Source organism: Ambystoma mexicanum, chromosome 6p, assembly GCF_040938575.1.
Source record: "Ambystoma mexicanum isolate Mex_15411 chromosome 6p, UKY_AmexF1_1, whole genome shotgun sequence".
NCBI lineage: Eukaryota > Metazoa > Chordata > Amphibia > Caudata > Ambystomatidae > Ambystoma > Ambystoma mexicanum.
In genome coordinates, this window is record NC_090935.1 from 160,413,019 (window position 1) to 160,701,376 (window position 288,358).

Genomic DNA, 288,358 nt, shown 5'->3' on the forward strand with positions numbered 1-288,358 from the left:
CTATGCTGAGAGTCCCTAGGTGACAGAGTATGGAGGTGTACAGAGGGAGTCAGAGCAGTAGGTACAATTTCAATTGGTAAAAGAGGCTCCAGAGGATAAATTTCTTCAAAGTACCAGAGTCCCACGGCAGTGACTATACAAATCCCAATTATTATCATCACAACACAGCAATACGTTTTCGGGGCCCAGGCACGTTGTTCATTGTCCGAGTTGGTCACCCCCTTATTTACAAGTCCAATATGAGCAGTAGCGGTGGAGGTGGCAGACATCGTATTTTTTCAATCGACGACCCCAATGTTCGTTGCTGGTGACACTACGGTTGCGCGACTTCTTAGTCCTTCCCCAACCCTAGCCAGCAGAATCCCCCTTTTTTTCTCCAAAATTTTCCTTTGTAAGAACAAAACTCTCAATGACTCTTTTCTTTTCCAGATGCACAGGCAAAACCTGTGCCGCAGTTCTATTTTCTTCGTCGAAGGTCGTACCTGGTGGTTCCCGGTACTGCTTGATCCGGAAATAAGGTAACGTCACTTCCTGAGGGAAGCAACGTATCAGAGGCGACAGAAGTCGCAGAACTTGAAACAACGTTTTCCGGAAGTGACTTTTCCGAAGAGTGTGGAGACAAAATGGACGGTTCCCCAAGCTCCACGGGCTCAGAGGGATTCTCTGACACACTCACAGCGCTATTTGGTACTCCAGGATCAGAGATTGTAGCATCAGCAAGGGGTTCTGCTTCTTCTGTAACGTGTGGCGTCGGGTGAGAAAGTTTCTTGACATGCGTTGCGTGGATCCAATGCTTCTTTCCAGCCACCCGCACTGCTGCCTGGGTGACCAACAGCACTTGGTAGGGTCCCCGCCAGCGAGGCGCGAGGCAGGAGGACCTTTCGTAGGCCTTCACCAGGATCCAACTTCCAGGCTGAATATTGTGTCCTGGGCCCGTAAACCGTACAGTTAAAGCTGATCGAACCTGATGATAAATGAAATACAGATTTTTAGTCAACTGGTTACAGTAGTCTGCAAACAATACGTTTTCAACATCTCTCGGCGCTTTAGGCTTCGGAAGACCCCAAATATTAGCAAGCCTCCCCATCACCACCTCAAATGGAGAGAGGCCAGTCTTAGTTTGAGGTGTGGTACGCATGGCTAACAACACAATAGGTAAGGCGTCCGGCCATTTCAGTTTGGTGTCGGCACATGTTTTAGCGAGCTTATTCTTTAGGATACCGTTATGTCTCTCTACCAATCCAGCACTTTGAGGATGTTTAGCTGAAGGAAATCGTTTTTCGATGTGTAATGCTGTGCATATCTGCAAGATTACTGCTGCAACAAAATGTGGACCGTTGTCCGACCAAATGACTCTTGGCAACCCAAATCGTGGGAAGAACTCCTTTACCATAGTCTTCACAGTGGTCATGGCAGTAGCATCCTTAACGGGGAAAGCCTCAACCCATTTACTAAAGGCACAAATGATCACAAGGACGTATTTTAGATTGTTACACCGTTCCATCTCAATAAAATCAAAGTGGATGACCTCGAAGGGGACAGAAGGAAGCCCAAAACTACCCCTTGGAGTTGCTGTCCCCTTCCCCACATTGTGCTGCAAGCAAATCATGCAATTTCGGACATAATGCTGGGCGATTTTCAAAATGTTATCATTTACCCAGACTTTTTCTAACATTTTCGTGGTCTGCTGAGCACACACATGCGTAGGACCATGTGCCATCGTAACCATCGCCAGCACATATGAATTAGGGAGCAACCATTTCCCTTCAGATGTGTCCACCCAACACCCCTCTTCATCTAGTTTGCCCATCCCTTGGCCCACTTTTTAGACTCTTCTATTGTGGCATCAGCTTGGATATCTCGTACAGACCCAATACCCTCATCCTTTACATAGGCATCTCTTGTTTCTCTTAGAGCATACATGTCTGTACTAAGGTCTGTGGCCGTTTGCCTGGCTATCTGGTCATCAAAAGCGTTCCCTTTCCCCACATCATCTATGACCTTGCGATGCGCTGTGCACTTTATGATCGCTAACTGACTAGCTGCGCGAGTGCCGAGAGCAATTGCACTATCAGGGGGCCATGCTAAATCTTGGTCCCATGTGAGGTTAGGAACCCTCTTTCCGACCAGAGCCTCCCAAAGTTGTGAGCCACCCCAAAGGCATACTGGCTATCAGTATATATATTTACTGTACGCCCTTCGGAGAGTTCACAAGCTTGGGTCAACGCTATAATCTCTGCGGCCTGCGCGGAGTTATGCAGAATTCTCTTAGTTTCAACAACCGTACTCAATGTAGTGACTGCATAAGCAGCTGTAGATGTACCATCCGAAAGTTTGAAGCAGGAGCCATCACAAAACAGCTCCCCTTTCGCATTATCCAAAGGAGTATCTATAAGGTCTATCCTGCCCTTTGTTTCCTGTTCAGTAGTATACAGGCAGTCATGTGATTCTTCGTCACCGCAAACAGTATTTTGCGGGAAAGGTAGGAGTTCAGCCGGATTAAGAACACAACACCTCTTAATTTGAATGTGAGGGGCAAACAAAGTCAATTCATACCTCGTCAGCCGTGCAGAGGTGAGGTGCTGTGGTTGGGTTTTATTCAATAGGACATCTATAGAGTGAGGTACCATTAGGGTTAAATCATGGCCTAGGACCATTCCCTCACTCTGTTTTACAGACGCGGCAGCAGCAGCGACGGCTCACAAACATCTTGGCAAAGCGCATGCGACAGGATCAAGGGCGGAAAAGTAGTAGCCGCACGGTCTATTCTTCCCTCCGTGTTCCTGTGTTAATACAGCCAAAGCACATCCATCACACTCATGTACAAACAACACAAAGGCCTTATTGTAATTTGGAATACCCAGAACCGGTGCAGAGCATAACGCGGTTTTGAGAAGCTCAAATGATCGTTGGTGTTCCGACTTCCATGGCAGCGGCGAAGAAATGCCCTTCTTCGTCAAGGCCAACATCGGTTTTATCACTAGTGAAAAGTTCGGGATCCACAGCCTACAGTAAGAAGCCATACCTATTAAGGCTCTGACTTCCTTCTGTGTATTTGGGACATACATGCCAGGAATGTGTTTTATTCTTTCAGGTGTCAATCTTCTGCCCTCCTTTGACAGGAGATAGCCTAAATAGGCGACCTCCTGACAACAATATTGAAATTTCTTAAGTGAAGCTTTATGACCATGTTCAGCCAAATGAATAAGCAACAATACAGTGCCTTCTTTACAAGCACTTTCAGAATCTGCAGCTAAAAGCAAGTCATCGACATACTGAAGCAGTGTACAAGTAGATGGCAGTTCAAGGGTGTCAAGCTGCTCTTTCAAAGCCCTACTATAAATGCTTGGACTTTCAGTATAACCTTGAGGTGCACGAGTAAATGTGAACAAACGTCCCCCCAAGTTGAACGTGAACAAATATCTACTATCCTTGTGTATAGGAATACTGAAGAAAGCATTCTTCAGATCCACAACACTAAAGTGAGTAGCTGTAGCAGGGATCATCGTTAATATCGTTGTCACATCAGGCACAATTGGAAATTGTGGGGCGACAACTTTATTAATAGCGCATAGATCAATTATGAAACGGAATGGGATTGCATTGTCGCCTTTCTTGTACACGGGTCAAATCAGACTGTTACATAAACTACCTGCAATCTCTTCAATCACCCCTCAATGCACAAAATCGGAAACAATGCACTTCAAAGCACGCTCGCCCTCAACTGAGATTTTATATTGCGGAATGCTTGGTAGTTAAACTTCATGTTTCAAAACTATTTTAACGGGTTCAACCTGTAATACCCCGACATCATTGTCGTCAACCGCCCACAAACATTCCAGGACAACGCTAAATTCAGGAGGCAATGGTCGAGTCAGAAACTGAGAACTGGGAAGTTGCTGTGGTGAAATCGTCAGTCGCACTCCGTCAGAGGAACAATGAATCACTGCATTTAATTTCTTCAACAGATTTTACCCCAGCAAATTCTCTCCACAGTTTGAAGTCAAGAGGAATGGACAGCGGTCCGTAAAGGGACCCAAAGAAACAGGCACCGGCGAAGAAACCGGACAAACGACTGGTATGCCAGAAAACCCTACAGAAACATTAGTTTGCCCTGACAGTGGAATGTTTGGAACCCGAGAATGATCAATGGAGCACTTCTGTGCTCCAGTGTCTATCAAGAACTGATGTTTCCTATTCCCCACTAACAGTTCAACGTAGGGACCTTTTTGACTAACGGGAATAGGTGAAGGTTCCAAACCCTGCTTCTGGCAATCCTAACGAAACAAAATGTCATCGAAAGGAAGCTCTTCAGAAAGGTAGGCAGTAGATGGGTGATCAAATATGTTTCTTGTGTCCACACTCGAAGTCTGATTATCCTGTGAAAAAGGTTGCTGAGGATCTTGTGAGAGCTGACCTCTATCAGGGCCCCCCACTCTGAGGCGACCTCTAGGTTGTCTACCCATACTCCCAAATGTGTTGTTTGACCTCTGTCGAAGGACTGGGCACTGTGCACGCCAATGACCTTCATGGCGACAATAGGCACATTGGTTAATATTCACAGGACCCAGCGGGACGTTCACTTGCGGAACATACTGACCTCTGGTCTGTGAATTACCTCCTCTGGGATTCGTAACAATTTGCTGTAACAATACTTTAGTCTTCAAATCACCTTTCCTCTTCTCGACTTTATCTTTTTCATTATTGACACGGTTCTCGTAATACTGAGCCATGTGCAAAACCTCAGATTGGGATTTCACCTGTCAAGCGCTCTCCGAGGACATAATCTGTGACTGGATGTCAGGCAGCAATCCACGCACAAATTTGTCCACAAACAACCTTTTCCCAGACTCTGTGCCCAAGTCCTGTCCACTGAAGTCAGAGAATACCTGTTCGAATCGATTAAAGAATTCGGTGGCACCCTCAGATTTTCCTTGAACACAGGCCTTAAGCTTGTCCCAAATAATTCTTTTCTCAGGAATTATGGTTTTTAATTTTGCAACAATTCTATCGGGCAAAGTGAGTATTACCTTAGGTGGTTTCTCACCAGCTGGTCTTTCCCCATCAAGCCTAGTTATGTTAGCCCACGTATCTCCCAACCCAGGCACATCGTCTATTGTTCGAACCTGCTTCCATAAATCTACAGGCAGGAGTACAGGGAATAACAAGTCAATATCACTTAGGGTGAACACAGAGGACTGCAAAATGGACTCTATCTCTTTGTAGAATCCTGTCGGATTTTTCCTAATATCAGGAATTGATTGTCTAATAGTGTTCACTTCCTGTCGCGAAAACGGGACGTGAACAAATTGTGATACATAATGTGCGGGAATGTCCACAGTGGGTGCACCTGTCCCAACGTTAGCAGGAATCTCAACCTTCGGGACAAATGTCGGAGGAACCTCTCTCATAGGCAACTGAGATATAGGTAACTCCAACCGCAACAGAGCCAGGTCGAGCGCTAAGGCAGTCGAAGAAGTGTCGAGCGAGAAAGCCCTCTTACAAATACCCAATAACTCTGTGGGACAACTAACCTTCTTCCTTACACATTCATCCTGCAGGTACTCCACCATTACCTGAATCACCTTCCTCTGCATTTCTACTTTATACTGACTATACGTGTCATACACTTCATCTGGCGGTATCGATGAATCCGAGATCCATCGAATCGCATCTTTTGTACAGATTCGTACTTCCTCAGATGCTGATTTACGACACGGAAGGAATCGTTTCTGCACATACATACTGTCGTTTTCATCATCCTCATCCCGCAATTTTTCTAAGTCCCTCCTATACTCAAATAACCTCTCGACATGACCATGTACTTTCTCCTCAGTGTCCCTTGAAAGCGCTAGAGTATTCAGATCCCTCAACCCTTGTGGGAGATCTGCGTTATGTAATCTACCCCACATTACACATAAATGAGTCCCCAAACCTTCAATAAAAACATTTTTCTCAGGAAAATTGTCCATATTTGATAATGTGGAAAAAACATTAGCTTGATCATCTCTCTCCACACAATGCTTAGCCCATGCAAACAATTTCTGTTTCTTTTCTGCAGAGACAGTATTTCGAGTGACAATCTTTGACCCCGCACCCTGATCAACTACAGTCGGTACAGAACCACTCGGGAGCGGAGGTGCGGGCAAATTCAATGGAGGTGTGACTATCGGCGCAAGGGGAAGAGGTGGTAGAGTAGGTGGAGGAACAACAACTGGAGGAATAGGAACAATAGGTTGTACAGGGGGAACAGGAATAACAGCAGGAATAAGCAGAGCACCAGGGAGAGGATCATACGGAGGTGGCGCAGAGGCACCAGGCCTTCGTTCGTTTAACAATTTGTCAATAAATTCTTCGGAAACATGAAAATCTTTAGAGGGATAGATTTTCTGGATACCGAGTGAGAAAGCCCTATCCATATTCTTGACTGACTCTGAATGTTTTTCCTTATCATATAACAACGCCTTTTCGGCATTCGTTTTATGAATGACGGCGTGCATGTTTATCCCTACTTTTAAGCTGCTGCAACGCTTCTTTTTTCCAATTCTGCAAGACATTAAATGCTGCAGGTCTGGCCTTCTTCTTTAACAAGACCGATTCTAGGTATTCAATACGGGGGATCTCGAAACTACCATTGATTGGCCATTGAAATTCGGAGGCATGTCTGGTTTGTTTGTGCCAAATATCATTAAATACTATACTTCCAATGCCATGCTTACAGTACATAGTACAAGCCGGCGCCCCCTCCTGTGGTGCCGGGCGGCTAAATTCCAAAGATTGTCGATCGCTGCGGAACAGTGCCCTAAAGCAGCTAGACAATTTCCCAGGCATTTCACAAAAAATTGGTGTTACCTGGTCAATAATTGTGTCTGCAGATACAATACGCCAAAATCAAATTGTCAGGGTTAAATTAAGAGTCGGGTCACGACTACACCTGACGAAACCTACGGAGGACCGTACGGTTTACCAAAGAACTTACCTAACAAATTTTACCTTGTGTTTGGTGGTTTCGACAAATCTGCCACCCTCAAAAAATGGACCCTCATCAAGATGCCGTTTCAGACCACGCGACTATGGTCCAAGGATCGGATCGTGCAGCGCTGCCGAGGTATCGCGTCTCGTTCGGTCAGGCCCACAGTATCACACTGTCCGATCCCGGTTCGATAGCCTGCGTCAACCTTCAATGATCCGGCATCAATCTTGAGGGTCCCTATTCGGGCGCCAACTGTGAAAACAGAAAAATAATATGAGGCCGGGAAGCCCAAAAGGAAACACACCAACACAGGTACAAAGAAACATACAAGTGCTTTATTTCAAGCTACAACAGTTACCAAGTCAACTGACAAACGGATAGCTATTCGGCTCTCAGTATAACATAACAAACTTCAACAAGGGTTCGATGTGTTCAGTGAGAGACCGTACATTGGAATACCAGGGCCATTTATACAATTTGTCCAGCCCTTGGCCAACCCTCTTGCGGGTTAACCATTCTGTGAAATACAATACTGGTCTAGGGTTCCTTGCCAGGTCAACCTTTAATATATGCATTTGGATTAGTTTCGCTGATATAAGTAGTACATTTACATATAGGTCAACAGTAGGACAAGGTCTCAGTTCACGGCCCCGACAAGTAGCCTGCAGTCATATTAATCATTCAGCTGTACGGAGGTCACAACGGCCAGAATCTATTCGAAATGTCATTTGGCCTCCATTTCGATGTTCAGGGTGACTTCTACATAACAAGAGAACCTAAAATGGCGGCTTGATTCAAGATGGCGGCTTACATTGATTTCTCTGAGGTCAAGACCTTGCCGTGGAGTTTGTTCGCGCATGATGTTTAAACAACTTGGCGTAGGCCAATACACATTGGCAGCCTAATATTATTTCTATTTCGACAATGCTTAGTAGAATATTAGAAGCGCATGCGCCAACTATATAGCTACCTCAAAAAGCACGTTATACGAGTGCGACTCCATTTTGTAAAGCAGAAATGGGCCTAGACTGCCGGAGGCCTGACATGCCAAGTTTCACAACTCAGCCAGAACAGAGAGAAAGAGCGGAACCGAAACTCAACAGAGAACGGCTCATTACTGGGAAATCGAGGTCACCCAGAGAAGGGGAGGAGAGCGTCAACTCACAAGAACCAAACTTCAGAGCATACCAGCTTGCCCATGAAGGTCAAGATAAGAGAGGCCCAGGCAGGTGGCAGGGCCGAAGCAGAATTAAATACAATAAAAGCTGGAAACTGAAGCGGACTCCGGCATGGACCATGGTGCTAATAGCACCATGGTTTAGCGCCGGAATCCTAATGAGGCCCACAGTATGGATGAAACAAAGGGCCATCCATACTGCGTCTCTCTGGCCCGGGGGGTGGGGGGCTTAGCCCCGACTTCATTCTGCAGGAGGGGGGGTTGGACCCACAGCCACCCGTACTCAGCGTCACTGCCCTATACACATATATTAAGTCCCTTATTTGTACTATTGCGGAGTTCTCTCAATAGACCTAAATAATGACGTGTCTTGGTACTGTGGAGGAATCACTAGTAAGCACATCCATCCGTGTACATGTAACTCCTTACAGGCATCATCTTTGTACAAATTCAGAGTGCCTGATCTCGCGTGTCACTGCTCTTCTCTTACTGTGCCCCAGTGGCGGGACGGGAGGGATGAGTGTGGATGAGGGAGTGCCAAATAGTGGATGCCGGCTAGGAACATAATTTTCAGATGGCAGCAGAAGGCCCAGACTGCTGCCATTGGTGTCATGTCATAAAGGAGAATGGGCACCACAGAGTAGGTTGGAGGGAGGAGCCATTGCTGATTGGTGGACTGTATTAGTGGAAAGTAAAATGGGAATGATGCAGAGGCGTGTGGGTGAGGGCAAGCAAAGAGAGCAGTGCTGGAATGGTCTATGGGGAAGTCTGAAGATTTCCTGGCCTGTCCATGGGCCTCTTTTTGGGGGGAACCCTAGTTTTCTGCTCCTCTTACCCTCTCTCCCAAGCACTCCACCTCTTCCTTCCATCTCTCCTCGTCCTACACACCCTTCCCTTTGAAGTAAATATTTATTATAAAGCTTCCAGCTATTTATTCCTCACTCTTAACAAATGTAGTACATCCGTTGTATGTTAACTATTTCAATCACTATGTAGGGACAAATGTACTTTAAAATTCACTTTTCCAACTCATTTTTCCATATTGTCTTGTAGAGAACCCTACCAAACCAGGAGGTTTGAGGAGTTGGTTTTGCTCACGCGAGTAATATGAGGCAACTTGAAAAACATTTCCAGGGCCTCTTTTGGTTCCCAGTCCACCCCTGAAGGAGACATTTAAGCAATATGACCCGAGTGGCAGGGGCATTACCAATTTAGGTAATGCCCCGCGGCCCATAGTTAACGAAGGCCCTGAATTGGTAATGCCACCGCCGCGAGGGCCATATTGCTGTTAGTACCCGAGCCCGCATTATGTGCGTGACCGGGGCAGCAAAAGCAAAAGGCGTGAAAATGGCCTCCGCCGTGGAAAGGGAAAACGGAGTCCGTTTTCCCTTTCCATGCCGGCCATCGGGAGTGGACGCTCTCGGAAAAAAAGAAAAAAAAGAAGCAGAAGGTAAGTCGGGTTGGGAGGGCGGGAGGGAGGGAGGGGAAGAAAAAAAAACGTACCTGCGTCCCCGCTGGGGGACGATGGAAGCCTCCAGCTATGTGGAGGCACGGAGCGGGGATGGCCCGCTCTGAGTCTCCACACTGCTGGAGCCTGCTATCGTTCCCCAGCGGGAACGCAGGAACAAAAAGGTAAGTGAGGTAGGGAGAAGGGAGGGAGGGAAGGAAAAAAAAAAAGAAAAAGCTTACCCGAGTCCCCGGCGGGGTTGAAGGTAACCTCTCAGCCGTGGGGAGGCTCGGAGTGGGGATGGCCCCGCTTTGAGCCTCCTCATTGGTTGAGGGGCTGCCACGCCCCTGCCGAGGACAAGGCGGCTGGAATGCCAGGTGAGAATCGAAGGATTCTCTGCCGGGTAAGGACCCGGCAAGAGCCAATCAGAATGCTTGTTGCATTCTGATTGTTTCTCGCCGGGTACTAATATGCTATATGAAGGCCGAAGGCCGCGGCAGACAATTTGGGGATCAAGAGGGTGTCTGCCTCTCAAACAAAGTAGCGTAGTGGGTGAAAACACAGGAGACAGGGCTGGGGTGCAAAAGGAGGCAGTGCTGCTAGGTGTCAGATCTCCCTTCCAAATGAAGGAGCAGAATGAGAGAAAAAGCACAAGGATGTAAATGTCCCCAAAGGAAAAAAAACACAGATGGAAGGATTTCTGCTATTAAAGGAGCTGACAGTTGACATGAAGCCAACGATCATTAAGGTTTCCGTTGGCTCACCGTTTGGTAGCCTGGCTGAGTTGACTCGCAGGAAATACTAGATGTGTGATATCCAATTCAATACAATTCAGAACAATTGAGATAGAAAACAATCTAATATCCAGACAGATATGTTACAACAATATCAAGATCATTTAAGTACAGTACCTGTATATCAGCCAACACACTCCAATATCAGCCCCTTTGTCTGGTTGAGTGATCTCTGCTTGATTTATTTCTGTTTCCCCCCCTTTGCCAATATAGCACGAGATATAGTAATAGCATCTCTACACTCTCTCCACTCTATCTGTGGAGTTGCGCTGGCTGGAAAGCTCGCTGCCCAGGCTTAAGGTTTTGTCCGAGCCGAGTACATGGTGAAGTAGGGGGATTTGTTAAAGTTCCTCTGCCCTTCTGCAGCGATGAGAACAGCTCCGTCAATGAGTTTATGGAATTGGCATTGTATTTGTTTCAATTTAATTTATCACAGAACTACAGAATTTAAATACGTAGAACAGTGTCACAGGCGATACAATATACAACTAACCTCGTGGCTTGGATGGCCAATGGGCAAAGTCAAGCGAAGGCCTACAGTTTCTGTTCCGCATTATTCCCCACATCTTGAAGCCCCTTGCCATCCATTAAGAGTTTTAAGTTTTATTAAGTTTTATTTATGTATGTATTTTCACACTACCAAAATAATCCCCCTACGCTCCTCTAAATGTCTTAGGGCCTCATTACACGGAAGGCGGTAAACCATGGTGCTATTAGCACCATGGTTGCCGCGGTACCATACTGGTACCACCATGGAGAAAAGGGGAATTACCTCCCCATTCCAAGGTTGGGGGGGCGGTAATTCCCCTTTTCTCCATGGCCCTTCCCCATTCCCATTTTTGCCCCATAGGGCATAATGGGAATGGGGAAGACGGTAATTACGGTACCACAAATTGCGGTACCGTAATTAGCACCAAGGTCCCTTTGGGGGTCCCAACTTTAACGGCTGGTCTACACCAGCCGTTCAGATCGGGTCCCGCAAAGGGACCTCGTAGTAAGGCGGTAAGGGTTAACGGTCACCGGTACCCTTACCAGTGACCGTTAACCCTTACCGCCTTCCGTGTAATGAGGCCGTTAATATTATAATGAAGTCATAGGCCATACAGAACATCTGTGGTCTGTGTAAAGTGGGCACAGTTCATGACAAATGCCCCATGTTTCTTCTATCGAAGCAGACAATGAGAAAGCTGTGCTACCGTTACTCAGGTCCCCACCTGCAGAATTCTGCAGGAGCCGCTAAACCCCACAGAATCCCAGTTGTGTTTTTTGCCTACAGCAATTATTAGATCACCGCTTGCGGCATTCGACATGACTCCGGTCTGACTTCAGCATGATCGGAGAGAAAGAGTGGACACAGAAAGAACAAGAAACTGGTAAGAACGAATGTTTACATGCTATCCAGCTTCTCCTGCTGCCCCCCCCCCACCCTCCAGGACAATGAGCACATGAGCCGTTCCGCTGGGTGCCTGGGAGATATGATAACAAAGGCTTTAGGACCTTGCAGTCTCGGATGTATATTGACATTTCATTAAATGGCTTGCAATATTTTCTTTCTCCCAAATGGTATTGCCCCAGAACAACGGAAAAGAAATGCTGATTGCGCATTTTCGGTGCATTCGACATAGGTAAAAACGATGAATCCCAAAATGCTGAACTGGGTGACAGAGGGTTGCGTGGGTGTTCCCTGCTCTTCTAGTTTGGCATTATGGGCTTCCGGGGTTGCGGGGGTGTCCCCCACATACATTAAAGGGAATGTGGTGGACAATTAAACACATTTCGTAAAGTTGGAGTTACGAAATGCAACAAAGTGGGCTTTGCAATTTTGTAATTCGAATTTCGGAATGCAGTTTTATAACGTAGAGAATTAGTAAGTTCTCTGAGCTGGCATTGTATATTAGCGTCAATGTGACCATCTTCCTACTGGAGCTAACACAGTAAACCTCACAAAAGGCCCTGATGAAGGTTTCGGCACTACCAAAGAAATATCCTTATTGAGCCCTAGCAATGACTGACTACATCGCCCGAGAGGATATGTCAGGGGCAACGCTCGTTTCTTGGATGCAACACTGAGTACCATGGGTTTGGTACCCGATCCCACTCTTGGAGGCTGGACTCACGCATAAAGCGTGATATAAAAGCCCCATTTTTATCCTGTTTATTTTTTTACATCCTATCTACTCTTAAACTTATTCTGTATTATATTTAATGACTCTGTCTTTTCAGAAGTAATAGTTGTCAAAAGAATACAGAGGCATTCTTTTTAAATTATTTTATTGTTCAGAATTCTTTTCAGGTTTGCACTTGGCGTTCTCAGTCTACTTGAGAGCCTACCTGTGTTCATGTTATTTTAAAGCGTACTCTGCTAGTGGGCTCAGGAAGAAGTGGCTTCACGACCGACTAAAGTCTTTAAATCAGCGTCCGGTGGGAGACACTGGTCTCCGAGCCAGCACATAATTTCCAGAACAAGTTATAATTCTTTATTTTAATTTTAGTACTTAGAACAGGACTGAACAATAAATCACAAAGTATCATAACAGAACAAGTTCTCCCGGGGGAGTCGCTGGAAAGAGCGGCTTGGGAGATGCTGCTCTCTGCAATAGCGACTCGTGTTTTTATTTTACCAGCTGCAGAATGGGGGGTGAAAGCCCAACAAGGTGACAGGTGACAGGAAGAGCCGGCTCCTCTTTTGCCCACAAAAAGAAGCATTGAGATCCCTAACAGAGTGAGGAGAAGCAATGTTGACAGGGTACGCAAACGCTTTCAAGGAGGTCTATCGAGAAATGCAGAGTTTATGCACGCTGCACTCACGCCACTAAACACACACGTGACAAACTAAGAACGTGATGACATGTAATATTTTGGTTTATGCGTTTATTTCTACGCAATGTGATTATTATGTATTGAGGGACACTGATGGAACACAGGGTATGGAATAGAGAATGTAGAACACCAAGTGAAAGATGCTACTGTGGCATATGCTGTTGAGTTGATTTTTTTGCTGTTGATGGATCGGTGGGTTATCTATGAGACTGGAAATAAATACCATTTAAATCATAATCCTGTGTGAGCCAATACTTCAGTGGGGATGAGGATGGGATTTTTGCTTGGCTAAGAACAGCAACCCACCGAGTAGCTGTTCATGCATACTGGATTAATTATTCTATCAAGGGCAAGACTGCTGCTCATCTCCAGAAGCAATACCAATGAAAAGAGGATCACAAATTGGATTGGCTGTGAGGATTGGATGTGAGTCAAAGGACCTAGAAGCGGAAGGAGAGCGTACTGTCTCTGTAAAGGATCAAGTATGGTTTGTTTGTTTGTGAATGGACAGGAATAAGGCACTTCTACCTTAGTATTGCTAATACCACACCATTTCCTTCAAAGACAGAACAATTCCCAGCTGATCAACAAGTGCAGCGCTGAGTCGACCGGTGAGATTTTTCTTACGTTACGCATATCAATAATATGTATTAGTAGATGCACAAGTAGGATATAATGCATTAATATTCCATGCGCATTATTTGAACTGACCATGACATGTGCATGAACTGAATTTAAATTGCGTTCTTTAACTCTCCATACACATTATTGGAACTGACCGAGGCATGTGCATCAATTGAATTTACCTCTTGTGTTGTCATTAAGTATACGTGAAGTGTGTGCATGTTTCAAGCAGTTGTAAGCACAATCAAGGCATTGTTTGAGTTAGACACACATGTTTAAATTTGTTTTCAGGGCCTATTGGGCTTTTAAATTACACGATTTTCTGCAAGGATAAGATACAATTACCATAACGTTGCAAAAGCAAAGCAGCATACAACTTCCCTAAAGGGATAAAGAGCAAAACAACACAAGAAACTACACTAGTGAGAAATAATACAACAGATTTTCTTAAATTTAAAATCAATTATATTGCCAAGTGACACAAAGACTCTCATTGTGATATGCACGCTGCTAGTGGGTGATATATAAGGAGAATCTCAACAGCAGAAAAGAAATCTATAAGCTGAAAGGCAAGTGTTTCTTTATATAAGGAGAATTTAACAAACAGAAAAAGAGGTTAATAAACAAGAGAGACAATTATTTCCTTTTATTTTCTTATATTTCTTGTGATAACTTTACCCAAGCATTACCAACAAAATGCAAGGCATACCGCCCCCAATTACTTTTTAGACTCCAAAGGAGAACCTCATGTGCCATGGAAAGGTTGGAAGAAGCGCTTTGATCATTATGTTTTGGCAGCACATGGTCTCAATTTCTCCAGTGAGAGAAAGAGATGTCTACTCATACACTGTTTGGGAAACTATGGTCAGGAACAGTTTGAGAATCTACCTTCGCTATCTGATCAGGAGTCTGTGGGTTTGACGGATGTAGGGGAGGGGTGGTCTAAAAGCCCCCCCCTTGCCTACATCTCCACCCCAGGTGAGGGCCATGGCTCATCGGGCGTCCCCTCCTACCACCAGGGCCCAGGTGGTGGATGGCTCACCTGCTGAAGACATTGCCCGCACGTATTGAATTTAGCTAGGCCTCAGAAACCATTTTGTCTACTAAAGATGGTGTGAGCTCAGCGCACTGTAGCGCGGCCCCCACCCTCAGAGAGTTTCAGTTATCCCTGTCGCTGCAGCACCCTGGCAGATCCGCTGTGAGCCCGTTCCCACGAACAAGACGGACATGAGCTAGCATAAGATACTAACATTGTAACAGTTCACCTTCCGCAGTGTATCATCGCTCCCAGCATGACCCGGCCAGCAGGTCTGGGCACAGAAAAGAACGGTAAAATGGTCATCAGATGGCAGAAAGTCTCTACATATTAATGCCAAGACCACGTGCAAAGTATACTTTTCTCCACAAAATCTCTTATATCACAAAAACCTGTAATATGTATAAGCATAAGAAAGCATGCTTCCATGATATAAGCAATGGCGAGCCCACAGCCCTGCAGTTGGATACTAATAATGAAGAAGCGTTCCAGGGATCTATTTGTTACGTGTATCACTGGGGAACTTACACTTCATGGTTTTGCGCCATAACCGAACTAATGCTTCTAGAGTACACAAGAAGACGAATGTAACCATACAGAGGGCTCATGTGAAGGATGCGCGAGAATGCACTTGTCATATGTGTATATCTAAGTCCCATCTGTGCCACCACCGTCACGTACAGTGGCGGGTCATTTTCTATGTACTCCACCAACCTCGATACTACCTCACTTACTGCAAATGTATATGCATATAACTAAATACTGTAATTGTTAAAACATAGTGTACGAATAAGGTGCTCAAACTGGATATAATCGAGACACATCCAGCAAAGTTGAAATGCATGTTTTAAAGTGATTTGAATAAGTATTACAGAGTGTTCAAATGTTTGTGATGTTTTTACCTAAAGTCGGCAACATACGAGGAAGATACCTTCTGTGAATATGTGCAAGGCCATTTCCCCTCCCACCCTGCGAAGACCGCCAAACATGAGAGCAGAGGCCCGCGCTGCGCTGCTCCACCGCCCCCAACCAGACTGGAGCCGCTTCAAAGATTTGTAGCCCCCTCTGCAGCACGCAAGGCCACGGCCCGCCACCTGCATTATTTACAGCACAGCAGTAAACCTCTGCCTGAACACACACTTCCAAAGGCGCCCCCTCGTAAACCCCACAACCCACCGGATCATCTTAGACTTATGGCCCTGTGCAATCAGGACACCCAATACTTTGACAACACACAGCGGCACATCCATAACAACTTCTAACAAGACAGAAAGACCTGTACCGCCCGTCCCAGGCCCTGAAGCTTAGCACCTCGACCTATGGCCCCGGTCAACAGGACACTGGTAACCATGTCCTGACGTATTACCATCACACCCCTCACAAGGTGCATTCCTCCTGTGTTGCATTAACCTGTAGAATAACCTATTGGAAGATTTACTAAAGAAGATAATATTGCAATGACTGAATGACTGCGGTGTGCATGGCCTAGGGCAAATAAGTCAGGAAAAGACATTCATCTCTGACACTGGCCGCGATGGCACAACAACATCGCCCGGATGAACTCAGCCAACCTGCCAGGCCCAGCCCAACCCACGAGGCTGACCGATGACGTCCTCCAGCCAAGGCCAACCACATTGCAGCAGCACCTATAGCTAGTCATCACCACCCAATCCCATTGAACTTGTGCCCCCTATAGTATGTAGGTTCTTATGACGTTTTTCGTAAATATATATGCCTGTCTTTGCTATTGTCAGACAGAGCGCTCTCGGAGTTTGCAGAGTTCTTTGCATGCCCTATTCTGATTGATAAACTCCCATTTAAGCTCACCCGCACTCTGTCTTGGCCTTATTCCCAACTTGGGAGAGTCAGTCATTGTCTCTCATTGCGGGGAGGATCGTGCTGGCTGGGGACGCTTGCCTTCAGTGGTGACCCCGAAAGCGTGATTATTACTATTATTATTTTTTCCTGACTTAACATTACCGTCCCCTTTTGGCACGAGAATCTCCGGTCGAAAAGGGATACGCACGGTGAGCCGGTTCCGGAGGCTGCCCGCCAACGGCGACCGGTACACTAAGAAGTGCGCACTCAAAAGAGAGAGGGTACGGGATCCCAGTTGAAAAATCCCCTTTGAGTACCGCTCGCCGGAGCGGGGGCTGACTGTTGAGCGGACGGCGACACTGCCTGGACGGACCCAGTTTCGGAGACTATCGGTTCAAGACGGGCACGTGAGTATTGAGTGCGAGCAATCATAAAGAGAGTGGAGGAAGTAATCTTGGACAGAGAACGAAGAGGGGTAGAAAAGGGGGTACGAAGATCTACTAAGGATCATCCTAAATTTTCTTTGCTTTTTCTTTGCATATGGCCATTAGGATTAAGAGGTGAATAAGAGATAAAAGTGACGGGAACCTAGCTCCGAAAGAGGGTGGAAGGCGGCGCCGCATAGTGCTATCTTGACTAGTACTGGGAATATATGAAGCAGTGTATAATAAGTTAAAAGTGTCTGGCAAAGGGGGACACAGAGAATATATTAGTGACTGCTATTTCTTTTTTTTTCTATTCTTTTCTTTAAGGTTGGGGGGAAAATAAAGGTGAGATCAGTACAAAACGTTAGGGAGAAAGTAAGAGACAGAGAGTTCTACTAGAAGAGGGAAGAGTGAATCAAAATATATATATATGCGCATCAATATATCTGAATAAGACGAACAGGGACAGCCGGCTAGGGAGGAAAGGGAGGGCAGCCTAAATTGTGAATAAGAGTGTTACAGAGAGGTGTGTGCACCTCGTATGCGGCAGAAGATAATTTGGTACTGCGAGTGTGTGAAATGGCTATAAATGCATAGTAATTGAATGTTCATGGTAAGTGTGGCCGGATAAAGCTCATTTAAGACAAAAATGACAAGGTGAAGTGAGTGTGTACCTTTTTGATTTCCGGGTTGATATTGTCAAAATCACTGATGGTTTGCTCTTGTACGTCCCCCCCCCCCCAAAGAAGAGGATAGAATAGAAACGGTGTACAGCCAGTTTTGTATTGTGCAGGCAGGGGGAAGAGCACAAAGGAGCCCATTATTGAATGTGAAGTAGAAAACGAAAAATAATATTGGTAATACATCTACATTATAGTTGCGGACACATAGAGACACACAAGTACTAGGAGGGCACAAAGATGGGGGCCGAAACACCCTTATCACATATTTGTAAGAAACTACCAGGGTACGCGGAGCGGATTAAGAAATATCATGACCAATGGATAACAGAGCTGAAGGGAGAGGGGTTACCCCAGATATGGCCCGAGGGAGGGTCATTTGATAAAAGTATTCTGGATATGGTAGCCACATGTATTTGTCTAAAATACAAGGTGAAGCATTTGCACAATAGAAGGGAAAAAATTGGATCTCTGGAGGTTATTTGAAGAGATACCACCGCCTAAAGCACCAGCAATAAACCCTGACCTACATCCACCACAGACAATCCACTGATGATACAGAAAGATGCTAAAGAATTGTCAAATGTAGAGCCACCAATAGAGGTAATAAGCTTGTACCCAATATTAAACAAGCCTGTGCCCGCAGAGGGGTACAGTGACCCCACTTATGTGCCTCCCCCGACAACTACTACCCCTCACCGACCAACGGCACCCCCACCATATGAAAGTACAAGGGAGCGAGCCCAGGCAAGCACACAAAGGGTGGACATAGAAAAGCTAACAGATGATTTACAATCACGGCTCTCAATAGCGAAAGATGAGCTCTCAAGGATAAAAGACATATGTGAACAAACAGCACTTAATGCAGTACGATCAGGGCGCACGTCTAGAGCGCCGAGTGAGAATAGAACACTCGAAGACGGGTGGAAAAAAGGTGAGATCCTGTTCAGAATTGAAGAAGAACCGACACGAATAATTGAAGTAGGGACACGAGAGGGAGGTATTGATAATGAGGATAGGCCTATAGGGGACAGAGAGGAACTACTTTGTGATATAAGGGACGATTTGGAAGAAAGCGACAGGTTGAGCCTAGCAATGGGAGGGGGAAGTGAAGGGGTGGATGGTACATGTTCAATGAGAACACTGGATGATGATTGGACGGGACGATTAAGGAACAGGGTGGGGAAAATGGCATCACTGGGAACATCAGCAGCCAAAATGGGCGCAGATGCCACGACAAAAGGAAAGCTACAGCTCCCGTTGATACATAGGGGAGGAGGGAGGCCGAATTATATCCCATGGGCTCAGATGGATAAAGCCAATTTATTAAAGTTATTGCCCCCGTTATCGGGAGGGGCAAGTAAGTGGATATACGCCTTTGAGAAATACACTGCCGGGGTACCCCTAGCAATAGGAGACGTGAAGAGCTTGCTCGTATCAGCAGTGGGGGATCAGGCGGAGAGAGTATGGGTTAAGGCTGGTTTCCCGGGAGTAACATTAGACTGCGACCGCCATGACGGAGCTTCCTTTAACACAGTGCGTGCCAGGGTGTGGGATGCCTTGCGAGAAACGTTCCCAGACACACCAGACTTACAGTCAGTAATGCAATGTACAATGAATGACGGGGAGGAGGCTATGGATTACATTTTTCGGGTCCAAGAGATGTGGAGAGCAGAAACGGGCACGCCCTGGTATCAATCGACATCTTTATTTTACTTCATTATAAAAAGAGGGCTCCCAAAGGAAGTGCAAAAGGCGCTCGACAAGATAGCAGGTATTGAAGCGAAGGGATGGCCTGAGATTCAGAGCATAATGGTGCACCATTGTAAGAGAATAAAGGAAAGGGAGAAGGAGGTGGCGCAGAAGAGATTGGCAGACGAAGCAAAATTAGTGCAGACAAAGTTGGTGAAGGTCGCAGCAGCAGTAGCCGCGCTCCCACACAGCAGGGAGGGAGATGAAGAGGAGGAGGGGCTGATAGCAATACAAGGAAGGGTGGCAACTAATTGGGTTGGAGCAGGACAGCGGCAGTGGAACGAGCAGGAACAAGGTGGAGGTCAGCAGTGGCAAGAGTGGACCCCTCGAGGGGGACGAGGTGGGTACAGGGGCCGAAGAGGAGGTGGACCGGGGTACGGGGGAATGGGAGGAAATGGATGGCAGGGCCCTAGAGGTGCACAAGGGAGTTGCTGGAACTGTGGAAGATGGGGGCATTACTCTAGGGAGTGCAGAGCCAGACCCAACAACGGGTTCCAAGAGGTAGAACAGTATGGCCATCCCCACCCGGGGAGCCCATATGGTCTTCCAATGGGACAACAACAACCGAGAAACCCAGGCCAAGGTAATAATGAGCAGCAACAGGGGCACCAGTATAGAACACAGAACCACCCACAAAACAATGACCACATGCAGTATACGCCAGGCAACCCTTTCGCGAAAACAGCAAACGGGGCCCCCGCACCAGCACCTTACAGCGGCGTGTCAGTAGTCTCAGGAAGTGTCTTTAATCAAGGGGGGGCGATGAGACAGCCCACAGAGAACACTTATGTGTCCAGTTCTAACTACCACCTACAATGCAGCAGAGGAACCATTGGTAGGGACGCAGATAGGAGACAAGCAGTTTATATTCATGGTTGATTCGGGAGCGGAGAAATCATGCTTTAGAGAGGGCCGGTTCGCGTTATCTAACCGGAAGTTAGAGACGCAGGGGTTCTCTGGGGCTGTAATTGAAGTTCCTTACACAGAAGCATTGGATGTAACAGTGGGGGGTAAGACTGTAAAAACACCTTTGCTGTATTATGAACACTCACAAATAAATTTATTAGGGAGGGATCTCCTGAGTAAACTCAACATGACCATATCATTCACTGAGAGAGGTATAGTGTGTTCAACACCCGGAATATGCCCATTGCGTACAATGTTGGTAGTACAGGCCCACACAACCACACAAGAAGTACGGGGGTTGCCGGAAAATGAGAAAATGTTCATCGAAGGGCTAAAAACATTGGCCCTCATACTTCCAGAGCTGAGAAAAATGGACTGGAGGATTCCAGCAGAGTTCCTCTTTCGCCCCATAGTGTGCCCCGACACAGCACCACGGTCAGTGGTATCATTAGACTTGCACGCTGTACAGGTATCAGCGAAAAGGATTGCTGTGATTGGATTAGATATAGAAGGATGTGAATGGCGTACAGTACTGTGCACAAATGCCAACATCGCCCTAAGAGACTTAACAGACGAGGATCTCTTTTCAGATGCAGAGGGGGATGGTGAAATTGTAATGGAAATAGCGATGCCCTGTGACATTTTGATTCAAGCTAGGGAAATCCCCGCTCAACTGATGGCAGTGGTAGGAGCACCACCGTCATTTTTTGATGATGACATGAGACTCGTAACAAATACTTTGTGGACAACAGGCCCCCATGATGTAGGGCTGTTGCATGGAGTACAACCTGTGATAATAAAACTAAAGCAAGGAGCAATTTTACCTCGAGTGAAACAGTATCCATTGTCCCGTGAAGCTGAAGAAGGGATCAAAGAGACAATAAATGCACAAGGGATAATAGTGCCTTCAAACTCCCCATGCAACACATGTATTTATCCAATCAAAAAAGCAAAGGGAGGGTCTTGGAGGATGTTACAGGACTTACGCCCCCTAAATGATGTAATTCAGAAAGAGTTCCCTTTGGTCCCGAACCCTGCATCAATATTATGCAGCATCCCAAAAGCGGCATCACACTTCACAGTGGTAGACTTGAAAAACGCATTTTCCTCAATCCCTCTGGCTGAAGAGAGCAGATACCTGACAGCATTTACATTGGGGGGAAAGAGATATGAACACTGCAGATTACCGCAGGGATACTGTGAGAGCCCAAGCATATTCAACCGCATATTGCATGAAGACTTGGGAAACCTATCAGTTGAGAGTACAATCATTCAGTATGTAGATGATTTACTAGTGTGTGCACAAGACCAGGAAACATGCAGAAAAGATTCAACAACACTCCTAACACTATTGGCCAACAAGGGGTACAAGGTAGACAAGGGAAAGCTACAGTACTGCATGACAGAGGTCTTATACTTGGGACAGCTGATATCAAAAGATGGAAAGAGAATAATACCCGATAGGGTAGAAGCTATAAAATCAGTAGGAGAACCCACAACAGTGAAAGACATGCAGAAATTCTTGGGAATGTGCAACTATTGCCGAGCATGGTTACTAGACTATGCAGCATACACGAGGCCCCTACTACAAGCACTCAAAGAAGCACAACAGGAAAATAAAAAAATCGAATGGTCAGAAAAGATGAGCGCATCATTCCAATCATTAAAAGAGTTAATTTCAAGCGCTCCAGTGCTAGCGAATCCTGATTATGGACGCGAATTTTACCTATTCTCACACTGCAAGGGAACACTCATGACAGCTGTTCTGACACAAAAGACGTCCTTAGGACACAAGCCTTTAGCTTACTATAGTGGTACTTTAGATGCCGTGATTCAAAGCCATTTCGCGTGCGAGCAATCACTCGCCGCAGCCGCGTTCGCGATTGAGAAAAGTGCCACAAAAGTAATGGGTTGCCCTGTGACATTGTTTGTGGAACATTCACTATTTGCAATACTTGAGAGGTCAAAAAACACACTGACAACACAGCGGGCAACAGCCTATGAGATCATATTGTCTAGCGCCAATATCCATGTGGTGAGATGCAAGACAGTGAACCCCGCCACATTCATTACAGAAGAATGCACACTAGAGGACATGCAGGACCACAATTGTGCTACTTACACAGGAGAAAGAGGGGAGGACACAGTGGTGTGTGAGAACGCTCTGAGTGAGGGGGAAGTGTACTTTCTGGATGGGTCTGCATCGATTGACGTGGACACGGGAGAAAAACATGTTGGTATGGCAGTAGTGAGGTTAGAAGACGGTGAGTATGAAACACTAGTACAGTACCGCCTCCCATCACATTACTCCGCACAAGCAGCAGAACTGATTGCTCTTATAGAAGCACTACATGCAGCAAAGGGGTGCGCAGTGACAATATATACAGACTCAGCTTACATGACGACGACAGTACATGGAAGTCTAGCAAGATGGGGGGAGAGGGGATTCCGACGGGCAGACGGAACACCAATACAGCATGCAGAATTGTTAAAAGAGTTAATTGAGGCCCTACAAAATCCTACTGCAGTAGCAATAGTGAAGTGCCAAGCACATACATCCAACACAGACGTTGTGTCTTTGGGAAACGCGGCAGCGGACGCTGCCGCCAAGGAAGCTTCCTATTTTCAGAAATATGAAGCAGGTGAGTACATGTTGCAGCACAAGACAAACGAAGAGCTCCCAGAAGGCTACAGTATGATGCCTATATCACAAATACTAGAATTGCAGGAAGGAGCTGGTGCAGACGAAAAATTGATGTGGACAAAACGAGGGTGCAGCAAGTCGGCAACAGACTTACTGTGGCGACTAAATGACTCAGGGAAAGTGGTAATGCCAATCAAGTTATTAGAAATTGCGTTTCAACAACTACACTTCCCTGCACACAATACCAGACAGCACATCGCAGCAGAAATACAGGAAGAATGGTTCGTGCCCTGTCTCCAGGAGCACGTATCTCGATTAGCGATGGAATGCACAACATGTCAGATATACAATTCAGGAATGACGTTACGCACGCTCCGGGCAACAATTCCAAAACCCATTGGCCCATTCAGAGAGCTACATATTGATTACGCGGACATGGGGGAAAGGTGTAATGGAGCACGTTACATGATCGTGGTTGTATGCCCATTCTCAAGGTGGGTAGAAGCAGGCCCATGTGCACGGCCTGATGCCAAAAGCGCTGCAAAGTTCCTAGTTAGGGAAGTGTTTCCGCGCTGGGGAATTTGTGACGTGATTCGCTCAGACAATGGCACTCACTTTGTAAATGAGCTTTTCAAGGAAGTTACTACATTATTGGGAATAAAACATAAATTGTGTTCGATTTATCATCCTCAAAGTAATGGTGTAGTGGAAAAGATGAATGGACTGTTAAAAGGCAGGTTATCAAAACTATGCTTTTCATTGAAAAAGAATTGGATTTACTGTTTGCCCCTTGTGCTATTTGAGCTAAGAAATCAGCCAAGCAAAGACCACCATTTGTCCCTGCACGAGATCGTGACTGGGAGACGAATGTACACAGCACACTCTCCACTGCGCGAACACTCAGATGCACACAGAAGCGCCGCGATATTGGGAGATGAGTTCACAGATTATTTGAAGAAATTGACAAGGGCAGCGCGCGCGATATCAAAACAGCTCTCTCCACCCTTCACTAGAGAGGAGGGAAACATAACAGGGTCTGTCACGGAGCCTGAACAACAGCTACAGCTGATGCCGGGCGACTCAATTTATGTCAGAAGTTTTGTGCGTCGATGGAATGCACCACGGTTCCATGGCCCATACGAGGTAGTGTTCTGCACGCCCACGGCAGTGAAAGTAAAGGGATTGAGGTACTGGGTGCACTTGACAGATGTACGAAAAGCATATAGTAACGTGCACGAGGAGGTGGATGAGGAGGCACAGACAACAGCAAACAATGCAACTGAACAGGATGTCTGAATATGAACTTGTGTATGTGTGACAGTAATGGACCTGAATGGGAGTATGGTTAATAAGTATACTTGCATTCCTTTACCTTTTTTTTTTTAAGATGTTACAAAAAAAAAAAAAAAAACGTTTTTTCTTTTTATCTTGTGGACTTATATGTAATTAATGAAGTGATCAAATTATGAAGTGTTTTCACCCTTGTCTGTGCATCCCCGTCCCTACAAACCCTACCCGCTTCCGGACCCTGTCAATATATATCGGCACTAATAGTGCCAACAAAATGTTTACATACATGCACTTAATGCACTTTTATATCTCAAACAGGAGCTACCATGGCATCTAACGGGCAGCCTGCAACGGATAGAAATAGTAGAATGAGAGAATTATTACATGAGAGATGCAGATATTCGTATGAGTGTGGATTATCTGTATGCATTACGTTGTTTTTTATACTAATGTTTGGCCTGGTTACATACTGGTTTGGAGGGGGGAGGGATTAACAGCACTACTGGGACCAATACAACTGCAAGTGTCAATACTAGGGAAGGTGATTTTTTGGTATGGGACGGAACTAAACTTGTATGGGGTTATCATACCACACCATCCAGTGCTGTCATCTTACAAAAGAAAGAGCCACAGGGTGGAATGCAAAACAACACAGTGTCTCCACCAGCGATATCTAATTACAATGCCCGCAGTTTAAATGACCGAAACCCGTCTGCCATATCATGGTTGTATAACACCCCCACCAGCCAGCCTGCCCCCATACTAAAAAACAACCTGCAAGCTAACGCCAGGGACGAAAAGTAAAAGCTGCTAGCAATACACGCAATATTATATGATGCATGGGCCAAGGGGGGCGGGAATGAGAAAGGGGGGTCTATTTTGTCCCTCGCCCAGGAGGCTGGGAAGTACATGAGGAACAAGAATAACAGACGAAAGAGGGAAGCAGGGAGGAGGAAGTATGATGAGTACTATGGGTTAGGACTAGATAAAATGGAAGACCCACGACACCCCCACCAGACAAATAAATGGTATGCGGATATGAGTGCTACAGCTAAACAAACAACAAACGAGAGCTGTTATGTCTGCTCCCTCATTCCTCACGCTTCAGGTACACCCAAAGTATTGCTACCCAAAGAGTTGCCAATCATAGATGCCCAATGTCTCCTTCATCTCACGTTATGCAGGATTAAGAGCACCTTACAGGCACATGACGTTACTTTTCAAATGCTGCAGAACGAGAAAACTTGCTACCCAAAAACCGCAGGGGTGGTATGTCTGGAAGAACCATTTTTTGTAATACAAGGGACACTTTTTTCGGACAACAAGTGGAAGGATGAAGAAGTAATGTGTAAAGCTGAAGCACTGAGAGGTGTGGCACCAGAGAAATTGCAGTGGATAGAAGAAACATGCACACCAGTGTGGAAAGAACATATTTCTAAACTAACTTGGGTAACCGCCATTGAAAAACCCTTCAAACTACAGAACGAAATAGACTATGAACTATGTTTTAAAGGAGAGGGGAAGACATCCATGGGAACAAACAAGAACTGTAACAAGACCCTCAGCATCCCAGATCTAAGAAAAGGGACAGCGGCCCTGATGGACACGTACTGGGTATGCGGCAACCAGGCATACCTGCACCTCCCCCCGTCATGGAGTGGCAGCTGCTCAATGGCCACTCTGCACTCAGCCCTAATGGTGATACCAGAAAGCCACATCGATGGGAGCAAAAGGACACAGGAACGCATACAACAGAGTGCGGCCCAACCAACTGCAGAGTCACAAATGTATGTCCTGTCTTCCGGAAGCAAGGGAGAGGTGCTGACCCGTAACAGACGAGCATCAAATTACATATCAAAGGCATCATCAGAACTGTTGGCTCAGATCCCAGACAGATATCGATTATTCAGCTCAGCAGAAACATTCTTTGCCTCACTCGTCTCAAGTGTCCAAGCAAGAGCAAACGCAAAATGGCTCCAGATAACACGCTGGGAATTGATTCAGCTGGCAAACGACACTGAAGAAGGGTTCAACGTAATAAAAGTGGAACTAAGGGCTTTACGACTGATGACCATGCAAAACAGGTATGTCCTGGACCTGTTGACGGCGATGGATGGAGGTGTTTGCCGAAAAATAGGAAGTGCCTGCTGCACTTTCGTACCTTCTGAAGACGCAGAGAACGGCTCCCTGTCCCATGTGATCGAAGCAGTCCACAACCTAGGAGAAAAAATGAAAATGGAAGGCGGAGCAGAAGACAGTACATGGTTCGATAACATCTTCTCCTGGGTCCCCTCATGGCTTGGAACAACTGTGAAATTTTTGATGCCAGCTGTGGTGTTCCTTCTTTTAATTTTTTGCCTGTGCCAGGTGGGTCTTCGAGTTTGTGCTAACGCAGTACCAAATGGTGCAATGATGATGGTGACAATGGGCAACACCCGTGGGACAATGCAAAACATGCAGGAAGTCAGGTACAAACAGGAACAGATGACACACCAAGATATCAGCTAGTGCCTATCTATCACGACAAAGATATCATAGATAAAGCATGGCACACCACCATTAGAGAGCCACGTGTACTAGAATGGTACCAGGAGGTGTGGGTAGATTTGGCGGGAGATGGCGGATGTATATACCTGACTTGTACCCCAGATGAATATGCCAGAAGAGGGGAAAGCTTACGGGGGTTGTGCAGAGCATGGATGCCCATAAAAGGCACACCTGCATGGGACGAGGCAGTGATGGACGAAGCAGAATGTACAAGGTTGGAGGACTTAAAGTATTCGTTACTTAAGTAACGAAAGGGGGGAAATGTAGGGGAGGAGTGGTCCAAAAGCCCCCCCTTGCCTACATCTCCACCCCAGGTGAGGGCCATGGCTCATCGGGTGTCCCCTCCTACCACCAGGGCCCAGGTGGTGGATGGCTCACCTGCTGAAGACATTACCCGCACGTATTGAATTTAGCTAGGCCTCAGAAACCATTTTGTCTACTAAAGATGGTGTGAGCTCAGCGCACTGTAGCGCGGCCCCCACCCTCGGAGAGTTTCAGTTATCCCTGTCGCCGCAGCACCCTGGCAGATCCGCTGTGAGCCCGTTCCCACGAACAAGACGGACATGAGCTAGCATAAGATACTAACATTGTAACAGTTCACCTTCCGCAGTGTATCATCGCTCCCAGCATGACCCGGCCAGCAGGCCTGGGCGCAGAAAAGAACGGTAAAATGGTCATCAGATGGCAGAAAGTCTCTACATATTAATGCCAAGACCACGTGCAAAGTATACTTTCCTCCACAAAATCTCTTATATTACAAAAACCTGTAATATGTATAAGCATAAGAAAGCATGCTTCCATGATATAAGCAATGGCGAGCCCAGAGCCCTGCAGTTGGATACTAATAATGAAGAAGCGTTCCAGGGATCTATTTGTTATGTGTATCACTGGGGAACTTACACTTCATGGTTTTGCGCCATAACCGAACTAATGCTTCTAGAGTACACAAGAAGACGAATGTAACCATACAGAGGGCTCATGTGAAGGATGCGCGAGAATGCACTTGTTATATGTGTATATCTAAGTCCCATCTGTGCCACCACGGTCACGTACAGTGGCGGGTCATTTTCTATATACTCCACCAACCTCGATACTACCTCACTTACTGCAAATGTATATGCATATAACTAAATACTGTAATTGTTAAAACATAGTGTACGAATAAGGTGCTCAGACTGGATATAATCGAGACACATCCAGCAAAGTTGAAATGCATGTTTTAAAGTGATTTGAATAAGTATTACAGAGTGTTCAAATGTTTGTGATGTTTTTACCTAAAGTCGGCAACATACGAGGAAGATACCTTCTGTGAATATGTGCAAGGCCATTTCCCCTCCCACCCTGCGAAGACCGCCAAACATGAGAGCAGAGGCCCGCGCCGCGCTGCTCCACCTCCCCCAACCAGACTGGAGCCGCTTCAAAGATTTGTAGCCCCCTCTGCAGCACCCAAGGCCACGGCCCGCCACCTGCATTATTTACAGCACAGCAGTAAACCTCTGCCTGAACACACACTTCCAAAGGCGCCCCCTCGTAAATCCCACAACCCACCGGATCATCTTAGACTTATGGCCCTGTGCAATCAGGACACCCAATACTTTGACAACACACAGCGGCACATCCATAACAACTTCTAACAAGACAGAAAGACCTGTACCGCCCGTCCCAGGCCCTGAAGCTTAGCACCTCGACCTATGGCCCCGGTCAACAGGACACTGGTAACCATGTCCTGACGTATTACCATCACACCCCTCACAAGGTGCATTCCTCCTGTGTTGCATTAACCTGTAGAATAACCTATTGGAAGATTTACTAAAGAAGATAATATTACAATGACTGAATGACTGCGGTGTGCATGGCCTAGGGCAAATAAGTCAGGAAAAGACATTCATCTCTGACACTGGCTGCGATGGCACAACAACACCGCCCTGATGAACTCAGCCAACCTGCCAGGCTCAGCCCAACCCACGAGGCTGACCGATGACGTCCTCCAGCCAAGGCCAACCACATTGCAGCAGCACCTATAGCTAGTCATCACCACCCAATCCCATTGAACTTGTGCCCCCTATAGTATGTAGGTTCTTATGACGTTTTTCGTAAATATATATGCCTGTCTTTGCTATTGTCAGACAGAGCGCTCTCGGAGTTTGCAGAGTTCTTTGCATGCCCTATTCTGATTGATAAACTCCCATTTAAGCTCACCCGCACTCTGTCTTGGCCTTATTCCCAACTTGGGAGAGTCAGTCATTGTCTCTCATTGCGGGGAGGATCGTGCTGGCTGGGGACGCTTGCCTTCAGTGGTGACCCCGAAAGCGTGATTATTACTATTATTATTTTTTCCCGACTTAACATTACCGTCCCCTTTTGGCACGAGAATCTCCGGTCGAAAAGGGATACGCACGGTGAGCCGGTTCCGGGAGGCTGCCCGCCAACGGCGACCGGTACACTAAGAAGTGCGCACTCAAAAGAGAGAGGGTATGGGATTCCAGTTGAAAAATCCCCTTTGAGTACCGCTCGCCGGAGCGGGGGCTGACTGTTGAGCGGACGGCGACACTGCCTGGACGGACCCAGTTTCGGAGACTATCGGTTCAAGACGGGCACGTGAGTATTGAGTGCAAGCGATCATAAAGAGAGTGGAGGAAGTAATCTTGGACAGAGAACGAAGAAGGGTAGAAAAGGGGGTACGAAGATCTACTAAGGATCATCCTAAATTTTCTTTGCTTTTTCTTTGCATATGGCCATTAGGATTAAGAGGTGAATAAGAGATAAAAGTGACAGGAACCTAGCTCCGAAAGGGGGTGGAAGGCGGCGCCACATAGTGCTATCTTGACTAGTACTGGGAATATATGAAGCAGTGTATAATAAGTTAAAAGTGTCTGGCAAAGGGGGACACAGAGAATATATTAGTGACTGCTATTTCTTTTTTTTTCTATTCTTTTCTTTAAGGTTGGGGGGAAAATAAAGGTGAGATCAGTACAAAACGTTAGGGAGAAAGTAAGAGACAGAGAGTTCTACTAGAAGAGGGAAGAGTGAATCAAAATATATATATATGCGCATCAATATATCTGAATAAGACGAACAGGGACAGCCGGCTAGGGAGGAAAGGGAGGGCAGCCTAAATTGTGAATAAGAGTGTTACAGAGAGGTGTGTGCACCTCGTATGCGGCAGAAGATAATTTGGTGCTGCGAGTGTGTGAAATGCCTATAAATGCATAGTAATTGAATGGTCATGGTAAGTGTGGCCGGATAAAGCTCATTTAAGTCAAAAATGACAAGGTGAAGTGAGTGTGTACCTTTTTGATTTCCGGGTTGATATTGTCAAAATCACTGATGGTTTGCTCTTGTACGTCCCCCCCCCCCAAAAGAAGAGGATAGAATAGAAACGGTGTACAGCCAGTTTTGTATTGTGCAGGCAGGGGGAAGAGCACAAAGGAGCCCATTATTGAATGTGAAGTAGAAAACGAAAAATAATATTGGTAATACATCTACATTATAGTTGCGGACACATAGAGACACACAAGTACTAGGAGGGCACAAAGATGGGGGCCGAAACACCCTTATCACATATTTGTAAGAACCTACCAGGGTACGCGGAGCGGATTAAGAAATATCATGACCAATGGATAACAGAGCTGAAGGGAGAGGGGTTACCCCAGATATGGCCCGAGGGAGGGTCATTTGATAAAAGTATTCTGGATATGGTAGCCACATGTATTTGTCTAAAATACAAGGGGAAGCATTTGCACAATAGGAGGGAAATATTGGATCTCTGGAGGTTATTTGAAGAGATACCACCGCCTAAAGCACCAGCAATAAACCCTGACCTATATCCACCACAGACAATCCACTGATGATACAGAAAGATGCTAAAGAATTGTCAAATGTAGAGCCACCAATAGAGGTAATAAGCTTGTACCCGATATTAAACAAGCCTGTGCCCGCAGAGGGGTACAGTGACCCCACTTATGTGCCTCTCCCGACAACTACTACCCCTTACCGACCAACGGCACCCCCACCATATGAAAGTACAAGGGAGCGAGCCCAGGCAAGCACACAAAGGGTGGACATAGAAAAGCTAACAGATGATTTACAATCACGGCTCTCAATAGCGAAAGATGAGCTCTCAAGGATAAAAGACATATGTGAACAAACAGCACTTAATGCAGTACGATCAGGGCGCACGTCTAGAGCGCCGAGTGAGAATAGAACACTCGAAGACGGGTGGAAAAAAGGTGAGATCCTGTTCAGAATTGAAGAAGAACCGACACGAATAATTGAAGTAGGGACACGAGAGGGAGGTATTGATAATGAGGATAGGCCTATAGGGGACAGAGAGGAACTACTATGTGATATAAGGGACGATTTGGAAGAAAGCGACAGGTTGAGCCTAGCAATGGGAGGGGGAAGTGAAGGGGTGGATGGTACATGTTCAATGAGAACACTGGATGATGAGTGGACGGGACGATTAAGGAAAAGGGTGGGGAAAATGGCATCACTGGGAACATCAGCAGCCAAAATGGCCGCAGATGCCACGACAAAAGGAAAGCTACAGCTCCCGTTGATACATAGGGGAGGAGGAAGGCCGAATTATATCCCATGAGCTCAGATGGATAAAGCCAATTTATTAAAGTTATTGCCCCCGTTATCGGGAGGGGCAAGTAAGTGGATATACGCCTTTGAGAAACACACTGCCGGGGTACCCCTAGCAATAGGAGACGTGAAGAGCTTGCTCGTATCAGCAGTGGGGGATCAGGCGGTGAGAGTATGGGTTAAGGCTGGTTTCCCGGGAGTAACATTAGACTGCGACCGCCATGACGGAGCTTCCTTTAACACAGTGCGTGCCAGGGTGTGGGATGCCTTGCGAGAAACGTTCCCAGACACACCAGACTTACAGTCAGTAATGCAATGTACAATGAATGACGGGGAGGAGGCTATGGATTACATTTTTCGGGTCCAAGAGATGTGGAGAGCAGAAACGGGCACGCCCTGGTATCAATCGACATCTTTATTTTACTTCATTATAAAAACAGGGCTCCCAAAGGAAGTGCAAAAGTCGCTCGACAAGATAGCAGGTATTGAAGCGAAGGGATGGCCTGAGATTCAGAGCATAATAGTGCACCATTGTAAGAGAATAAAGGAAAGGGAGAAGGAGGTGGCGCAGAAGAGATTGGCAGACGAAGCGAAAATAGTGCAGACAAAGTTGGTGAAGGTCGCAGCAGCAGTAGCCGCGCTCCCACACAGCAGGGAGGGAGATGAAGAGGAGGAGGGGCTGATAGCAATACAAGGAAGGGTGGCAACTAATTGGGTTAGAGCAGGACAGCGGCAGTGGAACGAGCAGGAACAAGGTGGAGGTCAGCAGTGGCAAGAGTGGACCCCTCAAGGGGGACGAGGTGGGTACAGGGGCCGAAGAGGAGGTGGACCGGGGTACGGGGAATTGGGAGGAAATGGATGGCAGGGCCCTAGAGGTGCACAAGGGAGTTGCTGGAACTGTGGAAGATGGGGGCATTACTCTAGGGAGTCCAGAGCCAGACCCGACAACGGGTTCCAAGAGGTAGAACAGTATGGCCATCCCCACCCGGGGAGCCCATATGGTCTTCCAATGGGACAACAACAACCGAGAAACCCAGGCCAAGGTAATAATGAGCAGCAACAGGGGCACCAGTATAGAACACAGAACCACCCACAAAACAATGACCACATGCAGTACACGCCAGGCAACCCTTTCGCGACAACAGCAAACGGGGCCCCCGCACCAGCACCCTACAGCGGCGTGTCAGTAGTCTCAGGAAGTGTCTTTAATCAAGGGGGGGCGATGAGACACCCCGCATAGGACAGCCCACAGAGAACACTTGCGTGTCCAGTTCTATCTACCACCTACAATGCAGCAGAGGAACCATTGGTAGGGGCGCAGATAGGAGACAAGCAGTTTATATTCATGGTTGATTCGGGAGCGGAGAAATCATGCATTAGAGAGGGCCGGTTCCCGTTATCTAACCGGAAGTTAGAGACGCAGGGGTTCTCTGGGGCTGTAATTGAAGTTCCTTACACAGAAGCATTGGATGTAACAGTGGGGGGTAAGACTGTAAAACACCTTTGCTGTATTATGAACACTCACCAATAAATTTATTAGGGAGGGATCTCCTGAGTAAACTCAACATGACCATATCATTCACTGAGAGAGGTATAGTGTGTTCAACACCCGGAATATGCCCATTGCGTACAATGTTGGTAGTACAGGCCCACACAACCACACAAGAAGTACGGGGGTTGCCGGAAAATGAGAAAATGTTCATCGAAGGGCTACAAACATTGGCCCTCATACTTCCAGAGCTGAGAAAAATGGACTGGAGGATTCCAGCAGAGTTCCTCTTTCACCCCATAGTGTGCCCCGACACAGCACCACGGTCAGTGGTATCATTAGACTTGCACGCTGTACAGGTATCAGCGAAAAGGATTGCTGTGATTGGATTAGATATAGAAGGATGTGAATGGCGTACAGTACTGTGCACAAATGCCAACATCGCCCTAAGAGACTTAACAGACGAGGATCTCTTTTCAGATGCAGAGGGGGATGGTGAAATTGTAATGGAAATAGCGATGCCCTGTGACATTTTGATTCAAGCTAGGGAAATCCCGCTCAACTGATGGCAGTGGTAGGAGCACCACCGTCATTTTTTGATGATGACATGAGACTCGTAACAAATACTTTGTGGACAACAGGCCCCCATGATGTAGGGCTGTTGCATGGAGTACAACCTGTGATAATAAAACTAAAGCAAGGAGCAATTTTACCTCGAGTGAAACAGTATCCATTGTCCCGTGAAGCTGAAGAAGGGATCAAAGAGACAATAAATGCACTACTAGCACAAGGGATAATAGTGCCTTCAAACTCCCCATGCAACACATGTATTTATCCAATCAAAAAAGCAAAGGGAGGGTCTTGGAGGATGTTACAGGACTTACGCCCCCTAAATGATGTAATTCAGAAAGAGTTCCATTTGGTCCCGAACCCTGCATCAATATTATGCAGCATCCCAAAAGGGGCATCACACTTCACAGTGGTAGACTTGAAAAACGCATTTTCCTCAATCCCTCTGGCTGAAGAGAGCAGATACCTGACAGCATTTACATTGGGGGGAAAGAGATATGAACACTGCAGATTACCGCAGGGATACTGTGAGAGCCCAAGCATATTCAACCGCATATTGCATGAAGACTTGGGAAACCTATCAGTTGAGAGTACAATCATTCAGTATGTAGATGATTTACTAGTGTGTGCACAAGACCAGGAAACATGCAGAAAAGATTCAACAACGCTCCTAACACTATTGGCCAACAAGGGGTACAAGGTAGACAAGGGAAAGCTACAGTACTGCATGACAGAGGTTTTATACTTGGGACAGCTGATATCAAAAGATGGAAAGAGAATAATACCCGATAGGGTAGAAGCTATAAAATCAGTAGGAGAACCCACAACAGTGAAAGACATGCAGAAATTCTTGGGAATGTGCAACTATTGCCGAGCATGGTTACTAGACTATGCAGCATACACGAGGCCCCTACTACAAGCACTCAAAGAAGCACAACAGGAAAATAAAAAAATCGAATGGTCAGAAGAGATGAGCGCATCATTCCAATCATTAAAAGAGTTAATTTCAAGCGCTCCAGTGCTAGCGAATCCTGATTATGGACGCGAATTTTACCTATTCTCACACTGCAAGGGAACACTCATGACAGCTGTTCTGACACAAAAGACGTCCTTAGGACACAAGCCTTTAGCTTACTATAGTGGTACTTTAGATGCCGTGATTCAAAGCCATTTCGCGTGCGAGCAATCACTCGCCGCAGCCGCGTTCGCGATTGAGAAAAGTGCCACAAAAGTAATGGGTTGCCCTGTGACATTGTTTGTGGAACATTCACTATTTGCAATACTTGAGAGGTCAAAAAACACACTGACAACACAGCGGGCAACAGCCTATGAGATCATATTGTCTAGCGCCAATATCCATGTGGTGAGATGCAAGACAGTGAACCCCGCCACATTCATTACAGAAGAATGCACACTAGAGGACATGCAGGACCACAATTGTGCTACTTACACAGGAGAAAGAGGGGAGGACACAGTGGTGTGTGAGAACGCTCTGAGTGAGGGGGAAGTGTACTTTCTGGATGGGTCTGCATCGATTGACGTGGACACGGGAGAAAAACATGTTGGTATGGCAGTAGTGAGGTTAGAAGACGGTGAGTATGAAACACTAGTACAGTACCGCCTCCCATCACATTACTCCGCACAAGCAGCAGAACTGATTGCTCTTATAGAAGCACTACATGCAGCAAAGGGGTGCGCAGTGACAATATATACAGACTCAGCTTACATGACGACGACAGTACATGGAAGTCTAGCAAGATGGGGGGAGAGGGGATTCCGACGGGCAGACGGAACACCAATACAGCATGCAGAATTGTTAAAAGAGTTAATTGAGGCCCTACAAAATCCTACTGCAGTAGCAATAGTGAAGTGCCAAGCACATACATCCAACACAGACGTTGTGTCTTTGGGAAACGCGGCAGCGGACGCTGCCGCCAAGGAAGCTTCCTATTTTCAGAAATATGAAGCAGGTGAGTACATGTTGCAGCACAAGACAAACAAAGAGCTCCCAGAAGGCTACAGTATGATGCCTATATCACAAATACTAGAATTGCAGGAAGGAGCTAGTGCAGACGAAAAATTGATGTGGACAAAACGAGGGTGCAGCAAGTCGGCAACAGACTTACTGTGGCGACTAAACAACTCAGGGAAAGTGGTAATGCCAATCAAGTTATTAGAAATTGCGTTTCAACAACTACACTTCCCTGCACACAATACCAGACAGCACATCGCAGCAGAAATACAGGAAGAATGGTTTGTGCCCTGTCTCCAGGAGCACGTATCTCGATTAGCGATGGAATGCACAACATGTCAGATATACAATTCAGGAATGACGTTACGCACGCTCCGGGGAACAATTCCAAAACCCATTGGCCCATTCAGAGAGCTACATATTGATTACGCGGACATGGGGGAAAGGTGTAATGGAGCACGTTACATGATCGTGGTTGTATGCCCATTCTCAAGGTGGGTAGAAGCAGGCCCATGTGCACGGCCTTATGCCAAAAGCTCTGCAAAGTTCCTAGTTAGGGAAGTGTTTCCGCGCTGGGGAATTTGTGACGTGATTCGCTCAGACAATGGCACTCACTTTGTAAATGAGCTTTTCAAGGAAGTTACTACATTGTTGGGAATAAAACATAAATTGTGTTCGATTTATCATCCTCAAAGTAATGGCATAGTGGAAAAGATGAACGGACTGTTAAGAGGCAGGTTATCAAAACTATGCTTTTCATTGAAAAAGAATTGGATTTACTGTTTGCCCCTTGCGCTATTTGAGATAAGAAATCAGCCAAGCAAAGACCACCATTTGTCCCCGCACGAGATCGTGACTGGGAGACGAATGTACACAGCACACTCTCCACTGCGCGAAACACTCAGATGCACACAGAAGCGCCGCGATATTGGGAGATGAGTTCACAGATTATTTGAAGAAATTGACAAGGGCAGCGTGCGCGATATCAAAGCAGCTCTCTCCACCCTTCACTAGAGAGGAGGGAAACATAACAGGGTCTGTCACGGAGCCTGAACAACAGCTACAGCTGATGCCGGGCGACTCAATTTATGTCAGAAGTTTTGTGCGTCGATGGAATGCACCACGGTTCCATGGCCCATACGAGGTAGTGTTCTGCACGCCCACGGCAGTGAAAGTAAAGGGATTGAGGTACTGGGTGCACTTGACAGATGTACAAAAAGCATATAGTAACGTGCAGGAGGAGGTGGATGAGGAGGCACAGACAACAGCAAACAATGCAACTGAACAGGATGTCTGAATATGAACTTGTGTATGTGTGACAGTAATGGACCTGAATGGGAGTATGGTTAATAAGTATACTTGCATTCCTTTCCCTTTTTTTTTTTAAGATGTTACAAAAAAAAAAAAAACGTTTTTTCTTTTTATCTTGTGGACTTATATGTAATTAATGAAGTGATCAAATTATGAAGTGTTTTCACCCTTGTCTGTGCATCCCCGTCCCTACAAACGCTACCCGCTTCCGGACCCTGTCAATATATATTGGCACTAATAGTGCCAACAAAATGTTTACATACATGCACTTAATGCACTTTTATATCTCAAACAGGAGCTACCATGGCATCTAACGGGCAGCCTGCAACGGATAGAAATAGTAGAATGAGAGAATTATTACATGCGAGATGCAGATATTCGTATGAGTGTGGATTATCTGTATGCATTACGTTGTTTTTTATACTAATGTTTGGCCTGGTTACATACTGGTTTGTAGCGTTCATCTCTATCGAGATGAACGAGGGGGGAGGGATTAACAGCACTGGGATTAACAGCACTACTGGGACCAATACAACTGCAAGTGTCAATACTAGGGAAGGTGATTTTTTGGTATGGGACGGAACTAAACTTGCATGGGGTTATCATACCACACCATCCAGTGCTGTCATCTTACAAAAGAAAGAGCCACAGGGTGGAATGCAAAACAACACAGTGTCTCCACCAGGGATATCTAATTACAATGCCCGCAGTTTAAATGACCGAAACCCGTCTGCCATATCATGGTTGTATAACACCCCCACCAGCCAGCCTGCCCCCATACTGAAAAACAACCTGCAAGCTAACGCCAGGGACGAAAAGGAAAAGCTGCTAGCAATACACGCAATATTATATGATGCATGGGCCGGGGGGGCGGGAATGAGAAAGGGGGGTCTATTTTGTCCCTCGCCCAGGAGGCTGGGAAGTACATGAGGAACAAGAATAACAGACGAAAGAGGGAAGCAGGGAGGAGGAAGTATGATGAGTACTATGGGTTAGGACTAGATAAAATGGAAGACCCACGACACCCCCATCAGACAAATAAATGGTATGCGGATATGAGTGCTACAGCTAAACAAACAACAAACGAGAGATGTTATGTCTGCTCCCTCATTCCTCACGCTTCAGGTACACCCAAAGTATTGCTACCCAAAGAGTTGCCAATCATAGATGCCCAATGTCTCCTTCATCTCACGTTATGCAGGATTAAGAACAACTTCCAGGCACATGACGTTACTTTTCAAATGCTGCAGAACGAGAAAACTTGCTACCCAAAAACCGCAGGGGTGGTATGTCTGGAAGAACCATTTTTTGTGATACAAGGGACACTTTTTTCGGACAACAAGTGGAAGGATGAAGAAGTAATGTGTAAAGCTGAAGCACTGAGAGGTGTGGCACCAGAGAAATTGCAGTGGATAGAAGAAACATGCACACCAGTGTGGAAAGAACATATTTCTAAACTAACTTGGGTAACCGCCATTGAAAAACCCTTCAAACTACAGAACGAAATAGACTATGAACTATGTTTTAAAGGAGAGGGGAAGACCTCCATGGGAACAAACAAGAACTGTAACAAGACCCTCACCATCCCAGATCTAAGAAAAGGGACAGCGGCCCTGATGGACACGTACTGGGTATGCGGCAACCAGGCATACCTGCACCTCCCCCCGTCATGGAGTGGCAGCTGCTCAATGGGCACTCTGCACTCAGCCCTAATGGTGACACCAGAAAGCCACATCGATGGGAGCAAAAGGACACAGGAACGCATACAACAGAGTGCGGCCCAACCAACTGCAGAGTCACAAATGTATGTCCTGTCTTCCAGAAGCAAGGGAGAGGTGCTGACCCGTAACAGACGAGCATCAAATTACATATCAAAGGCATCATCAGAACTGTTGGCTCAGATCCCAGACAGATATCGATTATTCAGCTCAGCAGAAACATTCTTTGCCTCACTCGTCTCAAGTGTCCAAGCAAGAGCAAACTCAAAATGGCTCCAGATAACACGCTGGGAATTGATTCAGCTGGCAAACGACACTGAAGAAGGGTTCAACGTAATAAAAGTGGAACTAAGGGCTTTACGACTGATGACCATGCAAAACAGGTATGTCCTGGACCTGTTGACGGCGATGGATGGAGGTGTTTGCCGAAAAATAGGAAGTGCCTGCTGCACTTTCGTACCTTCTGAAGACGCAGAGAACGGCTCCCTGTCCCATGTGATCGAAGCAGTCCACAACCTAGGAGAAAAAATGAAAATGGAAGGCGGAGCAGAAGACAGTACGTGGTTCGATAACATCTTCTCCTGGGTCCCCTCATGGCTTGGAACAACTGTGAAATTTTTGATGCCAGCTGTGGTGTTCCTTCTTTTAATTTTTTGCCTGTGCCAGGTGGGTCTTCGAGTTTGTGCTAACACAGTACCAAATGGTGCAATGATGATGGTGACAATGGGCAACACCCGTGGGACAATGCAAAACATGCAGGAAGTGCAGGTACAAACAGGAACAGATGACACACCAAGATATCAGCTAGTGCCTATCTATCACGACAAAGATATCATAGATAAAGCATGGCACACCACCATTAGAGAGCCCCGTGTACTAGAATGGTACCAGGAGGTGTGGGTAGATTTGCCGGGAGATGGCGGATGTATATACCTGACTTGTACCCCAGATGAATATGCCAGAAGAGGGGAAAGCTTACGGGGGGTGTGCAGAGCATGGATGCCCATAAAAGGCACACCTGCATGGGACGAGGCAGTGATGGACGAAGCAGAATGTACAAGGTTGGAGGACTTAAAGTATTCGTTACTTAAGTAACGAAAGGGGGGAAATGTAGGGGAGGAGTGGTCCAAAAGCCCCCCCTTGCCTACATCTCCACCCCAGGTGAGGGCCATGGACCAGGGCCCAGGTGGTGGATGGCTCACCTGCTGAAGACATTCCCCGCACGTATTGAATTTAGCTAGGCCTCAGAAACCATTTTGTCTACTAAAGATGGTGTGAGCTCAGCGCACTGTAGCGCGGCCCCCACCCTCGGAGAGTTTCAGTTATCCCTGTCGCCGCAGCACCCTGGCAGATCCGCTGTGAGCCCGTTCCCACGAACAAGACGGACATGAGCTAGCATAAGATACTAACATTGTAACAGTTCACCTTCCGCAGTGTATCATCGCTCCCAGCATGACCCGGCCAGCAGGCCTGGGCGCAGAAAAGAACGGTAAAATGGTCATCAGATGGCAGAAAGTCTCTACATATTAATGCCAAGACCACGTGCAAAGTATACTTTTCTCCACAAAATCTCTTATATTACAAAAACCTTTAATATGTATAAGCATAAGAAAGCATGCTTCCATGATATAAGCAATGGCGAGCCCACACCCCTGCAGTTGGATACTAATAATGAAGAAGCGTTCCAGGGATCTATTTGTTACGTGTATCACTGGGGAACTTACACTTCATGGTTTTGCGCCATAACGAACTAATGCTGCTAGAGTACACAAGAAGACGAATGTAACCATACAGAGGGCTCATGTGAAGGATGCGCGAGAATGCACTTGTCATATGTGTATATCTAAGTCCCATCTGTGCCACCACCGTCACGTACAGTGGCGGGTCATTTTCTATGTACTCCACCAACCTCGATACTACCTCACTTACTGCAAATGTATATGCATATAACTAAATACTGTAATTGTTAAAACATAGTGTACGAATAAGGTGCTCAAAATGGATATAATCGAGACACATCCAGCAAAGTTGAAATGCATGTTTTAAAGTGATTTGAATAAGTATTACAGAGTGTTCAAATGTTTGTGATGTTTTTACCTAAAGTCGGCAACATACGAGGAAGATACCTTCTGTGAATATGTGCAAGGCCATTTCCCCTCCCACCCTGCGAAGACCGCCAAACATGAGAGCAGAGGCCCGCGCCGCGCTGCTCCACCTCCCCCAACCAGACTGGAGCCGCTTCAAAGATTTGTAGCCCCCTCTGCAGCACACAAGGCCATGGTCCGCCACCTGCATTATTTACAGCACAGCAGTAAACCTCTGCCTGAACACACACTTCCAAAGGCGCCCCCTCGTAAACCCCACAACCCACCGGATCATCTTAGACTTATGGCTCTGTGCAATCAGGACACCCAATACTTTGACAACACACAGCGGCACATCCATAACAACTTCTAACAAGATAGAAAGACCTGTACCGCCCGTCCCAGGCCCTGAAGCTTAGCACCTCGACCTATGGCCCCGGTCAACAGGACACTGGTAACCATGTCCTGACGTATTACCATCACACCCCTCACAAGGTGCATTCCTCCTGTGTTGCATTAACCTGTAGAATAACCTATTGGAAGATTTACTAAAGAAGATAATATTGCAATGACTGAATGACTGCGGTGTGCATGGCCTAGGGCAAATAAGTCAGGAAAAGACATTCATCTCTGACACAGGCCGCGATGGCACAACAACACCGCCCGGATGAACTCAGCCAACCTGCCAGGCCCAGCCCAACCCACGAGGCTGACCGATGACGTCCTCCAGCCAAGGCCACCCAATCCCATTGAACTTGTGCCCCCTACAGTATGTAGGTTCTTATGACGTTTTTTGTAAATATATATGCCTGTCTTTGCTATTGTCAGACAGAGCGCTCTCGGAGTTTGCAGAGTTCTTTGCATGCCCAATTCTGATTGATAAACTCCCATTTAAGCTCACCCGCACTCTGTCTTTGCCTTATTCCCAACTTGGGAGAGTCCGTCATTGTCTCTCATTGCGGGGAGGATCGTGCTGGCTGGGGACGCTTGCCTTCACGGATTATGATAAATGTATGAAGATGCTCTATTTACACTATGAAAAGTCCATTAGTGTCATTCTTGAAAGATATCATTTCGGGAAGCGAAAGCAAGAAAATGGAGAAACAGTAGAACAATTCATCACTGCACTACGCGGCTTGGCCACTACATGTGATTTTAGATCTAATTTGGAAGAGCGCCTTTGTGATCAGTTTATGTTGGAGTGTAAGGACAGTAAAGTGAGGGATGCTCTATGGGCCAAAGGCAATCCTTCATTGGATGAGGGTCTCAGGATTGCAAAGGAAGATGAACATACAAACAGATGTGTAAAGGAACTGGAGAAGAGAGAGGAAACTGATAACAAAGTAAACATAACTAATGTTCCGGAAATAATGTATGTACAAGAAGTTAATGGTAAAACTACCAGAAAGAGACAAGCAAGCAAGAAAAATCAAGTGTATGAAAGAAAGAAAGGGTCAAAATTCAAGGAAAAAATAGATGAAAAAAGAGATGTGAATGATATTAAGAGGAAATATTTCAGATGTGGTAGCATATATCATATTGCCAGTCGTGATAAGTGTCCTGCATTAAAAGAAATGTGCAAAAGGTGTAACAGGAAAGGACACTTTACAAATTGGGGCAAAACCAAAGCATATAATATTGAATGTGTTGATGAGTTATGTGATGATTTTGAAGAATGTACTTTTATGATTGAAAATTCCGATATCAACATTGTAGAAGATTGTGATGCTGATTTGGAAAATCCTATGGCTGACATACAGATTTGAAATTCAAGTGTTACAATGGTCATTGACTCTGGTGCAAAGTATACATTGCTACCAAGAATAATTTTTGATTGACATTTCAAAGATAGTATTGCATTAACTGATATTGATGTGAAGCCGGTTGCCTATGGGGGTAAATGGATTGAATTAGAAGGTTGGTTCTGGTCGACCATGAAATTCAAAGATAGAACGGCAAAGGGAAAAGTGTATGTGTCAAAAAGGTGTCTTCATCCTTTGTTGAGCTGGCCTCATCAGAGGAGATTAAAAATAAGATTAGACCCCAGTGCGGATGAAATGGTGTATGCCATAGATCAAGAGGTACAATTTGAACATCTTGAACAGCATCCAGTTTTCAGGGATGAACTGGGTAGCTTAAGAAACTTTAGGCATGAAATAGGAATGAAAAGCAATGCTGTTCCTGTAGTACATAAAGTAAGACCAGTTCCTATGGCAATTAAGGGTGCTGTGAAAAAGGAATTGGACAGAATGGAAGAACAAGGTGTTATTGAGAGAGTTGAATCCTCTGAATGGGTGTCGCCTTTGGTTGTGGTGCATAAACCGGAATGGAAAGCTTAGGCTCTGTATTGATCTTAGGTCACTAAACAAATCCATAATTCCAGATAGAAACCCTTTGCCAAATATATCTGGAATGTTGGGTTCAATTAGGGATCCAAAAGTAATGAGCACGCTTGACCACAAGTCTGCGTATCACCAAATTGTGTTGCACCCTGGGTCTAAGAATGTAACAGCTTTTATTACAAGTGAAGGTTTGTTTCAATGTAGGAGAATGCCCTTTGGATTAATTTCCGCAGCTGCAGTGTTTCAACCTATAATGTACAATTTATTTCATCATATGGAAGGTGCCCTGTGCTTTCAGGATGATGTATTAGTTTATGGAAAGGATAAAAGGAACATGATGATAGAATGTACAAAGTGTTAAATATATTTTTAGAAGCTGGGCTTATGCTCGGTAAGGAGAAATGCAAATTCAACAGATCACAGATACCGTATTTGGGGCATGCAATTTCTGAGACAGGCATAAAACCCAAACAGGATTTGGTAAACACTATTGTGAGTTTTCCCAGTCCAGACACAAAAGATAAAGTCATATAATTTTTGGGAATGGCAGAATATTATACTAGATTCATTCCTGATTTAGCTAGGAAGAGTTTCCATATGAGAAAGTTAGCAAAAAATAACTTAAAGTTTGTCTGGGATGAAGAGTGTGAAGTGGAATTTAGAAAGATCAAGAAGGATCTCAATGCGCACCTACTTTGAAGTCAATCATATCAAATAAAGGAAGCATTCTAACCACTGATGCAAGTAATCAAGGTGTAGGTGCAGTATTGTCACAGATTGAAGGGGGAATTGAACATCCCATTTGTTTTGCTTCAAGAGTACTGAAACCGGCAGAGTGCAATTACTCAACAATAGAAAAGGAGTTATGAGCCATAAAATGGTCTGTTGAAAAGTTAAGTTCCTTTTTGTGGGTCACCAAGTTTGTAGTCCGGACAGATCACAAACCGCTAAAAGAGATCTTGACAGTCAAAGGTCTAGACAAAGTTTCTGCCAGAATTAGGAAATGGGTTACAAATTTGCAAGAATACAATTGGGATGTTGAATATCCTCCCGGTGTTAAAAATAAATGTGCAGATTGTTTATCTAGGCTAACAAATTTTGTAGACTCTGATGAATCTGAATATGATGATGAAGAAGTACTGAATGTAGCTCAAAGTGGTATCTGAAGATGAGTGGGAAAAAGCAATGGAATCAGATGAGGTTTTATGCAAACTGAAAAAATGCATTTGTGATGGAGTCAAGAGTATTGAAGTCAGGAAAGGTTATTTACCTGAAGCAGTCAGACAGATATATGATGAATTCCATATGAATGATAAGTTATTAATGAGAGGAGACAAACTGTTTCCACCCACAGGTGTGAGATGCAACATTTTGGAGATTGCGCATGAAGGGCAGCAGGGCATGACCAAGACGAAATAGTTGGTGAGACAAGATTATTGGTGACCAGGCATGGATATTGAAATAGAAAGAGTAATAAGAGAGTGTTGTGCGTGTGATGATTCCGCAAAGGGATACATTACAAGGCAGGGGCCCATGACACTGAAGTCCGTACCCACCATACCCTGGGAAAAGGTAGGGTTAGACATTTTAGGACTGGTCAGAAGTAATGGTAGTTTAAAGTATTGTATGGTTTTGATTGATATGCTATCCAGGTGGGTGGAAGTGAAATGGATACAAAACATTTGCTCCAAGGACATAATCATTTTTTTAAATGACATATTCAGGAGAGAAGGGTATCCCACTGCCATTATTATGGATAATGGTGTACAACTAGTGTCACAGGAAATGACACATTTTCAAAAGGAGAATGGAGTTGAGCATAAAACCAGCTCCATTTATCATCCACAAACAAATGGTGTAGTGGAAAGGTTCAATAAAGTCATATAACATAGTATTAGATGTGCTTTGAAGAGTGGCAATGACTGGAAGGAAGCAGTTGAAGACAGCATTGTAGCACACAGGTTCACGCCACATGCCACAACAGGGATATGTCCTTTCGAAATTCTCAGAGGAAGAAAGCTTAACACAAGGGTGTGTTCATCATGGTTGGGTAGAGCATGCAAAAAGGAGTTTGATTTTGAGGAGATTGAAAAGAAGATTATGAATAGGCAGTTGGCCAATAAGAAATGTTTTGATGTGAGGAAAGCAGTAAAGCTCAGTGATGTGAAATTTGGGGATTTAGTAAGGATAAAACTACCTGCAATGTCCATGAGTGGTTCTGCAAAATGGTCACCCATAACAAAGGTTGTAGAAAGATTTCATGGAGCGGTAAAAGTGTCGGATGGTAGTGTCTGGAATGTAAACAGAGTGTGTAAGTGTTAAAAGGGTGATGCCGGTTTAACCAATATGAATGAGAATAGAAGGTCAATTTTAGGAAAGACAAAGACGAGTCAAGTGACAAGAGAAGTAATGATTATGCACAAAATGCACATTTCAAGTGGGTCATTAAAATGGCCTGCGTATTTGAAGGACTATGTTAAATAACATCTTTGTTCATTTGTATAAATAGGTCAGTTTGGTGAAGTGATATTTGTTCTTTCATGTAAACTTTGTAAATAGTTTTGTGCTTAATTTTAGTTCTACTACTAATAGCAAATGTTTGTTTTGTGTAAGTAAGGGAGGTGTGTAATATATTGGTTTATGGGGGTCATTACGACCCTGGAGTTAAGGGTTTAACGGCGCCGTAAAAGGTGTCGGCGCCGTTAAACCCTTAACGCCTAATTACGAGGTCCCTTTGTGGGACCCGACCTTAACGCCTGCTTTTAGCAGGCGTTAAAGTAGGGTGCCGCAAAAGGACCTTGGTGCTAAGTACGGTGCCACAATTTGCGGCACCGTACTTAGCGCCTTCCCCATTCCCATTGAGCCCTATGGGGCAAAAATGGGAATGGGGAAGGGCCCATGGTGAATGGGGAATTACCGCCCCGCCAACCTTGGAATGGGGCGGTAATTCCGCCATTCACCATGGCGGACCCCGGCATGGAACATGGTGCTAATAGCACCATGGTTTAGCGCCGGGGTCGTAATGAGGCCCTATGTGTTTATTTCTATGCAATGTGATTATAATGTATTGAGGAACACTGATGGAACACAGGGTATGGAATAGATAATGTAGAACACCAAGGGAAAGATGCTACTGTGGCATATGCTGTTGAGTTGATTTGTTTGCTGTTGATGAATCCGGTGGGTTATCTTTGAGACTGGAAATAAATACCATTTAAATCATAATCCTGTGTGAGCCAATACTTCATGACGTCTTCCACCTTTCCAGGACAGATCACCCGCACTAGGGTACCAAAGACAAGTAGCCCGTTAGTAAGGGGCTCGGAGTAAGGCACCTTCCCGCATGAATGACTTATATATTTAAGGAATAAATGTGAAACCACAGAAGGGTGTCTCCCACCTTGTGCACAACTGCAAAGTGCCTAGAAGCTCTAGCTAAGTGAAAGATGGCCCTGCAGGACCTGACACTGTTGGGGCCCATTTTAAAAAATGTTTTAAGCAGCCTTCGCCTCGCTCGCCTCCCCCTCCCCAGCAGGGTCCCATGTGAAAACGTGCAAAGTGTCAACAGAGGCAGTATTGCGCCCTCTGCAGGAGGGTAAGAGTATGCACCAAAATGCACATTTAAAAAATACTATAAGAAATGAACTAAACCCAAGATTTCAATGTAGATGTCACAATAAAGAGACACCATTGCAATTATTGTTATTTTACCCATGAGCCACAAACAATGTTAGTTTTCATGCAGTTTGGAACTTGTGCTTTTTGATCCATGGACAGATTATTATTGTTTTAACCCGTCCCCGTGCATTTTGATTTATGGAGACACTATCTTCAGCTAGCAAGTCAGAGCACCACACCATTCTGCCAACCAAGCCACAACAGTAGTTGCCAATCCATGCGTAGATAAGCATGGAAAAGCAATACATTCCCACACATAACAATACATCACAATATTATTTGCTACAGAGTGAACATTTACCGTAACAGCTGAGGAGGGGATGCACACTTTCTGTCGCTTGCCATCCTGCCCCAATCTCACCCCACCACCACCCATGCACCCTTCTATGCACTTACATTTTCGCATCTCTCTGCCTCCAACCACTCTTACAACTGTGACAAATCAACTTCCGGGGCACCAGTGGTCGGGGGATGACTATCGGTTTCTAAACCATCAATCAGCCTCACACCTCTGGTACACCAGACGGGATCCAAACAGATTGGAAACACAAGCAAATTATAAACCACTTTGTCCATTTTTGGTAATGTGGACAAAACAGCAGGTTTATCTATGCAAGGTTGAGGATCGTTGGTTAGTTACAACACAGCGGAAATACATTTATTAAACCAATGATAAAAGGGACTGTCCAGTCAAGGTTGTATACAAAATATCTACTTTATATTATCACAACAGACAGTTCTAACACACTACAAAACACAACCCACCCTGCAAAGGAATGCAGAGGACAGACAGTTTCAAGAAGGAAAAGGGATGCACTCTGGATACTGACAGGAGGGTAGTCGGTAAAGTAATTAATCTCAATAGTGCAAGGATACTTGGTTTCAACACAATGGGAGCAATGGGTCATATAATGTCACTAGGGGCCTTTGGAGAAGGACCAGGGGGACAGAAAAAAAATGTACTTTGTGCTTATAGAAGTTCTTACTGCTCAGCAGATTTGAGTAGGTTTCAGGGCACTTTGCAGCTCCTGCGACAGAGTTCAAGACGGGAGACAACTGGTATCAGGCGGCAGGCAGTTCGGAGAGTGAGACTGGATGGATGGTTGCAGACTGGCCTACATGGCGGCTCGGGGTCAGGAATCGTTGTCTCAGTGTTAGTTGGCAGGTCTGAAGCACTGGCCGAGGTGTCTCAGATGACATTTAGCGACTGCGGTGTGTCAACAGTCAACAGTGCAGTCGGTTGCAGCTTGAGGGGCTCGACTGGCTCGAAAATGCCCTTTAAGGCAACGCTGGTTGATGTTTGTCGATGCACTCATCCGAGCTTTTTCAATGGGCTCGTGTCATCCTTTAAGGCGGATGTCTCAAAGCTGAGGAGAGTGTTTCAGGCACCGGTCTTGTCCTTGGTTTGGTTCAGAGACTCTCTGGCACTTCCCACCTAAGAGGTTTGCTTGCAGAGCCTAGCAGGGCAAGCTGTGTGCTGGCTCGGTACCAGTTGTGTAGCTTCTGGAGGGTGTGATGAATTCGGAATCTCCCTATGTTCCCTGGAAGATGTTTAATGAAGAGAACCTGCTTCTCTCTTTGGAAATCCTGGCCTTCCTCACTGGCGGAAGCTCTAAGGCAGAGTGTACCTTCAGCCAGGGTCCAAATGAGTTCTTCTTGAAACTCCTTGCAAAGTATTCAGATGATCTGCCCAAAAGAGGGGTTCAGCCCTCTTTTAAAGCCACATGGGCCACAGTGAATGGTGTAGGTTTGGCCCACCTTAGTGAACCAATCCTGGGCCCCCTCCAACAATCCCCTGTATGCCTGAGGCCATAACAAGAGTACTTTGCATCAGAAAAGGTAAAGTTGTGAAAACATGTAATACTAAGTCCTACCCATCTTCCTGTCTGTTGTGGATCAAAGGGTCTCTCTGGTTAATTGAGCTCTCTGTGGTTCCTGATTAAAGCAGCATGTCTCCCTTGAAGCTGTGGTGAGAACAGACTTTCTGTCTCCATCAAATCACATACACCTTCCCTGTGAATGGGGTGCCTCTGAAGGGGTTGCCTACTGTAAATGCATGTAAAAGACATGACAGCTCACTTTCACTGATATTTTATGGCGGGTGCTGGCGTCAGGTTGACACAGTGCATATGAAAGGAGTGTTGGGGATTTCCTGTCCTTTGCTTTTCCTTCGAGCAGGCCTCCTGTGGGCCTGTTAGAATTAACTCTGAATAATAGTTGAGGCTACCACCAGCAGTTAACAAAGGAAAGGGTGGATCCATGGAGCCTTTGTTAGTTAATTAGGATGGCCATGGCTGAAGAAAGATTTTGCCCCCCCCTCCTCTGAGATGCCTTGATGTACTCTTGGCTGTCATGTTCCAACTAAATATGACAGGGGGACGGCGCCAGTAGGCTTTGTCCACCCAGCTTACACAGGTCTATGTTCTGCGGTGAGCATATCAAAATGTGCGCAGATTAGGCCCACACATTTTCCAGAGATTGATCTACCATCAATGAATTTCATTTAAAATTTCAAAAAAGTCCAGGCGAGCGCACACCCACCATGCGGATGGTCGAATTCCTCACAACAACAAACCGTTGCATTTGCACCTATACTACTAGAAACCATCCTCCTTTAATAGAGTAAATATATCACAGCTGCCTATGGTTGCCGGTGTTTGCCAAGGGTTTCCAATCAACTTGCTGATGGACAACTCTCAGAAAGCCTCTGTGGTTACGGTTGGTGTGGGGATAGAGGTGGGGTGTAGTAGACGGCCGAGACTACAGCTATTAAATATTGATCAATTTCCAACTGAACTGTAAGATTTATTGAATAAAATATACATGGAACAGAAAGCAATTGATATTGAGGCAATTATAATTTGATTGGTTTAAGAAAAAGTAGTTCTCAACTTTAGATGATTATTGTATAGTTTTGTTGTGAAAATGCGAGTTTCTTTTTGTACAAAAAATATTTTTGAGAAAGGAAAACAATTTTGATTAAATGACTGACACTTAAATAAGTAAATTAGTTTATTCTGAATGGAATGGATGTCATTTAACATGAAAGTATGTAATTTGACTGTACAACAAAATTTCCATTTTGAACATAAATTCAGCGCAGGTATATTGGTGATGCTGTAGATGAACAAAGTATGCAAAAGTGCCTCAGGGTCCTGAGTATAATACAATTCTGCAAGCGTGTTTCTGCGTAATGGGGTGATATGATCCAAGGTTGTGGACCGACCCTGCCGGTAATAGTCTGCCACCCAAGTTAAGGGTCCACGTGAAACGAACCCATGTTTGTGACAGCAGTCCGTTGTCAGTGTTGATTACAATGACGTAATCAACACTGAAAGCAAACTCCTTGTCACGGAAGCGACGTTGCAGGACTCAGGGAAGGTACGTTTGACTTTTTAAAATATGTTTACATTAGCCCTTAGCACCCATGCAATGCACCATCCCACTGGCCACTCAAGTGAGTTTATGTCCAAATATAAAGACCTTGCTTAGCAAAATATCCAATGTCAGCACAGGTTAGTAAAAGTTGAACACTCAAGAAAAGACTGTAATGGTATATAAGCTTCCCAAGCTGTCTTGGTTCATACCTGTGTTCCTGTTTCTTCTTGTCTCATGCTAATCTCACTCGGAGGTATTTTTATCCCGGGTCTTTTACCATAATTTGATCCTAGAAATCCCAGTGTAATCCTGCCAACTATTATTTTGCTCACTGAAAGCATTTCATTCTTGATGTGCCCCTGGGTGCCCCTACTGAGAGGTCTCTCCTGGAACTAGTGCACTCTCCACTGGTTACCAGTTGCCCAATGCTGACTGCTCTTGCACCTGCTCCACATTTCTTTCTCTCTCTCCTCTCCACGTCGCTCTTGCTCTGATGCCACACCAGTCGCTGCAATCACCAATGCCAAGGCTACCAACCCAGGCGACGGAGACGAAGAATGTCGACAGCCATTTTCCTTATGTTAGAGATGCAGCCATCAGAACATCTAAGAGGTGCCCTGCGGTACCTGTCGGGGTCTCCACTAGCTGCTCCCTGCACTAAAAGCGACAACGTTTGCATTCAACCACACAATACACACACCAAGTAAGTCACATAAAGCAATTGAATAACCCTCCAAACATTTTATCCTGACACCATTGGCACAAAAGGCACCCCTATGGACACAAACACCTCAACTTCTTGCAACACAACTCAATCAGAAATGGACCAGCCACCTTACTGCGTGCTTTCATACAGAACACATCAACACAACAGCAAAGCTATTGTGCATTTCCCATCTGTCCGAACTAACCAACCCACCCTCTTCGCTTTCAGATCCACCAGAGCACCCACAGTCTAAATAAATTAGGAAGCCCATTTACATAGCATAACATATTTCACAGGGGCAACACGCCCGCCTTGGAAGCAAGACTACGCAGAGCTACACAGGTTCGATACATGGGTCCGCACTTAGAAACCTCTGGGTATTAAGCGTGTTATAAATAACCAATTATAATTATAATTGTGAAATAGTGGTTTGGGGTGTGATGCTCTCTAGATCGAGCTGGTCTCAAGAAGGAAAGACCTTCCACTGAACCACCTATGGAGATATACAGAAGTAAAGTTTGCTACAACGTATGGATCCATCAGGAGGCACAGGGTAGCACCGCTTATGCGTGTTTGTCCAGTGTTGTCTGTGCTCTTCTCTTGTTGGCCTGTATTGATGCTGCTTGGTAGACAGAAATCCTGCAGATACTATGTAGGCCAATGGGAAATAGGTTTCAATGTATTTTATTTACGCCCGGCTCATCCTTTGCCAAGACAGGATCAAGGGACATACTACAGCATAAAGTAGCATAGATGATGCAGGACACATAAGGAGAAATGCAAGAACATAGGACACACCGCAGTGTCAAGTCCACTGGATGCACCCGTGGGCTCTCCTAAGGGTGTGAGGCAAAAGGGCACCAGACAGCCTGTGCAAGGCTGGCAGACAGAGGTGGAGGATGGTGGTTGGCATGGTTTTGAAGCAAAAGAAACAGCTGCTTTGGTTTCCTACAGATCCTCTTGAGCATATTACGGGCACCCCTTGGTATTACATTTCCACATGCTCCTTTTTCATGTTTGGCTTTGTACATCATCAGGGTTGGGGTTTAGAACAGTTTTTCTAAAGTCCACCCAAATGACATCATAAAACTATCTACTCGGCAATACAGAGCTCCAACGTCTAGTATAAACCTGTAACACTCAAGGTAAGTATCAATGGCAGAGCATCCAGGCTTATCTTATGAGGGAGGGGTCTGGGAAGGTACAAGAACATGTAACATACATTTGGCCAAAGAAACGCTTATACACTTGTATATATGTATCTATATTATTCGTCGTAACATTAGTTCTAGTCTGCTAACTTTTCTTTCTTGGAAAACTCGTGGCCATATTCATTTGTTAATTTACCAGATATTAGGACAATTTATAAGAACTCATGTCATTCTGTCCCCACAGGAAATATAGCTCACAAAAGTGCCGGTAATGGACGGCTTTGTTTCTAATTTTCAGCCTGTAAAATAAGGCAAATATGGCATCGTTTCCGGATTTCTATTAACGTATGTGAAATCACGTAGATTTGTGTCCGTGGTTGAACGTTTAAATGTTAGCTTTGGCATCTTGGCAACCCATATTAGATGTTCGATTGAACAAACTCTGGATATCTTCATTTTCAATGTCTACTGGCATGCTGGAATTGGCAATCGGAATGTGTTTATTGATCTAATTCTGAGATGTACAAAGGATTGGTGGGACAGATGGGCTGGGGGACAAATACTCTTCTCTGGTGATATAAATGCTTTATGCTTGAGTTCAGATGTTAAACCTGGATTATCCATGACGATGGGGGAAAAGAATTTTATGGACATTTGTGGTTAAAAAATTGTAGAAGGATGGGCTTTGGTAAATGGTGCCATCGAAGGTGACATCCAGAGTAGGTTCACCTGGTGAAACGGCTCTTCCTTCTCAACACTTGATTATATGTTTGTCGGCAGTGGCCTTTTTGAGAAGTGTATGTCTCTTCATATACATCCATCTGATATTAGTGACCACTGTACCTTGGTCGCTGTGTTCGAGACTGGAGGGCTATAGTGCGTTGACGACGCCAGTGTTCCTCGTATTAATACCGCTGGCACTAGAGTACTACGGAATCCCTGCACACTTGATCGTGTGAACGAAACTGCTGCTACTTATCTAAGCCTTACCTCTTCTGAGCAGCAGTATAATACATTATCAGTGGATACCCATGATGGATTCATAGACAATCTAATAGACTACTGCTTTTCAATGGATACACTGAATGCTGTGCCAGGGAAATACACACACCCATTCCTTTGACCCTAATAATATGTATTGTAACATGTTTTTTCTCTTCTTTTAATGTTAAAGGTTATTGTTTAACCATACAACAATAACATATATATATATTTGTAGAAATAATGGTTTATTTTATGAACACTCAGCCAAAGAGAATTGTTTAGAAGGTAGGTATCATAAGCAAATAACACAATATAAAAACTGATGTAATACTTCTGGTAAGTGAACACAGTGTAAAAGACTTTTACAATGGTATTATGCAATTTCATGTAAGTAAAACCACCCTGTAGTTAACTTTGTATATACTTTCTAGAATGGCAGTAAGCGATTCAAAGGTGAGTAATAATTTTGTAGCACTTGTAACTTATTCTGTTTCAGAAAGTATACAGTTACACTTGTAATACCTTTTAGAATAGTGGATACAATTTAAAGGTGAGTAAGAACTTGGCAATTACTTTTCAGAAGGACATTATGTAATTGAAAGGTGAGTAACAACTTAGTTACCTATTCTGTTTCAGGAATAATGCAGTTACTTATAATACTTTTTAGAATAGTAGAAACAATTCAAAGGTAAGAATTTTGTTTAAGATCCTTATGACAGAAACAGCACCAGCACAAGGTAAGTATCTTCTCACAGAGCCTAGGCTTTAGGAGTCCTTCCCTATCTAGTTCTGAGTCTCTGTCAAGATCAGATTGGAGGTCAAAAAGGCAGGCACAAGCTGTAGAACAGGCGAGAGTTCCCGGGAAAATCTTCTGTAGCAGTTAAGTAACAGTTGTTGTAGGTAAAAGGGTTCATGGACTTCATAGAAGGCTTCTTGAATGCGTTCCAGCATTAGACCTGGGCGAACATGGATGGGCGAACTTCCAACTACACAAGTCACCTCCCAAGCTACACAGGAGCGACAGAACAACTCTAGGCAAGTATTACCTCGAGTCTCACAGTACCTCCGCAAGGAAGAAGATGATGCAAGCGGACCCCCTCACTATGCAGCAGCTGCAGGACCCAGTCAATGGATTCTTGGTCTTCAGATGAAAGAAAGGACACTGGTTAGGATTTCTCTGCAGCAGCCACGTGGAAAGGCTCCCAGTTCTTCGTAGCTTCTCATAGCTCTGTGAATTTGGTGACCTTTTCAGTATACCAGATGAAGAACGGTTGCAGTCTGATCGATTTGCTTCGCTTTCTCGGTCCAGCGCTCTGGTGAGGAGACATCAAGGAGTGGATTCTTTCTTCTGGAGGTCCAGCAGGAGTCCACCGAAGTATCAACCGAAGTATCAACAAGATTTGTTCTTTGGAAGACAATGCACATCACTCAGCCTCGAGTTCCCAGGGTATTGGCAGTTTGCAGCAGGAAGGTCAGAGCGCGTCATGGGATGGCTCAAAATTGAGGTTTTCTTAAGACTGATTGGTCCCACAAGTCCAAGGGAAGGAGACATTCTCTTTGGGTCTGCTGAGCTATCCTCGTGGCCCCCGGATGACTTGTCTCCAGCTTCCAGATCCAAGACGTTTATCCAGGAACCAAGCCAACCAGCACTCATGCTACATTCAATCTTTTGGTGATGGCTGTCCTCTTAGGACAGCCAGCCTCCCAGTTGAAACTGGTTTCTGGCCGGCATGCCAGAAGGCAAAGGACTGCAGAGTTTCTGACTCCTCCCTCCTGTCCTGTCTTCACAGACACTCTGGAGCCTGGGTGGGTTCCCTAAGGGATTTTGACAAAGAAAAAAGTCAAACCAGGATTTACCCCAACCAGGACGGCAGAAGAAGGATAAAGAAAGAACAAGCACACAAGAAATAGTGAAAAAAAAATACATCCACCATTTTGGTCAATTGTAACCCTTCTGTGCATTACCAGGGCAGTGAGTATAGCCTGTGGGTCAAAATAACACGAAATCTAGTAGAGCACGTCCAATACCACTTTCCCTTCAGGTATGCTTGTTACTGCAACAAAAATGTTACAGAAGCAATGAGAAAGGGGATACTACGTAACCCTGCAGCACTCCACATAAGTTGGGGTGTGCTGATCTCACACTATTAAAGGTAAGAGGGATACAAAGTATCCCTCTATCCTTGGCAACAGTGGTTCACTCAAGGAGTGCTGTGTGTAGCAAAAGATGCCTAAAAAAGTTGGAGGAAAATCTGACTCCAAAAAAAAAGTATGGAGATAGAAAAGAATGACTCCAAAAGCCAGTGTAAAAGAAAGGGTGAGCTGGGGATAGGTTCTCACTCACCCAGGAACATAGAAAGGAAATCCACAAGTCCAGCAAAACGTCCTGGGTGTCTCGTAAGTGAGAAGGGGAATTGGCACACATTTAAACAGGGGGAAATAAACAAAAGACTTTCTTTTACTCAGCAATACAGCGGGAAACACAAGGGTTGAATCATTTAACCTTAAAATGGATTGGGCAAAAGATCTGGTGTTGGTATATGTCACGAAACGGGATTGGTCAGATGAAAGCAAAACTTTCACAGGCGTCCTGGAAACAACACACATCCAACCCGTAAGGAACTATCCACGAGGCTGCCTGAAAAACTCTACCTAGTGGACCATTCCCTACAGGCAGGAGTGCTACGGGACACACCCTCTTTATCTGGTCTTCTCAGTAGTCCGGGAGACAACACAGCTCCAACCCGTAAGGAACTATCCACAAGGCTGCCTCAAAAACCCTACCTAGTGGACCATTCCCGACAGGCAGGAGTGCTATGGGACACACCCTCTTTATCTGGTCTTCTCAGTAGTCCGGGAGACAACACAGCTCCAACCCGTAAGGAACTATCCATGAGGTTGCCTCAAAAACTCTACCTCGTGGACCCTTTCCCACAGGCAGGAGTGCTACGTGACACACCCGCTGATCTGGCTTTCAGAGATACCTAAGGGTGACAAAAAGGGCAGGACTTTAATATACTATAACAAGGGTATAAAGGAGAGGGATAGATACAGTAAGAAGATTTATCTGAGATGTGCTCAACTCCACCATGTAACCTAGGTGGCGTCTCAGTACATCAAAGAGACTCTTGGAAACATGAATGATTCAGGGTGACCTAAAAGTAACAAAAGGCACTAAATACCTAGAAAATGAGAAGGGTTAAAACACACTAAATGCATCATAAACTTTGGAGGATCCTTGCCATGAAAAGACCATTGCAAGAACGGCATGGAGCAGCACTGAGCCTGCCTTATAGTGTTCGTGTTGTGCATGAGACGTGTGATTTCCCTTAATGCTAGCAAGGTGCGCAATCAGTAATTTAGAGAAAAGGATTCTACTGCATAGTCGTTCACCACGCAGCATCCAATCCGTTCAATGCAGGGAACTTTAAGGGTCTCTCTCCGCACCCCCGTCTAATGGTGGCAGTCTGCTTCAAGCCTTCATGGGAGCTGGTAGGCTCTAAAGAAGGAGGAATTTGCGGAAGGATGAATGCGTCCCTGATGTGGCAGGAAGTCGGTCCTAGGTGGAGGGTACCTAACAGTATAGCCATCAGGGTAAACATATGTGAACCAAAATGGGTAGGTATTCAGACTGAGGCTCTGCAAAGTGTCAACATGTGTCACTCTATGTAATAGTTTGCATATATAAGGAAGGTAGGCTGGAAATATAAGCAAGGAATAGGACAGAATTTCCGACATGGCAAGAAATCAAACTACAACAGGAAACTTAATGACGGAAAGTTTAAGCTATTCTGGATGTTCATAGAGGAGAAAGAAACCTGGATACACAGGAGGAAGAAGAGAATATTCCCTATTCTCTGGCTGGTGGACAAACAGTTCTGCAATAACGGGCTTTTACCACATTGGAAAGGGGTTCTATTTGGTACTCCCAGGCACAATGAACAAGTCGCCAATCTCAGTTTGTTTTGTTTGTGCCTTTATATAGCACTATGAATCCTCAGGTATCTGAGCGCTGCTTATTTCTCACGGTGTGTGGGGCTCATTTATCGACCTCGGAAGGATGAAAGGCTGAGTTTGGTGCTGCCGACGATGTCAAAGCGAGCACTCTACTCGCTGTGCTACCTTTGAGTGCACCTTTGAGAGTCTTGCATTTTATTAGAGGGTTGGAAGTTTTAGTGGGGTTTAAGGTACTTATAAAACCAGAGTTTTGCCAACAGGAGATGGAGAGCCATTGGCTGGAGGCAAAGAGAGCGGCGGGGCACTACCCTATTCTGGGCATGACCAGCCCAACACCTTACACATGGAGCTTTTTCCCCTCTATCCATATTCAATCACTGTTTCCCTTTCTCACACCATTACTGCCTTCCCCTTTTTTCCTCCACCTCTAACTTTAGCTGTCATCTGTGTATAGCTGCTTTCTGACTGAGTGCTTGCGGCCACGATTTCTGCATTTGGGGCTAGACCTCAAGAAATCTTGTGATATTGACCTTGAGAAGAACAGATGGGTTTCCTCGGGAAATTGGAAGCGAAATGCAGACCACACAGGTTGCTCTAAGGGCTACATAACTCCAGAGTACTGTCACAACACACCACCTTAATGCTCCGTGCTCCACCTTGGGGTGCTCCCTATTACAGCAAGCACTGTGTGGCGCGGTGAGAAGATGTGCACTGCACTGCCTCACAGTTAAATGCTTCTGCATACCCCTAATCAGCCTCTACATCCATGTTGGACAATATCACTGCATATGATTATAATAGACATGAAGGGTCTGAAATGTAGTTTTACAAGCACCTTTCAGAAACCATACTTATAGAGAAATGATATGAGTTAGGCGGTAAGGGGTTGACGACGCCGGTAAAGGTGCGGAGTCACCAACCGCTTACCGCCCCATTATGAGGTCTGCTTGCGGGAACCCGCTAAGGACGCCTGGTTTCACCAGGAAAGGCAGAATTAATTATAAGCCAAAGTCAACATGAGTGTTCGTCCATGTTGGTTTCACCAGGCGTCCTTAGCGGGTCCCGCGAGCAGACCAGCATGCTAACAACGCGGGCCCGTTGTTAGCATCATCCCCATTCCCATTGAGCCCTAAGGAGACTCAAAATGGAATCGGGATGTACCGGGTCCGGGTACCTTGAATGAGGAATTACCGGGCCCTCCAAGGTCGGAATGGCCCGGTAATTCCTCATTCGAAGAACCCGGACGCGTTACCCGGTAAGGGGGTAGCCATGTCGCTGTTACCTCCTTCCTCGTAATGAACCCATTGTATTGAGTACTAATATTTATGGGAAACATCACTCATTCTGGAAAAACATAGCATGTGTTCTGCCATGTGTACTGCCTTTGGCTTCAAGACTTTAAAAACTTTAATGAAAACTCAGTAAAATAGTCTTATCCACAAAAGAGCGGCCATCACCTTTGTTTATGATAGCCTTAACGCTTCTTAATGAAAACCAGGGTGTGGCTCATTGTGCTACCAGATAGTAAGAGCCAACATTTCTCCTATGCGGTTATTGCAGAGATTCTGAAAGCTGGACTCGGTTCTTCTACTGGGTGGATCAAAGTGCTTGATCACAATTAAAAATCAATATTCTGCTGCAAAAGCTGTACATTATCTAATAGGAAAGGCAGAATTAATTATAAGCCAAAGTCGACATGAGTGTTCGTCCATGTTGGCATACGTGCAGCCAAACAAGGAAATGGTCCCTTGCAGTAGCATTGCATGTTTCACTTGCAATCAGGGCAAAGTGAACATGAGTATTCTTACATGGTGGTGCTGGGGTTGGGTTGGCCAAGCATTTGTGCAGCAGAAATGACATGTTTTCTTCTAGTGGGAGGAGAGTTTTACCGGCATTAAGGGCAAAGCCAAAAGAGAATGTTCGTACATGGGGATACTGGCATATACTGGCAGAGCCAGCATGAACATGCTTTCTTTGGTATCATTACTGTGCATAATATGACTGGACCTGTATAGAGTAGGCTAGTACATTTGGTTGTCAGGACTGTTGTTTCCATGCTAAGGGAATGATTTAATGTTTGAGTAAAACCCATAATTCCATCTTTCACCTAGTGTAGTGCGCGGGTGTCGCTGCGCAGCATGATCATCATGCACATTGCGCATGCGTGGAGGTCCAAGCCGGCCCGGAGTGTGGCACAGCCCTTTCTTTGTTGCTGATTTTACGGGGGAAGGGTTCAGTATGGCTTGCAGCGGGCCCCTACATTTTGCATTACGCCACTGAATCAATTTTTATTTTAAAAAAAAAGAGCATTTATTGCCATGTACTTATTGTGCAAAAGTCACAGCATTGTGCACGTTGCTACGGCATGTTCAGAGATAAGACATTGAGTAACACAAACGATACATGGGCATGAGTTACACCCCCATGGGTGCGATGGGTGAGCCTAGGATGGAATCAAAATGGAGAACTAAAGAAGACGTTTGAAGTGTCACGCTATTTCTTGGAACCGGTGTGGGGAGAAGTAGGCTGGTAAAGTAAGACATTACGCAACCCTATTATTGCATGAGATTAACCGGTGCACCTGGTCCATAATTAATCAATTCAAGAGACTGACTTCACGATACAGGTAGAACAGGTTTACAAAGCAGCTGTGTACAATGGAAAACAAGGACAAATTGTTGTTTCAGCGCGGTTAGATTGTTGCGATGATCTCAACGAGATCGTACATAAAAAGATAAAATATTCCAGAGAAATTCATATCATACAAAAAGAGCCAATAAGGATGTATTGCAGACATTCTCAAAACTGGTGTTACCACTGTGAGTGTAACCAGAAAGCATGTTGTATTTAGTTAAATATACATTTGACGTAATGCATTGTACACCCCAACATCGAACAACAGTAACCATTTTAAATTAACGAAGATATTGTGAGCTGTATCTTGCAGGAAGAGGGGAGCAAGGCTGTGTGACAGTAAAACCAACAAGAAAAAGGCTCTCATTATTAGGCCCTCAGAATTACCGGCGGGATACCAGCAAAAGTACCTTACCATTTGCGCCAACCGTTATCCCAGTATTACTGGGATATTCCGTGTGGCGGAGATGCCTGTGAGTTTACATTCCATGGAGTGGCATAGGATGGATGGGATTGTCAGAATCACCGGTAGTACCAGTGCCCGTGATTTTGGCATTTCGTTTCCAGTAGGGGCCTGAACTCCCGGCAGGTCAGGCCTGCCAGTAGTTCACAGACCCCACCGGCAAACATGTGTTTCCCTGGTCTGGAATAAATGCTTGTGTCGGAATTACCGGCATTCCTTCTGGCCTTTTTTCGGACTGGGGAAGTCATAATGAGCCCAAAAATGCTAATCCTCGGACCCAGCCATGTCTTTATGTGGCAAAATCTCTTCAGTGATCAGTGGGACAGTCTCCGGATCCAGGAAGTATTGAAATTCGGGGCAGACATATTGGAGTCCATATTGGAGTCCATCTTGTTCCATGGTATGCCGCTATGGCTTTTAAACTCAGTTCTAAGGTATTTTTTCTGTCTGACCTGCTGCGTTCTACCTTCCTTTCCTGAATGCGTCATGACAGAGATGCGCAGGGCCTGCAGGAACTTAAATATGCATCGAAGTTGCTGCGCCTCATCATGATGCTGGCATAGAGGCTGCCGCAGGAAAAAGTAATGTCTGGCAAGTGAGGCGGGGCAGTTTAGTTAAGTGTAAAAAAAGTGGCTCCAACAAAGGGATGAAAAGAAGGAGAGCATGGTTTGCTCCAATGCATGGCGGTGGCCCGTGTATAGGGTAGGGGTATACAATGGAGACAGAGGAGTGGACCAGAAAACGAGGAAACACTGTTTTCACCCATAAAACAGGAAACATTTTATCTCCCTGGGGCGCGCAGAGGAGCATGCGAGTAACGGCAGGAAAAAAATGGAAATCAAATGAACGGATGGGCTGAGGGCCTGGCAAGATGGTGGACTGTTGGGGAGCCAGACTGGTCATCGCTCCATGTTCATTGGCTGCTGTAGGCACTGCAAAGTCAGAGACCGTGCCAGCAGCATGTGGCGGGGTGACAGAAGCAGCAGTAAAATGACACCAATCTCCTTCACTTTTCTTGCTTTATTGCATTCAGGAAATTTGATATGAAAACTTGAGCTGTGACCCAGAGTTGGGCAGGTACAAAGCCCAGTTTGGTTGTGATGCAAAGCTTCATGCACTTTCCCTTGATAGAAATCCCAGTATAGGGCGGCCATATTGGTTCCGCCGCTATGGCCACCACAATGGCCTGCTACTGAACGCTCCTTTAAGGGTAAGACTGAAACACTTGTTTCCCAGTTTTCAACAGGCTGGGTCAGGTTGACACCTTTTTATTAAGTCTCTTTGCTGGTGTGAGAGTTGCACTGGTGACTGCACTGGTGGCGGGAACCACTTTAAATAGGGTCCAGCATGGTAGAGGGCAGACGTTTAGATGGTGTGGGGAGGAGGGAGTAAGGAAGGTATGAGGAAGAGCCCCCTGTAAACAAAGTATTGACAACATGAATAAAAGTGTAAATGGCGCATGTAGGGTTATTACTAGCGCCATTATCGCCTAGAACCTTTTTTTTAGCCCCTTTTGTTAAATGCATGGCTAGCACAACTCTTCAGCCATGTCTGGAGATTTCCTGGTAGGCCTCTGCAAATTGGGCCTCTTTTGTGTGGTATTCCTACATTTCCATATAGGAAAAGGGTGGGGCTTGTGGAAATGTGTAATATGGGGCCACTTAGAACATTATTTCCAGAGCCTCTTTTGATTTGCATGTCAGTTGCTTTATGCAGTGGGCAGGTTCGAGCAAGCCACATTTCTGTTGCTCTGTCCATTGCCACCCACTTCTGTATAAAGCGAGTTTTGGTTTTCACTGTCATGGACCTTTACCACAATTAGAACGAATCTCATGTCTGTGGGAATAAAATAAAGAGGCTTTTGGGGATCAGACCTTCATTTGAATGTTCATTTCTGCACGTAGGGTTATTGAGTATTGCAGCATTTGCATAAGACATAAAGGCATAAGATTGCGGAAACATTTATGTACTAATTGGGGTTTTATACCGAGAGAGAGTGTTTCTACACAGTATTTTCGATGTATGTATCAATAATCGAGTATAATCTCATAAATGATTAAAAGAGCATTTTTTAAGGCATTCATTCTTAATCGTCTTTCTTGTTAAGAACACATTTTATATTCTCCAATACATTTGTTCTCTTATGTAGCCTGTAGCCAACGGGTGATTCGACCAGTGTGGTCTTTTTCAAGGCTCTTCCAGTAACAATATAATTCAACATTAAAACATTTGTTATTCATAGACAATCATGTATAATCAAACAAGAACAACAAACACATGTTAAAGAAAAACCACAAAATCCATGTAGATTAGAGTAAAAGAAAAACAGGGAACAATAGGGAAAACAAGAGAAAACAAATTCTCATTAAGATATACCAACAAAGATTGTTGACTCTCCTCTATTAGGGATATTCGAAATTCTTATTCTTACCAAATAAATGGTCTGAGGATCTTAATTTCTTGTTCACCCTGAGATGAAGAGAGCTGGTGGGGAGGTGAACGGCGGGGGAACCAAGGGGAGCAGAAGTAGGGTTAGATGTGACAGATTCAGGTGGGAAAGGTAGAAGAAGAAGAACAAGCTTGGACAAGAAGTAAGTGGAATTTCCTAGACTGATATCATACCACATTCCAGATGCCTGATAAGCTGTTCCTAAATAAAAGAAGTAATTTCACTGCCACAAATTGGCCTCATTACGAATTTCCCGGTATGGAAAAATGCCAGTTTAATTGCTGTTAATTCCGGCACCGGAATTCTTTCCATACTGGGAAAACACGAGTTTGCAATTACTCCCATTGAGTCATATTGAACTCCATGGAATGGGGACTCCATGGAATGGGTATTTACCAGTGTTTCTGCCACCTGGAATATTCTGGTAATACTGGGATATCGCGTTGCAGAAACGGTACAGACAGTTTTGCCAGTATCCCGACAGAATTTACCAGCAGGATGCTGGCAAATTGACTTTCGATTCCCAATATAACCATCTCGGGTATGACGTAAGGAATAGACCATTAGTTGATCACTTTGTTGAACAAAATCGTACAGCCAATTCAATATTTTGGTTTTTGCTTGTACAATTGACAGCCATGGAGGTGGGAATATACATAAGCAACTTATCAACTAGGACCAACAATGGATACATTGACTGAATACAGTTAAGAACGGGTCAAACATAGCATTAGAAAGAAATAGTGTGATAGTAGGGTGGATCTCCTGACATGCAGACTTCCAAATAAACATTTTACAATAATTCAACAATTCCCAATCGTCAATAGTTGATTCCATATACGTTTTTAAAAGATTTGGCCTAGAGCTGGTCATGTCTGCTTGACCAGCAGAGAGCAATGGACCTTTTTGCAATTTAACTACGGCATTGATATGGTGTACCATTATATAACACAAGCTACCCCTGTCTCCTATTCTTAAACAACGTACAGACCACACACTGTGCCATGTGAATCATGTCATTATAAACTACCAAGACTCAGAACTCTTATATTTATATCAAGTACAAATGTTGGTTAATTTATTTTTCAACACTGGTTTCCTTGTTATAACTTTCCATATAAAAGTTAATAGATAACATAATAATCACAGTACAAAAAATTGCGTAAGGTGACTTTTTCCGACTGATTTTTCAAGTACAGGATAATTGTTTTTCAAAATAACGTGTCTTCAGGATGATATGTCAACGCATTTCGGCCTATTTTTATGGAATAAACCCCATCCTCCAGTAGGTTCTTCCGTTTTATTGAAAGGCCTTCATCAGGACAGATGATGGTGCTTAATTTGTATGGCTAATTAGTAGTCTTACCCTCAATATATTGTGTGCTTTTTGGTAGACTTGAACAGGGACCACTTTCTTATATGGGTCTCATTTGATGGGGCAATTTATTTAGCTTACTGAACATTGAAAGCGACATGATTTCACTTGTGGCAAAACATGTCGTGTTTGTTAGCTTCCCTCTGAGTGGGATACCTCGTATTCACTCTGTGTTCAGAACTTATTTCCCTGTTGTTGTCTACCAAGATGTGTAAACTTGAGCTTACTTGAAATGCCGTGTTTCATCCAGTCGCTCCGAGGGAAGCTAACAAACAAATTTGGCATGACCTACTATATATACCATAATATAACAGACATTGAGCCTCATTACGATACTGAGGGTAGCCGTGCTGGTAAAACAGGCCCGCAGCCGCGGTATAATTTATTTTCCGCCACCCGCCAATGGGCAATCCCTATAGAACATATTCCTACCCATATTCCTCCCCAATTTATAGGTAGCTTAATATAAGCCTTGGATCCTCTAGCCCAATAGTGGTCTATTCACATGGCAGTTCCTCCTTTCATTCCTGGCATATCAATTATTTGCTTGCATCCTTGATTTTGGCTAGACCACTGTTTCTGAAACACAGTGTTGCATTCTTTATGGGTAATATGGATACAGTTCCTGCTCCATCTTCAACCCATGTTACTAACTTCGAATACCTGGCCCATTCCTTAAGGCATCCATCATTTACTGCTTGCACTATTTGTACTGGTGCTGTCGTCAATAAGTGTTCACTACATCCCAACATTCCTGCTTCCCATCCTGTACTGGTGGCTTTTTGGCCATATACCAATAGCTGAGGTCTCTCCCAGCATCCTGACAATCCTGGTATCTACCATGTGTCTGCACAATCCAGTCTCTTTTGTTCAACGATACTCGTATCTCTTCCAGTCAGACCACTAAATGAGTACAGGAGAATTCTGGTCTTCCAATTCCGGGCCTTTATCATCTTCTCAGTTTTTATGTAAGCATCTCCATTTGGGAATGTTCTCTTTGACAAGTACGAGAGGATGTGAGTGGGAACCGCTAATTGTTATAAAATATGTGTTATTCTTCTAAATCATTTAAGGTAGGTCTGTGATACTGTTGCCAACAAACCTCACATGCACAGTGTGGTAAGGTGATACTAGCGGACAGAAGGATCCGAGGTACGATGTCCTAGGAAGTTGGAAGGACCTTGTGTTTAATTCAACACAATATTTCAATCAATTCAATTCATATATTGTGGCAATACATTTCAATTAATCAAACATTTCTTGAATTGAATTTTCTTGACTGTTGAATAATTAAAAAAAAAGTTCTTTATTTTCAGAGACACATATGGGTCATAGCTTGTCCAATCCCTTTTGGACTTTTGACCATCTTAAGGGACTCAGTTCTCCAAAAATAAACAAATGAGACCATCTTTGTAACTATACATATTGAAAAAATAACTTCATATCTAAATTGCAATTTAATTTCTGTATTTTTTAAAGTTTCAAAATGTTTTACCTGACTGCTGTGTCATGGTGAAAAGGGTGACTTTGTCCTCTCGAGTTCTGGTAAGCTTGTGTCTTACTTGATGAGGATACTTAATTCTGATCCTGCAACAGTAGTGAGAATCTATTCTTCTAACTGTACTTCCTTTTTTCTAAACATTGTTATACAAATTCAGCAAAACATGGAAAACCATGGTGGAAGTTGCACTAGCTGTTCTTGACTTCTGGAGCATTCTCTCTTACATGTGATAGTTTTGACCTGCAATATGGTCATTTTGTTAATAAATAAAAGAAATCTCATTTAGTAAGATTTTAAGGACTATTATTTCCAGTCTGTCACCTTTACACTTACAGCATTATCTTTGTGCAGCCATCTGACATCGGAGGGATCCCTTGTGCAAGCTGATCCTCTGTGTCAGTATGGCTTCAAGAAACAGTATGGCTTCAAGAAACAATTATACTTATAAGTATCGGGCACATCCATGGGGGCAAAAATGGCCCAAGTTATGCAAATTGTTTCATGTACAAATTTGAAAAAGATCGTATCATATCATATCTTACACCACCAAGTTTGGCATAACTATGTGAAATATTGGGGAAGGTACATAGACAACATCTTTGGAATTAGGATGGGCACACTAGAATAATTCAACCAATTCTGCACCTACATGAACAACATTGATGACTGCATATAGTTTACCATAACTCATTGAAAAACAAGTGTCAAATTCCTAGATGTAACAGTAATGCATACTGACAATACACTGCAAACTACCCTCTATTGCAAACCAACCGATAGAAACAAAATATTACATCGACTGAGTTTCCACCCGCCCAACACTATTACAAATGTACCATAGGGTCACTTATTGAGAATAAAGTAAATGGTCCAAGATGAGATAGACTGTACCATTCACTTGAAAGAAATGACAGATCAATTCAGAGAAAGAGGGTATCAGGAGTCAGAAATTAGGAATTCACTAGAAAAAGTACTACAGATTCCGAGAGAGACCATCCTCAACAAAGTATCAAACAAGAAACAACCTCTGCTAATATATGTATCAAAATAGTCCATACAGAGCACTAAAATCAAGAAAATCATTCAAAAGCACTAGCACTACTTAGCACGAGACAGAACACTGGGAGAACTATACAGAGATCCCCCTGTATTTGCATAAAGTAGACGCAGAAACCTCAAGGATATGCTAGTGAGAAGTGACACCATTAGACCACCAGAGAAAATGCAAAGATGTGGAACTTTCCCATGATTACAATGTTCTAACTGTAGCCTTGTACAAAAATACAACTTAGTATTCCACCCCAACTCAGGCAGAATGATATACCTGAAATGCTTTTGAATATGCGACAGTAAGAACATTGTCTACAGTATCAAATGCCCCTGCAGCACGTATTATGTGGGACAATTAATAACAAAAGCAAAAACACGTTGGAACCAGCATCGCTCCAACATTCGTACAGGCAATATCAAATCACCAGTGACATGTAATTTCCAAGACGCCAAACACCAAATATCATAGATGAGATTTTAGATCACAGAAGTAGTTAACAGAATGCCTGGAGAATGTAATCTTTCTAAACTATTGGACCAACATGAGACATACTGGATAGACACATTGAACTCATTACATCCGAATGGTATGAATGAAGAATACAACTTTGCCTGCAATATATAAGACAAGAAATACTCAGTGAACAATGATGGTATCACGGTGACCACTGTGACCATAAAATATCTTCCATCACACTGTGAAGAATTGTAAGACACAATGAAAAGTACTCTATGAATTATATAATAACATGCATATTTAATGGGCCTCATTACGAGGTGGGCGGTAAGGGGTTAACGGCGCCGGTAAAGGCCCTGGAGCCGCTAACCCCTTACCACCTTATTACAAGGTCTGCTCGCGGGACCCGCTAAGGACCAGGCGTCCTTAGCGGGTCCCGCTAGCAACCCAGCATGCTAACAATGGGCCCGACATTAACGGGCCCGTTGTTAGCATGCTCTGCATTCCCATTGAGCCATATGGGGGCTCAAATGGGAATGGGGATGGTCCGGGTCTGGGTTCCCTGAATGGGGAAATGCCAGGCCCTCCAAGGTCGGAATGGCCCGGTATTTCCCCATTCAGGGAACCCGGACCCGAGTTTGGATGCAGCCTCGCCCTAAGCATGGCTGGCTCCAAACTCATAATGAGGCCCAATATCCAGTTGTTAAGCAAAAGGTTGAACAAACTGTAACTTCAAGGATAAGTCCCACCACATTATTGAAGAGACAAAGTTGCATACAATTGTATCATGCGATGTGAACATTATACACATGAAATGAATGCTAGACCAATTGCAATATTGATCACATCTTTTGTGAAAGGAAAAGGGTACAACGATATGTGTAAAAGGTAACCATGATGTGAAAGAACAAGCTATAGTGTGATAACTGTATTACATTAATGGAAAATATAGGTCAGTGAATGATAACTATATAATAACAATGTGGTATTGTCTGTAAAATGAAAAGGGGACAACTTAATATGTAGATTGTAAAGATCATGTGAAGAAGTATGTTATAGAGTGACAATTATATCACCATTACACCAATGAGAGACCCCTAATATTTCTAAGGAAAACCAAGAAAATGTACTTTGACACAAAGGTCTGTATAGGGGGACTACTAATGTGACCAACCTTAATTTAAACGTCAAAATAAAAATTAAAATGAAAAAATACATTTATATAACATTATCCACAGAGATGTTTACAGAGTGATTTACATATGGATATGTGTCCAGACAAATATTATAAAGTACCCAGATTCGAATGGAACCATGTTGTATTTTCAATGTTTGCAAATATCCAAAATGTCGGCCGGCGCTTGATTACCCCTTCACGCTGATGACATCATCACGTTGCTGCAGCCAGCGCCATTTTCAAAATTATAAAAGCCATACTAACACGGAGGATTGCATGAGCAATCCCTCCGATGTCAGATGGCTGCACAAAGATAATGCGGTAAGTGTAAAGGAAACAGACTGGAAATAATTGTCCTTAAAAACGTATTTAATTAGCCTTCTTTCTTTTATTAACAAAATGAACTTATTGCAGGTCAAAACTATCACATGTAAGAGAGAACGCTCGATAAATCAAGAAAAGGTAGGGGAACTTCCGCCATGTTTTTCCACGTTTTGCTTACTTTGTATAACAATGTTTAGAAAAAAGGAAGTACAGTTAAAAGAATACATTCTCACTACTATTATAGGATCGAATTAAGGATTCTCATAAAGTAAGCCACAAGCTTACCAGAACTCGAGAGGACAAAGACACCCTTTTATATCATGACACAGTGGTCTGGTGAAAAACATTGAAAGTTTAAAAAATACAGAAATGAAATTGCAATTTAGATATGACAATATTTTTCAAAATGTTAAGTTACAAGATGGTCTTATTTGTTTATTATTGTAGAATTGAGTCCTGAAAAGATGGCCGAACGACCAAAATGAAGTAGACAAGCTATGACCCATATGTGTCTCTGAAAATATAGAACTTCTTTTGAGTTATACCACAGTCGTCAAGAAGATTCAATTTAAGAAATGTTTGATTAATTGAAATGTATTACAGCATATATGAATTGAGTTGATAGAAATGTTATGTGTTTAATTACACAATATGTCCTTCCAACTTCCTAGGATATCATCCCTAGGATCCATCTGTCCAGTAACGTACTTTTTGACATCCATCATAGGGTTGCCCATTTCCCGTCAAATTGTCCTCTTGTCATGCATGCTGCTAGATGGCTGAGGCACTTTGCACCATCTTTAGGTATTTCTCTTGCTATAAATGTTCTGGCTGTGCTCATGGCATAAGGGATGAGAAAACATACATAGCAGCTCTCATCTGATGTTCTTCTCCCCTCACCACCTCACACCACATGCTATTTTCTAAATGGGTTGAATTATCAAGGTATGTATTTATACCTTGAATATCTTCTGCAGCATCCCTCTTAAATCGGTTAATTTGCTTTTAAATCTCAGGGAAAATAACACGTGTGCTTTTGTTAGGGATAGAAATAGATGTCTCATTATTGGATACTCCCTCTATATTCTAAAACATCATTTGTCGAAACGCTAGTAGAATAAGGAAGTAAAGAGAACACATCATACAAAACTTATCTACATAAATCATTGCAAAATAATTCATGCTTCTTACTGCATTTGGTGCATTAATTTGTCTTCATGCTAGCAATGTGTATCTCATGGATTGAAAGATCCCCATTCTCTTTTATCAACACTTTGCTTCTGTCACTTTTTATAATAACTGTACTTTTTTATAACAAAAATTTTAATAGTATTGCAATGATGATCCTGTGGATAATCGGGGCTGTTTTAGGATTTCCAAAAAAAGTGACAATATCAACGTTTTGTCTCACTAGAGCTGGATAGGCACAAAGAATATTTTTGAAAACCGCATACAAGAATGCGTGCAACGTTATATGCAGCATAAAGTGTAGTTTGTGTTCTCCTTTTTTTTCATTTGCTGTCTTCAAATGATTGTCTCTTTAACCTAATAGGAATAGTTATGTGACACTACAGAGTTATTTGTTTCCCTTTAAACTTGTCAATGATCAAAAGTCCAAATTGTTTTTATTTCATATGTTCTTGTTGGCTCTTGGTAGCCAATCCAGTCTGCATTCACAGAACTTGTTCTCTTGCTTCACTGTCACCGTGTGCCAGAGGGGTAAATGTCATGCACCCAATCCACACGTGTGCAGCAGCACCCCTAGAGCATCCCACCCAAGCCATGCATAGCGTCCCCACTTACCTGTCGGTGTCCTGTCTCTTGATGCATGTATCCGCATTGCCTCTGGTCCCTGCAGCATAGAATACCCCATCCTAGTGTCGGGGGTCACGCTACCATGACCGCTATACTGCGCATGCGCTGGGATCCAACTTCTACGTGTCGTGCATGTGCGCTGCTGCGGCAAAGGCGCTGGTTGGCAAAATCTGCCAACCAGAGACAGGAGACCCTCTCATTTGTGCTGCAGGCTTATTTAAGCCCCTGGTCACAACGGCAAAGTGTGTCTTAGAAACTAGGTTTCTGCTGCTTCCCTGCATTTTTCCTGCCTTGATCTTCTTCAGTTAACTGTTGTTACTGTGCTGCCTTGCCTTCGTCCTTCTTTTTGTCCCTGTCTTCTGTTCTCCTGCTTACCAACTTCTGACAAGTCTTGCCCGTCCTTGCCTGTTTGTCTGCCCACCTGATTACCTGCCCTTACCATCTCCTTGTTTGTCCACAGAGTTCCCCACTTTGGCTGCTGTTGTCTTTGCCTTGAGGTATCCTGCCATTGGATTCAGCTATTCTTGGTGTGCCTCTCCTGTCAGTGTTTCGCACTGTCCCTACATCAGATAAATACAGGGGATGTCTGCACATGGTACTGGGAGCTGGGTCGACAATGCTAGGTACCATAATCCTCGGGTTTTAACAAGCTGATTTCCTGCTTCACAAAGGCAACTCGTCTGACAGTACTTTGTCGCAACTTGTTTTAATTTCATATGTTCTTGTTGGCTCTTGGTAGCCGATCCAGTCTGCATTCGCAGAACTTCTTCTCTTGCTTCACTGTCACCGTGTGCCAGAGGGGTAAGTGTCATGCACCCAATCCACATGTGTGCCGCAGCACCCCTGAGCATCCCACCCAAGCCATGCATAGCGTTCCGACTTACCTGTCGGTGTCCTGTCTCTTGATGCATGTATCCGCATTGCCTCTGGTCCCTGCAGCATAGAATACCCCATCCTGGTGTCGGGGGTCACGCTACCATGGTCGCCGCCATGACCGCTATACTGCGCATGCGATGGGATCCAACTTCTACGTGTCGTGCATGTGCGCTATGGCGGCAATGGCGCTGGTTGGCAAAATCTGCCAACCAGAGACAGGAGACCCTCTGTCTACTGAGTGGGAGGAGCAAGACAAACTCTCATGTGGCATGTAGTCACCAACTCATGAGGAGTCAGGTGGTGAGCTCAGCCAGGCTGGGTTCTCCATGCGAATATGGCAAGGGGTAGGCAATATAGCCATACCTTCTTCAAAGTCATCTTTATCTTGGATATCCTTACTTTAAAGAGTCTGTTTAAACTCTCACAAATACCATTCACCTTTGGGTGATAAGCTGATGAAAATATATGCTTTATGCCCGATAGAAGAATTATCTGTTCGAACATCTAATTTCTACTTTAAAATCAGAAATATATGTAAAATATGCTGCTCTTTTCACTTCAATGTCTGCAGCTTTGTTACCACAAGAAATCACGTCTACCCTCTTAGTATGGGCTGCACACTTCACCACAGCGATAGCCAATGAGAGCTTTAGTTCCTTAATAATCTTATCCAATAGTGGCGCATGTTGCATTGGTGTGCTGTCTGCACAGAAAAGCCCTTCCTTTTCCAGTGTGACAACCCTACATGTACGGCAGATTCAGAGTACACTGTCACTTCCTCATCCTCATACCCACTGAAGTGTGGCGATAAGTGGCACTAATTATGCAGCCTGTGCTGAACAATGTGAGGACAATCCTGCACTTGTCGCTACTTCAAATTCACCACCATTCTTTTTCAACTTCACTACTAGTGATCCTGTATGCCTTTCTCCCGTTTGATACATTTTTGAAGAACCATCAATAAATAGAATTTCCCTCCTCATAGAGCGTTTTCTTTAACATGGAAAATATCATCATAAAACTCAGTATACATTGTCCAATCATGTACATAATACTTCTTCTGTACTAGTTCTGCTATAAATGTCGATGGATTCACTACTCTCTATCTAACAATTTTGATCACTGGGTTTGAAACGATCATCTCAAATCCTCATACTCTTTGTGTAGCCAATGTGCTTTTAAGTTTACTCCAAAATGGTAAGTAAGGAATGGTCGACGTGTAACGTCTTTGAGCACCCCATTGTAATACTTGCAGCTTTTTCAATTGTGAAAGCAGCAGCAGCTTATGCCTGTTTGCAGGGGTTATGCCCTCTCATTACTGGCTCTAGAATCCCACTGCAGTAAAGTAATGGTTTATATCCATGTCCTAATGTTGTCTTCTGCATGAGGACTGCTGTCATTACCACTTCATTTAAATGCAAGAATAAGTAAAACTCCTCTTTATAGTCTGGAATCCCTAACACAGGGGTTGTACAAATCACCCTTTTTAGCTCTTCAAATCTTTCTGTCATTTCATCCCTCCATATTATATCATCTTTACTTATCTGTGCTACCTTAAGTGCTTTTAAAAGTGGTCTAATATATGTACTGTAATCAAAAACCCTGGCCCTACAAAAATAACATAGGCCTATAAAGGTATCCAGTGATATTAACGAATTTGAAATAATGAAATACGTTTTAAACTAACCCTAAATACCAAAAAATACCAAATATTTTGTAAAAAATATGTATGGGTTTGGGTAAAGGATTAAAACTGGTGAGGAGTGGGTTGGGATGGGGTTATACATTGAGGGAAATTGGGACTTGGCAGGGGGGACCCCCAAATAAAATTTTAAAATGCTATTTTTTCAGTATTGCACACTTTATTTGATTTTTCATTAAAATCACAGTGATCCCCTAGAAAGTGCTGGATTTTCCTCACTGTCATAGGTCTTACAGTTGTCATGATCGCTTCTGCTCTCTCAGGTGTCACCTTTATCCCATCTTGAGATATTAGCTGGCCTATGTACAGGACCTCTCCCTGGCAATACTGTAGTTTCTCTTCATCCAATTTAAATCCTTTCTCTACCAATACTGTCACTAACTGGACTGAGTCTTCTCTGCATTTTTCTTCTGTCTCACTACACGATAGTATGTCATCTACGTACTGAATTATCATGCTCTCAACTTGTATGTTGCCTAGGTCCATGTGAGGGACCCTATCAGGTCCATTTGAAGGACCCTATTAAAGATTGATGGGGACTCAGATTACCCCTGTGGTAATCTTGTATGCTTCCACTGCTGATTTCTATACGAAAAGGAGGTCAGACCTTGGGATTCCTCATGAAGGGGAGTTGAAAAGAAAGCATTCTTTAAATCTACTACTGTGAAATATTTAGCTGTAGCTGTGATGTTACATAATTAGAAGGATTCAGAAACAGAGGAAACTCTGCTTTGACAATATTGTTTAGGTGGTGTAGATCAATAATGCATCTCCATGACCCCCTGTAGATTTCTTTACAGGGTACATAGCCGTGTTACATGTGGAGTCTAATGGTCCCAGTATTCCCTGCTCTACCAAAGCAGAAATGGTTTCAAATATACTCTCATCTGCTTCTCTGGATATGGGGTACTGTTTTGCTCATGTTAAAATTGCTCCTGGCTTAAGATTTATTTTTACTGCTCCTGCTCAATAGACCCCCGTCATATGAACTGTTGGTCCATAAGTTGCTTGACACTTTTTCTAAATCTTTCTGGAAAAATGACAGTTTCTTTCTTACCAATGTCATTCTCTGTTGTATTTCCCTATTCTCAACTTGAATCCAATATATGAGACTTATGAAAAATACCAATTCATCATCTGAATTCTCATCTCTGAACAACTCTTAGTCTGTCAAGTCTGTTAGTCTGTATCCTTCATCAAGAGCTATTACGGTGGTCCATGCTCGTCCATTGTCATCCATCCCATGAACAACCACCCTTTCCTCTATTAATACTGCTGCCTTTAGTTCTATGGGAATAACATGCCCTTTCTTGTCATCCATAGGTATTTGTGGACTAAACAAAAATTTGTCAGGTATCCTCAGCAATTTACCTATCAATCCAGGAAGACATGTCAACAAAATGTTTAATCCATGCAAAAAAAACTTCTGGGACTAAAGGAACTCCTCGCAATGCTTTTTGGTCTGTAATTGCTAGTATAACGTCTCTTACATTCATATAATATATCCCTGGAGTGGAACATATTATCCCCGGAATTTTATATGGGCATGTTAAGTTTTGTCATTAAGTCATGTCCCAATATGTTCACTGATGTCTTTCGAGAATACAATAGTGGTATAGATACGTCATGTTCTCCTATTTAAATATGTAATTCATCACTAAAAGGAAACAAACTCCTTGCCCCGGTGAATCCCTGCGCATTCATGTTGATGCCAGACATTGAATATGTTCCCTCTCGAACACAGGAACAAGTCACTCTCTTGTCTACAAGAAACAAAAATGTTTGCATCCTATCATTACCCTGACCCTCAGTTTCTCTTGTGGGTCTGGTGTCACTGATAGTACTGAACACATCAGGTTGCTCTGTGGGCTTTCCTATTGTGGATTTAAATTCATTCCTCTACCCGTAAAAGGGTTTCCTCCCACCACTGTCACACTGCCTATCCTGGGTGTACGTGTTTGTGGGGCTCCTGCATTTGTATTCCATTGTGGTACCATCGCCTGTTGTATCGGAGTGTACTCTTGGGTCTGTACTTGTTGTGTATGCATAGGCACTTACTGTAGTTGCCTTTATAGTGACTGTGATTACAGTGGAATCTGCTGCGTTTGCTGTATTTGCGGCACAAATCTCTGATACTGCGTGTGATCCTGGGCATAATGCTCTGGTGGTTCTGTATATACTGTGGAAAATACCCCTTCCACCCTAGTGGAGCTTGCCAGTTCTGCTGCATGCCCCCTCTACTTTGACATGTGCGGGCCATATGTCCCATTCCTCCACAATTCCAGCACTACTGCAGCTATCCTCCATTAAATCCTTGAGGGTTTTGAAATCTGCCTCCTCGTCCTCTAGGTCCATTCACTCGAGCACGTGGCCAAAAATGTTATGCACCCTGATCTACTGGGTACCCTACATTGATTGGCTGTGTAGGCTGTCAATCTTGTATTTCTAAATACAAGACCACTGATTACTCCTCCCCTGTCTCTGTACCTATTAGCGGTAACACTCTTTTAATGCTATCCTAAATTTAGCATTATGTACTCCAGAAACAGTTATTTCAAATATATAAAAGTATTCATAATGTTTATAAAAAATAAAGTAAAAACATAGTCCATAATTCATTTGTACCAACATATACATGACATATAAAACACTTTTTGTGTCCAAGGGTTAGTAAATGATGTGGTTCAATTGTTTATAACACCTCCACTTCTTAAATACATTTCTTCTTTTATTCTTTTTTTTATATATTTAATTTAGGTGAAAAACATATAGAAGAAAACAATGTGTCTGCATTTTTTACATCGGCCACCAAAATGGAACAGAAACGTAGCTTGTCATTCAAGCTGTCTTGTTGTCTACACGTGTTTCGGCCCTTATATTTGAATATGTTTGTACCAGCGTTTCTGACGGGAGTTGAATGGGCTTACTTCAGGACGGTGCTTCTTATTTCTACGAAGGGATCCATAAACCCCACTTTTTTCATGACACACTACAATACAAATAGTGAATAAAACTTTGTAAGACCTTAGGAAAAACTGGAGTGGACACCACCGCAAAAGCTTTTGTGAAGTTTCTATCTAGTGTGCACACCACTGACCGTATTCTTGATAGGGGTAAGAGATGGGCAGGTTAGGTGAATTTCATTTTGTCTGTCAATTACTCAGTGAGATTCACCTACGTAAAAAGACATAAGGCCTACATTCAATGGATTATGGACTCTGTTCTGTTAGGGCGAATGTATTGCGATTACGTTTGTTACACTGACCTCTTTACGGGCAGCACTTTCTTATTCGACTGCTCATCGAAAGGTGTTTGATTATATTATAATTGTTACAAAAGACTTATGAAGGTCTTGCTGTCATTCTGCTGTAAAGGCAGAGAGGGAATAAAAAAAACTGCACAAAACATGTGCCAAAGAGAATTATTTCTATTAACAATTTTTGGATGACGAGTATTCCTTCTAGTTCATGCCTACTCGTTTTTCCAACTACATTTAAACTAAAGTTCAAAATGACAACATGTACAGTAGCGTTGCTGGATCTATGCATAACACGTTATTCAGATGGCCTAATTCATAGAGCGTTTTCCAATGGGGTGTTGCCATTATAAAACGCTTCTGTGAATTAGGCCCTTAATGTCTTTGGCATTTGATGCATTTTTAGAAAAACAAGAGAACTTTTCCTACCTTATGAGGGAGATAAAAAGGGCCGTCATCATTCCGAATTGTATCGGCGTACTGCAGCTGTGCCGTACAGATAAGTGTTCTTTTGCAGCAGCTAGTGAGTCCGAGTGTATGCGTGCGTACATGGATGGATGTAAGTAGGATTAGCTCCACAAAGAACTGTACGAGGTCCGAATGATTGGTACTTAACAGTGGCACCCATGCCGTTCAAAGATACCAAGAATATCTGAACATCCTGGAACCCATTGCCTTTGTAACTAAAACAGAGAAAATCCTCCTATACTTGGACCCATGCCTACGTTGGCTTCTGAACTATTTATTTTTTATTTATTTATTGAATTTATTGGTAGCGCCCAGATCCAGAGGTATCACAGCGCTAGCACAGCTCGGGTAAAAACAGTAGTAAAAAACAGTCGAAAGCGGAGCGGGCACGGTGAGGTGGAATCATGCAGACTCCACCAACACACAGGAGAACACAAGTAAGAAGGCACAGTGCAAAAAGCAACCAGTAACACAAACATGCAGGAACTACCCTGGCCACCTTATGTGTGTTGGACAACAACATACAGGTGGACTTGCCACCCCATTCCCTGACATGAAACATGTACACAATACACATCTATATCGGAATTGTCATATGAACTGAGAAAATAGCAAGCTCACTTTAAGAAAGATGCAAAGCTCACTTCACATCATTTCCCTTGTGTGCCTGCACTAGCTGTACCCAGGATTCAATCAACTCTCCACTCGGCAGGTATCCAAACTGACCGACACTGATGCAGTGTTGCATGCAGGAATCCCATAGCACTGCTCCCTTAAATATCAGCTCTCATCTGCCCTTGCAGAATGCCTCAGTCCTGAAAAACAACACAAGGTCAGAGCATGTAACACATCCACGCACCCAATGACACTGCACCCTGTTGTCCCCTGGATGTCATGCAACGACTTCAAGCAATGAGTCGTCAGCTCACCATCACCATGCCACACATGCACCCATGCAGCTGGACCAGCTCACCTCAAGCCAATGAAATGTAAAACACCCCATACAGTGACACCCTCACCACCCATAACACATCCACTGTATGTCCCCCTGAGTGCCAGGCCATGAAGGATCAGGTTCCACTAGCCCCTTCTCCCGACAAGGGGTCACTGTGATACATCAGATCAGGCTGTAGTCAGAATGACACTGAGAAAACTTGCAAATAGAGATCTGTGAGAGGTTGGAAACCCAGGATCCCCTCGGAAGCCCACCCAATGCCTGATTAACGTGGCATCAGGCCAGTGTCGGAAACACTGGCAGGGGAGCCGATGATGGAATGTCCAAGATGACAGTAGGTGAAATCCTCAGAGAAGATAATACCCGGTAGAAGGCAGCTGGCCAAACAGGCAGCAGACAAAGAGGAAGGCAGGGCACAGAGGCAACCAGCAGAAAATTGACAAGCAGACAAGAGAAAGGAATGATAAATGGAGGGCAAGGATACTGGCACATAAAAAGGACCAGGCAACAGGCAAGAGGAAGGTAAGGCAGAGCCAGAGGGAGTGGATGGAGCGGGCACCTTCAAGCATGGAACTGAAGGGAGCTGTGAGATGCACTAAGCAGCCGGTATCAGGTGTCAAAATAGCTGCAGGGGTACAGTGCACAGTACGCATTGCCATGGCAAACAACAATATCAGGCCTATGGTGTGGGCCTGTTGTTCAGGGGTGGGACATAAACCCAGTTGCGGTTGGCCAAACAGGGCAACCCCCACACGCCCTGCCATGCTGTGCTGTGTGTGGATTAGACTGGAGTGTGCAACCACATACAGAGCAAAAGAGCCAGGAGTGGATAGCCAGAGTGAGTAGACACACCATGAAAAGATAAGTGAACGGGATACCATGTGGTAGGCACGACGAATCCAACAATGTAAGCAATTACTTGCCTGGCCTCCCAAACCCATGTGTCCCTGCACCCATGCAGCGGGATCTGCTCTCTTCAGCCTAATGCAATAAAAACACCCCACACAGAGAAAGCCTCCCTTCCATCAACGACACCACATGTGCCCCCCTGAGTTCCTTGAACTTACCTACACAAGGGACACACCTGTCTCCCATTCACAGCATTCCACCTGAAGCAACATTCTAAGGTTGCATAGACATGCATTGCATGAAAGTAAACAAGCTGCACAGCCTTGACACCTCCTGTATGGAACAACATAGCCGGACTGTCATGGACCACCCAGTGTCAACAACCGGAAGTCCAAATAACAGAGTGTGAGCAACTATCAATCCAACAACATCAAAACTGATTGTCAGAGCAATAGCCAGTGAAGCAAACACATTTCAACCATAGCACGACATGCACTCTGGAAACAGGTGTCAGTCAGCCCCAGGACGCGTGCACAAATCAGGCCATTAATTGCAGGCATACAAGTTCTGTACAACCATCATCAGGTGTCACGTGTGCCTTTCGGTCACCCAAGGATCCAGGGGAGGGAAAATGACACCAATTGAGGAGATGATGTTTGGGGAGAGGAAAGGCAAGGGGGAGACCGGACACAGAGTGATTAATGTGTAGCTGTGGAGTGGAGAGAGAGAGGTAGAGAGAGAGAGAGGGGGCAGGGATTCGTCAGCAAGCAGGAGTCCGGATTGTGGGGAGATGAGGAGAGAGCTGGTGGCTGTTACAGTGAGTGAGGGCAGAGAGAACGGGGTGAAGAGAGGAAGACAGAGACAGAAAGACAGGAAAAATGCAGCATAGTCTGAGAGCCATGAAGGCGCATTGATGGAAAATTAGCCCATGTTGGGGGCGAAGCAGGACAATAGTGGGTGAGGGAGAAGGGCAGACTGGGAAACAAAGGCCACCTGTGCAAGGGCAATCCTCAGTTCCTCATCACAAAAACAACATGCCCAACCAACCATAGTATGTAAACCGGAAATAGACCCATGTTCGCAACATCCACGCAAATAAGTCAGTTAAAAAAGAAACTCCAGACTCTGCACCATCCACCAACCCCCGCACTTCCCTGTTGGACACCACAGTTCAAGACCATGACATCAAACTCCAGCTGTTGCCTCAACTTCCAACAGACCACACACCCTGGGCGAGACATTCCCAGGAAGGGACTGGGGAACGTAGGGTGCACTGGCGACCCCTACAGGGACAACAGATGAACAGAAGCTGGGGGAGGTGACGATGTACCACATGCATTGTATTTGTATTGATTATTGATTATTTATAAAGCGCTTATACACAAAACGAGTGCTTCACAGCCCTCCAAGACGGGAGGTGAACATGGGATACAGTCATTCATAAGGCCTTAGAAATTTCAGAATTATATCCGATAATAATAAGCATTCTAGGACTGACTGCATTTATGCTCATTCAAGTGTGTTGCCAGGTAGTTGGGGGGCAGGGCGGGTGGGAGAGGAAGGGGGGTACAAGCATAACAAACTGACAATAATGCAAGTGCTTGACCATCATTTAGGATAGGAGGGGATATGAGTAGGTTATTGTGCTTCATAATGTGCCTCTAACACAAGTGTTTCAGGTGAACAATGCAAGGGGGCCCGGGGGAGACAAAGGAAAGGACAGACAACAAACTTACTGGGTAGGTGCATTCAGATCGTGTAAGTGCCAGACAGGAAGTGCGAGTGATGGACGAAGGGAACTGTGCCCGGTCCAGGAGGGCCAGGTTAGTGCAGAGGGTTATCTCTTAGGGAAGTGCGTAATGCTGCTAGTATTGCGGGGGCCCAGAGGCAAGTGCAAGGACTGGTGTGGGTGCCTGGGACCTGTAAGGTTCTGAGGTTAGCCAGGTGACCAGTCAGAAAGCTGAGCAGAAGGAGGTGGTATCAGGTAGAAAACAGAGGTTAGTAGGGGAGAGGTAGAGAGAAGGCAGAGGAGAAGAGGAAGGTCTTGAGCCCACAATGTACACACACATACCGTGCAACCACTCACAGCACTGGGTTAGAACAACAAGTAACAGAAAGAAAAGTCATGCAGGATGAGGAAGCATACATAAAACAGCAATGTACAACAAGTGACTTGAATGGGGCATATAGGTAAAGGCCGTCAGGGCTTCACATGTGCAAACCAGTACAAACCTAGATGCACCAAGTGTGCCAAACCTGTCCTGTGGAGTGCATGGAGACAAACGGCCAGATCTGTGTTTCCAGAAGCAAGCTCATGAAAGGGAGCAGCCGAGGTTTTGGTGATCTGTGAATGGAAATGTGTGGAAGATGTGTAGGAGGGCAGGTAATGTTAGCGGATAAGGGTATGGAGTGGGCTCTTGCACAGCTCAAAAAGAAGTGTGCACAGGGAGTACACCCGCAGGACCCCAAGGACACATGGGGTGGGTGGGGAGACAAGGGAGGCAGTAAGAAGACATCACAATGGTCAGTGAGGCAAGAGGTGAACAATCATAATGCAGAGTCCAGATGTACAGAGAATTGAGGTTGTATTTGAGGATGTAGCTGTGGAATTTGGCAAAAACTGCCAATGGCTCAAGTGTGATGAGTGCTTCACATTCCCATGAGTTGGCTGTTCTTCGTGGAAGAGCAAACTGAAAACCAATGCACGTACATGGATGTTCAAGGAGACATACACACATATGAATGTGGACAAACACACATCTGCACTGACATTTACAGTGGCAAAATAATTTCACCCGCTGAGATCGAATGTGTGAGAATGCATGCATAGATTGTGTGTTACACAATTGACAGTGCTCAACTGTACCTGGTTACAGAGCTGCCTTGATGTGATTCCCTCATCATCTCCACCGGAAACTGTACCTCCACATTTGTGAATGGAGGGCCAGTGCCTGGCAAAGGGCATAGTGACTAGTGAGGTGAAAGGGCACATGGCGACCTCTCATGGAGTGCAGTCAGTGGATGAATCAGGATCACTGAAACAACATTTGACATTGCCTGTCACCAGCCATAAGAGCAAATCATGCATATCGCACATATGTCCAAAAGGTCTGTTAACAGATTGTTACCTGTACATGTGATCCTGTTGCAATCAAGTTAACCACTGTGCACAGCTGCATGTCCATTATTTCACTCATTAATCCCTTGAGAGAGCAACAACACATCTCTGAAGGTAGAAAAATAGTCCACCCGGGCAGGGGGAAAAAAGGTGTATGTGTCCATCCTGGACTGGGGCATACAAAAATCAGAACAATGTGTTCATCCTGAACAAGGTGGGAACAATAAAACATTCAGACCACCCTGGTCAGGTTCAAAACAAAAAGTAAACAAAAAGAAAACATCCATACTGGAGGGGGGAGGGTTTGTGTCCATTTCCACGAGTGGACAAAAAATGTCCACACCAATAAATACACCCCTCAATGGCCATCATGGCAGAGGTGGTTGAGGTGGCGTAGGTGTGCCTGGACTACCACCCTGCGATGGATCATAAGGTGCCAGTGCATCCTTTCCATGCAGTGCCAAATCCTGGTCTTCATTGGCTAGGGCCAGCCATGACACAGATGCATGCATCAGCACCACAAAGGTGGTGAGGTCACGATGCGCTTCTTCCCGAATGGCCATAGAGTCTGTATGTGCGCTCACTCGTGATGCACCAAGTTGCTGGAACAGTGTGACGAATCAACCTCTGGGGCACCAGTGGTCCAAGGATGAATATCGGTTTGTAAGCCATCAACCAGAAGGGATCCGAACAGATTGGAAACACAAGTAAATTATAAACCTCCTTGTCCAATTTAGGTAACGTGGACCGAACTCTGAAAGGTCGTGGATCCTTGGTTAGTTGCAACACAGCGAAAAAATACAATTATTACCCAATGATAAAAGGGACTGTCCAGTCAAGGTTGCATAAAAATATCTACCTTTTTATTATTAAAACAGACAGCTCTAGCACACTACAAAATACAACCCACTCTGTAAAGGAACAAAGAGGACAGTTTCACGAAGGAAAGCGACGCACTATGGCTAATGATAGGAGGGTTGTCGATAAAGCAATCAGTCTTAACTGTTCAAGGTTATTTGGTTTCAGCACCAAGGGAGCAAGCAATCGTAAATGTCACTAGGAGCCTTCAGAGAAGGACCAGGGGGACAGAACCACAATGTACCTAGTGCATGAGATGATATTGATGCTCGACAGGGTCGAGTCGGCTCTGGGACTCCTTCCAGCTGACTTCAAGTTGACACAGATGCATATCAGAAGGGTGTTGGGTATCCTGTCCTCTTTGTCAGTCCTGCGAACAGGCCTCCTGCAGTTCTGCTTCAATTAACTCTCATCAGTATGCCCTGCCACCAGCAGGCAGACTAATGATAGGGCCGATCCATGGAGCCATTGATATTTAATTAGGCTGGACATGGAAGGAGGAATGAGTTGCCCTCCTCTTCTTGCTGCTTTCATGTACTCTTGGCTGTCAAATTCCAACTGAACATGACAGGAGGACTGTGCCTGTAAGCTGTGTCCACCCAGAGTACAGGTGGATTAGCCCCACACATTTTCTGAGGTTGATCTCCCATCATTCAATTTCTTTATAAAAACATCAAAAAAGCCCAGGTGAGTGCACACTCGCCATGCGGATGGTCGAATTCCTCACAGCACCATCTGCCTCAAGGTGTCCATATCTTCTTGGAGTGGGGTCCTTGTGGATGAGAGTTAATCGTGCATTGAAGACTTCAAGCTCTCCATCTCACAGCAATTGGAGTCTTGAGATGCCAACATCTCCTGCTTCAGGGCTTCTCAATGTGCCTTAGCATCTGCATCCAGGGAATCCTGCAAACAATTTAGAACAGCCCATTGGCCCTTGATGTTGGCCCCCACGCTCAGTCTGTGGGAGAGCCTTGAGGACTGCATCTCAGCATGCAGTTTCTTCTCCATGCTGGACAAGAGTTGCTGATGTTGCGCATCCCGGGTCGCTGGTGTGGACATGTTCCCGGCCAGGTGATCCATGCCCTCAGCAATATGATGTAACATATCACCATGCTGGATGGCAGCACGCAACATATGGTGCTTTCACACTGTCTCTCCAGCATGCATACGTCCCCCACGTTTGCTGGGTCGATGGCGAAGCGATGCAAGGGGCCAGGCCTGTTGCTGTGGGCCTCCTGTGATTGGCTGCAGATCAGCAACCCTCTGTTGGTCATAAGCCCCAGAATTTGACCCCCACTCATGGGAGGGAGATCTTGCAGCCATAACCACTGCGAACATGGGTCTTACCACTGACTGGCCTTGAGAAACCTAGTGCACCGCCGCAATCTCAAAGGTCCCATCCGATCTGACCATTTGGGCACTCACCTTCTCACTCAGTGAGTCATCCATTTCTGGTTCTGCTTCCGAATCAGCAGAGGCAGAAGAGTCTGAAGAAGCAGGACCATGGCTGATGATCACCTGTAGCACCTGTGGATTTTCATGTCGAAGGACACCACGGCCTCCACTGGTGGACTGACGTAAAGCCTCCTTCTCCTCTACATCCGCTGAATCATCACCTGCACTTGGACAGACAATGACAGTTTGAGTCATGTGATTCCAGACAAAAATGCACATATGCATTAAAGTGCATACAGACACAAAATGGCTGTACACCCATACATCTGACATCGTGACTTGTCACACTGCAATCTGTACAACACAGATGTATGGCATTGGCTGGCATGCACCGCTTAGACCCCAGGTCCTGTCCATGCCGTTTGTGTATACATAGCCTTACAAATGTGGCCTACTCGTGACTGATGGGCCATGGAACAAGCATTTGATTACACAACCCAGGGACAAGAACTGCACATGGGGCATTGTAATGCTTAAATTCAGCACATGGCATCAGTTAGCCAGCTACATTCACATATACTACCAAGAACAATATATGATAGACATTACGTGGATCAATCTATGTACTTCACATTCTGAGTGTTGGCTGTGCACTATATTCGCCATTGCCTTGTGTGACCTGCACAATTTGATAGTCCCTTGAGCCAGCTCTGTGTCACTTGTACATACAATAGTGCACTGGTAACGTTGACATACGCATCTACTATGAGTGTGCCATTCTGTACCCACAATCAATCACATGAATCAATCACAGAATCCTCCTCAATATTCAACACTCCTGTGTGTCAAACCCCCATATCACACCACCACAATACGGTATTATCTGGCTGCAGGCCAGCACTTAGTAGAGACGCTATTGCTAGCACTGTCCTGCTCTGTTGTGCACGATTCACCCATGAGGCATGCATAATGGTGAAGAGGCAGTGTCTGTTAAAATGTGGACACCATACAACACATCAGGAGCCACCTTCGTCATTCATGCTGCTGAAGGTCATTCATGGTCTGGGAATCGTACGCAGGTGCAACAATCATTCCCTACATTCATGCCTCCTGTATGGGTGATTGTGTTGGGGCATCAGTCCCTGTCTATGAGCATCATCCTCCAAAGATGTGTCAGTATTGTTGAGAGGGCATGCTCATATTGAGAACCAGCACCTCTTCACCTTCAAATCTCATGACACAAGGAGCAACAGTGCCCTCATGCCACATCTGAGTGGACGATGTTGCTGCCATGTCATTTGATATCAAACAGAATCCACATGTCTGGACAATTATGTATGTCTCAAGGACACAGACAGGGCAATGTTTGGGTGAATGTCGTCAACATAAATGCAAGCAACAAGGCATGTGTCTGTCGTGTATCGACTGATAACCACATACAGGCCTATTCGGTCAAACTGGTGATTCAAATTTGAACCGTATAATCATATTTGCAATTCGAACATGCACAAACATGACATACAATGCAGACAGGCACACTCATTGTTGTTATTCATCCCTGTAAGCTTTCACATGGGCTAGCTACAGACATTTTAATAGGAGAGTACCAGACTGTCCACCTTGGAATGATGACCCACCATCAGCTGATTATACCTATGTTATGTCTGGTGTCGCCCCTTGCAATATACAAGTTAAGTTGTTGGAACATAGCGCCTGCTACACAGGGCAGTGGTCTATGGACACTCATACCCCGGCAGGCTGGTCACACTACAGTGTGTCATTACAGGCAGATTGGAAATGCATTCTGACAAGGCATTCCGTAAGTGCAGGTGACAATACATACATGCACCTCAGCAGAAAATGATGTGTGTGTATGACATATATCGCATGTGCTTCATGTACTATGCAAAGAGACAGGCCCCATGAATGTGGCAATGATTGCTTCATGTGGATGAGGTATTTTTCGGCGTGACACTGAGGTGTGACTTGTGGGTGATGCATGCCTGTCAGGGGGGCACATCATAGGGTCTTGCAATGTGCACATGTTTTGAACATTGCAACCCTGCATGTAAGTACTGGCACAGCTGTGAAGCCCAGTAGACAGTGATGTGTACTAACACACAAACGTGTGCCACACATGTGAACCACACAGCAATCTCCTAGAACACAGGCCATCTGACATAAGTGAACACGGTAGCAAACATGCATTGGTCAAGGATGGCTGACAACTGCAGCCTGCTGTACTACTACACATAAATGGGTTGGTCAACCATAATTGTACACACATATGATGCACACAAATGCCACTCACCAGATGCGTCCTCATATGTCTCCCACACCTCCCCATCCTTGCACCTGCTCACTGCTGATTAGTGTACCTGCAGCCTCTTCAATTGGGATCAGCTGCTCCTCTTCTGCTGGCCCCCCTCCACTAGCCAGTGCATAGGTCAGGTTGTCACATCTCTTAAATATCACTGTCATTGCCGTGAGCTATGTAGGCATGCTGCGTGCAGCATGTAGCTCATAATTTACAAACTAAGCTGCCTCAGATGCGAGACACCACAACACCCCTTCTCTTGCCTCCAGTGCCATTTCTACTGCCTACTCCAGCTCTGTTCTGCCTCCCACCTTCTCATCTGTTTCTGCCTGCCTGTAATTCATGTGCCCAGGAAGGTATACAATTCCTCATTCAGATTATGTCCACTGGGTTTGTTAGTTTCTAAATCAAGAATGCACTTTGTTTCAAGTTGACTCAATTGAAGTTCAAGATTTTCACCTTTAGGAGGGTTTTTAACTGTGTAGATTCTGAAAAACATGACCCACTCTAGATTTCCTCCATGAGTTTTAGCAAAGTGCATTGCCATTGGATATGTAGGATCTATATTCTTGATCGCTCGTATATGTTTGAGGATCCTGAGTTTAAGTTTACCAATAGTGCTGCGCACGTACCATTTTTTACATGGACAGGAGAGAACGTAAACGACACACTCAGTATTACAAGTTTTCTGTGATATGATCTTGATGTCTTTCCTAAGAACTGGATGTGTATAGCTGGATAGATTTTTAGCATGCTGACAACCTTTACATTTCGTGCATCTATAGAAACCAGGAGTGTATTTCCTTAGCCAAGCATCTGTCGAAATATTTTTCTGGGATTTCATATAGCTGGACACCAATGTATAAATAAAGGGGATGAATAATGAATAAGTAACGGGATTTTGTTTGTATAAAGGAACGCCTAGGTAATCCTATGTCAAGGGAAATAGAAGAAGATGTCTCAAATTCCATTCGGAATATTAAGAGAGAGGAAACCCAGGCTCAGGACCGTGGAACGTGACTTCTTAAACGCGTACAGGGTAATATAATTGGAGGCGTTGGAAAAATACCTCTTACTATAAATATTATAGGGAAAAGAGAAGGTGATCACGTGGGTTTTATTGTGTCCTGGGTTTTTAATTATGATTTCTATTTGTTGGAAAAAAAGATGCTTTGAAACGTGATAAACTGTGATTACAGAATTTAAATTGTTTAAGTATATTGTAGTAAACGCTTGGCACCAGTCATAAGTTATTGTTGTGTCCATGTATATGTTTGTATAAAGCTTGTGTGTGTTTAAATGGAAATAAATAAATAAAAAGCAATTTTTTAAAATTTCTTTTGACATCAATCGAGGGGTTAAAAGTAGATGAAATTAATATACAAATGAAGATTATAAAGATACTAGAAAACTAAGAACGATCTAAATCTGACTGATAGAAAGTACACACGAAGGGAGTGGAAAATGAACAGAAGTGGGTTTTTCTATTTGCGAGCATTTTTTGGCTAAGAAAGCGTGCAGTCCTGGGTTTTGTGCCAAATAGAAGATAAAGCACTCCCCAGGCTGGGTGGTGAGTTACATTTGAAGAAATAACCGTGATTTTACCTTTCTTTCTTGATTCCATGAATACGTGTTGTTAGCGCGCATGTGGGCGTTGCAAGTATTTTACTGTGGTACTTCCCACGTAATGCCCACATTTATACTTGTTCCCCCTTCCACGTGTTCTGCCCTATTTTTAGGTAACTGCACAGAACCCAATGCCCCTTCATTACGTGTCTCGCGCAAGGCGTTCATGGTGTCGCACTGATTTGTTGGACCGGCGCAGATTCCTCGCAAGTCCCTGGTAAACCCTGCGCATTGTGTTCCATGAATACACTAACTGGCGTTTGCGCGCAATTTCGCGCACATGCCTCCTATTTTCCGCACAAATCATTCCATGAATCGGGCCCAAGGATACCTTGAATTCACGGGCCCAATAAGACACAGGAAGGTTGCACACTATAAAACTCCATATAAGAGTGGTAAGGATTCCTACTGGCAGGGCCACGTAGAAGAGTGCGCCTCAAACTCCCAGAAGGGGTAATAAAAAAAGTTGAAAATACATCCACTAAGGCAGTGGAGGGAAACGTACGTATGGGTACAAAGTGAAAGGGCACATATGTAAGGGCTTATAATGTATTAGTACAAGAGTTTCTGTTGTGTTTAGACTAATAAATATATAAGATGATAGTAAACAATTGAAACTAAAGCGCTTAGTAAGAAGTCCATAACCAAAAGATGATGTCAATCCAGGGGGTAAAATCATGTACAATAAAATAAAGAAAGAAGGAAATGAACTTTAAAATACGAATATTAAAGCAACAATATAATATTAGTTGATAGAAGGTACAAATAAAGGAGCAAACATAACATTATGGCCTAAGGTTAATGGAGATAGGTGTGGATAACATTTTCAGATTTTCAAACATTGAGCAGCAATGGATGGTGCCTGTTCAAATTGATTGGTGTAGTATATTTGATAAAACTAAGAAAAGTGATGAAAGGCCAGGAACGTACGGACAGCCAAGATTGATCTGTCAGTATGAGAGAACTTCAATCAGAATTGCACAATATAACATAGGAGAGTAAGTAACAAGAACATTATTATATTATTATGTAAAAATGTTGATGTGTGTATTACATATGAAACAATGACCTTTTTGGAGCTCTGGCGGAATCTCTATATGGCCTTAGTGGAGTATAGTGATACAATTGAAGAAACATATGAAAAAGATAAGTTCTAGTGGACAAATAGAGAGAGAGAGAGAGTAAGTACCAGTGGATGCAGCATGTCTGTGAATCACCTCATTGATCATTATTAGGAGGAAGATGACCCAGGTGAGTACAGAAAAAGGTAGTAAGGGAGACAGTATTTTTAAACAGATTGCATTTTTCCAAAGACAGGTGTAAACAGGTGTAAGCACAGAATAGTACATATGTCGAAGTATTGCCATACCTAGTAAAGAGAATGAAGAAGACTTTTGGATGGAAGGTGGAGTAATCTTTTTTGATTACGGTGATAGAGAATATTGAATATGTATACCTGGTAAATGCAAGAAACTGTAGAGATAAGCAAAACATTGTATGTCTATATGCCACACGTGCATGCACTTAATAGGATCAGTGCTTCCTTCCAATATCATGGGTAGGTATATTAGTGTAGGTAGGGTGACAAAAGTGTTAATTATGTCTCAACAGAATAAATACAGCAAACAAAGGAGGGACAGTGGCTCATGCAATTAGGAGGAGGACTACAAAAGTACAGAGAAAATGTTCAGCATATCAGAGAAGATAAAAAAACAAGCCTGCCACTACACCATGTTAACATAAAAAATAATTGATTAAAGTGCACCATTGTTTCTATATTTAAAGAAAACCAGCTTACATTCTACTTGGCCAAAGATCCAAAGAGATGACCCCAGCAGCATTGTGTTAAAGGTAAATATGAGCAAGAAAGGCCAATTTTAGGGAAATATTGTTTGCTTTGCTAGCTTATCATGACTTAGCCTCTATTGTAGTCTCTGCAGGGAGCAAAGAACACTGTTAGTCAAGGATGTGCTAAGAAAAAAGAAGAGGAGACAACATACTTTTTTTTTTAAAGAGAAAAAAATCTTTTGGGATTTGTTATGATGTCTGTTTTCTTTTATTATTTTTCATTATAAAGAAGGGGACAATGTAACCCCAGTGGTGTGAAGAATGTTACAACCACAGAGAAAAGCTTTATCATAAATAGAAGAGAAAATGCTTCCTTTGTCACTTAAAAAAGAAAGATTTGGTCATGATGGTTGGGTTTTTAACACAGCACTAAGAACGATCAAATGGAGTATGAGCCCAGGAAAAGGTTGGGTAAGTGAAAGTAAAACAACCTGTGCTTGATTTTTGGTCACAAGCATACCCAGTTATAAGCATACATGAACATAGGTGACACTAAGGTATGCATGAAAGGGAGAAGGAAGCAGCCATTCTATTACATTAGAAAAAGAGGAAATTCAGTAGCAATTTCTTTAGGCGGTAGGAGTGCTTTAGAGAAAAGGACGCACTGAAGCTGTAATGTTTAGATTTTAGGAGGAAGTACTGATGATAAAATGTACTTATTTTTCAAGAAACTCACACAGTTTTTATATTACAGATGGACGGACAGCACCTGCACCCCAGATGATTTAAGGCAACCGATCCTGCGAGCAGGGAGAAAAGTACTTGTTGTCAGGAAAAAGGGTTTTGAGGGACCCAGCCAGATGCTCAGTTGCGACTAAAACTAAAATTAAAAGGAATGACTCTCTTTATGAAACTCCCCCATCCTTGTCTCTCACATTTAATTTCCCCTTGACTGCCTATCTTGTCTAAAGAAGAAAAAGAATGGCCTATGAATTAAGGAGCCCTTGAACTATCTGAAAAGCAGCTAAAAAACATATAAATGATACACGGAATAAATGAAAAAGTCCTTGGACTTGGAATAAGGAAAACAAAGAATCAGGTGGAAGATGCACAGCTGGAAGACGAATAAGTTGACAGTCAGAAGATGAACTCGAAGTGAATGGGGAGTAAGGCAGGGACCAAGGAAGCATTGTGGGATGGGAGAAAAGAGAAAATATGAATGAATAAAGGTATCTTAAATGGAACTAACAGCAAAAAATGGGCTGGTGGGTTCCCTCAAGAGATAGCAAATGTTGTTCTAACAATATCACCCGATTCTCATGGTGTCTAAAATCACCTGCTGTGCATGTTATTTAAAATGTAATGGCTAATAGGGGTGGGAACAAGATGGGAGCAAATACTTTTTGGGGATACATGCATACATACAAGGATTAAAACATGGTAAACCTATGTTGCACCTTTTGACAAAAAAGGGATTCATATATATATATATATATCTTAGATTAGGAGAATACAATATGGTTAGAGACACTATTGGCTCTTTAGAAATGTCTTTCATGATACCGCCCATGTTGAGATCATTGCATTGAGGGGGGTGACTGTGATAGGGATGGATAAGTAGACTGCACATGGGGGAGTGTAGACAATAGGTAGAAGACTGGGTAGTGGTCAATATTGAATGCTGGTCAAATATCTGCCAGAGGGGGGAATGTACAGGGGGTGCCAACCCCTCTCCCTCAACTGATATATAGATAAAATGGTAGGTAGGTCAAATAGTTCACTCTCCTGTCCATCATTGTAGAAATCAGGAGTAGATTGCCTTTATTAAAAGTAAAAAGCACATTAGAAATAAGGGCTCGCTGCACACACTTTGTTTGGGGTGCTATGAGAAATGAAGGGTGAGTTTATTTTAGATTCACTCCATAGGTGCTAACAGGATAGAAGAAAAGCACAGTGTCAGGTAAATATGTATTTTAAAATGGATAACCAGATGAAAATGGGTTCCAGCCCTATAAAAGCCATGTGTGGGGAACTATAAACCATGCCAAGGGTTTTAAGATAAGCAAAAAGGACTGACGCACAGATTTTGGCAGCATCTTGTAACAAGATATGATTTGGTAGGTTAAAAATGGAAATGGCATAGAACTGAGACAAGAATGAGATAAGGTTAGGCAATTAATAGAAGCTCTGACACATGTATCTATGTTCTTGAGTTCTTGTAGAGAATGTGTACAAAGTTTGTCATATCAAATTAGTGTCAAAGATCAGTTGTATTATCTGGTACCATAAATATGAGGATGTATATATTCTCTGATGGTGTTGTGTACCAGAACACTTGGCATAACCTCAGGAAGTAGTTGTCCTTGGCAGGAGTTGAGCACTTTCATAGTTGTGTCCAGCCACGTCTAAAATAGGCATATTAATTTGGTGCATCCGAGAAATGCTGTGGATGCCAGTTATGCTAATGTGGAATTATTGTGCATGTGGGATAAGTTATCCAATGATAATGAAGGGATGTTTGCCCTTTAATTAAATTGGCTTATCAAAGCTTACCATTTTCCAAGGTGCTAATTTGCATACAAGTGTTGCGTAATCTTGGAAAATCTATAAAGATAGGTTGGATGCAGACATGCATTGAGAGTGTGTTATTTTTTTCAAAAATAATTAAAGATACTTTTTGGCTCCCAGGCATCTCTTTTTTCTCTGCCACTGCCTGATGGATGGGAGCATGAGAATCCAAGGATGTCTGATGGAGGCATGCAGTGTGGATGGGGCTGGACCCCTTGGAAACTTGGCCAGAGCTTTGTCTGAGATTGGCGAGGACTAAACCGCTGCCTATTTAAATAGTTATTTAGGATTAGGTTTCATTTTTTAATTTCATTTGTTTATTTCCCTGGACTATTTTGACATTCCTTGCATTTTATTGCATGTATAGTTCAATTTAATATAGGGTTTGCATCAGTTCATTCCACGTTTCATGGAGCCTATTTGTCTGTCTACACATTTGATTTTTTAATGTTCTTCCAGTGCATCTGTTGATTGTTGGTCATATGTATTGTGGCCTCACTGTGTGTGTCATGTTGATGTTGTGCTGTTTGCTGGGGAAGGGGTGCGCATGTGCCTGACATATGGGAGTGTGGCCATCAGACAGCTCGAGGGTGCACTGTATACTTTTCAGATTCCATTCTGTGTGCAGGTGCACTGTGTGCTTAGTGTCAGTGTGTTGGTGTTGTTGGCATGAAGGCTTCAGTTGTGTGTGTGTTGGTGTACATACAGATATGGTTGTGGTATTGTGTGGATGTCTTATGATGTTTTGTAGTCTCTCAATGGGGATGAATTGCCACCTGTTCATGTGTATTGCCACATGTTCCACATGTTTTCATTGTGTGTTTTATCTGGTGTCATCTGTATTGCCTTTGCATATTTGCTACTGGAGGTGGAGTTTGTGGAGTTTATTTTGCTTTGTTTTCATTTCAAGTTCACCAGTGTTCCCTTGGAACATGCTTGGGATTGTGTATTTGCGCACAGGCCATTCACTTGATTTTTGATTGCTGTGTCACTCCCATTTCATGGTCACCCACCCACACACTTCTGCAATCAGCCACTACTTACTCCCATGTCATGCATCATTTCTGCCACTGGAATTCAGGTGGGTCCCACGATTACTGTTTCAGAGGGAGGCACACATTTCCTGTCTCACTGAGTCACACAGTCTCTAACTGGCTTCCCATCACCCATACACAGGCCTGTCATGTTTCTGTCCCTGCCAGGGACTTTTCCACCCCTACCACCGTGGCTACATTTGCACAGGCTGTAATGCACCCAGTCATTCTTTGTGTATATGCCCAATCTATGATTCTGTGTTCTTCTGTCCTCCACAGGCATTCACTTGCAGTGCTTTGAGGCCATTGCAATGGCACATGGGCAGTATACACATGCCACTTTGCATTGCATGTCGATGTCACATGCATATGGGGTAGCCACAGGGTAGGTGGTGCAGCAGTGGGCTGTCCAGTCGAGGTGCTGCAGATTTGGGTCTACCAGGTAGTGACAGGAGATGCTCCAGTCCTGAATTCAACAACAGTGCTACCAGTTGATCGTTGATCATTGGACTGGTAGGGTGGCAGACTGTCAGGGGGCTACCTGGGGGAGTGGAGGAGTTTAGAGGGATGTGGGGACAGGGGTATACTGTCAGGGGGCTGATTGGGGTTGTGGCATAGGTGAGCTGATAAGTGGTGTCAGGACTTGAGGGAGCTGCCTCGGGTAGTGTCTGAGGTCAGGCAATTTTGGGGAGGGGTTTTACTGTCAGGGGGATGGCTGGGGTAGTGGCGGAGCTGAGGAGGGCTGTTGGGCGGTGTCAGGACTTGAGGGGGCTACCTGGTGGTAGTGGTGGATGTCAGGGGGTTGGTGGGTTGTTTCAGGATTTGAGGGGCTGCCTGGGTTTAGTGGCAGAGGTGAGGGGGGCTGTTGGGTCGAGTCAGGACTTGAGGGGGCTGCCTGGGGGAAGTGGCAGAGGTGAGGGGGTGGGTGGGTGATGTGAAGACTTGAGGGGGCTGCCTGGGGTAGTGCAGAGGTGAGAGGGGCTGCTGGGTGGTGTCAGGACTTGAAGGGGCTGCCTGGGTGTAGTGGTGGAGATGAGCGGTGCTGGTGTGTGTTGTCAGGACTTGAGGGGCTGTCTGGGGGTAGTGGCAGAGGTCAGCGGTGTGGGGAGGAGGGTGCACTGTCAGGGGGCTGGCTGGGGATGTGCAGGAGGTGAGGGGGACTGGTGGGTGGTGTCAGGACTTGAGGTGGCTGCTATGATTTAGGGGTATAGGCCAACGGTTTGGGTGTCTAGAGAGAAGGAGGGGACGGTCCGCAGTTTGATCGGGTTGCAGCCTTAATTTACAGGGGGACCATGCACGCATTTTTCCAAGGGTGCAGCAGTGAATTACAGGGTACTGTGTGCTGTTTCAACGGGGTGCAGCCGTGACATATGGGGGATCACATGCAGTTTCTCAGGGGTGCTGCCTTGACTTACAGGGGACCGCACACGCAGTTTCCCAGAGGTGCAGCCTTGACTTATGGGGGGCCACGCGCAGTTCTGCCAGGGGGCAGCCTTGACTTATGGGGGACCACACACGCAGTTTCGAAGGTGTGCATCCTTGATTTATGGGGTTACTGCATGCTATTTCACTGAGGTGCAGTCTCAATTTACAGGGGACTGCATGCAGTTTTGTCGCTGTGCAGTCTTGACTTATGGGAGTCCACGTACAGTTTTCACTGCGGTGCAGCCTTGACTTACGGAGGACTGCGCATGCAGTTTCCCAGAGGTGCAGCCTTGACTTATGGGGAGCCACACGCATTTCTGCCAGGGGGCAGCCTTGACTTATGGGGGACCACACACGTAGTTTCGAAAGTGTGCAGCCTTGACTTATGGCGGTGCTGCGTGCTATTTCACTGGGGTGCAGTCTCAAATTACGGGGGACCGCACTCAGTTTTGCCGCTGTGCAGCTTTGACTTATGGGTGGTCATGCACAGTTTCGATGGGGTGCAGCCTTGACTTATGGGTGGACCGCTTGATATTTCGCTGGGGAGCAGCCTTGACTTACGGGGGACCACGTGCAGTTTTGCCGAGGTGCAGTTTAGGGTTACAGTGGAAAACATGCAGTTTTGCCGTGGTGCTGGATGGTGGGGTAAAGGTGTGCACAAATGTAGGCGCAAAGGTTGTTCTTTGGCAATGGTTTTGTTTGCGTGTGCGCGTGTTGTAGGTGTTTCAGGCACAACGCGGTTTTCTTTGCGCGCTTTGGAATCCATGAAAACGCAGAATGTGCCAAGAGATTTTTGCGCTCTTGGCACGAGCCCCAGCGAGCCCCTCATAGATCCTGCAGCAGACTAGGGGGCGCGGGACCGTACTGAGGTACGGAGACAATGACAAACTTATTGGCGCCAAGTAAGGAGGCGCACGGCAGAGGGGGGGCCACAGAGACACACAACTGTCGGGGAAAGGCGACAGCGCCGACCAGGGAACAATGCTCATTGCTGCGGCATATGTAATCTACCCACGCTGCTAGGCCAGCAAGACCCGGTGGAGCATGCGTCGCTCTAGGACGATTGAAGCGTGCCCCGGTACCCGGGAGTGGCTCCCCTGCGGCCCCAATACTAATGGAAACCCTCCTCCTGGGGCAGCACTGTGTGGACCGCGATGTGTCCCGGGCGCCAAGAGCACCACAATACGCACCGTAATACACCAGGGGGCACACGCCGGCACAACTCTACCCCCATACCAGATAAAAACATGGATACACACCCGGCTCGGGGGACTTGTCAGGGGTGAGATCCTAAAACATTTGGAAACAACTGGCAAACTGGAGCGGCTAAGAGCCCCCTAAGCAATACGGGTCTACAAAGTACCACATACATGGTGATCCTAACTTGCAATATGTGGGGGGACCCAGTCCATTTGTGATACCAGGGGCCAGCTATTGGTAAATACATATAACGCCTCTGACCCTTGAACCGAATCCTATCCCAGGGCCGGGACATATTATAAGGAGCAAGAGTAAACGGAAAACAAAAGTGCGGCAAGTAATACAATGTATTGCTTCAGGAAAGTGTCCCGGCAGCATTATGGGGGAACCACAGAAGTCGGGGAAAGGTGTCAAGACTCCGGGAAAACAAAAGAAAGGCCCAATGGGCGCCTACGCAGGCAGTCAGAGTCAGGCTGCGGTGAAAGAAGTCCATACTGACGCTAACGAAGCCCTTAATACAGAATCTGGTGATAATGTGGACAATTTAACAACAATAGTGCAGAACAGAATTCGTGCAGTCAATACGAAGCTGGATGACATAGTGTCCACCATTGGCTCCTTAAAGGCTAGAGTGGAGAAAGAAAGTGCGCATGTAACAGAAACTGAAAACAGGATAAGCACTAACAAAGACACCATTGCACATCATAGCCGCGACATCACTCAAATCAAGGAAAGCATGGCGAAATTACAGAATAAATGCGAAGACCTTGAGTCGCGCTCAAGGAGAAACAACATCCGTGTGGTGTGCGCAGTGGAATCATTTAGCAAAGGCAAATGGAAAAGCAACTATAGACACTGCTTAAATCACTGTTTGGACTGGAGACATTCTCCGAACACTTTTTGGTAGAGCGAGCACATCGCACACTGGCACCAGCACCTAAACCAGGCGCACCACCGCGCACTATAATTGCACGACTCCTCAATTACAGAGACAGAGACACAATCCTATGAAAGGCGAGAGAGGCGGGTACTCTCCAATATGAAGAAAGTTGCATACACATCCATCCAGACTTCTCTTCGGGGGTCCAGGCAAGCAGAAGATCCTACGAGCCAGTGAAGAGGCTCTTAAGAGAGCGGCAAATCCCATATGCGTTGATGTTCCCGGCCAACATGCAGGAAGACCCCATTTCTTTGATACCCCATCCGAAGCCACGCAATACATTGACAATTCCATACCCCTTCCTCCCAGAGGGGGCAGACAATCAAAAAACAATATGTCCAGATCTGCGGACTAAGAAATACATAAGAGGCAACCCTTGCTAGGGCTGGAGTCAAGATAAGTTAAAGATTAAAGAAGCACCAGGCAATTTGGTCGAGTGGAGTTGTGGGACCTCTTCGGTGGCTATGTGAAGCAACATGGCTACCCTTGGAATATTCCATAAGTTTGGTTGGACACATCGTCAAGTTGGGGGTGATGATGAGGGTGGTTGGGTGGGACAGGGGGAGGGAATTGGAAATTTCAGCTCTAGAATTGACTTATGGTGGTACAAAGCTGGGGGTTGGTGCCACTCTATGGAGCTATGTTCAGGTGGAAAGTTGATGAAGGTAACGTGCTGGTTGGAAAGTAAAATCGTGGTTGCATTGAGACTGGTGCAGATCAAATTGCACGAATACTGTAAACCCGTTAAATGTGACAATGTCAATTGTTCAATCTCAGAGCCCTGGTGATGGGTTGAGGGTCAGACTGCTGACGTGGAAAGTACGGGGATTAAATAATCACATGAAGGTTAAGGAAATCGGCAATTATGTTTCCAGGCATAGTCCCCAAATCCTAATTCTACAAGAAACCCACGCAGTGGGAACGAGTAACGCTCACATACTCCCTAAATGGGGGCCCCTAAGGTTCCACACAAATTATTCATCCCAGTCTAGAGGGGTAATTACCCTTATTCATCCAGGCCTTGGGTTCAGGGTGGGGGGTAATAAGGTTGATCATCTGAGTAGATATGTCATGGTTTGGGGGGAAGTTGCTGCCCAACGGCTACTCCTAGTCAATACATACGGTCCCAACACCGATGACCCTGCCTTCTATATGGATATATATCAGATAATTGGGTCACTCGATGTCCCCAATGTCCTTTGGGGAGGAGACTTTAATTTAGCCCTAGACCCGGTTCTTGACAGATCCTCGAAGATTATTAGAGCCCCAAGCAAGGCATTACTAAATCTGAGGCATATTCTATCACAACTTGTATTGGTGGATTCCTGGCTGGAGACTCACCCTGATAGCAGGAGATACATGTTTTACTCCTCGGTGGATGACTCCGAGTCCAGAATCGATTATTGGTTTGTCTCCAAGTCTATGATGGTCGTGGTGGACGGGTGTGAAATCCTCCCTCGAACAATATCAGACCATTCCCCAGTGCTGTTGGAACTAGTGTTCCGGAATACCCCAAGTCCTGCCAGGAGATGGAGAATGCCAGGGGGAATGCTGGGAGACTCAGGGATGGTAGAGACACTCCACGTTGAAATCGCTTTCAAAATTTCTGTCTAACAATGTGGGATCGGTTGACAAATACTGAACAGTCTGGGAATCCTTCAAGGTCTGGATAAGGGGTGTGTTGATGTCCCATGCTACGGGTATGCTGAAAGCTGTAAGAACCGAGTTGTCATCCATTGAGAGCAAATTAGACACATTAGAGAAAACATACGCAAGAACACAAGATAAGGAATTACTAGCCGATATACACACACACCTCCAGGAGTTTGATAAACTGGCCATAAGAGAGATCCGGTTGTGGCGGCCCCTATACGTGCACGCAGATATGGGGAGGGTAATAAGGCCGGTAGGACGCTTTCCAATCTACTTAAACATGATAAACAACCTACTCAGGCACAGGGGAAGGTACTGCTCAGCGATGAAGACATTAATGGGGAATTTGTTAAATTTTATAAGGAATTATATTCGAATAAAGACAAGAAAACACTCCCAGAAATTAAGACATATCTTGAAGCTCTCTCCCTCCCTCAACTCCCTGACGAAGAACGTCTAGCAATGGATCAACCGGTAACTAAGGAGGAGATTACAGAAGCAATCAAGGCATTGGCTACGGGTAGGTCGCCAGGGTCGGACGGGTTGGGGGCCGAATTCTACAAACAGTTCCATGAGGAACTCATTCCAATATTGGTGCAGGTGTGGGAGGAAGCCCTTGAAGGTAGCATACTACCCACAACTATAAGAGAGGCTATAATAACTGTACTCCCTAAGCCTAAGCGACCACCACAGGATGTGTCGTCCTACAGGCCTCTGTCACTAATAAATACTGATGCCAAAATATTTGCAAAGGTCCTGGCGAACCGGCTCCTGCCCATGGTCCCCACCCTAGTCCATCCGGATCAAAACATGTTTATCCCCACGAGATCCACAGCCTTAAATCTCCGAAGACTTTTTGGTGTAATGGTGCAAATAGACCCTACGAGATACGCAGTGGCCATATCCCTTGACGCTGAGAAACGCTGAGAAAGCATTTGATTCGGTCTCATGGGTTTATCTCCTCGCTGTACTGTGGGGCCCAACTTTCTACGATTTGTAAGACTGTTATACACAGAGCCCGGCGCTCGTGTCCTGACTAACAGGGCTATTTACGAGATGTTCCTGTTGGGTAGGGGAACTAGACAAGGTTGCCCGTGTTCACCCCTGCTGTTTGCATTAACCATTGAGCCAATGGCAGCCGCGGTCCAACTGAGACACGAGGATAGAGGGATTAAAATGAAGGAGTCCACCCAGCTGATCTCGCTCTATGCAGACGACATATTGCTGTATGTTCGGGAGCCCGAGATAAACATGGCACCCATTATGATAGAGGTACATGAATTTGCAAATTATTCTGGGTAAACGATAAACAAGGCTAAATCTGAAATATTTCTGATTACACCTGCCACCAGATGCCCCGCAGTGACAGACGGTCTCAAATGGTCAGAACACCATATTAGATACCTCGGACACCTGGTTTCCAGAAATAAGCTCACACTATAAATAGATAACCACGAAAGTGCCTTGCAGGCTTTAACTACCAAGCTTCAGATGTGGGGGCGGCTCCCAATCTCTCTAGCCGGCCGAGTCGCTATTCTTAAAATGGTAATCCTGCCTAAACTTCTATACTTGTTTGTCAACATCCCTATATGGCCTGGCAGAGCCTTCTTTGCCAAACTCAGATCCATGGCGGTAACATTTCTCTAGAACGGTAAAACAGCGAGGATGAGATGGGAAAAAATGACAGAACCCTATTCGTCGGGAGGTATATCGGCCCCCGATTTTGAGCTTTATTACTATGTGGCCCAAGCACAATTTGCAAAATATTGGTACAATGATGCTGGTAGTGCACCCCACGCATGGATAGAAGAATACACTACACATCCCACAAACATACAATCAGTCATCTTTGATCCACACTACAAAGACACTTGTGAATACAATCCGGTTAGCTGCACAGTTAGGGCATGGGAAGCTATATATAAAAGACCGAGACTAGAGACACTCTACAACCACAAGATACCTTTATGGAACTTTCCGGGTATACCCCCCACACATGACATGAGCATAAAGGAATCCTGGGACTCTAACTGCGAAATGAAGCTTGGCGATATGTTTGTCGATGGGACATTTCTAGACTTGGAACTGTTGCTGAGGGCGCTGGTTGACGGGCCACTGAAAACATTGCAATACTATCGTATGAGGTCTGCCTTTCAGAAAAGGTGACCGCTCTTCCCGGATGAACCTGCACCTCATCTGTGTGTACAGCTAGTGACAGCCAAAGATGGCCTGGGAATCTCCAGACTATACGCTGCAGTGCAGGCCCACACCCCCACATTGAATCAGATTAAGGAGCAATGGGAAGCAGACTTGCAGATCCCCATTGATGTGGGGAGATGGGCTAAATACTGTTAACTCACTAAGAAGGTCTCACTCAACTCCGGACTGAGGTTGATCCAATTCAAAATTTTAAACAGGCTGCACTACACCGGCCAGGATTGTGAAATTCGCACCAGATGCCTGTCCTAAATGTAATGCTCTTCAGGCCGGTTCTTTTCATATGTATTGGGATTGCCCGGTGGAGGAGGGTTTCTGGAGGGCGGTGGGAAAACTATTGGAAGAAATTATTCAGGTTCTCCCTGAATTGACCCCCTAGAAATACCTGTTTGGCGATATAGGCAAACGTTCTGAAAAAATCAAAAGATTGTTCAATATTTCTTGCGCTGTTGCCAAAAAATGCATTCTACAGAAAAGGAAAAGCGCTGCGCCACCGAGTATGAACCAATTCCTACAAGAATTGACACACGTCAATGAATCGGAGGAGCAATTTGTTTTGACCCAACCTGCGATAGGCAGACCCAAAGACATCTGGGGCCCTTTTAGAGACTACTTGTGCAACATGATTGCTGATGATGACTTGTCACCATAATATCATTTTATGAAAATGCATTGAATAATGTACTCCTGTTGTATCTGTGAGATGAGCTGTGCAATGGTGCCGTGTATCTTTCTGTGACCACCAATAAAAAACAGCTTAAAAAAAAAGAATATTTTAATTTATAATACACCTGTACACAGCAATAAGAGCATCAGGCACTGGTACTTTAATGCCGAGATCCAGTCGTACAAACAGGCCTTGAGGAGATTGATCAGAGGGTAAAGAGAAATTCGTGGTCTGTGCTGGATGCAAAGGCAGTTATTAGAAGGAAGAAGAAGAACCACAAAAATAAAGTGAGGTCACTGAAATGTCATCTCCATCAGATGGAGGGTGAGAAAATGCTACCTGCCATAGTTAACAAAGCAGATATTAACTATTGGAAGATAGTTAATTATAGAGATGTCTTTCAGTCTAGGTCACAAACCTGATTTCTGAAGAAAGTTGCGTGACTCACTTCAAGCACCTGTACGCAACATCAGTAGATAATAATGTGAGACTCAGTGGCCCAGATCGTCTAGATTGCTGCATGAATATTACTAGGGAAGAAATAGAACGGTTAATTAACAGAGTGTAGTGTTGTACTTATCTTTTTGCATTGGGTGCACACAGTGCTGCTGATGGTAGAACACAGCTATGTCATATGGAATGTGATGGGACCTGAAGGTTCCAAGAGCTACAGTTGGGAACACAGGATGGGAGAACCTTACTGAAAGGATGTCATCTGTTTAGCTCCCTGCTCCTTTCTATATAACTAGCCCTGTAACTCTGTAACGTATAAATAAACTCACTCCTTTTATATATACAAGTCTCCTGTACCTTACCTGAATCCAGATGTCTTCTTACCATCCACGATACTACAAATGGCGACGAGGATGGGATGAACAGGTGTTTTCTGGCTCCAGCTAAACTCATATACATGGCCTGTTCATCCCAAGATGAAAGGACCCACTAAAGAAAATTCTGCAGACTCCTGGCATCATAAAAAAATGCTTTTGGCAGAGGTCCATGATGAGCCCAGCAGTGGCACAGCCCAGCGCCAGCTTCCATGTGAGATGACTTCATGAGATGACTTCAATTATCATCCTGCGCATGGTATGAGCCGTGCTATTTTATATTTATACGGCAGGCCGCCGGCAAGACAGTTGAGGAGCATCCTTGTCAATTAAGGTACTGTGCGGCATGGCTGGGGGTTTGCAGCAGCGTTTAAACTAAGGGCCGGGGTGCCCACTGCTACTGCTGTGTTACAGGGCTATGGAAGGCTTGAGATGCCCCTTTGTATGCAGCTGCTAATAAAGAACTGTGCGTGTATACGCAGCACTGATGGGAAGTGCGCTATTCTCCGCACCAAAGTATGAATACTCAGAGATGATGTTTACGTCCAGACATTAAGGGCAAGCTGGTTAACAGAATTGCAGTGTTGGCACATGGGCTAAAATGTTCCTGCTCTGCGCGCCACCCAAATATCGTGAATCGGAGCCCTGCTATGTCTTTTATGGTGTGCAGAGGCGGCCCCTTTATCACCGTTAATGTAACGGCCGAGATCTGCACTGCGCAGTGAATATTTTAAAGTGATGATGAAATGGAACGTTCTGAGCGCATCAGTGAAGCTGCGAACTCTGGGTTTATGAGTGTTCCTGTTCGTTAATGTTACGAGCTGCGTTTAAGTTGCTTCTGTGATTGCAGAAGGGAATATATATTTGAGGAACGGACATTAAAAACGTTGCCAGCGTGATGATGTTTACAGGAAGTGTTATGCCTCCGTTCCGTATGTGAAATGCGGCTTATGTTCTGCGTGCTTCGTGTACACTGGGTGACCAAGCAAGATGAAAACAAATGAAGATAACTGCACTCGTGGAAATAGCGGCATGTGAAGTGCAGAGACACGCGCTGAAGCTAAGTGAGCAATACATGATCCTGAAAAAAAAAAAAAAGAACAACGTTGTCACCTGTTTCAACGTGTCTTTTAGTTGTGGCTGCGTGTATTTAACCAGCGACAGCACATTTTTAATGGATTTTGTATGTTGCAGTGCCGTGACCGTCATTGTCATGAGGGATATTTATAAAATGAATGCCGATCCGTTTGCTGCTGTAGTTACAGTGTGTTGGCAGTACTTCATGGAGAAATGGACGAATTGACAGGTACTGTGTTTTTATAAACCGCAGCGCTGCCGAGTCAAGGTTAAAGGTTAATGATTTACTTCGCCATTAACCTGCCAGAAGTTATTTATGATACAAAATGAAGGGGGCATTAGCAATGCCTTTCACACTAATGAAAGCAGTGTTTATTCCACGTGTAATTCATGGACATTTTACTTTTAAGTACAGAAATGTTTCTGGCTGATTTTTCATGTGTAATTTATGCACTTCAATCTATTTAAATGTTTAATAGTAATGCAATTTTATAATGCTTGCAACTAATAGGAGCCAGTCAGTGTTGCCATAATCTGAATGTTTAGGTTAGGTTAGGGTATGTGCAACGGTAATATATGTTACTTTGTATTGATGCATATGCCAATATTTTAAAGGGTGACTGGGTGTGATTGCACTTACTATATGAGGATGAGTGGGTGTATTTATGCATAACACTATATCTAACCAACAAACAGCACAAAGAAAAAAATTATTTTTTCCTGCGTGTAGTGTTTAACAATATTATAGGATTTTCAGGTCTTCAAATGCTGAATTTCATATATATTTGCAATGCATATTGATATATTAAATGTATTATTTCCAAGGGGAAATATGTTCATTAATAATATATTATCCAAGATGTGGATTGGAATAAGTATAATTTAAGTGGCACAGCATCGTTCTGTTGTCATGTTAGAGTATAATATTTTTTTTTGGCACAGCATCGTTCTGATGTCATGAAATATATAAGTGAAATTGCTGAGTGATCTCCATGTTAAAGGAGATAGCCCTATGGTTAAATGTGACATGAATGTTGCATGGTATGTATACCATTTTTTGGGCATATTACATATGGCATGCATGTGAAGATATTACCGGTTTATTTTCCTTCGCCTAACATGTTTTTTTAAACCTTGGATGCTTTCAATTTTTGGCTGCATTCAAAACAATTTTTTTTTCCCAAAGATCATTTGCACTTGGACTCAGATCTGATCAGTCTCTGTCGCGGTGTATTCTCTTCTCGCGCTGTTTTTTTCCAGCTGCGTTGTTTTAATGTGATCTTTGTTTTGTGAGTTTGCTTTCCTGCATTTTCCCACTTTTCATTGTTTCTTATGGCAGGGTGTGCATGTGAATATGTGATGGCGCAAACCACAGGTATTTCTGAGAGGAATGGTGGTGTATGTAGTTATGCAGTTATGGTTGTGAGGCAAATGTAATGTTGATAAGGATAAAATATAAGAGGTTCATATGAATGTTAGATAGTTCCTGATGGTTGCGTGAGTATGCGGTTGTGCTGGGTGTGGCAGACCCTTGTCTACAGGTGGCAGATGGAGTGGGAGGAGATACGCTCTGATGGTTGAGAGTGTGGCAAGGAACGTATGTGCTCGCAAGTGGCAGTTGTGAGGCCCGGGAGTGGCAGTCCCGGGCAGGTGGTGATTTGTGTACTTGGTTGTTTTGATTGTTAGTTACGTGAATGTGGATACGCTTTCTTGGTTGTGAATGTTGTATAGGTTTTACGGATTTGCAGGAGTGTGTAATTTTGAGAGCCTCTTTTAATGCTTGGTTTGTGATACTTTGTTTGGTGTTCAATTGAAGAGAGGGAGATGTGTAGTGTTGTACTTATCTATTTGCACTGGGTGCACACAGTGCTGCTGATGGTAGAACACAGCTATGTCATATGGAATGTGATGGGACCTGAAGGTTCCAAGAGCTACAGTTGGGAACACAGGATGGGAGAACCTTACTGAAAGGATGTCATCTGTTTAGCTCCCTGCCCCTTTCTATATAACTAGCCCTGTAACTCTGTAACTTATAAATAAACTCACTCCTTTTATATATACAAGTCTCCTGTGCCTTACCTGAATCCAGATGTCTTCTTACCATCCCCGATACTACACAGAGGTAGTAAGTCAGGAGCTCTGGGACTGAATAAACTTTATAATTAAGACTTTAAGGGCAGCCCAGGTGTATGGGCCAGAATGCTATTGGATTTATTTAATCCCATATTGACCTTGAAAAAGATTGCGGAGACATGGAGACTTTCTCATGTCATTCCAATCTTTAAAAGGGTGATAGATGCGACCCTGTAAACTATAGGTCCAATTTGATTTATTTAATGCCATATTGACCTCGAAAAAGATTGCGGAGACATGGAGACTTTCTTATGTCATTCCAATCTTTAAAAGGGCGATAGAGGCAACCCTGTAAACTATAGGTCCAACGCCCTTTTAGATGCTGATTCCAAGATTTGCACCTGGTTTTGACTGGGCTGAAAAGTTGGGCCGAAGAACATAATATCCTACAACCTAACCATGTTGGTTTAGGGGAGGCATTGGTACAAAATTGGCAACAAACTTGGGATAAGTCTTCACCTTCCAGTTATGTGGCAACCATTGACTCGGAGCAAGTTATGGTGTCGAAACTGATATAATATTGTTTCGTCTTCATTGTATATGTTGGCCTATGCCCAGTCGCTTTGCAAGGAAGTCTGTATTGCAAGGTCGTGACCTTAAGTTAATCAAGCCTCCATTTTAGGTTAGACCGCCATTTTGGTTTGTCGTGCAAAGTCACCCTGTGGACTAAAATGGCCGACCTGTGTCCTCTTGTTTTCACTTTAACCTCTTCAACCTCTGTAGGCTATATGTTAGGGTCATGTAGACCTTGTCCTTTCTTGACCTGGGGATCAGGGGATTACTTGAATCGGCGATATTAACCTACAAGTATACAAGAACAATAATGCTATTTAAACATGATATGCGAAACATCTGTTTGACCTGCATTGAAGCAAATGTGTAAAGAGTGTAAAGTCACATCCAGAGAATAATAGTACTTGTTAGTAAATGTATTAAGAAGTAAACCACATGCACAAGATATGTAAATTAGGAATGAACCTGGCGCGAACCCTAGCCCAGTACATGATTAAACTCGTAGGAGGCTGGACATCGTTACGAAGAAACTGTATAAATATACTGATGTCCAGCTAGCAATTCCTGTTCACTGCTCACATTGAACCTGCTGGTGGTCTCTGTGAAGTACTGACGGCCAAATAGCTATTTGTGTACTTTGTTTTATAAACTGTTCAGTATTGCAATAAAGATTCTGGGAATCTTTACAAGCCTGTGTTGGTGTATTTCTCTTTGCATGGTGTAAAAGCCTTAATATTGTATTTTCTGATTCCACAAATGGGATAAATTCCACTGTTGGGGTCTTCAGAATGACCTTTGACCATCTTGAAGCATCTTCATTGGGAATTCAAATAGAAAGTTCGCTTAAACCTAGAGAGTAACTTCACTGGTGAAATCGCAACGGCAGGTGGCTTATGCAAGGGATGTATCCTGGCACTGTTTCTTTTTAACATTTGTATGGCAGATTTGGGATAGGTGCTAAAAGGGACGTCTTTCATTCAAGCTACAGTCATTGGGCAGAAAATGTTTTGGGTCTCATATGAGGATGACATTAGTTTAATGGATACTTCGGTGACTGGGCTTCAAAGAATGTTAACAGGTTTTTCAAAATACTCAAATAAGAATGAGTTGATTATTTAGTTTAGTTTAATAATAATGTGATACAGTTTAGAATATAAACTTTACACATATGTATATTAAAGAGTAAAATACAGATATATAACATCAATAAAAAGAAATCAAACAATATTAAATAAACAAGCCAAAATCAAACGGGACAAGGGGAGACATATGTTTCTAGTTCAAGACAAGTTGTTCTTATGATCAAGTTATCAATGATGTATCTAGTTAATTTGTCATCATGTAGTCATATTACTTAGGATTTACACTAATCAGTGTCTCCCCTTTCCTGGTCTAAAGAGCAGCTAGTTTCATTAGATTGAAAGTCAAAAATTCATAGACCTTATAAAGGGAAGCAGTCTTTTAGGACTTGTGATATATACTTTAGGTCTGCCTAGTCCTATTCGCATTAGCGTAATTTAACTGTTATAGGACTAAATGCTTATCGCTAAAAGATTTCTCGATATTCAGCCATATGCTATACATCGCTGTTTGAGTTTTTATAGACGTTGAATTTAAGCTATGATGCCAATACCATGGCTCTTCTATGTGGGCAGGATTATGGACCACTTTCCCATAACATTGTTCGTATATTTCGAGCATTGTCGGGCAGGCTGTTAAAAGGTGCATAGCTGTTTCGTTGATGGAAGAGTTCTTGCACATACGACAGTATCTTTCGTGTGGTAATATATGTTTCTCTACCCACTTATTGGCTAATACCGGAAGACAATCCAGGCGTAGCAAAAGAAGGAAGTATCTAAGTTGATTATAAACATTGCTAAAACTACGAATGTTGTCTTCTGTGCTGGTATAAAAAAGAACAATCATAAATGGTGGCTCAATAACCAAAAAGTGGAAGTGGTGGATGAATTTGAATTTACACTTCCACATCTTTGTCCGGCCTTGTAAGACTGCATTTATGCAGATTTAAAAGCAAAGGGCAAAATCTTGGCATCCCAAATGAGGCATTTTAATAACAGATATGGGAGGCTTTCAGTGTTGCCTGTTCGCATATTTTGCAAAGCTAAAGTGCTGCCGGCACTTATATGTGTTTTGGAAATCCACCATAATTCACTTACTTATGACTTTACAGTATTGGAAGGTTCTCTTTGCAAAGCTGTATTATCATTGCCTCCTCCCCTACCAATGGCTGCAATTCGATTGGATCTGGGTTTGATTTCATTGAACATGAGAATTATTTGGAAACACATTTTATTGTGTCATAAAATTGACATTCCTTCTCTGGCTCCTTATTGGAAAAACTAACATAATTGACATTTGGATAATTGTAGGAATTTTTAACTACGTGGGATTCGATCAGCAAATGGTATTGCAGAATCCAGCAGCATACAAAATGCAATGGTGTTATGATTGGTGCCAAACTAGGTGTGAGTTGGAAAGCTACAAAAGAATGCCTGATCTGTTGAGTAACATAAACAGTATATCGTTTTCGTCCTGTATTTGTAGCACTTTCCATCAAGGAAATTCGGTAATGCTCTGTTCAGATTTAGATCAAGGGGTCGATTCATGGAAATAATGTGCGCCGAAAATTCCTGCGCAGAGGTGCCAAAACGTGCGAATCGCAGTAAAAGTGCGAAAATCGCAGTGCAAGTGCGAAAATCGCAGGGAAACCAGCGCACATCGATTCATGGAAGTCCGTGCGCGAGAAAAACATTGGATGTGCGCTAAAAATGTGCGCCGCGCACGCCGGCGCACAGGTCATCCAACAGCGTGCGCTACGGCCACTGCGAAATCGCACATAGCGCGGCGCACATCACAAAAGTAGGCGGAACACGGGGCGTAACACTCGGAATGGGGAACAACGCGTGAAAATATGGGCGTCACGGGGGAAGTACAGGAGGCAAGTGCGCGGAACGCCCACACGCTCGCCTACAACCGGTATTCATGGAATCGAATAGGGCAAACCAACGCACGGTCAAAGACGCGCACAGGGCCAAACAAGTACGCCACAAGAAAGCAGCCGGTAGCGCCCCTGCGACTGAAAAAAATGTGCGCCGAAATGTGCGCTAACAAAGAGCACCCATATACAGCCATGATGAATGGGCCATAGAGTGGCCCTCTAGGACAAATGAGGTGCAAAGGGGCACCGACAAACACGGACACCCGCTGTATGAAAAATAGCATGTGCGCGTGTTCCTGGGTGCGCGGGAAGTTCCACACGCGATTGGCCTGGGTACGTGTACTTCGGGGTGCGCGGGAAGTCCCACACACGATTAGCCTGGGTACGTGTACCTCGGGGTGCGCGGGAAGTTCCACACGCGATTGGCCTGGGTAGGTGTACTTGGGGGTGCGCGGGAAGTTCCACACGCGATTGGCCTGGGTACGTGTACTTCGGGGTGCGCGGGAAGTTCCACACGCGATTGGCCTGGGTACGTGTACTTCGGGGTGCGCGGGAAGTTCCACACGCGATTGGCCTGGGTACGTGTATTCCGAGGTGCGCGGGAAGTTCCACACGCGATTGGCCTGGGTACGTGTATTCCGAGGTGCGCGGGAAGATTCACACGCGAATTCAGCAGGGTACGTGTATTTCGGTGGTGCCGGGGAATTCTACACGTGATTTGGCCATGTGGGTCCTCCCAGGTGTTCCCTCTGCACCCTCCACGGCCCCTGCAGGCAGCCCACACCACAGGGTACTACCTTGCACCCCTGCTCATTTCCGACAGGCAACCCATCCAGCATGGCCATGCCCACCAGCCAACCCACATGTCACCTTGCACTACTGATCACCAACACATGTCTCCCATCACCCCCACCCCCCAGCAGTGCAGAGGCAGCCTCCACCAGGCCCCCACTCATGTCTCCCATCACCCCCACCCCCCAGCAGTGCAGGGGCAGCCTCCACCAGGCTCCCACACATGTCGCCCTGCACCCCCACCCCCCAGCCACCAGGGGCAGCCTCCACAAGGCCCCCACACATGTCTCCCATCACCCCCACCCCCCAGCAGTGCAGGGGCAGCCTCCACCAGGCCCCCACCCATGTCTACCACCACCCCCACCCCCAGCACTGCAGGGGCAGCCTCCACCAGGCCCCCACTCATGTCTCCCACCACCCCCAACCCCCAGCAGTGCAGGGGCACCCTCCACCAGTCCCCCACTCATGTCCAACTCATGTCTCCTGCACCCCCACCCCCCAGCATCCAGGGGCACCCTCCACCAGGCCCCCACCCATGTCTACCACCACCCCCACCCCCCAGCCACCAGGGGCAGCCTCCACCAGGCCCCCACCCATGTCTACCACCACCCCCACCCCCCGGCCACGAGGGGCTGCCTCCACAAGGCCCCCACTCATGTCTCCCATCACCCCCACCCCCCAGCAGTGCAGGGGCAGCCTCCATCAGGCTCCCACACATGTCCCCCTGTACCTCCACCCCCCAGCCACCAGAGGCAGCCTCCACCAGGCCCCCACTCATGTCTCCCACCACCCCCACCCCCCAGCCACCAGAGGCAGCCTCCACCAGGCCCCCACTCATGTCTCCCAGCACCCCCACCCCCCAGCAGTGCAGGGGCAGCCTCCACCAGGCCCCCACCCATGTCTACCACCACCCCCACCCCCCAGCCACCAGGGGCAGCCTCCACCAGGCCCCCACTCATGTCTCCCATCACCCCCACCCCCCAGCAGTGCAGGGGCAGCCTCCACCAGGCTCCCACACATGTCCCCCTGCACCCCCACCCCCCAGCCACCAGGGGCAGCCTCCACCAGGCCCCCACCCATGTCTACCACCACCCCCACCCCCCAGCCACCAGGGGCAGCCTCCACCAGGCCCCCACCCATGTCTCCCATCACCCCCACCCCCCAGCAGTGCAGGGGCAGCCTCCACCAGGCTCCCACACATGTCCCCCTGCACGCCCACCCCCCAGCCACCAGGGGCAGCCTCCACCAGGCCCCCACTCATGTCTCCCATCACCCCCACCCCCCAGCAGTGCAGGGGCAGCCTCCACCAGGCCCCCACCCATGTCTACCACCACGCCCACCCCCCAGCCACCAGGGGCAGCCTCCACCAGGCCCCCACTCATGTCTCCCATCACCCCCACCCCCCAGCAGTGCAGGGGCAGCCTCCACCAGGCTCCCACACATGTCCCCCTGCACCCCCACCCCCCAGCCACCAGAGGCGGCCTCACCAGGCCCCCACCCATGTCTACCACCACCCCCACCCCCCAGCCACCAGGGGCAGCCTCCACCAGGCCCCACTCATGTCTCCCATCACCCCCACCCCCCAGCAGTGCAGGGGCAGCCTCCACCAGGCCCCCACCCATGTCTACCACCACCCCCACCCCGCAGCCACCAGGGGCAGCCTCCACCAGGCCCCCACCCATGTCTACCACCAGCCCCACCCCCCAGCCACCAGGGGCAGCCTCCACCAGGCCCCCACCCATGTCTACCACCACCCCCACCCCCCAGCCACCAGGGGCAGCCTCCACCAGGCCCCCACTCATGTCTCCCATCACCCCCACCCCCCAGCAGTGCAGGAGCAGCCTCCACCAGGCCCCCACTCATGTCTCCCATCAACCCCACCCCCCAGCCACCAGGGGCAGCCTCCACCAGGCCCCCACCCATGTCTACCACCACCCCCACCCCCCAGCCACCAGGGGAAGCCTCCATGTCAGGGAGAATCCTCTGTTTAGGCTGAATTTCCTAACCTAGTGAGTCCCCCAGCAGCTTTGCTGGATTTCTGGAGTTTGTTTTTTCCATCCTGCCAAGAGTGAGACTCCTTTTTCTCCCACTCTTGGACATGAATGTGTGTAATTCCTTTGAATGTCAATGTGTTCTATGGGCTATGGGGTCTTTTACTCCATAGGGTCTCATATGTTTTGCTATATGTGTTACACCGCACCCTACGTGCTGTAACACTGGGGCGTCCTAGCGGACCTCCACCATAGACTCCATACCCGGGGACTGACTACTGTCTCCCCGTGCATGTAAAGTCACCATTGGCTTTACTAGACCTAAATTTACTAACAGAACTAGTACACACCATCTTATTGTGGACGTGCTAGTAGGGGTCATTCGATTACCCCTAGGTCTGTTATTCGAGGGGGCACTGTCCCGTCCCCCCTCGTCGAGTTTTGGCTGGTGGCAGTGGAAACTACTTGTTATGTTCGACCCCGAACAACCCTATGGGATTCGTCCCATTGTTGGAGATTGATACTTTTCCTCGTTAACCTCTAACATACCATCAGTTTACTTATCTTAAATAGGTTTACCGGATGGTATTTTCTGCCAGAACTCGGTTTTTAAAAATGGCGTCTGTGTTCGTCTCTGTGACTCCTAAACCAAAGGTTGAGCCCTTTGTTCCACTTTTGGCGGGCTTCTGCACAGAGACCCTCCAAAGTGGTGCCATTCTGTCTGGGTTACCACAGTGGTGTGGGAGGGGGTTTAGGCACCCTGGACTGAGTTGCCTTGCCAACTCCGGTCGCACTCTGGTGTGATTGGCCCAAGTGGTGAGCCTCCCCGCTCACCACTTAGCGTGTATTGATTGACAGGTAGGCTGAAAGAATGGGGGTTTTCTGCACAAAAGCAGGGCTTTTGGGACTGGATCTGAAGAAGTCGCCACAGGACCTAAGAATCCGACAAGGGTAAAGCTGAGCCGACCTGCAACGACGACACCTCCGGTGGAGCCCTGCTGAACCGACTCACCACTTCCCGACGACAGAGGAGATCTCCCTGCCGGAGAGTCTCTTCCCCTGACTGGTGGGAACAACCAGTCACCCTTGCTTTTTCTTCGCCCAGGACGCGGTGGTCGAATTGCCTGTGCAGAGCACCTCGGCAACCGGATAGCCACTACCCCTGTACCGCGACCAAAAGGTGGTGCCTTGTGACGGAGCACTCCGCGGCTGGTCTCTTCCCTGGTGGTGCACCGGACTTCACTTTTCTTCGACGACGAGATCATCTCTACTCTTGGCAAAGACCCGACATGCATCCACCACCAGGAACAACTGCCCCCGCCGGAGCTGTCTCTCCACAAACAAGTTACCGTGTCCGCCTGGCTTCCCTTTCTACCGGATCGAGTGAGGTGTCTTAATCCACGCCTTTCCTTTGGGTCGCCTCCAAGCTTTCTTTAGCGTGTTGTTCTGAACTGGTCCATTCTTCCGATAACAATTTGCTACAAAGACTCGAACGCATTTCCACTAAGAGACTTTTTGGGACATATCGCCTTGCCTCTCTCCGAGTGGGCCTGGCCTCTGAACTTTATGATCTATTGTGGTTCTTGTCTTCTTGCCTTGCATTTTCCCGTGAAGTATTGAACTGTGTTGATTTCGTAACCTGCTTATTTTTCTCTCCCGTCCTAACGAATACTAGAGTGCCATCTAGGTTGAAGCATACACCTCTGTCTGCAAATAAGTGATGCTGGTAGAACCTAGACTTGTTGAACTATTATTAGGGGGATTGAACTGTTTCCTTCGTAGAGTAATTGTAATTGAAGTGTTTGCCGTGATAGTGCCAGAGTGTTTTCCATAGATGTGTCGTTATAAATAAATACCTTTATATCTTTACACCGAAGCCTTGTTGCGTGTTTGCTTGTCTTACTGTGTAGAATTGCCCTATATTGTATACTCCACATACTGCCTAACTCTTCTTGAGGGAAGTCTGACTGCTCAGCCACAGCTACCAAGTGAATCTGTGTGGTACAGACTGCTACCAAGTGGGTTTACTGCCAAACACCTGTAGTCCTAAATCTTTTGCAGTGGTCCCAGAGGGAACTGCACAGGTTTCCGCCTAACACTGGTGGCAGCAGTGGGATTTGTATCGAGTATGCAGTTTAGAGTGCTTTTCGACACTTTAGGATAACTAACCACAAAGCTTAGCACTAAAAAGCAACTTTCAAAAACATGTCTACTATGGAAGCTTACAGTCAAGAGTCCTTGTCCGGTGAAAATACTGAGAGTTTACGAGCTCTCTGTAGGCAAGAGAATCTTTCTGTAAGAGGCAAGAAATTAGAATTTATAGCGAGATTGCTGGAAAACCAAAGTCTGGGTACTGGTTCAGAGGAACCAATTTCTCCAGCAAATGTAGATAACAGTGATGGTGTTGATCTAAGTCATAATTGTGATGATAGTGATGAAGAGGCTGAAGAGGAAGGAGAGGCTAACAAAACTGTCTCCCCTGCTCCTCTACCTGCCTTACCAGCTGTACCTACGGGGCCCATACCAGGTCCCACATGTAACCCTGCTTATTTTGAACTTGAAAAAATGAAGCTCGAATTAGAATACAAACGGTTCTTGGCTCAATCTGAACGAAACCAAGAGCTCGAGTTCAGACGGATGAATGCCCAGGCTGAGCAGAAGCAAGCTGAGTTAAGACTCAGGGAAATAGAACTTAATCACGAGTTAGAGATGAAAAAGTTGTCTGTGGAAAGTGCTTCTCTCTGCTCTGGTTCCTCTAGGAGCTCCAGTCCCAAAAGACCCCGGATGCCGAAGAAATTAGTGGGTATGTATGAACCGAGATTGGATGTGTTGGATTGGTTAAAACTGTTTGAGTACTATCATGGGCTCCAGGACATCACCGGGAATGAGTTACTTCCCTGGTTGTCCTCTAGGCTCCCCCCTGTTGCGACTGATGTGGTAATGGAGTTGGGGGAGGCGGATAAGACGGATTACAAAAGTGTGAAACTAGCTTTAATAGCTAGATTCGGGAAGACCCCTTCCCAATATCTTAAGAGGTTTAGAACCCTCAAAAAGCATGATTGTACCACTTGGGCTACCTGGGTGAGTGAAGGGTTGAAAAACTTAGAGGGATGGATTAAGGGTTACAAAGTGAACACTTATGAGGGTATGAAGAATCTTTTTATGTTGGAGTCGATTTATGATGCCTGTTCTCCTGAGCTCAGACAGCACTTGGCTGATTCGAAGGAATTGGATTCCCGGAAACTAGCTAGGGCTGCTGACTTATGGGTTGCCAACAGGGCTACTCATAAGGATTCTGGGGCAACTCAGAAGAAGGATGAGGGAAAACAGCCTAAGAAAGACTCAAAAGAGAATTCGAATAACTCAAATTCCAAAGAGGGCCCTAAACAAAACCAGAAGGGTAAGCCACAAGGAAAACCGCAGCAGAATAGTGTTTCTTCTGGTGTCAAACCGGAAGGAGGCCAGAACAAGCCACCATTCCAAAAAGCATTCAGTAAATGCTTTGTTTGTGGCTCGACTGACCACGTGAAAGGAGATCCCAGATGTAAGGGTAAACCTTCAGGGGTCCAGCTTGTCTCCTTAGCCTTCGCTCCAGAGTAGGAAGTCCAAATGGCAAGTGGAAACTTTCTACTGCTGGCTGACGAACCCATTGGAGTCTCAGCCAGCGTTTCTTTAGTATCTCTGGGGTTGTGGGAACAACAGAATTTAGATGTCTATAATTCTATCCCCGATAATACTAAAGAGTATTATAAGGACAGTGTCCAGGTGAATGGTCAGGAGACTCCTGCCATTAGGGACACTGGGGCCAGCATAACTGTGGTGGATAATACGTTTTTTCAGGCTGAGGATGTTGCTAAGCACCCAAACGCCTCATCAAGTTAGCTGGAGGGCCTGTGCAGATGCTTCCCCAATTACCAGTTCTCATCCAGTGTAACGACATGACTGTGAAGATACCTGTCAGCATACAGAGTGAGGTACCAGGACACGTACTGTTGGGTAACGATTTGAAAACTCTCGGAGTTGTATTGCATACTCCCAGACCTCCTAGTAAACGGTTACAGGAGCTAACCAGACCCGCAAGAGAGAGGACCATGCGCGGTACTCTCGAGGAGATGATGAAGAAAGAGATCACTCCTGCTCCACTGGAATTGTCAGCCGCGGTCTCGAAGAAATCAGAAGCGAAAGGGAAACCTAAGACTTCGACCCCGAAACCCACAGCCAGCATTTCAGTGCAGCCAACACGGACTTCCCCGCGGTTGTCCAAAGTTACATCCGTAACTCCACCTCCAGCTGAGGCTGAGAGGGAGGTACAACCCTGTGTGGTAGAATTAGACTCTGAGGAAGAGCTAATGGAAGGCCAGGGACTCATTGGAGATCTGGATCCTGTTGACCATCCTGAGCTGCAGTCTTTACTGGCAGAAGGTGGACCCAGCAGGGCAGACTTCAGTAAGGGACAGAGAGAATGTCCAACTTTGGAATGTCTTCGCCACCAGGCAGAAGCTCAGGCTGAATGGCAAGAGCCTGGGAAATACAGGTTGCACTGGGAAGATGGCCTCTTCTACAGTGAACCGACCGAGTCTGCACCTGGAGACTACAGACGACTTGTAGTACCCCAAGAGAACAGGCCACAGTTCTTGCAGTTAGCCCACAAGATTCCTTTGGCTGGTCACTTGAGTTTCAAGAAGACTAAGGAAAGGCTCTCCCTCTACTTCTATTGGCCAAAGATGGGGGCCGAAGTAGAAAAACACTGCAGGAGCTGCCACACCTTCCAGACCTCTGGTAAGGTTGGCTCCAAGAATGTGGCACCTTTAGTGCCTCTCCCAGTTGTGGGAGTCCCGTTTGAGAGAGTAGGGATTGACATTGTTGGTCCCCTTGATCCTCCCACCTCCTCAGGCAACAGGTTTATACTTGTTGTAGTAGACCATGCTACTAGGTATCCTGAGGCAATTCCTATGAGGACTGTTACAGCTCCGGCTGTGGCTAAGGCCCTCCTTGGTATTTTTACTAGGGTCGGGTTTCCTAAGGAAGTAATCTCTGACAGGGGGTCAAACTTTATGTCCCACTACATGAAAGCCATGTGGAAAACCTGTGGAGTTACTTACAAGTTCTCAACGGCTTACCACCCACAAACCAATGGGTTGGTAGAACGGTTCAACCGAACCATGAAGAGCATGATAGGTGCTTTAGAGGAACCCCTTAGGCGTAAGTGGGACCTTCTACTGCCATGCCTTCTCTTTGCTTATAGAGAAGTCCCTCAGGAGGGAGTAGGTTATTCTCCCTTCGCACTTCTCTATGGTCATCCCGTCAGAGGTCCATTGGCCCTGATTAAGGAGGGGTTGGAGAGTGCTCCTTCCCCCAAGCCAGTCAGAGTGACTGATTACGTGATAGGTCTCCGGAGGAGAATGTTGCACATGATGACAGAAGCAAGCGATAACTTGAAAGCTGGACAAGCATTGATCAAGCACTGGCACGATCAAAAGGCTAAAATGGTTGAGTTCGCTCAAGACCAGCTTGTTCTCGTTATGATCCCAACAAGGCAGAGGGCCTTGCAAGACAAATGGATGGGACCCTTCAGAGTTGTGGGTAAACTCGGAGAGGTTAACTATCTGGTGGACTTGGGCAATCCCAAGGAGGCTCCGACAGTCTTCCACACCAACCGACTCAAAGCGTATGTCTCACGACCTGATGTAGGAGCGTTGCTTCTAGCATCATCCGAGGAAGAAGAAGAGAGTGAAGCTCTTCCGGATCTCCTCAGAGGCTTGTCTTTGGACGAAAAAATTGAAGGAGTAAATCTCTCTTACAATCTGACACCCGAGCAACAAGAAGAGTGCAAATCCATGTTGAATCAGTTTGCCTCTCTGTTCTCGCTTTCACCAGGCTTGACCCCTTGGGGCCAGCATGACATACTCACTGGTGACTGTCTGCCAGTCAAAAGCAGAGGATACCGAATGTCAGAACACGTACGAACCCATATCAAAGGTGAGGTCAGCAAGATGCTTGATCTCGGGGTAATAGAGCCCTCTACTAGTCCATGGTCTAGCCCTGTTGTGTTAGTACCAAAGGCCGGATCTAAAGAGCTTAGATTCTGCGTGGATTATAGAGCTCTTAATGCAGTCACCAAGACTGATGCCCACCCTTTGCCAAGAACAGATGAATTAGTGGATAAACTTGGCGCCGCCAAGTTCCTCAGCACATTTGACTTGACATCAGGCTATTGGCAAATAGCCCTGACGGACCATGACAAGGAGAAAACTGCATTTTCTACCCCCGTGGGCTTATACCAGTTTAAGGTAATGCCTTTCGGATTGAAGAATGCACCTGCTACGTTTCAACGGATGGTAAATCAGGTTCTGAATAGGATGGAGGACTTCTGCATGGCATACTTGGATGACATCGCAATGTTCATCAATTCCTGGGAAGAACATGTAACCCACCTGAGAGATGTTTTGCAGGCTCTTGGACGAGCCAATCTGACCATAAAGGCGAGTAAATGCCAAATTGGACAGAGTAAGGTAGTCTATCTTGGACATGAGGTAGGAGGTGGAGAAATAAGGCCTTTGCTCAGAAAGATTGAAGCTGTGCAAAATTGGACAACACCTACTACTCAAACCCAAGTGAGAGCCTTCCTAGGCCTCACTGGGTATTACAGGAATTTCATAGAGAACTATGGGACCATAGCTTCTCCACTGAATGTCATCTCCTCGCCCAAATTTCCTAAAAAGGTTAGATGGAACGAGGAGTGCAATCAGGCTTTTGAAAACCTGAAAAAGGCTCTTTGCCAAGCCCCAGTACTCAGAGCTCCTGATTACCGCCAACACTTCATTGTGCAGAGAGATGCTTTAAATGTAGGGATAGGTGCCATACTCAGTCAACTGGATGGGAAAGGTAGGGAGCACCCCGTTTGCTTCATCAGCCGCAAGCTGAAGGATCCTGAAACAAGGTGGGCAACAATCGAAAGAGAGTGCTTTGCTATCGTGTGGGCTCTGAAGAAGTTTAGGCCGTACTTGTATGGTTCTACTTTTGTCATTCAGACTGACCACCAACCCTTGAGATGGTCAATGCAAATGAAAGGGGAAAACCCAAAACTATTGAGATGATCAATCTGCCTGCAAGGGTTTGATTTCACCATTGAGCACAGGTCCGGATGTCACCACCAAAATGCTGATGGTCTCTCTAGGATGTATGTCATCGACTAGAGGTATGAGATTCATCCAGGAGTGGATTAAATCCTCCTGTCCCTTAGTCTGGGGGGGGGGGGCGAGTGTTAGGGAGAATTCTCTGTTTAGGTTGAATTTCCTAACCTAGTGAGTCCCCCAGCAGCTTTGCTGGATTTCTGGAGTTTGTTTTTTCCATCCTGCCAAGAGTGAGACTCCTTTTTCTCCCACTCTTGGACATGAATGTGTGTAATTCCTTTGAATGTCAATGTGTTCTATGGGCTATGGGGTCTTTTACTCTATAGGGTCTCATATGTTTTGCTATGTGTGTTACACCGCACCCTACGTGCCGTAACACTGGGGCGTCCTAGCGGACCTCCACCATAGACTCCATACCCGGGGACTGACTACTGTCTCCACGGGCATGTAAAGTCACCATTGGCTTTACTAGACCTAAATTTACTAACAGAACTAGTACACACCATCTTATTGTGGACGTGCTAGTAGGGGTAATTCGATTACCCCTAGGTCTGTTATTCGAGGGGGCACTGTCCCGTCCCCCCTCGTCGAGTTTTGGCTGGTGGCAGTGGAAACTACTTGTTATGTTCGACCCCGAACATAACCCTATGGGATTCGTCCCATTGTTGGAGATTGATACTTTTCCTCGTTAATCTCTAACATACCATCAGTTTACTTATCTTAAATAGGTTTACCGGATGGTATTTTCTGCCAGAACTCGGTTTTTAAAAATGGCGTCTGTGTTCGTCTCTGTGACTCCTAAACCAAAGGTTGAGCCCTTTGTTCCACTTTTGGCGGGCTTCTGTACAGAGACCCTCCAACGTGGTGCCATTCTGTCTGGGTTACCACAGGGGTGTGGGAGGGGGTTTAGGCACCCTGGACCGAGTTGCCTTGCCAACTCCGGTCGCACTCTGGTGTGATTGGCCCAAGTGGTGAGCCTCCCCGCTCACCACTTAGCGTGTATTGATTGACAGCTAGGCTGAATGAATGGGGGTTTTCTGCATAAAAGCAGGGCTTTTGGGACTGGATCTGAAGAAGTCGCCACAGGACCTAAGAATCCGACAAGGGTAAAGCTGAGCCGACCTGCAACGACGACACCTCCGGTGGAGCCCTGCTGAACCGACTCACCACTTCCCGACGACAGAGGAGATCTCCTTGCCGGAGAGTCTCTTCCCCTGACTGGTGGGAACAACCAGTCACCCTTGCTTTTTCTTCGCCCAGGACGCGGTGGTCGAATTGCCTGTGCAGAGCACCTCGGCAACCGGATAGCCACTAACCCTGTACCGCGACCAAAAGGTGGTGCCTTGTGACGGAGCACTCCGCGGCTTGTCTCGTCCCTGGTGGTGCACCGGACTTCACTTTTCTTCGACGACGAGATCATCTCTACTCTTGGCAAAGACCCAACGTGCATCCACCACCAGGAACAACTGCCCCCGCCAGAGCTGTCTCTCCACAAACAAGGTACCGTGTCCGCCTGGCTTCCCTTTCTAACGGATCGAGTGAGGTGTCTTAATCCTCGCCTTTCCTTTGGGTCGCCTCCAAGCTTTCTTTAGCGTGTTGTTCTGAACTGGTCCATTCTTCCGATAACAATTTGCTACAAAGACTGGAACGCATTTCCACTAAGAGACTTTTTGGGACATATCGCCTTGCCTCTCTCCGAGTGGGCCTGGCCTCTGAACTTTATGATCTATTGTGGTTCTTGATTTCTTGCCTTGCATTTTCCCGTGAAGTATTGAACTGTGTTGATTTTGTAACCTGCTTATTTTTCTCTCCCGTCCTAACGAATACTAGAGTGCCATCTAGGTTGAAGCATACACCTCTGTCTGCAAATAAGTGATGCTGGTAAAACCTAGACTTGTCGAACTATTATTAGGGGGATTGAACTGTTTCCTTCGTAGAGTAATTGTAATTGAAGCGTTTGCCGTGATAGTGCCAGAGTGTTTTCCATAGATGTGTCGTTATAAATAAATACCTTTATATCTTTACACCGAAGCCTTGTTGCGTGTTTGCTTGTCTTACTGTGTAGAATTGCCCTATATTGTATACTCCACATACTGCCTAACTCTTCTTGAGGGAAGTCTGACTGCTCAGCCACAGCTACCAAGTGAATCTGTGTGGTACAGACTGCTACCACGTGGGTTTACTGCCAAACACCTGTAGTCCTAAATCTTTTGCAGTGGTCCCAGAGGGAACTGCACAGGTTTCCGCCTAACACTCCACCAGGCCCCCACCCATGTCTACCACCACCCCCAGCCCCCAGCCACCAGGGGCAGCCTTCACCAGGCCCCCACTCATGTCTCCCATCACCCCCACCCCCCAGCAGTGCAGGGGCAGCCTCCACCAGGCTCCCACACATGTCCCCCTGCACCCCCACCCCCCAGCCACCAGGGGCAGCCTCCACCAGTCCCCCACCCATGTCTACCACCACCCCCAACCTCCAGCCACCAGGGGCAGCCTCCACCAAGCCCCCACTCATGTCTCCCATCACCCCCACCCCCCAGCAGTGCAGGGGCAGCCTCCACCAGGCCCCCAATCATGTCTCCCATCACCCCCACCCCCAGCAGTGCAGGGGCAGCCTCCACCAGGCCCCCACCCATGTCTACCACCACCCCCACCCCCCAGCCACCAGGGGCAGCCTCCACCAGGCCCCCACCCATGTCTACCACCACCCCCACCCCCCAGCCACCAGGGGCAGCCTCCACCAGGCCCCCACCCATGTCTACCACCACCCCCACCCCCCAGCCACCAGGGGCAGCCTCCACCAGGCCCCCACTCATGTCTCCAATCACCCCCACCCCCCAGCAGTGCAGGGGCAGCCTCCACCAGGCTCCCACACATGTCCCCCTGCACCCCCACCCCCCAGCCACCAGGGGCGGCCTCCACCAGGCCCCCACCCATGTCTACCACCACCCCCACCCCCAGCCACCAGCGGCAGCCTCCACCAGGCCCCCACCCATGTCTCCCATCACCCCCACCCCCCAGCCGTGTGATTTGCCTGGGTACGTTTACTTCAGGGTGCACGGGAAGTTCCACACACGATTGGCCTGGGTACGTGTACTACGGGGTGCGCGGGAAGTTCCACATGCGATTGGCCTGTGTACGTGTACTTCGGGGTGCGGGGGAAGTTCCACACGCGATTGGCCTGGGTACGTGTACTACGGGGTGCGCGGGAAGTTCCACACGCGATTGGCCTGGGTACGTGTACTTCGGGGTGCACGGGAAGTTCCACATGCGATTGGCCTGGGTACGTGTACTTCGGGGTGCGCGGGAAGTTCCACAAGCGATTGGCCTGGGTACGTGTATTCCGAGGTGTGCGGGAAGTTCCACATGCGATTGGCCTGGGTACGTGTATTCCGAGGTGCGCGGGAAGATTCACACGCGATTTCAGCAGGGTACGTGTATTTCGGTGGTGCCGGGGAATGCTATTCGTGATTTGGCCATGTGCGTCCTCCCAGGTGTTCCCTCTACACCCTCCATGGCCCCTGCAGGCAGCCCACACCACAGGTTACTACCCTGCACCCCTGCTCATGTCCCACAGGCAACCCATCCACCATGGCCATGCCTACCAGCCAACCCACATGTCACCTTGCACTACTGATCACCAACACATGTCTCCCATCACCCCCACCCCCCAGCAGTGCAGAGGCAGCCTCCACCAGGCCCCCACTCATGTCTCCCATCACCCCCACCCTCCGGCAGTGCAGGGGCAGCCTCCACCAGGCTCCCACACATGTCCCCCTGCACCCCCACCCCCAAGCCACCAGGGGCAGCCTCCACCAGGCCCCCACTTATGTCACCCATCACCCCCACCCCCCAGCAGTGCAGGGGCAGCCTCCACCAGGCCCCCACCCATGTCTACCACCACCCTCACCCCCCAGCCACCAGGGGAAGCCTCCTACAGGCCCCCACTCATGTCTACCACCACCCCCACCCCCCAGCCACCAGGGGCAGCCTCCACCAGGCCCCCACCCATGTCTACCACCACCCCTACCCCCCAGCCACCAGGGGCATCCTCCACCAGGCCCCCACTCATGTCTCCCATCACCCCCACCCCCCAGCCACCAGGGGCAGCCTCCACCAGGCCCCCACCCATGTCTACCACCACCCCCACCCCCCAGCCACCAGGGGCAGCCTCCACCAGGACCCCACCCATGTCTACCACCACCCCCAACCCCCAGCCACCAGGGGCAGCCTCCACCAGGCCCCCACTCATGTCTCCCATCACCCCCACCCCCCAGCAGTGCAGGGGCAGCCTCCACCAGGCTCCCACACATGTCCCCCTGCACCCCCACCCCCCAGCCACCAGGGGCAGCCTCCACCAGGCCCCCGCCATGTCTACCACCACGCCCACCCCCCAGCCACCAGGGGCAGCCTCCACCAGGCCCCCACCCATGTCTCTCATCACCCCCACCTCCCAGCCGTGCGATTTGCCTGGGTACGTGTAATTCGGGGTGCGCGGGAAGTTCCACACGCGATTGGCCTGGGTACGTGTACTACAGGGTGCGCGGGAAGTTCCACACGCGATTGGCCTGGGTACGTGTACTTCGGGGTGCACGGGAAGTTCCACACACGATTGGCCTGGGTACGTGTACTACGGGGTGCGCGCGAGGTACCACACGCGATTGGCCTGGGTACGTGTACTTCGGGGTGCGCGGGAAGTTCCACACGCGATTGGCCTGGGTATGTGTACTTCGGGGTGCGCGTGAACTTCCACACGCGACTGGGCCTGTGAGAGTGGGGTACGTGTATTCCAGGGGTGGGCGGGAATATTTACTCGCGACTGGGCCTGGGAGAGCGTGCTACATGTATTCCTGGGGTGGGCGGGAAGATTCACACGTTCGCCTACGACGTGCCGAAAAATAAATGGTCCAATCCTGAAACACGTACGCCAGCATGAAGCAGGCGTACGTCGACCCGCGCAGCTTAAAAGTGCGCGCAAACAACAAACAAGATCATACGCCAGGATGAATATACCGTTCCTAGCAGCAGTGGCCGTGGGTTACCAAAGGAGGAGGAGGAGGATAGTGAGGGCCAGAATTTTCACTCCCAGAACCAGCCTTTTTGGGATGCCTGATGACCAGATGTATGGGAGGTACAGGTTTCCACCACACATAATACTGGACCTGGTCAGTGAGTGGGAGGATGACCTCACATCACCCACCCTGTGCTCCCAAGCACTCAGCCCCCTGGAGAAGGTCCTCAATGTACTGCACTTCTTGGCCACAGGATCATTTCAGCGGACAAGTGCCATAGTGGGTGGGGTGTCACAGGCAACGCAGTCACGCTGCCTACACCAGGTCTTGAACATTATCACTGCACGCCCATCAGTCCGTAGGCACATATACCTGCCCAGGACACCTGCAGAAAGGCAGGCTGCCACCCTCGACTTCTCCGGTGTGGCACAATTCCCAAAAGTGCTAGGTGCCATTGACTGCACCCATGTGGCACTACGTCCCCCCAGGGCATCTGAGCACATCTATAGGAACCGCAAGCACTGGCATTCCATCAACGTGCAAGTAGTATGTAATGCTAAGGGAATCATCATCTCAGTATATGCCAACTATCCAGGGTCCACCCACGACAGCTTCATTTACCGAATGTCTACCCTAAGCCGGGACCTAGAAGCTGGGCGGCATGGCGATACATGGCTGCTTGGTGAGTATGAATGCCACTGCTCATGCATGCATGTCAGATGCAGAGTTATGTCACTACCCCACTAATGATACCCATCACCTCCTTACCAGGGGACGATGCCTACCCTCTGAGCACCCACATGATGACGCCAATTCGGAACCCCATCACGCCTCCAGAGGTAAGATACAACACAGCCCATATTGCAACCCGGGGCATAGTGGAGCGCACATTCGGAGTGCTCAAGTCACGCTTTCGCTCCCTTGACCGTTCTGGCGGGCAGCTGTTATATGCGCCCCCAGTAGTGTGCAGGATCATAGTGGCAGCATGTGTCCTGCACAATGTTGCAACACCCCGGGGCCTGGCTGTGGACATGGTGTTGCCCCCACATCCCCAACCACATGCACGCCCGCTGCGCATGGGAGGGGAGAGGGCACGGGGTGAGGCAGCCCGTACGCAGCTGGTGGCTAATTACTTCACATAGAAATCACAGCCCTGGCACATACCATCTGATAAGAAATGATGACTCGACCTGACAATTAAGACTAACAAAGGGACAGTCAACTGTCAGAACCATAGCAGCCTGAAATTGTTCATGTGGAAGTCTCACAATGTGTGCATCCCTACCTACACAAACACCACCAATGCAGTGTCATCAAAAGACACTTCCATGCTGCAGAAATGAATACCCACTCGCAAAATACTACATGAAAACAGTGCCATGTCACCCAACCCCTCCCCGGCACGGCCACACAACACACCATGGCATGTCATGCAATGTGAGAGGAAAGAAATTAATCCCCACAACATGCCCCAAGTGTCACCAGCTACAGTGTCCCTAATGGAAACATGTCCACACATGAAATGCTCACAGTAATGCAGGACCTACAACACACATTACCAAATACTTACCAAGAATACCAATCACCTACACAACCTCCAACCTACCTTAAACATGACATTACAGACTTAAAAATTTGGTACCATCACTACCTGATGACGCCAGCCCTCCAAACACACTCCAAGTATACAGTGTTAGCGCCACGCAAGAGTGTAGGTGCACTGCTTAGAACATGGACTCCAGTTCCAAGGTGGACCGCATTGTGAAGACATGAGGAATGGACCTGCAAATTAGGAGGATGAAATGGATGCAGAGGCACATATCAATACACCATGCAGTGTACAATACAACAACAATATGCACTATGAATGTATACACAGTATTGACTACAGACTGCCCACACAGCTCATGGGAGTCCAATGTCACCATGTACGTCAATGTCACTTGGGCGCATCCTTTGCAAGACCATGGAAAAGGGAAGCAGGACGGGTGTGTGACACAAAAAACCAAGCATCTGAACCAAATTCATGACAAGCCTGCATGTGCCCAGCCACAATGCAACGTATGCCCACGGGAGCCACACAAGGCAACACACTGTCCCAAAAAAAAAAACAAAAAAAAAAAATCAAAAATGTCCATCAATGGGCCGGGAGGGGGGTGAGGGAGGCCACCCAGGAGGTCCGAGGACAGGGTGCACACCAAAACCCACCTGTGTGGATCTTGCGAAAAAAAAACACCTCCATGGGCTCATGGCCTACACGGCTACCCTATTGTGGGAGTATCACTGCTGTCGCTCTCCTCACCCTCTGCAGCTGCATCAGGAGGTGGTGGCACTATGGGAGGCAGCCCACGCAAAGCCCTAGTCTGTTCCTCCATGGCTGCAAGCATGCGGGTGTGGTAGGTCTCGTTCTGGAGGATAAGTGTGCGGAGGTCCCCATGCAACAACTCACGGGATGCCCGGACCTCCGCCCTAGTTACCTGCATCTCAGCTGAGAGCGTACGTGTGAGACGCTCCAGCTGCTGTTCTGTCCTTCTGTTTTTTGAAGCCTCAAGCTCAACAAGAGTCGTCCTGAGGTGAAGGAGTTCCACCCTCAGGGCTTCCCTGTGGACCTGGGACTCTATGGAAATCGCTTCCTGCAGAGTCGCCAGTGCCGCCCGCCTGTCCCTGTCGGACGCCAACATGTCCTCCCTGTGTGACTGGCAGATGGAGTCGGTTGCCTGCTGTAGTCGCTCCATCAGCCTTTCGGGGGGGACACTGGAAGTGGCCACCCTATCCATGGCCTGAGCCATCATCTCTGATGATGCTGCCTATTGGGTTGCCATACCGTATATGGTTTGCTCCCATGCGGTATTGCCAGGTGGCGTACGGCCACCACGTCGGCGGGCACCACACCTGTCTGGGGCAAGGCGAACTGTGCCTTGCTGTGCCGGCACTGCCTGAGGGTGCAGGACTGCATTCCCCCTCTGATCTGCTGGCCCAGGAACAGGATCAGATGTCGCGGAGTGTGACCCTGCATCCGTAACCTCCAAAGGGGTACCTGCCAACACTGACATCCCCATTGAGGGTTCTAACCCTGGTGCAGGTGGGTCGGACAGAACAGAATCCCTCCCAGGAACACTCACCTGCGACGGCACATAGGTCTCATCATCCGAATCGACACCTGAATACAGCTCGGGGGAGGTGCAGCCAGAGACACCCCTTGAGAGCACGACCTGAAGCAGTTGTGGGTTCTCACCCACCACCACACCACGTCCCTCACTGGTGGTCGGTCGGCTCTCAGACCCCTCCTGGGTCTGCACCATCTTCACAACCCCAGCAGTATCAAGTGCGTCATCCCCTGCAAAGACATAAAAGAAAACAAATGGAAACAGGCATTAGCACTATGGCACACAATTAGGGCTGAGAGGCTACAGAAACAGTACTTGATTGACACATGTCCCACATGACTAAAACCCTCCCATGCATGCACCGTCACTGCGTGTGAAGGGGAGGCAGATGGCACACATTGATGACACCAAGATGGAAGATGAACACATTTGCTGCATGCTGCCTAGCAGTGGCATCACACATTGGCTAGTGATTGGCAGGTCAAATACACATGCCTTCACACAGATGGCATGTACCCTAGCCATGAAGTGAAGAGGGAGAGGAGGTCACCAATTGTTCATTCAGTACAGTTTGCTCATGTAATTGATTTTTTCATTGAAATGGTTCAAATGTTTAACCTGCAGCTGCCAGTCCAAAATGGTCCAATAGCAAAGGGACATGTATAAACTAATCATGTCCAGGAAACTAAGCCAGTCCACTGTACCATAGCCATGTCAGACATGTGACAATAGGACTGAGAAATCCCGAGTAAAAGTGGTGGTATGCAAACAATCTGCCTGAATAAACAGAGGTAAATAAGCAACAATGTTGTGGCAAGATGACACTCCAAGGGCAACTGGCGTGGTGTTGGGCTGGATGTCTAATGTTGGAAGAAGGGATACTGCTATACCCAAATGCTGGTGCCAAGAATGTATAGGAAGAGGCACATGGGTGACCCAAACCACTCAGGCACACACACCCTCACCTGGCACCCAAACAGAAGCCCTCCCATACACACCATGCACATGGATGACACACACATGCATGTGCACTCACCGGACAATGCCTCGTAATCTGCCAGTTCTCCCACGCCTTGGATCTGTTCCTCCGTGACGTAGGTCCCAGCAACCTGCTCATGTGGAGTGAGTTCTATGTCGTCTGCTGGAGACCCACCTACAGTCACTAGAGTTGCGGCATGACTTGAGGCCAGCTTATTCTTTGCCCTGCGCTTCAGGTCATTCCAGCGCTTGTAGCATTCATTAGCTGTGCGCCTCACGATTCCAAGGGCACTTATGATGTCCGCAATGGTCTGCCAGTGTGCCTGACGTTGTGCAGGTGTGGTCTTGGATCCTGCAACAATCACCATTTTGCGGTCATGTGCGGACACATACTCTACAAGTGCATTCAGTTCGGCGTCATTGAAGCTGGGCTTCATTGACAGGCCGGACTGTGTAGCCGTGTCTGGGGCATCAGCCTCTACTGGACGAGCACTCTTCCTCTTCCGCTTGGAAGGTGGTGGTGATCCTGAGTGTCCTACGCCGCTCTGGACACTAGGGGCAGGAGCGTGGGATTGCACACTCAGCATGGGAGTTGGTGCAGGCATTAGCTCAAGTGTGATGGTGTCAGGGGGAATGTCAGCATGATGGACTTGGACCGACACTGTCCTGGCTGGGTGTGTGAGAGGTGGGGTGGATGGAGCCGCAGCTGCCCCTGCAGCCTCCCCAGCCTGCCTACGCGGGGCAGCAGATGACCTAGCTGCCCCTGATCCACGTGGCCTGATGACACCAACGTTCACCGGCGCACGTGGCCTAGACCTGCTGACCTGGAAGTCAGCCATGGAGTCACCCTGTGCCAGGTCTGGTTCCACAGTGGGCTGGTCTAACAAAGGCTGAGCATGGATTGTGTCAGCCACGTTAACCTCAACCAGGGGGGGGGCATGGGTGGCCCTGACTGCTCCTCCACACATGGGGGGCTAGGGGCACCCTGCAAGTCACGGCCATGTCCCCTACCGGATCCACCACGGCCACCACTTGGGGCTCGGCCACCTTTGCCACCCTTACGGCTTGGTTGCCTCCCAGCCATGGCACTGATGTTATTGTGCGTATGGGAGTCGATGTGAACTATTGTCCTGGGCAATTGGGGGTCAAAGGGGTTGGGTACCAGATGGTAATTGTACCCTAGTGCTCTAGCAAGGCTATATGTCACCCCTGGGGAAAGATGACGGGTCACGCAACGCACAGGCACCCCAAAAAAGGGAAGTAAGGTGCACGCAACCCCTCCTAGACCACGTGCGTGGAAAAATAAACCTGCACTACGCTGTGGCACCCAGAAACACAAGAATGAACGTATGCGTGTCACACACAGCCTAGAAGGACCTCTGAAGGGGTACGCGACACAGGGGGCAAGCACAGATGTTAAATACGTGCGCGACTCACCGTCTGCCAGGAACAAAAGCGTGAAAAATATGCGCGTGTGCGCGTTGGCAACACCCCCGCCAAAAGAAGAATTGTACGCTGTCTGAGGAGACAGGACAACAGTAGAAGGGAACGCTGTTTGAGGAAACAGGCCCAGGAAAAAGAGGAAAAGAGAAAAAGCTGTCAGAGGTAACAGGGAGTATGAACTGGAAACGCCGTGAAGTAAATCGCGTGTGAACCAACAAGAAGTACAGATTTCACCCACTCGCTCTCCACGAAAAGCACCTACAAGGAAATGGCGTTCTACACGTACCTTTTATACACACGTCACAGACGCGCATACGCGATGAGGCCATTTCCACCAATTACACGCTTTGACACTCGGACGTGTATCTCTTTTCTTTTACACACGCCATTCTCTACGGCCATGCGCGTGATGTCACAGCTGCGCATGGTGGCCTTTGGGCCAATGAAATCGCATATGCGAGCACACGGGGTAAAACTGCACGTCCGAGTGTCATTGCGTGTAATCGGAGGGAAGTGAGCGTACACGCGATTGGCCTGGGTACGTGTATTTCTGGGGTGCGCAGGAAGTTTCACACGCGATTGGTGGAAATCCACGTGTGCACTGTCATCACGTGTAATGAGGGAAACACCTGCGCGCGTCACGTTCCAGATGCGCTTACGCGCTAAGGGCATTTGGTCCAATGAAATCGCATATGCGTGCTGACGTGCATACGCGCTAAGGGCCTTTCCTCGATTTACACGCAGACGTGCAGCATTTTCACGTGCCAAATCACTCCGTATCAAGCTGGCCACGCGTAAGCACACGGAAGACCACGCTCCTGCCCACAAGGCCGAATTACTGCCCCGCAGAGCCCAGAGCACGCTCCCACCTGCCATCTGCTGCTGCCTGCTGCCCACATGCCCTGCCATTTGCTGCCTGCACATCAGCCAAGGGTGCTGTTGCTGTGACCACCCCTGCTGGAACCGAAGACTCCCGACTGGGATTCCATCGCTCCACAGCCCAGCCCCAGGACCCAATTGCCCACCCACTCCTGCCTCTGGGGTTGTCATGTCGGGCACTGCAACATCTGGCACCACTGACAACCCCCGGCCAGAGAGGCAGAGGGGCACCAGCTTCAGTGCCAGGGAAGTTGGTGTCCTGGTGGAGCAAGTCCTGGGGCAGTATGATGCCCTCTACGGAAGTGTGCGCGCCGACAAGGAAGGACGGACTCGGATCTGGACGGACATCGTGACTGCCATCAACGCGGAGGGGGTGGCAGTCCGCGACTTCCAACATGTCAAGAAGCGCTGGGAGGACTTCAGGTCCAGGACCCTGAACAAGGCCCGGCGCCTCTTGAAGGCAGCGGATGCTAAGGGGCGCCGGGGCCACTTGTCGGAAGATCAGATGAGGGTCCTGGAACGCATATCCCCAGCACTCCACGTCCAGGTCCTTGAGAGGCAGACCCGTCTGGAGTCGAGCGGTTAGTGTACATGCATCATGATTGTAAGCTGTGCATGTGGTGATGTGCCAGTAGTGTGCCTGTTGCACATCTGTTTGTATGGGGCCGAGTATGGGTGTGGGTGTACAGGACCGTGAGGCTAACACATGCGAGTGCTGTCATGTGTGACACATGGATGGTGCTTGTGTGTGTAGGCTTGCATGCCAAATGCAGTTGTGTGGGCACACATGTTTGGATGAATGTGTATGTAAGTGGGCATGTTCGTGATGTCACGCATGTATGTTGTTTTCAGCTGCATGTATCAGCACTGTGTACATGTGCATGTGTGTGTATTTGACAAGGGTGCAACAGTGATGCAACATGGATGCATGTGACAGCGGGATGTGGAAGCCTGATTGGCAGATGTGACATGGATGCCCATCGGAACACTGCGACAGTTGGCTGAGGTGTACACATGCATGCAAGTGTGGTGGTGTGCGTGCATGTGTAGTGCACTCCCTGTGTTGCATGTGATGTCTGGCTCACCTTTGCCTGCTCATGCTGTTGTATGTGTATGGATGGTGCTGGCAGTTGCGATGTGGCTGTGGTATGGCTCATGTGTGCAAGTTGAAATGACATGTGTGTTGCTGATTGTGATGCCATGTCTGAGGTTTGCCAATGCAACTCATGTGCAACTGTCATGTGTATATGTGTCCATTGTACAGTGCCCTGATGCCTGTGTTTTATTTCTCCCTGTCTGCAGCGTCAACTGATGAAGAGGGCGGAGAAGGTGCTGTGGATCACAGCGGCGGGGATCGCACCACCAGCCGGAGACGCAAGGCCCGGCTCCCCTCCCAGGTTGTGGGAGGGGAGTGAGGAGTCCGGTGCCACGTCCCAGGCCGCAGCTGCCGGGGCGAGGTCCAAGAGGCGGAGGTCGGAGTTGGACTCCTCGGCAGCAGAAGGGGCAGCTGGGACCCCACAGGGCCCAACGGGGGAAGATGGTACGGAGTCATCCAGGTTGGTGGGGGGTTTGGTGGAGGAGGAGGCCGTGCAAGCAACAGAGACGGGGTCTGGAGGTGGGGATTCCACTGGTGCTAGTGGTGCAGTGCAGGACCAGGGACAGGAGGCAGCACAGGTCGCCGCGGAGGTGCCTGTGTGCAATCCTGTCCCTGATCCTGTCACTGCATCATCTTGCACCAGCAGGGATGCCTATGTCCAGACCCATTTTCAGGCAGGGGATGAGCTCACGACAACTGGCCTTCCTCTGCCTGCAGACGTGGCTATCCGGGTCCGGGTTGAGCCTGTCCTGACTGGTGTGGCGTTGCGTCAACGGGCCATGCGAGGTGACCTGCAGTCTTTTCATGAGGAGACTGCACGTCATCTCGAATGGCTCGTTGACCGCGTCGGCCTACTGGGACAGGTCACCCAGGCCGGATTCCTCCGTTTGATGGGGCTTGCTACGACCCTCTCCTCAACTGAATCCCCTATGCGCCAGTCGTCCTCCGTGCCATCTTCCCACCCATCAGTCACCTGGGTGCTCTGTGGAGCTGCCTCTGACGGTGCGGCCAGGCTGGTGGAGGAGGAATCCCTGCCACAGTCGGGAGTCGGACGTCCAGCAGGGGTGGCCACATCAACGACTGCACCCCAGCCAGCGGAGGATGTGCAGGCAGCAGGTGGCAGTGCACGGGCAGAGGCACAGCAGCAGCAACGTGGTGGGAGCCATTATGGCTCGGGGCCTTCCACATCGGAGGGGCAGGCATCGGCCAGAGGGCAGGAGGACCCAGGACGGGAAGTGTCTTCCGTGTGGCAGCGGTTGGGCCATGCCATAGATGCGGAGCGGCAGCGGGCGGAAGAGGCACGGCTCACGATGGTCAGGGCAGAGAACTCCATGCGGAGGGCCCTGAGGCGTGCCGAGTGCCTCGAGGCAATCCGCAGGGATTTTGGGGGGAACATGTGGACGGCCCTGCGGACCCTCGGGGCCATGGAGGAGGAGCGCCTCCGGGACATTGAGCAGGAGTTCGATGATGCCCTGGCCCGGAACATCCCGAAGTGAGCCGTCGAACTAGCCCGCTGCCCTTGTAAATAGTTCTATAGTTAGTGTTAGGTTTCCTTTGGTTTAGCATTTTTTTTGGACCTTTTGGACAATGGGCCACATTTTTGTATATAGTTATTTTTTTTAGGTAGTGTTATTAGATACATAGTTGACTTTTGGATTTTCAATTTTTATTATGATTTCACCATGGAGCAATGGTTTTCGATTTTTAATTTTCCATTGGATTTACTTTTGTGGACTGTGACTTTGGACACCTTTCCTTTGCATTATGATTTGTGGTTTTGCATTATTTCACGGACCTGCTGTTTTTTTTTTTTAAATTTGTATTATGGTTTGTTTATTTTTGATTCAATTTATGTTGCTTTTAATACATATTTTATATTCAAAGTTCAATGTGTAGTATCATCTCATTGGTTTCATGCATTTCAGGATATGGGTTTTGACATTCACTGACACCCATTGGGTGTATGTGACGGACATGTGTTCATTTCCAAACTTGCAATTGGGCTTCTATCATGTCTTTGCCATTTCTAAGTGGGTGGATGCAATACTCGGGTGGGTGTTTGGCATTTGGAGGCTGACCATAAGGGCCAGGGATCTACATTGTGGTGACATGTTGGCTGGGGACATGAGTGGGGGCCTGGTGGAGGCTGCCCCTGGTGGCTGGGGGTGCAGGGAGACATGATTGGGGGCCTGGTGGAGGCTGCCCCTGCACTGCTGGGGGGTGGGGTGATAGGGGACATGAGTGGGGGCCTGGTGGAGGCTGCCCCTGCACTGCTGGGGGGTGGGGGTGGTGGTAGACATGGGTGGGGGCCTGGTGGAGGCTGCCCCTGGTGGCTGGGGGGTGGGGGTGCCGGGAGACATGAGTGGGGGCCTGGTGGAGGCTGCCCCTGGTGGCTGGGGGGTGGGGGTGCAGGGAGACATGAGTGGTGGCCTGGTGGAGGCTGCCCCTGCACTGCTGGGGGGTGGGGGTGCAGGGAGACATGAGTGGGGGCCTGGTGGAGGCTGCCCCTGGTGGCTGGGGGGTGGGGGTGGTGGGAGACATGAGTGGGGGCCTGGTGGAGGCTGCCCCTGCACTGCTGGGTGGTGGGGGTGGTGGGAGACATGAGTGGGGGCCTGGTGGAGGCTGCCCCTGCCTGCTGGGGGGTGGGGGTGGTGGGAGACATGGGTGGGGGCCTGGTGGAGGCTGCCCCTGGTGGCTGGGGGGTGGGGGTGGTGGGAGACATGAGTGGGGGCCTGGGGGAGGCTGCCCCTGCACTGCTGGGGGGTGGGGGTGGTGGTAGACATGGGTGGGGGCCTGGTGGAGGCTGCCCCTCGTGGCTGGGGGGTGGGGGTGCAGGGAGACATGAGTGGGGGCCTGGTGGAGGCTGCCCCTGCACTGCTGGGGGGTGGGGGTGGTGGGAGACATGAGTGGGGGGGTGGGAGACATGAGTGGGGGCCTGGTGGAGGCTGCCCCTGCACTGCTGGGGGGTGGGGTGGTGGTAGACATGGGTGGGGGCCTGGTGGAGGCTGCCCCTGGTGGCTGGGGGGTGGGGGTGCAGGGAGACATGGTTGGGGGCCTGGTGGAGGCTGCCCCTGCACTGCTGAGGGGTGGGGGTGATAGGGGACATGAGTGGGGACCTGGTGGAGGCTGCCCCTGCACTGCTGGGGGTGGGGGTGGTGATAGACATGGGTGGGGGCCTGGTGGAGGCTGCCCCTGGTGGCTGGGGGGTGGGGGTGCAGAGAGACATGAGTGGGGGCCTGGTGGAGGCTGCCCCTGGTGGCTGGGGGGTGCAGGGAGACATGAGTGGGGGCCTGGTGGAGGCTGCCCCTGCACTGCTGGGGGTTGGGGGTGCAGGGAGACATGAGTGGGGGCCTGGTGGAGGCTGCCCCTGGTGGCTGGGGGGTGGGGGTGGTGGGAGACATGAGTGGGGGCCTGGTGGAGGCTGCCACTGCACTGCTGGGGGTGGGGTGGTGGGAGACATGAGTGGGGGCCTGGTGGAGGCTGCCCCCGCACTGCTGGGGGGTGGGGGTGGTGGGAGACATGGGTGGGGGCCTGGTGGAGGCTGCCCCTGGTGGCTGGGGGGTGGGGGTGGTGAGAGACATGAGTGGGGGCCTGGTGGAGGCTGCCCCTGGTGGCTGGGGGGTGGGGGTGGTGGGAGACATGAGTGGGGGCCTGGTGGAGGCTGCCCCTGCACTGCTGGGGGGTGGGGGTGGTGGTAGACATGGGTGGGGGCCTGGTGGAGGCTGCCCCTGGTGGCTGGGGGGTGGGGGTGCAGGGAGACATGAGTGGGGGCCTGGTGGAGGCTGCCCCTGCACTGCTGGGGGGTGGGGGTGGTGGGAGACATGAGTGGGGGGGTGGGAGACATGAGTGGGGGCCTGGTGGAGGCTGCCCCTGCACTGCTGGGGGGTGGGGTGGTGGTAGACATGGGTGGGGGCCTGGTGGAGGCTGCCCCTGGTGGCTGGGGGTGGAGGTGCAGGGAGACATGGTTGGGGGCCTGGTGGAGGCTGCCCCTGCACTGCTGAGGGGTGGGGGTGATAGGGGACATGAGTGGGGACCTGGTGGAGGCTGCCCCTGCACTGCTGGGGGGTGGGGGTGGTGGTAGACATGGGTGGGGGCCTGGTGGAGGCTGCCCCTGGTGGCTGGGGGGTGGGGGTGCAGAGAGACATGAGTGGGGGCCTGGTGGAGGCTGCCCCTGGTGGCTGGGGGGTGGGGTGGTGGGAGACATGAGTGGGGGCCTGGTGGAGGCTGCCCCCGCACTGCTGGGGGGTGGGGGTGGTGGGAGACATGGGTGGGGGCCTGGTGGAGGCTGCCCCTGGTGGCTGGGGGGTGGGGGTGGTGGGAGACATGAGTGGGGGCCTGGTGGAGGCTGCCCCTGCACTGCTGGGGGGTGGGGGTGGTGGTAGACATGGGTGGGGGCCTGGTGGAGGCTGCCCCTGGTGGCTGGGGGGTGGGGGTGGTGGTAGACATGGGTGGGGGCCTGGTGGAGGCTGCCCCTGCACTGCTGGGGGGTGGGGGTGGTGGGAGACATGGGTGGGGGCCTGGCGGAGGCTGCTCCTGGTGGCTGGGGGTGGTGGGAGACATGAGTGGGGGCCTGGTGGAGGCTGCCCCTGTACTGCTGGGGGGTGGGGTGTTAGGCGGAAACCTGTGCAGTTCCCTCTGGGCCCACTGCAAAAGATTTAGGACTACAGGTGTTTGGCAGTGAACCCACTTGGTAGCAGTCTGTACCACACAGATTCACTTGGTAGCTGTGGCTGAGCAGTCAGACCTCTCTCAAGAAGAGTTGAGCAGTATGTGGAGTATACAATATAGGACAATTCTTCACAGTAAGACAATCAAACATGCAACAAGGCTTCAGTGTAAAGATATTAAGGTATTTATTTATAACGGAAGATCTATAGAAAACACTATGGCACTATCACGGCAAACACATCAGTTACAATTACTCTACGCAGAACAAAACGATCAATCCCCCTAACAATATTTTGACAAGTCTAGGTTCTACCGGTATCACTTATTTTCAGACAGAGGTGTATACCTCAACCTAGATAGCACTCTAATATTAGTTAGGACGGGAGAATCAAAAATAGGCAGGTTACGAAATCAACACAGTTCAATACTTCACTGATAAAATGCAAGGCAAGAAGGCAAGAACCACAATAGATCATAAAGTTCAGAGGCCAGGCCCACTCGGAGAGAGGCAAGGCGATATGTCCCAAAAAGTCTCTAGTGGAAATGCGTTCGAGTCTTTGTAGCAAATTGTTATCGGCAGATTGAACCAGTTCAGAACAACACGCTAGAAAAAAAGCTTGGAGGCGACCCAACGGAAAGGCGAGGATTAAGACACCTCACTCGAACCGATTGAAAGGGAAGCCAGGCGGACACGGTACCTTGTTGTGGAGAGACAGCCCCGGCGGGGGCAGTTGTTCCTGGTGGTGGATGCACGTCGGGTCTTTGCCAAGAGTAGAGATGATCTCGTCGTCGAAGAAAAGTGAAGTCCGGTGCACCACCAGGGAAGAGTCCAGCCGCGGAGTGCTCCATCACAAGGCACCACCTTTTGGTCGCGGTACAGGGGTAGTGGCTATCCGGTTGCCGGGGTGCTCTGCACGGGCAATTCGACCACCGCGTCCTGAGGCAAAGAAAAAGCAAAGGGGACTGGTTGTTCCCACCAGTCAGGGGAAGAGACTCTCCGGCAGGGAGATCTCCTCTGTCGTCGGGAAGTGGTGAGTCGGTTCAGCAGGGCTCCACCGGAGGTGTCGTCGTTGCAGGTCGGCTCAGCGTTACCCTCGTCGGATTCTTAGGTCCTGTGGCGACTTCTGAAGATCCAGTCCCAAAAGCCCTGCTTTTATGCAGAAAACCCCCATTCATTCAGCCTAGCTGTCAATCAACACTCGCTAAGTGGTGAGCGGGGAGGCTCACCACTTGGGCCAATCACTCCAGAGTGCAACCGGAGTTGGCAAGGCAACTCGGTCCAGGGTGCCTAAACCCCCTCCCACACGCCTGTGGTAACCCAGACAGAATGGCACTACTTTGGAGGGTCTGGTGGAGGCGGCCCCTGCACTGCTGGGGGGTGGGGGTGGTGGGAGACATGAGTGGGGGCCTGATGGAGGCTGCCCCTGCACTGCTGGGGGGTGGGGGTGGTGGTAGACATGGGTGGGGGCCTGGTGGAGGCTGCCCCTGGTGGCTGGGGGGTGAAGGTGGTGGGAGACATGAGTGGGGGCCTGGTGGAGGCTGCCCCTGGGGGGTGGGGGTGGTGGGAGACATGAGTGGGGGCCTGGTGGAGGCTGCCCCTGCACTGCTGGGGGGTGGGGGTGGTGGTAGACATGGGTGGGGGCCTGGTGGAGGCTGCCCCTCGTGGCTGGGGGGTGGGGGTGGTGGGAGACATGAGTGGGGGCCTGGTGGAGGCTGCCTCTGCACTGCTGAGGGGTGGGGGTGGGGGGAGACATGAGTGGGGGGCTGGTGGAGGCTGACCCTGCACTGCTGGGGGGTGGGGGTGATAGGGGACATGAGTGGGGGCCTGGTGGAGGCTGCCCCTGGTGGGTGGGGGGTGGGGGTGATAGGGGACATGAGAGGGGGCCTGGTGGAGGCTGCCCCTGCACTGCTGTGGGGTGGGGGTGGTGGGAGACATGGGTGGGGGCCTGGTGGAGGCTGCCCCTCGTGGCTGGGGGGTGGGGGTGGTGGGAGACATGAGTAGGGGCCTGGTGGAGGCTGCCCCTGCACTGCTGGGGGGTGGGGGTGGTGGGAGACATGAGTGGGGGCCTGGTGGAGGCTGACCCTGCACTGCTGTGGGGTGGGGGTGATAGGGGACATGAGTGGGGGCCTGGTGGAGGCTGCCCTTGGTGGGTGGGGGTGATAGGGGACATGAGTGGGGCCTGGTGGAGGCTGCCCCTGGTGGCTGGGGGTGGGGGTGATAGGGGACATGAGTGGGAGCCTGGTGGAGGCTGCCCCTGCACTGCTGGGGGGTGGGGGTTCTGGTAGACATGGGTGGGGGCCTGGTGGAGACTGCCCCTGGTGGCTGGGGGGTGGGGGTGCAGGGAGACATGAGTGGGGGCCTGGTGGAGGCTGCCCCTGCACTGCTGGGGGGTGGGGTTGATGGGAGACATGAGTGGGGGCCTGGTGGAGGCTGGCCTTGGTGGCTAGGGGGTGGGGGTGCAGGGAGACATGAGTGGGGGCCTGGTGGAGGCTGCCCCTGCACTGCTGGGGGGTGGGGTTGCAGGGAGACATGAGTGGGGGCCTGGTGGAGGCTGCCCCTGGTGGCTGGGGGGTGGGGTTGGTGGGAGACATGAGTGGGGGCCTGGTGGAGGCTGCCCCTGCACTGCTGGGGGGTGGGGGTGCAGGGAGACATGAGTGGGGACCTGGTGGAGGCTGCCCCTGGTGGCTGGGGGGTGGGGGTAGTGGGAGACATGAGTGGGGGCCTGGTGGAGGCTGCCCCTGCACTGCTGGGGGGTGGGGGTGGTGGGAGACATGAGTGGGGGCCTGGTGGAGGCTGCCCCTGCACTGCTGGGGGGTGGGGGTGGTGGGACACATGGGTGGGGGCCTGGTGGAGGCTGCCCCTGGTGGCTGGGGGGTGGGGGTGGTGGGAGACATGTGTGGGGGCCTGGTGGAGGCTGCCCCTGCACTGCTGGGGGGTGGGGGTGGTGGTTGACATGGGTGAGGGCCTGGTGGAGGCTGCCCCTGGTGGCTGGGGGGTGGGGGTGCAGGGAGACATGAGTGGGGGCCTGGTGGAGGCTGCCCCTGCACTGCTGGGGGGTGGGGGTGGTGGGAGACATGGGTGGGGGCCTGGTGGAGGCTGCCCCTGGTGGCTGGGGGGTGGAGGTGGTGGGAGACATGTGTGGGGGCCTGGTGGAGGCTGCCCCTGCACTGCTGGGGGGTGGGGGTGGTGGGAGACATGGGTGGGGGCCTGGTGGAGGCTGCCCCTGCACTGCTGGGGGGTGGGGGTGGTGGGAGACATGGGTGGGGGCCTGGCGGAGGCTGCTCCTGGTGGCTGGGGGTGGTGGGAGACATGAGTGGGGGCCTGGTGGAGGCTGCCCCTGTACTGCTGGGGGGTGGGGTGTTAGGCGGAAACCTGTGCAGTTCCCTCTGGGCCCACTGCAAAAGATTTAGGACTACAGGTGTTTGGCAGTGAACCCACTTGGTAGCAGTCTGTACCACACAGATTCACTTGGTAGCTGTGGCTGAGCAGTCAGACCTCTCTCAAGAAGAGTTGAGCAGTATGTGGAGTATACAATATAGGACAATTCTTCACAGTAAGACAATCAAACATGCAACAAGGCTTCAGTGTAAAGATATTAAGGTATTTATTTATAACGGAAGATCTATAGAAAACACTATGGCACTATCACGGCAAACACATCAGTTACAATTACTCTACGCAGAACAAAACGATCAATCCCCCTAACAATATTTTGACAAGTCTAGGTTCTACCGGTATCACTTATTTTCAGACAGAGGTGTATACCTCAACCTAGATAGCACTCTAATATTAGTTAGGACGGGAGAATCAAAAATAGGCAGGTTACGAAATCAACACAGTTCAATACTTCACTGATAAAATGCAAGGCAAGAAGGCAAGAACCACAATAGATCATAAAGTTCAGAGGCCAGGCCCACTCGGAGAGAGGCAAGGCGATATGTCCCAAAAAGTCTCTAGTGGAAATGCGTTCGAGTCTTTGTAGCAAATTGTTATCGGCAGATTGAACCAGTTCAGAACAACACGCTAGAAAAAAAGCTTGGAGGCGACCCAACGGAAAGGCGAGGATTAAGACACCTCACTCGAACCGATTAAAAGGGAAGCCAGGCGGACACGGTACCTTGTTGTGGAGAGACAGCTCCGGCGGGGGCAGTTGTTCCTGGTGGTGGATGCACGTCGGGTCTTTGCCAAGAGTAGAGATGATCTCGTCGTCGAAGAAAAGTGAAGTCCGGTGCACCACCAGGGAAGAGTCCAGCCGCGGAGTGCTCCATCACAAGGCACCACCTTTTGGTCGCGGTACAGGGGTAGTGGCTATCCGGTTGCCGGGGTGCTCTGCACGGGCAATTCGACCACCGCGTCCTGAGGCAAAGAAAAAGCAAAGGGGACTGGTTGTTCCCACCAGTCAGGGGAAGAGACTCTCCGGCAGGGAGATCTCCTCTGTCGTCGGGAAGTGGTGAGTCGGTTCAGCAGGGCTCCACCGGAGGTGTCGTCGTTGCAGGTCGGCTCAGCGTTACCCTCGTCGGATTCTTAGGTCCTGTGGCGACTTCTGAAGATCCAGTCCCAAAAGCCCTGCTTTTATGCAGAAAACCCCCATTCATTCAGCCTAGCTGTCAATCAACACTCGCTAAGTGGTGAGCGGGGAGGCTCACCACTTGGGCCAATCACTCCAGAGTGCAACCGGAGTTGGCAAGGCAACTCGGTCCAGGGTGCCTAAACCCCCTCCCACACGCCTGTGGTAACCCAGACAGAATGGCACTACTTTGGAGGGTCTGGTGGAGGCGGCCCCTGCACTGCTGGGGGGTGGGGGTGGTGGGAGACATGAGTGGGGGCCTGATGGAGGCTGCCCCTGCACTGCTGGGGGGTGGGGGTGGTGGTAGACATGGGTGGGGGCCTGGTGGAGGCTGCCCCTGGTGGCTGGGGGGTGAAGGTGGTGGGAGACATGAGTGGGGGCCTGGTGGAGGCTGCCCCTGGGGGGTGGGGGTGGTGGGAGACATGAGTGGGGGCCTGGTGGAGGCTGCCCCTGCACTGCTGGGGGGTGGGGGTGGTGGTAGACATGGGTGGGGGCCTGGTGGAGGCTGCCCCTCGTGGCTGGGGGGTGGGGGTGGTGGGAGACATGAGTGGGGGCCTGGTGGAGGCTGCCTCTGCACTGCTGAGGGGTGGGGGTGGGGGGAGACATGAGTGGGGGGCTGGTGGAGGCTGACCCTGCACTGCTGGGGGGTGGGGGTGATAGGGGACATGAGTGGGGGCCTGGTGGAGGCTGCCCCTGGTGGGTGGGGGGTGGGGGTGATAGGGGACATGAGAGGGGGCCTGGTGGAGGCTGCCCCTGCACTGCTGTGGGGTGGGGGTGGTGGGAGACATGGGTGGGGGCCTGGTGGAGGCTGCCCCTCGTGGCTGGGGGGTGGGGGTGGTGGGAGACATGAGTAGGGGCCTGGTGGAGGCTGCCCCTGCACTGCTGGGGGGTGGGGGTGGTGGGAGACATGAGTGGGGGCCTAGTGGAGGCTGACCCTGCACTGCTGTGGGGTGGGGGTGATAGGGGACATGAGTGGGGGCCTGGTGGAGGCTGCCCTTGGTGGGTGGGGGGATAGGGGACATGAGTGGGGCCTGGTGGAGGCTGCCCCTGGTGGCTGGGGGTGGGGGTGATAGGGGACATGAGTGGGAGCCTGGTGGAGGCTGCCCCTGCACTGCTGGGGGGTGGGGGTTCTGGTAGACATGGGTGGGGGCCTGGTGGAGACTGCCCCTGGTGGCTGGGGGGTGGGGGTGCAGGGAGACATGAGTGGGGGCCTGGTGGAGGCTGCCCCTGCACTGCTGGGGGGTGGGGTTGATGGGAGACATGAGTGGGGGCCTGGTGGAGGCTGGCCTTGGTGGCTAGGGGGTGGGGGTGCAGGGAGACATGAGTGGGGGCCTGGTGGAGGCTGCCCCTGCACTGCTGGGGGGTGGGGTTGCAGGGAGACATGAGTGGGGGCCTGGTGGAGGCTGCCCCTGGTGGCTGGGGGGTGGGGTTGGTGGGAGACATGAGTGGGGGCCTGGTGGAGGCTGCCCCTGCACTGCTGGGGGGTGGGGGTGCAGGGAGACATGAGTGGGGACCTGGTGGAGGCTGCCCCTGGTGGCTGGGGGGTGGGGGTGGTGGGAGACATGAGTGGGGGCCTGGTGGAGGCTGCCCCTGCTCTGCTGGGGGGTGGGGGTGGTGGGAGACATGAGTGGGGGCCTGGTGGAGGCTGCCCCTGCACTGCTGGGGGGTGGGGGTGGTGGGACACATGGGTGGGGGCCTGGTGGAGGCTGCCCCTGGTGGCTGGGGGGTGGGGGTGGTGGGAGACATGTGTGGGGGCCTGGTGGAGGCTGCCCCTGCACTGCTGGGGGGTGGGGGTGGTGGTTGACATGGGTGAGGGCCTGGTGGAGGCTGCCCCTGGTGGCTGGGGGGTGGGGGTGCAGGGAGACATGAGTGGGGGCCTGGTGGAGGCTGCCCCAGCACTGCTGGGGGGTGGGGGTGGTGGGAGACATGAGTGGGGGCCTGGTGGAGGCTGCCCCTGCACTGCTGGGGGGTGGGGGTGGTGGTAGACATGGGTGGGGGCCTGGTGGAGGCTGCCCCTGGTGGCTGGTAGGTGGGGGTGCAGGGAGACATGAGTGGGGGCCTGGTGGAGGCTGCCCCTGGTGGCTGGGGGGTGGGGGTGCAGGGAGACATGAGTGGGGGCCTGGTGGAGGCTGCCCCTGCACTGCTGGGGGGTGGGGGTGCAGGGAGACATGGGTGGGGGCCTGGTGGAGGCTGCCCCTGCACTGCTGGGGGGTGGGGGTGGTGGGAGACATGGGTGGGGGCCTGGTGGAGGCTGCCCCTGGTGGATGGGGGGTGGGGGTGGTGGGAGACATGAGTATGGGCCTGGTGGAGGCTGCCCTTGCACTGCTGGGGGGTGGGGGTGCAGGGAGACATGAGTGGGGGCCTGGTGGAGGCTGCCCCTGGTGGCTGGGGGGTGGGGGTGGTGGGAGACATGAGTGGGGGCCTGGTGGAGGCTGCCCCTGCACTGCTGGGGGGTGGGGGTGGTGGGAGACATGAGTGGGGGCCTGGTGGACGCGGCCCCTGCACTGCTGGGGGGTGGGGGTGGTGGGAGACATGAGTGGGGGCCTGATGGAGGCTGCCCCTGCACTGCTGGGGGGTGGGGGTGGTGGTAGACATGGGTGGGGGCCTGGTGGAGGCTGCCCCTGGTGGCTGGGGGGTGAAGGTGGTGGGAGACATGAGTGGGGGCCTGGTGGAGGCTGCCCCTGGGGGGTGGGGGTGGTGGGAGACATGAGTGGGGCCCTGGTGGAGGCTGCCCCTGCACTGCTGGGGGGTGGGGGTGGTGGTAGACATGGGTGGGGGCCTGGTGGAGGCTGCCCCTCGTGGCTGGGGGGTGGGGGTGGTGGGAGACATGAGTGGGGGCCTGGTGGAGGCTGCCTCTGCACTGCTGAGGGGTGGGGGTGGGGGGAGACATGAGTGGGGGGCTGGTGGAGGCTGACCCTGCACTGCTGGGGGGTGGGGGTGATAGGGGACATGAGTGGGGGCCTGGTGGAGGCTGCCCCTGGTGGGTGGGGGGTGGGGGTGATAGGGGACATGAGAGGGGGCCTGGTGGAGGCTGCCCCTGCACTGCTGTGGGGTGGGGGTGGTGGGAGACATGGGTGGGGGCCTGGTGGAGGCTGCCCCTCGTGGCTGGGGGGTGGGGGTGGTGGGAGACATGAGTAGGGGCCTGGTGGAGGCTGCCCCTGCACTGCTGGGGGGTGGGGGTGGTGGGAGACATGAGTGGGGGCCTGGTGGAGGCTGACCCTGCACTGCTGGGGCGTGGGGGTGATAGGGGACATGAGTGGGGGCCTGGTGGAGGCTGCCCTTGGTGGGTGGGGGTGATAGGGGACATGAGTGGGGCCTGGTGGAGGCTGCCCTGGTGGCTGGGGGTGGGGGTGATAGGGGACATGAGTGGGAGCCTGGTGGAGGCTGCCCCTGCACTGCTGGGGGGTGGGGGTTCTGGTAGACATGGGTGGGGGCCTGGTGGAGGCTGCCCCTGGTGGCTGGGGGGTGGGGGTGCAGGGAGACATGAGTGGGGGCCTGGTGGAGGCTGCCCCTGCACTGCTGGGGGGTGGGGGTGATGGGAGACATGGGTGGGGGCCTGGTGGAGGCTGCCCCTGGTGGCTGGGAGTGCAGGGGGACATGCGTTGGTGGGCAGTACTGCAAGGTGACGTGGGTTGGCTGGGGGGCATGGCCATGGTGGATGGGGTGCCTGCAGGACATGTGCAGGGTAGGCCCCTGTGGTGTGGGCCACCTGCAGGGGGCGTGGAGGGTGTAGAGGGAACACCTGGGAGGACCCACACGTGCAATTCACGTGTGGTGCTCCCCGCGCACCCCTGTAATACACATACCCTGATGGAATTGCGTGTGATACTTCCCGCGCACCCCTGAAATACACGTACCCTGCTGATTTTGCGTGTGATACTTCCTGCGCACCCCTGAAATACACGTCCCCTGCTGCTTTTGCGTGTGATACTTCCCGTGCACCCCTGGAATACACGTACCCTGCTGTTTTTGCGTGTGATTCTTCCCGCGCACCCCTGGAATACACATACCCTGATGGAATCGCGTGTGATACTTCCTGCGCACCCCTGAGATACACGTACCCTGCTGCTTTTGCGTGTGATACTTCCTGCGCACCCCTGAAATACACGTACCCTGCTGTTTTTGCGTGTGATACTTCCCGCGCACCCCTGGAAAACACGTACCCTGATGGAATCGCTTGTGATACTTCCCGCGCACCCCTGAGATACACGTACCCTGCTGCTTTTGCGTGTGATACTTCCCGCGCACCCCTGAAATACACGTACCCTGCTGTTTTTGCGTGTGATACTTCCTTCGCACCCCTGGAATATACGTACCCTGATGGAATCGCGTGTGATACTTCCCGTGCACCCCTGAGATACACGTACCCTGCTGCTTTTGCGTGTGATACTTCCCGCGCACCCCTGAAATAACGTACCCTGCTGTTTTTGCGTGTGATACTTCCTGCGCACCCCTGGAATACACGTACCCTGATGGAATCGCGTGTGATACTTCTCGCGCACCCCTGAGATACACGTACCCTGCTGCTTTTGCGTGTGATACTTCCCGCGCACCCCTGATATACACGTACCCTGCTGCTTTTGCGTGTGTTACTTCCCACGCACCCCTGATGCACACGTACACAGGACAATCGCGTGTGGAACTTCCCGCGAACCACTGAAATACACGTTCCCCGCTTGGCGTTTGCTGTTTGCCAGCCCTGTGAACTGGTCCAGGGTTAGCGCAGCCCTTTGCGATTATTTGGGGATTTTGAAGGCTTTTCCTTGCGCAAGGGCGTTCTTGGGGGCGTAACTGGCGCTGCTGCAGGGTCCTGCGCCACGCTGCGCCACGGCTGGTTTTGGATGTGAAAATCCATGAATACGCTGTGCGCAGAAATCGATTTTAGCGCACGCGGCTGGCGCAGACATTCGCACGGGCACGCTGTGCGCCAGCCGCGTGCGCCACTTTTGTGCGAATTTCTATGAATTACCCTACAAATGTGTTATATACCAAAGAGAACTGTTAGCTATGGACTAAAGAAAACTACTGATGCGATTTGTCGGTACTGTCATGTTGAAGAGCAACATTTCAGTCATATCGTTATTTTATTATCAGCTCAAATAAAGTAGGGAAAACTGGTGAACAAACAGATTGCAGCTCACTCACTCTCACCTACATTTCAATTACCTACATGGCAAACAGTAAACACTCATTGAAAGGAGGAATTGGTTAAAGGAACATAAATACCTATACTTCGTTTAGGTGTTAGTAACATAATTGGCTGTCCCTTATCTGGTGAGCACGCCCAGAACAACATCTTAACTACGTATAATACAGAATAATACCAGAATAACAGCAGAGAATTGGCTTCTGCAACAATGTATGGTACACTGCTACATATGCCCTCATGATTGGTTGACATTCTCTCCCAACCTTGGATATTCGTCTTGTTAGCAGCATGTAAGCAACACGAAACCAGACGCGGGAAATAACGTCAGATCAAGGCTTATTCTCTGTAATTGACATTGCTGACTGTTCTCTCCATTAGGACTTTTAAGGGTGTGTATGTACATCGGAATTTTCAGTTGGAACTTAATGAATAGGCCTTGTTTTCCAGTCCTGAATCACGTATGAGGAGACCATGATTTTGTCCATTTGACCTTTTATTTTGTGCTATTTAATTCAATTATGCTGGAGGCTATTGTGCCTCTTGGCCTCTAGGGACTTGGTAGCTCTGTCTTGCATATGCTTTTTGCATCTTTGTTCAATACTTGGCACTTGCAAATGTTCACTCCTTTACTTAATCTAAGAGAAATATGTTGTGCGTATGTAGCTTATCCTCTTTAACTCTCCTTGTGCCTTGCAGTTACCTCTTGATGTGGCATCCTTGACCCTAGGCCAATCAGATATGCTTTGTTCCTTGCACAAAGCTCTTTTCAAGTGCCTGTCAGCTTCTGTAGCCATGGTCTCTCTCTTCAAGGCTTCTTGCTTATTATTTATACAGAGTCGACGTCCATCTTTTCATCATGCCCGCTTTACTCGTGTTATATTTTCTACTGCAGCAAGCTTCGACATGTCTCATTTACCTTGCATTTCTGCGTATATACATCTACTAATTCTCTTCTCACTTTTCTTGTTAGGGTATATGATTTCTTACTTTGTTACTTCAAGCACATCTTCTTTCTTAAGTATTCACATATCGTTTCAGTGCGTTTTCGTGCCTTCTCTTTATGACGTCACTTTACTCTTGTCTGATTTCACTTATAGCTCTTCTACGACCAGTGGTGTGTGCAGACATCCTTCCACCACGTCAGTGTGAGGGTACATTGGATACGGTTGTCTGCGTGCATAACGTCTCTCGTATCTTCGATGCAGTATTGGGATGATACCTGGTGTCATGCACAATGGCCCTCATTACGACCTTGGCGGAGAACCATGGTGCAATTAGCACCATGGTCCATGGCGCTAAGTTGCCAACTCCGCCATGGTGGTTGGCAGACTTACCGCCCCATTCCGACCTTGGCGGGGCGGTAAGTCCCCAATCCCCATTTACCCTTCCCCATTCCCATTTTTGCCCCATAGGGCATAATGGGAGTGGGGAAGGCGTTAATTACGCCACCGTAAATTACGGTGGCGTAATTAACAACAAGTCCCTTAGCGCCATGGTTTTTACCGCCTGCAAAAAGCAGGCATAAAAAACACCATGGCGCTACGGGAACTCGTACTCAGGCGGTAAGGGGCGCCATGGTTTACGCCGGCGTAAACCCCTTACCGCCTGGGTCCTAATGAGGCCCAATGTCTTACTGTTATTCTTCCAGTAGGATGGAGGTGAGGGGTCGGGCACTGGAGATGACATGTACATCTTCCCATCTACACTCCTTAAGGAATGTTTTGGAAAATACATTGTTTTGCAGGGAATATCTTTATTGAATATTTTGTGGCTACATTTGCAGGATTTAACATCATGGACGCTTCACAAGGCCTTGTATCAGATCTGGAATGACTGAAACTAATTATTACATAGGCTCTGTGCTCTAATTATGTATTTTTGGGTGAGAAAATTTTAATCAGGATGCAACAAGCATGATTTTTATTTTCGTTATTATGAGGTTTTATGTAGTCATTTTTCCAGGCCTAGGGTTGCTTGTGTTTCCATGTAGAGGGGACCTGGCCTAGCAGTTTGGACAGGGGTGCTCCCATTGGTGGCCGTAACTGAATGATTTGCATATGGCTGGACCCCTCTTTGCAATGGCGCAGACAGGCTAAAAAGGTGGTGTGGAAGGTTGACCAAAGCAATGTCAGTGGTTCAGATTAATTCAAAACCTTCCACCCATCACTTTTTTGGTTAATGATTGTTCTAGGTCCTTCTGGGATTAATTACATTAATTTTGTATGAATTGATGCGAATGACGAAGCTGTTTTTTACTGCTTGTGCGAGGTTTCAAATTGTAAACCAATTGCACAATAAATAAATAAAACTAAAATAACTTACAAAGGACACCATTCAATACAAAGTAAAACTTTCTAGTACCCTGCACTAATTATATTCTAAAGTCAACAGCATTGCACATGGCACACAGTGCTGAGGTGTGTCCAGAGATAGGACATTGTGCAACACAAACCCTGCATGCACATTTCATGGTGGGAGTTGTCTTGCCTCCAAGGGGTTACTTACGCCTACTCAAGAGGGTGCGATAAGCGAGCAGGGAGAGACATTTGGCTGGAATCCAGTTGGACAACTGAGGAAGGTCTTTGTGCTGTCAGGGAGAGTGCAGCAGACACAGGGAGGGTGGGGCCTTGTGAAACGCTATGTCTTGGGGAGAAGTAGGCATTATTTACCATACATATTACTGGCAATTAACCGCTGACACACACGCAATTTGCTTCACGATACTGGTAAATCAGGTTTATAAGAACAGCTTTGTAGAATGAAAAAAGGCAAGCAATGTGAAGTTCTTTGCATCAATGTGGCTGCTGTGTGCTGACTCCCCCCAGTGACATCTTACACAGATGATCTATGCATCTTGTGTTGATTTGGGATTGCTCAAGATACCCTCCAGAATTCCAAAACCATACCTCGTATTCATATGGCAATAGCGAAAAGACTTTCTGTGCCAGGCAGAAGATAGTGTCCAACACTGAGCCTTGCAGGTACTGTAGTGGATTCAAGCTCAAGGGCTTCCAGAAAAGCATCGTGCTGAATGCAGAAAAGCTTGACATTATATAAGAGTCAAACTATTGACTTTGCCAGCGCTTTTTAAGATGTGATAATGATGCGTTATTGCCATAAAGTTTTAGACGATGCATAGTTAGATACAATATCACCCAACCAAAGTTGGTACTCATTTATCAACCTCTGATGCTCAGGCTGAACTGTCCTTGCCGGGATTCGAACCTGCAGATCACACACAGATTACAACAGGGAGTATTGAAGCCACTGAGCTATCTTACCAACTGCAGCAACGACCAACTACTAGCTGCATAGTTCTAAATATGACCAATACAATGTACCTTTGAAATAGGCTCCGTTGATAAAACACAGAGTAGCAAAGATGCATACGTTTTAGTTTTGGCTCATCGGTGGTGCATTTAATGCTTCAAACTATTGCAATGTATGCAGCTAGGCGAAGATTGCAGCGGATCTGCACCATCTCATTCCTAGCAGGTTATTGGTCATTTGTTGCTAGCTGTGTGGGGCAGCGTGTATTGGTACCTTTGATGTCGCTGAATGAAAGAAAGAGCTTCCTAACTCTCTACAGAGGTGCACCTATTTCTTAGCGCTTCGAAGACGTGTTGAGGTTAGCAGCAGATTGGGAGGGCAGCTGGAACATTCACTCGATGTGTTGCCAAGCAATAGGCTTCAGAAATTGGAGGGTGTTCTTTCCTGGGTCATAGCAAAGCTCTGAGACGTATGATATGCTCTGTGTGTTTATACGATTTATATAGCGAAACATATCTCACCAGCAACAGGCAGTTCAGATAGAAAAGAAAGAAAGACTACATTGAGAGAGGGCCCGGAAGTGCAGAGGGGGAAGGGAGTATTGGGAATATTGCAGAGACTAAAATCCTCACGCAATTCTGCCTGGTCTTTGAACCTACAAAACCCTGTAAACACTGTAAACGCCGCCCTCAATGCAGGCAGGGTCGGACTGGGACATAACATTGTCTCGGGAACCAATAAAAACGTGGCCCACAGTTGCAAATGGGAATTCATTGCTTTTGTGACACTGTAAGAATAGTACCCAAGGGGAAGATTTTTGACAAAATGTGGTGAAAATTGTGCATTTAAAGAATATCATTCAGCAACACTGGTCAAATCTACTAGCCACAAAGTGAAGAAACTTGTCAAACTAGCCCACATAGGACAAACAAGTGAGCTACTTTAACCCAGAAAATTGGTCCACAGCAGCCTGTTGTGTTTTTCGTAAGGTCATGGGCCTATTGCCCTATAGGCCAGTCCGAGCCTGAATGCAGGGATACTAACCATTGTTTTTGTGACTGGAATTTCATTTTGTATCCCAAGATTGACTGGAATCCTAACCAAAAATGACACCAAAGAGCGAAAATTGTTCCCTCTTCTAAATGGCACCCTCGTGAGTGCCACCTCACAGGCTGAATGCATTCAGAGCACACCCTCATGGCCAGAATGAAAGCTGCATTCATTGAATTTGACTTGTGTCTTCCACCCAGCAGCCTCTGGACTCACGCCCACACTGGGGCTTTTCATTTTAAGTGCTGGGCTCTCTACAACTATCACATCATTAGCCTGCGCCATATCTAAACAGGATTGTGAATGTTGGCATGGGCCACACTTAAAATTGAGAGAATTAGCCTGCTCTGTATCTAGACAGGATTGTGAATGTTAGCATGGGCCATACTTAGAATTGAGAACATTAGCCTGCGCCGTATCTAGACAGGATTGTGAATGTTAGCATGGGCCACACTTAGAACTGAGAACATTAGCCTGCGCCGCATCTAGACAGGATTGTGAATGTTACAATGGGCCACACTTAAAATTGAGAACATTAGCCTGCGCCGTATCTAGACAGGATTGTGAATGTTAGCATGGGCCACACTTAAAATTGAGAACATTAGCCTGCGCCGTATCTAGACAGGATTGTGAATGTTAGCATGTGCCACACTTAAACGTAATTCCTAATTTGGGCCTCTCTCATATCTAGATAGTATTGTGAAGGTTAGCGAGTGCCAAACCTAGACGGAATCGTGAAGATTACCAAGCACAACACTTAAAGGGAAGTGAGAATGTTAGCATGTCCCACACTTGTTGTGAACATTGGCCTGTGCGGTATCTGAATAATATTGTGAAGATTGGTGAGTGCCACACTCGGAATGAATTGTGTAGGTCAGCGGGTGCTACACTTAGACAGAACTGTGAATGCTTGCATGTTAAATGTCACATAACCCACTAACCAATATAAGCTCAAATTCTCTGCATACTTAAAAAACTCACACAACCATCTCTCGCACAACAAGCTGCACGCACTTCACCACACAGCAACAACACATAAGTCGCACCAACAGCACAGGCGGACTCATACCGATCCAATTACTCGCACCAAAGCTCAACACCCGGTGTCTACCGAGTTGAAGCTGCCAACAATACACCACTCCTCTCACTATCCTACTCCCTCTTCACCTTACTAACCCATCCCACCTTCTCATTTACAGATCCTCCAGAACGCCTGGTGACCAATTCCATTGGTGACGGTGCGCTATATAAGTATCGTTAACATAACATCATGCCTTAAAGATGTGTTCATGGTTCTTTTCTATACTAGCTTATGTCATGTTTTGTCTTTTCATGCTCTGTCTGGTTTCAATGTCTAAGCACGCCTACATTTTGCAGGTAATGGAACAACCCATGTTTATTTTATTGTTGATTCATAACACCCTTAATACCAGCGAGTGTTTCTAAGCCGGGATCGGGATTTAAACCTGTGTTGCGCCACATTGTCTTGCTTCCAAGATAAACGTGTTGCCCCTGAGCTATCCTCCCTCTCCATACAGGGACCACCCCATGAACCTCTCTGCTGAGGCACTGGGACCTACCAATCACTGCTCGCTCCTTCTTTCCCGCTGCCAAACGGACTCACTGTTTGATAAGACAATCGAGGGTGACTTATCAAGTAGAGTCCTAAGCGCTTTGCTTTTTCTGGAGTGTGGCATGCATCACTCTACAAAACACCGAAATAAATAATGCATACAAGGTGGCACTAGAAGGCCACCATGGATCCTTGATATAATGTAATGTAGTGCAAAGTGATAGTGCACCTCTGCCATTTTGGTGGCTTTGTTGCACGTGGCCCTGAAAGAAAAGAGTGGGGGATTGGCTGATAGTGGGACAGCGCAAGGCAGGTGCGAATCCTGAGGTGTTGATCCAAGCAGACCATAAGTACCCAGTTCCTGAGTGTTGGTATGAAATTACACAGTTAGTAGAGGTGCTACTCTGGTATGTATCATCCAGAGAAGAGGCCCCAGGTTTATACAATTGAATGTCAGTACTAGGAACATGATTTCGCTCCTGGCATGGGGTTGTGTGGCTAGGCTAGAGAAGTGAGTAGTGGAGTTTCGGTGTTAGTGTGGTATGTTTGTAGGCTGCTCACTGCTGTGTGCGAGGATTGCATGTGTGAGTAGTGCAATGACGGAAGAGATAGAGGCATGAGTCCATTTGCAGGGGAAGGAGAGGAGGACTGGGCTAGTGAAGGTGAGTGATCCTTTTGGCACAGGATTATTGTGCGCATTTAGTTGCTGTCTCATTCTGATTCCATTCATCATCCACAAGGCTTTCTGGGGCCGGGGACCACTCTATCTTCACTACTTCCTGACCTAATACATCCCTTGTTGACTCCTGCGTTCCTCTGGGGCCAACTCTCTGCGTGTTAAGTGGTTTGCTAAACGTAGAGCTGGGGGTTGTTCACTTTTCTTGGCGGGCTCTCTCCTGTGGAATAGCCTCCCTCTCCCTCTGCGTCTTGAGCATGACCTCCTTAAGTTCCAAAAAGCCTCAAGAACTTTCTCTTTACCCCTTCCTTCTCTTCTCTTCCTTACTAATCATACAGTAGCGTGACAGATGTGCAGGGCCCATATGTTTCCTCGGGGCCATGACCTATCACATCCCTCATCCCAGCCACTGTCTTTCTACTGCACTTACATATGTGCACCCGCACGGGTGGTTGCACTTACATCCCCTCCCCTTAGCACTTCATCCTGAGCTCTTCTCCATGAGCACCGCAGCACCTATCCTCTATCCCCCTCCCCTCTGCACTTGCATGTTCTGAACACTCACAAGGCATAGTAGGTTTGTCTCCCCTCCCTTTTATTCTCATTATTTGTTTGTACTATTATTTCAATTATTTATCTTTGTCTACCTTCCCCTGTCCCGAACCTGTTACCCTGTGGGCACTTTGAAACAGTTTTTGCTAATTGTATAAGCGCCTAATGAATGACCAATAAATAAATAAATAAATAAAGGTGTGTAGGCAGAAGTAGCAGAATTAGTCTGATCACCCAGGTTCCTTTTCTCAGGCGTTGAGTGTGTTGCAGGCAGGCCTGAAAGAGTCTGATCCCCTGGATTGCTTGTCTGAAGCGTTGAATGGAAGCACACAGCATAGAATGTAATGAGTAAGCACAGGAGGCTCCACCTGGGCGATGCCTCCAAGAATGGGAAGCCTCTTTGCTTAATGGTGATCTGATGGGCTTGGATTTGGACTGGTCTTTCGTGTGCTGTCTAAGTGTCTCATGTAAATAGTAAGGCAACTTCAGGGCTTCAATTGATGCCTAATTAGGGCTACCTGTCAAGCGGCACACCGCAAAATACAACAAAATGAACACTTTTTTGGCACTCTCTAATTCATATATTTTCAGCTTCTAACTGGTCTGTGCGATAATAATTCTCTACTTTTACTTGGCGGGGTGAGACTTTATGAATGCTCCTATATTATTGTTCTCTGTATCATAGAAGCCCAGTAAAAAATACCATATCATAGTAAGAAATGACTAGACTGGCTGCACCAAAATGCAAGTCTAGCCACGTAATAACATTTATCATGCTTGCTTTCTCACAGATGCCCAGTAAAAAATCCCCCCCCTCCCTCGAATTAGCCTCCTGGTCCACCACAAACCCAACACAAACACACACACATTCACTCGCTCATTGAAACATACATTCACGCAGCATTCACTTGCTCATTCAAACGTACATTTACACAGCACTAATTTCAAATAGCATTCACAGAGCACTCACTCACTCGTTCAATTACACATGCATGCAGAATTTACTCGCTCATTCACACAACATTAATTTCAAACAGCATTCACTTGCTCATTCAAACATACTTTTGTGCGGCATTCACTCTCTCTTTCACAAAGCATTCAAACATCATTCACACAGGATTCACTCACTCATTTGCATGAGCACCCAATAAACCATACAACATATACTCGCTCATTCACACATCCATACATGCACACACACACACACATAACAAAATGCACATCATACATACAAAATTAAATTTGACAATAACCTCAGCCTGAGTCCCGAACCTGCTCCTCTCTGTGACCTCTCGTGACAAGGGAACTCCGGCTCCCGCACGCAAGCACAGACACATGTGCGCAGGATCCAGAGCACCACATTGTCAGCGACTTAATCAGTTTCAATGTGCGTGGAGGAACAGGAGTGCCCCTTCACACATTCAGACATGCAGTTCCCAGCCCAATGGGCCATGCAAGACTGGGGAAGCATGGACATGCACCCTGAGGAACATAAACTTTCAAAGGTAAACCATATTTCCCTTCGAGAGTTTAAGCCACACCGCCTCTAAAATGGGTGAGGGTACTGGCGAGTCGGTGCCCCCTTGATCATTACGGATGAGCCACCCTAGCAAAGGAGCTGGTGGCAACAGAATTTGTTGGGAAGGGGCTTGTATTTCGGTTAAGAAGGACACATTTTAGGTGACGGTTTCAGAGAGGGGTTGAAGATCCCGTTCAGGGGCCGAGGAGTAGAAGGTGGCTGGAGAACGTATTATCAAAGAGAGAACACAGAATCCCAGTGGAAGAAGGGATCATGAGAGTATCATTCTCCACTCCTGTAGCTGATGATAACGCCAATGGGCATAGTTCACATGAAAGAAAACAGGGAGTTCAGGTTGATACATCACTTGTCATGCCCAGAAGGACTGGCGATCAATGAATACATAGAGAATAAAGAGTGTGCAACAGCACCTTTGAGCGTTGATGAAGCAATCACTCTGGTGAGGAAATGATGGAGAAAGTCAGAGATGTTTGGATATGACATCAAGTTGACAATCAGGCTGCTAGCAGTACACCAAGGTGATTTCTCTTTACCCGGGATTCAATTTGAGGTATAGTTTTACATCGTTAAAAAAGCACTGCCCATCAATGTTCGGTAGCATGTGCCCTGTTTCAAAGTTTCAGCACTTTCTTGGAATGGACCTTCATAGAATAGGCTGACTTATAGCAAAGACTTCATTATATGAATGATTTCCATGGGGTCAGGTGAATGGAGCGGGTGATTGCACCCAAGTCGTTCAAGAGTTGGCAAGGGGACGTGGGTATTGCATATGCTCCAGAGAAAACATAAGCTACAGCAGCGGACTTCATTAGATGCAGTCTCAATTGAGTTGCTGCTCTTGGTGGGCAAACTGGTAAAGCAGAAAAGCGTATTGTTGCTAGTGGGTAAAGTGAATAAGTCACCTGTGGGCCAGCCTCTTCAAATTTTCTGGGGTTTCCTCGTAAAAATATTTTCTGTGTCCTTCCTGCAGTCTCCTAACAAAGCCAATATTCACTTCATAGTCAGAGAAGAAATCTTGTTTGTAGATAGTTAGGGTGTAGACTACGCTAGGAATCTGACATTAGATATTTTTATAAACACACTTTGGTACTTTATTGTAAGTTCCATGTGGAACACTAAGTACTGTGTGTCGACATAGACCTCTTGGTTTGCATGTGATTATGTTTCGCCCCTTGTCGGGCTTTGTCAAGATGTTGCATGTCATGTTACATAGGTGCGTACATTCCGTTCAGCGTTTGTGCATGATTTCCTTCAGTCTTTGTAGCATACCGATTATAGTTGTCATATCAGAGATTACACGCTTTTTGTGCATTTGTCTCAGTACATTTCCTGATCCCTGGGGTGTCTTGCATCAAGTCATTTGTGATTATCCATTTAACATTTCATTGACATTGTATTAGGTTCTTTCAATTGATGTATTCAATTCATAAACTTATCGTTGCATTTACCATTGGCAATGTAAACAGTGTATTCCTTTTGTTTTCATTCGGTTGTCTTTAGTGGCATCATTTCGTAGTACTTGGGTTGTAGGTGGGGGCGGTCCCTGCGGCAGTTGAATCTAGTAGTTCACGCCTCTGGTATCATAAGAAAGTCTGGCTGGCCCTCTGCGGGTTTGCGGAGAAGTCGGCTCTCGGATCCCTGTGCAGTGCGCTCGTATTGAACGTTTCGCCAATGACAATGAATGTAGCGCATACTACAACCTAACTATCTACAAACAAGAAAAGCTTATTGCATGAGGTGGCTAGTGTGAAGAAGTACGAGGTACATAAAGTTCAGAAACTGTTGCAGAACCTCAACTTCACTTGTAAGGTGATGGCAATGGCATTGAGGTGGGCTATCTATGACAACTGGCTTCAGTTCTGTTTGGGGGCAAGGAACTACACCACAGAATAAGGGTGACACAGAGAAACAGGGAAGATTTCAATTTCTGATGTGAATCTTTGAAGAAATAAAATAGGGTGTCAATTTGGCTATGGGAACAACCAGCTCAGTGGAGAGAGAAGGTAATCTCAGATAAGGCAGCATCCATAGGCAAAAGGCATCTACTAGAACTGCAAATGGTGTACCAATGAAGAAGCCAAGGAAGCACACCATTGGTTTTCTGGAATTCTTCCCAGTACTGGTTCCCCTCCAGCTGTGGGGCAGGGAATGGTCAGGTAACAGTGTGGCTCTTGTAATGGACAATGATGGTTGTGCTGATGTGGTGAACAAACAATCCACTATGGACTGATATGATATGATATGATATTTCATTTATATCGCGCCCATACACAACTGTTTCAAGGCGCGACGCGGCAAGGGAGGGGTACAAGCAAGGACAAAAACAACAATCTTATTAGGCCCAGTGACATTGAGAACACGCATGTGCAGGGGAAAGAGAAGGGGAAAGTGCGAGGGGCAGGGGAGGTGTGGAAAGTGCTCAACACAGGATCAAAACAACCACAGGTAGTGCAGACAGCAGGTGGCAAGTGCATGACTTAAGTGCAGACAACAGGTGTCTAATAAATGCAGGTGAGGGGACTGTATGATTGCAGATACAGACCCAAGTGCAAGGGTTGCCAGGAGGCAGTGCCAGTAAACAGCAGCGTTGGCAGATATCTAGGCCCATTATCAGAGGGTAGCCAGATGCCCAATGCAGAAACAGACAGAGATCAGCAGGGTAGAGGAAGAGAGAAGTCAGAAGCTGCTGGATGTTTTGCATGCTACGGAGGATGGTCTTGGGATGCTTGAGGTGGAATTTTGTGTTCAGGGAGAAACCCTATTGCGTTGTCTCCATTCACATTGGATGAGATTGAATGGGCAGGGTCTGGCAGAAGAATGGTGGCAAAGAGTGGCTCTTGTGATACCTGAGGAGACGTAGGTGCTTAGAGTGTGGAGGTGCTGGCTTTGGTGGAAAGCCCACAGCTGGAAGCAACAAGGATGTCATACAGGATGCTGCAGGATGATTTTCAGGAAAGTGGGACTATGGCGACGGTGGTTTGGGGGAGTAATGTGTGGATAATTATGAGGCATGCTGTCACTCATCGACAGTGCTCTGAGCCGGTGGCAAACTGGCTGGGAGGGCATTCCATGTAAAGTGATTCTGTGAATATGAACCATCGGCCGGAGCACTGGGAAGGAGAAAGATAGATGGGGGAAGTGGCAGCGGTAGGACAGAAGGACTCACAACGCCCAATATCCATGGAACAACTTGAAAGATTAATGGAGCAACAAGAGGGGCGTGCACTTACAACTGGGGATTCTCACTGTTCTAGAACTGTGGACGCCAGGCCATTCTTCAAGGCATTTGGGACCTCTGAGCTAGTGCATAGTGGGGCATTACCCGGACTGGGGCCCGAGGTTATGGACAGGGATCAGTATGGACAAGTTAGAGGTCAAGCGAATTTGCCCAATCATGACTTTGAAGAGTTTCTGGCAAATAGGTAAGTTGAGAGGCAAAGGTAATTATTTCGTACACAAAGATGGGACCATTTTGAGTGGAAAATAATAATAATAATAATTTGGCATTTATATAGCGCTACGAACCTTCAGGTATCTGAGGGCTGCTTATTATTACCCACGGTGTGTGGTGCTCATTTATCGACCTCGGAAGGATGGCCCCGCTGGGATTCGAACCTGCATCAGCAGGCTCTGCACGGATGTCAAAGCGAGCGCTCTACTTGCTGTGCCACCATGCCACTTGACCGGCTTAAAAGAAGTGTTGGCGGTGCTGCGGAAATGTCTAGCTAGGACTGGAAGGAATCCTACACAGTGTGGGATGCACTACTTCTGCAGAGAAGTGGCATCATAGGGCACCAAGCCGGACATGATAGGTGATGAGGTACAAACGCTTGGTAGTTGGAGATCGATGGGAAAACTGACTAGTCCCTACGACTGTCAGTACTCTTTTGGAATTCTTGTATTTTTACAATTTCACACATCACCTTCTACTGAAGTGCAGTTGGGATATTTTGTATCCCTATAACTTTTTACCTAATTGATTTTTGGTAACTTTGATAATGTGACTAAGACAAGCTGGTGGCTACTATGTGTTTTTTACAATTTTTCTGATATTTCGGGCATGCACTTTTGCATTTACTGCAAATGGCTCCTGAAGGTGACTAGCACCTTAAAATGGCTGTGTAATGAGTCTTTCACTTGTTCCTTGGCCATATCGTCCTTTGACTGTCTTCCTGCCTTCTCAGGTCAGAAAATTCCATATATGGTAACCCATTTCCCGGTGAAAGCTGCTGCTTTTGAGGGCAAGTGGGTTTTTTGTGTGCGTGAGCCAGAAGAGGGTGCTGTGACTGTCTGGTCCCAGCCACTTCCTCTGATGCCCAAACGTCTGTTGCTGGACTGAGGGAAAGACCAGTGGTTGTTGAGGATCGGACAACCCTAGACTGTCTGAATGTTGCAGATCTTTGCAATGGATTGGCTTAGGTTTGCTCTCAGCTTGAATCTTGGATAAAAGTAGAGCTCCTATAACTCTTCGTCAGATCTACGTTGGAGCCAAGACTTCTACAAGGAAGAGCAGCCCAGTGACGACCCAAGGACGACTTCTGCAGCTGACCAGCATCAACTCCCTTGATTGGCCCTGTGGCGCCCTGCTCCTCTTCCTGATCCCAGAAGACCATTGTCTGTGCTTCGACCCTTGCACTGGTGGGAATAATCAGTCTCGGCACATTCTAGAGGATCAGTGCCTTGGAAGCCTACGGAAGTGTCTTTGGACAACTCTGTAGATTGACCAGCATTCTTTTAGCCTTCCTCACTGCAGCTGTCAGCATTCTGAGCAGATATATAATATAAGGGTACCTGTAATACCACAGGTCCTCCAGGTAAGTGATACAGTGATAAACAAAATGGACCTTGGCAATGAGGTTGGATAGATACTACTAACAACGAGTTATCGTACAAAAACGTACATTTATTATCATACATTCATACTACCATTGGGGCTGGAATGCAAGTCCAAGCGTGAGCAAAACCACAGAGATGAACACTCATTAGAAGCAGGATTAAGCAACATTCAGCATCTGATGTTTGTAGCTACTGCAAGAGAGCAAGACACATTGATAACTTGGACTTAAGTTACAACTCTTTTGCAGGTAATTGGATAATCATCACCAGTATGTGATGCACGAGGGTGAATTTCATCTTTTGGTGAACTGTGACACCGACTCATTAGGGGAATGCTAGAAACCTTCTCTGCATGGCCGGAAGCTTCTGTGAACTTGTACCATTGGAGCATTGAGGATTAGTTTCACTTTTCACACTACCCCCACTAATTGAGACTGGAGATTATTGGGTGGAAGACATCTTCCACTGGACTATGTCATTAGGGTCAGGCAATTTTGATGTCCTGACCAGATCCTGGAGTAGGTCGAAAAATGCAAGGCTTATTTTGATGGCCCTTCTGTAATGACTGAAACATGTGTAGATTATGTCAATAAGCATAGTTGCTATTGAACAGAAAAACACACCGATAGTTTATATGGGTGTAAAGAATTGACATATTGATGTGATTTTTATGAAGGGTCACATGTCTAGGTTAAACCCATGTTTTGTTAAGTTGTCATTGGATGAATAGTAAGCTTGAGTATGTATGGTGGAATGAATCTGATGATGTCATATATTTATGGATCAATGTACTTTAGCGTTGATAAATATGTGAATTTGTTATAATAAATGTAAGTTTTTGTATGATTACTCGTTGTTAGTAGTATCTATGCAACCTCATTGCCAAGGTCCAATTTGTTTATTACAGCATTCTGAGTAGAGCCTTGGAACATGCAGGATCTTCAGTTTATGCCAACTGTCCCCACATTTTCTTCTCACTAGAAGGGAAACTGTGCTGGGGCTGCTTCACTGAAGATTACCTGTCGCCACTTGACCGTAGTCACCTCTGGAAACATCTCTCTGCAATCCTGTGAGGTGTCCTTGAAGTTCTGCACTGTCGAAGTCTGCATCCTTTCTGCATTTGGGGGTCTTCATCCTGAAGTTGTCTAGAAACATCTGGTGAGACCCACAACCAACTCTGATCCGTAAAGTGACCTCTGCACCTGCAACCTCTGGACTCCACTCACCTGAAATGAAGGCAGAAGATTGGAATCCCAGCGAATTCCCAAAGACCTGCATTGTCACTTGGAAGAATCGGAGTCAGTGGGATATGTTAACATGCCTGTTTTTTCCCTATGTCTCCAATTGGGTCACATTGGGTGCATCGCCCTTGTCCCTAAACTCCCTCTGGCCTGGCCTTTGGTCATCAAACCTGGGCTAAGGTTTGTGTCCTTGGTCTAACTTTGTGACTATGATAGAGAGGGTTATTTACAAATCCGAAGCCAATACCTTACTTAAAGGAACTTTTCAAGCACTACCAAAGCCCTCTGCATCATTTGTGAAATGCATTCTCTGGAACTTGTGACTTTTTGGGCACAACGCCTTAGACTTCTTAGGGCTGGACTTCATGAGATAGGGGGAACTCGGATGGTGCTTATTCTGTCTGACTTGCATCTAACTACTTACCGGTTGACTACTTGTAAGTGATTTTATCTCTAAAGGTGAATGTCTATACATGTGAAATATGAGTTTTGATTGCATTACTAACCGGTAATTCTTATCTGCTTAGTGTGCTCCAAAAGGCCTAATAAATAACCATATTTTTATATACTTACTGACTAACTTATATCATTGATGTTGTTCTGTGGGGACTCATTGTAGCCCACTCGCACACTTGCTTGGGTTTTGGATAACCTCTCAGTGTCTTCCCTGTTTAATGGAAATAGGGTGGCCTCCTGAAATCCTCCCCACAGGGTCTGATTTTAGAAATCCATCTTAACAAATCAGAGATCAGGAAATGAGATGAATCAGCTGTTGCCTGTGCTCTCTGAATTGATTATGAAGAGGCAATGTACGGACATACTAATTATACACCTGGAGAGAATGATTAGGCGCAGTGACAAGTTTAGGATTTATACATTTAATGAAGAAGGAGTTGGTGATGATACAGAGATTGTGGGCTGACATGATGATTACGTGGTGCATTCAGCGTTGTGTCCAGAGATGATTTGGTGTGGAGCTAAGAATCCAGGGAGGAAAGAGATAAAGAGTGAGATGTCATTATTATTTTATTATTATTATTATTATTATTATTATTATTATTATTATATTTATTGAGCGTAGACCTGGCTTTGAGAAGCGACGGAGGGCTTTACAGCAGTATACAACAGTACAGTTACATAACTGAGCACTTTTCGGAGGTAAAAACCGAACAGATATACAGCGGGGGGTATTCTACAGATGGGCAGAGAGCAGGGGTACAGTTGTACAGGGTAGCGGGAGGAGAGGGTACGTGCAGCATATTACGAGTCAGGAGGCACGAGGGGTGACGTGATGGCCTAGGTGTTGAGGAGGAGAGACTCCTTGAAGAGGTGGTCGTGAGATCTTTTGGGAATTGTAGGAGCGTGGGGGTGAGTCTGATGCTGACAGGGAAAAGGTTCCATAGTCTTGGGGCGTAGGCAGAGAAGGCTTGTTTTCTGGTCCTTTCCTTTTGCAATGGCAGATTTCAAGTCTGCATGTGTCCTGGCTTCTGATGGTGCCCTATCATGATGGAATGCGTAGGCGTGGCGTACGCGGGGCACGGCAAGCAGTGATCACATTTGAAAGACCTGCATATGTCCACCAGGAATGCATACATGTATTGCTCCCTTGAGCTGCGTGGCGGGCGATTTCATGAAGGACCTGTGGATAGAAAGTTGGGGGGCAGAAGGACACTGTGTGAGGGGTGGAGGGATCAGCTGGTGCTGGAATAAAGACAGAATATGTTTTGGTTCAGAAGAGCTTTGGATTGTTATGTTTAGGAGAAAAAGTGGGCAGGGAGGGGGGTAGGGATAGCCAGCTCTAGTGCAAGCAGGTATGCAAGAAAATGGTCGGATGGAAGTTAAGGGATAGTGCAGTTGGGCGAGACTAGCAGCAGGGCAACAAAGGAGAACGCAATTTATTTCAGGGAAGCGATTGTATAAGATAGGGGAAGGGAACATGAGAAATAATGCGTTAGAAAGTGGACAAGGAATTGTGGGGTGTGCAGCAAAATGCCAAGAATATTTATATGAAAAATGGCCCTGTCTTGAAATAAAGCGCCCTTTCATCAAACCAAAGGGAACGTGTCATGGCCTCTTGGCGTCATGCTCCTCATAGTTGTATGACGTCTAATGAGTTTCTCTTGATCCCAGCTAGGTATGTTTTTAGACCTGCCTTTCCACTGTTCATTCTTTTTCACTGATTAAAAAATTCATGTTTCCTCCGTTTTTTGAGACTCTCAGAATTTTGGTGTCCCACCTGTTTAAACATACTTTCACACATGCCATTAAAAGCACGTAACAGGTCAGGCAGGTGCAGCCTCTGAGGCGTTCCCGTGGTACAGTCAGAGGGAAATCCCCCTTTGCTCGCTCCCCAGAACCCAATAACATCTTAGCTATAATTAGCAGAATTGCTATCAAGTCAGGAAACCCGAGGAGAGTTTCTATGAAACTGTCTTGTTAGCTTTCATGGGAGTAGTGCAGGTTAAGACAAGTAAAGTGTAATCTTGATAACGTACATTTGAGAGCCAGACATTTTAGAGCCAGCCGGACTGCTTGGAAGGCTCAATTCACAGAAATACACTGAACACACTGCGCCCACGAGTTCCTTACTAACGTGACCAAACGGTGGGCGATGCCATAGTTTCAGGCGAGAACATCACACTGTCCTCCAGACGTTCAGGCGCAAGCAGGTGTGGACACGCATGTCTGGTAACCACAGCGCTGGGGCAGAGTGGGGCTATTTTAGGCCCCTGCACATGGGCATCCTTTGGGTGTCACGTGTGGCGGCCGTTGGTAGCCGGGACATCCGCTTTGCTGCAGCGCCTGAGACCCCACAGGTCGGATGTCGTAGTGGCAGCTTCTGTGTGCAGGAGGAAAATGATCTATTCTTGCAAACTTAAAAACGAGAGCAGGATGATCATCTGATTCTCCCAAAGATGGCCTCTCGGGTCGATCCTATATTACAATTGCATTTCCCCCACCAGTGGCAGATTTAAGGCAAATGGCCCTGTGAGCAAATATTAGAGGGCCCCCAAGTGGGCAGGTCCTGGAGGCGGGGCCCCAAAGTGGGCGGAGTTGCGCAAAAATGAACTTTAGGGACACATGATTCATTTTATTTAGGTTGTGATTTTTAAGGCCCGAGCGCAGACATCCAGCCCTGAACTAATTTTACAACAAGCAGAACTGGAGCTGACGACGGAAAACTCAGCTCAAAATGGAAGAGGCAGCAGGGTAACCCCTGCGGGGTCATGCCGCCAGGAACTGGGACCCTCCCCTGGGGGGTCAAAAGGCGAGGGGCGGAACGGCGCCAAAGGCCTAATGGCCCAAAAGCCCGCGAAGGGCTGAACAAAGGAAAAGGGGCGGGGCCATCAGGATTTAAGCAGGCGGGACCGGGGTGCCAAGCATCTCGCTCCTGCACTGGGACCCGGTCGCCGCCTCGCAGGTGGAAGAAATTTCGTAATAAAGGCAAATGGACGGCTGCAGGGGTTATGGAGCTGACGACGGAAAACTCAGCTCAAAATGGAGGAGGCAGCAGGGTAACCCCTGCGGGGTCATGCCGCCAGGAACTGGGACCCTCCCCTGGGGGGTCAAAAGGCGAGGGGCGGAACGGCGCCAAAGGCCTAATGGCCCAAAAGCCCGCGAAGGGCTGAACAAAGGAAAAGGGGCGGGGCCATCAGGATTTAAGCAGGCGGGACCGGGGTGCCAAGCATCTCGCTCCTGCACTGGGACCCGGTCGCCGCCTCGCAGGTGGAAGAAATTTCGTTTTCCACCCACCCACCCACGAAATACAAGCAAGGAGCAGGAGACCTGGGGCGTTGCTGTCGCAGGACACCCAGGCCAGGATATGACAAGTTGGCGCTGTTTGGGCAACCAAGCACAAATGATAGACTCCGGACGAGCCAGAAGGAAACGGAATGGGTCTTCGCTCTTCCGGACCAGCCCCTCTTGGGGGCCTAAACGGCGGGGGCGTCTGGTAGGGACAAATAAGGCTCAGCTTCCCCCAAAAACAAACGGCGCTCTCCCCACCCACGGACACCTGCACGGGCAGGATTGGAACAGGTACAATGGGTCGGGGGAGTTGGGGGCCTACTATACCAAGTATAGGGGGAAGCAAAGGAAATCCGGCAAGCAAGCGCCACACGGACAGAATGAAGTTCACAAATGTGTGCAAATAATTCTGTTGTCATGGAAATAAAACTGCGGCCAAGTTTGCCATTTGAAATTCTGTGTCAGGCCAATTTGTGGGGATAAGGAGTAATGCATTGGGGTGCATGCACAAAGAATAATTGGCAATAAAGGCAAATGGACGGCTGCAGGGGTTATCAGGTCTGCTTAAATCTGCAGCATTTCTTAACTATAATACATTAAACACTTGCTAGAGCAGAGGAGTGTGTGTTTCTGGAGAGGGGATACGGCGGGAAGTAAACTGCCCAGTCAGAGCACCCTGGACCGAGCTGCAGTGAACTGGGAAGTGATTAACACAGAGTAAAAGTGGGCATTGTGCATCACGCGGCAGGCGTTTAAAGCCTGTTAATTGCCTCCATCACAGTGCGCTGTGACCATCTGCTGAATTTCGGGTCTGACTGCAACGTGTGTCTCAGAGAGAGACTGGGAAGGGAATGGGTGGGGCAGGGCACAGGGGCCCGCTCGCCATTTGTCTGTCTGCCGACCGTTGTCCCCCGCGGTACCACGTGTTTTCATTGCGGCCCCCGACCCCCTATCCCCTACTCTAAAAACACAAAACAGATTTTATTTTTTATTCTATGAAAACTACACAGCTAAAATGCCTGTGATGTCCTGGGCTGGGGGCACCCAGGCCAGGCAGGCCAGGGCTGGGGGGGCACCCACCAGACACAAAGACTGCAGTCACGCAGTAGGATCACCCGACATGACACCGAAGCTGGGGGCACCCAGCGAACATCTCCGGACCTGGGGCATGCGGTCAGCCCATGAACAACACAGCCAGCGTTGCCCAACCTGGGTCACCAGCATCTGCACACGGAGTTGCCCAGCAGGGGCTCTGAATCGAATCAAGTGTAGGAGGACGGCGTTGCCCATCAGGGTCGCCACCCTGGTGTCAGGCCCTACATGGTAGGCCTTCTGCCTGTTATGCAGCGCTGCATGTTGCAAGGAAGACACATCAGGGAGGAGTCAGTTTGTTCCGAGACTGAGGAGCCAGAAGCTGCTCAGCACTTTTATAGCTTTCCCCATTTACGTGGTCAGTAGCATGAGCCCTGGGAGATACCATGCTCCCAGGAGGGGTGACACACCACACTCCTCCTTTTCCATAAGGAACAAACAAAGGACAAACCTCACTGGACATCGAAACAAATTACACACATAGGACATGCGTTTAGTATGCACACACCCTTGAGGGTGACAGTCAGGGTTGGTGGCACGTTGGGGGTTTCATCACATCCTCAAAGAACCCTTTATTAACCTGCGTGAGTGAAACCTAAAGCCACTGAAAGACACCACTGGCCGCTCATGGCACCACATAAAGCATGTCCACAATACAGATTTTCCTAGCTTCACGTAGCCCAGTGACTGGGCCATTTTAACCAAGTCCAGGATCTGCAGGCTCCCAGCCTTCATGGGTATCTCTATTGAGTCCATCTTACGCACTTGCAGAGTTGTGGGAACCCAGTTCCTACTTTCACTAGTATCAGTGCAGGACAAACTCTACAGTTCAGGGTCCGGCAAAGCCGCACCTGTGGGGGAGTACCTGAGGCCACATCGGCCTAGTCCATATACAGTGGGGTGCAACCAGTGGCAGGGTACTGGGAGAGGGAAGATAGGCCACGCCTTACACTCGTCTTTCCACGTAGGGGTGGCTGGCAGGGAGAAACAGGTGGCTGGGTGGCTGGGTGTCTGGGCCTCAGGCCTGGGAGGGTGCACAAGCACTCATGAGAGTTGCAACCCTTCCTTATTGTTCCCTTCTTCATTTTCCTTCTTGCAGAGTGTACACACGGCCAGCACAGCAGCTATGTCTGCTCTCTGTTGTGGAGTTGCCAGATGCCGCATGGCATACCCTGCTCTAGATAGGGGAACACACAGCACCTTTCCTTCTCACTATGGAAGAAGGTCTGCAAGACTTGCCTAGGGGGTGTAGCCCGGCGGTAGTGTTCGCCGAAACATCTTCCCATGTTAGCTCCTACACGGAGCGTCATGCACTTTACCGATGTGCAGCTTCTTACCGGATGATTTCACCAATCACCACCAAATCAGATACTCGGAGGGCCATTTTCTCTCCACTCTTCCCCTTTTTTTCCAGTGTACTCCAACCCAGAGCACACATACTTTCACCGCCGGAGTGGCCTGGGTCCTTTCTCTCATAGCTCCTACCCAGGGCACTCTCATTTGCCATCCGCCTAGCCCGGGACATACAGGAACTTTGGTGAGGGGGCCACATGCAGGCCTGCACCGCCTCTTGAAGGGGGTGGGGACTCACCGGAGTAGTCTGCACCCTCCGGGGCGAGGGAGCTCTTCCTTTCCTCCTCGACTCACCAAGAGTAGTCAGCACCCTCCAGAGCAAGGGAGCTCTTCCTTTCCTCCTCTTCAGACTGGTGCGCCCCGCCCTCTTCTTTTTCTTGGCAGCCGACGCGGCCTCCTCACACACGGCTGATGCCGCTTTTACACATTTGAGGAGCTATCGGCAGCCCACACCACAAAAGGCATGGGGGCTCAGACCACCTTGATTGCTGTGTGGCCAACACCACACACCTCAACAGCATCGTCCCTCCCTACCTCCACAGGGTGGGGCACACGAGCACCACACAGACCCAATGCAGGGCCCAGCAAAAAGGCGCCAGACAGACTCAAGGGTTGGGCGGTCTCCTCGTCCTTTCCTGGTGGCGCACACGCCACTTCACAGAACAGGGCATGGGGGCCAATGCGATGTCCTGGCCTCGGGGCACCTAGGTCAGGCAGACCAGGGCTGGGGGGCCCCCAGCAGACACAAAGACTGCAGTCACGCAGACGGATTCAAGGCAGGGGCCACCCTGCAATGTCGGGATCACCCACCATGACACCAATGCATGACATCATGTCTGATATTGCTCTGCCTCACATCATCACCATCTATCGCTGCCCTGATTCCACTGACTAGACCATTCCTTTAGGAACTTGGGCAACTCCTTGATTCTATTTCCACTAAACCTCTCCTCATTCTCTTAGGTGACTCTAACCTTCCCTCTCCAACCACTTCTTAGAAATCTGAACTTAAGTCTTCACTTAGTGACCATGCTCACTACTCTATCCATAACCTACCTACCCACTCAGAGGGTAACTCTTTGGCTCTCTTATTACTCTCCACTTCTCTCTCCGCCACTAATACTACTTTCACACCATCCATATCTGCACACTCAATTCTTTCCACCACCATCTCCTTTCCACCCTCTGACTTTTCCTCACCACTTGCTTCACCTATTACTAAAAGGAAATGTAAACCTTCTACCATTCCCCCCTTTCTCTCCGACCTGCAGTTCCCACTCTCCTCCTTCACACCCGATACCTTTCCCACCAACACTACCTTCTCCAGATGCCAATCCCTACTATATGATTCATTCTCCTCTCACTTCCCACTGCTTACTTTCACCCCTAACTCTCAGCATCCTCAACCATGGGTCACCCCACTCATACGCTCTCTCTGCACAGGCATGCATTGACTGCTGTGCAAATGGAGGCACACCCACTCACATGAGGACCTACTACTCTACCTCTCTGCCCTGAATGCTCTCCAGTCCACTCTTGATAGAGCTAAAAGAGAATTCTACCTAACCCTCATTGACTCTCACTCCAACCATCCTCACTGGCTACAGGGCACTCTAACCTCACTCCTCAATCCTCCTAAGTCTATGACGATGGCTCGGGAGGATAGCTCAGGGGCAGCATGCTCACCTTGAAAGCTAGATGACACGGAGCAACACAGGTTCAATCGCTGGGTCCGCGGTTAGAAACCTTTGGGTATTAAGTGTGTTATAAATAACCAATCATATCATATATGACTATCAACTCCACTTCCTCAGCTAATAACCTAGCTGAATACCTCACTGCAAAAATTACAAGAAATAGATACTCTCTCCTGACCTTCCTCACACTCCCTCCTCCTACATTTTACATTCTGCCTGCTCTACCGTCATCCTCTGCCTCCATCTCCCACTTTAGTCACACTAATACTGATGAAGTGCTATCTCTATTGATGAAGGCTAACCCCTCTTGTGCCCCATCAGATCTTCTTGCTCCTCAGCTAGTCAAGCCTATCACCGCTATAGTGGCCTCTAACCTAGCCGAACTCTTCAACCTGTCCATCGACTCCTCTTGCTGTCATTCTGTTTTCAAAACAGCCCTTGTCATCCCTCTCCTAAACAAGCAAGGGGCTGACCCGAACCTACCGGCTAACTTTCACCCTGTGCCTCTACTTCTGTACTACTTGCTTTAAAGGGTTGTCTTCAACCGTCTCACCAATTTCTTAGACATCCACAACCCATGAGACCGCCTACAAGCATGTGTTTGCTTCTTTCACTCCACGGAAACTGCTGTCATGAATGTGTCCAACGTCATTGCGTCTGCTAAGCACTCAGATCTATCCTCTATCCTAATTCGCCTTGACCTGTGTGTAGCCTTTGTCACTGTTGATCACTCTGATCTCCTTACTACTCTTGATTCGTGATCAAGCCCTTGCCTGGATTAAATCCTACCTTGCACCTCCCCAATTCTCTGTCTCAGGGAGCAACAACACCTCACAACTCACTCCTCTAACTGTTGGTGTTCCACAAGGCTCTATCTTGCGTTCGCTCCTCTTTAAACTCTACACTTTGGCTCTTGGGGCAATAATCTCCTCCTTTAGATGCTCGTACAAACTCTTCTCGACGACACCCACATTTTCTTCTCTTTCCCTGAATTCTCCTCTGATCTCTCTATCAAAATTTCCAACTGTCTCTCTGCCATAACACATTGGATTGCTTTGTACTCTCTGATGTTACACTCTACTAAAATAAAGGTACTCTTCTTCTCTGCCAAAAGCTCTCTCTCATCTCTTCCTCTGCCTATCCAATTCCCACCTGGCACTTTCCCCTACTGTTCTTCAGCTAGAAACCTCAGTGTCATCTATGACCCTTCTCACATATTCACTACTTTCATCTTCAAAACTGGAACAGCAGCTCATCTCAACCTCTTAAATATTAGTAAAATCAGGCACCTCCTTCCTTTCAAAACCACCAAGCATCTCTTAACCACTCTTGTCTTCTCTAAACTGGATTACAGTGCAAGCATCCTCCTTGGTCTCCCCAACTATGCTTTCTGTCCTCTCTACAAGGTGATTAGCTTTGTTACCAGGACTCTCTTTGAACTTCCTCACTTCACACCTACTTCCTCATACCGTCACCCGGCTGATGACTGATGATGCAAAACAGGGCCAGATTAAAATGTCTTCTCCTCGTTCACAAATCTATCCACAGTAATGCACCACTGTATCTAACCTCCTCTCTTCAACTATCTAAACTTTTTCATGATCTCTGCTCTGCTTCTTTGATGCCATTGTGGCTCCTCGCCCTCCCTGTGCTGCCTCTCACTTCCGCTCTTTCTCTCTTCTTACTCCACTTGCATGGAATTATCTTCACCTGGACATCCGAGAAATAGTCCACACAGATTTGTTCAAAACCAAATTAAAAGCCTACCTCCTTGCATCGGGGCTACCCTCTTATTCTATCTCTCTCCTGCCTGCTAGCTAAAATGTTTTCCTCGCCTCTAACATGCCTCTGTCTCTAACTTCCTCTGTACACTTATGTATTGTGCCTGGTGACTTCCATTTACTCCCCTCCACAACCTGGTCAGAATGTCCCTCAAACTCACCCCATTGTAACTGCTTCCCGTTAAATCTGATTTCTTATCTATTGCACGTTCTTTTGTGATCAAAAGAGCATTGTTCCTACTGTATATGAATACATAAATAAATACTCTGCGAGGCCTTAATTAGCTCCCTCCAACAAACTAGAGGTGCAGCAAACATGATGAGTCTGTGTCACTACATTTACCAGGTATAGCAGCCAAATATGGAATTGATTAAGCAACATTGATTTATTTTGTGTAATGCAGAAAGGTTTGCCAGTAACTGCCCATTGTTTGCGTTTAAGAGAGGACAATGCATTAGGGATAAATTAGTACATCTCTGAGAATAAGTCTTTCAAAACCTATCCATATCAGTTGCCTAGGGATGGGAACCAATCCTAAGTCACTATTGTACATCCTGAACAATTTGCGTCCAGATCAACAGAAGTTATATTTCTAACTTCACAAGGACCAAGAGACCACACACCAGCTGCCAAACAGTAAAATGCATATACATGTTCCCATGCCCAGTGGTAAACATTATAGGGGTGAAACTACTCGTTGACTCTCCAAGCGGGTGGAGCACATTAGGACCAAGTACAACCCCCTAGAAAAACACTATCTGGAAATGGTACACCAAGAATATGACCTACATTGGGTCAGAAATGACTGCATCAAATCTAACTTAAGAGATGAGCCCATGTGTTAGCATCCCAGTCACTTGGAACACAGATGGATCTTTAAACCAGAAATCCCCAGAACAGGACATAATGAGCAAGTGATTTGGGCTTTGGATTCCGGCTTAATACATACCACTCCTTACTTCCCTTATCATCACCCGACTTATTTACTTAATTGAACACTATTCAGTAATTTCAATAGGATTTACAGTAGTGTATCCATGTATCCTACATTTTAGAGTAACGCCACCTTGACACCCCACTCGCTTGTGCCACCACACTCTGCAGGCTGTTAGCAGTACAGACTACCTGGCCGTTGCTGGCCATCATGGGTTCCTTGTCTGTGTTCCCCGTATGCCACTTCATGCCAGCGCCCTCTCTTAACTTGGGGCACTATAGCATGTTCTGTTCTTTCTCGCACCTTCGTGAACGCCTTGAATAAAAGAATTACTATTATCAAGCTTTCAGACAGAAAACTCCATGCTTTTAGATGCACTGAAGTTGTCCAACTCCGCAATTAGAGGGCCAGGATCCTGAAGGGGTTTTCAGGATATCTATCATTAATATTCATCAGGAAATATTTGCACACATTCAGTGCAAATTTAGCTCATGAATATTAATGAGGGGTATCCTGAAAATCCAGCTTTGATCTGGCCATCGAGACCTGCAGTTGGACAATTCTTCTTCACTCAGCTCAGATTGTGTCTCTGTATAGCTCCAGTTATGCTGTTCAAAGTATCACAGCGAGACAATGTGTAATCATACATGGAACAATTAAACACTGTTTTTCGCATGCTACTGTTCCTACGGTTCAATGTCACTTTGAATAAAGCAATGGTTAAACTGAGGACGTTTTTGACTGTGTACTATTCTTTTGTTTCTCACGTTTCTGTCTTCTAGTAGAGATATGAATGTTGTCCTGCTGTGGGGGTGTACATGGCCTTTAATGGCCCACCAGCCTGAGCCTAGGTCTGGGGGCTGTTAATGGTCATTTCCGCCCCACATAGTGGGGGTGAAAGCCATTCGCACCAGGATAAACAGAATGGTTTCTTTTTTTTCCTCGGGAGATTGGCTGTGCAAGTGACGCCAATCACCCGAGAAGCAAACAAAAAAAAAAAACAAGAAATCATGATGGTCATCGCACAGGGAAAAGGGACCCTTCTTCCTTTTCCATTTCTGTACTAGCAGCCGGGAGCGGGAGGTGCGCTGGGTCCAGAGTGCAAAGCACCAGTTCAGCAGGTAAGGTAAGTGGGAAGGGAGGGATGAGGTGGGGATGGGGTTTTGTTTTGGGGAGGTGGGGAGGGAACCGGTAGAGCCTCCCTGTTGCCTCCCCACATTTGGAAAAGAAAAAGATTGTGCCACCCGGCGAAGGGCCTCGGTTGGTTTGAGACAGTGGCGGGAGAATGTGTATTCTCACCCATTTTGCCAGCCACCTGACTGGCCCAGCACCTTTTCCCGGGTGCGAATGGGTATTGTCCTGATTTTGGGTTTCTTATTCATCGCCTCTACTCCACATCAGAGTAGTCTATCTAGTACACCTATTCATTGAGCCAATAGGGAACTGGTCTCCATGGGACTAATAATACATTTCCACCCACGTTTCAGAACATATTTACCCTAAAGAAGCCTGTGCCCCTGTCTGACTTTTTTAGGGTGGGCGAAAACTAGCAGACCCCTACATCCGAACACTATAGAGCCACTGCATGGAAACTGGCTCTACTGGTCTCATGTGAGCTCTTCATAAATCCTTTTACTACAAAGGCAAGTGGTGTTATATCTAAATGTGTCATTACTTGAAAAAAATATGTATACTTATCATTGCACCCAATTTTTAATGAGGTTTCTGATAATGTAAATATTCTATTTCTATGGATATTTTGAAATAGCCTTTCTAGTTAAATACACCATGGTTGAATAGGCCAATATCAATGTATTTTGAACTTTCCATACATCCAGGGAACAGCTGTCGTAAGTAGCATGCACTTATATTTACCTAGGAGATTTCTCAGTACAGCATCTTTGGTTACCTCCGGTATTTTGGTGATGTGCATCCACACAGCTGCCTAGGTCACCACCAGCGAAGGGTGCTGGCCGGGGGGGGGTTCTTAATTGATTCTACAAAGATTGGATTTTCACACATTAAGGTTCCCAAATGTTCCTTAGTCTAAGGCTTTGAAAGTCCATAGACCAACATAGTGTCAACAAGGCAACGGTGGGTTAGGGTCAACACTGTTTACTAGCGTTGCCTTGACTATGAATTCACAACTTTATCTTTAGTTTCAAGACATTTCAGGATCAAAAAGGCCACGGGGCTTTACCTGACTCGGTAATGCCCCCCCAGCTAGAGGATTATTGCTTGATTATGGATGAATACGCTACCCATGAAATAGGGAAAAGGGAGAAGAAAGCATTTGGTTTATTGTAAACCATGTGTTTTGTGCCCTTTTTCTTGTAGAGCCACATCTATAGGCCCAGATGAAGGCAGTCCATACTGCCTGCCGAAACATCTTTGGACCAACACTTCTCTTTGCAGTTCACTCTACAACATCGGGAAATATCACTCCAACGTTGACGTTGGATTTGTCTTTACGCACCCACAGTGACTATGCAGTGGGCACCTTGATATTCAGAATTTCGTTTTGTAAGACTTGTTTTGAGTCTAAAATACAATTTACAAATAGTTAGAAATATACACCCTGTCCGCCTGACCACACCAGGCTCCTAAATCTGTGGACTTCTTCTCCCCAGCCTTAATACAAATACTTGTATGAGCTTGGTTGTGTAAGTGATTTCAACCCGGCACTCCACCTAAGTCAATGCCTAGCGTGTGATGCACAGTTGGAACCCTTAATTATATATTTCTGTCTATAAGTTATTTTATTTCTGAATGCTGTACCCTTATATCACGCCCCTCTCTTTGAATCCCCTCGGTCTCACTGAACCAGAAAGCAGGTTGTTTTGCAAAGGTAAAAGATTTATTTTACGGATTTGAACAATATATATATCACTATTTAATATTTATATAATAATCAGCATTGGGTGATATCACAACAATCAACAATCTCTTTAATCAGAATGAGTATGGATAAGAAAAATAATGCAGCATGGAATAATACTTGATGTGGGTTCAATCAAATGCAATGTCACTCTTTCCCCCTGATACTACTCAATCCCCCCTAATATGCAATATAGAGATGGAAGGAGAGAAAACAGGTTTCAGGAATATACAATCTCAACCAATACAGTTCAATCCCAATTCCCCCCAGCAGGCAGAGAGAAACAGGAATGATTTCAAAACAGGTCAAATGCTTTTGAATGTGGTTTGAAATGAATGGGACAATACTGAAAATGGATTTAATTCTCTAGATTGGATTCAAAACTAGTGGGAGCCACTTTGGATAGTTTCAGGTAAACACTAGCAATGATGATTGAATAACTAGCAGATTGAAAACCGAATTCTGAGGTCAATTGCAAAGAATAGCTGTTTTACACGTGACGAAATTGAGCCAAATGCAAATCCGTGGCAAACATTTCCGCGCGTGAGAAACGGGATTGCAGGAAAGTAGAAGGCGGTTTAGGGTTCATTTGAAAGCTGAGGATGTTAGCTTCAATTTGACACTAAAATCTCATTTCTAGCATGTACGGTACGGAAGTTACAGATGTTTTAGTAGAGGTCAATTTTTCTCAGAAAGAGTCAAGATTTTCAATTGAAAGATGCGCTTTTGAAATTACAAACAGATTTTCTTTACACTAAGGAGGCTATGAAGATGCAAGATACCCAACGGACAGCCACCAGAACAGTGGCGCCTCTGCTATGACTTTTGCCCGCCAAGCGTAAAGATGAATTTATCACTACAATTAACAAAGCACTATATGGATGAGGGAAAGATTTAGAAAAACAAGAAAGAGATTCTACAATGCAGTTCTGGGTATGATAGAATGGGTTTGATAGGATTACTTAAGGATGAGATACTGGCTATGGACAAGTCTATGCTAGATACTCACAACTATGGTTTGGAATAGGCCCGTCAAAGATCTCGTCAAAGGGTTCTGGACTGGAATTCTGCTAGCCCACCAGACAGGATTCCGGCACCCGGTTCTGCACTCAGCATGGCAGTCTGGTCTCTGCACGTCCTCTGGACTGCATCTGAGGGGTTGGTTCTGGGTTACAGCTATCTGGTTACAGCTCTGCTCTACTGGTTTGGATCTCTGGGTTCCAGTAAGAGTTCTTGGCAAGAAGCAGAATCAGCACAGCCCGGCTGTTCAATTTTTGGTGTGCCCCTTGGAAGACTGTCGTTAAAATCAGGTTTCAAGATTTTAAAGGCCAGCTGAGAAGGGTTCAGCTTTGGAATTGGGCCTTCTCTGCTTTCAAAGTTCTGGAGTCTTGGACCTGGGTTCTCCTGCAGAGTGCTTCGCCAGTAAATCAGCTGATGGGCGAATCTGTCTGTGTGTGTCTAGGTCCTAAACTGTCCCTATTTATGTATTTCCCAAAGGGGTGGGTAGGCTGAATTATACTAAGCACACCCTCTAGGAATCCTATTGGTTAGAGTATTTCCCCTCTCCTGATTTGAGAAGGAAATCTAGTGTAATAATGATGTTGCATTTTACAATCCAGGGAGTATCTCCCCTTTGTTTCTGTATATCACATAAATCATAGTTACAATATCACCAACTTGCTAGCAATACATATATACATCTTAGATTTAATAGAGCAAGTATCCGTCCGAGTTCCATTTTAGTGAGAGCTTCGGTTCAAATTTGCCCTTTTGGTTGGTTAACCAGTGTCAGATCTGTAAACATTTTTCTACATATATGCGCATGATATCTGGGCATAATCATGTGAAGTTTCATATTTCTAGCATTATCACAATTGCTACAACATCAACATTTCGGTAGTCCTGTCTCTGAACATCGCACAGAGTTCAGAGTAGTTTCAAACTGTGAGCAGAAATTTCATTTTAACAACACTATATTTACAGATTTTTACAAATTTTGCACAGTTCTCTGTGAATCTTTTTTCAAAAAGATATTTTCTTGTGGGTTAAGATACACATATCGATCTGGTCCCACCCCAAGGTTTGGCTGGGCCAAAAGCAGCCCAGGCCTCTCATCCTGCTCGCAGTGGTTTTCTGTTGACAGTTTGTCTCTCCTCAGAGCAACAGGCCAAAATCTGCTCCCACCTCCATTAACAACTCAATGACAGTTCCTGAGCAGAGAGCAGGGGGGAGATGCCTTTGTTTGGGGCAAACTGTGGAATGTCCCTTTGAAGTACTGTGGCTAACATTAGTTCACCTTTAAAACCCTTTGTTAAAAATTGGATTTTCTAAATAAACTTACATTTTCAACAAATATACACACAGATCTCATAGTTGCAGTCTTTTTCAAACATAAAGGTTGAATTGTAGCAACCGATATTGCTTTTGATGGCATCTTAATGTACAAGTTTAACTAACAGTATAAGTAAATGACAGCTCTGACACAGGCGAGCGGCGGTACTGCACCCATATCTGACGCATTTTTCCAGGCAAGCACCTTTTTGAATGTGGATTTTCTTGTGATGAAATGTGCTTCTCCTGACATTGTGCTTAGGTGGATTCTTTAAATAAAGTGATGTTCAACACCCAACAAGAATGTTGGATCTTTGTTTGGGACCATGATTTTGCACTTTCAACAGCCAAGGAAAAAACAGATTTTAAAGCACTTCTGGGTTTTCCTGGCAATGCAGCCCTGCCCTTTCAGATAATTCCATTTCACTCTGTGGGCAGCCCAATGAGAGGTTTTGGTAGTGTGGTCTCCGGTTCCACCACTGACACAGGCAAAATGGATTGGCAGCCTATTTTTCAGGTTTCCCTGCGCACTTCTCAGAGATTTGTAGTGCATAGAGCTTTTTGGCGGCCATCCTGTTGTTTCTGATGAAAGCAGCACACAGTGATGTTGCAGGGCGAAGCCTAGTGGGTCAGAACATCCTACAGTTGTATATATATTCTTGTGTTGCGTTTCTGTATATGATGAATGTGCAAAATATGGTTTGCAGTGTAGGATTTTTATATGTAGGTATATGTTAATCATTTGAGAGTACACTTAACATTGCTATCTGTGTTTCTCTCTTTTTTACATGCTTTATCACTGAGTGTTAAAGATTTTCGTTTGTCAGAAATGTCATTGAAAACGCAGTTAATAAGTAGCGGCTACTAAGTCAACTGCACTTCGGTCTCAACACATTTGTAATGATTTCCACATGTGTTTCAGGTCTATGCTATTCACTTAATTTGTCACTCTCTTGTTCATTGGTTTGAACATTCAGGGTTGCGACTGGGTTCTTTTTGTGTTGAGGCTAATTTGATTACAGCCTCCCTCTTTTCAAAAAGTTACACACTGTAATTACGAGTGTGCCAACAGTGTCCTTGGGAAGACCAGACCCTCTCTGATCTTTAGTTCTATTTGCCCTTTGAATCTTCCCAGTTGACAGGGCTATCCCTTTGGTGTACCACATACTGGAATAAGGAAGCCTTCAGAGCTTTCCTAAATGCAAGAGGATCCGTAAGAGCATGCAAAGAATAAGGTATCGAGTTCCATCGGGTAAGAGCCGCCACCCAGAAGGCCCTTCCCCCAACAGTGGTCTGAGCAAAACGAGGAACCATTATCAACAACTGATTGGTCGAGTGCAACTGCCAGGATGGTACATATCTGATCAGTTTGTCGTGCAGATATAGGGCTCCTGTTCCATAAAAGGCTCTATGAACAATGCACAGAGATTTAAAAAGAATCAGTGGCTCTCCAGGGAGCCAGTGGAGACTCTGAAGCGTAGCGGAGATATGAGCAAACTTTGGGAGACCCCCAGCCAGTCGTGCAGCAGTACTCTTCAGCACCCGCAGCCACTAGATCAGAAATTTGGGCTGGGCCAAGAGCGTGGAGTTACAGAAATCCAGTGTCCCCAAAATGGTAGCCGACACCACTGAACCCCGTAAGTGGGTGGGGATGAACTGTATCACCCTTCTAAGTGGTGCCCGGAGCCACTTCTGGCATCTACTTGAGGTTTAGCAGAAAGGGACATAGCAATCTTAATACCTAGGTTCTTGACCAGCGAAACAGGGGTGGGCAACGGGCCCAAGGAGGGGGGGACAAAATTCAGACATCCACAAAGATTGTATGTCCGGAGAACGACCCACCACCACTACCTCAGTATTTTCTGCATTAAGTTTAAGCCAGTTGGCATTCATCCAATGACCTACTTACAGGTCATAAAGCAAGATGCCAAACAGTCATGTTCGCGATCTATCCGTAGTAACAGCTGTGTGTCATCCGCGTAAGCATAGAAGACGCACCCGTGGGAGTGAATTAGTCTCGCAAGGGGCAGGACATAGACATTGAAGAGCAGGGGGAATAGCAGTGGGACACTGATTAATGTCAAGATCAAATAAAGACTTTGCAAGCGATAAAGTCCAACCCTGCATTTTCAAGTTACAGACTCTCGAATGAATCTAATACCAACTTACATCCATGGGATTGTACTGAAACATCATGTTGCTAATGGATCCATGGATGCATCAGTTAAACAAACCTCAAGATGTCTGCAGACTTAAATTACATGTAGAAAACACAAAAATCAAATTTTTTAATATATGAACTCGGGAATTCCAGCCCTCCTTCTGCCAAAATGGCTTCATGGTCTAATCCCACCTAAAGGCTAGAAAATGTAGCTTTCTTTTTATTTCTCAAATCCCACCTTTTCACAAGTCAACATCATCACCAGCTCCTCTTACCGAATGCTGAAAATACTAAAAAGAAGATTCTCCTCTTCTTCCCCAACGTCCTCCATGTGCCTACTATGCCTGCACTCACCATGCGGCCAACTTCAGTGCATGGAGTTGACTACAATGCAAAGAAGGGGGCGACGAGGGATGAAGTCACAGGGAAGTTGATTCAACTGGGGACTGACTCATCAGGGAACTTAAGAAATCAAATTACACTCCTAGTTTAGACTCACAATTGTACATGAATTGGCCAACATTGAAATGTGGATATGCAGGGACGGCACCCCATTTAGACTGGTTGCCTGTTCTTTCCCCATAATCCTATCCCTCGCTTTCCACTTTAGATGTTGATCCTTAGACCACATGTGCCCTGGAAACCCATAATCGATTCCTAGTGGGTAGATTGAGTGAGCTTAAGTACATTCAATCCAACTGGGCTGCATGCAACATTCAACTGCTTGAGAACATCTCAACCGTATCATACAACCAATTGCACCCCCTGAATACACCTAACTGTTAGTACCAGGTATGCCAGCTGGATTATACCTGTCACAACTCTGCCATTTGAAAACTAGAAAGAGCCACCCGTGGAGTAACTAGGGCTCAGAATACATCGCCGCAATCTATCCTTAACTACGATCATGCATAATTCTGACTTGTATTCCCTTCGAAAGGACTGGACATTTCATATTGAATATTAAAACTACATGTCCCACAATGCATGTGATGGTGTCTGGGAAAAGTCTGAATATTTGAATGTATAATGATGAGAAATGCGATGCCCAGAACAGTGGTCCTGCTTTGCTTTAACTCTCCAAGGATCAAGGGGAAGGAGGAAGATTACCAGCAAGTGTGACACTCCAGTTGCTGCTAATTAGGCTAAAATGTTTCCAGCCTGAATGCAGTGAGCTGCAGGTTTGTCATAATTTCCATATTCCCCTGCATGCCAGAGCCTAATCTCCACCCTAAAGGCCCACCTATGGCTTTGGCAGGTTTTGCAGCAGAGTATAGTGCTGTACTTGACACAGGGCTCTCAAGAGAGTTGGACTGCTGTGCTTTGTACAAAGGAAACCAATACCCCGAGTACCTGACAGGCTTATGGTGGGACAGCAATATTATTGTGGGTCCATCTCTAGAGTATCTAGGAACCAATATGTATTGCCCTTGTATGCATCATAAACAGTTGTTATCTACATATTCCCTACACAGTTTTACCACTAAACCAACAGGTATTTGCACTTGCTTGTAATTTAGTGCATTTTATTCTCATAAATAAAAACACCTTCGGAAGGCTCTCAAGCTCTTGTTCAGCATTTGTGTATATTTGTTCTCCTGCAGATATAATATCTCAGTATTAAAAAAGTATAGTCAACCATTATATTGTTCCCAATGTTAGCAAAGGTGTTGTTGAGTAGATAACCAGCATTCCAATCTTCTATTCACTTCGAAAATGTCAAAGCTATGTACATGCAATGAACAGTATGTGTGTACCGTCAGTGACACAGTAAAACTGAAAATCATGCTCACAATTGTGATGATGTGTGAAATGCTGAGTCAGGAGTCAGGTGAGGTTATACAGGCCAACCTCCGAATAACCCATTTGGTGGATGGGGTTGAAAACTCCGCTATACATCCATGGTTCATATGGCCAGTTAACTAAGAACAACCTAAAAGCAATCTAGAGGCATGAATACACATGTACAGGTAACACATTTTAAATGCCCCTTCCCCCGCCCTTCCTCTGTGCTTGATGGATCTACTTATCCAGGCTGAGCAGTATGAGGAACAGTACAGGTTATTTTAGGCACCATGCCAAACCTCAATACCATGCTCAACTCTCTAACCTTGGGGAAACAAATATATGATGGAGAGGTGGGTATAAATGGCTTATGACATCCCCAAAATATTGAAAGTCAAAACATTTTAGTTTGAAAAAATGTGCGAAGTACCACGTTTTATCCCCCTTAGCAGTTCACTTTCTCAATGTGAAGGCATCTGAAAATATGTTTGCTGCTTGTTTCAGAAACATACTACTTCAGTTCAGCTCTATAATTTAATGTTACATCCATATTATTGAAGCACGCACTACAAATCAGAATTAGTAAAAATTGGTAAAGTGCCAATTTTTAGGCCTATAGACTAGAACTACAGTCATGGCCTAGCCATCAAATGTGCTTCTTGCTCTCTTACCCAGGCAGGTAACTCTTTTGGGATTGCTGGTCTTCCAAGCTCTGCCCGATCTGTATGTGGAGCTGCTTCTTGCTTAGTGATAGCACCGGCCCTGGGTCACAGCAGATTGGACAGGGGTCACAAGCTAACAGCCATGGGTTGCAATAGCGACCCCTGGCGAACCCTAATGGTGCTCCTGATTGTAGGCGCAAGCACTGAAAAATCTTCCAGCCTGTGCAGATTTAGCTCCAGTTGCGCAAAAGGAAGAAATGCAGCAAAACTACTGTGCTACACCACATTCATCACATATGCTAGGGGGTGCGGGCGGCATGGGTAAGTGTGAAGCAGTTGACGTTAAAGATGCAAATAATAAAACATGGCTAAATGAGCATTGCATGAGCCATGTTAGAATGTACGTGTGTCCCCGGTGTGTGCAAGTTAGAACGCTGGGTACTTGCAGTGGAGAAACCCCAACATCATTTAATCATGGGCCCCTTTAGTCTTCACAAGCTCAAGATCCTGCATACATCCAAACAGAAGCTGGCATAATCTCTAGCCCCTGACTCCCTGACTCTCCTGTCACCACTACCTCTTACCACACATAACAGACATTGGAGCTGGGGCTGCCAGATCTGAGCACAAAAGTAGATTACAAAATACAGACCCCTTTCCAATCCTACAATCACGATGCAGCAAGGGGGTGTGGCTAATTTGAAACCTGGCTCGGGTCGCGCTGGGCTCCCTTCATTTCGTTTTGCAGCCTGGCTCAGAAGCACGTGTATGAGAGCAGCGCAGCAGCCCGCCCGTCACTGCCGCTGTCCCTGGAACAATCAAATGTTTTAGGTGAGTGAGAAGGGAGAAGGGAGAAGAAGACTGTCTGTCGAGGGCAAGCAGGTGGCCGGAATTAATATAAGAGACCAGCCCGCCGACTGAGCCGGCGGTGTGACCCTCCACTTGGTGGCCCATGCCCAATCTGGAATCGGATCCGTGATGGTTACTGGCTGCATCTGGCCTGCATGCAGGCTGAGGCCAAACCATGGTTCTTTCAATGAATGTTGGATCCGCTGCATGTCCTGCTTGTGCAGTGACGTGAGGTGCATGTGAAATAAAGGGCACGCCCTGCCAGAAGGCAGGCAGTTCCGGGAATGAGCCCATCCATGCGTGTCGTGTCCTTTTATGAGCTCCCGCATCCCCTCAGCGGGACCATCCGATACAGGCCCTGTTTGTTTCTCTCTCCACCGGCAGTACCGACAGGGAGGAACTTCACACTGGCGATGAGAGGAGGGAGTGAATTACGCTCACAGGCTTTCAGGCCTTAAATCAGCCAACGACAAGGGCACATTTTTGGAAAACACAGTGGGGGTGCCACCCCCCACACAAAAACAAAAAATAATAGTGGTAGTACATAATTCTCTCCGGTAAGAATGTAAAGCTGGCTTGTGCAGTTCTTGATTACTTAGATAAACTTTTAAAATGATAAAACAGTTTTAGGAAAGATGAAAGATGAAAGCAATGGAATAAACGTAGGGAAATGTAAAATAAAGTTTGTAATAAACTGAAATTTATAATAAAAGAAAAATAAATGTTCCCCTCTCTTTCAAAACAAAATCCAAATTCAAGCATCCTCGAAATGGGGCAGATGGAGGAACCAGGGGGACACCCAGGAGCTGTGAAGTCAACGGTGCCATGCCAACAGACCGTCAAACGAAGGTGAGGAGGAATCCATCGCTGCCCACCAACACAGGGCGAACATGGTGCCAAGGCAACATGGCAACTAGCCTTTCCACACCCAGACCTAGCACACAGTCAATGATAGCTGCTTCACTGATGCCACCTGCGCCATCCCCTCGATCTCATGGAGGTGCAACGGCTGCATTAGGGCCTTTCGACCCCATCCACCAATCCATCTTCAGTGGGGTCCGCTGGATGCTGTGGATTCAAAGGTTTGAGATGGCGATGGACTGCAAGGACGTCACAACACCCAGGAAGATGAGGTCACACCTTCTGCTCAACGTGGGTGACAACGTCCAGCACATTTGCAACACGCTGGTCATTGACGATGGTGTGGACATATACCAACTGGCCAAAGATGCCCTTAAAGCACTTTTCATGCCAGAGTTGAATCCGGACTACGAAACATTCAACTTCTGCACCACAGTACAGATGGAGGATGAGACACTGGACGCTTACCAAACAAGGCACAGGAAATGAGTGCTCTCGTGTGAAATGGACAACGTCAAGGAAATAAGGTGCCAGATCATCAACGGCATGCATTCAGAGAAACTGCGCAGAATGGTGTTGGGCAAGAAAGGCATCACCCTAGCCAGGATCCTTTGATATGGACGCAAAAGAGAGCTGTTGCAAGCGAGGACAGCACACATGGGCACCACACTACAGAAGCTCCAACTGGTGCCAACGACAACAGTGATAGCACAGATCTCCAACCACCAGGCACCAAGGCAAGACTTCAGTGAGGGGGATAATTAACTGCAGTGGCAACCGAGAATCCCAGGGCCTACCGAGTGCGGATGGTGTGGTGAAGAATGCCACAGAAGGAGAAACTGCCCAACACAGGGAACCACGTGTGGGGCATGTGGCCGGAAGGACCACTACGCATGTGTCTGCAGATCCTGAGGGCAGCCTCAATGCCCATAACCACAACAAGCTAAATCCTTCTGCAAGAAAAAGAAGCAGGCAGATATGCATCGCATAGCGGCTGATGACAACTCGTCGACAGATGAGTCTGCAGATGAGAATGGCGACACAGTGACAGATGTGGGGACTGGGAGAATGAAGAGGCGGAGCAAGGTCTACCTGATCTCAGCACTTAATCACAGAAGCACGGAGCCAAGAAAGAAACAGAGAAGACACAAATGCCTTGTGTCCATACAGGGCTAAGAGACACTCATGACGATAGACACCGGAGCGTCAGTAAATGTCATGCCATCGACAATGTTCCCGACACTATGTCCTCGACCTGATCTTAAGTCAACTGAAACACTCCTGTTCCTCTATAGAAGCAAGACGCCACTACCAGTCGAAGGACGCTTTAGGATGGAACTAAGCAGAGGTGAAACTCTCATCAAATCAAATATATACATTGTCAATGCTGGAATTGAATGCCTGCTTAGTGGGAACGCTGCAGAAGACCTAGGACTGATCCGGTTCATCGCCAACGTCACAGACTCATCAGACGTTGCCTACCTCCTAGAGAAGCACCCGGGCATCTTCAACAGCAACAGATGTTTGAAAGGCAAGCTCATAAAACTTCACATCGACCAGATGGTACAGCTCCGGGCGGTACGCCACAGGAGAACTCCATTTCACATGAGAGATCTGGTCGTAAAGGAGTTACACGAACTTGAAAGGCTGGCATTATTGGACAAGTTACAGGGCCAATGCTCTGGGATTCGCCTATGGTGGTGACAAAGAAACCGAAGCAACCGGGCAAAGTAAGGATTTGCATTGACCTGCGCCTACCGAATGCAGCAAATCAAGATGACATTAGATGAGATAATTATGGACCTCACAGGGTCGAAAGGTTTCTCAAAAATCAACCTCAACGCTGGATACCAACAGTTGAAACTACATTGAGACTCAAGGTTTATCACAACCTTTTCCACCCACCTGAGTCTGCAGCGGTACAAGAGGCTGAGCTTCGGCATCTACTCAGCAGCGGAGGTGTTCCAGCAAGCCATCCAGGAAGTGATCCAGGGGATTCCACGAGTGATGAATGACAGTAACGACATCCTCATCCACACCAGCGACAGGCAGAAGCACATGCGTTGTCTCGAGATGGTGATTAGCAGGCTGGCGACTGCAGGCCTAACCATCCACCAGGACAAATGTGTTTTTTTTTAAAAAAGAGATAATATTCCCTGGATACATTTTCAACAGTGAGGAGGTATCAGCTGACCCACAAAAGGTGGCAGACATTAAGGAGGCTTCCGCCCGATGACACCCACGGAGGAACGCAGTTTCCTGGGGATGGCAACTTATTGCAGTAGGTTCATCCTCAACCTGGCAAACATGTCTGAGCCACTCAGTGAGCTCACCAGGTAGAACACCAAATGGAACTGGAGCTCCGAATGCCAGGAGGCATTTGATTGAATCAAGAAGTCTCTGTCATCAGAAACAACAATGGCATATTACAACCCAACGTTGACGACTGAACTATATGTCGATGCCAGCCCTGTTGGTTTGGGGGCTATCCTGGTCGAACAATCAGCAGTATGAGTTTGAGTTGGCCTACCAAGCGGGCACGGACAATCCGGCAGATTTCCTATCCAAGCACCCGAGGGCCGTGACCCTGTGGGAAGTGAGTGAAGCCGAGAAAACGGAGGAGCATGTGGGATGTTTTTACCCATGCATACAAGCCCTACCATAAAACTGTGCAGTACTGGCATGGAAAACATCATGATGGCCAGAACTCCCCAGAGAGTGCACAGGGAAAACATGAAGAATAGGCAGCCACCCATTTTTGCCTATGTTGTGAGCACAGGAGGGCACTGCCTAAAACCACCATTGGTCTACACACACAGTAGCCTGAAACCATTGGGAATGGCAATGCTGATTGCCAAAAAAGCAACTCTGAACTGTGGGGAATTCATTTTCTTAATCCCAAAAATGGTTGTATTACCAGTACTCACCACTATCAGAAAGCCGGCGTTTTAAAACCACCAGACTTTTGTGTAAAACTGCACAAATGAAACAAAACCAGACCAAGGAAAGACTTGCTAAGAGGTGGAAGAATGTAAAACCATATTCTGAAATGACTTGAAGGAAGCAATTATTTAATGTATAGGTACAAATTGTCAGTTTGATTTGAATGTAGAAAACTGGAACAAAAAGTGACATTTAGCTGAAACCTGGGTTAGTGAAACTGGATTCTGCCTGACAACTACCCCCGACAGGAGAAACCTGTTCAGCCACTCTTCCCAGGCCTAGCTGCATCCTGCTGCCCCTTGCCAAAAGTAGTTGTCACCTCTCTGATTAGATTAGGGGTGGAGCACCTGGGAACTGGAAGGAACAGAACAATGCAACTCCCTTGACTCAGGCAAATGTTATATTGGGGGCGTCGTAAAGTGGCTTCCTCTTAGGGGAAACTGGGAGGGGCAGTGCCTCTGCTAGCAGCTGAGCTTGGGGGAAGAAGATAAACCAGTTATTCCACCCTCTGATGTGGGAAGCCACACCCCTTTTTGACCAGGGCATAATTTTAAAAAGATAGATAACTCATAGTGCGGACTTGTCAGAATTATATAAGTAATATCATTATTTTAGTGATTTTTCTGTGAACATTTTAAGAGGCGTTAGGACCCTGTGGTGTATTCTGGGGGGTTGCTAGCGGAAAATAGGGTCTCACTCCAAATGTCTGCATGTTAAAAATCTGACACTTCATCAATGAATGTCCATACTCCTTGCGCACATGTGTGTAATTTTGGGTAAATGACCGATATTGCAAAACTAGTTAAAAAGCGCAAAATGTTGTCATTTTTGAATGCAAGCCCCCAGGAAGATCAGAGGCGGACAAGCATGGACCATAAGGAATATATAATGTGTACATGTAATTTCAACAAATTGTATATCTGGGAAGGATGTATTTGAATCAAATATAGATTTGTGGGCAAACTGACCAGGGGAGGATCCTCTGACCCATAAACAGACATCATCATGATGACAATCCATTTCCTTCCCCCAATCATGGGAGAGGGGAGAATTGGGCCAATGACAAGTAGAGAGGGGCAGGCTTAGCTAGGCCCAGGCACACACCCATTTTCAAAACACATGAAAAGAGACTGCTGGGACAGGTAGAGACATTCAATTTGCTGCGGAGCATGCTGACCGATGACTTCACATCCAGAGATCCAACACTTAGACTTCCAAGCTAAACAGAGACTACAGAACTTTGAACCAAGAAGGCCCACTGCAAGCAAAAGTATTTGTCAGCAGGCCTCAAAATCATTTGCAAACTATTCCACAGCCGGGCGAGCTGTCTGAATTCTTTCGCCAAGGACTCTTGCCAGTACCCAGAAAGCAGTGTTACATCCAGAATCCACTTGATCCGGACCAGAAAGCAGAGCAGTATCCAGAACCAGAGGCCGCTGAATCCAGAGAAGCTAGACCAGCAGAGCAGAGCGGACCCAGATCGCTGTGAGCAGAACCGGTGCCTGATTGACCCGCTGAGCAGACAGAACCGCAGCCGGACGTGTTGACCAGATCCATGACGAGGCCTAGTTCAAATTTATATTGTGAGTACCTAGCAGAACTGTGCAGAACCAACCTCTTAGTTAAAATAATCTAATCCAAACTATTTTAACCTAAGTAGAACTGCCTCCTAGAAATCGTGTGATCTGTCATTTTTAAAGGTGCACAACTGTCAACTGTCAATTCTGCAGCTGCAAGCTGTCACCTGTCATTTTGAGTTTACTTTAAATCCAAAAAACTACCTTTATTTAATCGTCCGTATCTCTGGAACCGTTTGGGCTAGGAACGAAATTTAACTTTCATCTGATTCACGCACTTGCGAATTTTGCAGCGATTTGCGATTTGGCCTGATTACTTTACCTGTAAAAAGATAGCAGCTTTTTGCTTTCCTTTGCTAAAATTTGTTTGCCTCTTAGTAACCATCCCTGAATCATTGCTAAAGTGAGCCTGAGCTCATCCCAAGTATCTCTCACTCACCCTGAATCTCTAGAGGGAATTAAAATCAGTTGGCACATTTTCCCATCCATTGCCATCACATTTAAAAAGCATTTTGGGCCTGTGTTTCAAACTCCTACCTGTTTCCTCTAAGCTTGCTGGGGGGGAACTGAATTTCGTATTGTATTTGATTGCATTCCTGAGAACTGTGTGCTCCGCTTTCCATCTCCTTCCATTTCTTACATTGCATAGGGGAGGGGGTGAATTGCCAGAGAAAAAGTGATTATCTTATCTTTTGCTAAAATCATATCAAGTATTTCTGTACTGCATTTTATTCCTCATTGCTTTTCCCTTGAAATCATAAAAGTATTTTTGCTACTTTATCCATCCTATACTAACTCCTCATTGATTGTAAAGAAGTGTGATAGTGCCAGATTACCCATTGTTGATCAACATCATATGTCTAAGTGTACTATCAGATATTCATTTATTATAAAGTGTGATATATATATATATATTGTTTAAATTCTCAAATAAACCTTTTAATTTGCAAAACAAACCTACTTCTTGGCTCAGTGGGGTCAGGGGGATTCTAAGAGGGGGTGTTATACAAGGGTGGTCATCCAGAATACTGAACTAGACATAAAAATACATTAATAACGGTTTTCCTCAGCATCCCAGACTAGGCATTGACTTGGCTGTAGTGTTGATTGAATATCGCTTACAAGCACATATGTCACATCATACACGCCACGAAGCCAAAGGCGGTCGGCATTGCCGACATCGTGGAGGCCACGCACAATAACCCTTGCTGCGACATGGTGAAGAATGGTTTTCCCAGTACGGCAGGAATTGTCGATCACCAGCGAAGGGATGATCCTTAGGGGAGCCCCATAGTGATCCCCTGCAGAATTCAGGACAGGATTGTGGTGCTGGCACACAAAGGCCACAAGGGAATGGTCAGGACAAAGGCCAGAATACGACACCAGGTGTGATTTCCTCACATTGACACCAAAGTAGAGCATGTCATTACATCTTGCCTCCCTCGCCAAATCACAGGAGCACCTCCAAACCCTGAGCCAATACAGTCTGAAGAGCGTTGTTCATCAAGGGGGGACGCCATCAGCATCGTCTTCTGCACAGTGCAGTAAGGAACATATCTGCTGGTGGCCGATGATGACCACTCATGATACCCAGAAGTGGAGATCATATCCTTGTCAACAGTGGAAACCGTAATACTTGCACTCGAGAAGATGGGGGATGGAGCTCAGAAAATACCTGGATGATTTGCACATCAAACATCACCACATCACACACTTGTGGCGAAAGGCGAATGGTGATTTGGAGCGATTTATGCGATCAATCAACAAAGTGCTATGCATATCCAGGGCTCAAAACAGCCCCTGGAGAGTGGATCTATACAGATTCCTAAGGAATTGCCAGGTGACACCTCATAGCTCCACCAACATACCCTCGGTGGACTTCATGTACGGGACTCTGGTAAACTGAACCATACCACACCACTTGAGCAGGGGAGTAAACCTTTTCGACAGTGACCGCAGCCAATGAAGGAGGGTTGCAGCAAACCAGTACATGAGCCAAAGGAGACATGCAAAAAGGTTGAGACACAAAGTTGGCGATCACGTTTTGGTGCTGCAAAACCCTACAAAGTCCAAGCTGGAAACACATTATGACTGTGCACCCTGGAGAGTGAACCAAACAGAAGGAACAAAGGCGACAGTAGCACAAGGAAAACTGACGATCACCATGAATGCTTCTTGGTTCAAGAGGGTGCCCCAGCGAATGTGGACTGACGGAGACAGACAGTCCCAGGCGGAGGCAGATATGCCACCACATGCTTCGAGTCACTGAGGCGAGGGAGAAGCGGCACCGAGGGGTGAGCCGAGTGGCAATCAGAAGGATCTGAGGGGGCCTATCCAGAATGTGGAGCAAAAAGCGTGTCCGTGCTTGCAATAGACCTCTAAAAGCGCACTATTACGAGTACGCAGGTACAAGCTTTGAGCCATGCCGTTAACGGACGTAGCGGCATGCCGCAAAAACACCCGAAAACCCCCCTACCGGCATGAACCGCACCGTAGACAACACTACCGCGATAGATCAACATGGCATTAGCGGTGACCATAAATAGCGGTCACTGTTAATTACGGTCACAGTTATTTTGCAGAACCGGAAACAGAACGGGAAGGAGCACGGCGGCAATCTTTAAAAACACAATCCATTGCCATCCTCACCAGACAGGACCCCTGGCACACTGGTGACCTACCGAAAACTAACTGCTGCCACCCAGGAATGCCCAAAGCACCAAAGAGGGGAGCTGCACGCCTCCGAAAGGAGCGGTTCAGCCCAGATGATCTGCAAATGCTTTTGGATACCCTCCACGAGCATGCTGGGACTGTTTTCAGCAGCAACATGCGCAGGGATGCAGTGCTTAAAAAAAAGAAATCTGGGTACTAGTATGCCAGAAGGTGAGCTCTGTGGGCAACACCCCACGCACCATGAAGATTGCTGCAAAAGGTGGTACGACCTGCGGCTGAGGGTGCGGCGCATCATCTCTGCGAACAGAAACCAGGCCTTGGAGACCGGAGGAGGCCCAAGTTCGCCAATCAAATTTATGCCATGGGAGGAGACATGTGCGGTCATGATAGGGGCTGAATCCATCGAAGGGGTCGGAGAAATGGAGTGTGGTGAGACGTCATCCGCTGATGGAGGTGAGTGTCCAAAGTAAATACTGCTAACACAAATGTCATGAAAGTCACTGCTAAGGCCTGGCCAAGGAGTCGTGGCATGGTCGGCCACACACCCCCCTGTAAATAATTCCAAAGCAAGTGAGACACAAGCCAGTGCCAGGTGCAAGGCCGTAACGTAAATGACACATACCACACAAAGTTCCCAATTCCATGAGGCACACAGGGTAGTTGATGTAAACAGTGTTCATGTTAGACAGCACAGTACCTGGCCAACATGAGTGACACCGACATGTGCATGCATTTACCACCTAAGTATGGAATGATGTGCCGTTCCCTACACAAATGCAGTTTAGCCACAATTGTCTGAATGTGCTATTGTTTTCATGTATTAATGCTGGCTCTCCAAAAATCACTCATGCCGTCCCTCTCTTTCACCCCCACAGGGAGTGAGCATGACAGTGAGGAGCAGGAGAGCAACTGTCCCAGCACTTCCAGGGGCCAAGGCAGGGGCCGCCGTCTCCCAGCAACAAAGTCAACACCTGGACGTACACCACCAGCTCCAGCAAGGCCCGTGGAGGGTGCAAAACTCCCACCCCCACCTCCACCCCTCCCTGCACTGGCTGCAGACACATGCCCAACGCCACGGTCCGAGGAGTACAGTGTGGCTGGGGAGGTGGCAGCCACAGCCCCCCTCGAAGTTGAAGACAGCCCCAATACCATCTGGGGAGCGACAGAAGACGTCACAGTTGAAGTCGTGCACACCCCTGAAGACTACTCAAACCCCCAGGTATCCTTTAGTGACTAGGGTAAGACCGACACACAGGAGAAGTCTGCCCAAGGACCAACACTGGGACATGGCAGTCCAGTCCTGTGTACAGTTCCCTTGAGGAAGCGCCGGCAGGACATGTCAGCCCGATCCCCAGCAGGGCCACTGCTCCATCTGACCGGCTCACAGCCCTGATTACAGAATTTGTGCAGGACAATCGGAAGGCCAGGGAGGAGTGGCGTTCTGAATTGAGGGCACTGGGCCAGTCCATAACAGAAAACACTAATCAGCTCTGCGAGGTGCTCGGCCGGATAGCTGATGCTCTGGAGCTGCTCATCCTGGCCAACAGCCTCAGCATGAGGACACACCTTCAACAAGCAATTCCACCCAGATCAGCCCACTCCGTCGGTTGCTCTGTGTGCTGCGCCGCCGGGACATGCGTTCCCCTGGCTCCGGGAGCGCAGAGTGACATTACTGCCAGCCACATGTGGGCTACGTGGACCCTATGGGACTAGTGTGGGGTTGCAGTGGTGAGAGGGGGAGGGGGTGATGGTGTGTTGGGGAGTTGTGGTGGGAGGGGGAGGGGGTGAGGTGGTGGAGGTTTTTTTTCACGTTGATATTTCAAAATTCAATACACCAGAGTGGACATTCATCATTGTGCATGTGTCATTTGTTCCTGCACAGTGCATAGTGTACATGTATCCCCACACCCAGTGCCCTATGTCCTAACAATATGTCACCCTCTGCTGACTTGTGGGTCAGAAATATTGTGCAATCAAAGACTGCCACACGGCACATCCCTCCTGTGCATCGGCACCATGATGATGTCCTGCCACATCTTCCTCCTCCCCTTCATCATCATCAGGTGGTAGCAGTTCCATGTCAGGGGGCAGGGGCACATTCCAACGGATACACATATTGTGCATCATTACACATGCCATGGTGATCTTGGCCACCTTCTCATGGCTGTAGAGGAGAGCCCCACCCGACCGGCTGAGGCAGCGAAATTGTGCCTTCAACAGGCCAAAGGTCTGCTCGATCACCACACGTGTACGGGTATGTGAACGATTGTAGTCCTCCTCGTGCCTGGTCTGTGGGTTTCGGACCGGGGCCATGAGCCACTGCTTCAAGGGATAGCCATGATCACCTGCATGAGAGTGGAATAAAGGTAAGTGATTGCACAATCATGTAGGACAACTGTACTAGTCTCACATGGTCAAAGGTAATTTGTGTGCACACACACATGTCCCTGGATGCATTGACCCCATTTCTGGCCCCGCTATGTGCCCTGTGCAATGGACTAATGGTGTGGGTTTCATCTTCAAGATGGGTCATGGTGTGAACTGACGTCTTGTTGCAAGTGCATCGTATATGCATACAGCAGTCTTGGTGTGAAATGACTGATTAGTACTGTTGTGTGGAATTTGGTAGTAAGGAGCTTTGCCTGTAGTCAGTTCTATATTGGCCATTCTGCGCTGATCAGTTCCATGGTGACATGCCGCACTCCTTTGGGTGTGCCGAACCAGTGACACACTGTGGTATCCCAGGTCGACTCAGTTCACTGCACGGCCAGGGATAACTGTCCTGTGTGGTGCAATGCGGCAGTCTGCAACATAGCGCATATGCAGTGCAGAGTGCTGGATGACCTTACAGTGTGTGAGGGCCGGTGATGAGTTGTCCATGTGTTGTGGGATGTGGGCTGGTTACCTGTTAGTCATGTAGTGATGGGTGTTGGCCTTACTTCATCACTATGGGATTTGGTTGTCATGTACCATTTCAGTTGCTTTGGGGCAGTGTTCGGTGATGTGCACATCGTGCACTGACGTCAACATTCCCACCCAGGGGGAGTATGATTCCCCCCCTTCCCACCCAGGTGGAGTATGATTCCCCCCTTCCCACCCAGGTGGAGTATGCAGCCACCCACCCCACAACCCCAATGCACTGCCATGGCCCAGTCAGGCAACTCACCAAGCAGCTAGGCACGTCGTCCAGCATGTTGCTCCATGCAGCGTGGTAGCGTGGAGTTCCGCAGTACCAAAGAGTCATGAGTTGATCCTGGATATTGGGCACAGCAATGTGTGATAATCTTGCTGGCGTTGCATACCATCTGCACATTGATGCAGTGGTATTGCTTGTGGTTGCGATACGCCACCTCCATGGCATGCAGGACCACCAACTCAAGGTGGGTGCAGTCGAGGGCACCTACACAATTTGGCATGCCTGCCAGTGCATGGAAGGTAACTTTTGTATTGAATATCTCCTGAGGAGTCCGTGGTAGGGATACGTAGTCCCTTGTGTGCTTGAGTAGGGCATCCAGCACTTGGTTCAGTTTCCGGGAAAATAAGGGTTGTGATATGCCATGCATGTGCCCCACTGTGTGCTGGTAGGTGCCTGTGGCAAGGAAGTGGAGCACAGACACTACCTTCAGTAGAGGGGGGATGACGGTGTGTATTTCTATGAGGCTGACTATGTGGTTGTGTATCAGGTCCACTATGGTGGTGATGGTGTCCCGGTCAAGCCAGTACAGGGTGTGGATCTGCTCAGGTATTAGGTTGAAGGGGGTGGCTCTGATGCGATGGATTGGGGGCTACCGGCGTGGTAACGGTGGCTGCACTGGTGGGGCATGCTGGGCCTGTCTCACCCTCCTTCTCCTTTTGCGTCTCCTCTGTGATGGCGGCTGTTGTTGTTGTTGTTATTGTTGAGGCATTGCAAGCAGGGCCTCCAGCTCCAGTAATGCTACTACTATTGGTATCATCTTAGTGTGGCAGGGGGTGTGGTGTGTGGGTGTGCTCCTTTTGTACTGGCCCTCACTCCATTGCCACCATCTGTGCTGAATGTGTGCACCTGTGGCACTGGAAAACACTGCTGAGGGTTTACACCTTGTCAGCGATGCCAGTATTTACACCATGCCGCTAAGCTATTTTAAACCTTCAGGAGGCCGTTATTTGCATGCCTGCATTACTTGTGATCAACTCCGGTTTATGGCATGCTGCTAATGCCGCCATGGTGTGTTGCGCGCGCGCCCTTATACCGCTATTTACGCCATCGTAAAGTACGATGCCGTAAATAGTGGCCTGGTTGGTCAGAATAGCCCGTAGCATAAGCGATGCTGGTAATCTTTTACCGGCATCGTTTTTCACTTACCTCCAACCTCGGAATGACCCCCTATGAGTGGTGAAATGCCAAGGTGGAGAGCGTGTAACTGGCGGACTGGATTTGCACGTAAAAGTTAGTATGTTGTTTGATGTAGTTATGTGTGTGTGTTTGATTATATTCTGTTATTCTGTTGGAAAAAAAGAAGGAAAGTTGGATCTGTCTCACGTCCCGCATGCGCGGTGATGTGAGGCGCATGTTAAATAAAGGGCCCGCCCTGCCGAAAGCAGGCAGTTCCGGGTATGTGCCCTTCCAGGCGGGTCGTGTCCTTTTGTGAGCTCCTGCATGCCCTCAGCTGGGCTGTCCGATACAGGCCCAGTTTGTTTCTCTCTCTGCCAGTAGCACCGCCAGGGAGGAAATTTACAATGCCATGGGCTAGGCTATCTAGCTGACTCTCCTCGCGCCGATGAGATCACAGCGGGGCACAAAGGAGAGTGGAGGGAGCCTGCGTGCCACCTGCGGGCGGCGAGAAGAGCAGGCACACGCAAGGCGAACGACATGAAGGTGGACTGCCACACACCTTTCACTGACCAAGTGCTTGCTGCGGCCTCTGTCTTTTCGCTAACCAATGTGACATATATTTAATGTGCACAATATATACTCTCACTTATTTCATGAAGGCAGTGGATGGCTTGATGAATTTGGTCTCACGGGACTGTCCTGTTCATCTACTACTGAATATATATAGCTCATTTCAATGCAGGGGGAATTGTATACATGTCCGCAGAGATACTGTTGTATTCTGAAACTTTAAACCGAGCACACACTCGAAGGCACAGCATCCATGTCTCTCATGTTCTACATCGTGCACTGCCCTCTGTCTTCTCTTTGGGCTGTGGTTTATTACAGCACCATCTCGCATTTGTGGAAAATGGTGATCCATGTATATATTCTTTGCTTTACTAAATACTAAGGCTATTCATGTATGCCAGGTGCTGCAACAGCAAGTGTTTAGTGACTGGGCACGTGGCACAGTTGCTATTTGTCTGACAGACAGGAACGTCATTTCATCAAAATGAAATGTCTAGGGTAGTGGAAGTGACATCACATGACCCTTGACCTCTGATGACATCGCAGGAAGTGATGCCATTTGACCCCACCCCTAAGTGGCATCACAGGAAGCGATGGAAGACGACCTTTCACCCCTTGACAAATCAAGAAGTGGCATTACATTGCATTGTTCCTTCGTACACTACGAAAAATATGGTCACCATATTACTGTAATGTGATATTCATTTCATACAAGACTAGAGTAGCGCATGCATCCCGTGCTCTCGGCACTCGTTGCCTCATACCTGTAAACAAACATCCTGAACAGCATGCCAGGGAGAAAGGATACACACATTACAACAGAACAATAATTGTGGAACAATGACATCAAGGGCCACTTTGTGTTCTATGGTCAAACATTTCTACACTGTACACAAGCTTTTGGGCACAAGGATTTTGTCAAGTGACCGAGGACACCGAGATGGAATGTCTTGTGATGACTGTAACAGAGACAACAGCATTAAAAAACATGCTATAACTGTAACTTCCGAAAAGCATTGTCTGAAATGGATGCTTATTCTACTCTAAATGCTTTTTGGAGGTTGTTGTCTGCATTGTGAATTTGAGGTGTTTAAGAACAGACTAAATCAGTAACTCACCCACAGACGTGTGCCTGAAATAAACGTTTAATCAGTCTAGCAATTATTGGATAGAATTCCAGAAAGACAAAGTATCTGTTATTCCTATTCTTTCTGATTTAGGATCACTGCTCAAAGTGTTACACTTGTGGAACCCCCTGTTTTTTTAAAGAGGCCTGAACAATAAAATCAGCCACTCTAGAAGCAATAAGTTACATGGCGCTGGCCACAGCCCAGAGGTTTCTGTTTCAAGAAAGAAGAAAAAATAAATGTTTTTGTTCTTTTTTCCAAGGGTAGCAAAGGAGTCATCAGGGCTGGCAAGGGAGACCCCAGACCGCCAAATGACATCGCTGCCGACAGAATCCACATGTGGTCACTCCTGTAATACCAAATATGCATTCACTGTGGCAGAGGTTTTAAAATGAGGAAATTCTCTAATTTTCAAAAATGCATACGCTCAAATACATTTTTGCCTGTGTGCATGCTCACATTCCAGGAGCAATGGAACTGGCTAATAGCCTGCCCAGTGATTCCCTGAATGTGTCCCACTTGTGACTTGACAAGCATGTAGTGTGTCATCTAGGAGACCCCTTAGAAAGGGGCATAAGTGATCCCAGGCCTGGCTCTCTTCCATGTGTGCAAATCCTTCTAGAGAAACAGGAGTCTCCTTGACAGTAAGTGCTCATGTGCACAAATCACTCCAGTCGTTTGAGGGAACCCAAGGCACCAAGGAGAGTTGGCGTCATCTAAGACAGCAACTATCTTTGTGGTCCCCTTCAGTACTCCCTCAAGTGTCAGACGCCCCTCAGCTGACCGGTCCCAGGAGGAGAAATAGGAGAAATCCCCTTGCTGCTCCTTTACTGCTCTGCTTTCCTCTATGCACCTAGCAGTGACAATTCATGTGAATGCTGGCACATAGAAGCACACCATTTTTAGTTTGGCAAAAACGAATGCATTGGAGTACATGTGGTGGCCTGAATGAAGATAGGACACAGGCTATGCCGAACAACAGTGTTTATTTAGACACCTGCAATAACTTGCTTCACTGGGGATGGCAGAGTCCAGGGGCAGGGGCATTACAGTACTCAGTGGGTTAGGCAGTCTTTTTAAGGCAGCTGCTTCACTGCACCTTGTGTCTGTCAGGGATGCGCACACCACACTCCAGAGCACCAAGGTGGCTGCCCTCAGCCATGGCATTATGCTCTGGGTGTGCAGTCCTTGGATGTCAGGGCCTGGCAGTGTCTAAGCTCCTGATACAGGAGGAGCGATGGGGCGGTGTATTCACTGCGCTCTCCGCCGGCTTCTCAACGTTCTTGCGTGTTGGATCCGCGCTTCCCATTCCAACATCTTGCAAGATCGCCATCCCGCGATCTCGCAATGGGGAATTCCCAAGGTACAGCTAATAGGAAGATGGCACATGAGGAGGAACACAACGCTTGTGGGTGTTGTTTGGTTATTTACCCCATAACCCTTTTGTCAGGAGGGTTTACCAGCTGTAACTTTATTCCCAGGCCGTTAGCGGTAGTGAAGCAACTCACCTTGGGGATACTGGTTTGAGTAATGCCATCTAGGGCTTTGGTTTATATTTATTTTATTTGCATTTTTTAAAGGGGTCACACAGCCCGGGGGCATCGAGGCGCTGTTACAGGAATATGTCTTAGTTGCATGTTTATAATGCGCTTAATATCCAGAGGTTTCTTAGCGTGGAAACGGGGTTCGAACCTGTGTTGCTGCGTGTTGTCTTGTTTCCAAGGCGAGCACGTTGCCGCTGAGCTATCCACTCGGGACATATTCATACACCATTCAACCTTTGGCCTAGTGATTTATCATGCCACTTAAACCCCTCAATGGAAGTGTTTGATTGCACCCATGCCTCTTGCTCTACTCTGTTGACAGTGGAAGATGTGGTGCTGCCCCTTTAAGGGCTTCGGCACGTGGTGGAGTGACGTTGCACTCTGCCGCGTGCCTTTAAATAAAGGGGGCGTGCCCCAGCAGTCAGTGTGACCGGGGAGCCCGAACTAAACAAATGTCTCTAGTGTGAGTCTGTGCCGGGTGTGGAGCTCACGGGACATCACAGGGGTACAGACAGCCCCACAACAGTGGCGAGGAGACCGAAGTCACGCCCAGGCCCGGTGGTGAATATAATTATAATTTTTATAACGAACGAGGGATGGAACCATCTCGTTCTATGCCGCGGAGAGGGTGTGGACCACGCGGCTGGTGGCCATTTTGTTACTAAGGCCCAGGATGATCGTGGATGATCGCGGCGCTCCGGAGGGGGCCCAGTATGCCATCCAGGCCTAATTTTTGGACATTATTGCAGCTGGCAGCTGTTTCTGCTCACACAACCCTTCAAATCAAAATGTTTGATTTTTGAGGTGAATTTCGTCGAGTAATACCCTAGACCTCCCTGGCTCCATTTTTGGACACTTCCTGCTTTGCCTGTGGCCCCAACTACATCACATTGGCTGGCTGTTCATGACTGGACCAGTTTGCATAGTCTGTGCTCCATCTTGTACTGGTGTGGAAGTTTGAAGATCACGAAGGCCTGCACATTTCAGATTGTCTGGCTGAGTTGCTTCCCCATAGTCATCCAAGAATGGGTGCTTGTGTGCTTGACCCATGAATGATCCGGCTGATCAAGACGGGGACAACCAATAGCTCAGCTATTGCCCCAAGTCAGCCTCCACCTGCGGTCCAGCCTTTGCACCCACCTGTGCCTCAAGCCACGGCCCAGACGAGGCCTGCAGGGGCACTTCAGCTAATCCCTGAATTTGATGTGTCTGGCCCTCCATCCAGCCTGGGGCCTAGGTGGAAGCGGTGGATTGATCGCCTCGACATGTACTTCAGGGCCATCATGGAGACCAATGAGGACAAGTTGGCGACCCTATTGTACTCTGCAGGGCCTGCGGTACATGAAATATTTGGCTCTCTCCAACCTACAGATGCGTCCTATGGTGCAGAGAATGAGACACTGGACACGTTCTATGGCCGTCTCAGGCGGCTATCTGTGGCGTGTGCCTGAGACAACTCTGATGATATGGTCAGGAGTCAGCTGATACATGGTTGTTCATCGGGGAAGCTACGGAGACAGGTGCTGAGGGAACCTGGGATCACTTTGCCTCACATCCTGGAACTGGGTCGCTGCCATGAAGTGTCTGAGGTACGTGCGACCAGAATGGAGCTGGTGTGCGTCCAACCAAGGCGTAGGAGGTCTGTGCCATGGGTTGTGGTGGCAAAGGTGCCAGGAGGCCAGCAGGCAACTTTCGTGACGGGGCGGAAAACCGGGGAAGGCATGCCTGCAGTGCGGGTATGACCTGCCCCACCCTGCTGTGTGTCCAGCGGCAGGAAAAACTTGTGGCCGATGTGGCCTGGCGAAGGAAGAGGAGGAAAAAGAGAACATTTTCTTTGTATCCAGCCTTGAGGCCCTCAAATCCAAGAGCAGACGGCAACCGCAGTGCATTGTTGCAGTCAATGAATCTTCTGTCCTGGTACTGGTGGACATGGGGGCATCTATCAATTCGATGGGCAGGGAACACTACAACGCCATGGAGTGCCCCCCGAAACTGACTTCCCCCAGGGCTCGCATCTTCACGTTTGGGGGTTCCCAGCCAATTTCCCTAGATGTAGCGGGTGGGGAATGGTGGTTTTAAAATAAGGGCATGCTTCTATGTAACACCTGTCAGCACCAATACGCTGCTAAGCTGTGCTGTGGCAGAAACCCTGGGGATTGCAAGTTTCACATACTCAGTAAACTTTACGAGATAAATATTCCCAATTATTGCAGGGGATTGGACAGATGGTAGGCGATCCGGTGAGGCTGCACATTGACAACTCAGTGCAGCCCATCGCTCTCAAGCACCGCAGGGTGCCTTTCCACTTGAGGGAGTTAGTGGATAAAGAAATGGACAATCTTGTCAACCTCAATATCAGCGAGAAGGTGGAAGGCACGACACCGTGGGTGTCCCCCATCATTGTTAAAAGAAAACCCAAGCACCCAAACTCAGTGAGGATTTGTGTTGACATGAGGCTCCCCAACAAGGCAATCTGGAGAGAGCGACATCTGACAGCAACCATAGACAACATCATCAGCGAGCTGCAGGGGAATCTGTTTCTTTTCAAAACTGGACCTTAGAGCGGGGTACCACCAGGTCGTGTTACACCCTAAATCCCGGTACATTACAACATTCACTAATCATAGAGGCTTGTACCCATATAAGAGACTCCGTTTTGGGGTGTCCTCGGCAGCAGATGTTTTTCAAAATATAATACATGGTGCTTTGGCGGACCTCAACGGTGTCTTGAACATAAGCGACGATATCCTTGTGTTCGCAAAATCAGAGGTAGACCATCTGCACATGCTCAAGACCTTTGAACGTCTGCAGTCACTGGGCCTGATGCTCAATCGGGAGAAATGTGAATTTCTGAAATGGAGAATCAAGTTTTTCGGATTCATGTTCGAAGAGGGAGGTTTATCTCCCGACCCCCGCAAAGGCAAGGACATCAATGACGTACGCCCACCAGAAAATGGGTCAGAGGTACAGAGTTTCCTGGGAATGGAGACCAACTGTGGCCACTTTATTAAGAACTTGGCATCTCGGTCAGAGACCCTGCGGACCCTCACCAAGAAAGAGACAGTGTGGCAGTGGGGACCACTTGAACAAGCGGCCTTCCAGGACATCAAAACTGCCCTTACGGTGGAAGACACTGTGGCGTTCTTTGATTCCGCCCTCCAGTCTGAAATAATAGTGGACGACAGCCCGTTTGACTTAGGGGCAGTGTTGACACAGATTGGCCCCGATTCCTGTATCAGGCCAGTGGCGTATGCCAGCAAGGCGCTGTCCGAGACCGAGCAGCGCTACTCCCAAATTGAGCAGGCAGCCCTGGCTGTTCTGTGGGGGTGCAGACACTTCCGGTCATACATTCTGGGCAGACCAGTGACAGTCTGTGTCACTGGGATGTGTGACCGACCACATCCCTCTGCTCCCCATCTTGGCCGGTTCATCCACTACACCACCGGTGAGGATTGAAAGGTGGATGCTAGCGCTGCTTGAATATGGGGTCTCGATTTACCGGCGGGGCTCCAACAATGCGGCCAACTATCTGTCTCGCCAACCCTGAGGTGACATCGAGAGCGGGATGGTGGCGACCCCAAACGCTTTGCCACTGGAAGACTTGGAGGTAGTGGCGGCCCAGGGCGAATGTTTTCGCATCCTGAGAGTGGCGATGCAACAAGTGTCCTGGAAGAGCGTATTGGACTCTCTGGCAATGCGAACACAGGATGCGAAGGTGGAACTCTCTGCATCAGGCCTCCCACTGAGGGGTGACCGGCTTATGGTCCCTCGGCCCAAGGTCCAGGAGGTTATCGGGTTGGCCCACCAAGGCTATCAAGGGTTGCCAAAACCAAGACCCGTCTACGCTTCAAGGTGTGGATTGCAGAGCTGGAGAGAGGAGTGGAGGAGTTTGTGGCCTCGAGTGTGTGGTGCCAGGCTGCGTCCCCCGCACAGAGGGAGCCCTCCATCGAAGCCATGCCCTGAGGCACGCGTCCCTGAGAGGTGGTCCATGACGACTTTGGCTCCACAACGCAGGGCACCCACTTCCTGGTGGTGGTTGACAAATGGTCCAGGTACCCGGAAGTCAAATTTATTGAGTCAGTGGCCGATGAGCATGTGGTGGTGACCATTGAAATGTCTTTGCTGCTCATGGACTCCCTAAAACTCTATGTTCGGTCAATGGGGCGCCATTCCAAAGGTGAACGGTTCATGCCCCTGATGGAAGACTATGGGGTTCAACACAGGAAAATCATCCCGCTCTGGCCCAGGGCAAACGGGGAGGCGGAAAGACTGATGCATACCTTAAACAAAGTATTCCGCATAGCGCAGGGGCAAGGGCGATGCCTGGAAAGGGCGCTATACCAATTCCTGCGTGTCTGCCGGACCACCCCCCACACCTCCACGGGAAGTACTATTCAAGTGGTGCCCATGGGGGCTGCTACCAGAGGTCGGAGAAAAGGAACAGGCGGTCATTGACGACCATCAAGTGGAGCAGGACTGGACAAGAAAACATGAGGAGAGGGCTCAGACCTCAGCAATTCGTGCCTGGTGTTAAGGTGCTGATCAGAAACAGGCCCCCATGTGGGAAATTATCCATGACGTACGAACATGAGCCGCTGGACGTGGTAGCAGTGAAAGGGTCCATGGTGACGGCCTCGGATGGCAAGGCATCGGTCACGAGAAATGTGAGTTTCTTTAAAAGACTGGGGGAGCCCAGGACAGAAGTGCCCCCGGACCAGGTCTTTGTGGAGGTCCCAGACGAGGGCGGGGGTGCAGCCCCCTCTCTCGGTCTCCGGTCAGTGAGGTGGCCCCCGATGGATCCCCCAGGAGGCGAGCAGGAGGTACCCCCTGAGGACACGGTGAGGGAAACCTGTTCCCCTCAGTGACTATGTATTGGAACAGTGATTCCGAGCGACCCCGGTGGGGTGCCCCAGCTACAAGCGGACCCGGGTGGCTGTGATTAAAGGGGTCCAGCAGGGTTATAGTTTTGTGGGTTGATGTTATTATTCTGTTTCTAGAGTGTGATGTTCATACTGTTTATTGTTTCTCCTCATGAAAAAGGAGGAGTGTGGTGCTGCCCCTTTAAGGGCTTTGGCCCTTAAAGGGGCTGCACTCCGCCGCGTGCCTTTAAATAAAGGGGCCGTGCCCCAGCGGTCAATGCGACCGGGAAGCCCGAACCGAATGGAAGTCTCTAGTGTGAGTCTGTGGCGGGTGTGGGGCTCACGGGACATCGCAGGGGTACAGACAGCCCCACAGCAGAAGAGACTGGAGACTCGGGTTTGAAAGTAAGAGCGCAAGGTGAGAGTAACAGTTAGGTTATATCCTCAAAGAGCTCATGTGCTAAACGGAGAATAAATAGCTGTCTAAATGAAAACCTATCTCTTCAGCTTCTAGAAATAGGGTGCAATGATTTTTTTACGGTTATGCTGTCTGTTTTTTAGGGAAGACTGTGCAGGTGCTTTATGAATCACCCTCTCATTTGCACTTGTAACTGGTCACTCCATTCTAAGGGCCGAGTTCACAGAAGCGTGTCATAATGGCAAAACCCCATTGGGAAACGCTCTGTGAATCAGCTCCTAAATGTTTAATTCACTTTCGATTTCTCCAAAACATCACACCGTCTTTCTCTTGTTGAAATGTGTCACTCCCATTGGATTCCCTCCAGCAAACAAACCAGCCGGAAGTTGCATCAGTCTTCAGATCTTCAGTTTGAGAGCAAAGCTTCCTGGGAAAGGCATCCTTTCAAAGGATAACACGCAGTTATTAGGCAATGAAATGAGCGAGAACGTCATACAGGTAACAGAGAGTTACCAGGCGGTTTCTTGGAAACGACTCAAATGTGAACGAACAGGTACACTTTTTCTGTCACACAGGTACTACAAAAGTCAGGTCAAAACACGTATATAGCTTTAATAAAATCACACTATTTCTTCTTTATAAATAGGTTTTTATTGGCAATTTATGGATTAAAGACAAAATGTTGTAACCACATTTAAGACAATTTGTATGGAGAGGTGTTCAGTGCAAGAAAAGAAAACTCCAGACAGATACGCGCTTTACATTTATTTATTTATTGGGTTTTTATAATGTTTCCATACACCAAATGGTTCCTTGGTGTTTCAAGGAACAACAGGACAGATGAAGGGGGCCTGGGGAACAGATGACGAAAAACAAAAACGGTCCTACTAGGAGTTGTGACATTAGTATTGTGCAAGTGCAGAACAGGAAATGCAGGGGAGCGGACAGGAGGGGGGGAATTGCCAGTCAGAGCGGAAATCGCTGGTGCTAAGGCGGGAAAGGAAGTGCAGGTCCTATAATTAGGAATATAGGTACTAGGCTGGAATATGGGACTTATACTGCCATGCCACATGTTTGTCCTGCCATGCGACCGGCATCATGTCACAGGGATTCGGGAAGCTGGACGAGGGACACGTGCAGGGAGAGGCGGCCATTGGAGGGAGTGAGAAGAAGGATGAGCTTGGTGGGGGTCGATACAGATCTTAACTATTTTCCCTGTTATCTCCTTTATCATTAAATCCTTAGTTTACAACCAAACTGCCTCCGCTCTTATATTACATGTGGCGATGAGGATGTATACATATATTTAACATTGCGGGCCCTGCAGATACTCAAGCCCCGCCGAGTGCCCTCACCGCATTTCCTCAGCTGACGTGAAGGCTTTTTGCATAATTGAAGGTGAGTTGAAAGTGAGTCAGCTGTGCTCCGACGACATCCGACCCACAGGCAGTCCAGCCCCTTGCATCAGCGCAGCCCCTCGCATCCATTTGCGACACACATGCTCTCGCAACTCCTTCTATATAAAAAAAAGAAAATAATAAGAGGAGAAAGCAGCAACCTATCACGGCACAGAGTTAGAATGCAAAGAAAAGAAACAGGACTGAATAAGCACCTACAGATTGGAATGGGTCATGTTGGCAAGTATGCCGCAGGACATTCTCCCTCTGATAGACGGCCTCAGCTGGGTGACTGTGTGGCTCAGGCTGGACAGCTTCCTGGAAAGATTCCCTGTGCAGGCGATCCCTGCTCAGCACAGCCTGCGCGGCACATCAGCAGGACAGCCACTATAATAGAGGATTACCCCGGTCACTAAGGCCAGGCACATACTCTGGTGGGTAAGTCCTGTGTCCAGGGGTGTTGCTAGGCCTTGAGAAGATCAGGGGCTAAGCTAATGTCGGAATTGCCGGGATTCGGGGCTAGCTAGTCTTTTGGTTGTAGTCCCTGAGCTTCTATCCAGGCCCCCCTAGCAACACCTCTGCCTGTGTGCTTCTGTAAATCTCTCCCTCCCCAGGGGGCTCAGAATTATATTCTTTAATGTTAATGGCCCTCATTACAAGTCAGGCGGTGGACCATGGTGCTATTAGCACCATGGTCCATGCCGGATTCCGCCATGGTGGATGGCGGAATTACCGCCCCATTCCAAGGTGAGTGGGGCGGTAATTCCCCATTCACCATTTGCCCTTCCCCATTCCCATTTTTGCCCCATAGGGCATAATGGGGATGGGGAAGGCGCTAATTACGGCACCGTAAATTACGGTGCTGTAATCAGCACCAAGGTCGCTTAGCGCCTTGGACTTTAACGCCTGCAAAAAGCAGGCGTTAAAGTGTGAATCAGGCGTTAAGGGTTAACGGTGCCGACAGCGCCGTTAAACCCTTAACGCCTGACTTGTAATGAGGGCCAATGTGTGAAAGCCATTTTGCCTTGGTGATGGTGACACTTCATTTTTTCGAGAAAAGTATTATATATTGGGTCACTCACTAAAGTGCATTGCTCAAAGTTATAATACATTCTAGGTGCTTTGTGCTCTCAATGGCATGAGGGTTTTGCAATCTGCTTTGTAACACGTCGACAGGTGAAGCATATTGGAAAGGGTGCCCGCCCCCTCATTTGATGACTGTAGTTTACGCTTTCAATAGTGCTTCCATGCCTTGGCAGTAAGTGTGGCACCGTGTGAACTTTGCTTCTGTAACTGTTTCCATTAAAACATCCAGGCTTTAATCGTGGACTAATTTTGGTATTTGTCTTAATTGAGGGAACCCACTATTACTAGGGGCAGACACATATTCTTGGGTATAGATTCAAAGACAGTAACGGGTTATCCATTGTCCCCACCCTCCCTTCGAAAAGTAAAGTGCTCCTTGCATAAGTATATACATGAGCAGATACTACTTAACAATATCTTAATAAATACAAATAAATACAACATCAAATTGAAAGTTGGGAGCACTAGAGGTGTGGGACTGCCACGCCTGGCTGGTGATTTGGAGCGTACACTGCTACGTGTGCTGGTGTCTCCTAGGACAGTGCCCCTCTGTCCTAATAAATTGGACATGCAAAATTGGTGGGAACCCTTCCGAACCACGCTGTGTACTAGAAGGTATTTAGATCAATTTCTAATTCTCTATCGATGAATCAGAGTCTTGGTTGAATATGGTGTCACAGGTGTATTTATTAGTGTAGCCGACACGTGGTTTGACCCGCAGGGGTCTTTCTTAAGGTAGAGTATAGAAGAGGAATTGGAATTCCAATTAGGCATTCAGGGGGGTAGGCCATTCATAAGTCAAGTAAAAAATTCACAGGTTCAGGAAAAAGGCTGATAAGTGCCGATAAGTGCCTGAATCTAAGGGGTTTTTATCTAGCAAGAATATAGTAGGTATTCACTCAGTAAGGCACTATCTCCTTATGTCATCGCAAGGATCTTCTGAGGTCCTAAACCTGTTGCATCTGGTCCTTGCATTGCCGATTACAACTGCAATAAATGAGAGGTCCTTCTACAGTGTGAGAACAGGTAAAATCTATTTGTGAAATAGATGTGGAGAAAAGGGACTTAGTGATTTGTTGATAATGGCATGTGAACCTATGGAGGTTAAGGAGATACATTTGAGTGATGCCGTTGACAGATTTGCTGACATCCTCTTAACAGATTAACCATTATGTTCCTTGACACTGCACTTTCCTTTACGCCCCTTCTTCTTTTCAAGTCACGCAGACCTAATCAGCAACACATATAGTCTTCAAAACCATTTGTTACTGCCCTACACTACCAGCCTCTTCTCATGAAGTCAGCCATGCTACATCACTGATGCATTAGACCCGGTTTCTATGGCTACCTTCAAAACATTGTCTGCTATGCTGTTGATGTTTGTCAGCATCCTATTGTTTACCACTCAGCTAAGCAACAACGGACCATTAAATCAGAAAAATCCCAAGTAAGAAAGGCACCATGCAGACTATCAGCCAGCCATGTGTGCCCTCAAAATGGCAGCATCTGCCACACTCGCAGACTCCCCCTGAAGCACTCCCTTGTGCACCCTCTTCTTAATAAACCCTCTGCCAACCCTTCCTGCCCGGCTAACTATTGTCCAATATCCATCACTCCTTTGCTGGGTAAAACTCCTGGTAAAACTGGCCATCTCGCAGCGTGATCTTCACTGAATCTGTTGGATGTCTCCATGACCATCAGTCTGGCTTCAGAGCTGCCTGAAGCAGGGAAACTGCTCTCCTGAACATCCGTGAAGACCTGCTCTCCAACCTTGATTCCAACACCCACTGTGTCCTCATCTTACTCGATCTCTCCTCTGCCTTTGACACGGTCAACCATGCCATCCTGCTTAACCATCTCCGTGATTACCTGGGTATCACCGATCACGCCCTGGCTTGGCTGTCCTCCTTCCTCTCCGATCGACCCTCCCAGGTCCATCTTGGGTCCTTCCTCTCCTCTATCTCTATCTCTACCTGTGCTGTTCCCCAGGGGGCTAATCTCTCTCCCTGGCTGTTCACCCAATACCTGGCACTTCTTGCCCACCGCATTGCTGCTCTCTACCCAACTTTCAGTGCTATGCGGATGACACTCAACTCATTTTCAGGTTTCCTTCTGCCACCTCTTCTTCTCTCATGTCTTACTGTATGTCCGCCATCAAGGAGTGGTTTGCCGCCAATGATCTCTGCCTTAATGCCAGTAAGACCGAGATTCTCCTCATCGGCACACCTGCTCCCTCCTTTCCTGTCACTCTCTGGCCGGCCTCTCTTGGCCCTTTTCCTGCTCCCACCTGTGAGGCTAAAAACCTTGGGGTCATCTTCGGCTCCGCACTTTCCTTCTCTCCTCACATCATTGACGTCTCTAAGAAGTCGCACTACCAGCTGCGCCTCCTCAGAGGTATTCTTCTTTTCCTCTCCTTCCCCCAGAAGCTCACTGTCTCCAGATCTCTGGTTCTCTCTATGCTTGACTACTTCAACAGCCTCTTTCTAAATCTGCCTGCCTCCACTCTCTGCCCTCTGCAAATCATGCAAAACAGGACTTTAAGACTTGTCCCTGGCCTCAAGCCCAGGGATCATATCTCTCCAGGACTGAAATCTCTGCACTGGCTCCCAGTGGTGGCGAGGATTAAGTTCAAAACCCTCTGCATTGTCCACAAGGCCTTCTGGGGCCTGCGTCCCCAATACCTTCAACTCTCTCTTCCTAAATATCTTCCTTCTCGAGCTCTTCACTCATCCGCCTCCAAATCCCTCAGGGTCAGTCGCTTCTCCAAGCAGCGAGTTGGTGGTAGAACTCTTTCTTCAGATGTCTCTCTGGAACAGCCTCCCTGCCTCTCTGAAACTTGAGGAGAACCATCTCCGGTTCCTGGAGCACCTCAAGACCTTCCTCTTTGCTTCTGATTTCTCTCCTCCTCTCCCCTGCTGGTCTCCTGGCTGAACCTAAATCTGCACTGTTGACCTGCCTGCCCTCTGATCTCGGGCCCAGGTCCCCTTCCCGCCAGTTGCACACCTGCACTACCCCCCTGGCAACTCTTGCACGCGGGGACTGTTTCTGTATCCCTACAGCCCCTACTAGCACTTGACACCTGATGTCTGCACTTAACCTTTCACTTGCCACCAGCTGGCGCACTTTTATTTATTGTCTTTATCTATTTTACTGTTATCCCATGTACTGCACTGCCCCCTCCCCTTTCCCCCTGCACTTTTTCTCCTTCCCACCTCCCCTGCACTTGCGCAATCTCAATTTTACCTGGCCTAATAGGATCATTGTCTCTGTCTTCCCTCTGTGCCCCTCCCATGCCTCGTCACGCCTTGAAACACATGTGCATAGGTGCGTTATAAATGCCATATCATATCATAACACATCCTTTTGATTCTCAGTCAAAGCAACAGCAAGACATTCAATCAGTATTTTCCTGTGAAGGCAGATAGGCAGTATTAGCAGCAAAGCCAAAACCATCTGTCAAACTGAACGCCTCTTAGAATTTCCAGACACCCAATGAATGAGTAGCCTCCATCAGCATCTTCTTGACAAGTCAGCCATGAGCTGCACCACAGCCAGCGTTTTGTGTCATGAAAACATCTGCTGTTCCGCCTGCCTCTTCTTGGCTTCCAGTCAATGAAGCAGTAATGAACCATCTAAGAGGCAGCTTCCTTTTACGCCAATCACCATCTGCCCCACAGCTTGAGTCCTGTCATCAAAATAGCATCTGCCATGCTGCCAGCTCCTTTTTGATTTGTAGTCAACCAAACAACGATGAGACACACCCAGTCACTGTCTTTCTGTAAAACCAGCCAGGCACCATCAGCACCACAGCCAGTGTTCTATAACATCAAAACAGCACCTGGAATACTGGCAGTCTCTTCTCTGCGAAACACATGCAGCTCCACTACCAGAGTTCTGTGACTTGATCTTTTTGCCATTGAGCACTCACAGCCCTCCTCTGTGGTTTCCGGTCACCTGCCTTCTAGACAGACTCTTCGCCTTATATGAAGAAAGGCATGCACCATTTGTTCTGCAGCCCACTCTTTTGCCTTTGAAACTGCAGCACTGGAAAAGTTTGTCAAGCCATTGCTCTGCTCAGCCTGGTAAGAAACTTAATTTTAGGTCTTATGAGCAGAATAGTGAAGGAAGAGCACCTGTGGGGCATTACCCAAAACTCTATACAATAGTGGTAATTTTTGGAATGTGTACCTCTATGGAGAGCTACGGGGTATAGAGGATAATGAACATGAAGGAACAACAGCCTAGACATATAAAGGGTATTGGTGAATGTGGGAGTGATGCAAAATGCATCCCCGAATTATTTTCGTAAAGTATGGCAACATGAGTCATGAAGCCTTTGGTACTGAGGTTGCCCTCACTCAGTAATCCAATGTACATCTTTAATACTTTATGAACTATTCTGTTTGCAGCCAAAATCACACAAGAACAAGTCTAACACCAGAAGCCTCATGAGAGTACAAGGAAGAAGATGGAGTCTTGATATCTGTTTTCTGGATGTGAGTATAATACCTACCCATCCTTCAAATGTTTGCTGGGCACGGCATGTTTGCAGGCAGAGTACTGCAAGGACTCTCCTTTCCAGATTTTGGGTAAGAATGCATCACTAGAATGGCAATACAGAAGCCCTCTGTAAGTGGAATAAAAGGTTTTCAATGTTGGTAATCAGGTTTTGTAACACATTTCTGCAGACCTTGTATGGTAGGATGTGTACATGGAACAAAATAATTATACTTGTTTAAAACTGTCAGAGCGTGTTATTAGTAATGTATAGAAATAAGAACTTGCAATGTTTTGTTCCAGGTGAGTTATGCAAGCACTTTGAAGAGATACAGGAAGGTGATCAGGTGGCAGTATTTGCCAAGGCACTAATCAAACCCATTTTAAATGAAGCTGTATAATCCGAAGGAGATGAATATCAGAGATGTCTGGGTGTTTTTTGCTGGAATATAGAAGTCCATGAAACAACCGCAAAACGTACAATACAACACATCCTCCTGAGAGGTAACCCTGAAGGTCACTTGTCAAATCAGAAGTAAATGGTGAAGGTAAGTGCCAAAATCATTGAGAACTGTGGATGCCATTGACTATAATAACACATGTTCTCTGGTGAAATATTCTCCCTCGCCCCTTCTAGCCTGACTTCCCCCATCCCTATATCTGCCTATATGCCCCTGTAACTTTGCTCTGTAGTCATGTTGAAATAACAGGGCGGATCCACTTAAAGAGGGGATTTGGGTTCTAACATGGCTAGAGGGACAGCCCACATAGCGGGAGGAAAGGGGCATCACCATGGGCTGGAATATCCGACGCGCCCTGGGGATGGCATATAAGGCGGGTTGATTGGAACTCAGCCCCTTTCCAGTCCCGCCCCCCACCTGAAGTCCCACCCACCCTCACCCTTCCTGCTAGTTTAGAACAGGTAAGGACCCTGCGGGGTATGAGTAGGATGTGCTTCTTTGTCATGGGTATCGGACCAAGGTAAAAGAGAGGTGCAGTCATTTAATGTTTATGTTTATGTTTATTTATTTATATTGCACGCCAGACCCAAAGGTATAAGGGCGCAGGAGCGGCAGGGAAATTCTCAGCTTGGTTACAGTGCTGTACAGTAATTACAGTGTGTACATAGGTTAGAGCCGTTTGGGTGGAAACATGGGCATTGAGGCACTGATAATAAGGCAACATTTCATGATCCATTCTTGTATGAAATGCATGTCACAGTGATATCTTAACCATATTGTTCTTAGTGTACTGACAGATGATGCTATGTGATGCCCCTTCCTGTAATGTCACTTGGGATGGGGGTCAAATGACATACCTTCCTGTGATGTCACTGGGGGGTCAAATGTCATCACTTCCTGTGATGCCACTGGGGGTGGGGGTCAATGACATCACTTCATGTGATGCCATTTGGAGGTCAAGGGTTGTGTGATGTCAGTTACTCTACCCCTGGCCTTTTGGTGAAAGGACGTCCCTGCCTGAAATTGAGGTTCCAGTGAATCCCCTTTATAAAAAGCCTACCCTTCCCCCAAATTGCCTCCTGAACTGCTCCACCCACACTAATGTAACATGTGGGAGCTGTAATGCCATATTCCAGGCACTTCATCCCAATCTGCAGCTACGAAGCCCAACATGCCATTGGAGTGCCCATTCTTCCCCCAGGTGCTTGATGCTGGCCTTCATTGGGCAAGTTATGTCCCACATGAATTGGCCAAGATAGGCCTCTTCATTGAAAGTCTTGTTCTTCCATACAGTTCCCTCTGATCAGTGCCACACACCCTGAAGCAGTTTGCTAGTTTTGGAAATGCAATTTTACAACCATTGCATCCAATGCGTCATGGGAGCTGCCGTCATGACCAGCCTTCACCAACTGATGAAAGAAGGTGGAAGAGTGTACAGTGACCGAGTAGTCCTGTGAGGGGTCAGATGGCTAAGAGTAAACCTATCGGACTGACTCACCCTTCATGCCTTCTACCAGGATGCATGGTATGATGTCAGTTACCTACTCAACCATTGCATGGGATTCTTTTAAATTAATTAACTGCGTTCTCATGGCCTGGAACAGTGACCTTGCCACCCTGTCAGCCTCCTCTTCTTTCCCCATCCCTGGGCTACCCAAGCAACCCCTGAGCTGATGGTGGGTTCTCGCTTCACATCCACCTATGCGCTGGTTCTGGGTTCTTGGTTCTCCTTACCTTTCTCCCCTAGGCTGGTGCTGGATGCCCCATCCCCATACAGTAATGGGATGCTTCTGGCGGAACCCCATCCTCATCCACCCCTGGGGTGTTTCTGGGTTGTATCCCTGCCCCATCCACCACAATTCTCCCTTACAACGTGTGTCTGTGTTAAGTTTCATCTCTCATTGCGCACTATTTTTCTCTGGTTTTTGTTTTGTACAACCGTATGGTGGTGGATTTACATCAATCTCCAAGATTTCTTTTAATTTCATGATCTCATGTTAATGGATTCCGCCATGAAAATCAGATCTGCTAAACAGTCTCATTTTCAGACAGCGCTCTGAGTTTAAAAAATGTATGTTGGATCCTACCCAGATTGGCCTGCTAGCTGTTCGGTGTATAATTGAACTTACAAACATTGATATATAAGACACCAAATGTATCAGCTTGGCATCAGTAATTGGCATGTCAGCACAGAGCCTAACTTAAAGTTATGCGGAGCAAGGTAATGTAACAGTTTCACATGAGGGTTTCCTAAAAAAAATGTAATTGACACTAAGGAAACCCGTTCATATCATACAGCTGTCTATTGACACTGATTACCTTGCAGAGTGAAGGAAAGCATGCTGTGGAATTACAAACAATCTGCTGAAACTAGACCAATTTTAGCAGCAATCCCGTGACACGTTTCCAAAAACTGCCCCGGGTAATTTGTTCGCTTACAAGGTGGTAAATCACTTTTGGTTTTGGTTGGAAATCCTGCTACAAAGGCCTAGAGATCAGAAGAAGCATTTCTGACATCATCAGGCTGATGCCCACGAAAGGGTTTATTCCTAGCATGTCTAGAAATAAAGGTTATGCTAAATCTTGCATTAGCTATTTTGGGAAATAAAAAAGGAATTCATTTTGGGGTGCACAAACAGGCAGCTTTTGTTAAATATTTACTTCAGAAATATGGTGGACCGGAAACTGTGCATTGTTCAACTTAGGGACAGTGCAGGAGTAAAGATAACGCTATCTCTTATTAAGAGACAGATATAGTGATTCAAGAAGGGATTATATTAAACAGCTAATACAAAATGTTCTCACAAACCTGGCTTTCCACTTTGGCCTACAGATAAAAGAGACATCTCTTGCAGGCTGTTGCAGCTTTAAAGATACTCCCACATCACATTGGCCAAGTCACCCCCAGGAAAACTATTGTTCTCTTGGTACCAGAACGTACATCTCTAGAGACTGGCTTCCCCATGGGATCAGGCTGGCAACAGGCACTTCAGGGGCAGCTGCAAGAGAAAAGTGGAATTCGCTAAAGGGGATAATTAGCATGGAGACCCTTTGATGTAGGACAAACAAGGGTGAGTGGAGGTCCAGGAAATCTAAGAGGCAGGAAACCTAAAGGAGAAGACTTCAGCCATCTTGGATAATACAGTACATCATTTCCTTCTTAAACCTCCCCCTCTCCCGGGGGTTAGGGACCCACCCACTCTTACGCTGGGTAAATACTACTTCTGTACACCATGCTTGAGTGGTGTTTGCCATGTATATTTTTAATAGTTTTGCCAACATCTGCAGCTGGCTTATTCATCGATTTATTTGTTTACTTTCCCAGTGATTTGTCATTGTATCCATGTGTACATCGAATAATGATAATATATATTTATGTATTTCTTATATAGTGTTACACACCCACAGGTCTCAGAGTCCTGAAATAACAGATGACATTATTATCCCACAGAATGGTACTCAATGTATCAACCTCGGAAGGATGAAAAACAGAGTTGACCTTTCCAGGATTTGAACCTGCCAGAGCATGCGGCATACAGTTATCACGGGCGAGCGCTCTATTCGCTGTGCTATCTAACCTGGAACACCTATAAAGAAAAGCTTTTGCTCTTTCAAGATGGATGCCGGTGTGCAATAAAGCAACGATCTAACACTTGTTTCCAACCTCGCTCGTGTAGGCTGAAGCATAGTGCAACCAAGTCTTTGGTGTCCTCGCAACACACACCCTTTTCTGATGAGAGAGCGAAGGTAACAATTTTACTTTCTGTTCAGCTATTCCAGCTGAAGCATTGGCTATTTGCGCTTACAAGTGCCAACAAGTACTCCCAACACCTTTTTGTACATTTCCGTTTGCAGCTGGAGAATAAGTGCGAACTAGAGCGATCCGCAGTCCTGAACGCTACGGTAATCTGTATAAGACAAACCAGGAAGGTCCTTGCGAATTTCGAGACAGTATACCTCCTATGTATATCTTGTTATCTAATAACATACTGTGTCAACTCTTTAGGTTACGTACCCCGATGGAGAGAACTCAGTTCAATGGCTACTGAGGTGGGAATATGGCAATGAACCTTTTAGGAGGTCAACGTATCAGAATCAATTTATCTAACAAGAGACCCCTTTCAAGGTACTCATAGACCCTATATAGTGGCATAAAGAGAGTTTTTTAAACTAATTTGAATACACCTATGTGATGTTTTCAAGTTAATTTCTCATTGTTTGTAGATACATCTACTCCGGTACATTATTGATGAATGTCGAGGATCTCTATTTGCTGCCGTTACCAGTAATCACGTCCTGAGGAAGGCTGGGCCTCATTGTCAATGTGAATTGTGACACAAACAGCCGAAACTCAAGCAGCCTGAGTCGAAGTTTTGTTGCCTGATTATGTTGGTCATGAATGTTTGCCATTTTGCTTGTTTTTCTAGCTCGCTCTTTTGGTTTTCCTTTTTGTTGTTTGCATCACACTTTATTGTTGAGTGTTTTTAGAATTTACTGTATATGTGTGTCTCCCAAATTGGTGATTATTTACACTTAGGTGAAATTGTCTGAATTTGTACTTACATTTCCAAGTTATGTTGGGCAGCAATGTGACATCTGTGTTTTGACTGTACATTAGATGTGCCAGTAGCAGTGTATGGTGTAGATGAAGTTGATGTATTTTTTATGGTGATTAAAAAATCAAGTTAACAGTTTTTCTTGCTTGTTTCGAATGTTGTTGGTTATTGATTCATTTTGCAAATGTTTTCTTTTGTGATGCCACCTTTGTGAAATGGTTGTCTAGAAGAGGGCCTCTTCCTTTGCTTTGTTGTTACCAAATAACATGGAATCTCCAGATTTCCACTCTGTACCACTGCACTGAAATGACAGGGAGTTGTTTAATAGGGTACCCATAGCCCGGCTCAAAGCTCTGCACCTCTCAAGCCTTTCATGCCAGTGATATTGATTACAATGGCATGCCTCTCCTCCCAGTGGTGTGTAACGGGGTCGGGATCTAAACCTGCTTCTGTGGCAGTGCATTCCTGCTTGTACTGGGAGAGGATACTTCTGACTCACCACAAGTCCTCCCAGTGCTTTTTCACTCTCTTTATGGCTCTGGGGATGTCCAAGCCCCTGCAGGGGGCGCTAGAGGGACAGCCCACATAGCGGGACGCACCTCTGGCCACCCGCTCCTCTTTACAGGCATTTCCCACCTTTCCTCCGGGAGGATGGGGCGTCACTAGGGGCTGGAATATCTGGCATGCCCTGGGGATGGCATATAAGGCAGGTTGACTGGAGCTCAGCCTCTTCCCAGTCCCCCCCCCGCCTGATGTTCCAGCCACCCTCACCCTTCCTGCTAGTTTAGAACAGGTAAGGGCCCTGCAGAGTCTGAGTAGGTTGTGTTTCTTTGTTATGGCTATCGGACCAAGGTAAAAGAGAGGTGCAGCCATTTAATTTGCGTACAACGGACCTCGAGGTCAAAGGGAACTTTCTGGATTTATTAAAACAGGTGTAGGTGGCATTTAGCGTTAAAGATGTCAATTGGATCAAGATGTGTCACGAGGAAGAAGTACTACGTGCAGTACAATCTGGAGCGTATGTCCACTGCCTTGCTAAAGCTGTGTGTGGCAAGGGGACAGCATGAACATCCAGAACTTTGCATTGCCCTGCTTATGGGGCCGTCTTAGAAGCTAAAGAAGAAGTACTATGTGCAGTACAATCTGGAGCGTATGTCCGCTGCCTTGGGAAGACCGTGGACAGCAAGAGGACACTGTGAACATTCGGAACTATAACATTGCCCTACTTTTGGGCCACCTTTAGAAGTATATGGTCGTGAACCAATGATGTGTTTAGGGCAGGGCCTGCCCCCTTTATTGTTATTCTCCATTAAAATGTGACCTTTTGTTTCCAACTGTATAACTATGTCGGTCTATTATTTGGGTAGTAAGGGTATGGTCTGTGGTCTGATCCTCCCCCGGAAAAGGGGAGGAGAGCCAATGAGGCTGATACCGCTATGCAGTGGATGGAGACTGCCCCAGTCCTGTACCCTGTCCCAGAGGTGACCCCTGGGCGGAGGATTTGTGAATGAGATTCCAAAAAGTGCATATGCCCTCTGTGCCACTGGCCACATCAGCTACTGCTTGCCAAATTGGAATTTTCTCTGGTGGCACTCGTCACCTTTGCCACTGCCACTATGTTCAGCATCTTGTTTTACGCTCACTTTAGCAGGATGGCACGTCCCGGAAGCACATAGATTGCAATCCAATATGGCCGCCTACAGTTTTTCTGTGTGTATGTGAGATATTCCTGCATCGGTAGTGATATATTTCCGGTAATACCACATACAGTATCTATTTTTTATCACATGCTGTATTTTCCATTACTGCATGCATGACTTTAAAGGAAGACTCGTGAACTATGCCTTAAATTAGCGCATCTGTTCATGGTAATTACTGCACATGATATGTTTCCTTCTTCTACCAACCAACGCATAAAGTGCCTCATGACGTTAACTTGTGAACGGTTAAAAGACCCATTATGACTAGAGTAGATTAAACAGATTCTTTCTTCAATTATATTTGCGATTACACTGCTCACATGTTGCGCAGGCAGGAAGTATAAGATGGCCGCGCAATGTGTACTGATAGCATGGCGGTGTTATTGGGTGACAGCCCGGCAGTGGAAACATTCCTTATGCCCTGCGCTCGGCTGTGTCCTGTTGCTGGAGCAGGAGGCCTGCTGCCTTGTAGAGGCTTTGATTGATGCCTTTCGCTCAGCTGTGCTCTGGTGTCAGCCGCTTCACCGGCAGGTGCCCCCTGCGACCTCTTCTGTGTGGGGCTCTAGCTTGCACTCCACTTGACCTTGCCACGAGTTGGCACTGGTCTGAACGCCCAGGAATTCCGCTGCGCTTTTGACCTTTGCTTCTGCTTTGGAGAAGGCTGGAGTTCACATGCCAGCCGCCCAGGCTAAATGCTGACGACCGATACCAGTGGTAGGAATACTGATTACGTTTGCTGTGAAGTCCATCATTCCTAAGTGTCTAACTTTAACAGTCACCACAGGGTCAGCTCGACCAATGACAGAGTATTAACACACCCAGCATTTCCTATAGAGGCTAACTCCAAGAATTAGCAAACGTAGTATGATAATTTGCCAACAAAGGTCAACAGAGTAGAAACAAAACTATGACAGGCAATTAGGGACACCATTAAGCGTTTGCAATACAGGTTGTTACAGAGCTCAATGGAGACATTTGTGCAAAAGCACACAGGATGAACTTTTTAGTTTTGGCTATTGGGTGGCGCTAAAATAAGGTCAAACCATTCCATTAGAGTACAGATAGGGAGAACTGGCACATGAGGAGGGACACAAAGTTTGTAGTGTTGTGTTATATACGCACCCAGCGACTGCCCATGGCCATGCTAATCCATATGCCAACACAACAACTGGGGAACCTGCGACGAAGTTGTTTCTGTCTTATATACAAAAACAAAGAAACAACTCGTTTTACTCCTTTCTCATAATAAATAAATGCATTTCTTTTTAATGAATTCTTCACATTTCTTTAAAAATGAGCAAGGCTGACAGTGCTTGACTAAAGCGTTTCGGACGAAAGTCCATCTTCAGGGCACCAAACTGTTATAAGCATAATATGCAATTATGCTCTAACCACCTTAAATGACTGTCAGATAAATTCCAAAATGATATGACAGTGATTCTCCCAATAATTCAACTCATAACGGTCAACAGAAAAAATAAGTAGCACCTCAATGTAGCAGATAAAAACAATGTACAGGTAATCTGAAAATGTCAAGAAAACAAACACACACTGGTCAGTGTGAGTCCCCACATCACTAGAACAATGTGTAACAAGTGCCTGGTGGTTAAGCAATCGAACTGTGAAAATGAGATTACTGGATGACTTGTGCAATCACAAGGCGCGTGTGCATATAAACGCTCGAAACCGTGCATACATCAGACGCAATGACGGAACGTGAAGATGCCGCGGCGAGGCGGCCGCGGTGCAATGCTATCTAATGGTAAAGTGAGGCAAAATGGAAGCTCAACGTGTCTACTACAATATGGTTATTCATTAAATTATTGATCTCATACAATCCTATACATAATGCAACGGATCTCCCTATGGTATTCTTGATTTTCCACAACATTGAGCAAACACATTCTTAATGTACTAACATTCAAATGCTACTCAGTCCTCTTCATATTATAAGTGCAGGGAAGGGGACTGTAGGGTTGCAGAAACAGACCCAAGTGCAAGGGTTGCCAGGAGGCAATGTGAGTGTGTGGCTGGGTGGGTAGGGAACTGGGCCCAAAAATCAGATGGTAACCAGGTGCCCAGTGCCGAAGCAGACAGATCAGCAGTGGAGAGGAAGAGCGAAGGCAGAAGCTAAGACGAAGGTCTTGAGGTGCTTCCAGAACTGCAGATGGTTCTCCTCAAGTTTCAGAGTGGCAGGGAGGCTGTACCAGAAGGAGGCCCCAGCCGAAGAAAGTGATCTACCACCAACTCATTGCTTGGAGAAGAGACTGGCCCTGAGGGAGTTGTAGGTGGAGGAGCGAAGAGCTTGAGTCGGAAAGTATTTACGAAGAGAGAGTTGAAGGTATTTTGGACCCAGGCCCTAGAAGGCCTTGTGGACAATGCAGAGGGTTTTGAACTTAATCCTCGCAGCCATTGGAAGCCAATGCAGAGATTTCAGTGCTGGAGAGACACAATCCCTGGCCTTGAGGCCAAGGACAAATCTTTCAGTCATATCCTGGATTAGTTGCAGAGGGCGGAGAGTAGAAGCAGGCAGATTTAGAAAGAGGCTGTTGCAATAGTCCAGCCTAGAGAGAACCAGAGCTCTGGAGACAGTGAGCTTCTGGGGGAAGGAGAGGAAAGGAAGAATACCTCCGAGGAGGTGCAGTTGGTAGACTTCTTAGAGACATCAGAGATGTGAGGAGAGAAGAGAAGGAGAGTGTGGAGTCAAAGAGGACACTGTAGGAGCAGAAAGAAGGCCCAGCGTGGGTGGCCAGAGAGGGACAGGAAAGGAAGGTGCAGGTGTGCTGATGAAGAGGATCTCCATCGCACTGGCTTTAAGGCAGAGATCATTGGAGGCACACCACTCTGGCTTGCAGACAGACAATACGGGATGAGAGAGGGAGGAGAGGTGGCTCAGGGGAGTCTGAAAGCAAGCTTAGTGTCATCCGCATAGCTCTGAAAGTTGGAGCTGAAAGCAGCAATGCGGTAGGCAAGAGGTGCCAGGTATTGGTTGAACAGCCAGGGAGAAGAGTTAGACCCCTGGGGAACACCACAGGTAGAGAGTGAGATAGATGAGAGGAAGGACCCAAGTTGGAAATGGCAGGGCCGGTCAAAGTGGAAGGAGGTCAGCCAGGCCACACCTGATCAGTGATACCCAGGTTATCACGGAGCCGGTTGAGCAGGATGGCATGGTTGACCGTGTCAAAAGCAGAAGAGAGATCAAGTAAGATGAGGACAGAGGGGTGATTGGCATCAAGGTTAGAGAGCAAATCTTCACAGATGTTCAGGAGAACCGTTTCCGTACTTCTGGCTGCTCTGAAGCCAGACTGATGGTCATGAAGGCAACCAACAGATTCAGTGTGAAGATTCAGCTGGGAGATGGCCAGCTTTTCCAAGGGTTTGCCCAGGAACGGAGAAATGGAAATCGGGCGATAGTTAGCCGGACAGGAGTGGTCAACTGAGGGTTTCTTAAGAAGAGGTTGCACAAGAGAGTGCTTCATGGGGGAAGGAAAGGTTCCAGTGGTGAAAGAGTGGTTGCAGAAGTCGGCCAAGGCTGGAGCAAGGGAGAATAAAGAGAGTCGCAGAGGTCGCGAAAGAGTCCAGAGGAGGGACAGAAAGCATCTGGGTGGATTTTGAGGTCTCTGAGAAGGAGGAGTTGAGTGATCGAGGCCAGGAGGGAGGAGGAGAGGTCCGCCCACTAGGAGAGAAAGGAGGTAATCTGACCAGGTGGCCGGTAGATAGTAGCCACATTGAGAGAGCGGCCAGGAGAGAGAGCCTGCAGACCAGGCATTCAAAGGAGGAGTTGGACCGCATGGGAATGATAGAGGCAAGAATCCACTCTGGGAAGATCAAGGCTTCAATGCCACCTGGACGGTTGGGTCTGGGCGTGGAGAGGATCTTGTAGCCATCAGGGAGGAGAGTGTCAAAACTCATGACAGAACTGGTCGTGAACCATGTCTCGGTGATGCCGAGAACATCAAGTTTGAGTTCTTCCAGGAGACGGCAGATGCCAGAGGAGTGTTTGACAGCTGTGTGAGAGTTGAGAGCGGCAATTTGGACAAGGTTGCCACCATTTAAAGACTTCCGGGGAGGGGTAGAGGTTGGAGGTACTCACTCCCTGTGGAAGTGTAGAAGGGGCCCGAGGGAGGGCAGAGGAGGAAGGAGGAGAGGGCAAGGTCGTCAAGGAGGAGGATGAAGGCGCCAGAGCAGAGGCAGAGAAAGGAGGCAAGGAAGCCAGTGAGGGGAGAGAAGGGACAGCAGGAGAGGAAAGGAAGTTGATAAGGCATGGGTTGCGTCAATCAAAGGGGAGGAGGTTGGCCTCAGGGCCTTGGACCAAGACAGTGCCATTTAGGTAAACATTAATGATGATCTTAGTGGAGTAGAAGGGGGCCAGGAGGGCCTCCCACTGGGTGCCACCATTAATGGGAGAGAAGGAAAAAGAAGAGAGAACAGAGACCATATGTGGAGTACATAGGGCTGAAGAAGGAACGACAAAAGGATGTTGGTGAGGGTCTGTCTGGAGGAAGCGCTGGTATATGTCAGATCCTCACTCCTCTTGACAGGCGCAGAGGCAGCACAAACTCCTCCCTCCCCATTGGGTCTTGGCACCTGGGAAATGAAAACCGCAGGCCACCGCAACTCTCTGGGGAAAGAGGGTTAGGGTTCGTTGAATGGATGGGTAGAGGGAGTTCAGGATAACCGGAGAGAGGTTTAGGGTATCACAATGGATGGGAAAAGGGGGTTTCAGGGAAACATGCTCCTCGGCTCCAAGGCTCCTCTTGCGGATGGTTGTAGGCGTTGACTTCGCTCACACACTTTCTCACTAACATCACTCTCACAGAAATTCTCCTTGGAGGCCTTTGTACTGGAGCCTCTGACCAGCTTGCACCTAGAACAGTGTTCTCTAGTGTTGACTGATTTTCACACTGCCTTCTAAAACACAAACTATGCCCTCGTTACTTCATGAAGGCAAACCCTACCAACCTCACATCATGTCGTGGTAATCTCCCCACCAATATGCAGATTACGTGTTCCCCACCTCACCCTGTGCAAAAGTAGCAACAAACAATAACATGCACATGAGGTGCTAAAGCACTTAGCTCAATGTTCTGTGGAGTTCTAGGTCCTTCGGCCTTTTCGGGTTGATGGGCGTGATATGTCTCACCGATCCGATCAAACAAATGAGCTGAAAATAGCAAAACAGAGTCAGTGCACGTGCGTGCGAAATTGCTGTTCCAACAGAACGTTCCCTAAAGGGTTAAAGATCTGTTAACGGTGCGGTTGCTTCACCGCCAAGCTAACTCCAACTCTGGGTTAGTATCATGCTTTGCATGCAATAATGTCGTGCTTCCGAAAACGTCAACAGTTTAATTCCTCAGCGTGCTACACGTTCACTCCCCACGGGAGAAATCAGCTGTCTAAGTAAAAGACTTGTACTTAGCTCTTTCATGTACGCGGGGCCGGGGGTAGAGCTGGCGGGCGGTGCCCCGTGTAGGCGTGCCTGCAAGAGCTCGAGGGAAACACGTCCTCTCTCGCCGATGGCCAGGATTGCGAGCGCTGCTCCCTGGGCGCGGCTCGCGCATGCGCAGTAGCGCGCGTGTGTTCCTTTTCCTCCCAGCAGGCCCGTGATGCGCTCGGCCTGCTGGGTATTGTAGTCTCTGGGTGGTTCTCCTTCCTTGGGCCTTTGTCCTGAAAAACGGAAGGAGAACACGCCTGGACGAGGTGATGGGACTCCCCAGGGCCCTCTTGCCTCCTCCCAAAACCCCCAAAACACTGCCAATTGCCCCAGCCCTGACAGTATATGTATCAGCGATAGGGAGGCCTGTGTTGGAGATTAGGATATTCTTTTAGAACGTCTTCCTACCAGACTTACTGAGGACAGGATAGTCAATAGAGAAGCAGGTAGAGAAGATAGGAAAAACAGTGAGCCATAGAGGATGCAGAGGGAGGGGAAGGGGAGAGAGAAGGGGGTGGGCGAGGGGTGGGGGTGTAAGGTATGCGAGGGGAGATAATAGGGCAGGCACAAGAGGAGGGGTGCAAGCAGATGGGACATAGACGAGACAAGGACAAATTAGCCAAATAAACGATTGGCTCAAGGTACAAGAGAAGAGCTGTCAAGTAAAGTGAAGAACAAACTAGTTAACCGAGTAAGAATGAGAAACCTGAAAGAAAAAAGGAAACAGCAAGGGAACAACCAGGCAAAGCAAAAGAACGATGATCAAGGGAACCTAAGGAGAAGAGTGAAAAACATACAGGGTGTCATGATACGTACCCCCGGGCATCCGGACCAGGTCCATCTGTCCCAGGAGCAGGCATCCAGATACTTGGAAAAAGCCCAGCAGCCCCGGCTAGGGGCTATCTGGGTACAGTCCTGGCGCCATAGGTGCCAGGCTCATAGAAAGGGTCAGTCCTGGCGCCGTAGGCGCCAGGCTCATTTGCTTTCACTTACCTCATGCAGACCATGCTGCTCAGCATTCAAGCCAATGTGAAGTCTGAAGGGGAACTACTTTACTTCAGGGACTATTTTCTTACTCGGTGTGGTCTTGGGAACTTCTTACCTGGGACTACTTTGAAGGCTATTTAAACCACGACCGAAGAGCAGCTCACGCTTCGCGTTATTCTGCATCCTGCAGCGTAATGCTCACCGTGCCTGCAAGTCAGCATCCAGTCTTCTGCCACGCCCGCCTCAAGTCTGGAGCTCCTAGAAAAAAGGGGGAAAGAAGGAAAAAGGTTAGAACAAGAACAATACTTTTATTCCTCACCTGATTCTGGATCCATCGCGCCTTTGAATAGGAAGAAAGACGTTATTCGATGCATGTCGCATCGCCTGCTGCAGCGCCGCGCTATACTCACCAGCCTTCGCAGCACCTCCACGATCCACCTCTGTCTTCATCACTTCTTCGCCGAACTCCGGCACCTAAAGGGAACAAAAGGACAGCCAGGTGAGCCGAAAGAAACAAACCAAGGGAATCTCTTTCACCATAATAGACTTACCTGATTTTACCGCCGGAGGCATTATTCCTCAAGACGCCATCATTTCTCACTCTACACCTGTAATAAAGAAGAAAGCAAAAGATTACATACAGGTGTCATTTGCTGGACAGTGTTGGGTAATACAGACTCTCTTCTCTAGGGTCAAGCTGCAAGCTGCAAGGAATCAGACAAGTGTGAAAGTCAGACATTTTGAACTCTTACGAACTAAATTCTTACGGCTCCCCGCCAGGACCTTCAGAGTTCTGGAACTCCCCAATTCCTTTGGACCAGTGAAGTAACTGGTTATCCACACGCCCCTGCATTCTACGCAGGATGGAGAGCTTATCTTTTAAAAACCTAAGGTGAGAATATAAAAGGAGACATCGGAGGTGATTAGAGGGGAGAACAGGGGGGGAGTGTTATCACTCAAATCCACGGGTGGCTAATTCCCTTTCTCCACTTTCAGGAGAATACTTCTATGGGTCAAGCAGATGAAATTAGGTGGGCCAGTCCAGCCTGTCATCTCTACACTACGCGTCACGTGGGTGGAAACCGCAGCTGTCCAGTTCCGATCGATGCCCCTGTGGGAGCCAGGTGAGCATAACAGAATGCAAAGCCCACCCACAAATTCCCACCCGGGCGTTATGGAGACCTCAGAAACTGACCAACTGGCCCAATTACTAGGAGAACTAAGGGCTGAAGTACATTCTGCCTGCCAAGAAACTAATGCGCTCAGGAGAGAACTGATTTTGTCAAAGGAGCGAACTGATGATCTTGCTAGGCAATTGCTGCAAAGCCAGGCTGGACAATCACCCCTGCCTGGACTAGGGGGAAACCCAACTCCTGTTTCATCAAGCAACCCTGTGCAAGTAATTCTACTAGGAACTATTTCATTAGCTCCGCCCGAACACTTTGCTGGGGACCCCAAAAGGTTCGCCGTGTTTATGAACCAATGCCGCCTGCACTTTTTATGCAGACCTGGAGCCTTTCTAAATGATCAAGCCAAAGTAGCCTTTGTACTATCATATCTCAGTGGTACCGCAGCCGATTGGTTGATTCCTCTAGTCAACCAGGACGACCCTCTTCTTTGTGACTTTCAGGGTTTTTCAATTGAGCATGGAAAGACTATTCGCCCGACATTCACAGGGACAGGCCCTGGATTATGAACTTTTGTCCCTGCGACAGGGTAACCAGGATCTACTAACCTATATCGCTACCTTCAATAGGTTAGTGGTGGAAACAGGATGGCCCGAGGTAAAACGAATTACATTATTCCATCGTGGACTGCGAGGAGAACTCAAAGATGTTTTGGCTCAAGTTGTGAACCCACCTCAGGATGGTGCTGAATATATAGACTTAGTGGTCCAGATAGATCACCGACTTCAGAATAGAAAGGCAGATCGAGCTAAGTTCGAGAATCGAGTGTTGGTTAAATCAATTGTTACCCCCAAAGGAATGGATGCACTGGAACCCATGCAGATCAGAGGGGATTAGAGGACCTTTAACTCAGAAGGAAAAAGAAAAGAGACGACAGCTGCACTTGTGTCTGTACTGTGGAACCTCGGGACATTTTCGACGGGATTGCCCGGTAAAACCACCCATAAAGGTGGTAGGTGCTGCGGACAAAAGTCAAACAGAGTCTGATCTGGGAAACGACCACGCCCGACAAGCGTAGAGTTCTGCTTGCCGAGCTTAAAGAAGGACACTCAGACCTTGCACCCAATCGTGCCAATGGTCCTCATTGATCCAAGGCAGCCATCACGTATGCACGCAGTGAGAGCGTACATAGATAGCGGGGCCATAGGAAACTATATGGATCATGAACTGGCTTCAAGGATGAACCTATCTCTTTGCAAAAGAACCACTACAGATGTCATCAATATCGTCGATGGAACTGAAATTGCCTCTGGGCCAGTAACTCATTCCACTATAGAGATGTCACTGGTGGGTCAAGATGGGCATCGAGAAAGCATTGTGTTTGACTTAATCAAGGCTCCACAATTCCAAATAATTCTGGGAATGCCATGGTTGGAAACACATAATCCTTGTATGGATTGGCGAGAGAAGAGAAGGACCTTCCCAGATTGTGCACACACCTGTTAACCAGGAAAAACCTTGAACATGGGCCTGGCCATAGTCACTAACCCACCTATTCAATTACCTCAGGAATATCAAGAATTTCTGGGTGTTTTTCAGAAAGAACAGGCAAACACCTTACCACCTCACAGATCTTACGATTGTCAGATTGATCTTGTACCCGGTGCACAACCCCCTTGCAGCAGGATCTACGCCCTTACGGAGCCTGAAAGCATTCACCTACGACAATACCTGGATCAATACCTTGCTATTGGCTTCATTCGCCCATCCAAGTCTCCTGCCTCCTCAGCTCTGTTCTTCGTACCTAAAAAGGAAGGTGACCTTAGAAAATGTATAGATTAGCGCGCATTAAACCAAATTACGGTAAAAAACTGATACCCCTTGCCTCTGATCCCTGAATTACTGGACCAAGTTAAGGATGCTTGTATCTATACTAAGTTAGATCTCCGAGGGGGCATATCATCTGGTACGCGTGAAGAAAGGCGATGAATGGAAGACTGCCTTTCGCACCAAGTACGGATTATTCGAATATCAGGTGATGCCTTTCGGGTTGTGCAATGAACCGGCAGCCATCCAGTGTTTTATGAACAATGTTTTTCGCGAACTCATTGACGTCTGTGTTGTTGTATACATAGACGACATTCTAGTGTACTCCTCCTCAAGATCAGACCATATTATGCATGTTCGAGCAATCCTTGAAAAAATTACCTGATTCGGGATCCATCACGCCTTCGTATAGGAAGAAAGACGTTATTTGATGCGCGTTGCATCGCCTGCTGCAGTGCCGCGCTATACTCGCCAGCTTCCGAAGCACCTCCACGATCCACCTCTGTCTTCATCACTTCTACGCCAAACTCCGGCACCTAAAGGGAACAAAAGGACAGCCAGGTGAGCCGAAAGAACAAACCAAGGAAATCTCTTTCACCATAATAGACTTACCTGATTTTACCGCCAGAGGCATTATTCCTCAAAACGCCATCATTTCTCACTCTGCACCTGTAATAAGGGAGAAAGCAACAGATTACATACAGGTGTCATTTGCCGGACAGTGTTGGGTAATACAGACTCTTACCTGAACTTTACCAGCTGCCACGAGGCAATCTTCTCTAGGGTCAAGCTGCAAGCTGCAAGGAATAGGACAAGAGTGAAAGTCAGACATTTTGAACTCTTACAAATTATATACTTACGGCTCCTCACCAGGAACCTCAGAGTCAATATTGTTCTGGAACTCCCCATTTCCTTCGGACCAGTGAAGAAACTGGTTATCCACGCGTCCCTGCATTCTACGCAGGATGGAGAGCTCATCTTTTAAAAACCTAAGGTGAGAATATAAAAGGAGACATCGGAGTTGATTAGAGGGGAGAACAGTGGGGGAGGGTTATCACTCAAATCCACGGGTGGCTAATTCCCTTTCTCAACTTTCAGGAGAATACTTCTACGGGTCAACCAGACGAAATTAGGTGGGCCAGTCCAGTCTGTCATCTCTGCACTACACGTCACGTGGGTGGAAACCTCAGCTTTCCAGTTCCGATCGACGCCGCTGTGGGAGCCAGGTGAGCATAACAGAACGCAAAGCCCACCGACAAATTCCCACCCGGGAGTTATGAAGACCTCAGAAACTGACCAAATGGCCCAATTACTAGGGGAACTAAGGGCTGAAGTACATTCTGCCCGCCAAGAAACTAATGCGCTTAGGAGAGAACTGATTTTGTCAAAGGAGCAAACTGATGACCTTGCTAGGCAATTGCTGCAAAGCCAGGCTGGACAATCACCCCTGCCTGGACTAGGCGGAAACCCAACTCCTGTTTCATCAAGCAACCCTGTGCAAGTAATTCTACCAGGAACTATTCCATTAGCTCCGCCCGAACGCTTTGCTGGGGACCCCAAAAGGTTTGCTGTGTTTATAAACCAATTCCGCCTGCACTTTTTATGCAGACCTGGAGCCTTTCCAAATGATCAAGCCAAAGTAGCCTTCGTACTATCATATCTCAGTGGTACCGCAGCCGATTGGTCGATTCCTCTAGTCAACCAGGACGACCCTCTTCTTCGTGACTTTCAGGGTTTTTAATTGAGCATGGAAAGACTATTCACCCGACATTCACAGGGACAGGCCCTGGATAATGAACTTTTGTCCCTGCGACAGGTTAACCAAGATCTACTAACCTATTTCGCTACCTTCAATAGGGTGGTGGTGGAAACAGGATGGCCCGAGGTAAAATGAATTACATTATTCCATTGTGGACTGCGAGGAGAACTCAAAGATGTGTTGGCTCAAGTTGTGAACCCACCTCAGGATGGTGCTGAATATATAGACTTAGTGGTCCAGATAGATCACCGACTTCAGAATAGAAAGGCAGATAGAGCTAAGTTCGAGAATCGAGTGTTGGCTAAATCCAATGTTACCCCCAAAGGAACGGATGCACCGGAACCCATGCCGATCGGGGCGGTTAGAGGACCTTTAACTCAGAAGGAAAGAGAAAATAGACGACAGTTGCACTTGTGTCTGTACTGTGGAACCTCGGGACATTTTCTACGGGATTGCCCGGTAAAACCACCCAAAAAGGTGGTAGGAGCTGCGGACAAAAGTCAAACAGAGTCTGATCCGGGAAACGACCACGACCGACAAGCGTAGAGTTCCGCTTGCCGAGCTTAAAGAAGGACACTCAGACCTCGCACCTAATCGGCCAACAGTCCTCATTGATCCAAGGCAGCCATCACGTATGCACGCAGTGAGAGCGTACATAGATAGCGGGGCCATAGGAAACTATATGGATCATGAACTGGCTTCAAGGATGAACCTATCTCTTTGCAAAAGAACCACTACAGATGTCATCACTACCGTCGATGGAACTGAAATTGCCTCTGGGCCAGTAACTCATTCCACTACAGAGATGTCACTGGTGGGTCAAGATGGGCATCGAGAAAGGATTGTATGTGGCTTAATCAAGGCTCCACAATTCCAAATAATTCTGGGAATGCCATGGTTGGAAACACATAATCCTTTTATAGAATGGCGAGAGAAGAGTATGACCTTCCCAGATTGTGCACACACCTGTTACCCGGAAAAAACCTTGAACAAGGGCATGGCCATAGTCACTAACCCACCTGTTCAATTACCTCAGGAATATCAAGAATTTCTGGGTGTTTTTCAGAAAGAACAGGCAAACACCTTACCACCTCACAGATCTTACGATTGTCAGATCGATCTTGTACCCGGTGCACAACCCCCATGCAGCAGGATCTACGCCCTTACGGAGCATGAAAGCCTTCACCTACGACAATACCTGGATCAATACCTTGCTAATGGCTTCATTTGCCCATCCAAGTCTCCTGCATCCTCAGCTCTGTTCTTCGTACCTAAAAAGGAAGGTGACCTTAGAAAATGTATAGATTACCGCTCATTAAACCAAATTAAGGTAAAAAACCGATACCCTTTGCCTCTGATCCCCGAATTACTGGACCAAGTAAGGATGCTTGTATCTATACTAAGTTAGATCTCCGAGGGGCATATCATCTGGTACACTTGAAGAAAGGCGATGAATGGAAGACTGCCTTTCGCACCAAGTACGGATTATTCGAATATCAGGTGATGCCTTTCGGGTTGTGCAATGCACCGGCAGCCTTCCAGTATTTTATGAACAATGTTTTTCGCGAACGTATTGACGTCTGTGTTGTTGTATACAAAGACGACATTCTAGTGTACTCCTCCTCAGGATCAGACCATGTTAAGCACGTTCGAGCAATCCTTGAAAAATTACGCCAGCACAAGTTGTATGCAAAGTTGGAAAAATGTGTTTTTCATTCCACAGAAGTCGAATTTCTTGAATTTATCCTGACCCCAAAAGGAGTTTGAATGGACTCTCAAAAAGTGGATGCCATTTTCAAATGGGCATCACCCAGTTCAGTTAAAGGAGTTCAAAGCATGCTTGGCTTCGCTAATTTCTACCAAAGATTTATCCCTGGATTCTCTCATATTGTACATCCCATCACAGCACTTTTGAAAAAGAACAAGCGCTTCTTGTGGACTGAAGAAGCTGAAAAAGCCTTCCAAGATCTAAAACTGAAATTCACTTCTGCACCTATTTGAAAGCATCCACGCCCCGAGCTTCCATACGTAGTTCAAACGGATGCATCCAGTTTAGCCATGGGAGCTGTCCTGTCTCAGAAGGATCCGGAAACCGGCCAACTTCATCCAGTAGCATTCTGGTCAAGAAAATTCTCGGCACCCAAATTAAACTATGCCGTCACCGATTAAAGTGTTATTGGCCATCAAATCTGCTTTCAAGGCTTGGTGACATTATCTTCTCGGCGCCAGGCATACCATCACAGTAATCACCGATCAAAGGAATTTGCAATATTTGAAGACAACCAAGGCCCAATCATCACGTCAACTTAGGTGGGCATTATTCTTTGCAGAGTTCGATTTTGTGATCACTTACCGACCAGGTTGTAAAAATGGCAAGGCCGATGCCCTATCCCGGATAAGAATGGGAGAAGCATACTCAAACCCGGAACCAGTACCTATAATTCCAGAAGAAAGAATCCTTGGCATAACTACTCTACAAACTCTAGAAGAAATTCATTCAAAAATCAACCAACGTTTTGATCCAGCAGCCCTACAGGACTGGGTAAAGGAAGGCCAAGATTATTCAGTTATCAATGATCTACCGTACTATCAAGGTTGTCTATTCATACCACACAAGGAGCTACAGGAATTAGTCATCTCCAACTATCATGATGCGCTGATTGAAGGACATCCAGGAGTTGCAAAAACTGAAGCTAAAATTAAGAGGCAATTTTGGTGGCCCACCTGGCGAAAAGACGTTAAGTCATTTGTGCTATCTTGTGGAATCTGTGCCCAAAACAAAAGCCAGAAGAAGAAACCAGCTGGTCTTTTACAACCTTTGGATATTCCACCTACGCCATGGCACACTTTGTCCCTTGGCTTCATTACTGATCTGCCTCCATGTAGTGGATTTAACACCATTCTAGTTGTAGTAGATCTTTTTTCCAAGATGGCCCACTTTATTCCTTTAAAGGGATTACCCTCTGCTGCAATTTTACCCAAGGAATTTCTTGAAAATATTGTTCGACTACATGGATTCCCTTCCGTATTGGTCTCAGACCGAGGTAGTCAATTCATCTCTCAATTTTGGAAAAAATGCTGCCAATTGGCACAAATCGACGTGAGGTTATCTACCAGTCACCATCCCCAGACCGATGGTCAGACAGAGAGGACTGATCAGACTCTTGAACAATACCTACGTTGCATGCTACACCAAACCGAAGGCAATTGGAAGGATATTTTGTGGATTTCTGAATACGCATACAACAATTCTCTACACTCAGGAACTGGACAAAGCCTCTTTTTTACCATGTATGGGCATCACCCTCGAACCTCAGAACTCGATTTGCCCCAACAACTAGAAATGCCTGCGGTGAATCATTTGCATTCTACTATTACACAAGCCTTCAAGGAAGTAACAGAGCATTTAAAAAGGGCAAAAGAGAAATACAAAAAAATGCTGACCAAAATAGGAGTGATGCTCCACAATACCAGATTGGGGATCAAGTTTGGCTGGCTACTAAACAAATACCCCTGAAAGGAACTCGGACCTTTAACCCTAGATATTTGGGACCTTACACCATTAAGGCCATTATCAACCCGATGGCCATTAAATTGGAATTACCTTCTAACATGCGAATCCACCCCGTCTTTTATGTTTCACTCCTGAAACCAGTCCAACCCGGGACAAGATTAACCAAACCACCTGACCCTATCCTAATTGATGGGGAACCCGAATTTGAAGTTAACAATATCCTGGACTCTAAGATAGTTAACTCAAGACTTTTTTATTTAATTGACTGGAAAGGTTACGGACCACAAGAAAGATCCTGGGAACCTAGTGACCACGTTCATGCACCCCGACTGGTGAAATAATTCCATCGGAACTTCCTAGACAAACCAGGACCAAGAGGAAGAACGACCTTGGGAGGGGCCATGGGGGGGAGTGCTGTCATGATACCTACCCCCGGGCATCCGGACCAGGTCCATCTGTCCCGGGAGCAGGCATCCAGATACTTGGAAAAAACCCAGCAGCCCCGGCTAGGGGCTATCTGGGTACAGTCCTGGCGCCGTAGGCACCAGGCTCATAGAAAGGGTCAGTCCTGGCGCCAGGCTCATTTGCTTTCACTTACCTCATGCAGACCATGCTGCTCAGCATTCAAGCCATTGCTAAGTCTGAAGGGGAACTACTTTACTTCAGGGACTATTTTCTTACTCGGGTGTGGTCTTGGGAACTTCTTAATTGGGACTACTTTGAAGGCTATTTAAACCACGCCCGAAGAGCAGCTCACGCTTCGCGTTATTCTGCATCCTGCAGCGTAACGCTCACCGTGCCTGCAAGTCAGCATCCAGTCTTCTGCCACGCCCGCCTCGAGTCTGTAGCTCCTAGAAAAAAGGGGGAAAGAAGGAAAAAGGTTAGAACAAGAACAATACTTTTATTCCTCGCCTGATTCTGGATCCATCACGCCTTCGAATAGGAAGAAAGACGTTATTTGATGCGCGTCGCATCGCCTGCTGCAGCGCCGCGTTATACTCACCAACCTTCGCAGCACCTCCACGATCCACCTCTGTCTTCATCACTTCTTCGCCGAACTCCGGCACCTAAAGGGAACAAAAGGACAGCCAGGTGAGCCGAAAGAACAAACCAAGGGAATCTCTTTCACCATAATAGACTTACCTGATTTTACCGCCGGAGGCATTATTCCTCAAGACGCCATAATTTCTCACTCTGCACCTGTAATAAGGGAGAAAGCAACAGATTACATAGAGGTGTCATTTGCCGGACAGTGTTGGGTAATACAGACTCTTACCTGAACTTTACCAGCTGCCACGAGGCAATTTTTTATTATTTTATTTTAAATTTTATTGGTTTATATTCAAACCTTTAAAATATTACAGACAATTCTCAAGACTAAAACAAATCCATCAACTCAAGTGCAAAAAATACCCCAAACAACTCCACCCTCCCGTCCTCCTTTAACTTCTAGTTCCAGTCTAAGTCAATTTATATGACACTCCCTTTGTTTGTTTGGGGTCTCTCAGTTCTGTAGTTTGACCATCCATGTTTAACCTCTCTTCAATTGATACCAGAAAAGATGTAAATGGCAAAATTAATTTCATATCAGTACCATTCCATAAACTCCTACACCATTCATCTGCACACAAAAGTTGATGATCATCATTCCAACGACCCAGGTGGATTGATCGAATATCCTTTAATCCGGGGCAGAACAGCACCAAATGTTTGAGTGATTCCACTTCTTTTTCACACCATCGACACACAGAATTCGCTTCAGTATTGCAAGCCCAGTGGCTGTATCGTTCTTTAGTTCTGAAGGCGTTTAAACGAAACAGCAAGAAGAGTCTGCGGGCTTTAGGATTTGGAAATAATTGCAGATACTTTTGTAAAACGTTGAAACCTCTTGCTTCTGCCGGGGCGTTTATCATTGCTCTTGAAGCAAGTCGCTCCCTGCACGTAGATTCCCAGTCTGCCCGCCAGATCTTTAATTTTGCTGCCGTAGGGTTTCCGTGTAAGGTAACCAAATTGATGTTATAGGCGAGTAAGAGATCTTCACAACGTTTTATCCAAAGGGAGACCACATCAGAACCCTGCAAGGTTGCATTTTGCAGTATCTTAAATTGCAGAATTCCTTCTTGAGCTCTAGTTTTCTGATATAAGGCCAGTTGGCTGCAGATGATCCTTGCCTGTAAAGAAATTAACGCCAGTTCATATCTTATACATGCAGTTGAAATTCCAGTTGGCAAACTTAAAGCGTTGGTCCAAAACATGTGTTCAAGCGATGCCCAATGATTAAATGAGCATCCAAAGGCATTTTCAGCTCCATATATAAGGATCGATACTACTTTGTGTTCGTAGAAGTTTCTCAAAGGTTGTGTCGAGAATCTTCCAAATTTCCTGTGCAGCAAAAGGCCCTGGCATGCCAACTGGCCACATTTCCTCTTTGATTCTTGGATCCAAGGGTCATCACAAATACTGGTATTTATCATCATGCCCAAGTACTTCACATTATTTGATATGCGTAACCTATCTTGGCCAAGTTTCCACACAAATTTTGTCTCCAGGGATTTCAATGTTATGCTTGAGCTACGAAATATCAGGATTTCGCTTTTTGTGGTGTTGATTTTTAAATTATTTGAATTTACATAACTTTGAACAGCATCTAATTTACGTTGCAGACCAATTGGCGTCAAGTCCAAGATCACTAGATCATCAGCATACAGCATCCGATGTATTGGTGATAAGTTGAGCTTCGGAGGAAACGCCCTTCCAGATGCTATTGAGTCACCAATGTCTGAAATAAAGAGGCTAAATATTGCCGCTGCCAAAGGGCAGCCCTGTTTGACTCCTTTATGTGTTTTAATCTGAGCAGATAGAGAGCCCGATTGGTCTAAGCGGATAGAGATCGATGTGTCCGTGTGTAGTTCCTTAATGGCTGATAATAACCCAGTCGGACAACCCTATCCGCCTAGCTTTTGCCACAGAAGCTCTCAGTCAATCATGTCAAAAGCATTGGAGAAATCCACAAATGCAAGGTAGATTTTGCTGTTTGTGCGCTGTGCTTCTAATTTCAGTAAGTTCAAGATAAGTAAATTCAGCGAGCAACCAACATTTTTGACAAAAACTGTTTGCCTTTCGTCAATTCTTTTTGCAGCTTGAGACCAAATAACCAATTTTTTTTGTAGCAATGTGGCGTAAATCTTACCTAGGACATCAAGTAAAGCTACCGGCCGTTAATTGTGAGGTGACCTTCCGTCACCTTTTTTAAAGATTGGAACAATGATCCCTGTTTTCCAAGAACTTGGCGATTGCTGAGCGATACTTATTCTGGCGAATAAATCCACACATAAATCAGCCCAAAGATCTGGAAACTGTTTGATCATTACATTCGACAATCCATCCGGGCCAGGAGCCCTAGAGTTTTTGGCTTTCTTAATCACATTGCGAATATCTTCTCTCAAGAATTGTAAGTCCCATGGAGTAGTATCAACTACTGTTAGAGCCCGTGGCCCCTGATCTTTGTCATAAAGTGTTGTAAAGTGGTTCACCCACTCAAGTTCAGTTACTGGGCATGTTCGCAAAGCTTCTTGAGGTGCTTCCATGTGGTTAATGACCCGCCAAAACTCACCACTGTTCTTAATTATTAGGGTTTTCAGCATGGCCTCCGCATCTTGCTGGTATAATAAAAATGTATGATTTTTCAGCAAATTTTTATATGCTTGTCTCGTAGCTCTATTTTTTTGCCACTATTTCAGACTTAGGCCCTTGCTTGTTGTTCCGGATTTCGGCCTGCATCCGTCTTTTGCGGTGCATTACTGTTAGATCAAAGCAATGTTTATTATACAATGTTAGATTTTTTTTATCACTGTTTTTTACTTTGAATTGACTTAATAGAGAGGCATATTCAACCTCCTCCCGACTGCTCATAAATTGGTTACATAGCTTTACAACCTCTTGTTCATCCAGCCTTACTCTTAAACGGTTAGGTTCCACCTGTACTTTTATTTTCCATAGCCGAGGTTGCTCTCCTGTCCAAGATTGGAATTTCATCTCTAGCAGGTCGTGGTCACTGTGTTGTATAGTCCGAACTTTCAAAGAGTTTATCCTGCTGTGTATAGCATCTGAGATGAAAATATAGTCGATCGTTGACAATTGATCGTCACGGTGCCACGTAGATTTTGCCGGAATATCTCCTTGCGTGCAGCCATTCGCCATAGTCAAGCCTCTTGCATTCAGTTCATCAGACCAGTCTATCGCCAGTTGGGATTTAGCTGAATTCTGTGGTTTAAAAAAGTCGATGTTTAGGTCGCCACATATTATAATGCTCCCACCTTTGTTTGCTTCAAGAAGATTGTCAATGATTGTAGTGACTTGACCAAGAAACGGGTAGGAGCCTGTCCACCGGTGGTTCCAATACAGGTTCATCATCTGCAGTGTGTCTACCTCTTTTCCTTCTGGGTTCAATTTACCAATCTCAGAAACCTGAATGTAAGGAGTATAATTTTTGGAGTTCAATAGCCTAAAACCTGACGACCGTTTAATCATTGTTAGCAGACCAGCTGTAGGTCTCCCTTTTTCTGGTTTAGTAGCCGGGTTCAGTGCACATTCAAATTCTGAAACTACTGGTGTTTCTAACATCCATGTCTCTTGAAGACACACTAACTGCAAATTAAGAAGCCACTCATTGTTTAGCAAATGCATAAACACATGCACATTCCATGACGCAAATGAACAAAGCTGTGATTCCTCATTCCTTGGGCATTAGCTTGAACATTTAGTGTTCAGCGCACTCGCAAGCCAAGTCCAATCTTGGCTGCTTTCTCCACCTTTCATGTTGCTTGCCAAACTGGAGACACTCCTATCACTTGACATAGCACTGTTTAAAGTGATTTGGATTTTCTCCAATGAGTTGTTTTTGGGCAACAGTTTCTTCTCTTCTAACAATTCCCTGTGGCCCCATCGAATCTGCCCCACTGGTTTTAGATCGCGCTCCATTCTCGCACAGCACTCCTTTCAAGGTTTGATTCATCAAACCATTTGTAGATGTTAAATTTCTGAGGTCAGGATTAATATTTTGAGTCATCGAGTCTCCGATTATTGCTGCAGGGCACTCTGATGGGCCGCATTTGGGAGGGTCAATTACTTTAAAGACGTCGAACCCTAAGGATAGAAGATCTTCTTCTGCTTCTACTATTGCATTTGCAATTATGCCAGAGGCTAAATGTAATATGACCCTGTCATTGCAGGTTTCATCTGGAAATTCCACAATTTTTAGGTCTTTAGAGGCCAACACTCTTAAACGGGGTACATAATGTAGCAATCTTAATACATTTGTGCGGTTCAGGATCAATTTATCACCAGACTCTATCCTTTCCAGCTTCAATTTGAACGACGGTATCATTTCCATGGGGTGAACGGTTTCATTCCTAAAATCAGTCTTTTGTTCGGTCGCTCGGACTCCTTGTTTTTGATGTTCAGTTTTTTGTGATAAATGCCCAACTTCCTTTTTCTCAACCACCTTCGGGGCAGTACATATTTTTCCCAAATTTGCACAGTTAGACGTGGATTTACTGATGCCCCCCCTTCCCACATGTATCGATTCATGAGGGCATTCAACACGTTCCCTTTTTTCTTGAAGTGTGAGAAACGCTGGACTTAGTGGGGCCAGCTTGCTTTTGGCTGATGTTTCAACCTGCATAATGGAACAAATTCTGCCTCCCAGATCTGATGTAGTGATTTTTATTTACGTTAGGTCCTCTTGTGATGCAATCGCATTTGAAAGTTCTTGATTCTCATCGGCATTCTTAGGAGAGGTAAATATCACCTGTCTAGATGCTCTCCTACCCTCATTTAGAGTCCCTGCCACATCAGGCTGTTTTGGGGACAGCCGAGTCTTCGTCCTCCATATTGTCCTCGTAGACAGATAGTTCCAACAGTTCCTCTTGGATGGCCTTTTCTTCATTATTTAAATTACCGCTTGTCATGTTCGGGTTACAAGACGAGTCTGGCGTGGTTTTTGTTGTCGACTCTTTATTAGATTCATTCAGTTTCCTACATGTAATGATAGCTTTATCCACGAATTGTGACATGTTGATGATATGGAAACATTTTCGTGCAGCTCTCTGTTTGTTCTGTTTCCGTCCTGGCAAATTTCTTTGTTTTTTCATTTGCAAGGCCTTTCCTTTTTTGCTTTCCACCTTTTTTTGTAGTTCAACTTCTGAGCCACCAAAGATTAAAATGAGTTCTTTGACTTTACATTGACATTGTCAACTGTTTCTGGCCCCGAAGCTTGCTCAACGCATGGAAGTTGAGACGTTGAGTCAGACGCCTTTTGGTTGTCCAACAAAGCCCGATTAGTTGCGCTTCTGGCCTGTAGAAATGCAGTATGGAAGGACGTATCCAGTATTTCGCCATGATCTCTAATGCCATGCTCTGGGACTCCGGTATTTACCAAATTTCCTACATTACTAATCACTGGGTCCGTGGCATCTTCAATCTCTATAACAGCATTATTTTCGATACTTTTATTATCCAAGAGAACTGTTTGACTTTCCAGTGGATTACTCGCCGTGATTATAATTCCTTTCACCTACAGAGATTCCGCACTTGTCAGCTCATTTAAAGGATAGTTCCGGGACTTTTTTTATATTGTCCCTACGGGTCGGCCATGTGCTTGTAAGCATAAATCGGTAGATCGTAGGAAACTTTCCTATGGACCTTACCCGACTTTTCGCCCATTATCGCACTCGAAATCAGCCTCCATTTTGTGATAATCCTATCATTTCGCCCCATCGACCTGGCTCACCTGCCTTTGCGGCACTAAATCAAATCCCCCGCCCCTGAAACAGACTTTATCAAAACATTCATATTCCCCGCCTCTATCCGTGACGTGACTGAGCTGCATAGGCAAACGCGCCCAGGCGTCTTCTACGCGACTCCACACAGACCCCGGAAATCAACACAGATCAGCTCACAATACAGCGCACCACAATTCGGAATATGAAACTGTACTTTGAAATCAAACCGCAAGATTGTAAATGTGGTAAAGTACATTTATTTGACATCAAATGTTTAGAGAATATTCAGCGATTTGCATTTTTATTTGCTCATGTTCCAAAAAGTTCGTATTGAGGAACGCGATGGTCCTTTGCTGTACACAGGGTCTTAGAGCATCTCACAATACAGCGCCACAATTCGGAATGTGAAACCGTGGTTTAAAAGCAAACGGCAAGATTGTACATTTGGCAAAGTACATTTATTGGACATCAAATGTTTAGAGAATATTCAGCGATTTGCATTTTTCTTTGCTCTCGATCCAAATTAGTTCGTCTTGAGGGAAGCGATGTTCGTGTGCAGTACACAGGGTGTTGGTTTACGATAAAAATAAGCTCTTCGGTCGCACTGATAATCGCATGGCTGTTCCAACAACGAGGCACTAGGCCACCACAACGGTAGGTATGTTGCATGTAACCATTAGTACCGCGTAAGGGCATACTTGTACTTGGCGATCGTCCCATAAAATGGTCAGGGTGGTAACGTTGTTCACGCGGAGAAGCAACTGGCGGCTGTAGAAGCCGTCCGCCGGTGTCTGGTACTCGTGACACAGACAGTAGTGAATGATGTACCTAAAAACATAAAAAATGAAATTAGTCTCACCATCAGATAATTATTAAAATCATAGCGAGGACAGCGCTACTGGGTGTACACAAGTGTTTAAAGGCGTGGCGAGGCAGGGAGGGGGGGGAGTGGAGTACAAGGTAAGTAGCATAAAATAATAAATAAATAGGGCCAGCTGGTGGCAAGTGCAAGGTAAGTGCAGAACAAGTGCTGGGAAGGGGGGGCTGTAGGATACTGAGACAGTCCCCCAGTGCAGGGGTTGACAGGGAGGCAGTGCAGGTGGAGAGTGGAAGGGCCCAGGACCGAGGTCGCAGACAGTGGACCAGTTGTAGCAGGGGAGAGGGAGAGAGAAAGCAGAAGCAAAGAGGAAGGTTTTGAGGTGCTTCAGTAAAAGCAGATGTTTCTCCTCAAGATAGTGCGCGGTAGAAAACAATATGCCACATAGAACGAACAAGTACAACTGAACCCGTCTTTAAAGCCACTGTATAGTAATGAAATTGCGGTATAAACTCATCAAAAGTTACTTACATTATATTTGCATTTTCCATTGTGTCTCTGTGTAGGGCAGACCCGAAACACCACTCCTTCTTTGCCGACGTTACTTCTTCTAATGAACGTGGCTCATCGTTTCGTTTCTGAAATTTTATTCATTATCTTTTCTTAGTCTTTCAGGATGGTCCCGGCCTGTCAAGGTCAAATCACAATAGAACCTTATACTGGGTCGTGGGCCGTTCCGCCACCCGAGCAAAACATCAAAGCAGCTGACCTTCACTTTGAGCGAGCACACATTTCTAGTTAGCTGCAGTTAGTGTAAGGGCATCTTGTCTGCGTGCCTTTTTTTTTATTGTCCCTATGGGTCGGCCATGTGTTTGTAATACGGAAACATTCTATAATTTTTGTAAAAATGATTTATATTACTGTTTGGTTTAATTTAATGCGCAAATGAACAAGGTTCGAGAGACACATTGCATTTACACTGAGCAATCACTTTTATTTACACAATACATAGCTACACATATGCAATGGGCCTGCAACATGAGGAGACTCGAGAGAACAGACAATCAAATTACAATCATTTAAACCGTGATGTGTATTTCTCAATGAGCTCTGCTTTAGGTGGACATGGAACAGAGGCAATGTTGGGTGGCAATGCAGTTGTCCCCTGCATAGGTTCGTTCACCACTCTATGTATGTGCCTATCGAGGACATCTACGATAAGTCTCTCAATAAACTCATATTGCATATCCTCAAACACTGGTTTGATCACCCATTGTTTACTTCTTTTAGTGAAGGCCTTATTGTAGCGAAGCGTCCCTAAAGTTCCGGTCGTCCTACTTTGTTGACGGCCAACATTATGGTTATGTGCCAAGACCGCTAGAAGAGTCCGATTTATCATGCCTTCCATGCCAAAATGCAATCTTTTGGGCCTGTACTTTAGGCACATATTGTGGAACACCTCCAAATCTCCTGTGTGGCAGAATTCCGTGAGTCCCCTCAAATCTCTTGTTATAGTTTTATCAAATACAATCTTTTCAATGGCCTTGTGAGTGGGTGATGAAGGAATCAACCACTTCTTCTTCCGTGCCTCCTCTGTGGACAAATGGCCATGTTCACATTTGTGGAAATGCTCATTTGTCGACCATCGATGTACGTTGCTACAGTGCAACATTACTGACCGCCATTTTTCCAGTAGAATTTCCAACGACCCTTCACATGTTTTTGAGCTCCACCAAAGATGGTTGCTGATTGACTTGGACCACTGTGAAATACCTTGCATATCTTTTTTTTTCCTGCAGCCGACAATTTTTTATTGATTGTTTTTGCAAGATGCCATACGTCAAATTGGTGATTTATATTTTTGTACTCTTCTCTCATTGTCTTGGCAATTGAAACGTGTCTGTCCGTGGCTATCAGGTCGATCACCATTCCCCGCGATTGTAGTTCTTGCAATGATGCTACAAAGCCAACTTTCTCCATTGCCACTGAGGATGTACTTTGTGACACCTGCACGACCACCGAACTCACAATTTTCTTACTTTCCATGTCCTGAAAGTGGTAGGTGCAGTACTTGGCTGAAAATCCTGGGCTGTCGCACTGTCCATCACCGGCTAGCCTGAAGCGTTTGCCCGCGAATGTACTTTCCATTGACATTTTTTCCATTCTCCAAGCTTCGCTGATGGCTGGAAATAGATAATCGGTTTGGTATTTGTAGAACTGACTTTTCGCAATGAAATGGATTCCCACAAACTGAAAGAAATACTGTAACTTTTTAAAACTTGAACCACTAAAAAGTGCGGCCGCTGCACAAAGTAGATTGCCTGCTGGCAGTTGCCCCAGCATGGGTTGTGCAGACCATGCGAACGGATGATATTGTGTACAGGTGGCATGTATTTTAAGGTTAGTGCCTCGAATTGCACGAGTCACATTAATCAATGGCTCCCCACATACTTCCCCACCAACCCAATGCCCACATTTCATCATCATAATAATATCCATCAAACAGCTATCGAATACAATGAATTTGGCCTCTTTCCTTATACTGTCACTCTGCATCCCAGCTGGTTCGGCCTGTAACGTTGAGGACATGTCACTCGCATGAAAGGTACAATCTCTGATATCGTCTTCCGCTATGCTGAGTGATATTGATGGTGTTTCATTGTCGTCCACTTCATTCTCTTCCATTGCAACATCTGTTCCTTGTCCGGAGATGGGAGAAAAAAACAATGTCTTCAACTTTCGCGCGCTCTTATTTTTTGCGGGTGTGGATTCTGTGAATTGATCTCCGACTGCATCCAAACTACCAGGAGGACATTCACTATCAATGGCTGGTGGTGGTATAGCTCCGTTGTCAATCACTTCATATTCTTCCCATTGGCACGATGCATCTCCAGTCTCAAGTCCCTGCCAAAAGGTTTGACAAGCAACATCTCTCGTTCGCTTCACTGTCTGTGTAGATCTAGTTCTTACACCCACTCGCAACTAGAGGACAGATTAGAAAAGGGATGTTCAGTTTAAACACAACTTACAGTATTGAACTATTGACAGTGAAAGACAACATAATATAGTGAACAGGACACTAACCTTCTTTTGCTTTCTTTTCTTTGAAACTTTCTTGCCTCGAACTTCAACATCTGGACGCTGTTGCTCCGACTCGTGTGTGCATGTCTCCACTTCCTCTCGCGCTGCAACGACTATATTTTCATGATAAGCACATCCATCACTCACTGAGGCTCCATCGACTCCCTGAAACATAGAACTTTCATTAGTATGTATAATAATATTGAAAACACAAAATGTACTTGGGGACCAATACCCATACGTACATCTCAATAGCAAAACACGAATGAACGCATTGTGTAGAACATTCAAACGACAATAGTTCACGCATTGTTGATCTAGTTAGATTGAACTGTCAAGATCCATACCTCGGGCTCCGCATAGACTTCCATTGATGATATTATTGAAGATGACGCTTCAGCAACTCCCTGAAACACAGTAATTGCATTAGTATGGTTTTCTATTTTGTTTAAAAGAACATAAACTTTCTGCAGGCGTCAACGGCTCATCTAAATAGACCTGCACAAATGATCAGTTGTCTAAAATAAATAATGGATATCTAAATATGATTCGATTTGCTCCATCGTTGGAAGTGTCACCACCCAGAGATCTGCATCAACTACTAGGGGTGATGTTCTTGTTGAAGAAGCTCCGTCAGCTCCCTGAAACATAGTACTTGCGTTAATAAAGAAGGAAGTATAGCGGATGTAATCACGTCATTTGATCTCGCATGATTGATCTGTCAGTATCCATACCTCGAAATGCATAAGAACATCAAGGGACGCTGTAACTGCGGTGCACACTTCTGCAAGCTGTTGCGCCGACCCGTAACTGCATGCTCCCCCTTCTTCTTGGACTAATGCTCCATCGACTCCCTGAAACATAGGACTTTCATTAGTAATGAACACAATATTGAAAAAAGAAGACACATAGGAGGGCGACGACAGAAGGACATACCAATGGCTAAAAACGAAAGAAACATTGTGTGTAACAATCACGCTACAAGAATGCAAGATCTGATGATCTCCATCGATGGAACTGTCCGGAAACGTACCTCGAGCATCTGAGTGACATCTACGGTTGTCGTCAATGCGTTGGACTCCTCAGCATCTCCCTGAAAGACAGTACTTGCATTATTTTGGATAACAATAATTATAACTGAAAACAAAGACTAGAGGACGAGTACTGTGGTGTACCATTAGGTAGAATAATTACACGATCAATTAAAACTATTGATTTACATGCCTAAAACAAGTCAGTGTCAGAATAGCTAAGTAAGATTACCCGATAGGCGCTTGAAGTGGCTGATGACTGCAATAACGACACGGATGGAGAATCTTCCGCCTTCATATTGAGTGGATACATAAATGGGGAAATTATTGTTAGCTAATGCTACACACTACCGCAAGGCCGAGAGACAAATACGTAAACTTGACTCACCAGTGGAGGGATGTGGACGAATAGAGTGGGAATAGCGGTTGAGAGCAATTTTCGCCTCGCTCGCGGTGTTTTCTTCTTTATTAGCAATGATGTGGAGTACATGTCTGGGCTAAAGTGCCTGCTGCAGATGCGGTATCGATCACCCCTCTTGTCCGCAAAGACTTCTAGGACTCTACTTTCTAGCTCAGAGGCTGGATATCCGCAATATCGGACCCATTCTCTTATCTGATCTATTGTCTTAGGGAAAACATGCATTATAGTACCTTCAGATTTGTTATGGGTCTTCGAAGGGCAACCGCCAATGGAACAGGCAGGCATTATGGAAAGTTCTGAAAAGTAAAGATCAACAATTCTCTATGAATACCAATGTGTTAAAACATTAAATGACACATAAAAGGTTCAATGCAAGGTCCGTTTTGGTTCTTGGAACTATACACGTTATTCACATGCGGATAAGTATTTCAATAACTTTCAAAAAATAGAAAAAGTAATTTGACTAAACTCAGAACATGTGACTAGTTCCTTGCATGTACTGTCGTGAACGAAAAGAAAACATGGATGCAATTTGATGACTACTAGCAAATAGATATAAATTAAAAAATTGGACGCAAAATGATTATGGTACATGGACTTACCTTGACGAACAAACAGTTAGATGCAGGGATCAGAGTAGTTTCTTGTCGTAGAACAGGGAGCAGTTCACAGGTTGCAAACTGACGAGTTTGCTCAAAGTGGTCACGGAAGTTCACAGAGACGAAGAGCAGATAACCAGCACCTTCACGGGTTGACTAGCAAAGCGCAAAGAAGTTCTCATTAGAAATATGAAGTGGGTTATAAAGAATTCGAAACAGGGGTGTGTTTGTGAATGAATGACGTGTATATGTCGTGGCATTATGCGGATTGCAGGGGGGCGTCCAGCGTGAGGGGGGATGCTTGGCAGGAGACACGGGGTCTGGAGGTAGACATGGGAACAACAACCCATGCTCTATAGACCACTTTGAAGTGTACATGGTCTTTGGCACCTCTTGGCCTTTATCGCTCCCTGACAGCTCCACTTGCCAGCAGCGCAAGTACCCTGGTGCGAACTGCCTTTGATAGGGCGGGGGGGGTGGATCGGGGCGGTGGTCGTGCAGACAAGACACAGGAAGACTCGTGAATGGAGACACACTTATGTGGATTGCAGGGTGGCGTCCAGCGTGAGGGGGGATGCTTGGCAGGAGACACGGGGTCTGGAGGTAGACATGGGAACAACAACCCATGCTCTATAGACCACTTTGAAGTGTACATGGTCTTTGGCACCTCTTGGCCTTTATCGCTCCCTGACAGCTCCACTTGCCAGCAGCGCAAGTACCCTGGTGCGAACTGCCTTTGATAGGGCGGGGGGTGGATCGGGGCGGTGGTCGTGCAGACAAGACCCGTTTGCCGCAGGGCCTCACCAAGGAGAGGCCATCTAACTGAATGTAAGAGGATGGCTGCAGGATCTACTACATGGAAGGCAGGGGGGTGAGTTTATAAATACCTCACCCTCCCAGGAGAATATACACTAGATTCATTTAAAAAATCAAAACAACCATTGTTAAAATATATGTTGGGCTTTATTTTAGATTTTAATTAAACATAAATAATAAACATTACACATTGTAAAGTTGAGGTTGCAGCACATCGAGGGAAAATCCGCGGTATTGTCCACTGTCACTGGGGAAATGTTGTCTAATGGCAAGTACCGCACAGGCAGGTATTACTCTCCGAACGCGGTGTCCGAGCCTCCCGTGAAGCCACCAAGTGAAGCAACGATAGGCCACCAGCCTGTACCACCTGTGAAAAAAAAAGATGCAAACTGTATTAAACTGACCAAACTTTCTTATCAATGTCGATTCAGGTAACACATGTCATTTTTCTTAGAAAAAAATTATATCTAGAAAATGCACTATATGGAATCAATTTACATGCGTTCGAATGATATGTAAATGTAATTTTATATGTGGGAGACGACCATGAAATAGTGGTGGCATCACTGACATCACAAACAGAGTATACTTACTCGTTACTCGGATTACGCGGACGAACAGTGCCAAGAAGTTCGTGCATAAGCACCATCATCATCCTCAACACTGTCCGTGAGAGGCAGGCTTCCCTGAACTCTGGCAGCTCGGTGATGCATTGCGGACTTTGCTCGCCTTCCTGCAGACTTTGCTCGCTTTCCGAAATGTAGGCCAAGCACCCGGAATTTTCACGGCAGCAGCAGTTCTCCTCCTCAGTTGGCATTAGCTCGCACCGATTGCACGTGCACCAGGTGGAGACGCCGTCCATGCGACATGGTCCAGGCTCTTCATCCGTTGACTGGTCCTCCCAACTGCCGTCCGAATCCCCATCGTTTTCGCGTGCTTGCCTTTCCAGTAGTTCCTCCTCGGTGTACTCGGGCTCGTACATATACGGCATTATTGTGGCCATTGTGCGGTAAAGATAGTAAAATAATTTACAGAGATGGTACAGGTGTTCACACGGGCTACAAGCGGCGAAGGTAGCTGACCAGAGCACTGAAACGAGTCACAGAATACTCAAAGTAACACAGAGAGAGGAATGGAATCGAAAATCTGCTGCTGTATGTTGTGAAACGGTCTGTTTATACTTATTGGGGAAAGAGGCGTCCTGCCATTTCCATGGCAACACGTCAATAGCTGAGGCGCAGCGATTGTTGACACGAGACGTGCTTGAAATGGGCAGTACGTGTCTGCTGATGTCAGGCTCAGGGGCGGGGGATTTGATTTAGTGCCGCAAAGGCAGGTGAGCCAGGTCGATGGGGCGAAATGATAGGATTATCACAAAATGGAGGCTGATTTCGAGTGCGATAATGGGCGAAAAGTCGGGTAAGGTCCATAGGAAAGTTTCCTACGATCTACCGATTTATGCTTACAAGCACATGGCCGACCCGTAGGGACAATAAAAAAAAAGTCCCGGAACTATCCTTTAATGATAGTTGTGGCTCCGTGTCGGCTCTAGCCGCCCCTCCGCCTTTTAAGTCTGGGAGGACTTTCCTGAACAATGACAGTGCTTCCTTTGCTACTTCTGTAAGAAGTTTTTTATCTAGCATGTCGCTATGTTTTCCATCCTTAACTGAAGATAAACCTGCCATTAAATTCTGGATGATCTCATTTTGTTTTAAAGATTGGTTGGTGTACATTGATTCCATGTATACTAATTTTGAATTCATTAAGGCCAGCAAAGTTGTGACATCTTTCACATTTCCACTTATTGACTCATAGAGTTTCGTGAAAGGCGCCAAAGAGATAGCCATTGCAGAGGACACAGCCATTAATAAGTCGTTCGAAGGCACATGTACACAAGGAATATGGCCACCGCCTCTATCTACCTTTGTTTCACCATGTGTAGTATGGGTAAGTGCCGACAGTTTCCTTCTGATTTTTGGGAAATCTCTCTCTATAAACGAAGAGTCTCTAGACGTAGACTCATCCGTTGAGTCGTCGCTGTTTACATTCAGTGGCTTATGGACTAATTGGGGCTGAATAATAATGTAATTTGCAATATTAGATGGCGCCAGGCGTTTCTGAGAGTCGACCACATTCCCATGTAATGATTTAGAGGAGTCATCAGAATACTCGACCTCAAGAGTTCTTACTTTTTTGTAATTGACAGGCCCCCAAATGTCTCGATTTACGTTGGACATATTACTATATTGCCTTTTCTGGCTTGTCATTGCTGTCTCTTTAAACACTGGTGTACTTTCAGACGTTGGTTTACTGGCACACACTTTGTTTAAGGCAATTATGTTTTCTCATACAGTCGAGACAACCTCTAGGGAGTTTCTTCGATCATTAGTGGGTATAGTATACTGATCTTGCACTGGTCCAAGTTTATCCTGTACCCTCATTGCCTCATTGCATGCAATATTGTTTACATTTGCGTTTGACCACTTACACTTTGTGTGCTCGATCTCCTGTTGCAATTTCTCATTTTCATTCGTAACAATGCTTATGTTAATTTTTTCATGCGGGCGAGCAATACCGCTTACCTCGTTGTCCTGCTCTCCGGCACCGAGCATCGCAGCTGTCATATTATCGTTTCCAGGGCTCGCAGTAGTCGCAGTATCGGCTATTGGACTCTCCATAACCGAGCCTCTTGAGTGTCTAGCCTGACATGCCTTGCCCTTACACCACTGGTGTGGGCATCCCGTGGACTCTTCATTTGAGGAAAACATCTCCCCGGTGCAACCACGCCCCTCAATGTCATTGACCAAGATCGCCACCGAAGGCTGACACACCGGTGTTGTTAGAGGACCTCGCATAAGCGGCTCATCATGAGCCTGCTGGTCGCTATTACACTCTCCGATGCATTGCGGAGTCGCTACACCAGCTCCAGCTTCCGCGGTGACGACCTCGCCATCCAAAACAGTGCAGGTGAGACTGTGTATATCCATTTGTCCTACAACAGGTATATCCAATTGCACTGGCAGTTCCATCGCAATTATATTTCCCCCCAGTGTGGTTGTAATAAGTGATGTGGATCGTGGGTCAAGTGGGGCAAATACATCATCCACAACATGGGTCTCCGTAATCTCATGTTCTTCCGTTATTTCCGCTATAGACCCACACGAGAAGTATTGACTCACGTGTTGTTGATGGGGCAGCTTTGTCAATTCCTCCTGTAAAGCCATTCGTTTTAACTGAGCTCTAGTTCTTGAAGATGAAGTTACTGCCTCCATCTTTCAGGGAGACCTCTGCACCAACTCACCAAACAGCCAAACAGCTGCTCCTCGCCCTTGCTCCTGAGGGCTTACGCGGCAAGGGTGGTGCGCGGCTCAATTTAGAGTTGCAAAAGTCTCACGTGATCAGTCACGTGACTCTCCTCAGCGCCGCCTCCTCCAGGAAGCGGCAACAACGTCCAGGAAGAGCTCAATGTAGCTCGCAGTGCTGGGCAAGACAAATGCTTCAGATAGGATTGGATTGATCCTTTGCAGGCAAGTTCAACCAAGCACGCACACAGGAACACCCCGCTCGGGCGGTGCGCGGCTCAATTTAGAGTTGCAAAAGTCTCACGTGATCAGTCACGTGACTCTCCTCGGCGCCGCCTCCTCCAGGAAGCGGCAACAACGTCCAGCAAGAGCTCGATGTAGCTCACAGTGCTGGGCAAGACAAATGCTTCAGATAGGATTGGATTGATCCTTTGCAGGCAAGTTCAACCAAGCACGCACACAGGAACACCCCGCTCGGGCGGTGCGTGGCTCAATTTAGAGTTGCAAAAGTCTCACGTGATCAGTCACGTGACTCTCCTTGGTGCCGCCTCCTCCAGAAAGCGGCAACAACGTCCAGCAAGAGCTCGATGTAGCTCGCAGTGCTGGGCAAGACAAATGCTTCAGATAGGATTGGATTGATTCTTTGCAGGCAAGTTCAACCAAGCACGCACACAGGAACAGAATCTTCTCTAGGGTCAAGCTGCAAGCTGCAAGGAATCGGACAAGAGTGAAAGTCAGACATTTTGAACTCTTACAAACTATATACAAACTATATATTCAGAGTCAATATTGTTCTGGAACTCCCCAATTCCTTCAGACCAGTGAAGAAACTGGTTATCCACGTGCCCCTGCATTCTACGCAGGATGGAGAGCTCATCTTTTAAAAACCTAAGGTGAGAATATAAAAGGAGACATCGGAGGTGATTAGAGGGGAGAACAGTGAGGGAGGGTTATCACTCAAATCCACGGGTGGCTAATTCCTTTTCTCCACTTTCAGGAGAATACTTCTACGGGTCAAGCAGACGAAATTAGGTGGGCCAGTCCAGTCTGTCATCTCTGCACTACGTGTCACGTGGGTGGAAACCGCAGCTGTCCAGTTCCGATCGACGCCCCTGTGGGAGCCAGGTGAGCGTCACACAGGGATAGGTAGTACAAGCATACAGCAAGAACGAGGGAACCTAAAAGAAAAGGACACAACAGGGAACAAGCAGGCAGAGTGAGGACTAGATAATGTACAGTGATTAACAGGAACCTACGGAGAAGAGTGCAGAGACAAATGGAGGTAGGCAGGACAAATAACAGTAGTCAAGGAAAACAGACCAGGAGCAGTGAAATAAGCAAGAGGAGGCCTAGAAGAAAAGACACAGAGCAACACAACTTAGTAACAGGGTCAGGGGGGAGGAGGTGGGTGGTTGAGTGAGGGGTGCTTCAGAGGAGCAAGGAAAAACAGGGACACCTGGGTCCTAGCGAGCCGAGGAAAGAAGGGGCACGAAGCACAGGTGATCCAGAATTGCGAGGGAACCGTGTGGTCAAAGGCTGCAACGGTGCAGGCGAAGCCACAGATGTAAAGGGCGGGGAGCCACGCGATCAAGGAAATAGAAGAACCATGCGGTCAGAGGACACGCAGGTTAAAGCAAAGCTAAGGGAGGATGGGCTGCGGGCACATGTGATCAAGAATAGCGACGATCCATGCGAGATGAGGACGTGCAGGCACAAGTGTAGCCAAGGGTGGAGAGGCGCGATGCACACGCGATCAAGGATTGCGAATGACCATGAGGGCTGAGGACATACAGCCGCGAGTGTAGCCAAGGATGGAGGGGGCACAGAAGCACACGCATTCAAGATTGTGAGGGACCACACAGGCTAAGGATGCACAGACGCCAGCGTAGACAAGGATGGAAGGGGGGTGGAAGCATGCACGATCAAAGATTGCGAGTGACCACGCAAGCTAATGACATGTGGCACGAACAGACAAAAAATGAAGGGGCACGGAGCGCACGCCATCAGGGAATGCAGGTTAACAAGCAGGGAGAAGAAGCTAGGAGGGGAGACAAGGATGGAAGGGGCGAGAGGTGAACTCAAGGAGAGGTGGGAAACACAGGGGAAGGGACAAACCTAGCCAAGGGCAAGGGCAGAGGGCAGGTCACAGGGGTAGGGGAGGATGCAGAGGTCAGGGGAGAAGGAACAATCAGAGGGCTATGAAGCGCAGAGTAGCGACTCCCCACACCTTCTTACCTGGCAGGCGCAGACAGGAGGGTGAGTCATCCGCACTCATTGTTGCACTGCAGACCCCCTTCACAGTCAAACACCTGCGTCGTTCAACACTGCAACCTTGTCCTGCGAGGGCTTTGCTGCAGAGGGCCCGAACCTCGGATTTTGTAGGCTTGGAAGCGTGGATGTCGCCAACGTGCTACGTGTTGTCGGACAGCGTCTCCTGTGAAACTGTGTCATTCAACACTGCAGCCTTGGCCTGCGAGGGCATGGTCCCTCGCCCAAAGCACATCCTCCTGAGATCTTTTTGAGCTAACTTTATCAAGTCTTACTATCACACTTTGCGCTCGGAGTGCCTGGCAGTGTTTTTTTCAAAGCAGTCTTCTGAGAGTTAATTACTAAATTGTCACTGTAAACATGCTGTTTGTGTAAATACAATGTGTGATCTAGGTCTCCCTTCCACCACTCGATTTATAGGCTCTATGCATGTCCTTCACCAAAGTCCTGTTAAAACCAAGAATTGGTAAAGCCAACAGGTTTGGCTTGTGTATAAGTATAAGCATTTGGCATGCAGTGCTATTAGAAGCCCAGGTACTCGCACCATTTTTCACCTGCTACCAACGATGACCAGTTCATTTCACTATGGTAGTGCCTGGTAAATGCCTTTCCCGTGCCTTTGCAAAAGCCAAAACTGTTAACATTGCCAATGCTTGTTTAAGTATGTTACTTTAAGAACTGTGAAGGTCTGTTTATTTACAAGGGTGACTTATGCAATTCCTGGTGCCTGTGTAGCTGTGCCAAAGATGCGATGGCCTTTTCCCAGCCCTCTTTCACACATTAGTGTCTGTAGCGTGCTCTGGGAATGCATTTCACACTGACACACCATTCAAGATGCTGTAATTGTGAAACTCAAAAAAAAATCTATTTTTGTTTTTAGGCTAGAAAAGCAAGTGGTTCTAATGCAATGTTAAACAAAAATGAAGATAGGGGGCACCCTTGCCTAGTACCTCGTAGTATTGTTATTTCATTTGAAAGCACCCCATTTATCCCAACCTTAGCCTTTGCATCCAAATGCAGACCATTTATCGCTCCCAGAAACACTTCATCAACAAACCAATCTCCTTCATCGTACGTTCCAAAGAGCACCAGTTCACTCAAGCAAAGGCCTTTTCTGCATCCAAAAAAACCATTGCCGCACCATGCGTTACTTGTTTGTTTGTTTTATTTGCTTGTGTAGCGCACCGAACCCAGAGGTATCTGGCCTTTTTACTTTGTGTACAAAAGGTTTACAACATGACAATGACATACAGTAATAGTTACAATTATGTACAGGATATAAACAATTTAGAGGAAGATATATACAAAGTTTGTACCATATTTTAGGACAATCTTGAGGTATATATATACAATTTAGAGGAAAATATATACAATGTTCATAACATAGCTTAGGAAAATCTTGAGCTATGACCTTCGGATGGCCACCTGGTGATACATATCTAAGCTATGGGCATGGTCAGGTGAAGTAGCATGGTCATAAAATCACGATAGTATAATGTGGCGGTTAATTTGATTGAGAAAACAACCAAGTTTTAACCTTACTTTTTTCTGTAATCCCAAAATGTCCACCAAAATTCTAATATTATCGCACCCAAACCGCTGTTGCATAAACCAAGATAGAGTCTGATGTATAATCTCCCCAATACTCCGGTCTAGTCTATTTGTTAAAATCTTTGTAAAGAGTTTCAGATCCACATTAAGCAGTGACATTGGGTGGTAGTTGCCACATTTACCATGATCCGTGTATGCGTAGTGGAAGATGAATTTAAAGTGTCATGCGTCACGGATGATATGGTTGTGCTTGTGTCCAATCCCAAGGAAAGTAGGGATTTGTTGAAGAGGATTTTTGAAGAATTTGGACAACAAAATAAATTGGGACAAGACAGAAGAATTTCTGTTGTCTCCTTGATGTACGCGAGAATGTTTTGGCTCTTGGTATTGTAAATGGGCGGATCAACAAGTGACATATTTGGGGATCTATATACTACGAAGCTTAAAAAAGATTGTGAATTTTAATGTGGATAGGCTATAGTGAGGGGCTCTTGAAGGATGTAAATTGACGTTGCTTCCTAAGGTGTTTTACACTATTCAGTCAATACCTCTGAAATTTACAAAAACAGTCTTGCGGAAGATTGATAACATTTTTATGGAGTTTCGTTGGGGTAATGGAAAGAAACCGAATATTCCTAAACTCATATTTATGAGAAGGGTAGATGAGGGCGGGTTTGGTTATCCCGATTTTGAAAAAGATTGAAAGGGTTTATGTTTAAAAAATCAGCTTGTTACTTTGCTCATTACTTTGAACTTGAACTGCTTATCACACCCTTCTGGGTAAAGCTAGAGAAGGAGGTTATACATCCATATTCTTAAGATAATGTTTACTCATTCAAAAAAGAATTGGGAGAACACAATAGCCTGCCATCTATTGAAGCTTCTCGCCCAACGTTGGTCTTGTAGCTTGAAGAGAATTAACAAGATTGGTGGATGAATTACGAGGCTTCTTTATGGCTTAATCCAGCATTGCAGGTTGAACATCGGCTGAGTTCGATCAAGAAAGGGGTAATGAAAATAGGTGATGTTTTTTCAGAATGAAATTTGATGAGCTTTATGGCTTTGAAACCTAGATTTCACCTGGGTCACAAGAGCGTGATAGTTATTGAAACATAGGCTTGGAATGTGACAGGTCCGGCTTACAAAGAGGCTGGGTGTGTGTGCTATTCTTGACACCCCACCACGTACGGTTTCAACATTAGTAAAGCTGATGCCCATGACTCTGGCATATGCTGAGCATTGGGATTGATTGCGCTGTGAGTGGGAGATAGATTTACTAAGTGAAATGTCACCAGAACAGTGGGAATTTGTGTTAAAAGCTGGGCAGAGAGCGAAGCTGGGTTTGAATTTAAGGTTGATTCACCAGAACGTAGTAGGGCCTTTATTTTGGACACCAGTGTGGATGCATAAATTAGGGTTGGTTGATGGTAATCTTTGTTGGGGTTGTGGGTTGGAAGAGGGTACCTTATTGCATATGCTGTGGAAATGTGTGAGGGTGCTTGATTACTGGAAAGACATTTTGGACAGGCTAGATTTGATTATGAGAATAGCATTCCCTCACTCGCAGATGCCAGCGATATTACTGTCAAGGACTGATAGATGTAATGTAGCACAGGGGAACAGTTGCAGGAGTGATAAGGCACCGTAGTGACAGTTAGACAAATCATGAGGGTCTGGAAGACACCGAAAAAAACACAGGCAGAAGACTGGATCAATGAGATTCTGGTTATTTCTAGTTTTTAGAAGGTGACATTTGATAGGTTAGACAGGACAGATAGATATCTTGAACTATGAGCTTCGTTCAATGATCTGTATGGATAATAAAGCATAAATATCCATAAGTAAGTGGTTTTTGAAGAAGTCGGTTGGCAGGATGTTTGTGGATTGTGTGGTGTGTGCATAGTGTGTTGTGTTTTGTCTGTTGGGATGTTTCTAGGGTATGTATAGCTTAACTATTCAGACGTGTAACTTATTGTTTAATACACTATTGTAGGATAAAATTGTATATATTTACATTATTGTATTATCCATATTTACATGTACTGCCTTTTTGAGAATGATATGGTGTACTATTTAAAAATGAAATAAAATAATAAAAAATAAAAAAAAATAAAAGCAAGTGGATAAGCACTGCGGTCACACTTAAAGACATTCATTGCCTTGGCCGAGTGTAAACATATACTGGCACTTGGTCCAGTGTAAACTGTTTGTGAACAGTGCATAAAAGCTGATTTTCTGTGACTGGCGTCACACGTTTAAAACATAATTGCAAGGATCTTGACATACTCCCTAGCAGTTTATGACATTTGGAGTTGATAGGTGTGGATTCTGAAAATCTTGAATTATTTTACAATGTCGGAATATAAAATATTGTTTTCACTTTTTGGTATTAGTTTTTACACTGCATAACAAATGCACATTTGTGAGATGTTATAGCACTATTTTTGAAAAAGTGGTACGAAATTGCAAATATGACATACGGGTCTGATAAATGGCTCTTTTCACCAGCTATAAAAGGTCAACCAAGAAATGAAAGTTGAAAATCCCGAAGAAGCACTTGCCAGTAGCCTGAAACACGTGTCGACTTTCATGATTAACATCCAAACTGCACCGTTTTCCCAGTCCTCCGAACAAAATCTTAAATCTTCTTAAGGGACTTTAGCACAAGGCTTCTTGGCACGTGGAATGGTATAATCGATCAGGTTTTTAGGTCATACACAATGGATATGCATAAGACAAAAACAAGCCCTGGGGTAGTCTTTTCTGTAGTTAGCACTCCTGCATACACTCACACCATCACTCATTGGATGCTATTGAAACACCTGTAGGTCAATCTGAAAGCTTAAATGGATTTTACTCATTTGGTGCTTGGAAAAGAATGGCATGAGCAGGGGCTTAGTGGCACGGCCAGAACCTAGTGTACAGATTAGAAAAACAGTGGTATTAATGAAGAGCGGTGCAGCTGAATGACTAGAATCGTCTACCTTTTCAGTGAGGTGTTGATGTCTCTGTGTGTGAGATGTCTAGCAGGCAGGGGTAGTGTACACAACCATCACATCCATTCCCAGGGCAGCCCCAGACCCCACCATAATTCCCAGCGCATTCCTGCTTTAACTGCCGGAGCATTCCACTCATTCAGCTATATCCCAGGACAGCCCTAGAATGATCCATAACTCACAGATCATGGCTGCCATGTCTTATTATTCCAAGAGCCGTGGCAGTAGGCCTTCTAATCCCCAGCGCATTCCAGGCTTGCCTTGGAATTTCAGGAGTAGAACCTGCCTGTCAAATGATGCAGCAGTCAGAGCAGATCCCTAAAAACAGCCCCAGCGTGTCCTGTAATTCCCAGAGGGGTGATACCGAGAGGTGCAACTGCCAGCACAATACCAGGACGTGCCCCAATTTCCAGCAAGGTGTCACTCTGTGGCGCAGTTCCTTTAGCTGGCCCTGCATGTTCCATGATTCGAAGCATAGCCGGAGCAAGTGCCTCGCTCGAATTACAGTGCCAGCATGTGTCCCACTGTGATTCCTAGGGCAGTCCAAGTATTTGTCCTACTGTGATTCCCAAGGAAGCCCAAGCATATGCCCTACTGTAATTCCTAGGAAAGTCCCAGCATGTGCCCTACTGTGATTCCTAGGGCAGTCACATCATGTGCCAGACTGTGATTCCAAGGGCAGTCCAAGCATGTGCCCTACTGTGATTCCTAGGGCAGTCCCAGCATGTGCCCTACTGTAATTCCTAGCGCAGACACAGCATGTGCCCTACTGTAATTCCTAGCGCAGTCCAAGCATGTGCCCTACTGTGATTCCTAGGGCAGTCCCAGCATGTGCCCAACTGGGATTCCTAGGGCAGCCCCAGCATGTGCCCTGCTGTGATTCCTAGGGCAGTCCTAGCATGTGCCCTACTGTGATTCCTAGGGCAGCCCCAGCATGTGCCCTACTGTGATACCTAGGGCAGTTCAAGCATGTGCCCTACTGTGATACCTAGGGCAATCCCAGCATATGCCCTACTGTGATTCCTATGGCAGTCCCAGCATATGCCTTACTGTGATTCCTATAGAAGACCCAGCATGTGCCCTACTGTGATACCTAGGGCAGTCCAAGCATGTGCCCTACTGTGATACTTAGGGCAGTCCCAGCATATGCCCTACTGTGATTCCTATGGCAGTCCCAGCATATGCCTTACTGTGATTCCTATAGAAGACCCAGCATGTGCCCAACTGTGATTCCTATGGCACTCCAAGCATGTGCCCTACTGTGATTCCTAGGGCAGTCACAGCATGTGCTCTACTGTGATTCCTAGGGCAGTCCAAGCATGTGTCCAACTGGGATTCCTAGGGCAGTCCCAGCATGTGCCCTACTGTAATTCCTAGGGCAGTCCAAGCATGTACCCTACTGTAATTCCTAGGGCAGTCACAGCATGTGCTCTACTGTGATTCCTAGGGCAGTCCAAGCATGTGTCCAACTGGGATTCCTAGGGCAGTCCCAGCATATGCCAGACTGTGATTCCTAGAGCAGTCAAAGCATGTGCCCTACTGTGATTGCTAGGGCATTCCCAGCATGTGCCCTACTGTGATTCCTAGGGCAGTCCCAGCACGTGCCCTGCTGTGATTCCTAGGGCAGTCCCTTCATGTGCCCAATTGTAATTCCTAGGGCAGTCCAAGCATGTGCCCTACTGTGATACCTAGGGCAGTCCAAGCATGTGCCCTACTGTGATAGCTAGGGCAGTCCCAGCATATGCCCTGCTGTGATTCCTAAGACAGTCCCAGCATATTCCCTACTGTGATTCCTATGGCAGACCCAGCATGTGCCCTACTGTGATTCCTAGGGCAGTCACAGCATGTGCTCTACTGTGATTCGTAGGGCAGTCCAAGCATGTGCCCTACTGTGATTCCTAGGGCAGTCACAGCATGTGCTCTACTGTGATTCCTAGGGCAGTCCAAGCATGTGTCCAACTGGGATTCCTAGGGCAGTCCCAGCATGTGCCCTACTGTAATTCCTAGGGCAGTCCAAGCATGTGCCCTACTGTGATTTCTAAGGCAGTCCCAGCATGTGCCCTACTGTAATTCCTAGGGCAGTCCAAGCATGTGCCCTACTGTGATTCCTAGGGCAGTCCCAGCATTTGCCCTACTGTGATTTCTAAGGCAGTCCCAGCATGTGCCCTACTGTAATTCCTAGGGCAGTCCAAGCATGTGCCCTACTGTGATTCCTAGGGCAGTCCCAGCATATGCCAGACTGTGATTCCTAAGGCAGTCCAAGCATGTGCCCTACTATGATTCCTAGGGCAGCCCCACGCCGCTCCCCTCCACCCCCATTTCCCTGCACTCCCTATATCTTCCTTCTCTGCATTATGGCGTGTGCTCTATTTCTGTCTCCTGCCTGACCCGCAATCACTGGGATTTTGCACATAATTCCTGAGAACTTGTTGCTTATTGTTTTTACCCCCCACCTCTCCATGCACTTTACGGGTCTGAATGCATTCAAGGCACGTGAAAGCTCAGGGACCGAAATTGTACTTTTTGAAGCTGCAATTTTGCACCAAAAGGCAAGCAATTTAGCACAATTATTTGCATAGAGCAAAGCATGTAAAATGCCTTTTAGATCTCACCAGTCTATGCTGTGCACTTGTGTCTGTGCTGGTCACTTAGTTCAATGGAATTTTTGCACTCTTAACCTAGTGCAGAAATTAGTGCAACCTTTCCAATTAACCAAACTAAATTGCTTGTCACTGTTGCACATCAGGGACGTAATTTCACCAAAATGCCAGGGGTAGTGGAAGTGACATCACACAACCATTGTCCTCTGATGACATCACAGTAAGTGATGTCATTTAATCCCATCCCGAAGTGATATTACAGGAAGCGATGGGACACAACCAAGTGGCATCACATAGCATTGTTCCCAAGTACACCAGGGCCATTTTAAGCACTTTTGGGCCCCTGGGTACAAATATCCTTGGGGCCCCATTCCACCAAACCAAAGGAGTTGAGTGATCAAGAATATTTGGTCGCCAACCTCGTCGCGATCACAACCATAGGTTGATATGCTGCCACACAGCATTCAAAATAAGCATGTTTACTCCCTTTAGTGCACACTGTGGCGATAGGTTTCAAGACAAGGTAGGCGTATTCTTAACTATAGAAATGGTGTTGATTTCATTTATTTTTTATTCTTTAATTTTTCTCTCCCTCATTATGCTTGGTTTCACATTTCCCAGTTTGATTTTTTTATGATTCTATATTATTATTTTGTCATTATTTTCACCCATGTAGAAATGTTATGTAATTACGCTCCTATTTTATTTCGCAATGTGAACTCAACCATTATTACTACGAGCTCACGTAGAGTGTACACCTTATCAGACATGTAATACTCGGGATACACACCAGCAGCCTTTCCAACATGGCCGCCGGCGTTTCTCAGTACTTGCGGCTCCATGTGTTGCTTGGCAACGTGACACGAACACAACATTTAGCACTATGGCTACCGCGAACGCGTCCTAGTGGCGTCTTCGCATGGCTCGCCTTCTTTCTACTGTCTGGTAAGAAGCAAGATTGAGCGTTATGGTGCTCGTAGGCATCTGAACCCTTCTAATGGAATGGAATTCTGACACGGCGCGTCTCGCGCTACATGTCAACTTTAGAGCCTTTGTTATAAGATGAAATAATGACATGCCGGGTGCCGCGCTGCATGGCTCTCTTATGAGCGACTTTGCTCGTAGGCGTCCGTGCGTCTTTAGTTAAATGGTAACTCTGACACACTGCTAATCGCGTTGCATGTCTCTTCCAGGCAAGAGTCTGCACGCAAAGTAAAACGCTGGCACGCGCATAGAAACGCCAGTCAAGCACGTTTACTTTGGAAGTGTTGGTGTGAAATTCAAGTCCATGCTGTATCTTTGACAAGGTCAGTGTTGAAATAGTCACGTCATTACTTGATGCCTATTAGATAAAACGATATATGGCATTTTGGTGGTCATTTTTCTACCTTTTTCTTTTCTTCCTTCTTTGCTGTAATTCCACGGTTTATCATCACGCACATAAAATGGGATTTCACGTATGTATTTTTTACATTATTTTTACTTTTTTACTATTGGTATCCGTTGGTAATCTTATGGTTCATGACATGTATGGACTCTTTATTACATGTAACCTTTCTCCTGGTATGTGTTGAAATCGTGTTGTTCATTGCGGTTATTGTCATTGAACATGTGCATCCATATGGCCACTTTGGGCATAATGTATCCACACCCGGCATGCTTGAAAAACTCCTAAATCATGATGATGATGATGTATACATTGATGACTTTATTTTCTTGCTATGTTATGATCCCTGTGGATTTGCTTTATAATTACTGTATGTTCAATTAATTAATGTTGCTGACATATTGTGGGTTATCCAACAGATTTGTTTGCTCAATTTTTAGCACTCAAATCTGATTAGTTTGTGAATGAGCTGGCCCTGACGAAGGAACAGTGTTCCTGAAATGCATTGGCCAATTGTTTGAGCTCGCCCTGCACATCTGCTTTTTCTAAGATGTACAATTACTTAAATTGATGACGAAAATCAAGTATTAAACTATCAATTTTTGCAGTAAACTGACAGAAGTTAATTATTTTGTGCTTTGAACCACATTGAATCTATACACCACGAGTGGTGTTTGGGAGTGCAGCCCGCACCGCTGGCTTAACGGGCTTGGTTCTTACCCCCTGTTTTCGTTGTGTGCCGTTCCACGGAGGCACCTTTTGCAGCAGCCTTCTTTAAATTCCAAATTAGTAGTGTTTTGACCATAACAGTTATCTAACAAAGGAAGGTTGTGAGCGTTCACCACACACATTTCTACTCCCTTTAGGTCCCCTTACCCTTCATTTTTGCTCTAATCAGAATGATAAACAAGTTACATTTGAAGGCCAACATTAGCAGCCTACGAAGAGGTTACTTCTGCTCTAGTATAGATACAGGAGACTTTTTATTGAAAGCATCCAGGAAGGTATGCAGCCTGTAGTATGAATGCAGGACCGTATGTAAAAGGTACATGTAACCCAGAATAGATAGAGAACTCACATTTGCTGCCTCACAGATTGCAAATGTGCTCGAGCATGGATAGAGGAGACTAATTGGTAGGAAGGAGAAAGCTTCACATAGCATGGATAGCGGATGCAGATTAGAAGCTATCAGGAAGGTGTATGTATCCATACAGACTGAGATTAGAAGTGGGACATGGTTTTCAAATAGTGTTACCATTAGAAATCAAGTGCCTGTGGTGTGAAATAAATCAATGCTCGCTATTATAGTGGAAGCAACAATCTAGCCAATCACACCATGAGTGAGGCTTTTATAAAGACATACCCTGAGAAGGAAATCACTCTGAAGGGCTGATCATTTTGAAAGGTTTAGGGACTGGCAATTTTGAGAGGTTAGGCAATACAAGATTACATGAGATGCCCACAATCACACAGTGGTTAAGGGGTGAAGCTGGGATTTGTGCCAACTCTGCATTTTCTGCATTTTAACTCTTTCCTTTCCTGTTTTTACCATGATCTAAAATAATCTCATTTTATAAAACTGACTTAGAAAGTAAACAAATCACACTATGAGAAATGAACATTTTTAAAAGCAAAATATTATAGAAGGGTGCTACTCAAAATGGGAATGATTCTAGCTTCATTTTCTCCATCATCAAGGGAAGTATATAAGTACCAGCATACCAACCAATGTGATTTGACAGATTTAATCTGGGTTTTCATTTGTATTTTAAAGCTTTAAATACTTCCAAACACTGGCTTGTGAAATTGTCATTTATAAATATGCAGAAAAACCTGTTGACTTTTACAAAAAAGCAAACTATTTTTGTGTCAAACGAGCAGACCTTAAAATATGCTTACCTGAGGCCTGCAACATCTGGCCCGCTCTCTTCTGTCTACCACCCCTTCCACTCAAATGGCCTTCATAAGAAGAAAGATCAAGTAATAGGCTTAACGATGCCACCAGCATGCGAGGAGGCAAACCTCTTAGTGATGTAAGAGATATTAGATGATTTGACCAGGATCCCTCTATCGTCTGTTGGCAAAACCAGGATACAAGCATGAATGCTTTTGTTCCACAGTCTTGAATTTGGATACTTATTCACCTTTTGGACTAACAGTTTATGCTCATCATTGTAGGTAAATGCCTAGGTTTTACAAAACCCCATCTGAACAAACCAATTTCTAGACTTACACCACACGGATGACATGTCTGTTTTTATAGCAACCCTTATCTGGTGCAGGTACATTGCCGATAATAGCACCTGTTTTGCTGCAAAACCAAGTACATATGTAGGCAGGTTTATAAACTTCAGACATTGGAAGAGCTCTGCCAGCCTTGCTGGAATTTGCAAGTCTAATCTTGAATACATATCTCAGCAAGGAGTGCTTAACACAATGAGTTACCTTCTTAACCTTTGTGGCACTCAATGTATCAATATTAATTTCAACTCTGGCTATTGCACATGATCTTCATAATTCCCAGCGGAAGGATGGAATGCTACAGGAGTTGTGCCATAAGGAACACACAAACCATGTATACCACAGTGAACACAGAAAGAATTACATGAGGAATTGATGAAGGCAGAACATCCTTGTCAAAACAGGCAGGTAACAGGTAAAGAGCCTCAGCAGCAAGCCTTAAAATATCCTGACGTGTGCCATTTAAGTCTGATGAACAATGGAATCTTACTTCTTCAGATCAGGCAGCCTTATGGGACCTCCCTCCAGGGTGGGGCCGGGCAAGTGCCCCTTTTGCCCTCCCATAAAAACGTCTCTGAAGTACACTACGAAAAATAACATTACAATAGCACTATAATGTGACGTATATTTCAGACAAGAATGGATCGCCATATGTATTGCTAATATCAGTGTGTATAGGCCTATGTAACCAAATTACTCTGAATGCAAGCAGACGTCCAAGGCCAAATGATAATGATGTGTTATTATATAGCACTTCCGCTTAAGTGCTTCATATAGAACAAATATACATACAATATCACCCAACCTGTGTTGGTACTCACTTATCGACTGAGTTGAGGTGTTTAAAAACAGACTAAATCAGTGACTTACCCCCTGAAGTGTGCATGAAATAAACCTTTAATGAGTCTAGCAATTATTGTTTAGAACTCCAGAAAAACATTATTTTGTATTCCTATTCTTTCTTATTTGGGGTCACTGCTGTGGAACCTCTGATCATTTTTAGTTTTTTTAAGAGATCTGAACCAAGAAAGTCAGCTACTCCAGAAGCAAAGAGCCACATGGCGCTGGCCACAGCCCAGGACCTTGCATTTAAAAATATATATATTTTTTTCAGGGATAGCAAGGGAGACCACAAGGGTAGCATGGGAGACCTCATGGTCGAAGTTTCAACCCCTGGTGACCCCTAAATGACGTCCCTGTTTCACATTATATGATCTGGGCCCAAAATCAGAATCACTTACGCTGCCCTTCAAGGCGCTATGAATACAGATGGTCTCATAGATGGCCCCATACAAAACACCAATAACTAATCCTGTATGGTTGGGGCAGCAAAATAGGCGTTATTTGAAAATGCTGCCTGTTTTACCATTACCCTGATGGCAACTCCTGTCATGAGGGCCTATGTGGAAAAACAGCATTCCCATTAAGAGTGCAGCTTCACCACTTGAAAGTGTCACATTGTCCATTTTCACATTTCCTCCACTAACGGGCCCCACCCACTTTTTTCTTATAGAGCCACATGAGCGCCTGGAGAACATGCACATGTGAGCGGTGCGCGGCATAGATCGCAATAACATGCCATTACTGCACTGCAGAACGCCATGGGGGGCCAAAGTCATTATGATGGATTCATGCTCTTATAGTGCTCATAGGCGGATGGTGTATAGTTGATGGTCACAGTGAATCTTGTTTGCAATTATCAACATAACGTTTTGGTGGCTGCCTTTTCCCGTCCTTGGCGTATGGTCAGTAAGTGACTGACCAGGTCCCGCGCGCACACTTACCTTCCAGGCAAGATCATGGAGGCCGTGTGATGGCTGCAATTGACATGTGATATACATAGCTAGTATTTAGAAGTGCTATCTATTGCACGGTACCGACCTCGTGGGGTGTAATGAAGCCCAGTGGAATTAAGGGTCACCTGCAGAAGCCGGTGCATCACAGAAAGGGCACCCGCCTTATTTATGGCATGCACAGGTCCCATATCCATTAGCGATCTAATAATAGGCCCGAGCTGCTCGTGACGCACCCGGCATTCGAAAGCAAATTCATGTGCGGGCCATAATTGGTGTTAGAGCATGCCGACGCCACGTATCCATAGCGGTAAGCGCTTGAGCTTCCTGTGTCGCCGGCCTTGTAATTGGTGGTGCAATTCCGGTGCAGTACTTGCAAACGGTGCAACATGTATCTATGCCTATCTCGCTCGTCCTCTCTCTGTCAATGGGTCTCTCTGTGGCGCTCGCGTTCTAACTCTCTCTCTCTCCCCCTGTCTGTCTCTATAATACATGGCTATTTTATGTTATGTGAGGTCATGTTATGTTACTGGGTTTTATACCGTGCAGCACTGCAACTGGCAGGGTCTCCACTCCAGACTCTCTGGCGGATAACTAATAGGACGCCATGGTGCTACATGGCAGCCTGCAACGTGCATGAAAACGCTGAAACATGTATATATATATTTATCGATCGGTGTGTGTGTCTCTCTCTCTGTCTCACTCATCTCTGTCAGCGTGACTCCCCATCTCTCTCTCTGCCTCTCGTGTGCTCTCTCCTGCAAATATGATACCAATGTGATTCACGAGAGCCTGCAGTGCCTGTAAATACTGCAACATTGTCACTTTTTTTAATCTCTCTGTCAGTGTGAGTCCCCTTCTCTCTCTCTCTCTCTCTTTCTCTCTCTCTCTCTCTCTCTCTCTCTCTCTCTATATATATATATTTCTCTGTATATTTCTCTTTCTCCCCCTGTCTCTCAAATATGATACCAAAGTGATATATGGCAGCCTGCAACATCCACGCAAATGCTGCAGCTATCTATCTATCTATCTATCTATCTATCTATCTATCTATCTATCTATCTATCTATCTATCTATCTATCTATATCTGTTTGTCTCTATCTGTCTCACTTTGTATCTCTGTGAGCGTGACTCCCCGTCTCTCCCTCTCTTGTGCTCTCCCGTAAATACGACACGAATGTGATACATGACAGCCTGCCGCGTGCATGCAAATGTTGCAACAGCTATCTGTCTATCTCTGTGTCTCTGTCTGTCTCGCGCCATTACTCTCCATCTCTATAATATGTGGGTATAATTAATATACCAATATTGATATATGGCAGTCTGCAATATCTGTATACAAGCCTGAAATATTCTGCATACTACAGAATAGCAGTGACATCACTAGTTGCCCGTAATAGGAAGATGGCGTCACTACTGTAAATGTAATAACTTATTACACTTGGGTTGTGATGTCCCAATGGCTTCTGCCTGAGCCAGCACAGTGCTGAATTCCAGGTGCCACCAGAGCACTTAATTAAAGCCTTAACTAGCCTATACAACTACCTGCAGCAATAACCCTAATCTGTGACACTGCACAGGAATTAATTGCATTGTAATAAACTACTTACAATATGTTTTGCGCAACTTCACAAGCTGCATATTAGATTCTTCTCATCCAGACAGATTCTACGCTGATTATATCCATCTACAATTGAGATCAGCTTTAAAGTAAGCAAGATAGCAAGTATTAAATGGGATGATGTTGTGGTCACGTATGTGAAGATATAAAATGCACCTTACCACACGAACAAAGACATTGGGTCTCATTACAAGGGTGCCAAGCGAGAAAAACAACAGTGTCGGTAAGCCTACCGGCACTGTTTTTTCTGGACCAGCACACTACGGGCTTGCCTGCCGGAGCCGCTGTGCTCAAGAGGGCTGACCCTGCCAGGCACAGCGGCCACGGTAGGCAAGCCACCAAAGAATCACCGGCACCATTAACAACGGTGCCGGTGCTTACATGGTCCCCATTCCCATAGAGTCCCAGGGATTTAAATATTACTGGCGCCTGACTTCCCGGACCGTCGGTGTTGTAATCCCCCAGTGTTACCGGGAAGTCAGGTGCTGGTATTATTTTTCGGGTATGGCAGCAACACACCCGTCTCACCAGCAGGGTTACCGCCGGACCCCTAATGAGGGCCAATGTTTCTTTTTGCCACTCCAAGCCTCTTGTCCAACTTGTTTGAAAGTATAGATCATGATGGTAGAGTATGCGATCACCAATGAGGTAAGATAGATCAGGCTACTCACACCGACTATTAGAGGGTCATTATGGCTTTGCGGTAACCCGCCTGTAATACTTGCGGGTTTCCGGCAAACCCACTCTACCATTACCGGCGCCCGATATCTCGGCAGTAAATTCCCAATATCCCAGCGGTAAGTTCCCATTCCATGGAGTCCCAAAGGACTCCATGGAATGGATGTCCCCCAACCACCGGCACCAGTGGTGCCGGTGACTGTGACAATTCTTTGCCAGTATGGGCCAGAACTCTCGGCAGGACAGGCCTGCCGGTAGTTCACTGACCCGGAGTGTGTCTGTCTGGTAAAAAACGCTGGATCCGGTATTACCAGAAATTTTCCCCACATTTTTACCAGACCGGTACACTCATATTGATACCTTAAGTATTTAGTGTCCAAAGGTAATTGGATTGCAAGCATGATGTGTACATGCAAGACTGTACGTGTTGCCATTGTGTAACTCTACAAACTGAAATCATAACCAACAGCCCTTGTGTAGCACTGCTGGCAGCACACAGCACATTATAGACAATTGAGAGAGCGTCGTTGCTCATTGGACACGTAGGACGCCAGAATAAGGTAGTTGGGCTTGGCCACCATTGTGTAACATCGCCTCGGGGGCAGAAGCTTAGGATTGGTTTATTGGCAGTAACAATGGAGCTTCTGTGTAAATCAAAGGCACGCTGTCTTCTTCTGCATACAACGAGGAGGGGCCTGACAGCAGTAACCATTCTTTTCCAGGTGGCAATTTATTGGAATTGTGAAACTTCAAGGAGTTGAAGAGCAGAACAGTAGCTCTTAAAGATGTTCCATTAGCCTCACACATGGCGCCAGCTAGGACCAGTCTTGCATTGCTCACCAGCCGGTAATTAGGTAGCTAATACCGGAAGTGTTAGGCCCATATGCGTACTCAGCAGAACACTTACAGTGAATGAGCAGCTTTCAATGTAATGTTATTGATGAACCAGTCCACGAACATCATGCATCCCACCGGTTTTCTGCCCCCCTGGGTTGCAGATCAATGGTCCCTTTTTAGGTGCAGGGCAGTGGTAGGCGAAGGCCAACCTGTAGAAACAGACACCGGTTGTCGAAGTCAGAGTGTTACATGTTTATTTTTAAAGTCATGTTGACTATTCTGCCATTTGAAAGTGAATGGGCCATCAGCAAGCTTTTGAGGCTAGGCGGTGCCGTCTTTTGGTTGATCAGTGTCTGCCATTTTACTGAAAACCTTGAGTAAATCTGGCCGCAGGAGTAATTCAAGCGCGTTAGGTCTACTGCTTTCATCTAGGAGCCCCTGATCCCACTACCTTGGCTGGTTATATTTCGATTTATTGGAGAGAATCACCTAAAGAGATGTTTTCGGTTAAGATGTCCAACATGTTTTGCTTAGTGAACAAGCAAATGAGTGTTTGCAAACACTAATTGCTCGTGCCACTGAATCAGAAGCAGGAAGGCGCTCTGGATATGGATACGATCATGATGTGAATGCTTCAAGCTCAGCCTTTCCCTCTCTTTATTTCTTCAGTATCTGATCACTGATAGGTCCAAATGTTTCCTCCTGCCTCCACAATCCTATCCATCAAATCAAACTGGGTCAAACAATTTCCAAATATGCCCTATGTTCTTGAGGCTGTCTCTAGCTGCAGCCCTTAAATCCCTGCTTTTCATTCTCTACATTGCACCTCGGCTGTGGGGACATGATCGTGAAGACGTGGTGGGGGAGCAGGTTAAGGGGAGGAGGGTGGCAGGGTGGGGGAAGCAGTGTATAAGGGTTCACAGGGTGAGACCCTCAATAGACGCAAATTCCTACCATTTGTAGCACCCTCTAGTAGAGCCAATAAAAATAAGTCTTTTAAAGGAGCAGTCTTCATTGGGTCAGATTTTGACATATTGCCTTTCTCATATGCAGTATTGGATGAAGACAAACTGGCTGTGCCTAAATGGGTAGAAATCAGAGATCCTAATCTTCAGGCCACTAGATCCTTCTTCTCTTTCTTTTAAATGCTCCGAATCTTTAATGTTAATGCCAAAACCTGCTCAAATTGCTCGCAACCTAGGAATCATCGATCCACAGACCCAATAATAGTCCATTAGCACAGCAGTTCTACCATTCATTCCAGGTACTTCGAATACATGCTTGCATCCTTTATTTTCTCCAACTGGAACCAGGCCTTGGTTCCTGAAGCATATTGTCGCATTCTGTATAGGTATTATGGACACCGGTCCTGCTTCATTCTCAATCCATGCTACTAGCTTAGAATACTTGGCCCGTGACTTCAGAAATATGTCTGAACTATGCTTACTGATTCCTTCATCAATAAGTGTGCAGTGCAAGATAACATTCCTTCTTCCCATCCTGTGCTAGTGGCAACTCGTCCATATACCAATAGCTGAGGCTTCTCCCAGCATCCTGCTAATCCTGGTGTTTCTTGTATATCTGCACATCCCAGCCACTTCATTACCGCAATCCTTACTTGTTCTCCGATCAAGGATGAATATATGAGCATTAGGCTCAACAAGCCTATGTATTTCTCCATCTTCTGTGTTCATACAGAAGCAGCTTCATATGGAAAGGAGTTCTTTGATCGTCATCATAGGGTTGCCCATGTTCTTTCAAATTGTCCTCTTGTTGTGCAAGCTGCTAGATGGCTGAGACACTTCACATCGTCTGCAGGTATTTCTTTTGCAATAAACGTTCTGGCTGCATTCATGATGAGGAAGCACACGTATCAGCTTTCATCTGAGGTTCTCTACCCAACCTCCTTCATGTACTGATATCACATGTTGCCTTTAAATTAACCGAATTATCAAGATACATATTTATTTTTTCATGATCTTCTCCAACATCTTGTAAGTGATTTCAATCCAGCACGCCAACTAAGTCAATGCCTAGTATGGGATGCCCAATGGAAACCCGTATTTATATATTTTATGTCAAAGTTCTTTTAATTCTGGATGATGTACCCTTATATAACGCCCCTCTCTTTGAATCTCCCCGACCTCACTGAGCCGAGAAGTAGGTTTGTTTTGCAAATTAAAAGATTTATTTGAAAAATTGAACACTATATAGATTACACTTTAATTAATATGAATAATATCTGAATGTCACACTTAGAAATATGAACAATGATCAGCAAAGGGTAATATTACAATATCAACATTCTTTTTAATCAGTTAGGAGTAGGACTAGGAACAATAATATAGCAGAGAATACTTTGTAGGGTTCAAGGAAATCAAATAATAGGAAAGAATGCAACACATAAATAAGACTTGGTATGATTTCAATCAAAAGACAATATGATCACTCTTTCCCCCTGCTATTACTCACACCCCCCAGTATGCAATATGAAGATAGGGAATGATAGCACACAGGTTTCAGGAATATCAATGAACAATGCAGTTCAATCCCAGTACTCCCAGCAAGTTTAGAGAGAACAGGTATGATTTTAAAACAGGTCAATTGCTTTTAAATGTGGTTTGAATTTGATGGGGAAATGCTAAAAATGACTTTAATTGACTAAATGGATTAAGAGCTGGTGAGGGTGGCTTTGGATTGGTTCAGGCCAACACTAGCAATGATTATAGATTGATTATCAGATGGAAAACGAAATTCAGAAGTTGAAAACAAGAAACAGCTATTTTACATGGAATGAAATTTAACCAAATTGCAAATTCGCGGCAACTTTTCCGTCAAGGGCCAGCCTTATGTAGTAATATGTAGCTTCCTTTAACCCCAAGTATCTCCCACATCTTTGTCATCACTTCGCTGGTGAAATGGCTACCTCTGTCTGACTCGATCCTTTGGGGTAGACAAAAACACAAAAAGATGTGGTTGATCATCAGGGCAGCTGCTGTTTCTGCCTTGCAGTTTGGAATCGGGAGACATTCCACCCATTTAGTAAACAAGCATGTCACGGTCAACATGTACTTGTTCCCCCTGGAGGAGCGAATCACGGGCCCGATAAAGTCGACTTTCAAATCTGACCATGGCAGTGTCATCCCCCTCTTTTGGAGAGGCGCATGGAGTGTGAGGGATGTTGGCTGAAATTGTGCACACACAAGACACCCCTTCAAGTATTGGTCGAGGTCCTGCCCGATGTGTGGCCATTATGCAACCTCTCTTAAGATTTCAAGTGTTGTATGAAACCCCCTATGACCGGCTGTGGCCGCATCATGGGCATGACTTAACATTAGACTTCACAATGAGGTAGGAACCACCCACTGATCATGGCCAGCTAGGGATTTACTCACTAACAAACCATCTTGGATTCGGAAATTTTTTTGACATTTCATCAACACTCTGAGGTCCTCTTTCCCAATGTAATCAGTATCCGTCAGGGGAAAGTTCTCAGGGTCCTCAATGTGCTGATAAAACTTACCAATTATTGGATCCCCTTTCTGAGCTCTAATCAAATCAGCATCTGGGGTCTCCTTACTCCATTGTGCAGTTGAGAGGTCATTGTGAGCATTTGTCTGGGACCTAGTGATAGCAGTGACCAACAGGGACTCAATCTCAATTAGATCCCCTTTGATGGTCCCGGTTTTGGCCAGCTGATCAGCTAAGTCATTTCCAGTTTTGTCTGGTCCCTCTACTTTGGAATGACCCTTGATCTTTTTCCAGTAGATGGCCATCCCATTTGAGGTGACCAGATGATCAATATTTTGGATTAACTTCCCATGTTTCAAGGGTTTGTTATTAGCACATAGCATGCCTCTGGCTTTCCAGTTAACCAGGTGCTCAACTAACCCATTCCGTACATAATCCGAATCAGTGATTATGACCAGTTCGTGGAGTTGATGTTGGACAGCAGTGAGGATGGCTTGATGCACAGCCATCAACTCTGCCACTTGACTTCTTCGGGGACCAATCTTTTACCCAGCGGAGGGTTCTGGGGTCTCATTCACCCATGCATTCCATACGCCCGCTACAAGTTCTTTTTCCCCGTTGTTGTCAACATGGTAAGAGCATCTATCCACATAGTCAGTGGGCATTCCCACACACTTGTGTTCTTCTAAGACTTTGTGTGGGGAATTGAGGTATGCCTCCATGTTGTCCTTGATTTTTAGACTCTCGTCCTCGAGACAGTTTTCTCTGGCACAATCATGCAAGTCAGCCAGACAATGCGCGCGGGGACTCTTCTTGTTTTGGCCATATCTGACCTCCACAGGAAAGCCTTACAATGACAGAATCCAGGAAGTAATTCGGGAATTACTCAAATTTCTGGCGCAGATTCTGTCACTTTGGAGATATTGCAGAGGCTGGTGTGGAGTCTCCACTATGATGTGTTCCCCCTGGATAAACAGGCGGTAATTCTTCAATGCCCACACCGTTGCCAGGAGTGCCTTCTCACAATCGTTGAATTTTTCCTCCACAGAGGATAAAGTTTTACTCGCATAGGAGATTACTTTATTGACCCTGTCATGCTTTTGGTATAATACTGCAGTCAAGCATGTATTAGAGAACCCTGTCTCCAAGAAGAACTCCTTGTTTCTGACATGGTAAGCTAGGCAAGGCGCTTGTGAGAGGCTTCTTTTGAGTTGTCTTAGTTCCTCGGCTTGTTCTGGACCCCATTCCCACTTGACCCCCCACTTCAAAAGATGAATCAGGGGTCTGGTGATCTCTGCGTAGCCCTCAATGAACTTTCTACTGTAATTAGTCAGTTCAAGGAGGCTCCTGAGTTCCTGCAGAGTTGTGGGGTCTTTCAATTTCTGGAGTGCTTCCACTTTCTTTTCCTGGGGACAGAGACCAAGAGGAGTAATCTCATGCCCCAAAAATTAACACGGATTCTACACCACTGTGCTTTTTGAAAGGAAAGTTTTGCTCCGGGGGCCCTCAACTGTGTCAGAACATAACAGATCTCTGCTATGTGTTCCTCCACAGTTGAGCTTTTGATGAGAACATCATCTACATAGGCCGGATACCCCTCTCACCTAGGTCAGGCATGGCCTTATATAGGAAAATGTTGAATTAATTGCCGGAGTTGATGTATCCGAAGGGAGTCCGGGTCCATGTGTACTGCTGGACCCAAAGGTAAAGGCCAGCTTGTATTGGTCCTCCCTACTGACAGGTACAGTCCAGTATCCATTGGTCAGGTCTATTGCAGTGAATACCTGTGACCCCTGGATCTGGGCCAGCCCTTGGGCAAAGTAGGGGAGAGGCCATCGGGAAGTATGGACCCGTTTATTGAGCTCCCTAAGGTTGGCGCAGAGTCTCCACTGGCCGTTTGGCTTCAATATCCCCAGCACCGGATTATTGAAGGTGCTGTGGACTGGACGGATTATCCCACGGGACTCAATGTCCTTATTTATTTCAGTAATGTGAGAGGCAAGCGATATTGCTTCACAAACACTGGAGTCATTCCAGGGTCCATGGGAATTGTTGTTGTCTGGATGTCGGTGCGACCACAGTCATATGTGTCCACCGCAAAGAGATCTTGAAAATCTAGAAAACCTGTTTCAACTTTTGCTTCTGCTCCAGAGTCTGACAGGCATCAGCAAGACTGACTCTCTCTTCCACCATCTGCCTGAAGCCTGGAAAGACTTCTGGTTTCGCTATCTCAGTGGCCTCCTCCAGCTGAGTAGAGAAGTCCCTGGTCAGAGTGCTGATCTGGACAGGTGGCTTCAGGTGGGGAAGGCAGTCCTCATGGACCTGGAAAATCACCTCATCCCTCCTGAAGTCACAAGTCACATCTTCCTTACCCTCAGGGCAGGAAGTGTACATCAGAAAGTTCCCCCCATGCCGGGTAAAGATCCTGTCTGGTGTTGTGTTGTCATCACTGTCACTGTCCAAACAGTCCTTGGGGATTGGTTCATTGCCTAAATCAATGGAAAAATGTCGGTCATCAACCGCCATTCCAATTATGGTGCCTGCGGCTAGAGTGATACTCTTTAAGTCGCTGTTATCCACCTCTATTGGAATGGTGTCATGTTCTATGTTGACTAATGGTGTTGGGTTTACCCCCAACCCTTGCTGTTGGAGAGAAGCATTTAGATCAATATAGGCATCAGGGTTTTTCAATTTTTGTCCTCTTTTAACTTTCACTTCCAGGGAGAATTGTCGGGTCCTTTCTGGGATGGTCACTTCCTCTCCAATCTGAATTTCAACTGCATAAGGCAGCAGTTGAGCTGACCTAAATGCTTTCTCTGGATCATCAAAGCCCGTGGGATTATCCGCTAATCGGGACCAAGCTTTGAAGTTTATTAGGTCCAAACTAATGGCAAAGCGATTGAGAATGTCACTGCCTAAGTAAAAGGCGGCAGTGACGTCTCGCATGACCCAACAATTATGAACTATGCTCTTGTTGCCTATGGAGATTTTGAGCATACACCTGCTTGGCAGGAGATGTTTGGAATTGGGTGTTTCCAGGTCCATTTCCCATTTGTCTATCAGTTTGGATGTGGGAATGGCTGGATCTTTTGGGAGTTGGCAGAACATGGCTTCGCTGATGAAGCTCTTACCGTTGTTCACACACACTCGGGCGAGAACAGAGTCCTTCCCTCCATTTAACTGAACAGGGATAAACAACTGCTCTCCAATTTGATGAATATCAGCCAGGCTCTGAGCTGATTTCTTATCTTTCTGGACTAGGAGTGGGAATGTCTGATTGTGGATTGGTAAAGAATTTCAGAGTGTTTCCTTCCAGTGTGGAATGCCACCTTAGACTGGAAGGAAGGTTGATTTTCAGAAATAGAGAGGACTCCCCATCACCTACTGCTATTACTGTCACGTCTGGAATTCGGCTGTTCTGGAAGTGAAATTCTACTTGGTCAGATTTTTGTTCAACTATGTGGCATGTGCCATTTAAACTAACATGGTTGATACTCTGTTTTAATTTTATTGGTCGGATAGTCTGGGTCCAGAGGACCTTGTTTACGCAATCTATTAGGGGTGACAGCCTTCGCAGGAGGTCATTCCCTAGTAAACAAGGGATGCCCTCTGGAGTCACAACTATGACCGGGTGCTTCACCTTGTGTCGCCCAATTTTAATGTCCAAATCCGCAGTCCCCTCGACGGGAATTTCCTTCCCGTCAAGTTCTGAAGTTGTCCAGGAAGAGAGGTGAGAGGAATCTGGTAATTCTCCCCCCTTCCTGAATTCAGTTCATCAAAGGCCTTTTTGGACAGAAGGGTAGCTTGGGATCCAGTGTCCACCAGTGCCAAAATTGTACCCTGCCCTGTACATGAACCGGAGCATAGTATCTTCCCTCCTTCTCCGCAAGGTGGCACAGATAATGCACATTTTTGGACAACTGGTGGGTTAATTTACTAGTTTTGGACATCGAGAGAGAAGAGATTTGGGCAGAATTCTGTGGGGAGTCAAGGGAATCTGAAAAGAAAAGGTGGCAACTAGAGATGGGAGAAGGTTTGAGTTCCCCTGGTTCCGGTTCTGGGCCGCCCCCCCTTTTTGGAGGCAGTCACCAGGATGGGTTTGAACCAAGGGATGTTCATGTTGTTGGTTCTGGGATTGGATGATGGGTGGCGCTAGCTCAGTCCCCACATCTACCCAGTCTGGATTTGAATCCTTTGGGACCCATTTTTCCTGGGGGGAGGAGTTCCCCCCATCTCTGAAGGAGAAGATCCTTTTCCCAGTATCCTCTGAGGACCCCTCTCCTTCAAATTGGAAGATCTGTACCTCCTCAACAAAATGGGTCTGTTTGAATCCTTTGTTTCTCCTACCCCCGCTCTGCTCCTTGGGTGGCAGACTTTCAGGGGCAGGTGATTTTGTTTCCGGTTCCTGGGTTTCCAGGGGCTGTTTACAAGTGGGGAAGGAAGCGTCCTCCAAGGCTTTACACCCCCCTTGCCCTTGTGCCTCCTCCCCGGGAACCGTTGGTTTGTCGGGGTGCTGCCCCCATCATTGTTCTGGAGCACCAGGTCCAGAGTTGGAGGCATTCTGTGCTGGTATGCTCTTCTGAGGGTTCTCTTGAGCCCTCAGCATGCAACCCAGATCCCATGTTTTGGACCTGGCGCTCTAACTGTGAAACCCACTCAGGCTGATACCGGGTTCTGTTTTCTCCCCTGGGCTGATCTAGGGAAGGGTAGCTATCACTTCTCTGGTAATACCCCGGGTTGGGAAGATTTGAGTACCCCTCCACCCTTGGCCTCCCTTCATCCGGATTAGGTTGTCTGGGTTCAGGAAAGTGGGGAATGAAGGATGGATTGTTCTGGGGTTTGAAATTTTGTGGATACCTGGGGAAAAAGTTGTGCCCAGGATTTGGGGAATTTCTGCCCTCCTGGGGAAAGTGGGGAGGGAAGTTCCCTGGGTTAGGTGCCTGGTTTGGTCCCCCCCGTGGGCTGGAGGAGTCCACACATAACTCAGGATGGGTCTGTTCCCCTTGTAACGGGGACTTACATAGTCAGGGGAGTGAGGGATCCCATTTGTGGGACTACCTCCTTGGCTCCCTGTCTGTGACTGGCCCGAGGGCCTTCTTGGCTTGGAATTGTTCTTTTGTGCAGGCACGTTTTTAGGCCCCCTCCATGTCCAAATCTAAAATGGCTGCAACCTTTACCTCTGCCACCTTAGCAGCAGCCGGGATGTTGGTTGGTTTGGGGTTTTTTTAGCATTCTTTTTTTCTATGGGCTTTTGCACCTCATAGATTCGGGTGGCCTGTTCAATGACCCAGTCTAGTGATTTTTTCTCATGAAAATCTCTCACTAGAAGGGTCATGATGTATTTTGGTAAAGCATGGAAAAAAGCATTAACAAATTCTTTGCCGTCCGTGCGCACCCTTCTGGTAGTCTGCGCAAAGGCACGCTTTAACTCCTGCACAAATTCTTGTGGGGCCTGATCCTCCCCACATTGTAAATTGTAGACTGCCTTGCAAACCTCTTGGGGATTTCTGTGAACAGAAAAATGCTTTAGGAGGGCCGCCCGATATGTGGACCATCTTGAATGATTTTGGTCCTCCAGCCCCGCAAAGAAACTGGAGTATTCTGGGGAGAATGTCCATTTCACATACTGAATGCAGCTACTGCTGTCTTTTAAATGGAAAGTCCCCATCATTTTCTCGAAGAGCTCTAAGTGTTCCCAAACAGAATACTTAGCGTTCTTATGATAAGGCGTGATGACGCTCCTTATTGCCTTGATCTGTTTTAAGGGGTCCTTAAGCAAGGCCATTGTTTGCCTTATTGGCCTTCTAGGTTCGGGTAACTCTGGTCCATTCATCCTCTGACTCAGAGGCACTGCTCCAAGAGGTGCCCGTCTGGTCTTCTAGGTTCTCCCAGATTCTGCAAGCCTGGGAATGGCTGGCAGAATGTGGGGACCTAGGCTCCTGTGTCCTGGGGTGCTCAGAGGAGTCTTGAGATTCCTCCTTGCTCCCAGGATTTGATAGGTACCCCCCCACTGTCCTAACTGGGCAGAGGTCTTTAGGATGCCCTTAGTGGGCCTACTCTCCTGGAGTTCCCCACTAAATTTCACTGTACTTGGGTACTCATATCCAGATGCCTGCCCATTCATACCTGGGAGGTGCTGGTCCATGAGCCCCATACCTCTAACTGGATAGTAATCTGCCACCCCTGTGGCCCTGGGCTCATGTGCACCAGGGGACATGGGGGTGGCAGAGTTCAAGGACTGGGAGAGATGAAGGCCTCTGGTACTAGGGTTCCTGAGGTTATGCTCAGGTGTTTCCCTTTCCCAGTGAACCTCATCTCTATCAGCCCCTGCTCCCTGTTGCCATGCAAGAACCTGAGCTTTCTGTTCCTCAGTCAAGGCCTTACTATTCTCTATCAGTCTCTCTTGCATGGCTATCTGTCTGAGGAGCTTATCATTGTTCTCACAGAGAGCCTCATTTTCTCTTCTGCTTCCTGGTTTGTCTTTGAATACTGGGCCAGTCTTTGCTGCAGGAGGGTTACCTCCTGAGTCCTGTCCATACCGGCCTGCTCCTTCCTTGCCAGAGCATCTTCCACCCTCCTGGTGTGCTCTAACAAGTTTTGATGCTCTTTTTGGAGGTCACCCAGTCCCTGGAGGGCGAGGTGATTTTTCTCCAGTTTCCCTTTTAAGTGACAGACTTCCTGGCCTAAAGTGTCCCTTTCCCGAGTAAGAGCCTGCCTCTGTGCCGCCAGGTCGTCCCTCTTCCTTTGAAGGGCTCCAGCTTTCTGGCGCTCCTCCTCAAACTTTGCCTGGGTATCCAAGTCTTTCAAAATCAATTTATTGCTCTCTGCCCTCTCTCTATTTAGGTGGCTCTGCAGGGTGACTACCTGCTCTGTGCATACCCTGTTGAAGTCCAGTTGTTGCTCCAGCTTTTTCTGGCTCTGCAGTAGAGAGTCCAAACCTTCTTGGTACTCCTTCTGCAAGGCCAGAATTCAGTCATCCTCGTCTGCCTTTTCCTGCTGCAGGATACCCATATCCTCTTTCATTTTAATTATATACTGCCTGCTTTCACTTTCTGACTCCTGCCTCCTCTGCAGCCTCTGCTCAGAAGAGTCCAGATCAGATTGGGCCTTATCTAATGCCATCAGTTGCCTACTTGCCAGATCTTGGCCTTCAGCATATTTGTCCTGTATGGCTCCGATAGATAAATATAAATATGCCGCTATCTTGGCAATCTTACTTTGCTCATCCTTGGCCTTAGGAGCCATATATAGTTCACTCAGGGCCACATGTAAGGGACCCTGATGTCTCCAGAAATCTGACCCAGTTGCAGTGATTTGTTGTGTGATTGCCTGCAACCATACATTCTGGTCCTGCCCAGTCCACTCACCTCTCACAAATACCTTATGTAAAAGGTGTTCTCCAGCTATCTTGAAGTCTACCAATGTCGCCATTTTGGAAATATTAATTTCCTTCCTGACTTACAGAAGTTTTTATTTTATGTTTGCAAAACAGACAATTCCTTTAGAGCGTTACCTTTTGAGGGGTGCTTTTACAGTGTAACACAGCGTGTTAGCCCAACAGGATTTATGTATCCTGTCAGTTATCACACTGTTTTAAGCTGCACAAGTGGTAGATCTAATCCAGAAGTCCCGCTACGAGCCCCCAATCTGTAAGTGATTTCAATCCAGCACTCCAAATAAGTCAATGCCTACTATGGGATGCCTAATGGAAACCCTTATTTGTATATTTTTATGTCAAAGTTCTTTTAATTCTGGATGATGTACCCTTATAGAACGCCCCTCTCTTTGAATCTCCCCGACCTCACTGAGCCAAGAAGTAGGTTTGTTTTTGCAAATTAAAAGATTTATTTGAAGAATTGAACAATATATAGATTACACTTTTATGAATGTGAATAATATCTGAACGTCACACTTAGGAATATGAAAAATGATCAGTAATGGGTAATATTACAATATCAACAATCTCTTTAATCAGTTAGGAGTAGGACTAGGAAGAAGAATATAGCAGAGAATACTTTGTAGGGTTCAAGGAAAATGCAATAATAGGAAAGAATGCAACACAGAAATAAGACTTGATATGATTTCAATCAAAAGACAATATGATCACTCTTTCCCCCTGCTATTACTCACACCCCCCCAGTAGGCAATATGAAGATAGGGAATGAGAGCACACAGGTTTCAGGAATATCAATCAACAATGCAGTTCAATCCCAGTTCCCCCAGTAAGCTTAGAGAGAACAGGTATGATTTTAAAACAGGTCAATTGCTTTTAAATGTGGTTTGAATTGGGTTCGTTTGAATACTGAGGATGTTAGCTTCAAAATGACATTTAAAAAGGACGTACGGTTCAAAGGTTTCAGAGGTTTTTGAGAAGGTAGATTTTTCAGAAACAGAGTCAAGATTTGAAAATGAAAGATGCGCTTTAAAGATTAGGAAGCAAGATGGACTTATACTAAGGAGCCATGAAAGTACAAGATACCCAACGGGACAACCATCAGAACGGGGCGTCTTCCACTCTGATTGTTGTGCGCCAGGACACTTGACTTTCTTCAGAAAATATCAGCGCACAGATGATTATCGCTACAATTATCACAGGCAATATAATGAAAAGAATTCAGGATGGACGCAAGATTCTATAATGCAGTTCTGGATAGGTTGGAATGGATTGAATAGGATTACTTTAAACTAAGAGGTTGGTTATGGATGGTTGTACACTAAATACTTAACTATGGCTCTGAAATGGAATGGTGCCATCAAAGAACTGGTCAAAGTTTTGGACTTCACTCGCCACCAGACAGGATTCAGGGTGCCTGGACTCTACTCTCAGCAAGGCACTCTGGTCTGTGCGGCCTCTTGGACTTGATCTGACGGGTTCTGGTTTACAGCTCTGCTCTGCGGGTCTGGATCTTGGTTCTAGCAAAGGGTTTTTAGCAAGAATAGCAAAACAGCTCAGCCAGGCTGTTGGATTTTGTGGTGCCCCTTGGAAGTTTAGGGGTTAGAATCAGGTTGCTTAAGATTCTGAAGGACTGCTGAAAAGAGTTCAGCTTTTGGGATTGGGCCCTTCTGCTTCAAAGTTCTAGACTCTGGTTTCTGGGTCTATGCCTGGAGCCTGGATCTTCCTGCAGGGTGCTTTACCAAGGAATCAGTTGATGAGTGAAAAGTGTGTCTTTTGTCTGTCCTCAGCAGTCGCTATTTATCCATTTCCAAAGTGGGTGGGGAGGCTGATTATCTATGCCCAACCCTCTAAGGATCTGATAGGTCAGACAATTTCCCCTCTCCTGATTTGAGACAGGAGCAGTGTATCATATGTGTCAGAGTGACACTGTGTTTATGGTCCAAAGGAAATCCCTTCCCTTTGATTTTACCTAGGAAATCTATTTTCCCCATAAAACCTATTTCCAAGATGCACAACTTGTTAATAATACATAATTACATGACAGATTGCTTAAGGTACACTGCTGTCCAACTCTCATCTTCCTGTGAGCTTTAGTTCATAAATGACAACTTTTCCGCACTTTTGGTGGGTTTCTCAATGTTAGTTCTGCACCAATTTTTATACATGCATACACATCCCATCTGGGCATATTCCTGTAATTTTTCATGTTCCTAACATAATCACACTGGCTGGAATATTAATAATTTCCTGGGTTCAGTCTCAGAACATTGCACAGATTCCAGATTAGTTTTAAACTGTGAGCAAATTTTTCATTTTAACGACCTATAAGTTTCATATTTTTGTCAGTTCAGTACAATTTGCTATAAGCATTTTTCTAAAACATGCTTTTACTTCAACTTCAATCCACATTTCCAGTCTGGCCCACCTCCAAAGCTGGGCTGAGTCAAAAGGTCACATGGCTTGCCTTCCTGCCAGAGCTGTTGTCAGTCAAAACCGAATTAGCATTTTCTATTCAGTTAGTTCAAGGAACCCATTGTTTCTTGCTCAGGGCAGCAGAGGAAATCTCCTCCCCTTCTGATTAACATGCCAATGCGAAATACTCTCCTTTTGGTGGGAATGAACAAGGTGGGAGGTTCTCAGGGAAAGAAAGCCTCTTGGAAGATTTAGCTAAATCAGGTTACCTTCTGGTCAATTGTAACATAGTTCCTTGTGAAAAAAATTACATTTAAAAATTTAAAATAAGCAAACATATCTTTAATTCCAGTCTTTTTCAACATGAAATCAATGTGTGGCACTCTATATGGCATTTTGATGGAAATCCCTTCTTTGGCATCTTTGGCTTCTGACAAGTTTCCCCTGTCAGATTTAGAGATCACCAGCATCTGTCGGAGGTGAGTAACGGTACTGCACCCATTTTGACAGATTTCTTTCCATCAAGTATCTTTAAAAATGGATTTTGTTCTGATAACATATGATTCTTGCTGACATTGTAATTGTACGGGTTCTTGAAGTAGCATGATGTGGAACACCCAACAAGGAGATTGGATCTTTTGGGTGGTTTGTGAGCCATGATCTTTGTAAATTTGACAACCAAGAAAACGGATTTCCAAACAACTCTGTGTTTCTTTTGGCAATCAGCATTGCTTTTTCAAGTGGTTTCAGGCTACTTGTGGGTAGCCCAATAGTAGGTTTTGGCAGTGGTCTCCTGTGTTTACTGAGATAGGCAAAAGTGGATGGCGGCCTATTTTTCAGATTTTTACTGCGCAATTTTGGGTGATCTTTAGCGAGCAGCATGCTTTCCAGTGGCCATTTCTGATGTTTCTGCTGCCAGCAATGCACAGTAATGTTGCAGAGCCTGGACCAGTGGGTTGAAACACCCCACAATCTCTTTTGGAGTGAGCAATTTGCTCAAATATACCAAGGAAAATATTACTTATACATTTGTTAGGTTGACAAAAGGATGTCTCATTTACAGGTATTGTTTATTAAAACAATACCTGATGAAATACATAAATCATAAAGAAATAAAGAAACATTGTAAAACAAAGTGCAACTAGAGGAAGAAATGCCATATTATTCAAATGCCCCATAATCTCTTGTGGTATAGCTGGTCTCCTTGTGATTATGCGTTTTACATACTGGAAAATTCCCATTTTTAATTCAGTTTATTCACTTTCACTTATTCTTAAATACTCAATTAAAATAACAATTCTGCAAATAATAGGACTGCTTTTAGGATCCTCAAAAAATGTAACCGCATCCACGTGTTGTCTTACTAAAGCTGGATAAGACTGAAGAATATAGGTGTAAAGTACATTCAGAAAGGTGCGTAACGTTACAATTCTGGGCTTCATAAAAAGATACATAGAGGTATAGTATTGCTTTGTTGTTGACTCATTGTTCTGATATTACTGTAATGTCTCAAGCAGTGTAATGTGTGCTCTGTATATGTTATTTCTCCTGGTTGTCATGTAGTCTGTTCTGAGTTTTTAATTGACAAACGGTTTCTGTAACAGCGGCAAGTCCATTCACTTCCTACTTAAACTTTTAGGGAGTGTCTATTTGTTCAAGAATGTTTCTTTTTCCTTTAATCTGTGAATGCTTTATCCTTTCCCTTAGTAAGCAATCTGGTCTCCGTGCGCAGAACGTCTGTTGCTTTGCAGTCAACGGGTGTCAGAGGGGTCAGGGTCTCTCCTTTGAAGATCTTTACGTCAGTCAGATGTGGCCAGGCTCTTCTTCCCTTAAGTTTTTCAGCAGTGGGTGTGACCTCTTCTAATAAGTACGGTACTCCAAAACTGAGCTTATTCCATGCACGCACAAAACCTTGTGCCAACATCTGGTCCCCTTGGTACAAACTGGGCTGTTTAAGTAAAGTGTCAATATTGCTGGGTTGACTATCTTCTTCAATCTTCTTCAACCCTTCCCTCCGATGTTTGATCTGTTAAGAAATTAAAGAGACACTAGCGGTCATATTTGTCAAATAATCGTGCATTTCATCACCCAAAGCCTTCGCTACACCGTGGATGTCAGTTTCCATTCGAGTGGGAGGAGGAAGGGATATTCTCCAGCAAAGGGTCTGTCATGGATTCACATGCTCATGAATATTTCCAGTCGTCTGGTTGGGAATCCTTGCTAAAAGAAAAAACGGTTTCACTTTCACGTTAAAACTGTATTTTCCCTCTAAACCAATCACTGCCCTCTCGGTCATACTGTCCCATCCATTGCCAGTCTTCACTCTATGCTCCACCACTGATGGCCATCTTCAGATTTTTACTGCACGCTTCAGTGTTGGGAGTCCTCACGTTGCCCTCTGAGCTATTTTTGTGCAATTTTGAATTTTTCCATAAAAAATGGAATAATTTTGACAGATTTTTGCTTATCGTTTTCGACAAAGGACAGCTAACGACAATGGAGATCTGCTGCCAGCGAAGATCTTCATCCACCGTCGGATCGTCCATGGTAGTTTCAAGAAGGACCGGCCTTGGGCCTACTTCGTGCATTTCCACCATGTCGGAGGAGAAGAAGGAAAGCAGGAGCCTCTTCAAACTCTGCACAAAGTGTGGTTTAAGGCATGTATTAGTAGAATATCGATATCATAAATGCTTATATTGCCTGCATCTGGACCACAATGAGGAGGGATGCAAGGTGTGCCATGGTTTCTCAAAGAAAACCATGAAAACCATGAAAAATCGCTACAGCAGGCCAGCAGCGTGTCTCGGGCTCTGTGCAGGGTCAAGACTCACCCAGGTCCGGCCGGTCCAAGGAGCGAACTCCCTCGGGGAGGAGATCGAGATCCTCTGAGGACCCCCCCCCCTGTAAAGCCGGCTCTGCAGGGTTTGCCACTTCAGGCAGAGCACGATCACCATCAGTCTCCACAGTGAGCCTGCCAACGAAAGGGTCTTGTCTAAGAGAAAGTCCCTAACCCCATCCAAACTCTGTTTATCAGAGGACAAACTGACGAGGGAGAAGTCCAGGGAGGATCCAACAAAACTAACTAAGACCGCTCAGCCTTTCAAGTCAACCGATTCGACGATGGCCCCATCGACGAGGATGTCAACTAGCAGTTCATCGACGAAGGTGACAATGGTGGTCATTACGACCTTGGAGGTAACCATGCCGCAATTTGCGGCATGGGTACCCCCTTACCAGGTACCGGGTCCGGGTTCCTTGAATGAGGAATTACCGGGCCATTCCAATCTTGGAGGACCCATTAATTCCCCATTCAAGGAACCCGGACCTGGTTCATCCCCATTCCCATTCGAGCCCCCAAAGGGCTCAATGGGAATGGGGAGGGAGCTAACAACGGGCCCGTTAATAACAGGCCCATTGTTAGCTCCCTGGTCTGCTAGCGGGACCCGCTAAGGGCACCTGGTTTGACCAGGCACCCTTTGCGGGTCCCGTGAGTAGACTCGTAGTGGAGCGGTAAGGGGTTGACGGCTCCGGCAGCCAGGAAGCACTCTGCAAACCCATTGTCGGAAGACATGGTACCTCCGGACCAAGAGGGTAAGAAGCTGGACGGAATGGGAAAAAGAAAAATCAACACAGCAGCCTCAACCAGGAAACCGGCTAATGTCCTAGCAATTTTGCCCCGATATGACTAGGAACTATGGTACAAGCTAGGACCTATTCTACACTTCCTTCCGGAGGACAAGAAGGTCGAGGCCCAGGAACTGTTTCAAGAAGGGAAGTGGCCTCGGACCACACCATTACAGTGGTGGTGGACATCGCGGACATAGGATTCCACCAGATTGGTAACAGTGTGTCCCTTCGCGACAAGGGTGGTTGAAGGCAACAAACCTCCGCCAGGACGTTCAGGCTAAGGTGCTGGATATGCCTTTTGACGGTGAGAACCTCTTCGGCAAGGCTGTTGACAAGTCTTTACAAGCCATGACGACTGACGCAGAGACGGCACGCTCCCTGGGAACTCTGCAACAACATTGGCTGTCTTTCTTTTGTTCTTCCAGAGGAAGGCCGGGCAGATCTTCCAAGGGATATACTACCCCATACTGACAGCCTTCACTCAAGAAAAATACAGGGGTCTCTCTCAAAGCAGCATCGGCACCGCTCACATGGCAGAGCACCAGCCCCCAAGCAGGCCTGAACCGGCCGTGACCTCAGGCCCCCATTAATGCACCCCAGTGGGGGGGGGCCAGCTGGCAAAGTTCCTTAGCATGTGGAAATCGATCACCACTGACAGGTGGGTGCTGGATGCTCTCGCACAGCGGCACACCTTGGAGTTCCAACACAGGTGTCCTCGTATTCCACTGGTGCCGCGACAGGAACAACGCGACCCACAGCTCCTGAGAGAGGTGCGTGCCATGTTACAGAAGGATGTGATAGAACCCGCCCCCCCAGCACCTCTGGGGCTCCAGAGTATATTCCAAATAGTTTCTGGTTCGAAAGAAAATGGGGGGTTTGAGGCCAATTCTGGATCTGCGTCAGCTCAACAAGTACTCAAAGTCCCAAAAGTTCTGGATGGTCATGTTACAACATGTGCTCGGCCAGATGGAGGAAGGGGATTTTCTGTACGTTGTTGAATCTGGCAGACGCCGACTTCCACATCCCCATTCACAAGAAAGACTGCAAATTCCTACGTTTCATGGTTCAGGATCAGCACTACCAGTTGAAGGCTCTGCCTTTTGGCCTAAAATTGACTCTCCGGGTCTTTACAAAGTGCTTGGCCCTGGTGGCGGCACATCTTGGTCTACAGGGAATCCACGTAAACCCTTATCTGGACGATTGGCTCGTATGATCCCACTCACATGTGCGGGCCATCCAGTCGCTGCTGGGAATGATGTCCTACTGCATCAGCTGTGACTGCATCTGCAGACATCAAATGAGGCCTCTCCAGGAGTTCCTAGATGTGAGGTGGATGCCAGTATTGGGGACCTTCACAGACAAGATCTCCCTCAATGAGGAGTTCTGTCAGGTGATACAGTTGTGGGGTTGTACGGCCGCATCTCATCCAGGGGACTCCATTTCAAGTCGCACCTTATCAGGAGACAGTCACCACAGATGTCTCTCTAGAAGGCTGGCAAGCACACGTCGGACAGCTGCACGCCATGGGCCCATGGAAACTAGAAGAAAAGGGCCTCCACATAAAAGTCCTGGAACTTCGGGCTTTATTCTGGGCCCTCAAGTCTTTTCTACCATTGTTGAAGGGCAAGGTGGTGAGATCTACACAGACAACACCTTCACCATGTTCTACATCTGGATGCAAGGAGGGACCCGCTTGCCGGCACTCTCCAAGTAGGCCCAGGACCTGTGGCACTGGGCCATTCGTCAGCACATGTTCCTCGTCCCTTTTCACCTGGTGCATGTCAAGAACACCATTGCGGACTCACTCAGCAGTGAGCTGCATTCTTGCTACAAAAGGGAACTTCGCCTGGACCAGGTGGACCTTATGTGCGACAAATGGGGCCAACCGCAGATCGATTTCTTTTCGACAGTGGCGAACTCCAAGTGGCAGAAGTTCACCAGCAGGTTTCCACAGCTCAGAAGCATGGGGGACGCATTCTCTTTCTTGTGGGAGGGATGGTTCCGGTACGTTTTTCCTCAGTTTCCACTCCTGCTACGTGTGATCAACAGACTCTGTGCCACTGCAGGATAATACTCGTCACCCCAGTGTTGGCGCGTCAACTCTGGCACCCAGACGCACTGCGTCTGTCAGTGGCCCCATCCATCAGGCTGCCACTATTCCTGGACTTTCTCACCAGAGAGCGGGGATTCTGCACCACGATCCAGAATTGCTGAACCTGAGGCCATGGCTCCTGCAGCCCTAGAGTTTGGAGGTTATGCTTTACCTGCGGAAAGTATGGACATCCTGGCCAGGGCCAGAGACTCATCATTGTTGAAGTGCTACGGCCATAAATGGAAGCACTTCTCTGTGTGGTGCCGGACTCAGAAGATTACCCCTTTGCGTGTCACAGCCCTGCAACTTCTACCATACTTGCTTTCCTTGGCCAAGGCGGAATTGGCTCACGCTCTATCATGATGCATCTCGCCGCCATACCCAGGTATACCAGGTCTCCGGGTAGACCTTCGCTATGGTTGCACAGACTCGTCAAAGAGTTCCACAAGGGGCTCTATAGGACGTTTCCGCCGATGAAGGCTCCTGCCCCAGCTTGGGAGCTCCATGTAGTGCTAACTAAGCTTATGGGCGCTCCTTTTGAGCCTATGCACCAAGTCATGTTCTCTAGCACCTTGAAGTGTCTTCTTTGTGCTAGATGGAATTACCAATAATTATCACAGACCAAATAATTAGACAGACCAAAGAAAAATGCAAAGCCACTGTTTTAATCTCAATGAAAGAAAACAGTGAGAAATACAGGTATCAAAATAGATGTTTGTTTTGCACACCAAATTGTGCTTGCACAGAGTTTATATAGTCTCATGTACATCATTTGTGACGTCATCCCACGTGGCAGTTCACATAAACCTAATGCCGGAAGGGATTGGGCTACGGGAACATATTTACCTAAAGAATAACATAGGTGTTAATATTTCATTGGCTCCGCCTTCTCTATGGGACATGCCCTGAGCAACTTCTACTCATGTCACATACTGATTATAGCAGAGAATATGGCTTATAATTGCAACATTGTAGATGAAAGTGCATGGCAGGCAATTTTGATTAGTTAGCAACCCTAGCCAACATTGGACTTTCGTCTCGTTTAACAGCATGTGAACAAAGTGAAACTTAGGTGTTCAAGCTGCATCAATGTGTTCTTTGTTTTCCCAATTAGTCCATCGTATATCATCAACTAGTTCCTTAGCCAAAGTATATAATTTGTAATGACCTTCTATTCTGCTCACTGTTCTCATACATTGAAGGGAGTGTGAGCACACCACTATCTTAACTTGAAGCCCTAATGAATAGCCTTTGTTTTGAGTTATTCATCACGTGTCAGGAGACCATGATTTTGACAATTGCTACCTCGCAATGGCTGTTATTTGATTTAAGTAATCAAGGTGTCATTACCCTCTCTGGCCTTTATAGACTTGCTCACTCCACCTCACGTTGGATTTTTCCTTTGTGGTTGTTCAATACTTGGCATCAGCTAATGTCTTTGCCCTCCTAATTTTTGTAGAAATATGTCTCATGCAAGAGTTCTATTCATTCACTGCTCTCTGTGCCTTGCACCCATCTCTTGAAATAGCCTCTTTAACGTCAGGCCAATGTACTCCCCTATTCCGTACATGAAAACAGCTTCTTCATCAATTCTTCAATTTGCGATCCTAGGCCTGTTTTTGAGGTAGTTGGGTTTATTCGTCAAATGAGCCATCACCTTTTTCACCTTTTTTCTTCCAATCACCATCCTAAACGTGTATATATATATATATATGTATATATATATATATATATGCTTCTTCTACCTTGCGTTACAGAGTAATTACAGTTATTGGTCAGCACATTACTTAATTTTCTTGTTTTTTCACGATAACTTCATCTTTGGTTTCTCTTAGTGCTTCTGTTACATCGTCAGTTTTAAGTAGTTTCATATTGTTTCGACTTAGGCTTATATGTCTCATTTGTGACATCATATTGTCATCATTAGATTCTGTTTAAGATTCATCCATGATTCTTAGGGCCGCTTCATTGCACTTAGGTAATTGACATCCTTCCTGGTAACTTCCCTCCATTGACTCAGCGTGAGGATATCTTCTGAACTGCTGTTTAAGTGCATATCATCTTTCATACATTCGACGTGGTATTGACACGTTATATAAACTCACGCATGGATTGCCAATGGTAGCCCTTCGTCTGCACCTCTAATAGAATAGTGACAAAGGGGCTGGCACTAGAGGAGAGGCCTCCACCTGCTCCTCTACAGTCCTGCTCCAGTTTCTCTCTTGGAAGACAGCGTTCCTCGTGGTTTGGTGAGTTGGGGAGATCCAGGCCCTGTCTTGCAAGCATCCTTACTTGTCTTTCCACACCTCAAGAGTGGTACTGCGTACACACCCCTCATTTATGCCAAAGGTACCATCAGAATTCCACTTCAACAAACCGGTTCAATATGTTAATATCCCCGCAAAAATATCGCGATACAAAAATATTGGCAGATTTTTGCAGCGATATTGAGGCATGGACACCCCCACAACCCCTGCATTATTTTTAAATGTTCGGGGGACACCTCCGCAACCCCCGCTCCCACAAATTATCCCCCAAACATATCACCTATGGCGTTCCTGTTGACCATATATACAGCAATATTTTTGGTGGGGATAATATTAGCTGAAACCAACAAACCTTTGGTGTTACCTGTCTTCTTCCAGAAGCCATCGTCGTCAGTGGAAAGGACCTCACATTCCCTGGATGTTGCTTGTGCCTTGAAGGGCTACATGGCACATACAAAGAATTTTCGGAAGACCTCAGTTGTTCATCAACTTTGGACCCGTAAATCATAGAAAGTCCTTATCAAAGGCTTCCATCTCCTGATGGCTCTCCAGCTGCATCATGCACTGTCATCCACTGGCTAGTACACTACTGCCAGGCTAGCCGAGAGCCGACGCCACCAGAGCCATCACAGCAACAATGGTGTTTCTCTCTGGTGTGCCCCTGCTCGACATCTGCAGGGCTGCTCTGTGGAGGTCCACGCACACCTTCACGAGGTTCTACTGCATCAACAGGGATTCTAGGAAGGAGTTCTGAGTTGGCCAAGCGGTGCTACGCAACCTGTTTGTTTGTGGTGAGTCTGTTCCAGAGATGAGTGTTTATTGCTTCTGTTGAGCCTTGCCACATCCCGTGGTTGTGTATATGTACTGCTGTGTAATTGCTATTCATGATCATGTGAATCCATGCCAGATCCCATGCTGGAGAAGGTTTAAGTTACTTACCTGGAACTATTGTTCTCCAGCATGGGTCTGGCATGGAGTCACATGCAAACCCTCCCTCCTTCCTCTATGTGGCTTTTCTTGGTTCATACTGCCACTTTACATGCTTATGAAATCTGAAGATGGCAACCAGGAGAAGAGCTTAAGGAGAGGACTGTCATTGGATGGGCAGTAAGACACAGAGGTCAGTGATTGGTTTAGAGGAGAAATACAGTTTTAAAGTGAAAGTGAAACTGTTTTTTTTTCTTTTACTGAGGATTCCCAGCCTGACGACAGGGAATATTCATGAGCATGTGAATCCATGCCAGACCCATGCTGGAGAACAATAGTTACAGGTAAGCAACTTAAACCTTCACATTCAACGCCCATTTAATAACTCATGTGGAGGCAGGTGGTGTTCTGAACCAGGCTGGTTCCTCAGGGAAAACAGAGCAAGGGGCAGACAATGCAGCCACCCCTTCCTCAACGTCATTTTAATCTTAGCTATCCTCTCCTTAAGAAGTCAGTTTAATCATTCACAAATTCCATTCATCTGTGGATGATAGACAGAAGAGAATGTGTGCTTTATGCCTAATAGAAGAACTATCTGCTCAAACAACTCATTTACAAAATGTGGTCCATTGTCAAACTGAAGGACTTCACACACACTCCATCTTGGAAATACTTCACACACAAGAAAATTGGCAGCACATGCGTTATGGGGGTGTGTGCATGGACCTGCCTCAATCCATTTGGAAAAGTGACAAACTACTACC

General features: G+C 47.0%; 1 long non-coding RNA gene across 1 annotated transcript; it reads left to right on the plus strand.

Annotated features, from left to right (window-relative positions):
- Positions 1-102,806: 102,806 nt before the first annotated feature.
- On the plus strand, positions 102,807-214,752 carry LOC138510892 (uncharacterized). The gene is made up of 5 exons (XR_011280446.1): positions 102,807-102,908; positions 103,039-103,150; positions 209,128-209,214; positions 209,519-209,763; positions 213,128-214,752. It is a non-coding gene; the product is annotated as an uncharacterized lncRNA (long non-coding RNA).
- Positions 214,753-288,358: the final 73,606 nt, after the last annotated feature.